The sequence below is a fragment of the Perca flavescens genome, chromosome 12, assembly GCF_004354835.1.
Source record: "Perca flavescens isolate YP-PL-M2 chromosome 12, PFLA_1.0, whole genome shotgun sequence".
Taxonomy (NCBI): Eukaryota; Metazoa; Chordata; class Actinopteri; order Perciformes; family Percidae; genus Perca; species Perca flavescens.
In genome coordinates this window covers 20,619,460-20,867,472 of record NC_041342.1, presented here as the reverse complement: position 1 = coordinate 20,867,472, position 248,013 = coordinate 20,619,460, and the positions used below count along the sequence as shown (strand labels likewise).

General features: G+C 40.3%; 7 protein-coding genes across 14 annotated transcripts in view; 3 read left to right on the top strand and 4 right to left on the bottom strand.

The window, feature by feature from the left end:
* Nucleotides 1-12,629: 12,629 nt before the first annotated feature.
* On the bottom strand, nucleotides 12,630-17,148 carry tmem200cb (transmembrane protein 200C, genome duplicate b). Its single transcript, XM_028594312.1, has 2 exons — nucleotides 17,007-17,148; nucleotides 12,630-14,261 (listed from the first exon to the last, which is right to left on the bottom strand). Exon 2 carries the CDS (start codon nucleotides 14,226-14,228, stop codon nucleotides 12,630-12,632), a length of 1,599 nt encoding a protein of 532 aa, XP_028450113.1. The 5' UTR covers nucleotides 14,229-14,261; nucleotides 17,007-17,148.
* A 22,569-nt stretch (nucleotides 17,149-39,717) lies between these two features.
* LOC114564867 (receptor-type tyrosine-protein phosphatase mu) lies at nucleotides 39,718-204,925 on the bottom strand. 8 transcript variants are annotated; one of them, XR_003693855.1, is made up of 35 exons: nucleotides 204,524-204,925; nucleotides 166,776-166,898; nucleotides 154,210-154,484; nucleotides 150,770-150,848; nucleotides 148,846-148,961; nucleotides 147,034-147,208; nucleotides 138,613-138,906; nucleotides 124,800-125,108; nucleotides 123,754-123,863; nucleotides 116,947-117,148; nucleotides 114,882-114,984; nucleotides 105,424-105,697; nucleotides 100,941-100,977; nucleotides 100,102-100,176; nucleotides 98,419-98,554; nucleotides 96,833-96,862; nucleotides 84,024-84,271; nucleotides 82,065-82,145; nucleotides 81,370-81,396; nucleotides 78,275-78,468; nucleotides 74,033-74,120; nucleotides 72,952-73,028; nucleotides 68,292-68,328; nucleotides 60,121-60,218; nucleotides 57,181-57,297; nucleotides 55,837-55,991; nucleotides 55,397-55,532; nucleotides 53,384-53,533; nucleotides 52,813-52,986; nucleotides 51,399-51,530; nucleotides 44,197-44,322; nucleotides 41,710-41,873; nucleotides 41,373-41,508; nucleotides 40,409-40,658; nucleotides 39,718-40,297 (listed from the first exon to the last, which is right to left on the bottom strand). XR_003693855.1 is itself a non-coding variant. In XM_028592482.1 (34 exons), exons 1-34 carry the CDS (start codon nucleotides 204,594-204,596, stop codon nucleotides 40,605-40,607), a joined length of 4,605 nt encoding a protein of 1,534 aa, XP_028448283.1. In that variant the 5' UTR covers nucleotides 204,597-204,925; the 3' UTR covers nucleotides 39,718-40,604. The 8 variants fall into 8 exon arrangements, 7 of the variants coding, with proteins under 7 accessions (XP_028448283.1, XP_028448287.1, XP_028448286.1 ...); XM_028592482.1 differs by having other exon boundaries at nucleotides 39,718-40,658; XM_028592486.1 differs by having other exon boundaries at nucleotides 39,718-40,658; nucleotides 44,197-44,310.
* Nucleotides 204,926-209,987: 5,062 nt separating this feature from the next.
* lrrc30a (leucine rich repeat containing 30a) lies at nucleotides 209,988-211,480 on the bottom strand. The gene has a single exon (XM_028594197.1). It carries the CDS (start codon nucleotides 211,177-211,179, stop codon nucleotides 210,280-210,282), a length of 900 nt encoding a protein of 299 aa, XP_028449998.1. The 5' UTR covers nucleotides 211,180-211,480; the 3' UTR covers nucleotides 209,988-210,279.
* A 9,544-nt stretch (nucleotides 211,481-221,024) lies between these two features.
* On the top strand, nucleotides 221,025-226,868 carry rheb (Ras homolog, mTORC1 binding). The gene is made up of 8 exons (XM_028594198.1): nucleotides 221,025-221,327; nucleotides 222,130-222,201; nucleotides 224,231-224,298; nucleotides 224,456-224,538; nucleotides 224,635-224,691; nucleotides 224,799-224,846; nucleotides 225,172-225,253; nucleotides 226,052-226,868. The coding sequence occupies exons 1-8, from the start codon at nucleotides 221,276-221,278 to the stop codon at nucleotides 226,142-226,144; spliced, it is 555 nt and encodes a 184-aa protein (XP_028449999.1). The 5' UTR covers nucleotides 221,025-221,275; the 3' UTR covers nucleotides 226,145-226,868.
* A 775-nt stretch (nucleotides 226,869-227,643) lies between these two features.
* Nucleotides 227,644-229,668, bottom strand: ly97.3 (lymphocyte antigen 97, tandem duplicate 3). The gene is made up of 4 exons (XM_028594311.1): nucleotides 229,561-229,668; nucleotides 229,138-229,207; nucleotides 228,611-228,733; nucleotides 227,644-227,916 (listed from the first exon to the last, which is right to left on the bottom strand). The coding sequence occupies exons 1-4, from the start codon at nucleotides 229,666-229,668 to the stop codon at nucleotides 227,810-227,812; spliced, it is 408 nt and encodes a 135-aa protein (XP_028450112.1). The 3' UTR covers nucleotides 227,644-227,809.
* Nucleotides 229,669-231,362: 1,694 nt separating this feature from the next.
* LOC114565906 (gamma-crystallin N-A) lies at nucleotides 231,363-233,132 on the top strand. The gene is made up of 4 exons (XM_028594237.1): nucleotides 231,363-231,405; nucleotides 231,640-231,888; nucleotides 232,320-232,465; nucleotides 232,997-233,132. The coding sequence occupies exons 1-4, from the start codon at nucleotides 231,385-231,387 to the stop codon at nucleotides 233,130-233,132; spliced, it is 552 nt and encodes a 183-aa protein (XP_028450038.1). The 5' UTR covers nucleotides 231,363-231,384.
* A 5,547-nt stretch (nucleotides 233,133-238,679) lies between these two features.
* Nucleotides 238,680-248,013, top strand: part of LOC114565748 (activin receptor type-2B) — a 14,153-nt gene continuing 4,819 nt past the window's right edge. The window contains exons 1-6 of the mRNA XM_028593974.1: nucleotides 238,680-239,170; nucleotides 241,106-241,313; nucleotides 243,969-244,084; nucleotides 244,587-244,738; nucleotides 244,968-245,111; nucleotides 245,821-245,964. Coding sequence (XP_028449775.1) covers nucleotides 239,119-239,170; nucleotides 241,106-241,313; nucleotides 243,969-244,084; nucleotides 244,587-244,738; nucleotides 244,968-245,111; nucleotides 245,821-245,964 — 816 coding nt within the window. The 5' untranslated portion in view covers nucleotides 238,680-239,118. The remainder of the gene's footprint in view (nucleotides 239,171-241,105; nucleotides 241,314-243,968; nucleotides 244,085-244,586; nucleotides 244,739-244,967; nucleotides 245,112-245,820; nucleotides 245,965-248,013) is intronic.

The following is a 248,013-nucleotide window of genomic DNA, read 5'->3' as shown; positions in this document are numbered from 1 at the left end:
TTGTACTTAATTGAGTAATCCCACTTTATGCTACTGCATATTGATGAATTAGCCTTTTTCATTAATATACGCCATGTTTACAATGCACCACTTACAGTACAGCGGAAACAATGAGTCAATTGATATATTGATTTAAGGACTAAATAGTTGCCCACTGTTTAATAATTGATTCATTGTTAATGTCAATTTTCAAGCTAAAAATACAAAACTTCTCTGGTTCCAGCTTCTCGATTGTGAGGCTTTTGTGTCTCATGTAACAGTAAACTGAAGATCTTTGGATTTTGGACTGTTGGTTGGACATAATATGCAATTTGATGACATCCCCCTCGGAATTTCTTGGTATTGTCCTAGATTCTATAGACCAAACGATTAATCGAGAAAGTTAATCAGCAGATTAATCGATAATGAAAATAATTATTATCTGCAGCCCTAGATGGCACAAATTCATGTAAGCCGCAACAAGAATTATATGAATATACTGTATTTTCAAACAATGCAACAAAAAAAAGTCCAAAAACAAAGTTACTTTCACAATCACAATGTATAAAACTGCAGAAATTAGAAGAATACTAATTGAATGGTCCATCATCACACATAAAATTAAACATATAGCATATGCATATAGTTGCTAAAGATTAACTACACAGTAGTATGTTAAAGTAGTTAAAATGAGCTAATCCTGGACCAGCCACAACATACAAATGCTTACTGACTGTATGCACCCAGCCTGGAGCACTTTATAATATTCTCCAAATTGAAAAACATAATCCAAGACATAACAAAACAAGCCAATATAGTGAACACACGCACACGCACACACCTCCTCAAAGTACATACATGTGGTTGTGCATGCACAAATACAGACATAAAAGCAAGTTTTTAATTAGTGTCTGGGTTGTTCCCTCTGGGGGATTTGAGGGTTTTGCCTCCTGCCTCCCAGTTGGAACTTGACCCAACTCAGTCACCCATTTAACTTTTATTTCATCTAATTGCACTCATGCTCAAGAAGTATACCACATGCCAACACTTACAGTACAGTACACTATGCAAATGTAAACACACAGTCAAGCACATTACGACTTAAAAGAATTTTTTGCTGCAGTCGTACATGAATTCCCTAAATAGTGACTGACACATAGCAAGCCTATTTTGCAGATAGAGGGTACATGTAATGACACACACAGTGCAACTCTTTTGTACAGCAGCTAGACATCTGGTTCCTTGGCTCCACCAATGAATGTTTTAGGTTGAAGAAATAATTCACATCACAATCCGAGGTGTTTGAGCTACTTTGCATGCAAGTTTTAATTCCTAAAACACCAACTTTACAAGCCACCATCAGTAAGGAGAGTGAGGTTTAGAGCTGCAGTAGCTTAACAATAGATGTGACAAAATATTCCTGCAACCCTCAATACTCGGAAGAGAAATAATAGCTGAGGATGACAGTGAGGATGATGATGTTTTTTCAATGTGACACTGTAATAAGTCATGGCAGTGTCTTTGCTGAGTCTAATGTGATAGCTCCTGTGACCATAAAAGGTGGCTGAGTGTGCTTTTACTTAAGTGACGATATAAGGAGAGACAGCCTTACAGGTTCAACGACCATTATGATAAAAGTAGTTGTGACTATTTAATACCAATACCACATACTGTAACTCTATAATTTAGTTAGTTTACTCTATAAAGGTTCTTTCACTTCCCCCTTAATTTCTTGTTTTTAAAGCACTGTCACATGATTGCAATTACAAACCTTGCTTAGAGCATTACCACAATATGTCTCTCTGAGAATACACACTGTACATTAAGCAGTAACAACTATCTAGAATGTCTGCTCTCTGCACAGCCAAACAATAGTTATCTACATTTAAAACATGTGGAGTCTGGCACACTATTGTCATCAGACATTGCTCATCATGGTCCGTCTGGCCAGTGGGTGGTGACTGTGCGCCTCTAATGCAGTAAACAATCTTACATTGGAAATGAAGGATTAGCTTGTCTCCAAAAGAAATATCAGTGCTCAGACTGGCAAACGGCTAATTGTAATGGAGCTTTAATTTATGAATCTTTCTGTTGGTTGGATGTATTTTTCTGACTTCTGCAGATATCAAGTCAGGACAAAAACACAAGACAAAAGGCAGCACAGGCTTATCTAACCAAGCTGACACAACCAATGTAACACAGCACTCAAAGCAGAAAATATTTAAGCAGATTTCATTTCTATTTACAAATCTTTTGATCAATGTGTAATATAAAACAAGAAGCATGCTCAGGCCTTCCTCAGTGTGTAACTGTTGACCAGTTGTAATGCTTTCCTGTCTGATGAAGTAAAAAGGCATTGACCTTTGCTATCACGTTTGGAGTTGCAGTCTTCATCTTTCTTTTTAGTTAATGTGTTCACTGTGCTGGAATTGACAAATGATCTATGGGAAGTTTAGATTAAATGGAAACACTCTTACAGATAACTGACCCTTTAAGAAAATGTTTGCCGCACAAAGATTCATAATAATTCAAATCAGGCCCACACCTCCATAGAGATAACTGACATTCTGAGTATTTTACGGTCTACAAGTTCTCATTCTCTGTATGTATAGTGACTTGCAGATAAGTGTGAGGACAAATCTATGACTCCTCAGAGCCTCCAGAACAGCCTTTGGTCAGCAGAATGATTAATACCACACAAGACAGACAACATGTGATCTCTGGACTCTACTTAGCTCATGTGGCTGCTTAACTCTTCACTTTTTTTCTGCTGCGTACAGACACTTAGTTCCTCTGCTCCGAAGCCTGACCTTGAACTTGGGTAGCCTTGAATTCCAATGTGTTTTCTCTCAAGTATTAGCATAACTGGGGAACATAAGGTTACAGTAAGTTTTCCTTCTCACATAAAACTAACTAGCAATACTGACACTGTCTCTTTTAATTTACATGATTCCAATCTTACAGGAAGGAAGTTGCATTATATTGGTCTCCTGCTTACGCAGCAAGTTGGCACTTGATGATTAAGTGCTAAAGGTTAAAGTCAACTGAAGCATATGAAATTAATTAATCTCAAATCAGTTATTTTTTTTTAAATGTAAATCTTTGAGACCAAGTTTTGGGGGGAACAACATAAATTTTGAATCAGCAAATCGTACTGTGTATGGCGATGTGTATATACTCCGTCTCTAAAATTAGTAATCTAATGAACCGCATTACAGCAATCCAATTTTCAGAGCTGCGGTCAGATTGAGCAACCTGGCACTTCATCAATACATAATTATACTGAAGCATGTTCCTTACAATACATGGCAAATCAGCTGTGTGATCTTATCAAAAAAAAAAAAAATAGAAAAAGAAATAGTCAAGGCCAGCATTTTCTACCATCCCCGGGGTCTGGAGGAAAATAATTGCTGATCTTAAAGGGTCTATGCCCAAACACAGAATTACATCTCCATTTTGTCTTTGGGCTTGTGGACACAGAGACACCACAACAGTGACTTTACTGGGCCCTTTCTACACTTTATGATGTATATTCAATGTATGCCAACCTATGTTGTCTTGAAATAAAGTAATTTCTAGTTAGAGCATTCTCAGGCTGATGTTTCAATCTTAAAAAACCCTCCATTGTCTAATATATGAATGTACTAATGATCATGGAGAATGTATGGTTATCATGTTATTTGCCGTTTTTAATTAGACTTTGAACTCAATGTGAATTGGCTCCAGCTCTGATTTCTTTTTCACCCCTAACTAACCAAAGCTACTATCCCCTGCTTTCCAGCTCTATTCAGCTGTAAACACCTTCACTCCCAAAGGGATGCAGGTCAGCAAGCAAACATGCCAAATTAGAGTCAGAGTTTGACACCCCCAAATAGACCCCCTATCTTGAGAACACTCTCATATGACGCTACACCCGCCTATTATAAAAGTCTTTCATCTTGGCTCCCTTTCATGTAAAGCCAAAGTTACATACTGCAGATTAATGTAAAAAAGGGATTATTACTACAATGGGGAAGACACTCCCTTCTTGTTTTTCACATGTAGGAAGCACATCTTATCTTGAGAAATCGTGAATGTGCTCTGCATTTGTAACCTTTGGAAAGCAGCAGGCTAATGATTGTGCCTGTCAAGTGATTGCAGACCAGGCATTTTTTAGAGAAAGGGAGGGGCAGCACATGTGTGGTTTGAAAAAATAAAACTGCAGCAAAATTTAGAATCATTCTTTCCTTTTATAGCTTTTTATGGATATCAGCATTTCAGCTTGGAAGAACTAAATAGCTAAATAGCTATTTTGCTAAATAGCTAACTCTAAATAGCCTGACGTCCAAGCAGAAGTGTAGTGGTTGAGGTAGTAACTTCACTTAATTGATTTCATTTTGACAACTTTTCTGTGTAAAATCAAACAATATGTTCAATCAGGTTGTTTTTTTTATGAATCTTGTTATGTGCAGTTTTCATCTAGACTTTTACTTTTATCTTATAAACCTTAATAAATTACAATAATCACTTCAGTATATACAGAAAGTAAAACAACACAAGAGTCTACAGCCATGCAAGCGGCTATGAGGCTTTACTGCAAAGCGCCGGTTTGAGCTAAATGCTAACATGCCGATGTCAAGCTGTCCATCTTAGTTTAACGTTAGCATGATAAAATTTGCTAAATTGGCGGATATTAGCTTATTGCAGGTATATTGTATTGGTGTATACATTGGGCGATAAGTTGCAAAACAGAAAATGCCAAACTAGATTTGAGGTAAACCTTTACAAAGTTTATATCTTGGTCACAGTTTAAACATTTTTTGTGGATTGTTTGCAGTGTTATGTAAAAAAATAACATACCGCGCAATATGGACCACACTCCAAAATACCGTAAACAATTCTATGTTTTCTGTGTTTAGTTTGATAATAAATAAAAAAAGAAACAAAATGTGGGACAGATGGTAGTTCGGATAACGTTAAGCAAGGACAAATGGAAATTCAGTGCGTGAATGTTCACAGCAAAATAGCAAACCACTGCAACAGAGTTTGAGAGGAAACAAAAGTTTCTTTACAATAGCACATTTGAGGAGGACTTTAAAGAGAGCCCAGTCCAACCCTTACTCTCCACTATAAATACTCTGTCATCCCAGGAGCTGTAGCTTTATAAGGCAAAGTCAGCCCCATGCTGCTCTCAAGTGATCAGGCAACACCGGGAGATAACGAAACACCCAACAAGCTTATCTCTCCACTCAACAAGATTGAGGCCTACATGTTATCTCTGCCAGCCTTCGGAAGGCCTTGGTGAACGTAAGCAGCACTGCACTCACGTGTCGAGTTCAGCTCACTTCAACGGACTGTGAATGACTGCACACCTGAGGGCAAGACATCTGTGTTGATGGTTTCATTTACATTTTGCATGCTGCTTCTCTTCATTTTATAGTAAAAATAACAATTGAGCAGGTAGAACGTCAGTGTCTTGCTCAGGGATATTTGTTAATGGACTCTTTGGCTGTTGAAGTGATCCTAGTCTCGCATTGCCAGACCTTCCTCCACAGCGCTGTGGAGGAAGGTCTGGCTAGGCCGCACAGCATTCCGGTATGGGAGAAAAACGTGCTCTGGTTCATTAGCATTTATTTAAACCAATCAAAATAGTCATGGGTGGTGCTAAGCCACAGTGCCGCTGCAAAATAGCCTCGGGAAGGAACTTGTTTTGGTGGAATATGTACGTTCAAAAGTTGTTTTAGTCGTGCAATAGAAAACTCAGATTGGACAGATAGTCTAGCTAGCTGTCTTGATTTACCCTGCAGAGATCTGAGGAGCAGTTAACCATAGTCCTCATAAATGGACCGCAGTTTAAAATTCCAACACAAAGAAAGCAGAAGGTAACGGACATCAGGGCGAAAAAAGCGTGATCCGGTGGAATTTCTGGTAGCACCGGAGCAATCCCGCATGTGGAACGTTGTGGATATAATGTGATCCAAATGTAAACTTTCAAATATGTGATGGTCTGAGCTGTGACGACCTTGTACCATGAAAGTAACAATAAAACAGTTGTTTTCTATCACAATTCAGTTCAATTTTCAATTCTGTGTGACTATTCAGTGCTTTCAAGTTCAAAAAGTCTCTCTCGGGCTGCAACTATGGGTTATGGGCAGCAGTAGCTTAGTCTGTAGGGACTTGGGTTGGGGACCAGGCACCTCCTGGGCTGAACTGCTCGGAGCGCTCGACTATGGCAGTCCCCTCACTCAGACATCGCTCCATAACAATAAGGCATGTCTATAAGTCCTGTGTGTGCAGGTGTTTCCCAAGAGGGATTAATAAAGTATACCTTTCTTTTCTTTCCTGTCTTCATCATCGTAACGCTGCTGATTATTTTTTCAATTAATGGCTTAGTCTAGAAAATGTTGAAAAACTGTGAAAAAGTGCACATCATAAACTTCTTCCTCCAAATTGCTTGTTTTGTTCAACCAACAAACCTAAATATATTCAATCTACAATGAAATATGGCAAAGAAAAGCAGACAGTTCTTACATTTGAGAAGCTGGATCCTGCAAATGTTTGGCCTCTTTGTTTGAAAAGAAAAGAAAAACTGAAACAATTAACAATTTTTGCTGAATGCTCTAATTCTGTCCTTTCAATTTAAACAAATTAGTTCCAGCCATTTAGATGCAAACATGGTGTCTTGGGAAAATAAATCTGGATTTTATGGCTCATGTCACTTTTTTTTCTTTTTAAAGATTTTTTTTTTTTTTTTTTTTTTAATTGCCTGTATTTATAGGACAGATTAAGACAGGAAAGTGGGAGCGAGAGGGGGAATGACATGCAGCAAAGGGCCGCAGGTCGGAACCAAACCCATGCCGCTGTGATCTGTACATGGGGCGCACGCTCAACCAGGTGAGCTAACCAGGTGAGCTAACCAGGCTCCCCGGCTCATGTCACTTTTAAAGTGTCATAGGAGGTAATTTTCATTCCACTGGGAGTTTAATAATTGACCCATCCAGAAGGTTGTATAATGTAATAATTCAATTGTTGGCTCGGCCTTTTTATTCATACAGAAATTACTTTACTCCAACCTTTGCATGTCTTATCACTAAATTGTGCTAATGCCAGAGATTTGCAGACTGTTTCTTTTAACCTTCAACTCCAATTTCTGACTCACACACATGGGCCCTTCCATAACCTTAATTTCATCAAACACAGCTCAATAAGTCATAGCATCAAAGAGCATCAGGTAAAAGAATGTCTTCTCTTCCAGTACAATGCAAGGGCCATTGATCATGAACTGATCTGCCAATAGAATTGATTTAAATTCCCAAGATGAATAGGTGGAGATGTCTTTATCACTGGCAACATTACATCAAAACAGCAGTAGGAAATCTCTCCTGTGGAGAGATATCTGCAGCAGAACGAGCAATAATTATGAACATGAACGAATGAATGACCTTGAGCCACAGAAAGAAGATGTAATCTCGTTATGTCATCCTCACACTAGACAAGGAATGAAATAGCATTACAAAAGGGAATTTCTAAGGGGAATACATTCCTGATTCTGAGCAAAGGTAATTGGGGTCACAAGATGTTCTCTACTGTAGGTCCCCAAAACTGCCCTTTCAATCGTAGCACCTAAACAACATCTTCAGATGTAATACCTGATGAAACAGACAGTTTTTGTACATTATGCTGCATTTCAGTCGGTTTGGAATTTCCCTGCTGCTTGCCCATAATTACAACCTTCCTGCATTTAAGTGTCCCAGCTTGGAAAAACCAGGCAAGAAACATGGTCACCCACAACATTTTAATACACTGTCCTCAAGTTACAGCTGGTATCGCGTAATTTACAGTATATATGACAGTGTTTACTCGCTGTAATCTGTGAGTGCAACTTTCCATTTCTTTTTCTCACTGGCTCAGTTGCACCAATCAGGATATACAGTAGCAATCACAATCTGATGACAGTTGATGGGGTGTTTGGCCACTGTCAATCAAATCTAATCAAACTGCAGTTTCACAGTCCTGAAGAACATTAACTGAGTTTTGAGGTCAAAGTTTTAACAAATAATACCTAAGGATGCCATGAATATCTAAAGCGGCTATAATCAATATTATTATACTGCAACTTTACTGTTCATTACTGTTCTACTCTCACTGCTCTAATAGTGATGTTTTTGGCAGCATCAGCCAGTTGCTCACAGTTAAGAGATTAGCTGGTGAACTTAGCGGAGCATTTTGCAGCTAAAGACACAGATATCTCCCTCGGGAGTTGGTTGAGACCAAAACGACTCTAAATGAATTATAACGCTGCACACTGCTGGATAGGTAAATAAGCAACCGTTTGCTAACAAGTTTGAAAGGTCTACTTGTTTCTGCTGCTCCCAATAGGCCAAACAAATGAGATTTGAAGTCACAATTTTTAGGGGTGTTTAGGGGCTGTTCACTTGTACATTTCTGACTTTGATATATCTCTATAAAGCAGCATATGAGCTTTGGTTTCTGACTTTCGTTGTGAGAGAGTTTTAAATAAATTCAGGTACAATTTGAAGGAGAAACACTCTTCTTTTAGGGAATCCATTATCATTTATTATTAGTCTTTAGTTTAAACCTTATGCCCCAGCTCTAAATACAGACAATTTCAAATGATACAAGATTAATCTGAAAGGGGATTACACTACCTCCCTTGCTTATATGGCGTGACATATAGCAAGTACATTTTGCCTACTAAGGTCTCTTAAAGACAAGTAAGTCAGTCATGGTGACATCAAAAGTACCAGCTCAGCAAATGCTTCACAGTGGAAATTGCAGGACAGTACATGCAACCACCAGCCAATGAACATGACACAGACAAGTCCCATGGACTTTGCCCAGCCTTATCTTCCTGGTTCTGTACATTCACCTTTATCATTCAGCTTCATAAACATATGGACCTCGGCGACATTACAAAATGACCATGCGGTAAGGTTTAAGTAACTCCTTTAGTCTACATGTACAGTTAAGAGAGTATCAAAACAAAGAGCGTTTCCTTCATTGATTCATGCACATTTCTATTTTGGGGAGATTATAAGTGGAACCACATGTTGTGATGACTTCCTATTTCCGAACTCTCTGTCTGTGCCCAGCAGATTTTTTAGTCAGGTGTGTGTGTGTGTGTGTGTGTGTGTGTGTGTGTGTGTGTGTGTGTGTGTGTGTGTGTGTGTGTGTGTGTGTGTGTGTGTGTGTGTGTGTGTGTGCTTGCTTGCTCAGCAAAAAAGGAAGGCATTAGTTAAGAAACTGCCTAAGAAAAACTTTGATAAAGAACTCAATTAGCATGTTGGAAAGGGTCTCAGAGCAAATGTTGCAGAGAAATTTGAATAGTTAAGGGTTTTTATTTAACTCAAGTAATGTTAACACCAGAAATGCCAAGGTAGTAGTAGTTTTAAAATATGTTCACATGTAAAAAGCTGCTTCACCAACCCTTTTGTAGAACCCAGTAGTTTAAAAAAATGAGGTAATGCAACATTCATAATGCCTCTAGTAACCCTTAACCCTCAAAATGACACGTCGGCCTTCTGTTTGACCCTATAGCCTTAGAGCCGCTAAAACTGATTTCTCTTTTAATATGCAGACATGTCTTTGTCTATTATGTCTGACCTGTCTCGGTGTTTATGTGTCACACTTCCCGTTTTTTTGTGAATGAAAGCTTGTACTCACCATTTCACATTCCAAGAAAAGCAGCAGGTCACAGTGTGTTGGAACCCCCGGTGTTTGAAGCAGAGAAACAAATGAAAAATGAAACAAAACATTAACTGAGTGGATATACACGTGTCAGGTTCTGGAAAATACCCTTAAAACAATATCAACGCTGCCCAAATCATGCAAAACTTAGTTAATGTGCTACTGCCCAGTAACCGTATTGATAGGTAGTGAAGTTCAGCAGCGCACAAACAACTGAAATAAACACTTTACCTGATTCTTATGAGAAGGAACAAACTCCGTAAACACCAACTGACACTTGTGTACGTGTTACCGGAGACCAAGGAATTCCGACGCTGGGCTCGTCCGGGTGGAAAGGACCAGACACCTGTAAGCGCTTGCTCTGGCAAACCGTCACAGAGACTGGACCGAGCTAACCCCGCCCCTCCTGCCTTGAAAAACGGCCCCCATAGTACTCCTAAACGGGCACGCCCACGATGACGACGCAGGCAGCATAGTCCCAGTGCCACCTGGTGGAAGCCTGCAGGAAGAGCGGCGTGTTAGATAATCATCTGTGTCACGTACATGAACACTAGATGGCCTCGTTAGGCTGAGCAACATACTTCTTGATAAAGTCTGCGAAGACAATGTCCCTGAAATTTGACTGAACTTCGGTAGGTAATATTGATAACATATAGGCCTGTTGTATTTTTTGTTGTTGCATATGAAGTGAAATATTCAGATGCTTACACACAAGTTAAAGTAACAATACTTGAATATAAATGTGCACCATTACAAGAAAGAGCCCTGCAGTCATGCACGTCACTTAAGTAAAAGTATGAAAGTATGAAAGTATTATAAGTAAAATAAACTTAAAGTAGGCCTATCAAAAGTACTTCTTATGCAGAAGAATGGGTCCTCCTGTCGGTGTAATATTTTTTTATATAGTATATTATTTTATTATTTTTTACTGATGTATAGACCTTTATTCACGGAAGACATGTTGACACGTCATAGTAGGAAAAGCACAGGTGTATTCAAAACCATTAATGATGGCTGCATTCCACTTAGGAGAGGCCCTGGTATTGTACATGCTGACTCACTGAAATAGCTTACTGGGACACTTGATGGAATTGAGCCATCGATAAGGTTATCAATTTCAGCTGTGCTTTTCCTACTATGACAAGTCAAAATGTCTGCTGTGAAAAAAGTCCATGAAGCAGCATTCGAATTTTGTAGCTGGTCCAGGTGGAGCTGATTTGGTTTTATGCACTGTTGGGTAGATTAAATCTTATCAAAGAGTATCATATACACAGTTGGCAGTTTATTAGGTACACCTAGTAATGCAGTCTAGCTAGCTGTCCTGCAATAAATGCTAACTTCTGAAGGTTATAATGTTCAGTTTTCGTTTAAACTGTTTTAGAGAGGTGTTAAACTTTAATGGTCATTTTGGAGGCTGGTTCATGACGGTGTGATTTATTGCAGGACTGCTCTAATAGACTGAATTAGTTTTAGCTAGGTGCACCTAATTGCCAACTGAGTGTATTTTGCATGTAAAACCTTACACACCTGCGAAGTAACTAGTGACTACACCTGTAAAATAAAATAAAATGTATTGAAATGTATTGGGTAGAGTGTAAAAAAAAGTACTCAAGAAAAGTACAAATGTCTTAAAGCTGTACCTAAGTATACTACTATAATAAATGCACTTAGTTACTTTCCACCACTGAAAGCTGTGTGCAAAGTATTTGCATAACAACATGTACAAATGTGGTATCATATGCAGAAGAAGTACATAAACACTGAATAAATAAGTGCAGAAACATAAATAATGCAGATGTTTCCATACAGGACACAAAGGATTCTCCACCACCATCAAAACACCAAATGAGGGAATTTTCTTTCAGGTATTAGAAGTTCCAGACACTTGTCAAATATTGCCAAGGCACACTGACGTACTAGAATCTAGAGGCTCATGTTGGCCAAGCACCTTATAAAGACACTTACGTACACTGGACTTTCCTTTAATTTGTCATCCATCTAAATAGATAAGATAACAGATAAGCCTCTGCTAATTTGCAATTTTGAAATAGTGAAGCCGATTATTAAAAAGACTGTTGTAAAGGTCACATTTTGGTTACTGGTGTCAGTTCAGTTAGCACAGACAATGTAATACTAATACCACTGCAGTCTTTCCCAGTAATAAGATGTGCTACTGAAGTGCAGGAAAAACAAAATCTATACCGTCTGCAGGTTTTGCCACACACTTAATCAGTCACACAGCTTTTCATCACTTTCATTTAATGTTTCTTAAAATATTTGGAGCAAACAAACCGTTTTGCATTGGCTGCATTTAATCTAATATCACACAAGGACACCTATTAGATCCGACAGGAGGTGTTACAGTCAAGTTTATTCAACCATGAATGTTTCATATAAACAAGTGTGCACATAGGGAAGACCTTGTCCTCAAGGTCTCGATCCTAAACCAAACGTCTACCTGAGATTCAATTCAGTTCACCTATTCACGTGGTATTCACATCACAATGTAGAGAAACAATACTAGACTATTTAGATTTCTGTGGCATATTTTAATGCTACAGTACAATGTGTCAGACAGTAGTTCTCAGTGACAGTTTTGGCAATTCTATAAGCTACAATGGTTTCCCTACTGTTATACAAAAAAAAAGTTAAAACTCATCGGATCAGATTTTCTTCTTTTGTTACAAATCTTTACTAAATCGTCTTACAAGTCTTTAGTATTGCTCTTGCTACATTGAAAAAATAGAAAAATTACATCTGAATATTGAGCTGTGGATGTGGTATTTATAAAGAGCCTTGCTCTTGAGTGTTCATGGCTATGTTTCAATAGTCCTTAGCTGCTTACTTTCTACGTTGTCTTTCCTCTGTAATAGCCAGCTTCACATCAGCAATCAGAGAAGAAGGACGAAGCAAAGAACAAGACATCAAACAGTTTTCAGAGGCTCATCAGCAAAAAATTGAGTCTAGGATTCTGCAGAGGTGCTGGCTGTCACCAGATTATCCTCTCCCTGAGCTTCTTCCTCCGCTGCTGCTGCTGCTGCTGCTGCTGCTGCTGCTGCTGCGTCCAATGCTACTTCCTGTTCGGTGGCCACTAAAGAAGTGTCTGTGTCGGGGGCTTCGAAGGACTCGCCCACCAGGTCCGCCAGTTTGATGTAGCCCTTACTGTTGGAGCGCTCCAGACGAGGGCAGCTGAAGCGCCTGGCTCTGTCGCCTTGACGACCCACAGACACAGACAGGCTGCAGCGGCGTGCAGACCTGGGCTGATCCGTGAGGGAGTTGAGCGACAGCCGTGACCCCATCTCCCTGGCAACCGGTGAAGGTGGAGGAAACAACTGGGTCCACTGTGGTTGAGGCTGAGCCTGCGGCACCCCCTGTTGGTCAGCTGTGTCTGTGGCTATGTCCTGGTGGCTGTGATGGGGCAGGGGGGGATCCGTTGTTGTTGCCGTTGAGGCGTCCCTCTCCTTGGCGTCCGTCTCGTCGGTCTGGCTGCTGCTGGCTTGTCCTTCCTCGCTAATGGTTTCAGCAGCAGCCTCAATAACGACCCCTTCCCCTGAGTGTCCCTCTGGCTGCGCTCTCTCAGACTCCTCCACCTCACAGTTGTTCAGTTTGATCACAGGGAGGGTGAAAGCGTTCACAGAAGAGGTGACGATGGAGGTGGTCTCCCATTGTCGCGGCTGCGGGGCCTGCTCGCTGCTATTGCTGTAGTCTTTGTAGATGCTGTAGACAGTGTCCGTGAATGTCTGGACATCTCGGGACCAGCTCCGAGGCCTGCTGGCCAACGACGGGCGTCTGAACACATCATCGCCGCCTAACTCGCTCTGGAAACTGAGTCCAGTGGAGGGCCAGGAGCTGCGGGTAAGCATCCCGCTTGCAGGGAATGAGCCCGACGGGCCCTCAGCACTCCTCGACTGCGTGTAGTTCACCAAACCATTTAGAGGCGAGTACTCCTTTGACCGTATGCTGTGTAGATCTATTACGGTGGAGTAGATATCCCTCAGGTTGATGATTTTGGTTTTCTTGTCTCGGTTTTCATGGAGGACTGCATTGGCGCAGATAAAGAGGAAAATGCCGATTCCCATCACCAGTGGTCCGAAGACTTTTAGATTGTCTGAGTACAGGTAATTATTCAGGAAGTCACACAGGAAACCACAGTGGCGGGAGGAATCGGGCGCGCTGCTGTTAGAATGGCTCTGGTTGAATAAACTTGTCTGTCCGGAGGGAGGCTTATTATGGGTCAAGTTAGAGGAAACAGGTGGACTTTTGGAGTAGCTCATCTTGTTGGCGTGGTATCCTCCAGTTCTGCGGCGCTCCTGGTACTGCTGCTGGTTCTGGCTGGGCCAGTAGCCCAGGACTGCCATGGAAATCCCCACCATGAGAACTATAACTCCCACAGCAGCCACAAAACCGGCCGGGGAGCACAGATTGAGTTTCCCCTTTACCACCACCACATCGTTCTTCTTCTTTTTCTTGGATTTCCGCTTCCTTTTGTTTTCCGCTCGGTTTTTAGAGCGGAGGGAATCCTGGCGCCTGTTCATGCGCAGCAGGCCACCTGTGGCTATCATGTTGGTGATTGGACAGCAGGCTTGTCACTCAACCTGGCAGGACACAAAGTAGAAACAAGAGAGTATTAGGTTAATGATTTACATGATAAGGAGGTTTAGATATTTAGAGCCACAGATTGAATATATATATTCCAATAAGAGATTACACATGTAATCTAGATTTATTATACATGCAAGGATTATCGACCAGGCAAAGCGGGTAACTAACCCTCAGGGACCATGGTCCCAGGTTCACTCTATGACAATTACTTTGTACTTACACGTTTGTTTGGTGATATGCACCACTAAAACACCATATAAACCGAAATGTTTAGGGCCTCAAGTTGTACAAATCTACTTCTGATACCTTTTAAAGGCCCTGAAAATTTATTTTCTCAGTCAGCTTTTTACTATGAGCACTTGTATCCATGAACACACATATTTCTGCCACAATTAGAACAGTTTTGGTTATTCCACGTGATCTTCTTACTGGTTTGAAATGGGCTGGACTCAGTTGGAAAAACACAATGTCACATACTTCGGAGCATCAATCAAATATGCTGCAGCAACACCCACACAAACCTGATGAAGCAGTTTTTGAAGAGGTCAAACTCTTAAAACATATAGATGGGTTAAAGTTTGTTTTTAGTCATGAATATTTAGTGTTTTAGAGAAATACTTAAGATTCAAAGCCAAGTTTTCAGGGGCTTTAATATTCCAGCGTGGGAATACTGGTTGGTTACTGGGGCAAAATGGGTTGTCAGAAAAGGGGAGGGGGTCCAGGATCCACAAGCGAGTTAATCCGGCCCTGTATCCTAGTTTGTCCTCCAGGGAGAGTATGCACTGCTTCTTTGCACCAATGGCAGAAGCAATATTAGTCATCAGATGGTCAGTAAACCAACAGATAACATCCATCTACTGCTGGATCTATAAATACAATGATGTAAGCGAAACAGACAAATACCCAAGTTGACAGCGGAGAACATGGAGTGCTATTTATCTATGTTCAGCTGTGCCGGTGCGATATCAGCCTATGAAAATGTAATGTGTCCAGACAGGAGGCCAGCAGGCATCTTCTCTCCACCTCAATCTCGCTTCCTTACACTCCTTCTCTTTCCGCCTCTCCTCTGTGGCACCAACCTCTCCCACCAACACTATCGCTCCTGCTTTGCACCCAGATCCACTTCACCATCAACCAAACGCAGCTGTGCTTCAAGATGACAGCGTCCTTCACATACGGCACATTACAAAAGGCAAATATGAGCTATTAGCCATTTGTTTACACACCGACGCTGCCTCTGCCACATAAGATATTTGCATTTGTTTTCTGATTATTCAGCACAGTAGCTGTTGTCCAAAGGGCAATGAAGCCACCAACACTTATCATGATTACAGACATCTGCTGATGACATTCCGACCTTGATTGTGCTGGTAGCTAGGTATTTGATTTGACTAATCACGCCTAATTGTGTATGACTTAGGGCTTAGGTTCATGAATAACTTATTCCACAAATTCCTTTCAGAGCAGCAATTAATAAAACGTTTTCAAAGGTTGCTCTGGGTGTTGCTCTATCAACCCTCATCCCTTTATGATCCAAGTTCCCACAGAAAGTAGAAGAACACAGAGCTCTGAGCTTCAGCAAACAACACACCGGTACTCAGCTGCTGTTTATAGCGACTTTCTCAGTATATCGCATCCAATAACCACTCAAAAGCCTCCCGGGCGAGAGCACGTCAACCTGCACTAAAACTGATAAGCGTAGGCGGACCTCTCTCTATGTTTGGAAGGAGAAGGGCAGCAGTAACGTGGATCAGAAGTGGGTGTGGACAAGTCGGACTGTGTCTCTGTCTGCGGTGCTGAACAGGAAGCTGCCAACTACTCGGTTTGGCTCCCTAAAAGCCGCTCGTCTGGCAGGATGGAGAGGAGGCCGGTTAACGCTGCAGTCCGTCTAAGCTGCGGGGGCGCAGATTTTCGATGTTGCATGAGTAATCGACTGTTGACATTACAGCGCATCTGTTTCCCTTCTGTTGGAAAAGCCCGTAAAGCAAATATACGAGGTGCCGTGTGTGGAGGTTGGAGGTGTCCTGAAAATGTCCAGAGCCACAGCGACGCATCTCGCTCCAGCACAAAGCCAAACACTGTATTTTTGGGCTTACAAGGTGCAGACCGATGACAAACATCCACACCTCTTCCACGGCCTGACGAAGCCAATGGTTTCATAACTATAACGCTACAACTAGAACTGTGTGGTAATAATTATACCTTTATTTAAACGCAGGAGTCCCTCGTTTGTCTTACTAACTTATTAAAAAACGATAGGGTGTTTAATTGCAACACCAGAGCCGTGAAAAAAAGTTTAACTGGGGAAATAGATTCACATCTATAATGTTGCTATTTTCTCATTCCACCACCATTTTTTTTACTTTGTCTCTTGAATATTTGACAGATGATGTATTAAATATATAAGACAGACCGAAATATCTCCGCAAAACTGCAACAAAATCGTCGTTTTAATCTCAAGGATAAAAGTAAACGGACTGGAGTGCGCATTGTCCAACGTCTTCCTGACATAAAAAACTCTTGCCCGTCGATTTATTCGAGATCAAAAACAGGCTACTCCCCAAATAAACCTATCTGTTACACAATCGGAAGTCTTCCTTAATACCTGTTTTCGGTACAACATTAGGAATCAATGTGGAATCTGATTAAACACGAAAGAAACACGGATATCCAGCTGGAGGTAAAGACGCAGGAGGTGAGGAAAACAAATAATAATAATAAAACAGCCGGTCTCTTACCAGAAATTGATGGGTGACAATCAAACATCTTCAAAGGCGCACACTCGTTCAGCTGTGCATGTCGTGTTGCGCCACTTTGGTGCCTTGTCTGGAAGAGTGGTTTCCAGTTGAACGCGGACTCACAATAGACCGGCAGGGGCGGGCCAACTGCATTTCTGTTGGCGGCGATTATTGGGCAACGTGAAAAACGAGGGCTGCTGAGGACATTTATCATACTGTATGTTAAACTCCACACGCTTCCAGATATGTTTTTTTTAATAGATTTTCTTACATGTTTGGAGACAAGAATCAGTAACCGTCTGAATTTAAACTTAATCTGTCTGTTATAGAGATGCCAGAGTCATTTTTGTCACAGTCTATATAGCCTAATTGTTACACAATTGTCTGGGAATTTGTAGCAATGACAAAATGCATACATGCATATCTTTGAGAAATACAATGCTTGAATAAATTACCGTGTTATGGGTTTCAAATAGTGTAGGTGAAGTCAGAGGAAGGCTCATTTAAATAGCCTTCACCAAATTCATCATCTCTTACATGATGTGCCTTCCTCTCTCTACCTTTCTCCCTTGGGTTACATGGCTATAATTGCTTATATGCAGCGTCCCCATGTTCAACAAAATGAAATATGACTGAGTCCAGATGTGTTTCAGTGATGTGAGGCTGGAAACAGAGGAAGCAGCTATACACTGGGCAGGAGGGGGAGCATGCACTACAAAGCTGATGCTCCAGAGAGCTGACTTCAAATTTATGACCCAGAAATGTGTTTTGTTTACAGCATAAATTAGAGGAAAGGAACAGAGAAAACTCCAGTATGAATGCCACAGTATACACAGACATGGGGAATAATCCGGGTTTTTTAATGAGCTGTCTTTAATCCGTGCTGTTAACCGTCCGGTGCTGTGTAGGTCTGGAGCAGCTTTCAGTATAGCTCTAAGCTTGTGCAATATATAGTAGGAAGATACTGACACACAACAGATGTTTCTGAGCTTCTAACAGGGGCTTAAAACGTCTTAAAACTCTGTTACTGCGAACAAATATTCCAAAATGTGTTGTTCTGAGATATCCAAGAGAGAAAAGCAGAAGCTATGTTACAGAATCATTGACTGAGATTGGTAATTCTAACAGTCTGTAGAAACAATATGAAATCGATGATATATACTCGACTGAATACAGGGCAAGTGGTTGCACAGGTGGAAGCCTCACCAGCGTGTCCAAGTGTCCTCTTTCTAAATATACATTTGGAAATAAACTCTTAATTTTCACTGCAGAATCCAACTACATCAACACCAGTCAACACCCTTACTAACATCATTTGCACATCAATTCCCCATCTCATATTCAAGAGATTACTTTCCCTCAACAACTCTTGATTGCAATCACCAATCAGTTTGAGAGCATGCTGCCAGATTTACAACACATTACAATTACTTCCTCTGTATTTCAAACAAAGTCTGATTTCACTTAAATGAGCTCCCTTAAATGGATATTTATTGACAGTGGCTAATGTTCTCTGTGCCAAAGACTTGCCGGCAACTATTCTGCTTAATTAATCAAATATATTAAAGAGGAGGAAACATCTTAAATTCATTAGTCTTTACACAATGTAGGGCAATTGAGAAATAATCAGGTTATTGCAAAAGATGCAGCTATTGTTAAATGTTCACATTGTTGCCATCTCATTGTTATGGGAAGTATAGTTTCCGTGACCTACAGGTGAAAGATTGCAGACTCTTGCAGAAGCTGCAAAAGATTTACATTAATTTCTGCAGACTTTCCAACTTGCACTAATGACTTTACCTTCACATACTTAATCATTTCTTATCAACACATCCCCAGGTAATTAAACTCACCTAGAGCATGGTGATGAAGTGGTTATTCTCAGTCATAGAAAGAGAAAGAAAGGGAATATGAAAAAGAGAGAAAACGGGTATGAAAGGCAGAGGAAGAGCGAGTGTAGAGATTTCTGAGCTTTTCGTTATGTCACACTGCTAACACTGAGTCTTTCATATTTGGGAGGGGCATTCCCATCCACACTGCAGCAGTAATTCAATAATTACATTTAACCGTGATCATATCATATCTGTCACGGTTATTTAAGACACGACTTTCCTGTCCTGTCTGTCCTTGAATGATGGGTCTCCTACACACAGTTCAGCCCCTATACAGTTTTTTTGTGATGCTTATCAATAAAAGATCATCCCTCACACATCCAGGCTCCCAGGTGACTGTTCACCATGGTAGGGCTCTCATTTACTGTAGTGTCAAAAATAGTGCCAGTTGATCTCCTCCTGAAAATCTACCCGTCTCTGTTACTGTTCTGTATCTGCCAGAACACAGAAGAAGGCATTCACTTAGTCCTCTAGCTTTCTTTTCTTGTCAGACACTCTTTCTATATGCAATATGCTGGCTAACAGCTAAAATATATAGGCTACTTGAAGCAGCATCAGGAGCTGCAGGGGGTTCATTTCATTTCTTAAGCTTGGCTCTATACTGGCTAATTGGGGATGTGGGATACGGGCTTACTGAGAGATCAACTCCCTCCAGGAAACGTTGTCATCATTACTGCCTTATTGCTGCAGGAGTCAGAGGGCTTTGCAGTTGGAGAGAGGAAAGCGGTGCTACTTTCTTAGGCCTTAGAAATAAAGACACAGTTGCTGATAGCTTTTACAGATTTGAGGATGATGATAGGCCATCGTTTTGACTGCAAACAGAACTCTGGTATGAGTTAATGACGAGTGAGATGTGCAATCAGTGCAATCAGAATAAGACTGGCATTATTCTATAATTTTCTCATGGCCAACAGATCCCAAAAAAAGATCACAACCCAAGAATGCATTGGTCCGTCTCTCAAAATTTAACGACATCTACCCTGTTTCTGGCACTCGGCCTTAACCCCATTGGTCCCTAATGAACCTGTAAATGTTAAAAAAAAAAAAAAAAATATATATATATATATATATATATATATATATATATAAAGAAGGCTGAATATTTTTCTTAAATAGCTGGGCATTGTAGATGTAGAAAATGCTACTCAAAAAGGAATACATTGTATATTTGTAACTTATATTTATAATTTTCAGCTGCGGATTGATACACAGTATGCTGCAAAATGCCCATGTTCATCGTAATGAAGGAGCATGTTACCCAGTGCAACAATGGCTCATTGTTTTAAATGGAAGCTCCACCATGCTCAATATTATGCACAATGCCAACTCAAACTGGAGGACTTTCTCATAAATCACACCAGAGTTTCCCACCTTAACCATCGTCTGCACCATTATCTGCTCAGGTACTGTAGGAAGAAGAGCGCCTTTTGATGAATGACCATTAGGGTCCATCTGCAGCTTCTGGTTGTGGCTAATAAGATGCGTGATAGTGTAGCGACTGATACAGGTCAAGGAGACATATGGGCAATTCTGGTTCATCTGTTTCTATGTTCGGCAGCCATGCATCTTTGACATCACGTGGAGCACTGGAAATGAAACAAGACACCCAGTTGTAGCAGGCACAGGGACCAGTAGTTGGTTCTGCTAGGGTCCTAAGGAGAAAGGATCAGGAAAGTGTGTACAAGTGAGGAGGGTGGGAGTGGAGAGCAGCAGGTGAACACTTGCTCCCAGCAGGTAGCCGTTTCCCACTGGTGACCTTGTTTTCATTTCCACAGTATCAAAGGCTGATGAATAGGCAACCAAGGACCTGGACAGGAATTGAGGCCAGTATTAGCTCACATATCATCAGCTGGAAACAGTAATGGGAATTCATGGGTAAAATATGAAGGTAATGGGTTCCTGTAGTGGAAGATTGCCCTACATAGGGAACTCGGACACCTGTTTTAAGACTGCTGAGTTGTGCCAAGAAAATGTAAAAACTTACTTTTTTCCACAACTTTCTCTGAATATGCTTATGAAGAGGATAATAAACAGAGTGTGCATTGTCTCAACAAAAGATAGTAATTACCATCCTCAACATCAAAAGCTCTGATCCTCCTAAACTGCAGGATCATGAATCCTGTAGGCTGAGCAGCTACAAAGAAGCTGTTTTTCCACAGTTTAGCTTCATGGCCACATTTTGCAGTGCAGCAAGGCAGTTGAGCAATCAGAGCTGATTCTTTGAGCTTGTAAGATGCAAGCTTCATATGATCTCAGTAAGAAAACCTTCTTTGATCTCCCATCCTAGATAATATAGGTCATCTCTTCAGGGAGAAACAACAAAGACCAAATGAGGCAGAAAATACCATTCAACCCACCTCGTTGGAGCAAGAAGCAGATAGTCCTACCTATGCAGCTTCATGGACCACAACAAATAGATAGACCTCTTTTTAGGGTCTTTTTAACACAATGGTCCATCAACTGTGTGTGGATGAGAGAAAAAGCAATTTAAGAAAAAAAGTGAAATACAGCATTTGTCATTTCCTATTCTGCTGCCTGTATGTGGAGCCTGTTCAGACTGGGTAACCATGGCAACCGTTTTTTAATGGCCTTGCGAAACACCTTAGAAGAGGTTCCTTTTTATCTGGGCTGGAAGGCTGGGACAGAGGCAGTGGAGAATCAAATGAGAGGGCAGAAGAGACAGCTGACGGGTTTGTACATAGAATATTTTTTTCAGCTGACATCTTTGTGAAAAGAATATGGGAAATAAAGAAAAGAGCTCACCCTAAGAGACCAGAGGAAATATGATGACATAAGATATTGTCAGTTTTTAGAGCTGAGCCAAATGTCCAGGAAATCCTCTTTTGAGATTCTACTTAGAAATATACAATCATTGCATGTGATTCAGTGAGACATTCTGGCACTGACGTTCATTGTACAGGAGCATGGTCTCCGTGTCCTGGAGGACCAGTCCAGTCATGTGGAATACAGCAGGCGTGAGCATGATGGGAGGGAGGCATAACCAGCTGGGTCTTCTGCAGGGGTGAGCCAGAGCCCATGCCAGGAGCTGACAGGACCAATCAGGGAAGAGCTCAGGCCTCAGCCATGCATGCTAATCGGCCCAATAGAGGAGCCCGGGTCAAGGGCATCTGCAGGGGTTCATTGCCATGGATACAGCAGCAGTCACATGATATTACCTGAGCAGGTAAACCAAGTGGAAGGAATGTGGTGTCTTGGCATTGACTGCCTGACCTTCAGTTACGTCACCCCTCCTCAGAACAGGCAGAGGCTGCAGGGTGACAAAGCAAACATCTTGACATTTTTGATATTTTTATTTCGATGCTTAGTAGCTAAAGCATTGCTTAATGAGGAATACAAAAAATAAATGATTTTTTACATTGTTCTCTCAAAACAAGTTGTGGAGAAAACAAGAAAACTGGGTCTGAAAAAAGAAGAAGAACACAAAGTCTTAAAAACATGTAGGCTATGGCAAAATAAGTCATTCATCATTTCAGTACAATCCTATAAGGGGATTTTTGGCTAATGTGGACAGTTTGTCTTCTTCACAGCTCCACTCCTATTTCTATTTTCAGTTTTGTGACACATATGGTGTTACCTCAACTTTATGGTTTCAAAGGTGGTTTGATGGGAGACCAACAAGAAAACTCCCCAGAGTTTTAAATAGACAGACAGATAGATAGATAGATAGATAGATAGATAGATAGATAGATAGATAGATAGATAGATAGATAGATAGACAGACAGTTAGATAGATAGACAGATAGATCAATAATCTTTATTGTCCCCTGGGGAAATTTGCTTTCACAATCAGTTTTTCTTCTTTTGGATTAAGCTCTTTAATCTAATCAAGAGGCTCCACTGAGTCACCGGAGCGAGTGACACGGAAACATAACTAAATGTTAAATAGATGTGAGATCTGGGATAAAGGACGTCATTGTTTTATTTTGACTTTGGAGAGTCAAATTTGCTGTAAATTTGACGACATGGATTCTCTCCAAAATTGATTTGCTTATTCATCCAACAATAGTCTTTTTTTCAGTGCATATTTTTAGCACATTAATCACTTATCTCCATCACAACATTCCCAGTTAATTAGTTTCCAGAAAATATATTTCCAATCAAAAGGGTTTAATCTCGGTTGTCGACCTAACACAACCACTTTTGACTGCTTTTATCCGGAGCATCTTTGAGGTCATTCATCTTTTTATATGCTAATATTTGAATCAGCATTTCCCAATGAATAAAGGCTTGGCAGGGCTCAGACTCATTTGTATTATCGGGCAAATTAACCTTTACTGCTGGAAGGACAGCTGAAAATACTAACGGTCCGAGCGTAATCAGAAGAGAGCAATTTTTCCTCTGCACACTGAATGATGTGAATTGAGTAACGACATGTCAGTGGTGTAGTTAAACCATAGGTGATGTTGTTCCATATATTGGATTATTAACCTACATTCAGACCTTTCATAACCATAAACAAGCAATACAATAAAACAAATTAGCTATAAACATGATTGTGACCTCACTTTAACACACTGGCAGCATTGTGGACATCAAATAAATACTGATTATGTGTTATTTTCATATCTCCTCAGGGAGAGGGATAGGTCATAGAGCTCATTGATACCTGATACACAACCTGTTTTGTGAATGATCTGCATTAAAAGGTGACATAAAAAAGAAAAGAATGGTTAGGAAGAGACACAAAGCAAAGCAGAGTAAAGTTTGATCAAAGAGCAAGACGGAAAAACTTATACAGGGTATTGTGCTATGCAGGGAAGCAAAGTACAGCAAAGGAAATAAACATGTTCAGCCTGCTTTTAAACAATGGTAAACCCACATTTACTGATTTTTTGGGGACGTGGGGTGGCACAACGTGCTGTAAACACAACTCTGACATATTATCATCTAGAAAGTTGATATGGCGAACACTGAAGCAAACTGTTTTTCTATTTTAACATCCAGCAGATACAGAGTATTAGTATTAGCATCTATTTGGTGCTGTGTTTCTGGCCAACTGATGAACATAAATCCAATTTCACTCTCCCTCCAGCTCTGTTATTGGTCCGCAGGGAAATATCTGTCTAAATGCTTAACCATGTTCACCAGCTAGTCACTAACTGTTTTTGTCTGCTGTTTGGTGCTCATCCGTTAGCATACAGGTTTTTTGTTGTTGTCAGAGCTCTCGCTGAAAACAGCTGCCTGCTGCATCTGGAAATGATGCTGATGAGAGCGTGAGATTGAAGCAAAACCGTTTTGGCGACGTAAAACCAAAACAATGAGCTGAAAGATGTTGAAACTGAGGTGAAATGCAGCGTAGGCAATTACATTCTCTGTGGATTTATTACTAAGAGCTACCCCTTTCACATACACTTAGTTATTTGATCCATTTTTAATATGAAATATTGATTAGAGCAGCTTTAATATAGTACCACATCTAATGCAATCTGTTAAAATGTTTCAGCAGCTAGGATTATAAAAACCAAAAGCATCCTCTGAGGAGGGCATTGCAGTAACTCCAACTGACATGGAAAATTCAAAATTCTCTGCAGTTACCTATGACAAGAAGCCTTTTACATAAAAAATCCTGTATTTTTAGCCATGCTTGCAGCGTGGCTCTAGGGATGGCAATGTCAGTCTGTTGGTCGGTCCGCCACTTTTTGACTGTAATAAAACTACAACCATTGGATGGATTATTTTTGTTATGTTGGTAACATAGTTGTGGCATGTAAGGTTATATATAATCAACAACAACACCCAGATAACCTTTGTGGTAAACCTCATTATATTTCCTGGAAACACTAAATATATATATTATACATTATAGTAAACAATCCCCACTGCCAAAAAGCCTCCAAACATGATGAGTGCGGGCAGCAGAACATGGGTAAAACCACTCAGACATGCTGTACGCTCTACCATTATCCCCTTCTGTTGCCTGGGAGAGCGTGAGTTAGAGACAAAAAACTGGAGAGTCAGAAGTGAGGGAAATACAACAAAGCAGGCTGTATACTGGCATCACTTTCCTCTGAAACACACTTAGAGCTGTGAAGTGTGGCAGGACAACGACTGATCGGCTCTTTTGTTTTAACGTTATTGACACAGACAGTTGCTTATGTGCTCTGACTTTGCTTTATGTTAATGGTGATTGCATTCTTGTTGTGCATCATTAACTATTCACCGTAATAGATGGATGTTCTGTAAAAATCAATGAAAAGGAAGTTCATAGCTGTCCGTGCCCCCAATTTAACTGTTTTGGTTAACTCTCACTTCTCTCATAGCATTGTTTTCAGCCGAAGCAGAAAATGCTCTAAAAACCCAAACTACCCTACCTGATCAGCATCAAACAGCAGACGGACACAGTTAGCAACTAGCTTGTGAACATAGTGGAGCATTTAGCTGCTAAAAATGTGTAAAGACCATAAACAGAGTTAAAAGATAGCCTAGGTCATTTAGCACGTACACTCACCAGGTAGACAGGAACTCAGCTCTCAATCAATGCTATGCTAGTCTTGCTCTGTAACTGTTGGATGTGTAAATATGCAACTGTTTGCTAAGAAGTTCACCATATCAATTGAAAAGGTGGTGATAAGTCAATATTCAGTTAATGCAGGTTTGATACTGTACTCTGGTCAGCTTTTACAGAAAGAACATTGGTTGGTCTTTGCTGAGGTTTGTGGTGGTTATTAGATGTGTATACTATTTTATGTTGTTTTATATTAGTTTGTAATGTTTTTGTTGTGTATCTTTTCTTAACTTTCTTAACTTTCTTAACTAACCAGCAGTATGTTACAGGTAACAGAACATACATGTAACCCCCCCCCACAAATAAATAAATACATAAATTAAATAAGATAAAAAATTACATTAATGAATTAAAATGAAATAAGAACTGTACACTCAAAACAATATCAACCCACCCTCCCCAGGACCCGTGGACTGGCAGCTGTAATCGCAGTCAGCCTTTTAATGTCTCTGCCATTAAAAGCCACCTATCCACATTCACCTGTCTAGCACCATTGATGCGAGCTGTTGAAAGTTCCATATAAACTATGTCTAGAAAGGTCAGAAGCCATTGCTTAATGGTCAAAGTGTGTGGGGGCTTCCAGCGCACCGCCACCATTTTCTTTGCAGCCGTGAGCCCGGCAAGGACTATCCTTTTCTGACATTTAGAAATTTGGAGTGAAGAAGTGAGCAAAAGCAGCAAGCAAAACTGGTAAACTTCATTATCTTTAAGTTTGTGCAGTTTCTTAGAACTCTGAAACTTTAAAATGGGTTTAAATTTGTCACTGAAATAGGATTGTTCCTGCAGCACTGTCACAATAGAAGTAATCCCAAACACCTTGAAATGTTTAAAGCACGGTGACTGCAATGTTTTACAGGGATCTTTGTTCAGCCTGACTTGATAGCACTCACATCCTGCAGTTTTCAGCAGCAAATTTATGCAGCGATTTCATTCCCTTTAACAACCAATCTCAGCGAAGCTCTATTGAAATAAGTTGTGACTGAAGTTAAGTCACTGTCCTGTTTGTGGGTCCATTAATGAAGGAGCTCACTTAGTCAACAAACAAGTGTATAAAAGTTCTCCACATTCATATAATGCACCGTTGTTACAGAGGGACCTGTGTTCCAAGAAAAGCCTCTAAGCATCATTATATTACAGCTACCAGCCTGCACTTTGATCATTCAGTGCATACTGTGAACAGCAAAATCTGACCCTGACATCAGCAACTTGTGTCTTGAATTGCAGTACATCAAACAAGCAAACATTTTCCACTCATTTGGCAGTGCTGCCAGTGTAGCTTCATCTACTTGTTCTTAGTGGAAGGACATCAGATTTGTCTCAAGGGCTTAAGCAGCTCATTTCAGAAGGAGGAGCTCCTGAAGGCAATTTCCCACTGAGGGGCAGACAAATGTATTACCAGATGTTTCCTCTACACATCTGGAAAAAAAATGTTTCAAGACAGAGTGGCCAAGGACCTCCCTCCACAGCCTGACATAATAAGAAAAGATTGCTGACACATACATTTAATAGTCGGATGTGCAGGATTTGGCCCTGCAGGTCCTAATGATGGAAGGATGTGCATGGGGATTGAGATCAGAAAGGCAGAGAAAGCATAGAGCAGCTTTTTTTTTTTAACTAAAGAACCACTCCAGGCTTCTAAAGACATGTGTAGGCTGAAACTAGGATCTTAGGCCATTTTCTTCATTTGAGGGCCTGGAAGATGCTGAGGTGTCAGATGTTGACTGTGGCTAAACACGGTGTATGGTGGGGCAACCCTGGCCGTTAATTTGTTAATCAATCAAATTGGCACTTTCTTTTAGCAGATTTTCTGGCAATTTGGGCAAAATGTGTACTACATTTGAATGAAAATGTGACAAGGCAGGTCCTACTGTAAAAAAAGATTGACACCCGTCAGCCATTGGCAACCACATTTGACTAAATTGCCCTATTTTCTTAACCTAGGTCTGCTGGGGAACAGGTCTCTTTAGTTAAGTCTGCAGAACCAGAGATAGGAGCCTTAACACAGGTTCTTTCCATGAGACCTACACACTCCAGAGTGTGTTGAATTACGGGATGATGATGGCTCTTTTACCAGATCTCTGACAAGTGGCTCCCATTGGAAAACCTGGAAGGAATAATCTTCTCAAAGAACCTCCCTTTGAGATTAAGATTCCTCCTTCCAGACCCCCTTTAAAAATACAGAGATAAGGCTCCTATGGTACGAGACAAGTCCACGCTGCACAGTTCTACTGAGCTACATGTAGTTTTCTTTCTCTTCTGAGAGGGCAAGCAACAGCAGAAGCAGGATCAGTCTGGGAAAGGATCAGAGGAGCTAAACATGAGTCACCATGCTCAACCTCTTTGTCCAGATGGTGGGAGCGAAAGATATGGTATAGTCCCAGCACTTCCATCATCTCACTACAGACAAGCCCAGCACGCTTTGATCGTTTGACCTGTGTTTGACATCCATGAAAAGGAACAGTGACATTAGGCTTTTCTTTGGAAAACCACAAAAGAGGGTGAGCTGAGAAAGTGAAAATTAGTAGCTGGTTTCATAGCTGTATTTCTATAGAAGTTTCTTATATTAACCAAATGCTGCTCTTTAAGGCATGCTCACTTTGTTGCAATCTGGCAAACGAAAAGGAGAAAGGAAAAATATATAGATGGCAGCAGAGGAGGCTCAGATGTAAATAATATTAATTGCTTGGGAATGAAGAAGTCTGGAATATTGAGATGATTTTTAATTAAGGCTCTGGAATCTTTAAGTTGTATTGATCTATAAGCAGAAAGCAATAGGTTAATTTTTAACTGTGGGTGCTTGTGAATGACTTTTTTGGTTCTGTATTTTTTTAATAGCTGTATAGCTAGATGTATAGTAATAGACATAATATATAATGTTTTGTCCATCACAAATTAAAACATAAAAGTATTTTTTCTTCTACCATGAGACAAGCTGTGGGGGTAATAGACTATTTTCATTTTGCGGCTCATCTTTAATAGTTTTAGTTTTATTTGTCAAGGTTTTCGAGATATTTGTGCCTCCAAACCAATCAAATGAAAGGGAGTGGGATTTCTTTTGTTACCAGCTACATTTCCTTTCTTTTTTGGGTGAACTGACCCTTTAAACACATTTTCTTCTACTCTATTTTGAAGTGGAGCTGGCCTGGCTCTCTGATATCCTTGTTGCTTTCACACATCATCACTGCAAATGCACTCGATGACTGCACACAACCACTCATTCTAATACAAAGTGAGTCAGCTGGAGAGTCCAGGTTACCTCGTCAGGCATGTCTCTCCAACATACACCATCTCTATGTACTACTAATTAGCACCCGATGAGCACGCGGCCCATCTAAGCCCAACACCGCTCTATATCTCAACACAGATGCACTATCTTGACATGTACCTTCTCCCCCTTCGGCCCCCTTTGTCTGCTCACCATGTTGCGAGTACCGAACACAGGCAAGCTCAGCTCAATATTATGCGTTGGAAGATAAAGGGACTGACTCCCTGCCATGCCAAATCTATCCAGAACGCTATTACGGTGCCATGGCAACAGATGAAGACATGCAGGCCTCTCCTGATGGGGGCACCGCTGGTTCACTCGTCTACTCTGCTAGACTGACTGGCAGGAAAGCTCCACCGGGGCTGCTATGGCAACAGATTCAGAGAGGGGCTGTTGGCTGCCACGGCAACATGGAGGCCAAGTCGTCAGTTTCCCCCTAAATTGCAGGAAATCAGATTGACTTTGATGGGAACTTGACCTCGGGCAGATTCCCAATATAGCTTTGCATCTGGAGGAGTTTGGACATGATTGCAATTGACATTCTGACACCTGAGTATGTGTGTGTGTGTGTGTGTTTGTGTGTGTGCATACATTTTTTGCTTGTTGGACATACAAAAAAGGGAGAAAGTGATGCAATATGCCAGCCATACACCAAACTAGGCTATCCACTTGTAAGTTGACACTGAGCTTGCAACTTCTAAAATATGTAGTCTCAAACTACTGAAATATGTATGCCACATCTGTGCCAGGGAACACTGTTTCTCCCGCCTTTTCACTTTCAGCCTTTAACCAAGAGCAGCCTACAACAGCACCAGGCAGCAAACTGAGGGCTGACAATGCAATCACATCAAACTGTCAGGAGGATAGGAACAATATCAGGAGAGCAGAAACGTCTTACTTTCCCCCCACCATCTGCATGAAAATGGAGGAAGTATGAGATATGGATTTGCCTCAGATGGGAGAGCTCGACAGGGGCGCTTTTTGTATGTTGAGCTGGTCCATTGATTGATCGCTCGCTCCCCCTTGGCAAACGCTCGATGGCAGGGCTGGAACTGAAAGCAAATGCTTAGAATTATTGGAAGTCAGCTCAAAACAGCTGCTGCATCATTCTCCAATAGAATAACGAGGATGTAGGAATGATAAGAAGCTTTTAAACGTTAAAAATGGCAACTTGAGATATTTTGAGATTTAGCCATATTCAGATCACGTGAGTGATAATTTAAAAGGTGATACATCTGATCATAGCCACTGCTATTGTTGTAGTCAATTCAAATATGCAGAATGGAAAGCCACATGAGGGCAAGTGAAGATGATGTCCACTTCTGCTCTCTGACAGATTGGCAGTCCAGTCTGTGCAATTGTTTGTGGTAGAAAAGCAAGAGGGGGGTGGTGGTGGTAAAGAGATGAAGGCAGGCAGAGAGAGAGAGAGAGAGAGAAAGAGAGAGAGAGAGAGAGAGAGAGAGAGAGAGAGAAAGCGAGAGAGAGGAAGAGAGAAAAAAAGAATAATCCAGTCCCTGGAGATGGAAACAAGCTGTTGTGCTTCAGTTGCTTCAGCTAACCTTTGACCTGTGTGTGGATCTGCAGTGGTCTTGTGTTGCATGTGTGCACACGTGTGAGAATCTGCACACATGTGCAATGTATGCACAATGTATGTGAGAGTGCTGGAGGGTTGTTTTGAAGGAGGCTGGTGGCTGTAATTCAGCGAGCATCTTGATTATGAGAGAATACACCACTTAATCTTTCATCTGCAATTGTGGAGTGATTAATTATTCATTGGTTTGTTCATCACATTGTTACATCAGCACAGAGGAGACTGAGTGTGAGAAAGTATGATCATGAATTCCATATGCATAGTCGAGATGGAGAAGGATAAAAATTGTATCCTATATATGATACATATTTAGAAGTGTTGAGCAATACATACCTTAACTGTATGAATACAAATCTGAAATATCTGCTCTCATCATTATCATCAGGTCATTTCATTCCTTTCTGAACTCTGTCTTTCCAAGATTCATGATATATTGTGTTTGGGGAATAACATGTTAATCACTTGAATTGAATATGTGCATGCAAGCAAAAGATTTAATGCAAATTGAGTCTATTACAGAGTGAAGAGTGCCCTCTACTAGCTGCTGTTGACTTTAGCTGACATTGTGCGGCTGAGAGCTTTGCCTGCCATCTCCTGGACATGCGATGACACAGAAGCAAAGCCTTTGCAGCATTTGCAGCAGCAACCTTGCTCTTCTCAATTGCAGCTCATAAAAAATTCATTCCCAAATGTAATGCCTACCATTTTGAAAAAAAATTAAATCTTGAGTTGAGCAAAATAATGTCTGGGATGAAAGTTAAACTCACTGTCAAATTACAATTGAGGTTGTGGCATAAACCTATGCGTATCAGTTAGTTTGTCTTCATATTTGTAGATGTTTTGTCTTTTTGTGGTCATTTTGCATCCCTTTGAGATCATTTTGAGTCCCTATGTGGTCTTTTTTGTGTCTCTGGTCATTTGGGGTATCTTTGTGGTTTGAACTTGTTAACTTGGGGCATCTCATCGTGGATGTTTCCAGTTTTGTTGCGGTTTATTTAAGACTGAAGTCGTTTTAAATCTCATTTTGGTCATCTTGTAACTCTTTGTGGTCCTTTTGAGTCTCTTTGAGGTTGATTTGCATCTCTGTGTAATCATTTTTGCTTCTCTTTCGGGTTGTTTTGCTGACACTCCTCTGCATGGATATACAAAATACTAAAGCACATTAAACAAAATATGTCCCTCCAGAGGCCCCTGACCTCTCTGTGCATGTTCAGTAATCCGTCCATGCTAAATAATTAATTTATACAGTTATTGAAAATGTCATTAAGGAAATTCATTCTGGTTTTATGCCTTAAAGGTGCTCTAAGTGATGTTGGGTGAGGTTACTTCTTGTTGACGTTAAAAGTATTTTCAAACAAAACGAAGAGTAGCTCACTCCTCCCTCCTCCTCATCCCGTCCCCTCCCTTCTGTGCTTCAGCGCACTAACCCCCATGTTTGCATGGTCCAGGTTGAACTACTTTGTTTTTGTTGCCGTGTGTGGACCCTAAGCTGTCTACAGAGACCGCGTTTATTTACAGTGTGTTCTGGACGGAGCCGCTCTCATATCAAAAAATCTGACTGAGTCTATTTTTGGTCATAAACCATGACAATCCAAGTTTGATATTAGTAATCAGAGGTGCAGTGCTACGCGCTCCTCTGTGCTTCTGTTAGAGCAGTCGTCCACTCATAGTCTAATGACCACGGTGTCTGTCCCCCGACTCAAATCGGTTAAATCAAAGGTAAACAAAAGAGGGGCTATATTTAAGGAAAAAGGTTGGGAACCACTGTTCTAAAGCAGTATTAGTAAACGTTTTGATATCAGATAATCAAATTGATCTATTCTGTCTTACCGAAACCTGGCTGGGCCATGAAGAATATGTTAGTTTAAATGAAGCCACTCCTCCCAGTCATATTAATACTCAAATTCCTAGAGGCTCAAGCCGAGAAGGGGGAGGAGCAGCCATCTTTGATTCAAGCCTGTTAATTAATCCTAAACCTAAACTAAATTATAACTCGTTTGAAAGCCTTGTTCTTAATCTTCAACATCCAACGTGGAAAACAGTACAGCCAATTATATTTGTTGTTGTGTACCGAGCTCCAGGTCCATATTCTGAATACTTATCTGAATTCACTGAGTTTTTATCATGTGTAGTCCTAAAATCAGACAAAGTACTTATTGTAGGTGATTTTAATATTCATGTGGACATTGACAACAATAGCCTTAGTATTTCTTTCAAATCACTACTAGATTCAATTGGTTTCAGTCAGAGTGTGCATAAGGCCACTCACTGTTTAAACCACACCCTCAACCTTGTGCTGGCATCGAAATTGAAGATGTAATAGTATTTCTGCAGAATCCTTTATTATCAGACCATTTCTTAATGACTTTAGAATTTTTACTAACTGACTATACAAAATTAGATAAAAGCTTCTACACTAGATGCCTATCCGACAGTGATATAGCTAAATTTAAAGAAGATATTCCAACAGCATTTAACTCAATGCCGTGCCTTAATATAACAGAGGACCTTTATGTTAACTTTAGTCCCTCTTAAATTGATAATTTTGTGTATGGTGCTACATCTTGCCTACGAATGACTTTAGACTCTGTTGCTCCCCTCAAAAAGAAGATGACGAAGCAAAGGAAACTAGCATCTTGGTATAACTCCCAAACTCGCAAATTAAAACAAATCTCGCGAAAACTTCAAAGTAAATGGCGTTCCACCAAACTGGAAGAATGTCGTTTAGATTGGCAAGACAGTTTGAAAACCTATAGGAAGGCCCTCAGAAATGCCAGATCAGACTATTACTCATTATTAATAGAACAACCCAAGGTTTCTTTTCAGCACTGTAGCCAGGCTGACAGATAGTCACAGCTCTATTGAGCCATCTATTCCTCTAGCTATTAGTAGTGACGACTTCATGAGCTTCTTTAATGATAAAATTATAACAATTAGAGATAAGATTAGATAAAATTCATCACCTTTCACCCTCAACTTCTAATGGTTCACCTGCAAACGCAGGACTGCTAGAAAGTACGGCAAGACCTGACATATACTTAGACTGCTTTTTCCCTATAAACCTTCAACAACTACTGTTAAAGATCTCTTCAGCTAAGCCATCTACCTGTCTCTTAGACCCCATCCCAACGAGGCTACTTAAAGAAGCGCTACCCGTGGTTAACACTTCATTACTAGATATGATCAATATGTCTGGTTATGTACCGCAGTCATTTAAAGTAGCTGTGATAAAACCTCTTCTGAAAAAAACCACCCTCGATCCTGAGGTGTTAGCCAACTATAGACCTATATCTAATCTCCCCTTCCTCTCCAAAATCCTTGAGAAGGTACTCGCCAATCAGTTATGTGATTTTCTACATAGCAATAGCTTATTTGAGGACTTTCAGTCAGGATTTAGAATGCATCATAGCACAGAGACAACACTGGTGAAAATTACTAACAACCTTTTAACTGCTTCAGACAAAGGACTTGTCTCCGTACTTGTCTTACTAGATCTTAGTGCTGCATTCGACACTATTGATATCATCCTGCTACAGAGACTGGAACACTTAGTTGGCATAAAAGGAATCGCAGTAAGCTGGTTTAAGTCCTATTTATTTGATCGATATCAATTTGTTAATGTTAACGATAAATCCTCCAGGTACGCTAAAGTTAGCCATAGCGTTCCACAAGGCTCAGAGCTTGGACCAATTCTATTCACCTTGTATATGCTTCCCCTAGGCAATATTATTAGGAAACATTCAATTAACTTTCATTGTTATGTGGATGACACCCAATTATACCTATCAATTAAGCCAGAGGAAACTGTCAGTTAACTAAACTCCAAGCATGCATCAAACATATAAAAGCAAGGATGACCTACAATTTCCTGATGTTAAACATAGACAAAACTGAAGTGATTGTGCTGGGCCCTAAACATCTCCGAAAACTCATTATCCAAAGATATAGTTACTCTGGATGGTATTGCCCTGGCCTCAAGCACTACTGTCAGAAATCTAGGAGTTATTTTTGATCAGGATATATCCTTTAATGCCCACTTAAAACAAACCTCAAGAACAACCTTTTTTCACCTTCGTAACATTGCCACAATTAGGAACATCCTATCTCAAAACAATGCTGAAAAACTAGTCCATGCATTTGTTATTTCCAGGCTGGACTATTGTAATTCCTTACTATCAGGATGCTCAAATAAAACCCCTAAGACTCTCCAGCTGATCCAGAATGCTGCAGCGCGTGTTCTGACAAGAACTAAGAAAAGAGATCATATTTCTCCTGTATTAGCTTCTCTACAATGGCTTCCTGTAAAATCGAGGATTGAATTTAAAATCCTTCTCCTGAACTACAAAGCTCTAAATGGTCAAACACCATCATATCTAGAAGAGCTCTTAGTACCTTATTGCCCCACTAGAGCACTGCGCTCCCAGAATGCAGAGTTACTTGTGGTTCCTAGAGTCTCTAAAAGTAGAATGGGAGCCAGAGCCTTCAGCTACCAGGCTCCTCTCCTGTGGAACCAGCTTCTACGCCCTGCAGTGCTCTGCTACGTCCTGTGACACCCTGCAGTGCCCTGCTATGCCATGAACTACTACAACTACTATTTCTAGTCACTGATCCATTATCTTTATTGTGACTATTATTGCCACTGTTCATCACACTGCCAACTGGGACCGTCAGACACCACCTACCAAGAGCCTGGGTCTGTCCGAGGTTTCTTCCTGAGAAGGAGTTTTTCCTCGCCACTGTCACACTGAATGCTTGCTCTCGGGGAATTACTGGAATTGTTAGGTCTTTGTAAATTATAGTGTGGGGTCTAGACCTACTCTATCTGTAAAGCGTCTTGAGATAACTCTTGTTATGAATTGATACTATAAATAAAATTGAATTGAATTGAATTAGGGGACTGGCAACTCGTGGATAGTGAGGAGATGTTTGCTATATGTGACAAAAAATGTTGTAGCCTAAAAAACGCGTGACATCGCCTAGAGTACCTTTAAGCCCAGATAAATATATTTGGAAATCATACTATAAATACAGATGTTAAAATAGTAATTGATAACGAAAAATTTAAAGAGTCTATGAAAGTAAATTTCTGGGTGTTGTACTTGACCATAAACTGTGCTGGAAGCCCCACATTAAATATCTGTGCATGAAGATGGCCAGGAGTATTGGTATATTGAGCAAAACTAGATACATATTGAACCAAACTACACTACATACTCTGTACTGCACGCTTATTTTACCATATATGTTATATTGTGTGGAAGTTTGGGGAAATACCTACAAAAGCAACTTACAAAATATTTGCACATTGCAAAAAAGAGCAATCAGGATAATAAATCACACCGGGCATTATGAGAACACTAACCATCTGTTTTTAATTCACATTTGCTGAAATTTATGGATGTTGTTACATCCAAAACTGCACAATTTATGTTTAAAGTTAAAGAAAATAATTTACCATGTAACATACGCGCAATGTTTAATGAAAGAGACGGAGGATATCATCTAAGAGGACAATGTATGTTCAAACAACCTCTTGTGCTAACTACAAAAGCACGTGTGTTTCAGTTTGTGGTCCTTGACCTTATGGAATGGACTGAACAATGACATCAAACAGAGCCATAATATCATTCAGTTCAAAAATAGATTAAAGAAATCATTACTTGACCAATACAGAAAAGAATAGACCAAAACACAGGAATGGAATTGTAAGGTAAAAGTTTTGTTGTATGTTGTTGTACTGTTGTAAGTTATTGTAAGACCAGAAAGATTGTATGCTGTATTTGCATATCTATGTTTTGTAATAATAGGATATTGTGAAGTAGGGGCAGGACCTAATAAGCAATTAGCTTCCGCCTGCTCCTTCTGGGACGAATCCTTTATTATGATTATTATTATTATTTAATTATTTTTGTTAAATTCTGATTGTATGGGTTTTATTTTTGTGGTTTTACATTTTTTGTTTTGTTTTCTTTTGCAACATTGTTGATTGTTCGTGATGAATAATGAAATGAAAAGGAAATTAAATGAATAACAGGAGGACTCAGAGACCAATCTATTGAATTCACTTTTGAAATTTCTTGGCTTTCCATTCATTTTTTGGACTGTAAGTGGTACAAATCTCAGTCGCTGACTGCATCAGACATCAATTACTGTGCAGCTCGGTAAGCGTGTGTTTGTGTGTCCAGATGTTCCTGTGCTTCTGGACATCTGGTGTGGACTCTCCTAGCAGCTCAACTCACATCAAGCCTCAGCAGCAGCAGCAGCAGCAACAAAAGCAGCTAGCAGTATCCTCCATCTCCGTCCCTTTTTCACTCCAACTCATCGGCTCCCCCGGTCTCCTGAACAGAGAAATAATTCACCAGCAGTCGTGCAATGAAATATGAAACCATCCCTGGTGCCACAGTGCCTGTAGCTCTGACCAACTGGAACAGTCTGTAAAAGGAAAAGATGAGACCTTCAGCTTCCATGAAGATGTGCCAAAGATTTCTCTTTCTGTCTAACAGAGAGTCCTTAAGGTGCTGCTGCAGCCTGTAGAGACAAACCAGTGCTTTAAGAGCCAATAAAAGCCAAATATCACATCTTTTAAGACTTGGGATAATGTTAACGGTGTCTCTTTTTGCACCTACAGTATGTAATGGAGGGAAATTGTGCATGAGTGTTTAACACAGTAACTTGTTAATCAGCCAAGGACTAATAACAGTAGAATTGCAGAGATGCAGGATGTTTGCATAATAAATGCTCAACTGAAAACCTTATTTCATCATTTCTCAAGAGTAGCATACCAAACTGAAAGCATCTTTACACTGACCTCTTGTGGTTAAAAGCTTCAAGTCTTTTGCAGCATGTGATCAGAAGTGTGCTCTGTTGCAGCTTTAGCCACACTTTCTTTTTCTTCACAAAGAGTGTCAAATTAGAGTCAAAATAACTCCTACAACTGTATTCACTTAACAATCAATGCAGGTTACTCCTGATTAATAACAGCTAGAAACAAAAGGAGTTGTCATTACATAACAATTCTATTTAAGCAATGTAGTTCCAGTTCTTCCCACAGGGATGTTAGAGACAGACCGCTTTGTTTGAGAGCATTGTTTATATATGATAAATGTTGGCATACAAGATCAATTCCCAACTAATTACCAATAGTATTATACGAAGGTTACTATAAATGTAATAAAAGTAACATACAGAAGTGAACACTTTTCAGAGTTGCAATTTAGCGTTTTATTTTTTTTGCTAAGCTAAATGCAATTTAGCATGACTTCTTTTGCATATACGTGGGGAGTAACCGGTGTTGATTGGTTAGTGTATAGACAAAAACAGTGGGAGCTGTTTTGCTCACTCTTTGCAAAGAAATATGATATATGATTTGTAAGATATGTTGTTACAATATAAGATATTGTAAGAATAAGATATTGGATTTTTTTTCCTCCTTTATTATGGCAGCAAATACTGGAACTTTTCATGCAGACATGATTATATCTGCTGGCCAGCAGTCAATAATTACATCTGCCCCTTGCTGGATTCCCATATAATTAAGTTTAATCTTGATGTAGACTTGCCAAGCTTTCTAACTGTGCAGTGAAAGACACGTGCTATTAAAATATTGCAAGCACCTTACTTACTTAGTTGTAAAAACTCTGCTAATTCTGGACAAAGTACCACTAAAAAATGTTTTGGACACAGTCACATGTATCTGACATGAATAATGTTATATGTCAAAACAAATTATTTCCCTTCAGTTTACACAATGCATTGGTTAGTCTAGGTGCAGAAGATTCAGGAAAGGTACTCAGGGACACCACCAGGGGGAGACAAACTCAAAATCAAAAGGCACTGATCTGTACAGGGGATCCAGAAACAGTAGATTTGACTGATAGTAGCGGTGTCACTAATAAATTAGATTCTAAAAAAGTAGGCCCTATTTATATACTTTTTCTCTCATTTGTTTTTACAGTTGGTAGGCCTATATACAAATTGGATGTACTTAACCATCTTTACAGGGAATGATCTATAACTTGCACCAATGGGCATTCATAAAAATACAGCTACATGTGGTTCCAAAGATATATTTATCTTTTGTTTTTTACTGAGGTGTCCCTAGAGCTGTCTAACCATTAATCATTTATTCCTAAATGTCAGTACATGTTACATTACATAAGTGTCGAGTGTGAAAAGTTTATCAAAAGCACACTCAAACATAAAGTAGATTTAATACCCAAGCAGATATTTGAGTACTTATTGTCACTTTTCCAGTGTGAGGGTGCTACTCCCTCGTTACAAAAATTAATCAACAAATTAGTTCAATTAATGTATCATTTTGCTTATCCACTATTTGTGTATGATTTAGGTTTTTGTTATGGCGCTGCAAGTCCTTGACAAGCTTTTTAGGAGGTCACCCTTTGATTTAACTCTGAAAAAAAGCTCAGGTCTATTCTGGCAGATCAGCCATACTATAAAGACTAAAAGCTAACTGTCACCCTGGTTTGTTCAATAGATTTTGAAAAGAATCTAACAATTGCAGGTGTTGGTTTTAATTCTAACTTCTCAAAGTCATTAGACATCGACACAGGTAAAACTTGTTTTTGTAAGGAACCTTTTGAGTTTGCAGATGGGCCAAATGAAAATAACTATATATTTCTTCAAGGTCTTAATGCTTGTGGAACTTATTTAAAAAATAAATAAATGGAAGAACTTTACAATATAATGCATCCCAATACACCACCACTTACAGCCTCATAACATTACCACTGCATTAAATATATTTTGAAAATGTAATATATAGAATATATATAAAATTGCAGTGTTCATCATACTGGTGATGCATTTAGCTGTGAATGGTCCATTTGGCAAACAAAAAATAACCTGAACTCAATAAAATAACTGTAAACTGAAGGTAAACTGAGTTGAAGTGTGATCATCAACTGCACCCCTGTATTTACTCTAACAGTACATGAGCTCAGATGTTAATAAAGCATTATCAGAATATATATATATATATATATATATATATAAATTGTTTTGTTTAAAGGTGTTAACTATAAAAATACATATTTTGGCCTTATACCTGTTAACATTATCACAATGCATCATTCGTGCTGTAACTCTCACTAAACCTTTGAACTGCAAAGTCCCAAGTCAGAAGGTTTACCTGTTTGAAGTTGTATTGTTGTCCAATCACGGCCCCGTTCAGCCTTTGAGAACTTAGATTTCAAAATCATCCAACAAATGCTTCTAAACAAACTATATTAATTTGTCAAAATGCAGGAAAGCCATCAGACACAGAATGACTGCAGACAAAGTCATGAAAACGGATCACTACTGTTGCTTCTTTTTCAAGTCGTGAACATGTAGGGGATTGTGTAATTCCTCATGTCTCCAACAGATGTCCCTCTTATGACATATTTTCCAGCTCCACTCAGAAAAGAGGCAGACATACATAATCGAATGTCTATATTGTAGACACATTTATATATCTTTCGTCTTTACATTTGAATTGATCTGTCACACAATATGACCAACAAAAGCACACAATACAGTCAATAAATCAACGTGTAGAACATATGATTGTCACTTACTGCGAGTCACAAAAAAAGTACATATTGTGAATAAATAATCTACAGAAATATGTACAATATGCACAACAAGAATTCAAATGGAAGTGCAAATAAAGCTTTGGATCCCAGTACAGGAAATAAGGTAAGCAGATGTCGACTGAGCCAGCTGTCCCCAACATACAGTATGAAGCAATAGTCATTTAGAAGTCATACATTTACAGGACATTTACTAACATTTAGGCTTTGAGCTCCTGTATTTAATGACTTTTAATAATGAGCTGAGCGGAAAAAAAAGAAAAAAATAATGAACTCATTAACATTATGTACAGGGTATTGCATTCCATGGAAAACGGGAGAGTATGCTCATTGTCCAATGAGGAATCAAGGCAACAACCACAGGACTACAGGCGGCTGAAAGAGATAGAGGCAGAAAGAAAGAGGGATCCAGAGAGGAGGCCATTCACTGCAGAGAGAGAGAGAGAAAAAAAAAACACCTCATTGTGCTCCCACTGGCTTCCTTAGCCGGTACCGACAGAAACAGGCTGCGATATTTAACACTGTACAACTCTGTTACCTTTCTCGATCTAGACCAACTTGAAGAAGAAGAGGAGAGCTGGTCAAACGAGCTGCATGTATGGTCGTGTGTGTACCTTGCTCCTGTCGGGTCGGTAACACACACACACACACACACTTAGCACAATGCACACATGAGCTGAAGTCTTCTGTGATGTCCCAAACTTTAAGTCTCTGGGGGGTTCAGTAGCTGTGAGTTACCCAGAGTTCAAGTACTCCAGTGCCACTTCATAGCAAAACTTGTACTGGTCCTAGGACATAAGGAGAAACAAATGGTCAGTTGCCTGTTTGATAATCCAGGTTTAGAGATGTACAGACTAATGAAAAAAAAATTAAAACACAAACACAAAAAGTATAAAACACAATTTTAACAAGACCTATCAAATAGTATTTGTAAATATTTCTATGAATGGATTTATCGGCTGTAAATACCAAATGGTTAAGATGCACAATATCTCGATGCAGGCACATGTAAAGTTTGGTAACTTGTAGACCACAAGAAAGTCTAATTTAGTGACTTCTAAAGGGGCAATACACAGATTTACACATGAAGGTCAATAAAATCGCACCAGGGAGTACTACTCAACAGCTGCCATCAGGATTATCTTGGCTCTGGCTTGGAATTGATACATTTATGACAGAAAGCCTGCTGAGGCCAGGAGATATAATCATGTCTGCATGAAAAGTTCCAGTATTTTCTGCCATAATAAAGGAGAAACGAAAATCTAATATCTTCATATCTCAATTTCATTGCAAAGAGTGAGCAAATTAGCGTCCACTGTTTTTGTCTATACACTAACCAATCAACACAGGTTACTCCCCATGTATATGCAAAAGAAGTAAACTGGGAGCAAGATAGTAGATAGTAGACACCTCCTTTTGAAGGAGGTGTCTACTATCTGATCCTTTGGGAGGTTATAATAGACTAACAAGTCTGACAAAAGTGCTGCTGCAGTGCTCCTCACCAGCAGGTCCACCATGTTGGGTTTATTGTTCCTTAGTGTTTTGACAGCGTGGAAAACATCCACAGAGCGCTGGTGTTGAAGCATCTCACACACAATGCTGATGGCACAGAATGTCCCACTTCGGCCGCCTCCATTCCTAGAGTTGTCACAAAGGAGTCGAGCATTAGAAAATGAAATGTCATTTAGTACAAGTTTAGTTTAACACAGAAAGGTTAAGGTTGACAATACAGCTGACAGAGGGGTGAGGAGTTGCATAGATTTTTTGATGCAGTAAAGCTCTTCAGTCAGTAGGTGGAGATGTTTCATTTTTAATTGCAGCATTGACTTGATAACTTACAGACAGTGGACCACAGTACGTCCCTCGCCCCCGTCATACTCGTCCTGCCACTTGTCCACCTGTCGGATTAGCTTGAGGAAGGAGCGTTTGGACATGGGTGTGTCTCTGTACATGGGCCAGCCCAGGAACTGGAACTGCTGCACCATCCGGTAGCCGTCCTGAGGCTGGAGGGGAAGGACACACCGGTTATCCCAGGTTAACACACAGTATGGGGGGGGGGTTGGGTCAGGTTAATCGCTGCTTTGCAAAGATGCAATCAGACTGTAAAGATGCAGCTAAGCTAAGCCTTGACGGCGACCAACAGGACAAGAGATGGATAAGGGCACGAGGAGTCACTGAAGAGATGAATGCACAGATAGACGGATGGTAGATGAGCACAGTCACAGCTGGAGACAGATAGTTAAGATCTGAGCTGCAGACACACTCAAACATATCGATCAATAACAGTTGTCAGTGGTCATGTGTGATTAGATTGTACGCCACTTAATACGGTGGTGATGCCTCTGCCGGCCAGACGCTGTTATAACACGTTCATGTGAGGAGTGATTGTTAACAACTGCAGGCAGACTGTAGGACTAAGAAGCTTACGCAAGTGACTGCAGGTGACGCTGGCATGGGCCAGGACCCTTTCTGTGCATTGATGTCTGGTAGCTCAAAATGAAAGGGTCAGAAACCATAGTCGGACTTGTAGTGGTATCTAGCCATGAAGATCGTGTTGGTTTTAATTGCCAAAGTTCTGAGCTATATGTCTCTGAGATTTAATCCTCCACTCCAATAATAAAAAAAGTGAAATTGGTTTGTGGTGCTCACATTTGAACTGAAATATGAAATTTTAAAGCTTGTTAAACAACTTGTCTTTCCATAATCAGTATGCATGTTGCTTTTGGATGGTCAACACGCTGTCAACAGCTTTCATAGGGACTATTTCTTCATTAGAAAGTATTTCCAATAAAAACGGTTTCGAGCAAGGTCTGTGAATTATCTAGAACAGTGGCTCTCAATCTTGGGGCCATCTGTTTCCCCCCCAAAGGGAAACAAGATCAATCTGAACACTCGCAGGATGATTAAAGGGATAAGACAGAAAGCATACATTTCTTTTACACCAATGTAGCAGACTTTCTTCTGACTTTTCTTACATTTTTGTAGTTTACTTGTGAAATATAGTACCTGATACAAAACATTCAAATAAATGAAGGAAAAACATACCATTTAATCATTATCATATAAATGTTTGATTGAACTGCTCACCAATCATGTCCACACTTACAATGTTACATTTGAATACTTTTTGAGGGAAACATGATAATATGTGTGTTTAATTTTCTCCTACCCCATTAGTCATCTTGTGACCCCTCAGATTTATCTTGTGAACCAGGGGTGGAGCCAGACGTTGTAAACATTCAGGGCTCGGCATGCTCCCCTGGAGATATTTTTTTTCTCCATTTACAGCAGCTATATGCACTATTTTTTCAAGCCATTTGATGATAGAATGACTAAAATCTGTACATCATTTGGGAAAAACATGAGTTGCCAAGGAAAGAAATATCCTGTAGAGCCTACATGCCTGTTTTGTATCTAATTATTCTCCAACTGTCTTAATCATTCTAAAACCAGAACACAACAAATGTTGAGGATGTCTCGTTTTCACTTCTGAACCTAAAAACAGGCGGAAATGGTCTGGTGTTACTATTTTTAAGTTACATGACATAGAGCGGGTAGGGATTTGGAGTAACCAGCATTACTAATCTCAAAACCCATTTTTGTTAAACTACGCTGGAGTAAAGTTCACAGAATAAATGTTCAGCTGACAAATGCCAAGTAAACGTGCTCTTCATAACTGAATTGAATATTAGGCCAACAGAAGAACATTTACTCAATTGTATCTGGGAATAGCGTAGAAGTAGTCACAAACTTGAAGGTATTTTAAAAAGCTAAAATATTCAGGGCATTGTATTGTGGTGGAAAAGGAAATCTCAGAAACAATATCTCAAAACGGGGAGTAATAAACTAAAACCCAAACTATTGACATGGCTGTCTAGTGTAGTAAATGTGTTTTTTTGTCGTAATTCGGGTGACCCTTTGAGGTAGAATCACCCTCTACCCAAAAGGTGTTGATTGAAGTAACAGTCAGTTCAACTTCTACCTTCTAACTACGTGTGAAAAGTTCTCAAGCTGTCTAGTAGACACGTGACTTGAGGCGATCACACCTCGGTCAAATCACTGGTGCAGAGGCATGGTTAAAGAACAGAATGACTCTGCCTCTACACAGCTTGAATGGACAGGCCGGTGTATGAGTGGGATGTGTGAGGTGTGCATTCACAGAATAAATTGGCTGTTGTGATCACCCCAGAGAAGACAAGTTATGAAAGTTACAAAAAATGGGCAGCAGATCAGAAAAACTTCATGATCACATAAATGTAGTGTTAGTTGTTTTCTCCTGAACATATGATATTCTGTTTAAAGCGTGACCTGCGAGTGTCACCGTACCCGTGCTGCATTGTAGATCCGAAATATTCTGCTGATGATGTCCTCCTCCAAGTCAGCAGAGACGAACTCTACCTGGATGGGACCATGGCGGTGGACTCCGTTTTCTGGCCAGTACTGTAGGCACAACTAAACAAAATAGGCACACACACACACACACACACACACACACACACACACACACACACACACACACACACACAAAAAAACAAAGACAACAGAAGATGATTCATTAGCTAAGGAATCCAAACTATACTAACTGAGGTCAGTGGCATTGATTTCAACTCCTCACACGTAGATGTAAAAATAGGTTTATGTGGGATTACAGTTTGAGGACAGGTGACGCATTTTCTTTTTAGAATATGATGAAATGCTTCTTCACAGGAGAACATTCAAACAAAAGCTGGAATATATTTTTGATAGACACCGGTGCGCTCCAAGTAAGAGTTTTCTTTTTCAAATGACCCTTTGTTCAACAGAATCAAAACAAATCTAACAGAAATTCCTGAAAAACCTTGACTAATTGTTCCTATCTTGACAGAAAAAAAAAAGCTTTCTTAAAAGCTGATTTTTACCTATTTTTCTGGCTTAGAGAAAATTTGAGAATGTAAAGAAAAAAATGTAATCAAAAGACATATTTATAAGGAAGAAAAGCCGGGCAGACTTTTTGCATGGTGGATTAAACAGGAAACCGAAAGGGTAATAAATTTCATTGAGGATGCAAATGGAAATACTATTGTTGACCTGCTGGAAATGAATACAGCTTTTAAAAGGTTTCATGAAAATCTCTAAAAATCACAGTACATTACTAATGTGGATGTCCAGACTGAATTTTAAAACAAACTCAATATCCCCCAAATCTCTGAGGAAAGTAAAAAAAAAAAAAAAGAATTCGGATTAGAAGTTATAGGTGAAATGAAGGCTGGGAAAGCAGCAGGGCCAGATGGCCTCCCAATTGATTTATATACTGTAAATACTTTAAAGATAAATTGGCAACTCTGCTTTATGAGATGTTTCTAGAATCCTACAACAATGGCTACCTCTTTGCCTCAATGAGAGAGGCCTTAATCATCCTGCTTCCAAAACCAGGAAAACATAACACTAAGGGCGTTTTCACACATGAAAGTCCGGACCAAGGTTCATGTTTTTGTTACATTGTATACATTTGATCCGGTAAGTTGTGGTTTCACACTGCAGTTTTGCAAGCGCACTAAAGATCTATACGTGACAAACCTACGTCCTGCCGTCATCACATACGTGAGCTATCGCTACGTCTCCAGATACTTCTAACTGATTTGTTTGTTGAAGGGCTTCCTCGTCCTCTAATATCCTCTCTCTGTGTCGGAGTTTTTCCAACTGACTGCTGCTCTCCCCCTACTGCCGCGGCCCTTTTTGTTTTGTTGTGATGTTGAGAAGCAAGACACGGGAACTTTCTTTGTGGAGCATTTATTCAGAGACAAACTGAAACCTACGCTGTACATTTACCACTTAACAAATAAACTGCTGATGTATTCTCTGCTCTGATAGCCGACAGCTGTCTTCTCTGAACGCATTCACCGTCACTCTCTCTCACTAAGCACCTTAAAGGAGCTTCCCCGGTCTTGTAACACAAGGAGAGCCTAGCAGAGCTTCTTGTATTTGGTCCAAAAATCCGAACCATCCAAAAAATGCTTTCACACTATAAACGAATCGGACCATGGTTCAGTTTGGTCCGGACCGAGATCACCTCTTTTTATCGGACCAAAATTTGGTCTTTTGATCCGGACCGCGGTCCGGGGGAGGTTTTACACCTGTAATTTTGGATCAAACTAAAAAGTCCGAAAGTCCGGACCAAACGAGGTATGTGTGAAAACGCCCTAAATGTGAGAATATGCGACCTATACCTTTGATAAACACTGATACAAAAATCCTCAGAAAATTTTGGCGAAAAGGCTAGAGGATGTGATTCCAAGTATTGTGGGGGATGACCAAAATGGATATGTAAAGGGAAGGCAAGGATTTCATAATGTAAGGCGCATTCTCAATGTACTGTACAGCCAAAAAGAAGATAAAGACATGGCTCTTCTCTCGCTTGGCGCGGAGAAGGCCTTCGATAGGGTTGAGTGGACTTGTATCTTTGACACTCGATAGCTCTTTATAGCTCGATTTGGTTTTGAAAATACTTTTCTTAACTGGATCAAACTATTACATCTCAACCCTATAGCTGAGGTACTGACAAATGAAGTGGTGTCTGAGCCCTTCAATATTACAAGAGGTTGTCCCCAAGGTTCAAATCTTACAATTAGCAGCAGAGATCATAGAATAGCTGTTTTGCTGATGACATAATTTTGTTCTTTAAACAATTAAACACATCCATACAGGCACTGTTAGATCTAATCGGCCTGTTTGGTAGCATCTCTGGATTTAAAGTAAATGCTTCAAAATCATCAATAATGCTGCTTAATGGAAATGTATGACAATATATAAACCAATATGCATTTACTTTCAAGATCTCATATATTTGACATATTTGGGCATCAAATAACACCTCATTTAGAAACTATAGCACCAACAAACTGAAGTAATAATGAACTCAGTACATACATCTATAGAAAGGTGGATGCCCTTACCTACAGTACAGGCCAAAAGTTTGGACACACCTTCTCATTCAATGTGTTTCTTTTTTTTCCATGACTATTTACATTGTAGATTCTCACTGAAGGCATCACAACTATGAATGAACACATATGGAATTATGTACTTAACAAAAAAGTGTGAAATAACTGAAAACATGTCTTATATTTTAGATTCCTCAAAGTAGCCACCCTTTGCTTTTTTTGATAGCACTGCAAACCCTTGGTGTTCTCTCAATGAGCTTCATGAGGTAGTCACCTGAAATGGTTTTCACTTCACAGGTGTGCTTTGTCAGGGATAATTAGTGGAATTGTTTCCCTTATTAATAAAAAAGCAAAGGGTGGCTACTTTGAAGAATCTAAAATATAAGACATGTTTTCAGTTATTTCACACTTTTTTGTTAAGTACATAATTCCATATGTGTTCATTCATAGTTTTGATGCCTTCAGTGAGAATCTACAAAGTAAATAGTCATGAAAATAAAAGGAAACACATTTGAATGAGAAGGTGTGTCCAAACTTTTGGCCTGTACTGTATATCCATGATAGGGAGAATAAATATATTAAAAATGAACATATTGCCTAAATTCATGTATTTATTTAAAAATATCACTCTCGCACCACCTGCAGGAATGGTTAAAAAACTCACAGCACACTGCTGGGGGGCTGAAATGTCCAAATCTTTATTGGTACTATTTAGCAACACAATTGAGAACTATAATGTTCTATTTTTCTTCTGGAGATGCTCCTTCTTGGTTGGACATAGAGTCAGGCTCCTTTAAGGTACCACTACATTTGTATCTGTATTCAGCCAAGCTAAAGTACTTGAGCCTGGTTAGTGGTGTAGAAATAGCGATTTACCTTCTGCCCCGACTACTAGCGTTACAAGCTCATCACCGGTTTGCGGTAGCTTGTTTCAAGCTAGAGACACATTCGATTAGCATGAAAACATATCCCAGAGAACGGTCGACTCGGCACACACATGTTATTGACCCCTAGGTTCATTTGGCGCCGGAATTGTCCTTTAAGAACTGTGTGGGGCAATGTTTGATTTAAACCAGGCAAGCTGAATGCAGGATTCCAGATATGGGCAAAGAAAGGAATAAGTTAAGAAGGTGACCTCTTTAAATAAAGTATTCTAATGACCTTTGAAGAAATCTCTCTAATGTGTGACATTCCAAGGAAATTGTTTTTTAAATATCTCCAAGTGAGGAACTTAATTTATTCTATTCAAAACCAATCAGTCAGGATTCCTCCACTCTCATCCTTAAAAGAAATTATGACAAACAATTGCAGTGAGAGGGGTTTGATTTCATCAATTTATAACTGGCTCGCATTTGGCTCTAAAGAAACATCAATAGTTAGACTTGAGACACAGAGGGCAGACTTAAAAAAGGATATTTCAGAAAATGATTGGAAGAAAACTTGTAAAGCATCCCAGAAAAAAACACAACAAACTCTTATTTAAAGCTATATCAATGTAATTGGCTGATGCAGACATACACAACCCCTGTTAAATTGAATAAATCAACAGTAATATACCTGACCTTTGTTTTAAATGCAATGAGGGTAAAGCAACACGTATGCACTGTGTCTGGGAGTGTGACAAAATTCTGGAGGGAGGTGATCAATAAAACTATGTTCATCTCGTCTGTGAACATTCCACTTTGACCCCAAGATGATTTCGCAACACCTGTATCCAACAAATCTGAATCTAAAACCCCAAGAATATAAATGTATTGATTTAGCTGCTACTGTGATACTGTCATATAATTTGCTTTTTGATTGTTGTGTTGAAAATTGTATTTGCGATGAAAATGAATAAAAACATTGTTTAAAAAACTATACTGTACATTTATTGAAAGATGGTTGATTGATAAATAATGAAGAATTTAGATTAAACTGCTTATCTGTGTATTTTACCCATTGACTAATTACTTTTAGTTTAATCACCATTTGTCCAATAGCTATCTATTTCAACTGTTTATCCATTACTATAACTAGTTATTTCAATTGAACTACTGTATTTCAACTGCTTATGCGTTAGCTATCTATTTTAACCCCTAATACATTACTGTTTAGACTTGTATGTTTGCAAACAATTTTTCACACACTCAGTTGTAACGCATGGTGTTCAGATGTTACAGCTGGCAATATGGTAGTTAACTTATATAAAAAGAAGTCATATTTGCTCAAACTGTCATTAAATCCCAACAGTAATACATGAGACAGATAATCTGAAAAAAATAAAATAAATCACATTTCTCTGCCTCTTCCTTGTGCTCCTAATGGCATTTGCCAGATTCCACCACGCCCAAAAGAAAACCACCAATCACAGCCGAGGACTCTCTAACGCAATGTCAATAGTCATGTTTCCATCTAATTGTGAAGCAAATTTTAAGCGAACTTTTAAAATGTTTAAAAAAATAAAAAATAAACTACACTATGCAAAGCATAGTTTCGTCACAAGTTGATGTTACACATGGTTGTAGATTGCAAACCGGCTTGCTAAATCAAAGAGTTTAGAAGCTAAGTTCTTTGGCTGAATGGAGAGAGGTAGCAGATGTGCAGAATACAGGGTTGTGGCAGAGACATTTGGTGTTAGCGAGACAACCGTTAACCGCTGTGTATACGTGGTGTGCAGGACCATACGATTCAAGCTGTTGAAACAATTTGTCAATTTTCCCGAAGTGGCTGAGGCACAGGCTATAGCGCACCGCAACTCCACTACGCACTTTGTACCACAAGTGTATGTTGCACTGGATGGGACCCATATCCCAATCCTTGCCCCCTCTGACGGATACCGGGACTAATAGTCATGCAAGTTACATATTCGCTACGTCACAACTTATTCGGCAATTCCGTATCCCATACGGTTTCCATATCCCATATTGTGCATTAACTCTTTTTTGAAAACTGCAAAAACCACCAAAAACTTTTTTTCCCGAATTTTGCCATTTCCATCAACATTTTCTAATGCGATACTTCAAAATGCGCATAAAAATACATTGATGGAAACATGAATAATGACTGCAATCAACCAGAGACAAAACCAGCACCGCCCCCCGGCCGGCACAAACTCATTTTACAGCTAAACCGTACACTAAAATGTTTCTGAAAACATCTGAGGTGAGACATAGACAATACAATAACAGAATCTTGATTCATATTTGACCAGGACTCTTTGGCTCTGATTGGTTGCTTTTGTTTGGGCATAGTAGAACCTTGCAAATGCCATTAGAAGCACGAGGAGGAGAATGTGATTTTTTTCACAGATTATCTGTCACATGTAGTACTCAGATCTCAGTCAGGATATAGTGACGGTTTGAGGAAGTATGACAAAAAGTTATATTTTTTTTTAATAAAAGTTAACCACTGAATTGGCTGCTTTTCACGGTTTGACATCACTGTATATTGAATAATTTTGGCTTTTGAAGTGTTGGATGGACAAAACAAGTTATTTGTAGATGTCATCTTGGGCTTTGGGTAACTTTGGTGTGAATTTTTGCTATCTTTTAACAGATATATAAAAGTATACAATTGGTAAATTATTTGAAAAAGTAATCAATAGATTAAAGTAAAACAAAACATAATCCATAGCTGTAGCATTAGTTAAAAGCATTAAGAAGCAGTCATTGATAGCATTACTGACTGCTTTGACAGCAGTGTTAAAAAGTGCAGCGAGATAAATAAACCCCTGGGACAGCATTATAAGTGCTGAAAAAACTCCCCTATTTCCACTCCTCATGAGAGAAAGCCCAGTTAAGAACATGCACATGCAGAGCCCAGCGCCGGCCTCACGGCACTAAATCAGACTATTGGAAGTGTACACGCACAGATGGATAGATGCTGCACAGACAGACATGCCTACGTGCAGAGTCATGAACAAACAAGAGAAAACGCTCACTTTCTTTAACACACAAAAGAGCACAAACACATTAACAGTCTGAGTGGAAGCAAGCACTTTCTAGCTTCCTTTGAAAGCCTGTCAAAATTTGACAAATTCAACAGATGCAAAAACAAAGACGCTGATGAAGAAGATGGTAAACCTCCCTCATCTCCATCTATGCCTTCACCCCCTTCCTCCCTTCCCACCTGTGGTGTTTCCTTGGCTGGCTACAGTGAGAATATTGAATGCAAGGCCTTTTCTATCCAGCCAGTCAGTCAGTCACCGAGGGAAAGGGGATTTGGATGGGGAGAGCAAGTCGGGCTTCAGGCTTTGATCCGCCGGTGTTATGACAGAGCCTCAGGCTGAGAAATCTGGATAGTCTCTTCCACAGGCCTGTCTCTCCATCTACCCGCGCTTTAATGGCAAGTCCTCTTCCACCTCATTTCAAAAATATACTGTGTGTATATACACACCCCCCCCAAGGTTCATACTGAAAGAAAGCAAACAAAAACAGCAATCTCTCTCTGAATCCAGTTCCCACGCTGTCCTTTTGTGTGACTTTATTAGACTCAGACTTCTGATAAAAGAAACTACTTCATCTGTTTGTCAGTGTGTTTCTTGCAATATCCCCCCCTGACTGTGTGTGTGTGTGTGTGTGTGTGTGTACGTAATGTTTTTATGCACACGTATCAGGTCGGGTTTACCTGGGCTGGGTCGACGTCGTTGAGCATTACTATGGATGTGCAGTGGTAATCCAGCACCAATCTCCAAAAGTCCTTCACTGTGTTTGGTAACGGGTGCTGGGTCACTATGAATGCAGACGGCTGCTTGTAACTCTGGAGGAAAACAGGGGGAGAAAAAGAAGCAAGAGACAGATTAGAAACACTGCCGCTAAATACACCTCAAGGTTTTCTAATGGAGATTCCATGTCTAGGGAGATTATATTAGAACGCTGCACTTTTAATGTGGTTTCTGGCTAGCCCAGTGGTGACTCAGAGGATCCTGTACCTGAAAGCTTGCCTGCTCAATCCAGACAAGAGCCAAAAAGTCCATCACTGGACATGAGCTTTGTCAAGGTGTTCTTTGTTAGGTCCCCCCCTGAATACATTTAACACTTGAAAATTGCTATACATTGCATTTAGGGTTTATTTTGAGTTGTCCCTTGGTGCATTTTAGTTAGTCCAGTCAGGTCAAGTCTTTAGTATCTAGTATGTCCATGAGAGTAGTCTAAATTACAACATGGCATTTGCGCATTTGAACTTTTGATTATGTAGCTTGATCTTCGTCTTGCCATGAGTTTACATTGTTCAATTCTAATTTAATTTCTAATTGTCCAATAGTCTAATTTGACACGTGTTGTTTCCAAATTCCACTTTGTAGCTCAACTGTTAAACATCTGACTTGAGTCATTGGTTTTGTGATACAACTCTGACTCCTTTTTAACTCCTGTTATTTACTTATACATATTCTCTCCATATATTTGTTTTTAACTTAAACAAGACGACTTGTCAGCACAATACATTTCAATTAACATAGTCCTTTTGTTTGTTACTGCCTTCTCTTTTGTGGGTGGGTCAGCAGTATGCACATTTAGTTGTTTTGTCTAGTGATCCTTGTCACTTTATCTCACTCCACATCCTGTGGTTTGGTGGTGTCCATGTGAGACCTAAAAGTCCTTTAAACCTTGAACTAAAGTTTAAGTCTCAAGGTTCTGCTTCAAGATATTCAGCCACAATGGATTTCAAGAACAGGAATGTATTTTCTTTCCAATTATTTTCGGGCATTTAAACATTAGCAATGTTTAATATTTACCCAACAGAAGTCCATTGTATAAGAGGTGGATATACCATTGTGACTTACAGTAGCCTTAATAGACCATGATGTTTTCCGTTAACTGTCAAAGGCAAAATACCTGCTTCGGCAACACTGATTAGCGTTGAAGAAAAGCAACATGTGGGAAAGTTTCAGCTCCCAAAGCTGCAATTTCCTGCCTTGTGTTTCAATTTACCACTTTAAAATCACAGGAATTCAATTAGCAAGAATTCCAATAATGCTGGAATGCTCCTTTAAGTGACTCTGTAAAGTGAGTATTCCCTAAAATGTGTGTTCGACTCTTACATCCATGAGCGCAGCGTTGATGTAATTGGAGCTCTCCCCATCGATGGTGATCAGGAAGGGGAGGCAGCGGTCTGGAGGAAGGACATCCATGCAGCGGTTCTTCTCGTGGTTCCTGGGCAGCAGGGCGATGCTGCAGTCCTCCACCCGCAACGTGGGAGTCACCATATTCAGAGTCTGTCAGGGTTGAAGCAGAATTGCACACTGTCATACCGACGCAGGAAGGTAGGCACTCAGGTCTTGAGTGTGCTAATTATCTCCCAATATGTTAATTAACAATGCAATTCTTTAATCAGTTACATTAGCGATAGCTCTTACTCCCCTGATGCGACCGTGATTAAACTTAGGGGGGCGATGCATCTCATATAACAGTGATTGGTCCAAGGAGGGGTGCTACTATTACAGATTAAAGCAAGGTGATGTATTTGCCACTGATTGGCCCAGAGGGCGACTGCGCCATTCATCAAGAGACAACATGTTTACTGTTGTTTTGAACTTATCCTGCACTTGAGATAATGCTTTATTAGGGATTTGCATACAGTGCCTTATTTGACTTATGTTTAAATCTCCTCACCCTAAACTCCTCTTTAATGGGGCTGGAGTTGGTCTGCGGGTCCAGGCGGTTCATGTCGTAGTACACGGAGCGGAGCTGACTGGCAGGAATGGTGGTGTCGCCACAGAGACATGCCTCCAAGATGGCATCATGGATGAAGACATACTGCTCCTGCAAAAAACAGCATCCTCATTGCGGATCTATCAGACTTCAAAGTCTCATGACAACAAATTATTTTATTTTCTACCAGCAGCAGAAATGCATGAGCCAGTGTTCCTCTGCATTTTTGCTAGAAGAATTCAATGACCTTTCCACAACCTAACCATGATTATTCTTTAGCCCTGAGGCAGTTTCTATGACTAATATTTGTCATTGTCTGTGTTCAAAGGTTACATTACATATGTTTGCATATTTTGTTGCATAGCTGATTTAATTTGGTTATAAAACTCAAAATTTGATGACATTTTAAAAACCTTAAAATATTTAGAGGGCTTGAAGAAATGTATTTTGTCAAATACAATGACCTATGGAGAGTTTTGTCATGACCATGTCAGACCTTGGTGAGCTTAGCCAGGCCAGCCAGCTCCATCGTCATTATCAAGGCATGAACAAGGTTGACGTCTTAACAAAAACAACCCCAGCTGTCCTTAACTTTATGTAGAGCAAAAATGCGGAAATCGCGCCACATTTTCTCCTCCTCCCATCAGTCAGTCAAGCAGTCCACATGGTGACACAGCTGGAGGCTTGATGCAAATCTATTCTGAAGTGACATTTTCAGCTGACACTCCCTTGTCACTTCGGACCAAAATCCGCAAACATGCATAGGGGTCACTGATTTACAGATTGACAGAGAAACACGTGTTGCCATTTGTTAAGTCGAGTGCAGAACGTAAACTGCTGACCTGAAAGTTTGACTAGCTCGGGCTGGGTCAGAGGGTCAGCAGCAACACGACGCTCAAACCAGAATCCACAGATTGATAGATCTTATCTGAGCTCATAAACTATAAAACAACAACAAGGCTTTTCCATTTCCGCGGACAGATTAAACCACGTTGGAGAGTTAGTGTCTGGCCACAGGCTGAGGAGCCATGCCAACGAGCCTGAACACCTGCGAGGGAAAACACACACATACGCACTCTTTGAAGGTCACTGAACTTGAGGAGAGTGACTCAGGGTGAACAACATTTGGTCTCCAGTTACTCAAATCCCAATTCGGACGTCAACGATGAAACATTTGCCCATTAAGTCCAATGACGCCTGTGATTTAAAGGGAATTACGGTGAAATGATGCATCCAATGAGACTATGGACACCTCCAGATGGCCGGTGTTCAGGAAAGTGCAAAGTCCTTTTGGTAGCCCACACCGGCATAAAGCTGGAGGAGGAGCCAGGGATGTTTTCAGCCATCAATATGAGCTAACTGCTCTCAGTTACAAGCCTCTAAACCCTTTTATTATAGGATGTATTGCCAAGGACTTGTGCTTAGCATCCTGGGAAGGGGTTAGCGTTTGCACTTCAATAAATGTCTTTTGTGAAAATGATCAAACAAATGTAAAGTTGTAGCCATAAATTCAACCGCTGTACAAATAAACAATATTTCAAGCAGGTCAAAACAAGCACTGAAGAGCACTGGCCCTACAACCGTCACATAGAGGTCAATTATAATTTGTATAGTTTAGTTACATATTGAAATATATTCCTACAGTTTGAAAAATGCAACAATTGAAGTGGAACTTGAAACATGTCTGCATGGCTTATCCTGCAGAAATATTGACTAATAAATGTCAGGTATGAGGATCTTTCCTGGACATAATTCATTTGTTTTCATAAAAGAGCTCCTTTCTTTGGTATTAATTTGGAGCATTTGTTCGGGAGCAGCAGGGAAGTGGGGCTTATGCTAAGAATGACTCGCAGATACTAGTTAATCCACATTTGATGGCAACAGCCTGCCAAGCTGCATCCTCACTCTTCCGTTTACTAATGAGTCTCTGTGGCCAGCTCTGCTGAGGCCACTGTGGGGCCAGATTCACCATACCTCAGTCTGGACCATGTTGACCCTCCGTGAGCGCAGCTCCCTCACACAGTTGTAAATGTCCACCACACCCTCTCTCTCCGCCATGTCCAGCATGATGTCTATGACGATGAAGCAGCCTGTCCGTCCTGCCCCGGCACTGAAGGGAAACATATAGATTGCAAACATCAGGGGTATAATAGAAAACACTGTTTTTATCCAGAGCAGTAGGACACTGCTCAGTAGGACACACTCACAAAGTGTGACATTTAAAGTATAGTATAATCTTCTTCTGCTTTTTTGCCTTAAGTAGCCGTAATATACAGTTGTGCACAGGTCTCTTTTCACTTCCAACTTCCTAGTAGGACAGAGAAGAGGTACACGCAAGTACATGTATAGATAAACTGGTTAGGCAGAGTAGAAACTAAATTATGAAACACTGATCAGTTCTAGTGAACACCAACCTGCAGTGAACCACCATGGGCCCAGCATTGGTCAGAGTCTTGGACTTGACTCTCCTAATAAAACCCAGCAGGCCCGTGGCGTGATAGGGCACCCCGTGGTCCGGCCAGCCCGTGAAGTGAAACTGACGGATTTCCCGAATCTCATGAGCCCCTCTCTGAGGAACAGAGTCATCATGTTAAACACACAAGGCACAGCAGAAGACGCCGGGGATGTGGTTAGAAGACAGAGGATACAGTGTGCAGAGGTCTTTCTATAGCAAATACAGAGTTGGATTGAATACAAACACACACTTCACGGGCAAAGTACAGGAGGGGTTAAGCAAATCTTTCCTTATCTAACAGCAATGTTCAAGGCAACAGTAGCATTATTTTTTTTTTTACCTATTGTACTGTAGTGCTTTCAGTCATATCTCCCTCCATGGACACAGGATTACATGTTCATAATCTGGACTTTGGAATTTAAATGTACCGTACTTTATAGGTGGACGACTCCTTGTCTGCTGCTTTGGCTTATTAGGAGTCACACTTATATTAACAGTTATAATGTGACTATTACCTAAATTACTAACAGTTTGCACTTCAACATTAATCAATAAACATGAATCAATATTTAAAGTTAAACAGCTGGAACCTAATGGTTAGACAGGGTCTCAATGAGTCCCACTGGGAAAAGCCTAGTTAGATAAAGTGAACAGTGCATGTTATCCTTCCTTAGCAACAGTGTTGGGCTTTACTGTGAACTGCATTATTTGTCATGGCCTTTCTCCTCTTAGAGTTACTTTATATATTTAATATAATTGATTATATCAGCTTTCATATTATTCTGGGGAAATGCATTTTTTTGTATGTTAAAGATTTAAACAATCCCAGTAAAAACTGGTACAATCCAAAACTATTCATCTCCGTGTTTTCTGTGGCATGGGGGTTGTGAGCTGCATGCATTGCTGCCTACCAACCATTACAAATACCAATACTAATAAAATCCTTCAAATAATGGCTTTACAATCTAGAAATGTTTGGGGAGAAAAAGTAAATCACCAGAATCATGCTGGTTGTTGCTAGTTGAAAACAATTGTAAGGAGAGGATTTTGAATTATTTAAAAAAAAACTATTGACAACACATATGAGAGCACAAGCCACAGTGCTATGACCTTGTTGTAATAAAAGGTACATTTGAAACAGAACTAACTCCTTTTTTCAATCAAGTCACAGTAGGAAAGAAACTTTTGAAAAAGGTATTATGAGCTATGCACATAACCCATTAAGGTTAAGGTCTAGTACTTGGCATTGTATACATTGTGTCTTTCAAATCTCTTAGTGGACAATAGAGGTTAAAAGTTGTACCTTCTCTACTGCAAAGGTCCTGATGACGTACTCTGACAGCAGCTCAGTCTCTATCAGTGTAACCTTGATGTCTCTGTAGATCTCAGTGTCATCAGGCCAGTACTTACAGCACTTCACCTGAGAGTGACAAAAGAAAGTGTTATATAACCACATGCACACTATACAATATGCTAACTGCAATGCATTTACATTCGCGTGCACACACAGCTTTATTTCATTTCCTCGCAAATTATTTGAATGTCTGCAAGTTGACAGGCCATCATTTCTTTTTCTCCAATAAAGATAAAGTTTGGTTTATCAGAGCTTTTTGCCATAGCCTACGTAAGTGGCCTGAAGTTTATACTTGTTTGTTGGTGTGTGCGTCAATCTCTTTAAGAGAATAGCAGGGCCGGCATGCGTGTGTGTGGGGTGTGTGGTAGAGCTTCGGAGCGAGTACCAACTCTAGAGGCATAGTGAGAGAAACAAAAGGTCTCTCCTGTGCTTTCTGACCACAGTTGATAAAATCTAGCAGGAAAAGTTAACCTTCACCTTGATTTCATGTTGTTTATGGAGAAGGAGAATCCGGAACAGAGTAGGAGGAAATGCAACACTACCAAGCCACAGCAGAGCGACGTGCGTCGCCGTGACGTGTAGTAAAATTTTTTGAGAGGTGCACGGCAGGCTCGGGTGTAGGTTCCGGCGTAGGGTCCGTATCTCCACATACCTACCCACGGTGTCGATTTAATGCACAAGTATAAATTGGCCTTAATTATCACATAACATCAACTCGCATTTGCCACTTGATATTTCAGTTTCTGAAGCATTTCTTTGAAGTCAAAATGAGATTTGCTCATTATTAGTTTCAATCCCTTGTCAAAGATCTGCTGTTAATGGGAATCTTATGGTTATTGATGGAGAGCTCATGCTCACATTATTGCTTTTTCATTCTCACATTGATAATGTGAAAATAAGTCGAAAGGTAGACTGTACAGAATCTGGAACAGAGCAGAATAGACACTGAGGAGGTGGACTATTTGTCCACCTTAAGTTTCTGACTACCAGTGCGGAGAAATAGGATAAAACATAAAAAACACAGTGTACTACAATTGGATAAAGAAGATCTGACAATCAAATAATGATATGAAATAATAAACCCTCAGCTGTTTAAAACAGATTTCCCAACAGAAATCTAACAACCCCCCCCCCCCCACACACACACACACACACACACACACACACACACACACACACACACACACACGGAATATTACTTGTATTAGGTATCATAATAGTGCAAAATTACCCCCCCCCCCCCCCCCTTTCCCACCCATTCAATTAAACTGTTGATACTTAGGGAGTAAGGCTAGTAACAGAGATTGAGATCATGGAGGTATATCAGAGAATGATAATTTTTGATGAGGGATAAATGCGACAACAGCCAAAACTAGATTCAATTTTCATTTCTGGAGTCTATGCCCTGATTAGGAATGAAATGAGATTTTGGTTTGTGGAGTGACACAGACAGACGGGGACTTTCAGTTCCCTCTCTCTGACACCCCTGATGACTAATCCCCGATGACAATCACAAATCCACCGTCCGCTTCCAGCCAGATTGAATTAGGCAAAAGCCATTACCTTATTAGATCACTCTGAATGAGGCGCCTGGTTTGGGGGGAATTAGCCTTTGGGCTAAATTATGCCAGCGAACACACAGATGTTCTTCTTTGTGTGGCCACACTTACGAGTGTGTGACTGTGTGTGTGCACGGCACTTGAACTCATTCTCTCATACGGATAAGGTGTATGGAAAAGAAGCCCGCGTAGCATCACCTCATCACACACATCAGCACACTACCTTCCAAACCAAATCTCTCATACATCAAAGTACGCTGAGCGCCGCCCCTGTGTGTGAAACCAGCGGGACACAGAGGCTGTGTGTGCCAGGATTTCCCAGAGTTCATCAGCAACTGTGCCGAGCAGATGGCCCACTGTGATATGGCGGAGTGATTTTTATGGGGCCCTCTGAGGAGCCACCGTCGCTGTGACCAACTGTGCCTACCGCCCGCCATTGGACAAGGATCATATAACAGACGGTTTGGGGGCCGGGGCCCGCCGAGGACTGCACCGCAGCTAAGCAGGTGTGGAGAAGGTGTGGGGCGGGGCGGGCTGGGCTCAGCTACTGTAGAGAACGGCCTAATGAGGTACCTAGAGATGGGCCCATGAATCATTATCAGCTCTGCTACATTTAAGCCCCACCAAAAATGCACATCAGCGAAATCAAGGTGTGCCTGTGTTTAAGGGGCTTTCAGCGTGAATGTGTTTAAAATTCTTTGAGAAAATCCCCTGGCAGTCAAAGCATTACACTGTACTTTAAGACCTTCATTTTCTCTTGATTATAACCTAACCAGGAGGAACTACAGTGGGAGTTAAGTGGAACAAATTAGGACTGAAGTAGGGCTCTGGGTTTCGGTTTCTTCCAGACCACATGCTATACGGAACAAAAAAAGGCTAGGCTCTACAATTAGTTTCAACATTATGAACCATCCTCAACACTCCGTAACAGTCGCATTTTGACCAAAGAGGACAACATTAAGAGATGTTTCTGGTAGGAGCTGGCAGCTACAGTGGAGTATAATCTACTGTTACTGAGCCACTCGGATGAAACGATACTCCGTTGCCTGGATGCCTCTCTGGTAATGAAGGCCATCAATCAGCTTCTCCTCACTTTTCACTGATCAGATAGATGGAAAAAGAGCTGGCGGCATGCGAGACCCATGCCTCACTAAGCCAGCACACAAACACACACCAAAACATCTGGGCACTCATGTCCAAACACACAAAAGCAATCAAACAAAAAGATGGCTCCGTTTGCCTTGAGATACAATCCGGCTGCCAGTCGACTGGGGGCAAGGTAATCTAATTGAAGCTGCGTGGTTAGAGTGAACATCTAATTAATACCCACCCTGCCCACTTCCACCAGGTTGGTCACCATGACGATAGCTGCCGTGTTCTCCTGCCAGACCATCCTCCAGAAGTCGAAGACCGTCTCCTGCATGGGGCCTTAGAGGGCGAGAGAGCGTGAATGAGTATTTTTGAGTTAGTAAATTACATGTACAGTCACCATATCACATTATCTATTGATCCTGTACCCATTTTATAGTGATCATTGCAACAGGGCTATTTTCCTATTACCAGACAAAATCCAGGTATTCTGTCCTCTTGACCTTCAAAGAAATCTGAGTTGTCAATTATATACTCTTCGTTGTACATTGTACTTGAATCATTTTTAACTACAGGCTGTTTTTCTAATCTATCAATACATACACTATATGGCCAAAAGTGTGTGGACACCCAAACCAAGTGTCACGTAAGCATGTCTATTCAGAGCGGACAATTCCCTAAAATCTGGAAACAGGCTAAAGTTATGCCATTATTTAAGTCAGGAACACCCGACCAGGCATGCAATTATCGCCCTGTAAGCATCTTACCGGTATTTTCAAAGGTGTTAGAGAAAATAGTGTATGGGCAACTTATGACTTTTATACAATCAAATAACATTTTACACCCATTACAATTTGGCATCCGTCCTCAATACTCCACCGAAACGGCAAATTGTTTCTTTGTGGAACAACTCAAATTTGCAATAGATAAGGGAGAAATTGTTGGCGCCGTCTTTTTGGATCTCAAAAAGGCATTTGACACTTTAAATCATGATATCCTTATCCACAAACTGTCCAATTTTAACTTTATACCATTAGCTTTACAATGGTTCAAATCATATCTCGAACAGAGAGATCAGTGTGTGGTGGTTAATAATGAAATGTCTACATTCTTAAAAATGAATACAGGAGTACCGCAAGGGTCCATTCTTGGGCCATTGCTTTTTACTTTGTATATTAATGATCTGCCAAACTCATGTCCTACAGCAAGATTTCAGATGTATGCTGACGATGCAGTGGTTTATGTGCGAGGGAAAAGTGTGCATGCAGTTTCGGTTGAACTGGCAAAATACCTGCAAAATGTGGCGGTGTGGTTTCAAAATGCAGGGCTGACATTGAATGTTAAAAAGACTATGTCTATTTGCTTTGCCTCAAGATTCAAGTCCATGTCAGAAGAACTAAATTTACAGATAAATGGGCATAAGATCCAGCAGGTCTCAGAGGTCAAATACTTGGGCCTAATACTTGACTCTCAACTTAAATTTGACAGTCATATTAAAAAAATATGTCGAGTAGCCAAAGCTAATCTTTATACATTCAGATTGATCAGGGACTACCTACCGTTTTATGCTGCTCACACTTTCATGCATGCCATGATCTTCTCGCATATAAGTTACTGCATCTGCACATGGTCACAGGCTACTGTTACTACAGTTAAGCCAATTCAAATGATTTATAACAGAGCGGTTAAAATCCTAGATAGGAAATCCATTAGGTCACATCACTGTGTTAGTCTGAGGAATTTAAATATTTTATCTTTTGTAAATTTCATAAAATTTTCTTTGTTGAAGCTGATGCATAAATGTTTAAATCAGCAAGCGCCACAGGTCTTGAGTGAGTGTATAGTTGCTCTCAGGGCTGTGGGTTCACGGACTAGAGGAGCTCAGAGCGGGAACTGCCAGATCCCGAAATGTTGTACTTCATTTGGACAATCGGCTTTCTCTGTACAAGGCACAAAAGCTTGGAACTGTTTACCCACTGAACTGAAAGGAGAGTCAAACTGGGTCCTTTTCAAACACAAACTCAAAGACTTTTTAATCATAGGTCAAGCATGTGACCACTGACTATCGGCTTCGTTGTTATTGTGTAATAGTGTTTTAATATGTTGATTTTAACTATGTATTGTTGAATTTAATGTAAAGGCCCACTAGGACGGACATTGGGAATTAGCTTCGGCTAAAATGTTGTAGTAGGTTACATGAGCTTAAGTAACATACTTGTCCCTATTCAAATAAACTTAAAAGTATTCAAATAAACTTAAAAGTAAAGTAAATTACAACCGTATGTGATTGTTGAACCTCTAACACAACGTGGCTGCAGGGATTTGCTCCCATTCAGCCACAAAAGCATTACTGTGGTCGGCTGCTGATGTTTGCCGATTTAGCCTGGCTCACAGTGGGTGTTCCAGTTCATCCCCAAAGTGTTGTATGCAGTTGAGCTCCATGCAGACCAGTCAAGTTTCTCCACATCAATCTGAGAAAACCATTTCTTTATGGACCTTGCTTTGCCCACGGGGGCATTGTCAAATAGGAAAGGGCCTTCCCCAAAGTGATGTCCCGAAGTTATGTACATAGTGCCAGGAAGAACAGCGAGTGGTAGAATATTAATTTTAAAAACTGTTATACACATAATTTTCCATCATTGTTCTTCTTAATCTGTGCATCTTTCCCTATATTAATCTCATGATTATGAACAGTAACTGTTTGTTTATTTGAATGCCCTATTCCGCACTACTTTTTAAATACATCAATTGCATGTATTTTTAACTTCTCTCCGTTTATGTGTACGCTGTGGCAACATGATTTCTGAACTTCATGCCAATAACGCTTCGGTCTTCAGAGGCAGACAGAAAAGCAGATCTTGCACACAATATACACACAGGGGGATTTGGAGGAATTATAGTGCTACAGCAACAATGCAGTTTATAAAGAATGTCCCCTCCATTTTCACTCCTAGGATCAAGCATTGAAAAACATGTCAAACTAGATTTATTCATAGTTCTTCCTACAACTGATACATAGCAAAGTGCTTACTCTACAGCTGAGGGCTTAAATACAGATGAAAACAAGAGAGTGCAAATAAACCTTTTTAAAGATGAAGCTAAAGCCTGTCTGTGTGTGTATGTGTGTGCGTGTGAAAGCTCAAAGTAATTACCCCTACACCTCATCTGTTCAAAACCCACCTTTCCACCGAACCAGACCCTAACGTGGTGAACATCAAAATAAATGAGCAGCGAGCCATTGAATGCCTCCAATATTTAAAACTTCACTGAGCAATAATTGTGGATTGATAGGATTTTAATTATTATTCTGGTTAATTAAAATTATTAATATTAGTTTTAATCATGTGAAAAAAAAATGCTTTTGACAAATTAATTAGTGAATGCAAATCACTGCAGTTGTGCATACTCTTGCGTTGGCCCAAATTACCTGGAGACATGACAAATTATGCGCACACACACACACACACACACACACACACACACACACACACACACACACACACACACACACACACACACACACACACACACACACACACACACACACACACACACACACACACACACACACACACACACACACGCAGGCTAAGACATTGCACAGACACAAACTATGAGAGTTTTTCTTCCTTGTCATTTATGGGGTAAATAAATTAAATAGCCTTTAGGCGCCTGAAACCTGTTGAAAAACAGCTCACGTACAACAATTTAGTTACCTTTTATTGTTTTTTGGCTTACAACGTTTGGTCAGTCTCCACACTTTGATGTGAGATTCAACACTGACATCATGTAGAAGATTTCTCACTGACAAAAGATTTACAGTCATTTTTTTCTAAGTAGGTTCTGGGCCATTACTGCGTCTATGTGGATGAAATTGCAATCGTTGCAATCAGAGTATTTGGTATACGCATCTTAAACACTCAGCCACGAAGACGCCTCCAGGGTAAATACAACGTACTGTGAAATGTCACTGAATTGCAAATTGGCTGCTCTATTTGAGCAGGACAAAGCATGCCACAATGTCTTCTCCTATTCAAACACTGACTGAACTAGTACACTACTTGCTTGGTGGAAGAAACACATTTGTTACTCTTCTTAAAATTAAGGTTTTAGGGGCATCTGGTGGCCCAGTGGTTAAGACACATACTACATAACCACAACATCCCAGCTGGGAACATTGCTTGATTGTCATCCCCCCACCCGCCCCCCCTCCCTTAATTTCCTGTCTGTATCGCTATCAAATTAAACTATCAAATTAAACTGTCAAATGAAGGCAAACATGTCCCCAAAATAAATAAATAAAGGTTTTACACTATGTAATGGTTTGATAATTTATAGGACAAGCTATCAGACACCAGGTGCTCCAGCATCTTTTTCTATTATTGTAGTATTTGTGTTCCTTATTTGCCAAGTCTTCTGCAACAACCTCATTTCCCTCAGGGCATCAACAAAAGTGCCATCACCATTTTAATGACTCGATTGATCAAGCTATGTTTGATTTGCTTTCTGTGGTGCCTAAGTGGTTCTTGACTGTCCATCCTCCACCTGCACTGAGGTACAGCCTCATGCGACAGTTTAAATCGCTTCAATATTTCACAAACTGTGCAATGAAATTCAGGAGACATTTTTGCTGGAAAAAGACAAATGATGCAAAATAAACCATCTCCACAAACATGTCTGTGCTGCCAGCCTGTTCATGTGTCTCTTTTTTGAAAACAAGAACATTTCGCAGTATAATAAAAAAAATTATTGAGAATTGAACTTCTGCTGTCTTATTTCCATCCCAATTGGATATCTAGAAATTTGGAACAAAGCTCATTAACATCTTCCATTTGTATTCCCACATTTCCTCTGCTATGCATGAGATGGTTCATCTTGATCGTATCGTAGGACCTCAATTTCCAATTCCAGTCACTTTCAGTCTCTCCAATAACTACCCAACCTGATTGAACCACCCACTCTGCTACCTCCTACACTTGTCCAGAGGGAGGATACACATTGCTAAAAAGTTTGGGAGAGCGATACTGAGAAGCAGGACAGCTGGTGTGTAGGACTTCAATAACACAATAACACTTGGCATTATATGGTAAATCATCCAATGGGGGGCTCCTGCCAAGCCTCAGCCAGCCAATTTGTGTTTCCATATACATAAAGAGATGGAGAATAGGTGACGAGGAGATGCTGGGCAGCACTAAACGTGATGCCAGTCATAAGGAAGTATGGCTCTTGATAAACAGGTGTATAAGAACAAACATCTCAAACAAACAATTTGACAGCTTTCCCATGGAAATGGTGGAGAGACGCAAGAGTATTAATATTTCTAAGGGTAATTTTCTTTTGTTTCTACCAATCTTCACAAAAAAAAGCTTGATTTGAAATCAGTTTGGAATCCAAAAGTTGTCGTGTCTCCTGCTGCTAGCTGACAGTGACCGTTGTCTTAACAAGTTGTAAATTAATGAATAAATGAATATTTACATCTCCGAAAATGTTTTAAGACAAACACAAAGTGACCTACGTTTTCCTCATAGACAACCTCTTGTGATTATGTGAATAATGACTGTCGTTTGTCAGGAACAAAGGCAGAAGTAACAATGTTGCGATAGCGCCACAGATCCTCTTTTCTGGTGGACATAAGGGCGGATGATTGGCTAAACAAAGTGTGTGACTTTGACATGGGAGACGTGCAGATGTATGGATCTTAAAGAAGCCTCAAACAAAACAACTCCTCTTGATAAAGAGCCTCACTGAGGAAATGTTTACAGTCGTAAAAGATTTTAGCTACAGGTTAGGAGGCTAACTGGTTCGAGAGTTTACTTGAGGAACTACAGGGTGAGAGCAGTGTTTCTACTACGGTGTGCGTGGAGCCTCGTTGGAGAAGTTTGGAGGAGGCACTTCACAGAGGAAGAACACCAGCAGAAGCTTCACTTCCAGCTGTCAGAGAGCTAATGCTGCTGCAGCCGTCGTCGTTGTGTTTTGGGACCAGGCCTGTTCATCCTCAGAAGCGAGGAGTGTGACAGCTGCAGAAATCCCCCCAGCCTGGTACGCCGCAAAACTCCCGATCAACATGCGCGCATACACACTCACAGACAAACACGCTGGTGCTATGTTCCCCTCTTGCCCATTAATATTACATGCAGCAGACTTTGGCATAATGTACACTAACTTATCATTGATTTGTTCGCTCTCTATTTCTATCCCCAACCCCGTACCCCCCGTTGGGCTTTGAGATGTTAACCTGTAAATAATAAAACTTTTGCGCTGCTGGTGACATTTGGTGCTTGTGAAGGAGGGGAGGGAAGAGCAGAAAAGACCAGAGGGTGAAAGCTTGATGAAATTGAACCCTTTCCCACATCATGAATATTTTCCACATCACCAGGAGGATGCAGGAGCTTATCAGAGCTGTTTGCTACCCGGCTTCAGTGTAATTCACAGTCTACACCAGGAAGAAGCTCATGTCTGATCGGTATTTAAGCGATACACAGGACATAAAAATGGACAGAGGCAAGGCGGCGAACTGGGAGGGCTGAGCCCATGGCTTCAGCCGCATGCACGCTCTCAATCTGCTAAGTAGGTGAGCTGCAGTTGGCTTTAATGAAAGTCAGTTGTATTGCTGCAGCAAAAAAAAAAAAATAAATAAAAACCAGGATGAGAGAATGACCTACATAATGAGGAGTGGAGCTTGGGTGATGAGGCTTTTATGGAGTGACAGCTGTTCTACCTGCCGTTGTCACCTTGACAGAGCAAAGGGACTCATCAATAAACCCCAAACTAATGAGTGTCATTGTAGTTTATAGCATAAGAGAACGGGGACAACGTTATCCCACACGTCTGCCATATTAAGCACATCCTCAACTACCCCCACAACCAATTTATGACAAAGATTTTTTTTAGCTTATCCAGCACTATTGCGGGTATCATCATTTTCTGAGCTACCGCTGGTCCCAGTGGACTTGAGTGGAAGTGTCACTCACTGAAAAACTTGGAAAAACTACTGGGGGAGAAGAGACTACTTCCTGATTTTCAGCAACTATGCCAATGCCCAGGTGCTCTTTTCAGGTGTTATAGTATGCAGTTTGTCTGACTGAGAGAGACACGTCTGTGTCTAGCTTCCCTATCATCTCAGGTTGCTCTTTGCCTCACTGTCAGCAGACTGAGCCTTCCTTCCTGTCAGTCTGCCAGAGCTGATGATGAATTATAAAAGGGCCTGCTCTCCCAGAGAATACAGATGTTCACACACACACACCCTCCCTCTTTCGCACTGGATGGCTATACACAGTGCTGTTGTTGGAAAATGAGGACTTATTATGCAAGCTCAATGAGAAAACATTTGCCAATTAATTTGAATGGAAACACGTTTGGCTTCTCAAGCTTTTCATCTTAGAGAGGGCTTCTTTGACTGCTGAGCTCCATATGCATATTTTTCAATGAAATATGGAATGCTCTTAATGACTATAGGGCAATTATAGAAGTCACAATAATCCAGTTGAAATCCTTTCAGAGGTGACTGCGCCTTATAAAGTGGCTTGTTTTTGTGAACTGAAGCCCTGCGAGAGCGAGACGGCACTTGGCAGACGGTTAGGTTTGACTCAGTGGTCAGTGTACAACAGGTGCTGTGCATACATGCAGACAGACCGACAAACTGAGCGGCCGCTGCCTGATTGGTATGCCATCTCTTTCTGAAGTAAGAGCAAGCAGAGGGTTGTTTTAATTGAGACACTGAGGAAGAGAGGCAATGCACTAATAAACAGGTAATTATGCAACTCCCAGCTCCGCCAAAGCAGATTGTGAATCCATTAAGGCGTCTTCGCAAAAACGCCTCTTACTTTTTCTTTTCCCCCTCCACTGATTTTTTTTTCTCTCTAAAGTGGTACGCAAAATCCCCATGCACACCGTTGTGTGGGAGTGAGGCTCTTGACGCAAAATTCATAACAATTAACCATCAATCAGACTTAACCTCTTGGGTCATGGTAAGTGCTCCTCGCCCTGCGAATCTGCCGGCCAGATTAACACAGTGACAAAATGTGCCTGTACATGTCAGCTAATCCATTTATTTATTCAGCTTTCTCCCAGACTGCCTGATTAATCGCTCCCACACCACCGATGGAAAGAAAGAGGGAAGAGGCAGGAGAGAGAAAGAATGCTGTTCTGCTTGCTCAGAGGTACGTGAGTGTGTGTCAGCGTGTGTGAATGTGTGTGTGCACCGAGCAGTACCAGATTCCCCAAACACACACTTGACTGAGCATCAAAGAGGAGTTTGCAAGAGCGTATGTAAACAACGATGGGGATGTTCCGAGAGATATTCGCTAACACCTGCACGCACCCTTCCACCCAAACAAACAAGACAGCCTTTAATTCTCACCGCCCCATTCATTCAAACCCAGAGTGCCTTGCAATTTCAAGTTGTATTCTTACCTTGTGTGGCGATGTAGTGATTTGGCCTGTGGTAGCCCTGAAAACAGGAAAGAAAGGGGGAGAAGAGTCACTTTCTTCCTACTCGTAAAAGACCAGCTGTGGTGAGGCCATGTCTCTCAGAAAACACACAGTCTTTGATACTTAGTCTATTTTCTGACAATGCAGGTTGACCTTTCCATGCAAACTCAAGTTTCCAAAATCACAAACTTACAGTACGGTACACTTTACATACATCACTGAACAGAACAGACTTAAACTGTATGAAATCCCAGTTATTAGCTGTTGCTATTTGAGATGTTGCGTTTCTGCAGCAAAAAAAAAATTTTGTCACCGTTGTTCCACCTTAAGAGGAATAGTTTGAAAATTGTGTGCGCTGCTCTCAAGAAGCACTGTGCATAGTCAGGCTGCCAGCTGTTTGCTACTCTACGCCCATTGACTTCTTTGTTTCAACATCTGACTGAGGGAGGAAAGCACATGACTGAAAGCTAGTGGATGCTGATGGATACAAAATGCATAAAACGCTCTCCGTCACACACACTACATGCAGCACACCTCTGGAGTAAGCAGCCAAAGTGTTGATAATCCCCAAGATACAACTAACAGCACTGATCTTCACAATAGGCCCCTAGTCTCATGGATTACTCTAATCCCTTCAAGTTTTATTTGTCCAATTCCTTGTCTTCTCTCCGGAGATACGAGGCAGGAAACAAAACATTAGGACTTAAAGGCTCTTCCGCGGCCCTGCCTTCCTCTTGATTGTCTTCTCCCCCCCAACCCCTACCCACCCCTGCTGCTCTGCTTATCTCACTCATATTCAATTTAACTTGGACTGTGATTAACGCTCTTCCAATGAAGGGAGAAAGACACAAAGGATATTTTCCACACTCTCTCTCTCATCCACAGGGCTCTTTCAGCTCATTCAACTGTCCTCCATTTTTAATGACTTCTTTATCTCTGGACCGAGGAGGAGATTTGTTTGTGCTTTCATGTAAGTTCTGTCAAGTAAAGTGGAGGCCCAGAACGCCGTCGGATTAGAGGGGGAGAGACAGGAAGAAAGGAGGGCCCTGACAGACACTGTCAGGTGAGTAGAGCTTACTATAAATGGACTTGCGGCTTTTTAGACGCATGTTACATGAGGCTCATAAGAGTGTTTCTTCATGATCAACACAAAGGAGATAAATGCAGAAATGTCCATATTGAAATTATTAATTGAACATGCTTTGTTCCCAGGGATGTGTAAATTACTAAAGGGAAATTAAATATGTTATGCTCTTTGTGTTTTGCTATATTGCTTATTACAATGATCATTTACTTTAATTGTGTTCACTGACAGTGGGATGTAGAATGTCTAAAATATGCAGCATTAAATAGTTTTGCCTGTGGGCATGGATTTGTATTTTCAGTCTGAATATGATTAGATAGCCCAGTTTACAAATCTGGGGTACCAACCCTATAACCTACAGTACAAAATACATTGATGTACTACTTATTTGCTTTGCCAAATACAATTTGGAGAAAATAAATGCTGCCTCTATTATGTTCACTGGCAAAGTGTAACATTCTTATGCACAGAAGTCATAGGGAAGAGCAAGGCTGGATTACTAAAAGGGCAAAGTGAGAAACTGCCCTCAGGCCCCAGACCCAAAGGGGCCCCGAATTTATCGTGCGTCAGTTATTTTGTGGTAATTTGTTGCAATTCTTTGTGGTTATGCACAACGAATGAACAAATTAAACAATCTGAGTAGAAAAGAAAACGGCTCATGTCAACACTTGACTGTGATCTGTGCCAGGGGTTGCACATAGAGGTGTGAGGGAGTCACAAACCAAAATAGTTTGGAAGAACTGTTGTAGAAGGCTCTGTGTCAAAATTTACATCGTGCAAATTTCTCACTGAAATTGGGTTTGGTGAATTATCACAAACAGCAGGTCAATCAGGGTGCTTTAGTTGTCAGTAGTAGCTACAGCAGTGGCAAATAAAATGTGTTGACATTTTGCAGATACATTCAGTGCTGATTTAAAAAAATTAGTTTTGGGAATACAAATTAGTTGTACTGTATATGAATGTAATCTTTAGGAGACCGTGTTAGAGGTACCTGAGCGACTTCATTTCTGTGCACATGGTCACTGTGCTGCATATTACTCCGTTATTTTAGTGCACGACTCCAGCAAATCTCTTTGTGTTGTACATGCAAACACAACTCTGCAGACAACAGGCTATTACACTACATTTCCTTGCCTCCTAAATGCTTATGAAAATACTCAATCGGCTGCAGAGAAAAGAAACATACCCCACTGGCTCGGCTTACTCGTACATGACTCGAAATAATCGGTGGTATAATAGAGTACAATAACAAACACTGTGGGAAATGTTCTACACATAAGAGTTTATTGGGCAGGACAGGCTTCTAGATGGGTTAAAAAGCTTTCTGAAGAGCAAAAACATCATTACCCATCTGCCTGCATTTCTACTAAGTAGTTTTTCAATGAAGCTGGCAGAGCAGTGGAAATCCTTTTCAATCAGAGCTCTCTTTAATATGCGTGTATTCTTATCTTATAATGGGGCCCTCTCTATTGTGAGAGTCTTCTCTGCAGCGCCCCTTTTCGCAACATAATGGGCCATAAACTGAATAGTGGGAAAGGTAAATAATTTAAGCCCCCTGCATTTGCCGTGGCACACCTTGCATTATGAATTTATGTTTCAAGGCGTAACAAGAGATTACAAATTACCACATTAGAGGGGCGGGGGAAGAGAAGATGGGAGACTGAGTGAGAGTTCTCTCCTGAGCAGAAAAGCACTTAGAGAGTCAGGTACATCACCAAGCCATTTACACATGGAGCAGAAGCATCTGCTCAAAGAGGCCAATGAGCTGCTGTGATTGGTCACATCCTGCTACTAACACTGCTATCAACAGCATAGCAGGTCAGATCAGGAGGTTCTATATTGTGTGAGCTGAAGTGGGTTAGATCTGTTTTCAACTGTAGGCATGTCTCACGCCACTTTTTAATGAATTTTACTTACTGTAAAGGTATGCTAAGTCACTTGAGTGCATGTAAGTGCTTTGCTGCAAGTACTCTCTGGTGGTTAGACGTATAACAAAACCTCTGCAGATAACTGCTGCGTCTACCTTGATTCACTAGTCTGTTCGCGAGATTTAACAGTCGAGGAGAAGGCAGCCGCCTCATGTGGATGTGAAGCAGAGTGAGGCTGAAAAAACAGCTCCGCAATTTCTCAAGACCAACCTCCGCAGAAAATGACAACATTGGTTGCTTGTTCAATTGCCTAAAATGAACGGACGTGACAATTAAAAGATTGTGCAGATACAACACTGTCTCATGGCAGTTTGTGAAATTGTCACGTTATTTTTAATCTATTTATTTGTGTACAAGAACACGTTTTTACAGGGAGGAGATTGATGTGGATGATTACTCCATTTCCACAGCATGCGTAACGACTGCGGACCGGCTCCGCTGCGTGCTCTGCCGTCCGTCAATACTATATTGTTGCGAAACAGCTGCGGCCACGACTAACAGCTGTAGTCACGAGGACCCACAAGTTCTCACGAATTCACGTAGAATAGAACCACAAAACCAACAACAGTTAGTTTCCATCCAGAGGAGTAGAGGGGAAACAGCTCTGTTTTCAAGGTGTAGTGCAGGGAAATATGATCCGCCGTGAGCACGATGTATTTTATTTAGAAAATTAACCGGATATTTATTTTGTTTCTGTGCTCGACTTCCTGTCCCGCACTATCTGCCGTGTGCTGAATTGCTGCGGAGCTCTCCGGCGTCCGTCAAAAATAGAAGCTCTGCGTATCTGCTCCGGAGGGCTGCGGACTGACGGAACTGGGACGGAACTGGGATGGAGTAGGGACGCAGACGTTCCGCAGTCTGTGGAAATACACACATTGACTTTAATGGAAACCTAATGACTCCGAGACGTTCCGCAGAGGTTCTGCATCCAGCGTGCAAAGACTTTGACACTGGAGCCCAACTAGTCAACGTTGATTTCTTTTAACCATGATCACTATTCACTAAACCAAACCTTGACTAAAGAGCCATTCAGAAAATGTTCACATGAATCACTTTTGTGACAGCAATATTTTCTTGTAGGAAAAGAAAAGAGAACTTTTGTTACGAGGAATTATTGAATCTTCTATTTGTGATGTTCAAGGCACCGCATTGTGCTCTCTGTGTACCTTGTTTTCTTTTTTCAGTTTTATCAATCGTTTTCTGCTCATTAATCATCCATGAAATTTCTCCCATTTTTCTTCTCATTTTTGGTTTTCACAACGCGTTCATGCTGTTGTTCAAAGCAAAATCCAAAACTATAACCTCAGTATCCCCTGTGTGCTGGTTTTCTCTTTTCTCTCCCAGCCCTGTCAGCCTCTGATCTTCAGTCCTCTTAATTTATCCAATGAAAAGAGTAGCAGCCCTCTAAAGTTGAATATAAAGGCACTGTGTGTGTGTGTGTGTGTGTGTGTGTGTGTGTGGGTGTGTGTGAGAGACTGGTTCTGTCTTTGTGTGTGCATGTGATGGGCAGGCAGTAGGGGCTGCTCTGTCCCTCAGGCCCCCTGGGACGGCGGCACCAGCGCCCTCTCTCTCCCCGAGAGAGAGCGCAGTGACCTTTGCGTTGGTGGCACTGGCTGGTGTGTGTACTTACATCAACGTAATTTGCATTAATGTAATCGGAGCTCTGTTCCCCCTCCAGGGCCTGCAGCCTGACACGGGAGTGATCATCTGGAAGAGAGGCAGAGAGGAAGAAACCAGTGTTGAATTAATCATATTAACGAGGGCATCATGAGAAGGAAAGCGGGAGAGGGACGGAGAGTAAAACAGAGGAACAGAAAGTGATGATGGAGTAGTGACCTGACTGGCATCATGCCGGGGCACAAATGAAAACAGAGTTGTATAAATGCAGCATGGCTGATAAATGGCTGCTGTCATGTGACTGAGCCTGTATGACAAACATGATGGTGCTGCTGTCAGTTTAATACCTTGATTATAATTAGGAGCAAGAACTTATAACTAAAATCATATTTTTGGAACTCATTGACCTTAGGTGTATGAAAGTTGCTCGATGAAAGACTTTATAAACCTTTAAATAATGGTTAATAAGGTCAGTGGAGAGAATGTGGTGAGAACAGACTGTGGACACTGTAAAATAGGCTAGTCCACAGTACAATTATTTTGAATAAGGACATGCATTATGTTAAGATACATTTGTGAAATGAAAACCATGCAGCATTGATTCTAGATTATGTTCATATTCAAATAAATTGAATTTGTTGTAATTTTTGGTATTTAAGATCATTTGCATTGTTACGTTAAGCAATATTATGTTAAAGTAACTTTCTCAAAGGTTCTTCTGTGTCAGCGGTGATTAAAGAGGCTTAAAATTAACTGTCCAATCAGCATTAATTGGCAAATTTGCATCGCCGCTCAAGTTTAGATGGTCGACATTAATTGTGAAATCAAATTCAACATTTTTATAAACATTGCAGAGTCTACATGTTATGTTCCATATGCCGCACGGCTTATTTCTCATAACTGAAAAGACACTGCGAAAAGATGAATATAAAAGTAGATTGGAAAGGTCAAAGCTGCTCTCGTTGGCTGATAATAAAACTCTGTTTGAGCAGCTTATAGTTATCCAGAGTCACAAGCCTGGCCAATAAATCAGCCAGAAGAATGGGAACGGCACACAAAAATTCATGAGTGCTCAGGAGGTGCTTTGTACACACATGCAATAATATTCCCATATCGGTTCTTCATGCGGTTCTCATCCTTCTTGGCAGAGTCCCATGGCGCAGACTGTCCTTCAAAAAAGCTCTGAAAAGACAGAAAACAGAGAGGGAGGGAGATGAAATATGGTGTCATGTGCGAGCACTCTAAATGATAACCAGGCTAAAGAACACAGTCTTCCTCTTTCAGCGCTACAAAAAAAAGAAAGGGAACATTGGCAATAGAAAGGAAGACACGGGGGGAGATATATTCACATCATTATTAGATATGAAACACAGAGAGGGTGGTGGATCCTGGGGAGCTGTGTCAAACAGCAAGTGCCATTAGGGCAGAAGCAGTGGGTGTCACGCTCAAAACTCTCCCCCTACGCCGCTCTGCCGGGTGGGGCCACCGCAGCGGCTGTCTGTCTGCCTCATCTGAAGGACTCAATCAGCCCGTTGCGGGGAAAAATAAAGCCAGCTCATCGTCTGCAGATCAAAACTGCTCCGCTCAGATTACCCTCATGAAATATTTATCATCTCTCGCTGGGGAGATTTCCATTCTGATGGCACACCAGGCACAATTAAGCCAAATTATGAAAATACATCTCCACTGCCAGTCCACCGCTGTTCAGCAGGGGAGGGCGGGGTTGGCTCCAAGGAGACTAGCCTGGGCAAAAACATTTTATTGTTCTGGCTTTTTGATAGTCAGTGAATGCACATTTACAATGTCAGCTATTACATTAAAATGCAGACCATCTGCAAGTAAAGATTCGGAGGTTGAACAGATTTTCTAGAGAGCTCCTTTTAGTCTGAGAGAGCAGGAGGCATTGTCTTCAATCATCACTGCTCTAGGACTTGATGGTTTCATTCATCTCAGTGCTACAGGCAGGAAGCAGCCCGTTTGTCTGGCAAATAAAGGCCTTTTGACACCAAACAAGGACGTTTTAAATCCTAAGGATTAGTGATTTCACTGAGAAACAGCTTTAATATGCTAAAATTATGTCACATACTTCCAGTGAAGATGGAAGCATGTCCCAGAGATGGATTAAATTGGCCTCTTCTCCGGTGGCAGTATGTCTTGAGTAAGTGCACGGGCCAATGTCATTCTGTCTGTCACTTTGAAGGATACAGGTCTAATATCAAGCATCTGAAGACAAATCATGTTCAAGCTGAAAGGCATTACATGGCAACTTTATAATAGTTCTCTCTTAAACGGAGTGACCCTGCCTGTCTCAGATGCTGTGGTCTCATTCCTCAGGCTGTTTAAAGCCTGAATATAGAAAAATAAATTATGGTGATAAAGTAGTTAGTGTCCCAAGAGGTAGAGTATATATGAAGGCTTTCAATTTAAAGGCTATATACCCACACTGGGAATAATTGGCTGCCTAAAATTCATCAGACAGTGGTTGAAAAACAACGGCTGGCTCCACCTGTAAAAACTATTTTGCAGTAAAGGTCAGTGTTGTCCTTTACTATAATTCATCTGCAGGTAGTTTTTCCACCATTCTCAAATTATTCCCATTGGTCCAGATCCAACATGGTGTGTTTTTAATTACAGGCTACCTGCTGTACTCCAGCCCCAGCACGGTAGTAACTGTAACTAACGGAAGTAAGTCAAAAGCACAGTACTTTCTCTGCTTACAATCACTATGGGAAAACCTACGTATAGTAAAGCGACAACAGAGAACTTGGCATAAAATACACACCATGGCAAAAGATAAAAGACAAAAGGATGGTAACACAATGAAGCACAATCGTCTAGTGGTTTGCTTCTAAATTAATCATTTACTGAAAAAAAAAAAAGACTCATTCAAACCGAACAGTGTTCATTTGTGGTTGGAGCCTATATAATTTCAGGATTCTCACAGTAAGCTAGATGCAACACATTGCCCTTCACATTTAACAAGCTGAAAACAAGCGAAATACAATGACAGCATAACATTCGGCTTACAGTTCACTAACAAAATCTGCGCCAACGTGGACAAGCAAATAAGCTGTTATAGTTTCTATCAAACATGGCATTATAAAGCTTTTCACAGTATACAACGTGAGAGTGCAAAGTGTTTTGTCCCTTTATCCTGGTATTTTCCAATTACAAATGCTGGTCCAAATTGTAAATTGGTTAGACCCCCACCTTAATTTGTAATTAACTAGTACAGTGTCAGAAATTGCTGGTGTGAGTCATTGATATCCAAATTATTCAAATAAGAAAAAATGTTTGGAGTTCTTCTGGCTCTTTCTTTTCATTGTACTGGTGTGGTATGCTTTTGAAAAAGCTTTATAAAGAAACATTAGAATTAAGTTGTGGAGCACTTATGGATCTCACAGTTTCTGATTATGGAAAAAAAAAAACATTTCACAGTGACACTTGATGTAACAAAAGTAAAATAAAACAAAATAAAAAAAAATCACTATATCACACATTTCATCATCTGCGGACTGTCAAATACTTTGGTAACTTTGCATAGCTTCTGTTGGTAAATGCCCTTTTCAGACTAAATCATATATGTCAGATGATGTAATCCCACAGGGCCTTAAAAAATAGCCAACAAGCACCAATCTGTCAGGTTTGTGATATCATCTACAAGTTTAATAAAAAACTCACAAATAACCAAAAGTATTGGCTTACCTCGTTTATCTGATCCAAAGTTAACGTAAAGAATAACAAGAAGCATGGGTCAGAGAGAGATATAGTACAGTGTAAGTCAACAGGTTTAGAGGTGCACTGGGCTCCAATCTCATCATCAATAATAAACGATTAAAAAGGGCATTAACCTTAAAACAGATTGATATAGAGAAGACAGCAGCAGAACACAAGATACAATGGAATCGCTCTAGCCAAGTGAGAATGAGCTCCGCTACACACTTTAAGCATCCGCCAGGCCTTTTTTTTTTCTTTCCCCAACAGGCTGTGGACAGCTAGGTGACAACAGGGTAAGGGGGACGGGTTCCAATCATTCGCTGTGGCGTTGCTTCCTTTTGATTGACTCTTATGCGCCCATGCAATGCCGGCCGCGTGAACCCAAAACACCTTTATCCATAATGGATTAGGCCCGGAGGGCAGCTCAAAGAACTTCAGACCCTCAATGATCTGATGCTGCAGGTAGCAATGGGAGGCTGCATTATTTAATCCTGCTGTCGTGAGGGGGAAGTTGGGAGTTAATTACTGATAAATCCAGCCCACACATAGTAGAACTAAGCAGGTAGGGAGAGGAAGAGAGAGAGAGAGAGAGAGGAAAGCAAGGAAAGAATGCGGGAAGTGGAGATAAGTAACAGAAAAAGAGATGAAGCAAGAGAGGACATAAGGAGGTACAGGGGATACGTTCAGAGGGTGAACAAAAATATGTGATGCAAGTTAAAAAAGAGAAGGTGAGGATGGGGGAAGGTGATAAAGAAAGACAGACGATGTAAAAATAAAAAAGTAAAAATACTACCAGTGAAAAGGGCCAGTGTGGAGTGATACGGACGAGCTGTTTCAAGGCTTTAAAAAGTAAAGCTTAAAGACAGTCTGTTACAACGTGGCATCGGGGTGAGATGAGGCTGGCTGGTGTGGTGCTGAGGGACAGTGAGGATGCTGGAGTGCCGCCAAGCCCTGCCAGCCTCCCGCACTAATGAGAGGAAATGAGAGTGATGCTCTTCTGGGGCAAAATCTTTTGTTTTGGTGTCAGCGAGAGGCATGGTGTCAGATTCCGAATGCTGTTGTGTGACAACAGTCTTTAGAGAGCAGCAGGCTGCCGGAGCCTAATCGGACCCGATTCAAATAAAGGAGGGGACATGGCTAACACACAGTTAGCTGTTTCTTACACTGTGTGTGTGTGTGTGTGTGTGGGGTGGGGGGGGGGGTCTACAGCTAGGTCTTCAAGGGGTACTGGGACAGCAGCATTTGACACATGCACACAACACATGCACGCAGTGCACAATCGCTGCAAACAACAAGGAACAGATGAACAACAAAAAGAATCACACCGTAAACACACTGAGACGGGGTACATTAACAATTTATCATAAAAGTGCATCTGGGGAGAGACAAAACAGTTGCGCTGTGCGGTGCAAAACAGAGAGAGAGACAGACAGAAATGGAGAGATGGATACAGAGAAAAAGACATGGGATTGTACACCATGACACAGATGAAGTCTTGTATTAGACTGATAAACATTTCCACTTAAGAATCTCCATGGAAATGTTACAAGTCTATCAACCAGGCTTTATTTGTGTTTGCAACCTTTATAGTGGGGGATGACAGCTGGGTTGCGTCCTACCTCGTACTCCTCCTTGAAGCCGTAACCCTCGGCGCACTTCATCTGGGTGATGTGCTGAAGGAGGTCCGCCACGCGGATCGCCGGGTGCAGCTGGCCCGTCTGGTACGGCACATCGACCGGCTCCCGCTTCCTCAGGGAGTGAGTATGCGACTGCACCAGACTGCTGGTGTCGCTGCCCATGTTCTGGCTCTCATCTGTGGGACACAAAAACAGGGACAGGCCAGAGCAGGTCAGGAGGGAGAAGTAGGAGCTAGCGTTGCATGATCTATCAGTATATTGTTATCAGATACATATGGGTGACATAACGTTGGAAGCAGCAAATGGCAGTGGTTAATTAACATAAAAGGGGAAGTTTGGTTGCCTAGGCGTTGTCCCTCTTCTGCCAGTTCATATCTCAGGTACAACTGTTCCTATTAACAGATGGCACATTATCTCATTTACTGTTTAGCATTATGTCACCACCCTCCAGATTGACAAACAACTCTCAACTAGTAATCTGTTTGTTATGGATGGTCACAACAACACAACATCATTAAGTAATAGGATGAGTCATGTGGTGGGAAGGTTCAGGTCCATCTGTCTCAGTGTGTGGCTGGAAAATATTTAATATTACAGGCCTACTGTACTATTTGGCAGCCTATAGCCATTAAAATACGAGGCCCTTTAATACGAGGCACTTCAACTATTAGCAATTAATATGGCTACTGTCAGAATAAAAGGAGTCAGCGGCCCTCAACTGCAAGAAACCGTATAGAGCGGTCGTAAAAATCCACATGAAGATGCTGTAAAACAACAAGTTGACTTTTTTTTTTTTTTAATGGCAGTACAGTTTGCTGGTTTGAGATGCAGCTCATATTGAGAGTCAGAGTCCATTCCAGCTTTTTCATACTGTAATCCAGTCAGTGGCAGACATGAGGCACAGATGCTGTGGGGAGCCAGTGGACAATGGAGGGTGTCCAGAAACATGGGAGGAGGAGGAGGAAGAGGAGGATGTGAGGGGGGTGTGGTGGGCCACAGTGAGCATGTCGGAGCAGGCACCGTCAGAAGCATCACACAAACACAGCGTGGATTCAACCCCTGCCACCCGTTCTTCCCCAAAAAAAAATAAATAAATCAAAGCTAGGAGTGAAGCGGATATGGTAGGAAAATGCATGGGGTGATGCTGCCATGGGGCACTGTATGTACTTTGACCATGCTAGGCTAATGGTGGCTTGGTGGCACGGTACAGAGGGTGGTGAGATGCTAACATGTCAACTGGTCATGCAATAAATGCCCATGTCAGAAGCAGCCTCTCACTTTCGGCTTGCTTTCTGAGTAAACACCACCTCCTTCCCCCAACCCAGGGCCCACTTGGAAAACTTACCATTAATGGGCACTTTTTAGATAGCAGATACATAAGAGGTTATGTATGTAAAGAGAAAGAGAGGAGAAGAGAGAGGAGAGAGGGGATAAGCAACAATACAGCATGAGTACCTGTTACAGTAGAGTGTTCTAGAGCTACGCTATAGGGCAAGATCACATGCCATCTCAGTCCAGACTGCCTAGGTAGAAAGCCTAGTCAAGGGGGGATGTTGAGTGGATGGATGGGGCAAGTTCAACAGTGCAAGACAAAAGTAAAAGAACAAAACAAGGAAGTCATGGATTTCAAGGGAGAAAATAATAGTGAAATACTGGTCGTCTTTGGAACAAGCGGTTTCAAATCTGTGACTTGCATATTTGAATGATGCCAATACTGTGAGTATTCTGACATTTTGAATTTCTTTCTCCAATTGTTAGAACTAGATTTGCATGTGCTAGTTGTGACACCTGTATTTATGCCTCTTTCTTTTTTAAATAGGAAGTTGTGATAAAATAAAAGACATTACCAATCCTCTATGATCTAATCTGTTTTAATCATTAACCTCAACAGATGAAACAATGCTGTGACTGAGTGTGTCACAACTGAAAGCATGTAACCTTTTCTGGCTGTGGTAATTTCATGTTAATTGTTTCATGCTTCATTAAATGTGGAACTAACATAAGCAGCCATCACAACAGTGATGATGAAAGACACTGCTTTAAGTTGCTCTTGTGTGAGAGAAAAAGTTATGTACTTGTAAATGCAGTTATGGTGCTTGTGGTGAAGCTGGAGTAGAGTTGCTTATTGCATGTTTCTTCTTGGCCTTGAGTATTAATTTATTACATTTCTAGTGCCCCACTTAGTAGCTACATTATGTGCTCCGCTGGTATAAAAAGCATCTGCTCGTTTAAGATGCTGCACTTTGGGCTGCTGTGCATATTCAACAAAGCCAGTAATAATTAACAGAAGAACAAAATGCTTTTTTATAATTCTATTTTATCATTGAACAGAATGAATAAACACTGGCAAAACAAAAACAAAAACAAGTAGGTCACTAGCAGTTAGCCAAAGGCAGGGGGAGCGACATTAAAAAGAATAATAGAAAAGGTTGTTGTTTTGGAGGGAGGGAGGAAGGGAAGTTAGATGTGTAGTGAGGAGAGAGGGGAGGAAGGGGAGGGCAGCACAGCTAACCGAACGTTTTTGAAATTCTTAGTGAGAGGGGCCAAGAAAGAGCATTTTTCCGTCTCCCTCTCACACTGTTTAATATTTGTTTGTGTCTCAGTGCAGCTGCTATGGCTTCAGCACACTGTAGCCTTGAGGCGAACTGCCCCCCCCATTGCCCCCCCTTAGACACTCCCCCCACATCCAGTCCACATGTCTGTCCATGCATATGAGAGGTCAAACACGTATGTGACATCACACGCACGACACGCAATGCGGATGGGATGGAGTGAAGACAGCCTCAGCCCAGGAGAGCCCCTTGTTTGACGGGGAGGGAGGGGAGGATAGAGTGGGGAAGGTAGGGGGAGAGGAGGAAGAGGGCGGGAGAAGCAGCAGGCAGGTATGAAGGTGAGGAAGCCAACCTTAGTAAAAGAGCCAACCAAACCAAAAATGGAAAAAGCAAAATCTGTGCTTTTGTGTCGTCACGGTTTTGTCTTTAAACAGTCATCTTATGAATGTAATGCACTGTAATTTTCTTCAACGTAGAAATAAAAATAAATAATCAACAGCAATGGGAAAAGAAAATGTGTCTCACCTAAGATAGCAGTTGGCACAAAGGGATCTGCTCATACCCCCATAACAAGTGCAGAAGTTGGAGGAGGAAAGATAGTTGCAGTTAATAAAAGAAGCAAAGATAAATCCACCAAAAAAACAATAACAAAACAATAATGGACAGTTTGTTGGTTTCTTGCCAAGCAGCATAACAAGAAACTTATATTTTCCAGAAAAGCTAATTGATTATAAACCTAGCTGCCCTTTACTCCATCTAATCAATGAGCTGTGATCTGATTACAGAAGACATACAATTATGCAAATTATTTGGAGAAATTGAAGTCATAATTGAACAGATAAATTCCATCTTGGCAAAGTGATTTAAAACACTGTTATAACCAGAGATGTAGCAGGGTGTAAACCCATCTAAAGTCAATTTATCGACCTTCTCATTTGTGAAATTGTTTTCTAATTTTTAAAGCACTTAAATTCATTCATACCACACATTACTTTAATCGTATGTATATTACATAAAAAAAAAGGCATTACCAAGAACATAAAACTAATTAATACTTCTTTGGAAATATTGTCTCTTATTAATCTATCCTGACACTTTTGCAGGTTTCATGATGACTGAATTTCACACCTTCCTGTTTCACTCGGCATCACTGCTTCTATACATAAACACTTCTCGGTTGACATACAGGATTCGGGTGAGGAAATACAGTGTATGTTTACCTGGGTAGTAGGAGTTGGTGGGGATTGAAGTACTGAGAGTGTTGGCTTTAGGCAGCGTGAAGGAAGAGGGTGATGATCCAGCTAGATATGAAGAAAAGAACATAACACAAGGCAATCAATAGTCCAGCATTGCTTAGTACTGGAGGTAGCACTCAGAACCTTCCCTTACAGGAAAAAATAGCAATTGAAAAATAACACCATTACATTATCATTACATCATGTTGTCTCACTTACCCTATGGTAAATGTTATCTGTTAGCACACAAACAAAATTCCACTGACTTTCACTTTATAGTGGTGGCAGCAGAAATATCAGAGTACAAAGTACAGTTGAAGTATATTAAAACTAAATACTTAGTAAATGCGCTAAGCCACTTCCCATTACTACTGTTAAAGTACCAGAGTAGAGCAATACCAATATGGGCAATATAGTAAATGTTTGTCATCTTCTCTCCTAACAGAAAAGGGACTCTTCATGCAACAGCAACACAGCCAATTGCCATGCTAATGGGGTTTGGGTTGCAGTATGTTCAGGACTATAATCTGTCAACGGTGATGTTTTGAGCCCAAATGACACGATTGACAGCCATGTAAGGTCATGGAGAGCGTGAGAGGGCTTAGGTACAGTATTGAAGGCATTACACTGATAAGGCGGAGTAAAAAAAGTAATGCATTTAAATCATTTGCGCTGGCAGACAGAGGGCCAGATTTGAACCTCCACACTAACAGACAGTTAATCAAGGTCAGGGCATCTTTGGGGCTCATCCCCTGCAGGGGTGTGGAGACAGAAGCTGCTGTGGAGTTTTAATCTGATGGTTTTGACTGGGATTATACCAGGTCAAACCCTGGGCGGAGATTTAGCTGAGCTGTCCATCAACAAAGTATTACGTTTAACCTGGGACTGAGAACATTAATAGGTTATTGCGCCAGAGCACATCTAGTATTTGTTGTGTGTTTCCTCCTTGAATTGGAAACAGAAGGGATCTGAGGGTAGCAACCTGTCAAAAGACTTCACAGATGGTTCATGTTTACTGGTGAGCTTTGAGGTCAGGTTGGGGATTTCAAGCAGCCTTGATTATTGATCACAATACAAGACTCCCTACAGGCTATTAACAAGTATTCACGCAACTATTACAACTATAGTATGGTGTTGGTATCAGCAACATCCTGACAGTAAATTAGTAATATTGCTGACTTTATTTTACTTTTAGTTGATTTAACAAAAAATAATTATAGAACCAAAAGAAAATTAAAAAGGGAATATGTAAAAAAACAAAAAAAAAAAAACAACGTGAGTGCTTGTGAAGAGGGATCAATCTCCCGTTGAAGAACAAACTAAACAAGATCAAAATATTTCTCAAAACCATATCAAAGTCTTTGCTGTCAAATGAAAGTAAATTCTGTTAAACTGAGCTCTGGTAACAACGGGTAGTTTTTCAAAAGCTACAAAATTACTGTCAAATCATTTGCACTGGCTGAATAAAGTCTCAGTTAGATCAAGGAAAAACTTAAGAAACAAAGAGACCGAGACAGTTCATTAAAAATCCATTTTCAACACTAATTTATGAAACTGGATGTGGTAAATGACAAAAAAAAGGGAGAAAAAAAAACATCTTTATCATGGTAATAAGAAAAAGTCATACGGTCACTGCGCCATTGTTCAGCAAATTTAGAGATTTTTTGAAAGGGGAGTCAAAACAAATATGATTCCAGACCTAACTTAAAAGCAATGACAGATATTTGACACTGCAAATGGAGGATTTTATACAAAGATTGAAGTTTTCCTAAATCCACAGTTCACTTGGTGAATCACATTGTTAGGTTGTCCCAGTGAGAATATTTCCTGTGCAGCCAAGTCTGATATCTTTCTCACCTGACTGAACCAAATAAATTGCTTCCATGATGCTCGGTGTGTGTGTGACTGTAAAAAGGCAGGTAAGCAGATGCAGGGCCATCTCACCTCGCCCGTTGAGGGTGAGGGCACACTCGCTGCGGCCGTTGAGAGTGAGGGCACACTCGCTGCGGCCGTTGAGTGTGAGCGCACACTCGCTGCGGGTGTTCAGCGTGTGGTTGTGTGTGTCCATGAAGGACAGCGCCTCGTCACAGTTGGTACCCTGCTCCGTGTAGCTCTTGTCCATGGAGTTGACCATCACTGTCATCTCCTGGCGGGTGCTATTCAGTGTCTCCTTACGCTTCTTGGCCAATTTCCTATTATAGATGGGAAGAAATAAAAACAATCAATCAGACAAAGGCAACAATGACTGCACTTGAATTGATCCGATATATGATATGATGCTGGTAGCGATGACTCATAGATGTAATGAGATGGCTGAGCTAATGTGCCCTGGGTTGTGGTCACGTTTGGTTTTATTAGGCTCCAGATGCTTTTTCGAGCAGTGCAATATAAATCCTTGAGAATGGGAAAGGTGTGACACCCTAACCCAAATACATCAGGGGCCCTGAGGATTTAAAATTAGCTATAGTATTTGGGGGCAGAAGAATGAGAGTTGTGAACTGAAACAGTCCACCTGCTTTTATTGACCTACTTTGAGTTGATGTGCTGGAGCCTATAAGCAATCTGTTCCTGATCAAACACCATTGAAGGATTGTGTACGGAGTGAACGTATAGCGAGAACACACACACACACACACACACACACACACACACACACACACACACACACACACACACACACACACACACACACACACACACACACACACACACACACACACACACACACACACCTTATGTAAAAGCAGCTGACAGATTTTACCTATTACCATTAAAGCTGTCCACCATCAGGCCATTGTATAAATTCATGTACTATTAACCCTGTGTGTGTGTGTGTGTGTATACATACACACTGTATATACACATCAGGAGAGACTTTAAGCTTTTGCAACCAGGGCTTGCGGTTTGTCCCTGTTCAAACACACATCCAAGGGTCATGAGCTTCTGTTGTGGCCCCAGGCTCTGGAGCAGCTACTGCTCCTACAGACAGTAGGCTGATAACCGCTGTTTTAGTCAGTGTGTGTGTAAAAAGCATTTTACAACACAATGTCAAACCTAATCAGCTTATTCTAAAAAGAAAAACATGCACAACACAAGATGTTCATGTACACAGGATCTTGATGTGGGGTATGTGTGTGTGTGTGTGTGTGTGTGTGTGTGTGTGTGTGTGTGTGTGTGTGTGTGTGTGTGTGTGTGTGTGTGTGTGTGTGTGTGCATTTTGTCTGTAGTGTGTTTTCTTTAACCAATATTTAGTCTACTCTCATTGATATAAATGGGGTGGACTAAATGTATAATGCAATAATACAACTCAACAGCACCATAAACTGCTACGTGAAGCCAACATGACCATAAAGTTGAATCAACATCTTTTTTTAAACATTTTCATAAAAATCGGAACATTATAGCCTGAAAGTAGGACTGTAAGTGCAACATTTCCATGACAGCCTTTAACTTGTTTTCATTGTTCTTAAAAGAAGTTGGAGCGTGAAAACCACTGAGGAAAGCACTGGCTGCAACAAAAGTTTGTTAAACTTCTGCATTCTCACTGAATAAACATGCAACAAAAAAGAAACCTCAAAGATTTGAAAAGTTAATTTTGAGTTCAAAACAGTTTCCCTGTATTATTCCAAACCCCTGACCCTGAAGTGTCCTAAGTAAGACTCTGAATCTCTAAAGGGGTGCCGTTCTAAACTTCACCTCTGACCTCCCAGAGGTAGGAGCCACTTGCATAAGAAAATGTCCCCATAGTGATAAATAATGCATTACATTATCACTCTGAGGAGTTAAACCTCGTATATTTCCACAGAAGTTTCACAATAGTAAAATGTCAAACAGCTTGAGCGGGAACATACTGTACTGTAAGATACAGCCATATCTGATGCTGCTCTGTAGCTGGAGGGGAACGAGCGGTGTAAGAATTAACTATGGCAGCCCTCACACTGATCCTCGCACTTTGTTACTCTCTGTGTGACCCCTCTGCCTATTTGAATTGCAGTCTCTCTCATGGACAACTGCGCTCTAATGATGCACTCCTGCTGCTTTGTTTTCGCAAATCTCCTCTGTTTATTCAATTTTGACGCTGTCTGGTGCCATATGGCAACAGGCCCCCGCTGCCTTCAAACAGTCATTTGCTCTGAAGGCCGCGACGTGAGTCTAATAGTGGATCCGTTTCTCAGAAAGCAAAGTGACAAAGTAGTGACATTTTCATCTGCCGGACTCACTTTTTGTCTTTAATCTGCAATTAGAGTCGGGAACAAAATGGCAATCTTTTTTTACGTTATAGCTTCATATTGTAATAGGAAGGAGTGAGGAGGGGAGAGGGAGCTGGATGCACCCCAGGCAATATTAAGACTGATTTGGCACTGTGTGTGCACTCATGGAGAAGCCCATTAAGAACCACTATAATCCAGGTTTTAATACTGTATCACTGTTCTTATTTCTGCGTCTGTTAGGACTTGGATTTCTGCTTTCCTGGACTGGAGAACGAGCGTTGGAGATAAACAAGGCTGCACAGACATCAGTCCCAAAATGAAAAAAGCACCAGTAATACTGGGATATTTGGAAGGCACCATGGGTGTTGGATGAAGATTAATTGGCATACTATTTTCGCCTCATTTGTAAGAGGGGAAAATATAATGATAGATGACTATATTACAGTGTCTGATGTGCTGACAGAAATAGTACGAGGAAGTGTACAGTAGAGGGTTTGTGCATCTTGAAGGATGTGACCATTTATCCTATCCTCCGATAGCATAAAGCTGCACGTGGAAAGATCCCAACATTTCTTTATAGGACCGATTGCTTACAGGCATGCCCGACAATTAAATGACATTTCTTTGAAAAGCAGTGAATGTGTGTATGAAGGGGGACAAAACTGACAGATGGCAGAGGTGTTTGTAGAAGTAAAGACAGAGCAAACACTCCAGGTGACTATATTAAGCAACTCTCATTAGAGGGATTGTCTCCAGTTCTGTACATGACAGGCGTGGTGTATCTGGGATCTAAGGGAGCAGAGCTCCTAACTCCATGAGTTCAGCTACAACCAAAAGGAAGCTGCATGACTTGTATGTCTGTGTGTCTTTGCCAGATCTCTGTTCTGTGGGAGGAGAAGCCGCTGTGACTTCTAAAACAAGAGCTTCAAAACCTCGAGCTCAGCATGGTGGGCCTTATTTTGGTGCTGGAGCAGCCTAAACCTTGTGACATTGGGACAAAGAAAGCTTCATTAGACGATCCACACACATTTGCAGTGCATGAGCGTGTGTGTCCGTGTGCGTGTTAGATGACTGACGTGCAGCTGGGAGGGGCAACAGAAGCGTCTTTGATTCACACAGTGGGGGCATTTTAGTAGTTGTTTGCACTGTGTCTCAATTCAAACTTCTCTCTAACTTTAATAAATTTTTTCCAGGAGGTTGCCTGTCCACCCATCATATTTCAATCTATCCATTCCTTTAGCTATCAATTTACCTTATCAGGAGAAACCGCAGAAACTATGATTTCTGAATGCAGACTTAATGACGCACAATACTATTTTTCTGCTAACTTGATTGCTTGATTGATTTTTTAAAACAAACGATAAAATGAAGATTGCCCTTCATAAATCTTCATTTTTTGTTTGGCTCCTCATCTATCCAAAGACGGGAATAAATTGTACTAAAAAAACTGCACTGAAGGAGTACATTAGAAGAATGTAACATTACATTTACTGCATTTAATAGATGTACACGTTTCAAACTATGAAGTATGAAATATATGAGGAGGCACAGTGTAGGTGGGTTCAATTATTTGGGATTTTAAAGTAGCAGTGATTACATTCTCAAAAATGTTCATATGTTGTTAAAGAAAAAGCCTCAACTTGTAATGTTGTAAATAACATATAGTGTTACCTTTATGATGATAACATTTTGCTACAATTTGCTGTTAAAGTACTATTTTGTGGGTGTTATGCCTCTAAATTTCCTATACAGTGTTGAACATGAATCTTTGATTTGTTTTTTGTCTCTAGTCACCTTGTTCCTACATTATGCTAGCTTAAGTATATTCATTGTATTTACTGAAACCTAAATGTAAAAAAAAAAAGCTTTTAAAACTACAAAATGTCCTTTTTCATCATTTCAACAACAAACCTGACAAACCTGGCCTTGACTACGCCTACAGGCACTCTTAAACACACACACACACACACACACACACACACACACACACACACACACACACACACACACACACACACACACACACACACACACACACACACACACACACTTAACCATTTATTTATGTCCCCATAAAGAAAAATAGTACAGGGACACAAATATTACAGATACATTACAATACAAGACAATGTGAAATGAATGTCCACATCTTAGTGTCACAAGAATACACATTTATGCTCTATACCAGAAGTCCCCAAAAAAAAAAAAAATTATTAACTATTTCAATGGCGCAGTTAAGTTAGTAACTGATGAAAGCAACTGTGTATAGTGCCAAACCGTGACAGATGGATGCTTTGTAAATGACACGTTAAAATTTATGCACTGAAACTTCATCATTCCATGCATGACATCCCTTCACCCTGCTTAAACTGCTCTTCCTCTTGCCCCTTCCTCATCAACATTCAGAGCTCGTAGGTGCAAAAATCTGCAAGGCTTGTACCAATTAATGTGATTCTTGCTGCATGTTCGGCTTGTAAGGTTTAATGAAGGTGTTTGCCCTGAGCACATTGTGTTATACATGGTACGTTTAGTAGGCGCCCCATGAATGATGATTTATATGTCTGTGTGTTTTCAGTAAAAAAAAAAAAAAAAAAAAAAAGGAGGCATTTTAAGCATTTTTTTGATACATCACTGCAAGAGTTTAGTAAATTACGGCACAGTAAGTGGCATACAGGTGGTTTGTTTACCATCAGGGTCACTCAATAAAATGTATGCACTCATCACACCATCAGGGATTTATGTTATAAGTGACCACCTGCCAAATGGAAATGGAACTGGTTTCTCCTGGATGAAATTGTATTTTATGATCTGATATCATAAAACAGCAGAGGGTAACATCAAGCAAAACACCGATATTTATAGACTAGATTCATGAGTAGATATTTTGTGCAAACATGTCTTCAAAATGTTATAATTTCAAACACCCATAAGGGTAGCAAAAAAACAAGTCAAATTGTATTCAGGCCATCAAGGGACATTAAAATACAGGACTTACAATACATATCTGTATAATGGGTAACTTTTAAATACACTAAAGCCTTATACTTAATAAAAATCACTATTTTCTGTCTTGCAGTTTAATCCACATGAAACTTTTATAGGTTTTCCACTCAGAGATTAGTTTAATGTTATTCTACAAGACGAAGAACATATATTGGTTAATTAGACATCTACAGAGTCAGATCACATACCTGAGGTTTGAGGAGCACTGGACAAGCCTGACAAATCAGTCACTCAGTGCTACAGTACGTGTGCTTGTTTTTAACATGCCTGCTGCTTGATGGATGAATTTAACTCTCACGGGAATAAAGACCCAATCGCAACCCTTGCCCTATGCCATTGATCTGTCTCTTTTACCCAGCAGCGGTAGACACTGCGGCCGGTACGGCCACCTGATTAAAGAACGATCATATATTTGATCACACATGTAACTGCATCCCTAATGAGCCCTCTGACTGATGTTGTGTTGCGTGGTAGCCCCCGCAGCCACCTCTGGCAATGTACCCAAAGTGCATATTTTGGCGACTGCAGGATGTTCTCATGCTTTTAAAAGACTTTGATGAATGCTTGAGAGCATTAATGGGTTTCATCAATCATAGAGGTGTTGTAATCTCATAGCTGGCAACAAGGATGTCAGCAGAACTGCAGATGATAACTTCAGAGGAGAGCATCTTAAGAAAGCAGTCTATTATTGATTTGTTAATATAAACTTTGGTTTATGCAACATTTTAAGGCCCAGACACACAGACCAGACGGCCGACCCTCTGCAGAAAAGGCAGTTGGACTGATCAGTCTACTCGAGTTGGTCAAAAATGTGCCTCAGAACACACCAAAGCGACGAGACGTAATACGTCTCCATAACAGCAGGCGGCGCTAATCTGTATTGTCGCCCCCAAAAATGAAAACCGGCAGCTGATTGGACGAACGCGTCACGTGCAAGGCCGGATTTACCACCGGGCCGATTGGGCCGGTGCCCGGGGCCCGGGGCCTCCGACTTCTAGGAGGCCTCCAAGACCCCACTAGCTAACTGTGTGGCCTCATCCATTTTAAATTAAATTAAAATTAAATTAAAGGTCCAATATGTAATATTTGTACTGTAATAAATCCAAAAATGACACCAATGCCTCATCAGATATTAAGGAAACATGTTAAACTGAAATACTATCTTTTCTGACAACAATGCTAATGTCAGTATTTTTTCTTTTTGAAATTTACATTCCGTGACGGAATTTATGTTTATGTTTTGATCTGTGTGTTGTTATCAACGGCCCAGTTTGACAGCCAGGCGGGTTGCCAGATATACCTGTAAAACGTAAACCCAGCGGCGCTACAGCTGTAACGGTAGTACAGCCATGAAAGCAACAAACAAACGTACAGGATCAACGGAGATAGATTCTACATGACAAAAAAAAAAAACAGCATGTTTCTAACAGTTGCGTGACCAGAGACGTAACAACCCCTGGTAAATATTGGAGATGTATTTGAAAGATGGAGACAGCTTAGATCCCAAAAGGACGCAGAGTTGGCTTATTTTCTCCTGAACAGGTAAGCATTAGCTTCAGGCTAATTTATCACAGCTACTAGGGATGGGCATTTTTTGTCATTTCAACATTTGTGTACTTACATTGAATTATATAGCTAGAGTAACCGAGTTGGTTACTCGCCAAAACAATTGAGACATAGCCAGTAAAGTCCCGACTGGTCCTGGCTAACGCCGCCATGCTAACGTTACCCGGAGGACCAGGCAAGCAACCCATGGCTGTTTACAACGTGTAGTTTAGCGGCTGGAGCCGACAACAGTGAGTTATTTTAAGCCACGAGAGGGGGGCTGTAAATTGGAAAGAGAGGACTGTGAGTTTGCAGTGTGTTTAGCGATTGTTGCCATAATTCTAAGCCAATGAAGTGTGTTCCGTCGGCAAGGTAGTGGTATTTTTAGCATTTCGTATTGTAATTCTAAGCCGAGGAAGTGTGCCTGACTGGCGTGTGGAGAGGACCGTGAGGTTGTTGTGTTTTTAGCGGTTCATACTGTAATTTTAAGCCGAAAAAGTGTGTCTGTCAGTTGATTACAGAGCTCCGCGTGAGCACGGGCTTTATGACTATCAATATAGCCAGCATCTACCGTTAGCTACATTGTTGTGAATGCTGCGGTCTCAGCCTGGCAACCCCCGTGAACTTTGAGTCTGGGCAGAAGGGGTGGGGGAGACGACTCTCCAGTATTTTGAATTGGTAGTGCAGTAACTATTTTAACCGCTAGCTGCCAATATTACATACAATATTACATATTGCACCTTTAATTAATTAGTGTGTGTCTGTTTGTATGTGTGCACAATAATAATAATTAATAATTATTAATTATTAATAATTAAATAAACAATAATTTAGTTGCACACAAAAAAGTATCATGATCAGTTTTTTGGCTGTGTCTGACGACTACGAGTCAGGTTACCGCGGAAACTGTGGATAGTGGCAAGACAGGCGGTGGAGGATAGAGTGAAAGAGTTTGAGGACATCAACAAAACAAACATGGAAAAAAAAACGGTGGCGCAGTGGAGCCACAAAACGGAAAGCTAAAAGGGAGAAGCATAGCAGAGAGGATTTAATTAATATTCCAACCATCTCCACTTTTTCAATAGTCGTCTCAATGCTAATAAAGAGCCTGGCGACGCCTGCAATGAGGAATTTAGCACAACATCCAGCCTTGCTATTTCAGATTAACAATTAGAACAACATCAGCACCCTGAGCATCAGCAGCAGGACAGGACAGAGAACAACGACCCCTCCCCCCACAGTTTCCGACTCCGCAAGCGCTTCGGAAGGCGCTGAAGGCGGCAGAGACCCGGCGGTACGTAGCTACGTTACCAGTTTGACAGCCTCAAAATATAGGTCTATCTACTACTTTTTCCACTTATTCAAAGATTTTGTGCCCAGGGGCCTCTGCATTCTAAATCCGTGCCTGGTCACGTGGGCCTGGTTTCTCCAGAAATTCAAAGCCAGACTGTCATGGCGGCTTGTTCAGAATACGATCTCTTATTGTACCAAAATAGTTCACCAAAACCTATTTCTGAGAAATAGGCCATGCAGTTGCTGAATCTGTCTTCATTTCAGATCAACAAAGGTCAGTTTAAAAGATTTTCGTCAGATTTTTAGAGACTCTAGTCAGGCTCATTCCGCTCCCCATTTCCGGGTAAGCACTCTACCAATCAGATGGGTAATTTGAGTCTGACTGCTGGCCGTGCCCGCCCCGCCGATTATACATGTCAAATCGGCCAAAATGAAAGCCGATGGCCCCTCGGACGGACGACGGCACGGAACATACCGAACAGACTCGAGTCACTGACCTCGCCAGACTGTCCGACGGATGATTATCGGCTAAGTGTGTAGTCACCTTTAGTTATATGTGTTTGTGAGCTGAGACACCCTGAGTGTGTTTAACAGTAGGGGTGAAATGATTAAACACCTGTTCTACAGAGCAACTCTATGGTCATTTTCAGCCTCTTGCCTTAACACCTCAAGACGCAAATTGTCTTTCCAATGAGCTAAAACACTTCTGCTTTCCCCTCACTTGCATTGCTGCCTTGTGCCTACCACGAATGACACAAGAGACGGATATAAAGAGAAGGTGGGAGAGGTTGAAGTATTGAATGAGACATTGCTCACTCTAGCATATCTTTGAACATCAATTACAAATGATGCACAGCTGTATCACCTGTTAAGGGCCTCACAGAGAATTATTTTGGTTTGGTTTTGTGATGCAGGCCTAGTGTTAAACATCCTTATAGCTGAAAAGAGGGCCATACCACTTGTTACAGAGATCCAGACATCTGAGGTGCTCTGGTTATTCATTTATTTCCATATTATCTAAATGTGTTTCTTATTTTCTATTAGTATTTGCTGCTGTCATGGCACATTTCTCAATAGGGATCATTACTCCTTCAGCTTATATAACTGTATATTATGTTGTTATCTTGTCAGCTTTAAAGAGGAGTCACAACATTTGCTCTTTCCCTTCTTTTTAAAACTTAACAGTAACAACCCCCCCCCCCCATCGTTTTGACACATGAGACTAGAAAAACGCAGACCTAGTGCTGCTCATGTCACACATACATTCATTTTTTGAAGGGACGCAATTTGGTTTAACTGCTCAAACGCATTGTGTTACAACGTGTTTAAGGCCAGAATATCCAATTTAGCTAACCTTTAAACTGTAAATCAAAGCAAACGCACCTCCAAATAAACCCTTCTTTACAGCGGCATGTCGGACAAATGGACTTAAAATCATCATGAAAACGGATGTCTAAAACATTAAAAGGTGCACTATGAGTGCACTATCACTGACAAGATGGTTGGGGTAGGGGGTTAGTGACAGTCAGTTATTCATGACAGTTATGGAAACATGGGGCGAGGGGCGAGCTTGCTCTGTTTTGTTTGGTACAGTGGGGGAAATAAGTATTTGACCCCTTGCTGATTTTGCAGGTTTGCCCACTTACAAAGAATGCAAAAATCTACAATTTTAATCATATGTACATTCTAACAGTGAAAGACAGAATCCCAAAGAAAATTCCAGAAAATCACATCATATGAATTTATTAAAATTGATAACCATCTGATGAGGAAAAACAAGTATTTGACCCCCTGGACAAACAGCATGTTAATATTTTGTAGAAAAGCCATTATTGGCCAGCACAGATGTCAAACGGTTTTTATAGTTGGTGACAAGGTTTGTGCACATTTCGGCAGGGATGTTGGCCCACTCCTCCCTGCAGACAGCCTCCAAATCATTCAGGTTCCGAGGTTGTCGCCTGGCAACTCGAATTTTAAGCTCCCTCCAAAGATTTTCAATCGGATTCAGGTCTGGAGACTGGCTAGGCCACTCCAGAACCTTGATGTGCTTCTTCTTCAGCCACTCTTTTGTTGCTTTGGCGGTGTGCTTAGGGTCGTTGTCGTGCTGAAACACCCATCCTCGACCCATCTTCAGCTCTCTCACTGAGGGAAGGAGATCTCGGTCCAGAATTCCACGATACATGGCCCCGTCCATCCTCCCCTCAATACGATGGAGTTGTCCCGTCCCCTTGGCTGAAAAGCACCCCCAAAGCATGATGTTGCCACCACCATGCTTGACGGTGGGGATGGTGTTCTTTGGGTTGTACTCAGTGTTCTTTGCCCTCCAAACACGACGAGTTGAGTTGAGGCCAAAAAGTTCTATTTTGGTCTCATCTGACCACATCACCTTCTTCCAGGCCTCTTCTGAGTCGTCCAGGTGGTGAATGGCGAACTTCATGCGGGCCTGTACATGTTTCTTCTTGAGCAGGGGACCTTGCGTGCGCTGCGGATTTCAATCCATGACGGCGTAGTGTGTTACCAACCGTTTTTCTTTTGTAACTGTGGTCCCAGCTGCCTTCAGTTGATTCATCAGTTCCCCCCTTGTGGTTTTGGGATGATTCCTCACCGTTCGCATGATCAGGGACACCCCACGAGGCAAGATCTTGTGTGGAGGCCCAGACCGAGGGAGGTTGGCGGTGGTGTGGTGCTTCTTCCATTTCCTGATAACTGCACCGACAGTTGATCTTTTCTCTTCAAGTTGCTTTCCGATTCTCTTGTAGCCATCCCAGCCTTGTGCAGATCAACAATCTTGTCCCTGATGTCCGTAGAAAGCTCTTTGGTCTTGCCCATGGTGGTGATGTTGGATGCTGGTTGTTTGGGTGTTGACAGGTGTCTTTTATACAGGTAACGAGGTGAGGCAGGTGTATTTGATGTAGATAATTGGTTCGGATTGGGGCTGTGTCTTAAAGAAAGACTAACTGGCTGGTAGGAGCCAGAATACTTGCAGTTTGTCCAGGGGGTCAAATACTTGTTTTTCCTCATCAGATGGTTATCAATTTTAATAATCAATCAATCAATCAAAACTTTTATTACAGACTCAAGGTCCAAATCAAATACTTATTTCCCCCACTGTATTTACTTGGAATGTCAACAGAAGTGACATCATGCAGGAACTCAAAGTGCACCTTTAACTATTGTAGCCATTGATTCACACTACACTATTCCCTAACTTCTTGTGAAAAGAACACTATCATCTCCTCTTTTTGCAAATGGACACTTTTCCAAGAAAACACAACTTAAAATAAAACTTCTGATTTGTACATTTTTTGTTTTACTGACAACCTCATGTCTCCCTGCTTAGCTCGGTCAATGTGTGTGCTCAGCTTTGATGACACTACCCCTCTGAGTCATTGGAGCTTTCCATCCAAGACAGCTGTGATCTAATATGAGTGACACGCAGAGTATTCAGAGTAGTATTATCGCCAGGTGTATTCTGAGGTGTTCTTTGATGTGAGGCAGCCTCCATTCTCTCCTCTGATCACAGCCATCTCAAGACAGATTAGTTGGCATCCATCACAAAGACCGTATAGCGGGAGCCTATGAGCTACAGCAGTGAAGGCAGAGCTGCAGAATAAGCTTCTTTACCATTCAGAGGTGTGATTTGGAATCATCTGTTCTATTAAGAGCGAAATAAAGCAGCGCTACGGCTATTGTTTTATGATGTTGGAAACATCGCAATAGAAAGGAGGTTATTCTGTGATCACATCAGCTCGTTCAGTAGTGATGCAAACGGTCCTCTCAGCTAAAGACACAACTCCACCATCACCATAGAATCAATGGAATGGATGTGCAGTAACCCCAAATAACAGGCTAAAAAAAAGGGAAGAAAAAGCATTGACAGTTGAGATGGTTTCATTACAGAATGAGATTGTGGAGTAGGGGTAGAGAAAAAGACTAGAAATGATCACATGCATATGGAGCCAAATTGCTAAGATCATATAGCTCATGCTTACAATTTCAGTGTAATACCTATAAATAGGGTCAATCCAACGGACTGCATTTTTGGCATTTGCACAGTGTACACACACACACACACACACACACACACACACACACACACACACACACACACACACACACACACACACACACACACACACACACACGTGTACAAAATGTGAAATATTTGTATTAGCTCATTGAGGTTCTGGGCACAACTAAAGCATAGATTCCCTGTGATAGGAACTTCAAAAAATCTAACTTTGACAAGTCAACAGAGATGAAATCATTGGAGTCGAATGAAAAATTCACACTCAGTAAAAATGCAGTAGTTCCTGCACTGATTTTTTTCTTCTTTCACAAGAGGAGTTTGGCAACCGTGCAATCGTTAAGGCAGTTTAGTTCATCATTTGATAAACAAACTTCTTTAAAGTCTCGCAGAAATGATGTCTGCAATAACATTTCTGTGGCTGGTTGATGTTGTGGGGGTGTAGCTGCGTCTGCATGCTTTCGTCAGAAGTGGTGCCAATGTGACATACGGTATGATGTGCTCATCATGTGGAGATGCATTGGAGTGGCGTCCTCTGTTCCTCCAGCAGAGATTACAGTTGGGCCTCTGTAATAGCTCTGAGCAGGAGGAGAATGACATGGCTCTTTGCATGCATGGGAAACAGTGTGTGGGTGAGAAGCATGGCACTAACATTACACAAAGTGGTTACTTACAGGTAGTAAGTGTAGGAGTGATAGGTTCTTCTGCCGAGTGGGGTGGTGGTAGGATTTAAGCAGTGGAAGAGGGGAGGGGATGGAATGAAAAGGAAAGAAAAAGTAAAAATATATTAATGTTTGAAAAAAAGAGTAGAAATGAACAAAAATCAGATATGGTGGCATACGTGGAGGTAAACTAGTGATCATGATTGCAAAGGTGATCGCTTGGAGTCATGTCATGCTTTGCAAGGCGGGAAGAGGGGGGCTCTGTACAGTACAGTTGAAACTAATTATTTTGATATTGATGTGGTTTACAACATGTGATGGCAAATTAGAGGAAACGTTTATGAACACATCATTTTATACATCTATAAAAATGACCATATCTGACCTCCAAGGTGCAAATTTAATGAGGGCTTTGAATGTCTAAACACAACTTAGATTCCCTGTTGGTAAGAGTAAATTACACAAAATTCAACCAATGAAGTCATCTCCATCTCTGGTTTGATTAAGGCTAATTGAAAACAATTCCATTACCGGCTGCTGATTTTCACACCCACCCACTGATCACTGTGCTACACAAACAGGGCCTGCTGTAGTAAATGAAGAATCGTATATTACTGTCAAAAATAAACATGGAACATAGTGATTATATTAGTACACAACTACGCCTCCATACTCCGCTTCATCTACTCCATACTGACATTTACGCTTTAAATCGACACAAGCTATGGTGCCTTGCAAAAGTAGTACAGTTTTGTAATAATGGATTTAATGGTGCCCTGTGAGACATTCAAAGTGTCAGAGTCTCACCACTTTACTATTTTGTGTAGGTCCATTACATAAAATTCAAATAAAAATCCATTTAAATTACAGGTTGTAATGCAACACAATAGGAAAATAGGTTTTTTGAAAGGCACTGTATCTATCTAAAGTAGAACGTACAGTAAAGTGCAGCTAATACATGATAAGTTTTACTGGCATATTGATATTTATTTATTTTATTTTTTTCACAATGGAGATATTAAAGGAAACTAACTTGTGTCCACCAAAGAAATCTCTGCAGGAACTGACGTTTTATTTCAGGGCTTGCTGTGGACAAAAGGGGGTTGATATTTGCTGAGCTTAAGCTTCCCTGATAGCTGGGATATGTACAGAGGACCTCTCTCCAGTACGAGGTCCAGGGCTAATGCAAACTTAGCCTTCAGTTATGTGGCCATCCTTTCCTTTTGAACATTTCATCATATTTTCCCTTTCTTATCTCCTCTCTTCATACCACTGGCTTTAAAAAAAAAAAGAAAAAAAAAACATTTTTCCTTTTCCCATTCTAATGTCATTGAAGCGCTGCGCATTTGTTAGAGGGTGCCGTGGAAACGGATTAATTTTTCATGGCACACTGTATCTCATGGCTGTAAACAGCCTTAATGGGGCGTATCAACATGATCAAATTAATTATTTAGTACGACACTGACAATACTACCGTTTGAGGGAGAAATTTACAAAATGATGAAACAGAAACTACTTATTTGTGAGCACCCGGCAAGTCAGTTCAACCTCTTCACAAATCCCAAGTAGTATTTCAACGAGTAAGAAAAAAAGCTTACCTTTTCTTCATGAGGAGTACCACTCCTAAGAAGATGATGACGAAGAGGAGGATGCCAGCGATGACCCCAGCAATCTTCACCGTGTGGTCCGTTTGTTTCTCTGGCTCCACCGCGTCAGGTTTGTGAGTGGCTGCTCCTGAAAAACATCACAATGCATAAAGATCAAAGATAAAAAGTGCAACTGATCTGGCAGACTGTGAAACACATTTAATGACCATTTGCTATTGTTCTACATGAGCCAAAGTGTGCATCCATGCTTTCAGTATGTCCTCTCATTGATTTGCCTATGTGGAGGACTGAGGTTGATTATTCAATACACTGATATTCTGCAGCATTCTGTGGAGCATAAATATCAATATAAATGTATTGGCTCAGAGCAATGTTTACTGTGAATGTAAGTGACTCCCTATTGTCCTGAAGACTCCACCTTTAGCTTCGTCCTTAGTGGACATCAGCGCTCTGTGGATGAAGCTGCACTGGGAGAGATAAGCTTGCACCATCTTTACCCTTGGTTAATCATGTTTGGGGCAAATGGTTGCTGGGCTGTAAAAAATGTAGGATGCAGGGCGGGAAAGATAATACCCAAGAAGATAAAAAAGCCTGAAATAACCAAAACATTAAGTATCAGCTCGGGAGGAGATAGCCAACAACGAGAGACACAAAGAGAGAGGGAGGGGGGGAAAAAACGTCTTGTTTTAACAGCATCTGCTCTCTGGGAAGTGATAAGAGGCCCTCTGAGGAAAGCAACGTTCCTGGAATGACAACTGTCCACCTGAACAACAACATTATTCCTTGTCACCACGGGTAAATTTAGAATGATAAATTGTTATGTCTGACCAATCTGTTAGAGCAGGCTTCCTACTCTCCTCAGCGTTGCCATTTTCTCTCGCTATCAAAAAAAGGTAAATATCTATCCCGTGCTGGTTGTGACATATTGTTCTTGCTCTGGTGTGTTATTATCAACAGCCAGGCCTTTATTTAGATATACGTTTTTAAGACAGAGATTTCAAGACGGTTGACATATTAACAATTAAGTCTGGACGGATGGAGCAGATTTGTCCCACTATACTGTTACAGGCTAATCTTACAGAAATGCTGTCAGTGACAAATCCCCATTTGAGCTGTGAGTGTTGGGTGTTCGCTGCTACAAGTCAATACTCTTCCATTCTAGCCTGAGAGAATTTGAGATTCACACACAAGTAGAAACTGAGCAGAATTTTAATAATTAGACGCCACTACACTCTTGACAACTCTCCAGAACTTTACGACAAGCACTACAGCATCTTTTTGTGCGTTTATAGTTGTCGTAGCTGCAGCAACCAACACCTACCAACACTTAATCTCCTAAAGATAATGAGAAATATTCATGAAAAGGGGATTAACTCCTGTGAAAAATCTCCAACACTGACACATCAAATGAGAATCGCACCTCAAACAGGTCTTTCATGTCCAGTAATACAGAGAAGATGAAGGTAAAAGACAATGTCTGAAAGTCTAATCACACTGATTCTATGCATATAGCAGGACAATAAACAAAACCACACACACGCAATATGCCACTTGTTTTCCTTTTGAGGGAATTGTCAGTATGGCCGCCACACTAAACATATAGTGGGTAAAACCAAGTTGTGGACAGAATAACTGAGATGGTGAGAGAATGTGCAGGAAGCTTACGGGGCTGACCTGTTAGTTGGTTGTCACCGGCCGCTGGGGCGATGCGGATGTAGGGGGTTGTGAGCTGAGTCACTAGTATGGCGGCTGAGTAGAGTCAGTAGATCCAGGATAGCATGCAGTAGAGAGAGACATTGAGAGAGACAGGCCACACTGAAGCCACACCAACACTTCCCATCATCATGCAACACTGGGGCAGAGAAAGACACCCATTACAGCATTCACAATTTGTTTTGCCAAGTTAGCAACCGCAATCATTTCACAGTTCATGTCTTTATGAGCCAAACATTTAGATGTATCCCTTCAGGTGAGAAATTGCTTATATATGATTTTTTCTACTTCTGATATGTGCCACTTTACTTCAGCCTATTGAGCCATGTGGATGGAGATATCTGGAACAGATATCTGTGAAACACACAAAATCCATAGTGGAGCTGCAAAATATACAAGATTGTCAGGGCATGTGACAGGACCTCCCATGGCCCAGAACGGAGTGTGGCTAGGGCTCCCTCTGGCCTTCTCAATTCTGCTCCCCGGATCAATGGTGCTTAGACTTCATCACTTTTAATGTGTGGAGCACAAGTATGGGCGCATAGCTAAGTACCTGCAGACCTCAATGGGCACGCAGGCTGCCTCGGAGGCATGGAAAAACATGTTCCTGGACAATGTTTTAAAGTGAAGACACTTCCAAAGGGTAACACATTACAGCTAACACACTTAATGAAGAGTGAGTGTCACGATGTGATTTCCAGTTCATATCAATTTCATGTTTATTTGGTTAGTTCTCAGACATCATATGCAAGTGCTGTTAAGAAATACATACAGCAAACATCAATCTGATGTATTCCTACCTTTGGTGGCTACTCGAACACAGTCAAGTTTGGTCTCCTGTGCAAAGAGAAACATTTAAGAGGGAAGGGGAAGAAAAAGAAGAGGATCAGAGTTTAATAGGATACACATGCACAGACATGAGACACACAACACCTATGTAAGAACTCATGGTTACAACAAAACAGCTCCGTCAGTTCCACGCTGTCCCCTATCATCGGTTGAGCTCAGTGACTGTGACACAAAACGCAGTTAGGCGAGCAGGCCTACAGCACAGATTAGTGGTGCTGAGCTGCTGATTTGTCAGCCAACAGCGATCTGTTGGCAGCCTGTGGCTCAAGGTGGTCAGCCACTGTGGAGAAACCCGAGCCCTGTGACAAGCGACACCATCCCAGCATGCAGGGCTCCGAAATGACACGTCAGGGAGCCTTTCTGAATATGTAATAGAGTTTGAGCTCTGACAACAGCCTTCAACAACATATTAAAAAAAAAAAAAAAAAGCACTGCTCTCGCTGCTGGCAGAGAAGTTTGTTGTCAACAATGGTCTGCTGAACAGGAAAAAAGGACACAGACAGGAACGGGGAGGCAATGAGTAATACAACACAAAAGACATGAGAGCTGTGTCCCTGTGTTTGACACAGCCAAGCTGTCCAATGAGCAATGAGCACACATACGAGACACATCATTTTGAGGCCACGAGAGGCATAATGAAGAGAAGGGAAAAAAAAACATCAATGTTCATGTGATCCTGGGTTCATGTGTATTCACATTACTCCTGCCAGATGGTTGTTGAAGGCAACATAACCAGAAGTTTTTTTTTAGATTTTCATTTGAATAGAAGGCTAAAAGAATTCTATGTGTTGATGGCACTCACCTTATCTAAGTGCTAATTAAGTTTAAGAGGCCCAAACAAATCACTCCAACATCATTAGACATTAATTAAAGCTTGCGGTACTATTCACTGACAGTGATGGCTTAATAAAAGAGAGTGCACTGGCCGCTGCAAATCAAAACATTGAATATAAAAATAATGTCCTACACACAGAGAGAGCTTTATGCTGTGTCAACAAGGGACTCTTTCCTTTTGTTTGTGCGAGGAAGAGCACTATCAGCCAATTCATATCACTCACTGATTCGACCTGGAAAGTTTCTGACCGCCAATGCTTTGCTCTCAAGAGCACACTTGCTAATTGGATTCAGCCCTGCCGCACGTGTTATTTCAATTGCCTACTTAAAGACGTGCTGGTGTTTCTCAAGGAGGCTGTTTATGGGGATTTTAATTCAGGACCACAGTCGGTGGGGCTCTTGAAGTCGCCATTGAGCGGTCTGCCGCGGCCCCGTGGAGGGAGGGGCCCCGCCAAGTGCCACTTGATGACAGAGGCTGCGACCTGTACGATCGGTATCCCCATTGTTGCTTCCTGCCTCCCATACTTAGCTGCCGCTGGGACGACTGCCTCTCTTAAATGCTGTTGATCAAAGGCTTGTCTAGCGTTTGGCATAAAGTTCAATAGGAAAAGGCAGGACAACAGGGCCAGAGTAATGGAGGGAGAGCGCATGGCACCACATAAAGCTTTGCATCCCACGCCGGACCCTGCTGTAGCCTATTAAGAGTTTAGACAGTGCTGTTGGTACACCCCACCACAGTACTATCACATCTATCAGAGGCCAAATGCAATTGTGCTGCTGCATGCACATGTCTGCCTACAGTATGTGAGCAGCAGTGGTGGAATGTAACTAAGTACATTTACTCAAGTACAGTACTTAAGTACAAATTTTAGTTACATGTAGTTTACTTGAGTCTTTTCTTTTCATGCCCCTTTCTACTTCTACTCCGCTACATGGCAGAGAGAAATATTGTACTTTTTACTTTAGTTACTAATTACTTTACAAATTAAGATTTTTGCACACATAATACATGTAGTTTATAAAATACTATATTTTATTATAAATACAACTACCTATAAGATATAGGCCTACAAGTTAATTAGAAGATTAAACACGAAGTTGATTGAAAGAACTGCTTTGATCGTTTCCGGTTTCTAAAACGTGAGGATTTTTCCGCATTGAGTACTTCTACTTTTAATACTTTAAGTACATTTTCCTGATCATACTTACATACTTTTACTTAAGTAAAATATTTTTTACAGTGTAGTATTAGTACTTTTACTTAAGCAAAGGATCTGAATACTTCTTCCACCACTGGTGGGCAGCTAGTGTGTAGAGTCAGGGACTTCTGTACTCAGCCACTTCAGTCCCTTTCATTCACCTAGTCAATCAATCCGTCAGTCAGCCTTTCATTCAAAATTAACCCACCATAATATTTAGCATTGTTTCATGTACACAATCATGTGGATATGCATATGATGTAAAAAGAGAGGAGAGGTTTGCCAAGCAGTATGTTACAGTAATTGTAAAGGTGCATGCATTGTTTTTAGTGCTTGAGGTTTATTAAATTAAGTGCACAAATTAATAATGTAATTGTCTAGTTGCTGAGGTACTATGGCTGGGCGATAAAACGATAACTATATGTATCGCGATAGACACATAATCAATATCAATAGAAAATGCGGTCGATAAAACGTTCGATAACTTGTTTTTCTTCATCAGAAGAAACCAGAGGTTGTGAATCAAGTTTGGTTGCATGAACAAAGGCCCTCACTCTCTGGCAACCTAGCAACGTGGGGAGTGACACTCTAACAGCCAATCATGTAACAGTATCATGTTTGGTTGCGCCACATCGCTGTCTCGTGTTCTTCAATAACAGAACCGGCGTGGAGTGGAAAGTGAGTGCCGCAGCGAGCGAGGAAATCGTTGATAAAACAGGAAAAGTCAGTATCGCAGTTTTGGGGATTTTATAAGTCTGACCGTAGTCAGACCAATGTCGTCAGACCAACACTGGTACTACCATAAACTTGTTTTACCACTTTAGCCGCGCTCACACTTTGGAGCACAGCCGTATTCGCCATCAACGTCCAACAACATCTGCAGCTGCAACACGGCACAAGCAGCAGACCACCATGGAGAGGTACTCTGCATCAGCGCCTTACTAAACGCTACAAAGAAATAACGAAGGCAGACATGCTGAGCACTGTCCAGAAGCCAGGTTACCAACCTAGCACTAAACCTGCAGAAAATAGTTCCTTCTCAGGTTTCTTATGTTTAGCTAACACTTTGCACTATTTTATGACACTTTATTAAGCATTTCTTACTTATTCTTTAATTTTGCACCTTAATGTTAAGAGATAATTGTTAAGTGTTCATTGTGATTTTAGACCTGTTTACATTTTAATTATTTGAGTGTTTTCCATGGTTGTGTTGACATTTCTGCTTTTATAACTGAGGGGGATTATAATCAGAGCAGGGTTAAGTTTAAAATAAAAATGTTTAAATTTAATATATTTTTCTCCTGGTCCTTATTTTAAATAGGTCATAAAAAATATCAATAATCATAGATATCGACCGATATGAAAAACTTTTATCATGATACAGTTTTCAACCATATCGCCCAGCCCTATGGAGGTACTATATGTACTTATTAGCACTAGAGATGTTCCGATACCGATACCAGTATCGGCTCCGATACTGCCTAAAACGCTGGTATCGGTAAGTACTGGAGTTTATGCACCGATCCGATACCACGTAATAAAGCCCTAAAGAAAATCTACGTTAAAGTAGTTTATTTATGTTCTTTTTCCGTTATAACAAACTGTCAAACTGGAGAATAAAAGAAAGTTGTACGACATTCATTGTTAGTGTTTGTTCATGTTTTACAAAGAGTTTAACTTGAGCCAGACAGACAACAAAGATAGAAATAATATCACATCCATACGGGGATAGTAGTATACAGCTGTTATATCATATCACATCCATACAGGGATAGTAGTATACAGTTGTTAAAACATAATAAAATATATGACCCACTGGTATCGGCTGATACGCAAGTTCAGGTATCGGAATCGGTATCGGAAAGCAAAAAATGGTATTGGACCATCTCTAATTAGCACAGCACTTTAAGACATGCTGTCAAACAATAAACTGTCAACCTGGCACCCAACACACAACATGTAATCTAGAAGAAGTGCTATTTTTTGCCTCTCTTTGTCATCTTTGTTATTTGGTTATAAGTGGTGGAAGAAGTATTCAGATCCTTTACTTCAGTAAAAGGACTAATCACCACAATACTCCATTACAAGAAATGCATTTAAAATATTACTTACGTAAAAGTACTATTATCTATTACTATTAGTATTATCAACAAAATGAAAAAAGTACAATATTTCCCGAGTAGAAAGTAACATAAAATGGGAATATAAACGTAAAGCACCTCAAAAATTGTTCTTAAGTGCAATATTTGAGTAAAGGTACTTTGTTGCTTTCCACCAGTGGGTATAAAGCAAAGAAAAACTGGCCAAATTTTAAAAAAATGTCTCATTTGGAAAAACCATGCAGCTCCAGTGTAACTTACTGAATTAGCATGAATAAAATAAACATTTTAGAAACACCCACCCTGTTGGCTGTGCTGACAGCCTGGTAGTAGATGCTGTAGCTTTTCATAGGCAGCAGAGGGGCGTTCCAGTAGCCGTTGTAGGTCTTGTTGTCCCCCACAGTGAAGGGCTGGGGTGAGTGGATGCCGCCGGCAGGGAACTGAGCAGTGAAGTAGTACTGAGAGTTTAGGAGCGTGGCGTTCTGGAAGTGAATGGGAACTGGGTAGCAGCGCAGGATTTCTGCTGTGCCTCGTGCTCTGCGTGGACGTTCCTCCTCCACCACCACCTGGTATGCACTGCAAACACAGGACACAAACGGAATTAAAAAGACTCCAATGGTACCAACGGGTGCTTGCAGAACACTGTTGGCAATGCAGGCAATTTTTTTTATTTTGCCTAAAAACGGCCCTTTTTATGAATGGCACAGAAAGGCATGTTTCAAAGCTCCAAATCGCAGAGTACACCGAGTCTGTAGAAATTATTCTTTATTTACACGTGAGATGGAAGAGATTATTGGATAGATAATTCATTTTTTATCCAGCCATTTCAGATTTTGCTTATTAAAAGTTTTAAATCAAAGCAATACAATATAGTACATGGTCATGTAAATGTGTTTAACTCAGGATACATTATAAATACATGATAAAGAATGTGCGTAAACACTTCCTTTCATCTCTGTGCATAAAGTCAATATAAACTGGGATAAACTTTTGCCATCTTTAAAAGCACAACTTTTTGAGACCTTTCGGTGATTTCTTTTGGTGTATACAACTTACAAAACAGGCTGCTAGCCTAAAGCTAGAATTGATAGGTTAAAGCAGTGCAGTGCAGTTACAGCAAGAGTGACTGTGTAAAACCTTTACCCATAATATCACAAGACCTTGTTGACAAATGAAAAAAAAATGCATTGTAGAGTGGAAGAAAATGGCAATGAAGTATTCTGACATGAATTTACGTTAAATAAACAACTTATCAAATTGGTAAACTAACATATTCACTTGTGTATCTAAGTGAAATGGATAGATTAAAAAATACAGTGCAAGATAAATGAGCAGTGACACAGGACAAGGCCTGACATTATTTGCATTTTCATTATTCAACAACTGAAAAGGTTAACGGCTCTTTCCATTTCCTCGCCATCCGAGCCTTGTGTTTAGCTAGTTGAAAACTGCAGCCCTCTGTGCCTCTGACAGAGATGACATTGTCTCTGAGCTGGCCACTTAGCTTGAGGGGGAGACTGACTGTATTATAGACTTTCACGTTAGTATGCATCTTGCATTCACCTGGTAAATCTATTGAGTCGCTGAGTGACAAAGTCTGTTTACAGCTGCCACAGAGAATAAGCAGCCATGATTGGGGACTAGTGTTCCATTTCCAAAAGAGTCATGCAAACAACAAGTTATTATTACAGAAGACAGAGCAAAGTTACAATGCTCACTGAATGAATGCATGACATTTGTTTTTTAATGAATGAATGAACACTATGATGTGATATGCTCTGGTTCTCTAGTTTTGGAAAGCTGATTTCTGATTTTAGCTAATTTCTTTTTTCATAATTGATTTGTTTACAAAAATGAATTAATAAATAATTTGCACATTGTTGAACTTTTTTTTTTTTCTTTAAAGTTACCCTGTCTAGTTTTTGACCATTAGTAGCGCTATGGAGCAATTTCTAAAGAGTGGGTGTCCATTTTGTTTGTATCATGCACATGCACCAGGACACCCATGCAAGCACGATCACGAGGGCGACAATACTATTCCACTGATAGAGACCACGAGAGCTGGTGGCAGCAAGGTTTTGCAAATGTCTGCAAATGAGCAAGGAAATGCATTTAACATATTTGTTAGCCCTCAAGGATACACAAGGGGCCATTTACACCTGGTATTACCATCTGTATGTGGATAATGACATCCGATCCATGCATTCACACCTGGTATTAATATAATTTCCTGTTATTTAGATTCTGCCCGCATTGTGATCAGATCTCAACATGCAAATTAGTTAGGTGGGGCTGACGGACTTGTCGGAAGTCTGTAAGAGAAGACTTGTATCTGCTACTACAAGTAGCTTTTGCTGGGTTTGCTTCAGCCAGCAGGACGAAGCGGAGTTAGGTGACCGTTCAACTTGCTAGGCCGCTCTTTTCTTAAGAATGCGGTCACACTGTGTGGCTTGCATTTATACCTGGCTGAGAGACAATCACAAGGCAAGGCAGACCTCCATCCTTCATGGTGTGGTATGGCTGATCCAATACCATTCCAATCCCAATGCATTCTGGATGCAGTTACACCTGGCATTAACATGTGTTTTTTCCTTCTTTGTTGGAGGTGGCCTGAGACCCATTTTCATTGGCAAACAACGATTTCAATTATTGTGAAGCATGCCATATAAAATAAAAATTACAATGGGTACGGCCTGGCAGGATGTAGAGCTTCAATGACCCGGATTATTTTTTTCTTTGGCCCACATTATTAGAACATCTAGTACAAACAAATCTGCACTGTAGTGTATGTACTCTTAAGCTGTACAGTTGCAGTACAAACAGCGCTGGAGATGATCAATTGTTCCCCGCGGTTGGTACTGGATGATTAAGTGTCCCCTTGTGTGTATAGCATGGGCTCTTTAACCCCATAGTTTATCAGTGTCATTAGAAAATCCCCCTTTGCTCTTGGTGGGTGTGTCCCAATTCCTCAGAGCTCTTCTATTTAGTGCTGGGTTGGGAAGTGATGAAATATTTAATCCTGCTGAGAGTCTGCAGGAAAAATCAGCCTTTAATTACTGTCCCCTATTGAGAGCAGAGGTCATAGGGCAGGTGCAGACGGTACATGATGGGAGCCCCTTAAGTAGCTGCAGAGCACCAGAGAAATGAGTGATGAGGCTGCGTGGAGGCCTCAGCCAAAACACTGTAGATCTGATGTAAGCTATGGGACTATAGAGACTATTCAGAATGATATCTGCTGTCAATCATAGTGCAGTACCCATCGGGTTTAATGCATTTTTAGCACATATCCTAAGAAAGGCTTTCTATGTCTATATTATTTTTTTTTTCAATTCAGCTATGCCTTGTACAAATGACAGCCACAATAACTATGTTTTTGTTTTGCTTCCACAATGAACACTTACTCATAGCTTGCCCATATTGGTATTTTAAATTCCAAATCAATCGGCAGATAGTGAAATAAAAACAAAAGCTGGCTCCCCCCAGGTGGCTCCTTATGATATGATGGTGTGGCTGTGCCATGACTTAATGATAGACAGTGTGAATGGTGCTGCCTTTCCTCAGGCAAAATACTAAGTGCCACAGGCGATGAGGCTCCAAGGGTAAGAACTCTTGTAATGTGGAAATCTAAAACACTGCTTCTCTTCCACAGAACATCCACTGCAGCAAGAAAACTAAAAACTAGCTCACAATAAATTTGCAATTTAATAAAACTGTTTTGTTCATCTTTGTAAGTGATAGCGACAAAAATACTCACTTTACTGGTTTCACTTAAAGCATATTGCAGGGGTAATATACTGTACTGTTTTCACCTCAACAGCTTATAAAATGTAAAAAGTGACTCGAGTTTAATGTTGGCGATATGAAAATGCAATGATTCCTCTTTTTTCTGTTAATTACTGCTGTCTTGTTAATGTGCCTTTGAGCAGCTGACACCTTGTCACCTCATGCTGAGTTCACAATTTACATTATGAGTCATTTTGACAGACCAGAGTCATTTAGTAATTTTCTTGATTTAGTATGACATGAATGAGCAATGAAAAAAAACAACAAATGAACAACTACGGCTGGATAGCAAAAACAAAACATCCTTTATAGCTTATGTTTCATTTGATCTGATGTCCTTAATATCGATAATTATCCAGTGATGGAAGACGTTTTTAAATCATTTACTCAAAGTAAAAGTAGCAATACCACAGTGTATAAATACTCAATTACAAGTTAAAGTCTTGATTTTGTATTTTTACTTAACATATTGAATGCATTAGCAACAAAATGTACTTAAATAATCAAAAGTACATGTAGTCACTATATAGAATGACCACAGTCAGTGTTGCAGAATTATATTATTGTTGCAAAATTATGTAAATCATACTTTAAGGTTGTAGTTTGTCAAGGTGGATCTAATTTTATCCACCTATCTCAAACAAACAATCATATTTTATAAACTGATCATATTTGCATATAAAATCTAAATATCAAGGAACACCAATTCCTATTAAAATGTAGTGGAGTATAAGCACTAAGTAGCATAAAATGTACTGTATGTACTCAAAGTGGCCAGGTCATGTTTGTAAATGAGAAGTTGTTCTCAAACAGTTTACTTGGATAAATAAAGGTTAAAAAAAAAAAAAAAAAAGTACAAGTACCTTAAAAATTGCAAGACAGTATTTGATTAAAATGTACTTAGCACTGAGTTTCTTTATGTTTCCATAAATTTACCCAGTAAAACTTGTTCTATTAGCAATGCTGTTAAACCAATCCACAATGTTGCTAGGCAAGTGATGAAAATGTTCAGCTAAATGTTAGGTACTAGTCCCGGTGACAGCCAACCAGACCTTCACAAACGTATCACAGATTGAAAGGGGAAACCCCACAGCTCACACCACATGCCTTTTTAAAAACTGCGTAATTATACTTGATTCCAAAACTGCTGAAATCCTTGCCTTCTTTCCCTGAGCAGAAGATGGAAAGACGAATGAAGGCAGAAGGTGTACGAGCAGAATGGTATAAGCTTTTGAAAGTGGTCTGCTAAAGGGGCCGGCAGGGCAGACCTGTATTCCTGCAGTAGCGCTGCAACCTGAGCTGACACCAATTAGGCCTCCTCCAGCCTTGCTGCCCGATAGATGTGACGCCAACCAATTATGGCGGATTGACTCGGAATCGACTGGATTGTGACCTGAAACTCAGATTTATTTTTCATGTGGGCTGATGGGGGAGAACTCCGGGCTGTTTGAGCAGATGAGGATAGGGGCATGGGGAGCATTTCAATCACTGTCTCTCTCTAATGCTAATCGGTTGGCTCTATATGCCTACATGTTTGATTTAAGAGCGGTTGTAAGTAACACACTTCTCCTGACCCAGCATCCTTCCTCCATGAGTCTGTCTTCTTACTCTTTATATTTCCCTGGTGTCCTTAAAGCTATAAAGCAAACACATTAGAAGGTGCCATAGATTACATTTGCCATTAAATCGTAAAAAGCATTGACTTGTGTCACGTTTAGGAACAGCTATTAGCGTTTGCTATGCCGTGATCAAAGAAAGTTGGTGCTTATTTTAGGACTGTAGAAAATCACTTAACTGATTTCAGGCCATGGCTGAGCACAGATAATCTGATGCTACAGGGTAGGAACTACACGGAAACTCAGATTTCCTCAATATGCTACTTACAACGCCAGAAACTGCTGTATTTTATAGCTTTTTCTGTATACCTACATGTGTCTGTGAGCTTGCTTAAGGCAAAGGTTATGGCAGGAAAAGAGAGAAGGGCTGATTTAGTGGTGTGAATGATAAGGAAAGCATCTCAAATCATTTATTTCTGCAGAAGCATGTGAACATTTATTTTGATGCTGCGTAGTGAGGAGGCGTATTGTAGCCCTGACGAGGGGCCATTGCAAACATTAGTTTAACACGACATGACTGATAGACAGTTCACTAATCCTCTTAAAGGAACAGTGTCCCCTCTGGTAAAAATTGTTCCCGGCTACGCGTTCTCGTCCCCAGAGATTAGAAGCCAAATCCAAGTTGGAAATGTTATACTGATTAGCAATTACTCAAATATGAAAAATTGACTGCCTCCCTCAGCAGTGACAAACGTCCGCCCAGATTCATCTAAAATATGATTTGACTTCGGCAAGACTGCAGGGTGCTGGAGTGAAACGGACGTTTGTTGTCTGTTATGTCTTGATTATTTTATGAACCAGAGCTATCGTGTCATCTTCAAGTGTGTTCCCCTTCCTGTATTACAGCAAAACATCTGCTGTTTGAAACTCAAATGTCTGGAGCTTTATTACCTCCCAAAACCAATCAGTGTGCAAGATTGCGTTATCAAATCAGGCTTCATGCTGCTCTGCAGTACTGCAGATCAGTGTTCTTCCTTGTCAAATCCCTATTTCATATGGGCTTTAAAACGGATTTCATAAAGTGTTCAATTTCAAAATGAGCCACCCACTCCTTTAGAAATGTGATGGCTACTCTTGCAAGTTGCAACATGAGCAGTAGCACACACTTAAATTTAACTTTGGTGTGAAATTTAAGTCCTTCATTGACAAAATGCTAACTCTTCAATAGACCAGCTATGTTTCCAAGTTTTTGCACTTCAGGGACTCTTTCCAGTACCCCAGGGTCATTGAACAATTTGGAAAACATCTCTTTATATGTACCTCAGCTGAAAATGGCACTTAGTCATGTATCTCAAACCTACGGAAGAGGATTGGGGCCACATGAGAAAAAATTTATTTAAGTTCTGAGTTTAAAGTCAGAATTATGAAAATAGTCAGAATTCTGACTTTTTCCTTAGAATTCTGACTTTATTTTCATAATTAGGACTCTAAACTCAGAACTCAAAACATTTTTTCACATGTGGCCCTAATCCTCTTCCGTACAAACCTCAAATCCAGAAGAGATGTTGTGTTTTGATCTTGGGAAATTCAGATGACAGAAACAAAACACTGGCACTCACAGATACATAATTTGTCTATTTATCTGCGAGTGCTTTGTTTCTTTGATGCTTGCCACTACCGTGCACCTGATACACTAGATATGGAGCTGTGTGCGCTGCTAATTTGCATTATAAATTCAGATGACTAAATTTATCAATATGATGCCAGAGAGCAGATCCCAACAGACCGCCTAACTCAACTCCTCTGAATGTAAGCTACTTTAGAGTCACCTTAAATTCTCAAAGGCATCGTGTGTCACTTGAGGTGGAGGTAGAAAACACCTTCAAAAGCCTGCAAGGTATCACGTCTTAGGCCTGCATCATAATCTCTCCTGTTTGCTGCCCTCCACCACCTCTTTTTCTTTTTTTTTTTTTGCAATTCATATTTTGCGTCAGGTGCACACATGAAGGCAGTATACTGGCCTTTATGTCCTGCGAGATTTAAGAGAAAGGAGGTGGTGGGGGAAAGAAATGTGTACCTGAAAATCCCCAAAGTCTGGAGATGCTGTGATCAAAGGATGCCTCAATTAGTTCTGAATTGTAGTTTGAGCCATGTTCTGAACTCTGACGAATGGTGGTACATTTTTTTAATGGATTATCTTGAGAGACTCATTAAACATATATAATCCTTCAAACTAAACGTATGTTTCAAAACACTATATTTTCTCTTTCTCTAATAATTAACAAGCACTGTCACTAGATGAGTTATATTCCCATCTAAAACGGACTGGATGTCAATCCTCACGTTTAGGGTTATGTTAAAGCACCAGTGCACAGTAACGTCTCAGCTCCATCAAACAGAACGAGGTGCATCTCAAACCTCAGGTTATATCTCCAAAGAAAACTTTCTTTCATCTGGTTGCGAGGTGAGCATGCCTACGGAAAACAAAAGAGGAGCCCGGCATGGTAATTAATGAAAGCTCCAATTCACCACACTCCTGTTAATTATAATTAGGAGATTGTAATTAGCCCACTGAAAGAAAGGCAGCCCGTATACGGCCTTCTGAATTGTACCTGCGAGAAGATTAAAAAGCGATCACTCTGGCTTTCTTGCTGGGGCCTCACCATTTGGCGCCGGGGCATTAATCTGGGCAGCTGCACATACGGGAAACGTGAGCTGACAAGCCTGACTAAAGATCTCCAGGCTGTAATCTTTGAAGGACTCAGATGAGTTGATAGTGTAAAATTGAGTTTTACAGTGAGCATAAGTGTTTATCACTTCCTCATATGAAGGAGTTAACCCATTTTTCTTTAATATTGGCATGGGCAATTCACTCCGCTTACTACCAGCAGGAAGGATGTAGAAAGCCTTGTTATCCTTCGATAAACTGTAAATCAAGTTGACGGTTCTATTACCTTTGTTACCGTTAACTAAGCAGCTACTCTAAAAAATTAAAACTTTTGCCAACCAACAGGGGCTGCTCTTATGGACATGATCCATTACTGGCTTTCTTCTGTCGGTTGTTTTTGATTTGGCACCCTGGCCAAGCCAGAAGCACCTTAGCTGGCGTTTGCTCGTTAAATGTTTTATACTCTGTATAACCCAACCAATGGCAGCAATTTAAAGAAATAGTTGCATATGCCTATTTGCTTTTTTGAAAGAAAAGAGATATGTAGAGCAATACCACACTGATATCTGTCAAATATCAATCCATTTACCAGCATCCCTAAAGCTCACTAATTAACTCTTCTCTGCGCTGGAAAAGTAGGTGGCTTTTTAACCTTTGGATGGAGCCAGGCTAGCTGACTCCTTCCAGGGCTAAGCTAAGCCAATTGTCTACTTAACATAGAAGTTTGTATATTTCAAAAGGATTCCTTTGTGTAGAGAGTTACTGTGTACTCCCAAGTTTGGAAGACATCATTAGGCAAAAACAAATCAGTAAAAAATATAGTTTATATTAAATTGTCAAGCAAATATTTATCCCACCTTATTCCTAATATAATAAAAGGTAAGGAAATTCCAAAAATGTTCCATTTATAAAAGCTTATCTTATTTTAACTTGCTTCAACTATTATAGCTATTAATGATGAATTGCGCGCGCACACACACACACACACACACACACACACACACACACACACACACACACACACACACACACACACACACACACACACACACACACACACACACACACACACACACACACACACACACACACACACACACACACACACACACACACACACACGACTGGGAAGACTCAAGGAAGCAACCTGAAGAAAAAGAAAGTGATTCAGTGAAGGCTGCCCACTTAAAAACTGTTAATGCTGCAATAACTGAAGAGTGGTGTACACTAAAGAACTAATACTGACTAACAAAAAGATGAACAAGCAAGCAGTATTCCTGCCAGAAGCCCAGTGGCCTTGAATAAACAAAAATTATGACTTTTGTCCAACAGTCTGGGATTTACGGTGCACAGTACAGCTGTACTGCTTCCCCCATAATGGCTAACAAACGCACCATCAAGCAGGCAGAATTCCTCTGTTCCCCAGAAGCCTGTGGTGGCTCGGGGTGCCCGGTACATGAAAGACATGTAAGGGAAAGAGATCCTAAAGCTAGCCTTGGCTGCATCGGGTTTTGTTCTTATCTTCAAAGGCTGTGCTTCTTTTTCCACAGGATCAAAATCCACAAACAAATAAAGCTCAGAAAATTAGATGTGTATAGTAAGCTACTGAATTCCCCGGCAACATTCTTTCATGGTGGGGTATTGATAAACAAGCTCTTTGATAATTTTTTTTTCTGTTGCTGATGGTGGTTCCTGGTGTTTTTACCCTGTGCTGTGCTGTGTGTGTGCGCGAGTCCTTATTGTGAAAGCCTACCTTACAGGTGCACCTCTGCTTTGGGCAGGTTTAAGCAGGACAGTGACTGTGCTGTCGGTTTGGTTCAGAGAGGTCTCCTGGTCATACGCCGGCATGGAAGGAGCTGAGGAGAAAACAAATCGGAGGGGTTTTACTACACTGCAAAGCAAAGTTCAAAACAGCCAATTTTCTCACTTTTACAATGAGCACTTAATGTTTTTTGCCTTTATAGCACCATCATTTAATCATTTAGTCTAGCAATAACAGAAGAGGGAAACATTTGCTGCTGTCACAAAAGTATTCTTCAAAATAGTGCACATGTATCTCAAAAAAAAAAAAAAACTGTCAAAAGTAAGAATTGCCAACTAGTCTCATGGTCATTATCTAAATCAATCCCAGTTTTCATTAAGTAAGACCAGCCAGGGTTCATGGAAACTAAAAGCACAATTTGTCTTTGAACAATCAGGCAATTGTGCTAAATCTAATGTAAGTGCAAGACTAAATAGCACTGAAATTAATTTAACAAAACACCTAGCTGTTTCAGTGATAAAAGGATAGGATTGTATTACATTATGTTACTTATTACACGGCTACTTAAAAAATAAATCAATAATTTGACACAAAATATTGATTTTGATATGATTTTATTGATTTAAAAATGGTCCTCCAGAGTATGATCAGGACTGCGCCCATAGAGGCAGCTTGTTATTCAGAAATAACAGACCATAGAAGGCCGTAATTGATGAATCAGAATTAGGTATTTGATATCTGGAAAATATCTGGAAATGAGATGGAGACTGAACAAATGCTGAGTACAATGAGTTCAGACTAATGCAGCTTTATTCACACTGAATGAAAAATACTTTCATGAAAGGGAGAACAGTTGACATGCACCAAATGTATATGCCAAGGTTTCTCGTGTAGTACACTACATACAAGATATAAAATACATCTGAAACATGTAGGCTGAAATATCCAACCTATCAGTATTCAACAAAGCCGTGTAACAAATATATAGTGGATGATATTAGTAAAATGGTTTTCGTTAATTTAGTACGTTGGACACCAGATAGATAAGATTTACCCCTTGAGACAAAAGAATGATACATAAGACGGAGCATTAGGGCCACATCAAGGGGAAAAAGTCAACATGACGAGAATAAAGTCGAAATACCATTTCGAAAATAAAGTTGAAATGTCGAGATTAAAGTTGAAATGACGAGAATAAAGTCAACTCCTTTATCACTTAATCATATAAGAGCGACTGTCTGCCATGCCAGCTGCCTTGTAGGCTACATCATAGATATGGGTTAGGTCCTTGGAGAGCCGCGCTCGCCTGAGCTCCACTCCTTCAGGATCAAACAATTTGATCAATTGTCTTATTGTGTCTTGTGATACAACATATGTGTAGGTGTAACCATCGATACCCTTGCATCTGTTCATTACAAGCTATTTCAGTTCGCAGGAATACGGCCACCTCTTCCAGGTTTGTGTGGTTTCTCCTTCTGAATGGACGCAATTTTCGGCACAATCTCTTCCAAGTCCTAATACTTATCACCATACTGTGTTTATGCGCTAAAAGAGAAATAAATTCCTTGTTATTAAAACCGATTCTGAAGTATAATTTCACGAGTTCATATAGGCCTTCACAATGCATTTTGTAGAAGACTAAAGATAAAGCTGGTAGTTTGGTTTATTCTCAGAAGTCCGACTTGATTCTTGAAATATCAAGTTTTTTCTCGACATGTCGACTTTATTCTCGAAATGGTATTTTCAACTTTATTCTCGTCATGTTGACTTTATTCTCGACATTCCGACTTAATTTTCGACATTTCGACTTTGTTCTCGAAATGCAAAATAAATAAAAAAATCTTCTTCCTTAATTTTTTTCCCCTTGATGTGGCCCTAACGCTCCGTCGTAGATATCATTTAAGTGAAATCATTGCTATCTAATCTTTGTTTGCGTTATAATCAAGTTCCATTTTCCATTCAAACATTTGGACGTAAAGAACTCCCACGGCGTTAAATGGTACACTACTTCAACATCATTCACACACTGAATGGCCATGCTTTTTACACTTCTGACCTGATATCTTGGTGGTGAACTGGGTGATGATAGGGGGGCCGTAGCCCTTGGCTGTGCTGGCGCGCAGGGTGAAGGAGTACGTAGAGCCTGGGTAGAGGGCTGTGAACATGTGGGTGGTCTCGTTGCCCAACTTCACTACCTTCCCACTCTGGTTGGAGAGGTCCAGCTCAGGGTCAAAGGAGCTCACAGCCTTGTAGGAGATCTAGGAAGGAAGGAAATTAATATTCCAACACTGGCTTCTGGTACTCGGCACTCAGCTCTCCTCAGCTGAGGAGGATATGCATTCATACATTGAAATGTTTTATGTTGGACTCATCCAATTGGCTCTGCAAGCTAAAGCATTCACTTTACTGTGCTTACTGTGTTGAGGTTTTCTATCCCACTCATGCTGCTAGGAGTTATCCTATTCTTTAATCTCTCTTTACCCTCTGCACTACTCAGTACTACCGAAAGCTACAGAGCAATATTTTTTTAAGTCTTATGTTGTATGTGTACGCTTAGAAATAACCAGCTGAATTACATATATTTGTACAACTAAATGCAAAACTGACCAAATACCTGTAAAACTAATGACATTACCATCATCAATAGCTGTTCTTCATGTTTAAAACTAGCAAATGTTAGCATGCTAAGATGGTGAAAATGGTAAACACCATACCCGCTAAACTTACTAACATTGGGATTGTGAGCATGTTAGCATGCTGACATTAGCATTAAACTCAAAGCACCACAATGCTAAGTAGGCTAAAACCTCACGAAGCTACTAGCATGGCAGTAGAGACTCAGTGTTGTTAATGGACAACATCATTTTGTACAACAATAACATTATATGATCATATTACAAGATAACATAGAGTTATTTGAAAATATATAGGAAACACTGTATAATATAGTCCAAAACAACACAAATGTTTTAAAATGGTTTCTCCATCTAGTCTGCACTTCTCAGTAAAGCCAAATGCCACAGAGCAAAGTCTTAAGTTGAGAAAAGAAGCTCTTTCTTTGTGTCTGAGCTTCTGATCTTATGTCAACAAGGCATTAAGCTGGCATTTCCAATATTTGCGAGGTACAAAAGGTCTATGGAGAGGAGGTGTTAGATGTACCGTAAAAGCAGAGCTACGTATTTTTCAACCAAAGCTGATGTAAGTTTGTGATTTCAAGGAGAGAGGAAATGCACTTAATGTATTCTTTTTTCCATTAATAAACAAAGAGAGCTCTGGAGGGAAGCATTAAGGTGAGTGTTTTTGCTAATATCCATTTTGAATTACTGTAAAGTCCCACTTTAAGAAATGCCTGTGCTTGTAAAGGAAAACCTCCATTATAATTCCAATTAAGGAACACAAAGGGAGTTAGGAGTGCTGCATAATTTGTGTCCATCAAGTTTTGAAATGCTTCAAAGCCTTCTCATTTATTCTTTGTCTGTGGAATGAGTCTGTGATGCCAAATCCTATATCATAACATTTCAGGGAGAGGAATTTGAAATGACTTGTCAACACTGGGCACATGGACAGGTTTTTACAATTATAATGGAACGGACGGGAAAATAATGAATACTATTTGAGCAAACTAATTTGGACTTGCTTGTAACTATTACTCAATCTGATATATTAGGCTTTTCAAATCACATTGGTTCACGTGTTTCTATCTGAGGGAGGAAAATGTTGAATTTATCAAGCATTCATAAAATATAAATGCCTGAATAATCGCCAGCACCTTCGCTCACACAAGAATGAAGAAAACTGAATAACTGTTCATGAAAGATGCTGTGTACTCTCTTGTTACCCAAAAACTCTAATTAACATTTTATTTGCAGAAGAGTTTTAACCTTTTAGACAGGCCTACAGTAAATATTAACAATCTAAATGTAAGTGATTTGAAAAGGCTGCATGTTTTAAGTATAGTGGCTTTTAAGGGAAAAAGCATGAATTAACAGTACTTCTGGTTTTCTGAAAATACAATTTATCTTTTCATAATAGTTGCTATTTCCCTAAAAAGGTAATGTGATGCACAGCTTTCACTTATCACAATATAAATTATAAACTGAACTAAAATGCTACTTTACATTTAATTCGTATTGCTAAATATGGCTGACAAACAAGAAATAATTGAAAAATCTGATGTATACCTCTTAAAGAGAAGCTGGCTCATGTCGGTCTGAAAGGCTGCCAATAAAATGGAATTCGCAGAGCTTGGTCAAAAAGGAATGGAGCTGAAATCTCTTTGATATCAGGCCTTGCCAGACGTACATATTTCACTTTCAGTCCTTTGATAATGTCAAATCAAAGCAAGGTCTTGCCTTATAAGAAACAACTTCTGGGGAATACCGGCAGCATTCATTGTGGTTTACTTTCTTAGAGACAAACAGAGTCAGACTGTAGCGGTGTGAGGGACACACCTGGAGCAAGCTTCTGGGTTGCTAGATTTTCCTCATCGGTCACCCTGTTTAAGACGGGGTGAAATGAATATTAATACTCTGTCTTACTCTTAAATTAAATCCTGTAATTCCAGGTTATGTTGGGAAATCTATAATGAAACTTTACTGTATATTAATAGCAGGAAATACCAGGATTGTCAGTGACTTATTGTTTCCTTAACTAGACATTACTATACGGTTGAGGCCTAGAGAGAAGTAATTGCTGCAGCATATGAATAGCCTGGAGTGAGTATTTTATGAAGAGAAACACATTTTCCTCAAAGTAAATGTGAGTAAACCTGACAAAGCGGCAATGCAAAACACGCCATTTGCTCTGAATGCTTTTTCTTGTACCATGAAATTTTAAAAAGATAAACAACTGAAACATGTTGCTCTAAAAGTGATTAGGTGTGCGGTAAACCTACCATTTGTATAGACATCGTTTTCCTGCTGACTGCCAGCACCTCTAAGTGCCATACAGCTGTGCACAGGACACAACGCTGCACTACACACACACACACAAAATTCTGAGGACTTTAGGACTTTGCTGCTTGGATTAAAATGTCTCTGTGCCACTCCGAGAGTATCTATGTCATATTTCATTCACCTAATAGCATGGCAGTGGATAGAGAGACCTACACAACCACCCGATTGCATTGCTTTCACTATTCAATCTGCGCTCCTCGTATGAGAAACCGCCCTTTCAATGATTGCTAACCTAGTCAAAATATCAAGCGTGAACAAACGGCGACGAGAGGGAGAATCAACAGAGGAGAATCAATCTGTGGGGAAAGCTGGAGGATTACTTCCCCCTTAAGCTGGTTAAGATCAATGTGTACATATATCGTCTGTGTGTGTGTGTGTGAGGAGACTGTTTCTATTATTCAAGACTCAATGCAGCTCTTGGACAAGCCTGACAGGGGCTGTGGACCCTTATGTCAACATTTACTTTGTGCTGAATCGTGATATGTGTTTGAGGCGTGTTTCAGGGAGTGTATTTTCTTTAGAGGTCGCTCAGGTGTTGAGGTACAAAAGATGTCGGCAGATTGCAGTTGATTCTCTATAAAAAAAAATGATGAACAACGATGAAACACACTTGGGCGGTGCTTCATAAAAGGAGGCACTTTTTTTTTGAGAAAACCCTGACTTGAGAGAGCCAAACAAACTGATTCAGGTTTAAGCCGTTCAACATACATCTAATCAGTCAAATTAAACCCTGGTTTAAATAGTTAAGACGACTGCACTTTAATGACTTTAAAATGTAGGCCTACGACTTCATGTACAGAATACAGAGACGGTAATGAAAGAGCCAATTGTGATAATTAAGACTACAGAGCTGCAAATATTCAGCATTCATTAATATACAGTAACAAGGCTGAGAGCCTAAAGCCATGCTAGCGGCTCTGTAAAGCTGTACAAAGAGCTAAATGCTAATGTCAGCATACTGACATGCTCACAATGACAATGCTAATATGTTGATTCGGGATATGCATTCAATTCAATTTTCTAAGTCGATCGTCGGGAAAATTAACGATCGACTATCAATCATTCATATTTTTATATTAAAGGTCCCATGGCATGAAAATTTCACTTTATGAGGTTTTTAAACATTAATATGAGTTCCCCCAGCCTGTCTATGGTCCCCCAGTGGCTAGAAATGGCGATAGGTGTAAACCGAGCCCTGGGTATCCTGCTCTAACCTGACTCCGCCAGATGGATTGCTTCGCATTTGCTCGGCATATCCATCTGGGAACTTTCCGTTGGAGAACTTTTGGGAAGGGGCGGAAATACTGGTTAGCTGATTGGATGAACCATCTGTCTATCACCTATGTTGGTGATAGACGGGCCAAATCAACCAATCAGATCCACGAAGCGTAGGAAAATACAACCACAAGCCCGCCCCTGCTGCTGCAGGCAAAGCATAGCTCGTTAGCTCAGCATGCAAACATGTCGGTAAAGGATATTTGCCGTTTGTGTAACGAGAATTTAGGAATAAAAGGCACAATTTCAGGTTCACGGACCATATTCCAAAAGAAGGATCCAAGAGAAAAAAAGCATTAGCGAGCGGCTACCGCTGTCTGAAAATACTGGTTAGCTGATTGGATAAACCATCTGTCTATCACCACCTAACCCACCTCAAAACCAACGCTGATTGGCCCGGTCGTTTGGCTAACGGCTCCAAATTTTCTCTGCCTCAAGATGCCAGACTGATCTGCGAGTGGAAAACTGGAGCTCGCGAGATCAGGACGGTCTCACGAGGCTAATCCTGCTCTGCCTTTGAGAAAATGAAAGCTCAGATGGGCCGTTTTGGAATCTGCTTGTTATGAGGTTATGAGGTTATGAGGTCATAACAAGCAAGGTTACCTCCCCTTTCTCTGCTTTGCCCGCCCAGAGAATTTGGCCAACCCATGAGAGAGAGACATCATGGCTTTCAAACGAGAAAAGTGGCAGTTGGTCAAGGCCACACCCCCACCCTCCACCTTGCCCCTCCCACTCTCCTCCTCAATAGCTTCAGACACAGAAATGGCACATACTAAGGAAAGCTCATTGTGGGACTGGCTCTAGTGGCTGTAGTTCTGCACCAAGGCTGAATTTCGGGAAAGAGACTTCAGATACAGTATTAGGGGACCACTAGGGTCTATGTAAAAGCATCCAAAGAGCACCACGTCATAGGACCTTTAAAATTCATTATTTATTTAACTTTTTATAAATTAAAAATGCAATGAATACAAAAATACAGTGTGTTTTTCCTCGATGAGATCTTAATTACAAGAACAACAACTTGTGGCAGTTAAACTGGAGGATATAGATTATAGATATAGGCGCTGCGGTGCTCTGATGCAGCAGAACCTGCAGCAGAACCTGCAGCTGCGAGCCGGCGTTCTTAAACAGTTCCAAAATAATAAATAAAAAGAATCATGTTAAATAATGACTTAACCAAAAACATAATAATAGTTAGATCTGACAGGTTTTGTCAAAATGTAACTCAAAACTATCCAAGGCACGGACAAAGCCTAATAAAAAAATAACCAGTAGGCTAACTCACATACAACTTTGTTGAGAAAGATAAGCATGTTGACATGACTGGTGTGAGACGCGACCGCTACCTGGTGACCGTCAGTCCAGCCGCCGAAAACAGCCGCGTTGCCGGGATGCACAGGTCGCCTACCTCCGCGCTAACTTGGCCAGCCCGGGGAAATTTATTCCGTTCTTCGTAGTGAGTTTCTACCGGTCTGGTGATGGTACGTCGTGACGAAATGTAATATGCTGGTTCCAGTATCCATCTCAATGAACTTGCAGGTCTCTTGGGTAATTTTCTCTGCTCGTTGTGCCTCGCAGCTCCTCCGTGCTAACGCCGAGTTTATGCTAGGTTGAGACTGAGAGCAGGGTGACTGGGTGCACCGCGGCCGCAAACGACATTAACCAGGGTCGGGTGCACTTTGTTTAGTGGTCGGCTAGCTACATCATTTGAGTCGTGGCCGTGTTGTACTATACACGGCATCTCAGTGTGTTTTTTTTTTTTTTTTATCAAAATAGACCCACGCCACACTTCGTCGTGTCCTCTTCATGATTACTTTTGAAATCGAAACGGAAACTCGCAGCCAGGAAACTGAGTATGGAGTCAAATATTGCCCCCAGGTGGTAAAGTGTTTAATTGCCGCCACACTGTGAAATTCATTTCATTGCTTCAAGACTCACACATTACGCAACGCAACCAGCATTAGTTAAATCAATAACAAATTAACGTGATCGACGAAATTCTAAATAATCAATTATCGTTTGTCGACTAATCATGCCCATCTCTAATGTTGATGTTTGGCAGGTATTTTGTTTATCACGTTTACCATCTTAGTTTAGCATGTTAGCATGGTAGCATTTGTACAGCTTAGTCTAATGGGAATGGCATTAGTATTTGGTCAAATACCAAAGTACTGGACAGTTACTGGACCTGATGATGGTGATGAAGGAAAAGCAACGGGATCAACCAACGTATTTCTTTTTTTTTTACTTTTTTTTTCTTAAACATTCTGAGGTGATCATGAACGTTGGTACCAAATTTCATTGCAATCCATTCAATCTCATTACACGAAATACTGTAACCCTTTGTTGTGTGGACTGTCAACAAAATAGCAGATGCACCTAGGTCTCAGGTCCTAGCTCAAGAAAACAAAGTGGTTCATAAAATAAAAAATAAAATCGATTTGAACATTTCTCTGGCAGCTCTGTACACTACTGCACATCACTGTTGTGGAAAAATGCAGCCTCAGAAACTCAAAGATATGCACACCATCCACAGAGAGGTGGGGGAGAAAAAAAAGCTTAATATTGTAAGTTGGTTTTCTACTCTAGGGTGCTCAACACCTCTAACATTTTGCAAACCCTGGTGTATGTACCTCGAACTGAGTGATGATCCCGTAGGTATGCGCTGGTTCTCTCCACTTCAGGATGATCTTCTCCTCATAGGCACTGCCCAGAATGGACTCCAGAGGAACAGCTCCTGGCACTGTGGGGAATTATCACAGACACATTTTTCAAAACCGGTGGCAGAGTGGGATTTTTCAAGGTAGAAATAAGTGTACAAAAAGCATTCCCAGTTCCATGGATACGTATTTATGGATCCTCCCCTCCTATTTTCTGTGCATTTTTGTCAAGTTAAAATGATATCTATAAAAGTTGGATGAAAGCATTTTTCTACTTTGTAGCTTTAGTCTTTTCTGTTACGTTTTACCGAGCCCAGCACCTCGTGCATATACAATCAAAAAAGCTCTTCAAGGACTTGCAGTTCACAAATGGCCATGAGCCAAAGTCAAACACATCTTAATAGAAATTCGTGAGATTATTTGAAGTCATTGTCAAAAAAACACTCCCCTGACAAACAAAACTAAACTCGTTTCCAACAAGTTTTGCAAACATGAACTAGTAAAACCCTAAAACACGTTTCCAACAGATGAAAATGTTTCCAACAACAGATATCTTGACAAGCAAACAAAGATGAACTAGTACTAGTACAGAAGAGCTTTCATCTTTGAAGGAGGTGAAACAACCATGCGACACAGAAGCTTGCTGTTTGACTCGTGTTCTGCTTAAAAATATTTAGAGAAGCCTAAACTTGTTCTTGGTGCAAGCGGTTTATGATCAGGTGAGAATTATCCACCCATTCTAAAGATCAAAATGTCACTTTTATAATAAAGATGATTTTTTTTCAGCTATTGGAGAACAGACATGCAGGCAGGTAAAAATAAATATATTTATTATGTATAAATACAATATTAAATAGTCAGTTAATAGTTAAATATTGCAGTTTCAATTTAGTGTTTGAATGTTGGGTTGGATGGTTGCATTTCACTTTTTTACTCTCTCCATCCTTTAAAAAGGTATCTTATCTAGGATCAGTTTAGCTAAATGTTGCGTCATTCTTCTCAGACCTGATCACACTTACCATCCTCATCAGTCTGAACCTCCAGCTCTGTGCTCTCCTTGACCCCCTCTGGATTGCGTAGGACCAGCTTGACGCTGAGGTTGGTGAAGGGTGTCAAGTTGTGGATGGTGTGCTGAGGATCGCGGCTCTGGGTGTCATAACACACCTCCTCGCGGGTCTCCTCTTTGCTGGCCACCCTGGACCGGTATTGGACGGTCAGGTTGTAGCTGTAGCAGCGGGTCACATTGTAGCCCAGAGGCTCCCAGCGCACTGTCACCTGTTTGGATTGGATGTCCACCACTTCTAGCCTTTGTGGGCCGTGCATGGGCTCTGGCGGGGTGGACAGAAAGAGAGAGGAGTGTGAGCATACATCAAGATAATCAATTAGGCCATATGAAATGGCGGGTAGTGCAAGACAGTTTCAATAAAATCAAGGAAATTACTGAGGTCTATGCAAGGGCACAGAGAAGGCCCTGTTCCTTTATGTCAAAGAAAATCTACTACCAGATTTTTTATAACACTTGAGTCCCCGTCAATACTTTTTTTTTCATATTGAAATACTATTTCTTCTGTTTGGAATTCATATTCCCAGAAAATATTTTTTAATTTATTTTTTTAAAAACCTATCTGCCTGAGCCACTGAGCATTGCCACACCGTTGCTAACTCGGTCTCACAGCAGCTGAACACACCAAGACACTGCAGGTCTGTTGGTGGGTAACCCTCAGCAGGAGGTGTATCATCCCTTCAGAGCGTGCCGTTGCTCTGCTTCTTCTGCCTTTTCCTCACTCTTTTTCCATCTCTCCCAGTGGCAGTCAGCTATTAGCACCACACTGATACAGAGTCAGCCAGCCTGCCAATGCAGGCAGGACACAACCCCCACTGCCATCCTATCACCTTTAATCATATATACTCTGTGTCTCCTTGCCTTTTCTCTTCTTTCTCAATTTTCTCATCTCTCTTTCTGTCCTATCTCCTCTCCCTCCTCTTTTCTCTCCATTCCTCTTCTCTATTTCCTCTCTTTTTTGGTGGCTCCCTCATTTCTATTTCCCGCTCTCCCTTTCTCCCCATCTCTTCTCTCTCCCTTTCTCCCCATCTCTCTCTCGCTCTCCCTCGCTCTCCCTCGCTCTCTCTCTCCTACGGGAGGAAAGCAGCCCAAGCACAAGGTAATGGGATCAATTTCCATTCCAGGTTAAATTCGCAGTCCATTTCTCTGGAACTTAACACTTTACCACCTATTAGGAAGAGCCAGGGCTCAATTTCCCCGTTCCCCAGGAGACACAGTCAAGCAATTCAGAGGCAGCCACAGCAGCCATGTTTAACATTCTGGAGGTGCATGGGGGGAGACTGGACTCCAGCATGCTGTTCATTTCTACAGGCTGAACAAAAGGACATGCCAAACAAGCAAGAACCTACGAACAACACAGTTGGTATCCTTTGAATGTTATTCCCACTTATTTTATTTTTACTCTACGCCCAGTGAATACCTATAGAAAGATAATCTAGTCTGACCAAACAAGTTTAATGAAGAATCCTTTTAAAATGTATAATGAATGATTAACAATGACATTAAGTTTTGTGTGGCGCTACAGAAAAGCTACAAGACAAATGAATGCTTATCAGGAAATGAAGTCATGACATGTGACATGACAAAAGCTGTGAGTGGATATTGCAAGCACACAAAACAGTGAGTTAAAATAAAGGCGCCTGCTTGAAAGATGTAACCCTTTCAAAATTTCACAAGGAGAAACAAATGGATGTGAGCTCTCCTGCACTTTAATAGAGCAGATGAAATAGCATTAGAAGGGCCAGAAAGAAGGAGAGGTGTTGACAGATGGGGAAAGGGATATCAATGCGCAGCATACAGTGGAAGAAGAATAGACAAAGGGCTACAAATGAAAAAGTACGTCAGGAAAATGGAAAAAATGTCTTTCCAAAAGGAAAACAAAAGGCAATAAGCTTCTCTTTAAGAAGGATTTGTCATTATAGGGCTACACAAAGTGCAACAAACCACTACATTCTTTGACATAACATGTGTATAGCTTTTATAACATTTTAAACAAGAGCTGAAGGCATTTTTACTGGCTGAGAGGTGTTGTGCATTCTAGCTTCCATACAGTAGGAGTGCTTAATATTCTCTGAGAAACCATACTGCAATGCTGTGGTGGACTTCTTTTAATGTGTATTATCTTTAATAAAGGGTATCCTAGCAGTACTGACCTCCAATAAAATCTAAAAGAGATGTTAATCTTTGGAGGAGACTGGTATGTAAGACATCTACCTTCAAAGGGATCAGCAGTAGAGTCAAATATTAAGTAGCAAACTACAGTAGGGGGATTAATATAACAATTCACGATTGAAGTGAATCTGGCGCTTTAAACAAATGTAGTCACACAAAAAAAAGAGATTCTAACACAGAACTGGGATGAATTGGCAAAGGAAAACAGGCCTGTTCAAATAGGTTGCCATGTTGGGAAAGCCATCCAGAAAATAGAAGTTTAAGCCCCTTTATTTGCGGAACTATCTTTTGGCCGCACTCCGTAGGCAACTGTTACACTAAAAGCACAGAGAATTGCAGGGTGGCCAGGCACAAAAAACAAATTAAACCAGATGCTCTCAAAGTGACAAATGCACCAAACTGTGAATCTCAAGCAGATGTGCACGAGCGGGTGGGAGGAAGTCTCATTTCTGAACCTTTCAAGGAGAATGTCACACTTTCATCTTCGTGGAACATCATAATGTCCACTGCAGCCTAATTCTGGCCAATGGAGGGATACCAACAAGAATGGAAATTACATAAAATATAATTGTGGAGAGAAATAGCCCATGCCACATAAAGAAGAGGAAAATAATGTTATTAATATATCCATTTAAATTTGGCTTTTTGACACATGGTGAGAACAATAGACATATATTCTAGCATGTACACCAACAGTAAGAGTGAAGGTACATAAAGGAATATTGGCCATTTAGTAAACAGCTCTTATGACTATGCTATAGCCTCTCCCTGGAGTTTTGTTGAGAAAAGGCTAATTGTTTGTTACCCCATTGGCTCCCCGTAGTGCAAATGCCAGCTGTCTGACGGAGGCAGTAAAATGCGAGGATCTGTGGCAGACGCCCAATCACAACTTGTGCCCCATGACTCAGAATGACATCATCTGTTTTCATGAACAACAAGGTGACTTGTCCATTTCAGAGCCTGGTCATGGTTGACTTTGAAAAAAAGAGGGAAGAGAAAAAGAAATGAGCGGGTCGCGCTGAATGGCGGATATCTTTTATAAATCCTTTCGTGCATAGATGGAGGCTAGACAGCCATTTTCAATAGACCCATAAATGACAGCTGATGAAATGAGCCTATTACCCCAGTCTACTGTGACAGCTAGTTTAGTTTTGTTGACCGAGCAGTAAGAGGCTCAGTATCAAAACAAGCACAAATCACAACAAGGAATAACAGGGCTATCTCTTGATATCCTTGCCATTTTTTTTTTTTTTTTACAATTCTCACAAGCTATCACACACAGAGGGGGTGAAAATACTGAAAATATGACTCTAATATCTCTCCAGTATGGCAGATATTTCTAGTGGAATAGAGTTATAATAATGGCTATAAAAGCATCCCTTGAAGCAGGAAATTACTGAGGTCTATCTTATGCCAGGGCACACAGAATGAGTTCCAGTGAGAGCCAGATTGGTATTCCAAGCGGTGGACAAATTATCACCTGCCCCACACTCGCAATGTAATTGAATAATTTGAATTTGACATTTACATAGAACTATTAGTGATTTTTTGTCATTACAGTGTGACATTTAAATAATGTTTTAGAAATTATCAGCACATTATTGCCTCTTGTTAATTTGAACGGGCCCTGCATACAAGCTACTGTAGCTGAAGTGATAACATGATTTCCCCAAACATGAAAGAAAAACAACAACCACATGTTGCAGCCGTCTGTCCTAGAGGGGGCTTCAAATGGTGCACTTAGCCCCAGGGTAGAGCGAGACATTAGTCCTGGATGAAAGAAAACAAATTGGGCGTGTCCGGACCACAGCCACTTTACTGTAAGACAAGTGTGTGGTGTGCGTGTGTGCGTGCGTGCGTGCGTATGTGTGTGTGTGTGTGTGTGTGTGTGTGTGTGTGTGTGTGTGTGTGAGAGACAATGTGTGTTGTCTAGCATGTTCAGGGTCTTATGCGAGTAATGTGAGTGTCCATACGCGTGCACAGCAGCGCAGATCCAGTTCCTTAGAATCTAACTGGCTATATGTACAAAAGAATGATTTACTTATCAGATCTCCCTCAGGCCTCGCAGCGTACGAGTCATTCAGAAAGCCAGGATCTTTATCAGATCCACATTGATTAAGAGCAGAAAAGCCTGGTGCTGGCATACACTTCCATCTCCCTGCTCAGCACACTGAACTGGGAGGGGGGGAAAGAAAAAACTACTTGGGCAATGATTAGAAACCACAGTCAAGCCAATGCGACTCCTGAGCCTGGGTGCTATTTTATCAGGATGAAACGGCGCTCCGGTTGAGGAGGAAGAGGAGGGAGCTTTGCTGTTGGGAGATAAAAAAAAAAAAAAAAGCCTCGACTTTCACAGGATGACATGTCGACTGTCGGATTCCTTGCTGGAGAATAGCAGCCGGGGCTCGTCACACGCAGGTTTCTTCGTTGTAGACAGTACCAAAACAACATGACAACTGTGAAGATTAAATTCTGGTCGGAGGGCTGTTTTCATGTAAACTGTTCCATTCTAGGCAATGAGGCCTGGTATTGCCGTCACTTATCTCTCCATTGCTGTGTGTTATTCACTCTGTTCTGTTGGAGCTGGGTGGGCTGGAAAGCAAGCACATTTGTTTGCCTCTTTCCATTACATCTCAGCGATAGCACTGAGGCCATTGAGGTAATGACATGGGTTTTACACTTAGGAAATCATTTTCATATCCTCGCAGAAGCGAGCCGTAATGATAGCTTTTGATAACCGACAATCAAAGCTCCATCACCCTCCTAGAGTGCTCCTCTATGCAATCCTCTGGAGGAAGAGGAAAAGAGGAGGGAGGGGGTTAAGAGGGAGAGATGGAAGGAGTCAATGTGTGGGTAGATGGGTGGGTGGGTGGATTAGAGAAAGAAAGCCAAGACACAGGGGGGGTGGGGGAGAGAAGTGCCAAGGTTATTGTTCATCAAATGCAACAAAAGTCAAACCAGGCCTTGGGGTTGACGAGTGTACACGTTATAATTGATAGCACTTTAAAAGGCACTGTACATGGACCTCTTGTGTTCTAACATCACCCTCTACACCCATTACAAAGTCAGAGACAAATGCCGATATGCTCAGGACACACACACACAGACACTTTACCCATACACCTTGGAGGCGTGGATAATCACAAGGATTTATTGAATGGTGGTGGTCGCTCCTCACTCTATCAAGTCCTTCTTTATAGGCCTCATGATGAATGAGACTGCCATGATGGGTGAGGATGAGGGGCGGAGGAGCCTACAACGTGCCATATCGAATTGAAACCACAGAATGAGCCCCGGCGCTGGGCCGGGCTGGGCTGCCACCTTGTCTGATGAACCCCCCGAAGCTGTAGGGGTAGAGATGAATGGGTGAACGCCTTCCTTCTCACACTCGCACTGACTAGAAAGGGAGAGCAAAAGCAAGAGAGGGAAAGTAAAAAAGACCTTACCAGCACAGGAGGATGATGCATGACAAGTCAAACCAAGTCAGTGCTCGTCTTCGTTCATGATCGACTATCCGACTGTATGCTGCCACAAAACTGCCAACGAGCTCAACTGTATAATTACAGTAAATATGCTTCGATCCCAATGGTAATTATTGCTTTTTTTTTTTTAAATTGGATGATTGGGAGACAAGATCTTAAGGTGTGTGTGTGTGTATATATATATATATATTCATGCACAATATAACATTAAATCATCTTAAGTTTAATTACTTTAAAACTACATCTGTATATGTATACATGTTTTCTTCGGTCAACATAAAAAAAAGTAATAAAAAAAAGGGTCTTAACGGGTTCCTGTAGGTTTATACCGCAGATTGCAGCAGTATATGTACGTTGCAGTATACGTACGATGCCTGTGTTATACTGATTTATGACACTAGGAAGAAGGTGCATTTTTTATGTAGAATGCGCCAATCTGGTGCTAGGGGTTTAAACCCACAAAAAGTAGTAGATACTATGCCACCAACATCATGAGTCCATCCACTAGAGTGCCTGGTAATCTATATATGTATATATACACTGTATATTTGCATGGAATCAGTAATTTCATGAATTAATAATGGTTACTTACTCCCATCATGTTTTGCAACATACTGGGCAGCGCAGTAGTTTAAAGCCCACTAAAGCTAAAAGGGGTTCTACTGTTTATCCATAGTGACGGCAGCATTTAGTGGGATGGAGATGAAGTAAGTGCTGTGCTGCAGAGCACAACAGTGAAGCACTTGAGGTGATAATACTATTGCTAAAGACTTTTCTACAAGAAACAAATAACCTCTTTTCGCTTTGCTTCAAATACCAAGTCATAAAAAGTTGCACTTGTTGATTGCAGTCTCGAGAAATTGGATTTAAAAAAAACGGAAATGGAATAAATAACGGTATAAAATGTCAGTGGGTAGTCTTTTCGATCACTGACCATTTAGAAGGATTAAAAGAACAAACCTAGAAGGTCTGGCTCAGGGTCAAAAGGTGAGTCCACCAACCGGATGAAAACAAATGGACAGCCAGTTGATGGGAAGAGCAGAGGCAGCATAGGTGGAACTGGTTAAATCAATCTTTCCTTTCGTTTCCACCAATATGCTGTGCGGTGATTGGGGTCAGAGTGACAGGCAGGAATGACCCCCTCCTTCCATATGCCCACACACCCATCTCTACTGTCAGACCAGGCATTGTCTTTTGCGTTTAGGTTCCTGGGGAAAATGCCTGTGGTTAGGGCTTACACACAGGAACAACACAAGCCCTCATTTACAGACAGGGACGCAATCTCTACAGGAGCAGTGGGAGGTTACCAAGGTGATTCTTCAACTTCAACACTCCCCAGATGGCCCGTGTGGCATTGCCATTTGTTGCCAAAAACCTGCATGTGTCGCACTCAACTCAGGGTGTTACCCACAGTGTAAATCAAAGTGAAGCGCTTGACTTTGTGAAATGATTGCTGCATTTTCTCAGCCACCTACTTAGAAGATATATTGGATCTAAGATCTAGCTATCTAGGTGGGGGAATACAGGATATAAATCGCAGCCTTCCTGACATTCCTGTCCTTTAGTTGAGGAGGAGACGCACAAATGTTCTTGAGTTAGAGTTATACAACCAGACTGAATGAGTGCTTCCTACATCTATAATTCAGCAAAAGGATGGAGAAAATCTGTGACAAAAATTACAGCAGATAGATCATGAATAATTAAACACCAGGAATAGAAACATTTAAAGACCTTGAGAAGCATTTCAGTTCAAATTTAAAAAAAGCAGAAAAGAAGGATTTTGCCAAGCCTGACTAAACTACAGCTATTTATCATACCCTTGAGGCTTAAGAGTTGAGGATGCAAACAACCTCGATGATAATTGTTTGCGAGAAGCTGAAGACACAGCTCTAGAGTAAGAAGAGAATAAGTTTACCTGGATGTCACCAGAGTATCGTTTGTGCACATCTGTTCTCAGAGTCTCAATTCATTCGTGTTTTGGGAATAGATCGAGTGATGGATATGAGGGAAATAATAATGAAAAAACTATAAATGCAGCGTAGCTCTCACTCTTTGTCTCTCTCCTTTCCAACAGCAGTTGTTTGAAGCTGTGTCCTTGAGAAGAATGCAATTTGCCTTTTGCAGAGCCAATATCATAGAACACAATTCACCATTCTACTTCCAACTGTCTATAATAAAAATAATTTTATTGTTGTCCTCCTATAACCTTCCTGCACATCCCTACAAACTCAATCTACCCTGTTTTCTTTGACCGACAAAAGAACACAAATTCAATGGGCCTCAAACCAAGGCTTTTCATTCGCCTTGCAACAGACAATATATAAACCCTATAAGTCACATGACTGCCAGCTATTGTTGGTGACAAACCCCATCAATGTTATCTGAGATCGTGAGGTGAAGTGGCTTTCTATTCATGCCTTAAGGCAACAATAGCATTAATTAGACACATCAAACCTAGCAAACAATTTCCTTTAAAATTCACAAAGGGAAAGAAATAAAGGAACCATCATAAAAGGATAGACCTTACTGAGGCAAGCTTGAATGAAGCTATAGAGGGTGGAAAAACAGCAGGTTATCTCTGTCCTTTAGACTTGTAGTGACATCTATGCGCCATCCTTCATGCTCTTCTTTTATTCTTTAAAGGAGTCCTATAATGGTTTTCTGTATTTTCTGTCATATCTATCATCTAAATGTTCGATGTTCATATTAAACGTGGCCAAAGCTTCAAATAAGGAGGTAAATGTATGTAAAAGAAATACATATGAGCCAAAACCTCAAATTCCACACTGTTCTGAACACTGTTTTCAACATTCTTTTCTACTCTCTAGGCAAATGTTAATTTCTCCCCAATTTTGGATCACATCCCTGCTGGAACACGTCTGGCTGTGTAGTTTTCGGGTTTAGAAGACTATTTGTTATTTTTGTACAGTAGAAAGTGCTGCTATACTCTGTTACAGTCCACTGCTTACTACATTTAGCTAAATGCTATTGACCGAGAAAGCTGTAATCTTGGCTGCTGATGATAATTTCTCCCCAATTTCGAATCCTGCTGGAACATTTATGGTTTTGTAGTTTATGGTTTTGAAGCCTTTATTACCTATTATTGCTGTCAGTCTCCGGCTGCAACGGACTGTAACGTTAGAGAGATAGTGATAGCCAGCGTTGCCAACTGTTCCAATAAAAGTAGCTAGCAAAAGCCACCTGATGACATCATGTAGTAATTTAAATTTTTGTGACATCAACGTGAAAACAGTATATAATAGGTCTCCTTTAATGTCATGGTTTCAGTACACACACACACACACACACACACACACACACACACACACACACACACACACACACACACACACACACACACACACACACACACACACACACACACACACACACACACACACACACACACACACACACACACACACACTTCTTCCTGAAGGAAAGGTCTGTCACACCCTTGCTTTCACAATGTCTGGACATTGGGGAGCTCCATGTGAACACTGAATTTGCCAGAGCTTACACCAAAACTGGACACATTCTTGGAAGTGAATAAGAATACTCCCAGAGACTTTATGCAAGTGGTACAGAGCCCTAACTGTCCTTACAGTACGTGAGGTCATTAAACCTTCTTGTCTATCAAAGTTAATGGTTTCCTGACAAATTAATAATACGTTGGGAAAAATACCTTTTAAAAGGCCTACTGTAGATTGCACTTTGCAAAGCCCTTTTTGTGACAGCTGAACAATGGCTGAAAAAATAAAGAACATTAACTTAACATTATTCATTACTTTGTAAGGTTTAAAAGGAGAAGATGGTTAGGAAAAGGCCTTACCATTCCAACCATGCTTATATAACAGGGTAAGATTCTTTCCAGAGTTTGTGTGTGCTTCACAAACTTTTCAAGCGATGGTTTTCTTCAGACAGGATTTCTATGGATAAAAGATAAGTTCGGCACAGAACTGCTTTCATAATTTAGTTACTGTTGAATAACTTCCTCGTGGTACACTGCACCAAGACTGTACTGCTCATACAGTTGAATCCATACAGGTATGCATTATACTAAGTGACACAATGTACATGGGAATGGTTAAAAGGGGCATTGTGTAGCTATCTTTTTCTAAAGCTACCTGCTCTCTAACCTTTGTCTACATAATAAAACAAGCTTTTTGCTGACAATTGATGCATCTGATTTGCATGTCTACAGGAAGAACAGAATTTCCTTATGAAGCACCTTATTTTAATTAATTTCATGGAAACTAGTTAGTTACACAATGCTCTTTCTCAACCTTAATACAGGACAGGATATAACCTAGTAGGATGTTAGCGATGGTGACAAGCTGTGGAGAGTTTTGGGAAAGCTAATCATGTTAGCATTTGTAGAGAAATATTTTACTATTTAACTAGACTCTCTCTGCTCTAATATTTTAATTAAAGCTTCTGATGCACATACCGAGCAATAAACAAGTTTTGTTGCAGCCACTTATGTTGTACGACGTGTGCGTGGGAAGCTTTAAATAAATATTTGTTATAAATTTAATTTTTTTGCAGGCAAGGAGCACCCATTTGTATTTTTTATTTTTCTTCCTAGGCCCGTTTAGAAGCTCCTTTTCCCCACAGTGTGTTAATATTACGACACTGCATCATTAAGCATGGCTGCTATAATGTTTTGTCCACGTATACATAGGCTCCACAGACACACCAACTCTTGTATGTAATGAAATCTTTCTGAATGCACGAATTTATTTAAAAAACATACTTGACTAAAACTTTGTTAAAACACACATCCTCATGCATTCCCTCAATACACTTAGTGTACAGTCTAAAAATCCATATTAATGTGGTGAAATTAACATGATTTTTTTAATACATGTAAAACTTCAGGAATGTAATACTGGGAAGGGGCATGCTCGAAAATTGGCTTAACATTCACTGTCTGCAGCAACATTCACACTTCAAGTTGTTATGTCCCGGCACCAATGTCACGGAGACAAATTATTGTACTTGGCAAATAAAGTGATTCTACCACTACTACCATTTTTATGTTGCCAGACAATGGCGCCATTCTTATTTGCATCAAAACAGACCTGGTCTTTCACAAGTTAACCAGAATGCTAAATGCAAATAACCAACCTTGGTGTGGGTGAACATAATTGCGCAGCTCCTCCCTACTCTCCACTGTTATAAACGAATGCTTAAGCGAGTGCTGATCCCTGATTAACGCTCATTCCCCTGTGTTTAATAGCACTCAGTGCAACAGAATGGCAAAGTAAAAACAAACAGATGAGACTACTCCCACGTGGTGACGGAGCGCAGATGGAGACAACTTATAGACAGAGATGTGGACTTGGCAAACGCTGGAGTCTGAGCAGGTGTTTGGACCCAGCATGGACATCATGTACTGCCATTTTTAAAGCGCCCAAGAGCCAGCGGGAAAGCAAAGGCCATAGTGTGGAGATGAAGCACATAGGACAGACTGTTCTGCTACAATGAAAACTAGTATGCAATCATCTGTGCTGCATTAAAAATATGTGCACCCCTTACTCTGGCTCAATCAACTTCAAATGGTTTAAAATAATTGAGATTATTTAGACAGTGACTGTCTTCAGCAAATGTCAGTTGAATACATACATTTGAGAAAGTTTTATTGGAGTAACAAAATTGTCCAAATATTTGCTTCTAAAAGGTGGGTTGAATTCATGTTCATAATGTGTCTGACCGTCTTGACCGAAAATACTGGAAAACACTTTTCTACACGTCTAAAGTTCAACTCAGACTTCAAACAAGAAGTTGTTTAAGGCATGCTTATCTGCCTTCCTAGTGTGGGCTGGAAATGGTCTCTCAGTGCGAGAATGTTTTTCAATAGTGTTGCTGAAATGCAGGGCACCCTGCTGTGATCCCAGGACACCACCTGATAAAACAGTGTCTTCCTTCAAGTAGCACTTACCAAGTGCAGAGAACTCTGAAGTGGTAAACAACTTCACACAGACACAAATTGTACATGGAAGAGAAGTGCAATTACCAAATGCTTTTCACTTTTAGCTCAAAAAATGTTTAGAGAGTAATTTTGGCCAGTTGGAAATGGTGAAATTCAACATCGACTGACAAAAGACACAATGTGGTTTGAATTATTTTGCAAACCCTTGAAACACACAAATAACCCCCTCGAGCAATCACAGAGCCTTGGATAGGACATTCTTTTCATGTTCATAAGGAAAGTAATGGAAGTGCTTCATTGGAAAGAAAACCTTTCAAAAGCTACCCCTTTCCTTCCTCCTGCTTCTGAACTGAATTGGTGGCGTCATGCATTATACATTCCCTATTTTACAGAAGATTGAATTAAAACATCCTTTGTCATCAGAAACATTGCTCATTTTTCGAAGTGACCATGGCATGGCTATGAATAATTATATGAGAGACCGTGCTCTAAAGTGGCCACAGATTTTCATTAGCGCCTCCAGAGAGCAGTGCAGGGAGGGAGGGGGGGGGGAAATCGAGACTCTGGGCCTGCCTGTATCAACAGTGATGTATCACACAGCCCTGTGAGTCTTAACCGTTCAATTAGGAGCACTGCTGAGGCCCGGCCTGTCAGTGGGAAAGACCAGCAGAGTGCCGGACAAGATCAAGAGCTGCTTCCTCAAACACACTTCGGGAGCCGGGGCCATCAATCTCCCCGACTGTGACCGGCAGGGTGGCCAAGGGGCAAGACCCCCGCAGAAGCTGGGCCTGGCTCAGAAGGCTGCACAGGTGTGGCCATTCATCCCTATCAGCCAGACTAAAAATGAATAAGCTCATGACCTTCACAGTGGGGAGAGGGGGTTACACCCTGGGCAGGGAGGGGAGAAAAATCTCATTTTCATCAGCATTTCTCTGGACACCAAACCACATTAGCTTGGGAAAATGCTGAGGCTAGGTTTATTTTGTTCCCTGAGTTGGCATCCTAGTACAGCATGGGAATTTAGCTGGTTAATGTTGTGAGAAGGGCAATTTGTAAAACATCATCAGGCATTTTCAAAGTGTTTATGTACATGTTTGAGTTTGAATGCCCACAGTCTAGCAGCAGTATTGATCTAAATTTAAGGTGCCATTCTGATTCACACATGATATCAATCTGTGTTGCTGATTAATTAAGAAGCTTGCAGGGATCTGGGAATGAGAATTACATTGAATAAACAAGCAGTTATAAAGTTAACCATGTGTCAGGGCAGTTTCCAGCTCTATGTCTGGAGCCAGACATTAATCATATCAATTATTGGGACTCACAGCTGTGCATTAATTAGACAGCAAGGGACGTTATGAGTTGACTCAAAATTATTATTCTACTAGTTCATAGATGTTACCAGTTCTTCTGTAACATGTACTGCTTAAAAAGTATGCAATTGCTAATTATGTCAGGTGCTCAGGTAGAATATATTACTTAGAAAAGAGACAATTTATGTCCATATGTCAAAAATCTTAATGAAGATCTATAGGTGGAAACAATGAAAACATAGAAGGCTTTGTCTACTGTAGAGAAATAATTAGTAAAATGGCAATGATATATGTTGGGCAATTGTGAGCTGCAGTTATTTGCTTAAAATGAAATGAGGCTTTAGAGGAAACACAATGGAGCTTTACAAACAATGGAGACCTGATGGCTATTTATTGTATGCAGGAGGTGATTTGTAAAAATAGCAATTGTTCTAAAATGTTTTGTTTGTAAAAGTAAATTAGGGATGGTACAACCTCAAGTACAACAACCCTGAGGAAATAATGAAAAAATATTAAAGTGCAGAATGAATGAACTCTCTCTCCCTCTCTCTCTCTGATATCAAAATTTCTGAATACTGCTCTTCCTGGGCATCACCTTTGATGTGTAATTGACAGGTCATTCATTTTTTAAATCGAGTTGAGAGCAGGCTACTTGCCAACTCTTGTGTTGTGTTGCAAGGTCGGTTACAGAAGTAATCTGACTGGACTGTCTACAATACAACTTCAGAGAAACTGTATATGATTTACTGTATTATGCCAAAGCATTGCCCATTTCATCCAAGAATACAAAACCAGCTTGTATTTTGGTTATCAGAGGCAGTTCCTCCAATGCCAGTGCTCTGTAAGTAATGGTATTTTTGGCCTCACCAGCACATCTAGTCCTGGCCCTCAGAGGGGGTCCGGGGGCTCCGGTGCCTCCCTCCAGAGGTCTGGTCAGCAGAACACTAATCTCATACTCTGTGTCTGGATCCAGGTGGCCAATCTTGTGTGTGGTCTTGTCTACGGGCTGCAGGTCGTACATAGTGCCGGACACAGTGCGGTATTCCACCTCCCTGTCGATGATTGGGCCGTCCCCATTGATGGAGTTGGCGTTCAGCTGGATCCAAAGGTAAGTGGCACCAACAGCAGTCAGCTGGGGTGGTGCAATTGGCACCGGAGGTTCTATAGAAACAAAAAGGTTTTGATTGATGTTAGATAAACCTATTGTAACGTTGAAATGGTAGAAAGTCTTGACAATACAGAAAACAATTGTGTTTTTAATTTGTGTAAAAGCACTGACATTCCCACACACAAAAAATGAAATTCTTGTACCAAGCAAACATGATGCTCAAAATCAATTTCTTCTTTCAAACAATCAACCACATCAAAATCACTGCGAAGCACATGAAGAACAATCAATAGCTCCAGCTTGTTGGAGAATCTCATCAGTAGTACACTGACTAGAGTCACCCAAACCTTGGCAAATACTGCTCCATTGAACTACTTATTGATTTCAATCAGAGGACTTCTATGGAAAAGCCTTGGTTAATTGACAAATACTGTAGTTGTCATCTCTCTTTTCTGATTCAAAAGCTGATTTAATCTCAACTCATGACTGTTGTGGAATTTTATTGGAAGCTAAAAGTCGATGGGAAAGCCTTAAACACAATTCTACAGCGTGTCAACTATTTTGACTTACTTTTACAAGTTGTAGCTAGTTGTGGTAGCTCATAACATAACCACCTATCTTATATACTGTTGGGTAGTAGATCTATAAACATATCATATTTTATAAAACAATCATATAACATTGGTTTGTAAAGTAACTAGTAACTATAGCTGTCAAATGTAGTAGTGTGTAGTGTATGAGCCAGTTCGCAGCCTTAGACCCTTAGTTGGGGCCCTTCTGGCTGTCCAAAGTCGACGCTTAAATCTAAAGGTGACCATGCTTTTGCCATCAGGGCCCCTCGACTTTGAAACAACCTGCTTGAGGAGAGAAGGCTCACAGAATCAGTGAAGTCTTTTAAATCACTTCTTAAAACCCATTTTACAGACTTGATCTCATGTGATGTCGTCACACGTTGCTCTTGCTCTTGATTTTTCTATTTATTTTATTGCTTATATTTATATGCTTGTTATTTTTTTTCTTCTCACTACTATGCTTTGCGTCTTTTGTCTTGTTTTTATTTACCCAAATTTTGTTTTGCTATTGTTTGGCACCAACTTTTTAGATATTTAGATATATTTTGGATATCCTGCTTTTGCTTTGTCTGTCAAAGCACTTTGTAAATTATGTTTTTAAAAAGCTATATAAATAAAGTTTTTATTATTGCTATTATAAAGTGGAATAAAAAAGAATGTTTTAGACTGAATCGTAGTGGAGTTAATGTATTTACATTTCGGTATTGCTGTTCAAAAGCAGGGCAAGAGTAGACAAAGTGAAATTCTGAGATGTCATCAGTGTCCCAGACAGACAAATAATTGCACTTCAATTCAAACAGTTTCAGAGGGTTATGTAATCTGGGCTTCAGCCTTTGTGTCAACTAAGGACTAAGACTCACTGTACAAATGACTGGGTCTTTCAAAAAACAAATTACTGTATGGCATTTTTAAATAGGAAACTGCAGTTTAGGTTAATGAATAACAAAAACAAGTATGTATAAATATTTCAAGGTAAGGATGTTTTTCACCAAAATTAATTTTCAAATGATGCAAAAAATACTGAAATGGGTAGCCTATAATGAGATTTGCAGAATATCATCAAGGATTGGTAGGGGAAGGGGAGTGTTTCGAAAATCTGAGAAGAAAATACAAATTGGAAACACATGAATTCTATAGCCTACAACTAAGGGACTATTACAAAAAGGGAAATGAAAAGATTATTCTGGGGAGCTGAATGGTGTCATCCAAACCATAATTAAAGCATATTAGGAATGTAACATAGGAATAATTTCGGCACTATATCAAGGATTGAACACAAATGACAAACATTCTACTAAATATATTAACGTGAAATGGGAGAAGGAACTCAATAGATTGGCATGATATGTGGAGAACACATCACTCATCTACCAGTTCACAGATCTGGAGGGAAGAATCAGATTAGTTTCTTTAAATGAAAAGTAAGCAGTTGTCAGAAAATGTAAGCAGTTGTCAGAAATGTTGGCGACGGTGCAGGTCTGTTGATGTAGACCCTTGTCATGTTTTTTGGGAATGTCCGAAAGTTATTGTATATTGGTAAGTAAATAAATGGTAAGTAAAGAGTCACAACGAATAATAGGGTATAACGTCCCTAAAAAGTTGTTGGGTGCTTTATCTATGCAAATTCTTTGAAGAAAATATTATTGCTAGTGATAAGATATTTGATCAAAATACTGCTAGTAGTTAGCAAGAAAGCTACCACTAGGAACTGTGGTAATGAAACACCACCAATGAAGAGCAAATGGCTAACAATTGTGGAAGAAATCTTTTTAATGGAAAGACTGACACACAAACTGAGACTCCAAGAACCACAACTGGACAGAAAATGGGAAAAACTGACTCAAAATGACGACGCTGGACTAGAACAGTTAACAGAAATCTAATTCTAAAAAGGTTGTAAAATGTGAATCCTCAAGCAGATTTCTTTTTGTTTCGTTTGCTAGCGTTTGAGTTTGTTTTAATTGTCAATAAAGATTTTAGTGGGAAACAAATGAATATTATAAATCAACACATTTTTGGGCCCTTGTGGTGTTCAATGACAACCTTGCAGATGACTAGGGTTGGGTACCGAAACGCGGTGCCAATAGGGCACCAATTCCAACGTAAATGGTAGTAACGAGACTGAATAAGAATGAACATTTTGGTGCCTGACTTTTTTCCAGAAGCATCGCTGCACGGGATGCTACGTTACCATTAGCTAGTAGCTGGATTAAACACAATTGTTAAAATGCTGAATAGCTTACGTTAAGCGGTGTAAAGTGTGACTGTATTTCCCTGTAGTGGATTCCAACACCGGGATGTAACAGTCTGATTGTAGCTGGTTGTCGGAAAAACAACACAAAATACCCTTTTCTCATCTGGTGCTTGTTTTTGTCGTTTACCAGCAATTTACTGGTGAAATAAGTCATTGTTATATGTTATTGTTTACAATTACATTATTAATCAATCATTTAATGTTGACCATATGGCCTTTGCAATAAACAAACCATTCTTTTATTTATTTATTTATTTAATTTATATATTGCAATAAATGCATAATTTTTTTGATACCGGTGCTAAAACGATACTTTTAAAATGGTGCCGGTGCCTAAACAATGCCTGAACTGGGGCCTAAACCGAAATAAATATCTAAACCGATATATATATATATATATATATATATATATATATATATATATATATATATATATATATATATATATATATATATATATATATATATATATATATATATATATAGCAGCGCCCATACAAAACATGCTTGTTGCGGCTTTCTCAAGAACCGCTCATACAAACAACTTTATAATTGACACTTTCTTGGGTCCTGTCTAATACACCTGCCACGACATTGTTGCGTCACACACCCAAGTCACGGCTACTCACGGTCAGAAACACCAGCGAGAAAACACACCAAAGTTACGGTTGGTCTCGAGATGTGAGACAGACAGACAACTTGCTTTATAGTTAGATTAGATAGAACAAACAAACTTCTACAAGAACAGTTCTACACTTTTCAAAGTCACTTTTCAAAGTCACTTTTGACAATAATGCTTGTTCCAGTTATTTTAAAAATAGGTAGACATTCACCATCTCACCGGCATGTCTTTCATCTCTCCTGGTGCAACCAAAAACAAGCCATTGTCAACAAAGAGCTATAACCCACAGCCAAGCCATTGCTTAGGAATCTACCCTTGTCACGTACTACAATAGTTACACCTCCCAAAGGCCACAGTGAGTAGCACTAATGAGCACACACATGTAACAGAATAATGCCATTAGTGGTCTGGCTGCTTCTCATGGAGTTGTCATGGAGAGGGAGAAGTCTCCAGGCACATTAGGGCCGAGGTGTCCTACAGAGAATTGGAGGCTCACCCTCAGCAGATGGTTACCCTACGGTGACCTCAGTCACAGGTCCCTGAACTCCCACTAATCTAAGCTCCCAGTGTTGCTGTCAAACATCACCTAAAGCGAAGCAGCTAATCCAGCAGGTCATCTCCTGGACTTGCACGCAGTGCAACAGTCTGTGTGTTGGAGCCAGACAAAAGAATGAGGTGATCCAAAATCTGGCTTCAACCATTGGCTTGTTTTGATGGTCTTTTGTAGTCTGTTGTTATGCCTTAAAAAAAATTTCATTTTCATTTCATTTTCATTTTTTATTTATTAAACAGGAAAAGATTAAAGACAATCGGGCCTGACTCAGTGTAAAACTGATTTTCAGCAGGTTCCTGCTCTGCAGAACATAAACACCACATACACAACAAAAACTAGACAGAACAGTAACAAACACACAGACCAGGAGAATGAGCAACAGGGCAAAGCCATAAAGGTAAAAAGGCAAAAAGGGGTTTAAACTAGTTAAGTGGCAACATGCTAGGATTTAATTTAAGCAACAGAAAGCAGCACAAGCTCATTGTGTAATGCCATCCCTCCTAGTACAATATGGTATTACAAATACTGCTGTTGTAATGGTGTTTGGCATGTCATATTTTAAAACGTCAAATTAGATTAAAATGTATAAATTGGGTTTCCCAATGTTGGTTTCAGAGAACAGAGCGGTCCAGTTTTCTTGTATTTGTTTGACTTTTATTTCTAAAGCAGATGAAATGTACAATTAAAAGACCAGATGTAATTTATTTTATTGCATGATAAGTATCTTTATCTATTAAACAAACCAAATTATAAGTAAGAACTAAAAGAAGTTACTAAAAGTATAGTCTATATCCTTGACGTTTCACTCATGGGACTGCTCCATTGCCGCCGGAAAATCCCCCGGATTTCACTCATTTGGGCCGGATTTCCGTTGCCTTGGGCTTCCTTTGTGTTGGCATTTTAAACTTCGGTCGATTTATGAGGACTGTGGTTAACCTTTTCTCAGATCTCTGCAGGGTAAATCCAAACAGCTAGCTAGACTATCTGTCCAATCTGAGTTTTCTGTTGCACAACTAAAACAACTTTTAAACATACATATGTTCCACCAAAACACGTTTGTTCCCGAGGCTATTTTGCAGCGCCACCGCAGCTTTTCTCCGGTGCTTAGCACCGCCCAAGACGACTGCGATTGGTTTAAAGAAATGCCAATAAACCAGAGCACGTTTTCCTCCCATCCCCAAATGTGAAGTAGCCAGACTCTCCTCGAGCACACTTTGGAGGAGGGTCTGGCAAAGCAAGACTACTAAAGTACAACTGAGAAATATCACTGTCCTTTTTAATAACAAAGTCCTACCTCAAACGAGGCGAGTGTCTTGTAGGTTTTTACCAATTTGTTAACGTTTCTAGCTGATTCTGATAGATTCACAGGGTGAGAAACTTTGCAACTTAACACGATATTCAACCACATATCATCCACTAAAGTTATGATTCTGCATGTTATGATTATCGGTTTTTATCTGGTATGATCTTAGGATAGGATTACTTGTGGCACCATTAGACTGCGGGATACAAATGCCCAAGGTATCAAGTGAGAGTCCTTCAATCATTTAATCAAGCTTCCTTTTCTATGGATAAATGCTTTTAATGCATTCATAGATGACACTGCTGCCATTCAATCCTATTTTTGCCGTTATCACTTGAGACGATTTATGTAAAAATACGACTAAGCAGCATGATGCATTATAGCAATAAGCATTTCATTTAACTTTGAAAAGTTACTGCTTCACAAAAGCAACAGCAGCTTACGGTGATGAAATAATTTCTGTAGGTGCAGTAATCTTCTGTTCAACAGCCATAGCAGACGCACTGAAAATAACGGATTACTGGTGTGAAATACACTCAAGTGCTGAAACACTTTAGGATATTAACAACACAATTCCCACTGTTTAAGCTTCATGAGGCAGCTTCGCAGCAGCAGGGCCCTGGAAAGGGCTCCAAACTGAGCGCCGTGCTGGTTGGAGATGGGTGACAGTGCGCAGATGACAGTGGCGGCTATACACGAGGGTCAGTGAGCAGCTGTTGTCATGATGTTGACCAGACAGGCAAACGGCCTGGTGACAGCTGTGCCCCCCCCCCGCCAATGCAACACCTGACTGCCTGCCAGAATGCATTCACAAAATAAAGCAAACTCATGCATGCACATGCAACGAAAACAGTCATACTGGCATGCACATGGAAGCAATGCAAAGACATACTAACAACCATGAAAGGGCTGCAACTATATGCTTTCTTTATTTCTCTCTATAATCTTTTAGTCTGTTAAATGTCAGAAAATTGTGAAAAATGCTCATCATTATTTACCAGAACCCAAGGTGGTGACTTGACTTTGCTTGTTTTGTTAAACCAACAGTCTAAAACCCAATATATATTCAATTTACAATAATATGACAGAGGAAAACAGCAAATCCTCACATTTTGCTTAAAGAATCACTTAAATGATTATTTATTGAAATAGTCATTTCATTTTCTTTCCATTGAGCAATCAATCGGCTAACTTTTCAGCACTACAAGACGTTCATAAATGGCTGGCACGCACACACACACACACACACACACGCGCCCACACACACACACACACACACACACACACACACACACACACACACACACACACAGTTAGATTAGTTAGGCCTGCCTCCAGGAAAATGACGAGCAGCCTTGAGTTGGTAGTGTGGCCCAGAAAACTATGGTGGAGCTCAGCAAACGCTCTGCGGGCTCCAGGTATTTCTAACCAGGCCAAGAAAGGAGCCAGCACTTGGAAAGGGAGTAATTATCCCCCTTTCAGAACCGCTGGTTGCACTACAGGAGAGCCCATCACGGAGGGGGCACAGGAAAGTGGCTGAACTTGCCCAATCCGTATGGGGCTCTGGAAATACATGCACTGCGCTTCCACATAGGCGCATACATCTGACTGAATACTGGCATGAAAGGCAGAAGTGATTACCTGGGCTAATCAAGCATTCACTATGCTCATGTTGAAGAATAAAGGCACTGTATGGTAATGAGGGGAGGGGGGAGAGCGAGCCCATGTGTGACTGTAGCCTGCTCATAATCCACAGACTGGCTCCGTGGTCACTCCTCCAAAAACGAGTCACGGAAGCGGTGAATACATATTTAAGGAGGATTTACGACTCAGACACATTGCTCGGAGGGTTAAGCACTTGTTTTATGTCTGGTACGATAAGAGGAGATATCAGCCTTTTTTATGTGTGACACTTATAACCGCGAAAACACCTCTTTTCTTTCTGCGACAAGTTGGCTTATGTCGGAGACATAGGTGTGATATGCAGAATTTTAAGCAGGATGCGTTACACGATTCGATAAATGCCTAAATCTAGAAAGTTATTTTAAATATTTATGACAAAGGCACTTTACACTTAACCGGTTTGTCCTGTGTAAAAATATATCTAGTAACAGACTGAAAGCGATCAGCAAAAATATTGCCGTCTAGCGAGCATGTGTAAGTGCGAGGATGAGCGAGTGATTGTGTTGCTGAATTTATGCACCAGTGTGGTTTTGAGTGCTTCCAGTGGGTCAGTAAATTTTCTTTGAGTACACCACTGAAACCCACTGATACACCTCGGGCAGAGAGACTTTATCTCCCTCTTCACTGTGTCTGGGCCTGGCCATTCTTGCATGATTGACAGACCTCGATCTGGACAGCCAGGATTAAACCTATCAATCACATAATGCTTGGAGACGACAAAAAAAAAAAAAACAGGGCAGTAAATTCAATTGAGAGCACGGGGAGAAAATTGAGGCGAAGAAATATAGAAGGCCATTACCGGGCTATAGGGCTGTAGGAAAGTGAGGCCTTGCAGGATTTAGCTTCAGACGACTCCATAAATTCATATCAAATGACTACAGGAGTGAAATATCAGTGAGGTTACTGTAAACCCTTTGTGATCTTTTAGGTGGAATTGTGCTCAGTCAAGGACAGCCTTTACATGGGAAGTATTAAAGTCCTGTGGATAACAAATCAACATAAAAAGCTAGTATTTTTAGTATCGCCTTAGAGGACATTTTCATCTACGAACTTGCCGCATTTCCTGTTTATCCCCGGTTGACTTTGTTGTATGCATAGAGGTTACGTGGATGGAAAACATTGTTGCCGTTTGTGCTGTGTTAGTTCAGATAGGCGGTGTTTGGGTTTCTCTCTGCTCTGGGACCAATACTCACGTTTTATGGTTAGTTCCCCATAATTGGACACTCCGACCCCTTTATCTGAGTGGACGATGCAGCGGTAGCGGCCCGAGTCGCCCTTGGTTGTGTTCTCTACATCGAAAGTGCCTATGAAGCGCCGGTTGTTCCAAGGTTTAGTGGCTTTCATCGGGGCCTCCCGTCCACCGATGCCCTGTTTGGAACCGAGACAAACACACAAGTGAGCCTACAAAATGGAAAGGTTTAATAAGCAAAGTGGGCTGACCTTGTGTGTTTCAGAGACTGTGGTTGAGTGTTCTTGTTGTCTGGTCCCGTGCGCGTTTGTTTGTGTCCTATCATTCCCATCGGTGGCTGATAGTAAGAATACATTTATCACGCAGGAATAAACAAACACACACACACACACACACACACACACACACACACACACACACACACACACACACAGTGGGCTCTCCCCAGCTGGCACCCTCACAGCAGGCAGATGGGGGACATTTGTTCATTAGAAATATTTCTTCATTACTGTCATCAGGGGACTTCACTTAATGTTTGTTTTCCAGCTCCTGTGCTAATGAGGACGTGTTTGTTAAAATGATGGAGTACCTGGCAGAGGACCTTTACCCAGCGTCATGCTCCCACTGATCACATGTGTGACAGTGTGCTTAGCAGCAGAGCCGGCAGGGTTATGTCTGCCAGATGCACTACCTTTGCTGCTCAGAACAAGGTCAATTCAAGACTGCTGTGCAGCTCAGTTGTGCCGGATATAGTACGCAGTATCCACAGAGCCAACATCTATATAGGTTAAGACCATACTGCGGTGATCTGAAACAACTGTAATCCCCTGCCTCCCAGACACAGGGGCCTCTGGAAGTCTTGTGAGCAGGTGAGTTTTCAAACACAAGTGCACAATAAAGCAGCGGGTGAATGGCTTAGCTTGAATTTGTCAAATGATTTATAAAGTAAACTACAATAGCTACTTGTATTTCCTGAAACCAACTTTTAAAAGTAAATGTAAGGTGTTTCAAAATTAAGTTGTCATACTTTGTACAAGCATGGTACATGAGGTGCCATGATACATATTAACATGATTGGCCATTGATCATTTAGAGTTGTGGTTAAACTGCTAACCAGAAGTATGTTTGAAGTTTACTGTCAATTTTGCTCAGCAATGAGCAAAATGACTGTGGTGGAAGGGTTTACATTTGGCCCTATGTAATTAGGGTTAAACATGTTTAAAATAACCAAGTACTCTTGCCTCAAATTCTTTTTTGCTTCCCTCTCCCTTTTACAGAACAATTTGGATCCAAATAGTGTGAGTTATTGAACATGCACAATTGTCTCAGTGTCTACAGTATTATAGGTTATTGTGTGATGGTGATTGATTATCAATTTATATTTTGTTTTCCATGTATTTTACTTTTTTTTGGTTGCCAACAGTGGTATCCAGATCGCACAAAATGGTTGAAAGTTGTAACCATCCAACTTGATTTTACTTAAATAAAAATGTTGATTTGGTAGCCATTCCAGTTCTGACAAATATTGTTATCCCCTTACACTAGACATTGATATTATGTATTATCATGACTTCTTAAACCTGCTACATTAAATGGCTTATGCTACATTTCTAATTTCCACATTTAAAGAAGACATAAGCCTGCTGCCTTCTTAGACACTAGTAGCACTGCTGATTAGAGGATTACATAATCAGACAGCAGGGTCTGTTCAGTAAGACACATTTATTTCCAGAGGGCCCACTTCTAATACCGACTCCACCTTCTGATCTAGTCTTTTGATCTAGAGGGTAAGTAAAAAGATAAACATGGATCTCACCTGAAGCCAGAGGCGGAAATTGTCCCTTTTGCGTCCATTGACGGTGCAGTGAAAAGATGCAGTCTGTCCAGCGTTTACCTCCACTCCCTTTATAGTCAGGAAGTGAGGTGTGCTCACTATAAAAAAATGCAAATATCTATTAGACAGCTGCAGAAAAGTTATACAACAGTAAATGCTGAGATGCACTGTCAACGTCCCTAAAATGCGTTTCTACTAATAATATTCTATTAATCACCAGAACTGGGTGCTAGAGTAGCAGCTTAATGGCTGCATCCCGATCTATGCTCCTGTGTCCACAGATTTCACTGCTACCCACTTTGTAACTCCTATTGGAGAACTAAGAGAAGTAGGCTTGAATGGATAGTGCTCTTACACCATCTGATACTCCTCAGCGCCAGTGGCCAGCATCACTTTGTGAGGAACATTCCACCTAAATCCTTAAAATGAGACACCAGAGGCCAATCTTGCACCTACCAAAAACAATTTCTGCTATCTCTTGACTGCATCTTTTCATTTATTGAGGGGATTTTTCCAAAAGCATTATTCTCTTCTCCAACTGTGCTCATTATCAGTATGCACACTGACTGGGATAGTCCACAAAAGTAACTTATGTAGAACATGTTTGATTAGTACCGCTATTCTGCATAGAAAAATAGGGCAATTCAGTGGAGCGACCTTGATTCTAAACCAAATCTCCAAAGACTTGGCAAAAGCTAATTCTATCACTTTCATCATCAAGACTTTCACATCTACTTAATATTTTACAGCCACATCTTTGAACTACACCTCCTTTATGACTTTGTCCTGTCAATCCATCCAGTGCCAAGAAAGACAAATCTATTTTTCTCATCACTAATGTCTTCTTTAATGATGCAAAAAGAGGCAGACCACCCAGTGGCATAATCACACCTTTGTGCTGGATATCCCACATGGTTGTATAAATAGAAAAGGAATTGGCTGTGCTCCACTGAGGAGTTGCTCTGATCACTTTGCTTATCACTCAAGAAACCCAATTGCCACTGAACGGGTTATTGATCCACTCGCACTTTTGCGCATTTAAACATTGATCACGTTGCATGGCCTCATTGATTTTCTTAAATACATTTATATGCAACACCTATCGCTATATAAAATCAATCTTATTGACATAACATTCGTAGGAATTCAGCCGCTTTAGAATGGGTACCAGCTCATTAGCGCCTTACAATCAGAGCTTGATACTTCAGCTATGAGGGGTAGTATAAATCAATTGATGAAAACCTGTGTGGTATTGATTAAGACTTAGACTGTAGAGTGTGGAACCTCTTTTTATAAACTTAAGCAGTGCCATATGCACTCACATGACTCCCAGTACTCAAAAGCATAGATATGATGAATCCTGAAGAGCCCTCATCCTTGTTCTCCCACCGCAGCAGCCTATCCCAAAAGCTGCAGCAAAGAATTTCAAATATGCTAGTGATTGCATGTTCATTAGCTCCGCAGCACACTGTGAAGTGCTTATATTCAGTAAGGACAGCAGAACATCTGAGAGATGAGATGCTTTACTGAAGATCCTTGAGGGAGGAGAAAAGTGGAATCCAAACACAAGCACTAGCAAACTGTATGGTGGTATTTGTTTTCCGTTCCCCCTGTGTTTTTGTTGCACTATTTCTCCCATTCCTCAAAGGATAGATTTAACACAGCCATTCCAAGATTATATCCTGAGCACACTTCAGCATGTCAACTGTATGCTCATAAATCTTTAGGGAACTAGGAGGAGGGAGGTATACACTTTGGATTGACTGTAGCATACTCTTTGAAGGCCTTTTGTTTGACTGGGAGGCCTTGAATAGAACAACGATACAGGTATTTGGGAGGGTGTCATGGAAAGGACAATGAATGTTTGATGATATTCTTTTATGGTGAAGGGGAAAAAAGGACTTACTGCACTGGTGGCCCTGGACCACAACGTCTTTGATGGCCAGCAAGCCACGCTGTCCTGAGGTTACGGCTTCAAACACAATCTGAGGAGGAGAGAAGAGACCCATAACACCAATGATAAATGGGCACATGTCTTTAAATGGCACTTGAGTGAGGTTGCCCGTGTGCACAGAGAAGTCCAGCTCCTGCTAATGCGATCTGCTCTTAGCTGGGCCGCAGCTGGTCACACAGCTGCAGGCCCCTGACATTATTTCCACAATATGTCAATGGTTGATAGGTGTTATGACATGCAAGTGTTAAATTAAGTTTGAGCCTTGAGACGATTAGCACACAGTCTGTGACAAACACACAGTGTGCAGGGGGGTGAGACGCTGCTGAGATCCCGCTATCTAAATCATTTCATTTTTGTTTCGTCCAGGTGCTGAGATTTTTGCCCTCATCCCCAAAACAATGTAGGTGAATGGGATTTTGTTTGTGCATTGAATAATGACATTAGGAAAAATTCCTATGTGTATACCCATCTCTAAGTTTTCGTGTAAAGTCCTTCCAACGTTTTTATGAACTACGAGCTAGTTTTTTGGAATTTGTTTATTTTGCACAATAAAATAAAGACAACAGTAACACAAGAAAATTAAATTAAAAATAAAGAATGTGCAGGTGAGATTAAGAAAAGCCCTAGGGGGCTTATAGAAGGAATCTCACCTAAGGAAGAGAGGATAAAATATATAGAAATATAGATTTACTAAATCACACTGCATTATTAAAACTTAGCTAAAATGTCAGCTGGGACAGAATCTGTAAAGCTGTTGCTAGGAAACATCTGCAGTGCAAATGCAAAATCCAAAGCAATCAAATATGTAAACAGGAAGTCTATGCAGCATCACAAGCTGTGACATACAGTAACAATAAAGCTGTCCTATATGCTACAAGTGTTGCTGAGGTTTTGACCTATTTAGACAAATATAATTGTTTTAGGAGACCAAATGCTAAACTTAACCGACAATTCAATAATGCACAGACCTTAATGTGAACTTTTTTTTATTGTTGACAGTATGGTTGGCACTACTTTCTATTAAAGAAATGGTCTATATAAAAAATGTTGACTGGGGTAGAAAAATAAACCAAAGTTATGTGCATGGATAGATGCCACTAGAGGAGAGTGTGAACATATGTGAACATATGCAGTTGCTCTGTCTAGTGTTACTTGTTTGACATGTTTGTTGCTATTACTATTATTAAATCAACTCCAACTGTGCTGTGTAGGACTAACATGACCCTATTTTAAGGGCCAAGTTCTCCTGCAAAACAAATTGTCCCAAGCCCTGACAGAGGGCGTGTCCCAGCAGAATGTCAGAGTTATGTACTCACTGGTCTGCACGGTGATAAAAAGGGAAACAGAAAGCCAGTCCCTTCCCAAACCCAGGGTGTGGTACAGAGACCTATTACACCACACACACTCAGACTACACATGTTTTGCATGCCAGTATTCCCTAAATATAAGCCTAGATCATCCAGGGAATGGTATATATTAATGGATATGTTCCATGTGTCCTGCTAGTCGTAGCTAGGCTGCACATTCATACATCTCTGAGATTCCTTTTGTAGCCTGGGAATGTGGAGGCGGAGATAGTTACCATTGTCATCTGGGAGGCAGGATGCCTTCAGATAAGGCTGTCTAATTATAAATTTCTTTTTTTGTCTCATGAAATATAAAAGTGAATGTCTTGGGTGCCAATTATGGCCTCATTACAGGCAAATTTAAAGGAAATTAAAAGGCCAACCACTCCATATATCGCCACCAGACAAATTAACCAGCCCCCACTCTAATTGAAATCCTTTGTTTGTGCAACAGACAGCAGTCAGCCTGCCTAATAGCTGTGATATAATTGATTCCAACATCAATGATAGTGCAGTGCATAATTGGGCCTGACCCACAGACTGAAAACATTCACATGGGATGAAAGCTGTTGATGTCACAGGAAAGTTCACCATTCTCATTTTTCAGAGAGACGCACAGTGAACCCAACATTCAATGTCTACATCACCGCACTGGCTATCCCTAAGGGACTTTGCTAAGTACTACATTACAGCAGGATTGATTAGCTCTGCCATAGGCTCTACTGTATTGAAATCAAGATAGATGAGGACACATGGGTTTTTCCTCTTTCATTGGTGCCCTGCTGCATTTCAGGATACATAATGGGTGTTCATCCTAGTATTTTTGAGTAGTATGTGTAGAACATATTTAGACACATTACATTTACTGAAAACTATAGTTCTGCAGTTTTGGAAATGCATGAAAATCTCAATTAAAACTTTTAGGGATGACCTGACAGAGGAGTAATTATCAAAGGCTGAAAGGCTCATGATGACTAAAAGCCTTACTGGTAATTAAAAAATAATTTCCAAGTATCAGGTGGCTTCCCTTTGACGATTGCGTAGGTTACTATGCAATTAAAGATACCTATAATTAGAGCCATGTTGTTAATTAGTGACAATTTTAAGCATTGGTCTATATTTTCTTGACTGAGAGTGGTGCCAAGATCATTAGCATCTCTCATTTACCCATGTTGTCAGTTTAGGTCTGGAACAATTACAAATGGAAACAGACCTTCCGCTGAGGTTTGAAAGGCAACAGATGCTGGGAATTTCTCTGAACACACTGGAAAACTTAACACGTCATTTTGGGCCTAAATGCTCACCCCACGTGCAGAGATTTGCTGAAACAAATGCAAATTGCATGTCAAAATGTTAAAGCCAAACTAAAAACATATGACCAGACTGGCTTTGTGTCATTATGTCACACAAGGATCGTCATCCTGTTACCTTCCCCCTCGTCTCGCTTTTTCTTTGTCCATGTGAGTCTCATTAAGGCTCCTATCTTGCACTCAGCAGTGAAGCTCAGAGGTGTCCCTTGTTAACCAAGTTATCAGGGTGATGAGCAAGCAGAAGGACTCCCCTCAGCTCCACTGTGGACCACAGCTCTGCCAGGCCATAATGAAATAATTCACCGCAGGACCGTCTCCCATTGGGAGGTTAAGGGGTCTCTCTGCATCAATTAACATTTGGTGGACTCATGGAACAAGCCCAGTGAAGACTAATAGCCAGGCAAGTGTGAAATCACCTTGCCCCGTCCAGCAATGTGCATTGGTAAGGGAAAATGAGTTTTCAGAATTGGAAAAAGAGAACTGGCTCAGATGGAAGGGAGAGAGAACAGATTACCATGGATACCAAGGTAGCACCAGAAATCAATAATCTTAGGTGTTTTGAATGTGCTATTGTGCCATTGTTGGACCTTCTCAAATAATAAATGTGTCTTGCTCCACCCAGTGAACAGGATTTAATGACTTTGGCTCAACTATAAAAGCTGCTTAAAATGAGCAACCTAGTTTTGTGATGCGACATTATGCAAAAGAGAGCTGGATTGAGACTACATTTCTTTACCTGGTAGAAGTTGGGCCAGTAGGTACTGATGGCCAGTTCTACCTGTCCCCAAGAGCGTGTAGCTGGACTTGACACATTCCAAACAGGCATCCCCATTGGACTGTTGTTTTCTTTGATATAGACATTTAGATGACCTGGGTGGCTGTTGTCTCTGCCTCCTATATAGTAGTGGAAGGTAACACAGTGGGTGTCATTCTCCCTCAGCTGTGGTGTCAGCAGTAAGGCCTTCTGCCCTACGAAGCGCCCGGACGTGTTCATCATCATGAAGGCTGAACCTGCAACATAGACAAGAAGATTCATGAGTTGAGCAGGTTTTATGCAATACCCAGAACCACAGTGTCCTATGTACAACTGCAAACTTAAAAAAAAAAAATCATAATAAAAAACATTACCAGAAGGAAGTATTTAGCCACGTAGCTCTATATAAAGACAAGTCAACCGGTCCTCCACTTTCAGACTAACTAAAATATCTTAACTACTGAATGGATTGCCATGGAGTTTTGTCCAGACATTCATGGTTCCCAGATGACGTACCGTAATGACTTTAGTGATCCCGTAACTTTTCTACTAGGGCCATCGCCAGGTTCAATTTTTATTTGTTCAATACTTGGGTTTATGACCAAATACCTGCGAAACTAATGACATTCCCACCAACTTGTGCCTCAAAGAGTGTAGACTCCGTCTTGTTATTTTACATACACACTAAAGGCAACACATGGCGGTGTGTATGATAAGCATCAAAATACTTGCACAATGTTTTCTAAGTCAATGTGTAAGGACACACCACTGTACTATTTCTCTGTGCATGCATTGGGTGTGAAATGCTACATCACTGTTTGACACCCACATTGCATTTAATAAGCAGTGATTTTCCAAACAAGAACCAAATTATTTTCTCTAATTTTTTTCTAAATGTTTTGAAAATTGACCATGAACTGTATTGAGTTTTAAATAGTCAACAGTGTGGTAGAAGCAAATAAATTAATGTAATGTACCTTTAAAGTAAGATGCTAAAGACTAATGTGATATCCTAGCAACATAACTTGGATCTGATGGTGTTAGAGGAAGATGGTTGTTAACAAAGAACTCCGAGAGAAAAGTCTGATTATTATTAGCAATCATGTCTTGAGGTTTAACAGTAACTAAATAAAAAGGTCTTATCTTATTAGAGTATGCAGAAAGCAGGTAAATGACTGTGCTGAGACCTTCTCTATTAGCGCTGAGAATTTAAGCATGTGACCCTTAATGAGAAAATGCTCTTATCTTGGGATTGACAGAAACTCTATAATCATTATCGTTAATCAAAATACAAAGACAAAAAAAAACGAGTAATCGTAAAAATGTTGGATGTTTGAGGGGAGTGTTTTTTTCCCCCTCAATGACAGAGAGAGGGGAAATGATGAGAAATCAATAAGTTAAAATCTATTTGCCAACCAAGCCCCATTTAGATTTTATCACTTTGGTTCAATATTAAAGGTTAATCTAATTCTCTCCCCTCTTGCCAATAAAACACAAGTGAGAATTATTATATTGGCACACTTTCAAGGAGATGCAGAACACATTCTATTTGTCATCATCATATTTAGCTTGGCTTGGTAATGAGATGGCACAAATCGTAAAAGCAGTTGAGACACAGCCAAAAAGACTCGGTTTATGTCGAAACACATTTTCTTTTGGAAGTGTGGTAATGATTGCAAGGCACATTTTGCTTAGAGGTGAGACAACCTGTTAGCGAAAAGCTCTGCTCTCCTGCATGTGAGGCAGAGCTGAACCACAGTGGATGTGAATCGTTGTCATTAAATTTAACATCTGGTACATCGCTCAGATTTGGTGTTAAAAACGGTTAATAACGTCGACTAAATCAGCAGGCTTGGTCCCCAAGTGTGTCAGCCAAACAGCCTGTCACAAAACCCTATTTGTTCCATCAATGACTCGAGCTTGCCCACTTGTCTTGTTGTGCTGCACTTGTAATGCTCACCAATTCCATCTGTCTCCAGCTTCAGATAACAAGTGGGGGGGTTCTGTCATGTTTACACAATGAGACAGGAGGAGATGGAGCAGAGGAGGAAGAGGAGGAGGAGGAGGAGGAGCAGTGAGTTGTGATGACACCGAGTCAGCCTCCTCGGCTTTTGTTTGTCAGGTGGTAGCAAGTTGTTTTTTCAAATAATCTGAACATGTTTTGGATCACATGAGCATCACATCCATTTAATTTCTATGATATGCTGGGTACTCCAGCTGATAATGCATAATACACTACAGCAGCAGACATTGAAACCTAAGATTACAGGTATGACTGCAGTAATATCCTACATATTCATGAATTGTAGTACATTTAATGAACCTAAAAATATAAGGTTATTGTGTACCAGCAGTCCGCAGGGACTATCACCTTGCACAGAGCTTTAGAGAGCCTGGGATGAGAGCAGACTGGCGGGTGTCAGATATGTCCAGAGCACCAGCACAAAACACTGACTTATTACGGACAATAGAATAACATCCAAAACGGTTTGTGTGATATGAGAAATACTTTCAAAAAACTAATGCTTAAAAATGCAAAAATGGCCGAAATGCACCGACTGTACTATGGTTCACTCATACACAAGGTAAGCATTTTATTTTCTGTTTTACAAAAGGCGAAAAGGAAAATCAAGTCCTTTATAAATGTAATCTCTCGTCAATGTCATCTGCCGTGCCATGTTGTAAATTCAGATGGAATTTGATTGTGTTGTGGCCATCCGCTTGAGTTAGAATGATGTTTAAAACTATATATTTATAGTTATGTTAGTTCTAGTTCTTGGTGTGGACGGCCCTTAATTGTTTCAATAGTTTGCGTGAGAATATTTTTTCAATCGTGTGTGAATGACACTGGCCCTTTTGTGTGGTTTCACAGTAAGTTGCGGTTAGCGATTATGCATATACTGTAGATTGTACATCAAGACTACTCTGTTGTGATTCACTATTGTGAACCGCACACTGTTTTTAATGTATTATTCACTTTCAGTTTGTCTCTAATCCAAGTGTTGAGGCCAATTATTTTGAGGCTCTGCAGGAAGTTGTGTAAGGTACATGTAGAAGGGCAGGAGATGAGTCGACTTTGAGACACTTGTTTGTCCAACCTCAATCAGGTGCCTCTGTATATGGGCTGCGAGGTCTCTTTAATAACATTCAGCCATCTGCTCAGGTGCCCAGAACAGTTTTGTTTTTTTCCCTTTGAGGCATCAGCAACCCTTGGTGTGATATGAACCAGCACTAATAATCAGTTGATGAATTGTTCAGGTGTAGCTTATGTTACAAAGACAAAGATGCTGGAACCACTATGATTAAAACAGGCTGGTTACTTTTCATTTCAAAACAGCCAGGCTGTGACAGTGTTGCACAGGAGATTGATGCACAGCAGTTCTCTTTGAGATGAAAATATAAGAACCCTCAAGCATTTACATTTTTTACTATTACGTTAATCAAATATTAATAATACAATAGGTACCCTTTGTAAGTAGTCACTTCTTGTCTAATAAAGCTTAACGCAGTGGCTGTTAGTATTATAGTGCAATTACTTCATAGAAATAAACAAATAGAATAACATTTCTTCCTCACTACCAGACAAGCGACAGAACTGTATATCAATGACACTGTTAAAACCCCTGTAACCAACTTCCAGGTCCACAAATTGTCTTGATTTGGGTCAGCGAACCCGAAAACAAAATGGGGAAAAGTATTTCCTTTCCGCATTATTGACCGCCATAAAACACAAGAATACAGCATTTCAAATGGCAGTGCAGAGCCTTATCGTGCTGCCATTGTCACCGTCTAACCGAAGTGAAGAAGATGACAGGAGAACACCGATTGTCATTCAGTTTCTATGCTCTAAGAGCATAATGACCACATACTCTGCAGGACCTGCTGCACCGTGTCAAGCTAATTAGCCAGCAAGACTATGAGCAAATTATAATGACACTGTGTTAGTGCTGTGCTAATGTGCTAGTGATGCACACAGGTGTTTCTATTCCTCTCCTCTCTTCTTTGTCTATCTCTTGTGCCTTAACAATGGAGTGTTCAAGACCAATTAAAAATAGAGAGCTCTCTGCACACTCAAGGCCTGTCACTGCAACTCTGTAAAGGCCAGGGCTTGGCTATTGTCTGAGGTATTCAGAGGAACAGATTTATTATTATTCCAAAGTAGGCCAACTTCACCTTCCATTACAATTATGGCTGAACATGGAGAACATGGAGAGTGGAATAAAAAATTAATTAGTAAAAGATGAATGTTCCTGCTGCAGATGCTACATACATTCATGTTGCTGTTCAGGTTCTTCAGAAATGAAGGGCAAACCGCAGAAAAAGCCATTGTGTGACTTTCATTAGCCTATACTAGAATATTTCAGACATAATTAATTAATGGCTGTTGCGCGTGAAACAATAGGCCATACATGAAAATGTGTCACAAAAATGGATCCCATTTGGTGGTGGCCCCAACAATCTCTTAGACCGATTTCAGTGAAAATTTGTCATTTTTTGAACTCTGCAATAGAAATGGTCCGCCAGTGCCTACATTGGTATTTTTGCTTATTGTGATGTCAATTCCTGGAGTATCTTCAATTGTCAATTGTCCCTAAAATCAGTACAACCTAAGCTAAAAGGTTTTGCAAGTCAATAAACGATAATAATTAACAAAAGTAATGAAATTGTGTCACAAAATACAAAAATGTCTATCAAATTTTACTTTTTTAAGATTTCTAATTGTAGAAACATTTACATCTAATTGTAGAACAAAATATTTCTTCACCCTCACAGTATGTATTCCTGCTTTATGAAACAATCAAACTCAATTTAGAAATGACAGCTTTTCAACATTATGACAAAACCACATCCTACTTTCCTCATTTGCTGCAATACAGTCTAATGTGAGAGAGGCGTTCAAGTGAATTTTTCCCGTCGAGAACTCAATTTTGATACCACATGAATGCAGCACAAATGCCCTCTTCTAATGTTAACCTAAACAAAAAAGAATTTGTGTATCGGCCGTGTGATTCGGTTCCGCTCCAAAATTTAAGGCACAATCAAACGTGGGTGAAATTAACATCAACGATTATCCGCCTCCCGTTCACTTCCATGCTATGCTAGCGAAGGGGCGAATAAAACATTAGCATCCAGCGAAGTTCGCAGCCTCAACTAATAGCAAAGCAGTGTGTGTGGTAGACCGGCTATCCCAGCTGAGTAAACCAAGACAGAGAGAGCCGTTGATTGTGGCTGCGTCTAACCAGCTGGTATCGCCTTGGCAGGCGATGGTCACTCGCCTGCACTCACATATGTGTGACCGTGCCCTTAATGGGTTCTTCCTTTGCCCATGCTACACCCTGTCACACAGTTTCATGAAAATCAAGACAGTAGTTTTCTGTAATCCTGCAGACAGACAGAGCTGAAAACATGACTTCCTTGGCAGAGGTAAATATGACTTTCACTAAAGACACTTGATTGTACGAATAAAACCAAAGAACCAAATAAATACATTGCACAGTAGAGGGCTGGTTACAGGATCAGAATAATTCACGATGGAGCAAAATACCCCGAGCTGGTTAAGTGGCTACATTTTGTACTTTCTTTTTTTTTTTTTTTTTTTTTTTATCTTTTCTTAAATAGGTAGGAAAGTCTTCTTAAATGGGAATACAATCTGATATAATTTAGTCTACACAAATAGGGTACGGTCTAATCCTTATCATCAAAGTCTATAGGCTGAAGGTTTTAGATTAATTATCAGTTGAGTGATGGTCTGAGCAGAAGATATAATTTGCAATAATGACTGGTGCTCATTATTTCTCCTTCAGGTCCTGAACTCTGTGAAAATCATTATGTGGGGGAAATCAGAATGAAGGGGAGCTCTTTAAACCCAAACCCTCCAGGTCTCATTTGCTAATAAAATTCACAGAGGTCACAACTGCAGAAAAGCACGGCTGCCGCTTGGAAATGTCAATGAAGACAGGGCTATTCTCACTGTCTGCCACCAATCAAAAATGCTCTCGCTGTGAGGGTTAGGCTGTTAATGTGAACAGCCGTGGCCTCCACTCAATTTCCCAGAACTTTCCCTGTGTCCTTTGAAACATGAAAGGGGCCTGATAAAGTATCACTGAATAAGTTTGGGCTCTCCATATAAAAAGGACCTGCCAGGTTTCTTTGACGGTGTCAAGCAGATTCACCCAAAACCATCCATCACGCGGAACACATTTCAGCCCTGTCATTTTAGTCAGGTGGAACAACTGACCCTTATTATTTTCCATGACAGCATCATTTCTTGCTGTGTGTCAATCAACAGCAATTCTTAATGGCTTAATAGGTTATCTTAATATGCAGTACGCACTATTGGCGCTCCAATTCAATAATTGGGTCATATAATGGCCCATTTGCCTAATACAAACCCATTACACCACAGAAGGTGTTCATGTGAGTCACCTAGCTGCATCATTAGCCTTAAATTGTACATACCATGCAAACTAAAGATACAGTATGCAAATATGTCCTCCATCATGGCAGTACAGTGTGCTGTCATAATCCTGTTTATAGTAACGGGTGCAATCCTGTTTGCTCAGACCAAGGTACGCTTCTTAACCCCACAAACATGTTAAATTGAAAATCGCAGTCTGTCATCCCCAGGAATTAATTCATGAATTGCTAAAACGTCGTAATTTGCTGTTCCGTTTCGTCCCCTAATCGTATAATGGCCTTTCTCCTTAACCTCACAACCTTGCCAACACCGTGCAAGGTGTGATTTTCACACAAAGTTGTGAATGTCTCCAAAGCAATTAGCTTATTTTCAGAAGACAGGGGCCCTCCCTCCTCCAAAGCAAATCCCATCTTTTGCTGATGTGATTTAAATTCTGATTAAATTTCTGATGTCCTTCAGTCAGTGGGTGTTCTCTCCTCTCATATTTTAAGTGGCTATCCTTCTCCCCTTATCCTTCTCCTCTTTCATTTGAACAACACAAACAATGCTGGTTGTCCAGGTAAGGTGGAGGGGCTTTGTCTATTCATTACCTCCTGATTGAAATGGTCAAAAAGGTGAACAGTTTGACTGTTAAAATGATCCGTCTTATCCACGTGCAGCAGCCACACTGTAAGAAAGGCAGCTTGTCGGGTTCAAGAGTGAGCTGAATTTGCATGAAAGAAGGACCAGGACCCTATGATGACTGTTACCCTATGAAGAACCTCATTCTGCCAATCCTTCACTATTGTCTAGGTGTCATTATCGACCAAGGATGTGCTATCAAAACAAAGACCCTGTGCAACAGTGAAACAAAAACATTCAATTTCTCTCCCGCAACATATTTAGAGCAGGCATTAAGAATACAACAATAAGTCATTTAGCTGGAGCTGCTTTTGCTATTGTGCCGAGCATAATACAAAAACCCTAATTAATCTCAGTTAGAGGACTTTCTCCTCCTCCTCTTGCCATTATTCCCCAGAACGAGTCCCAGGGGAGAGTCAGGGAGCAGAAGCCTAGTGCTGGCAACATCCATGACACCATCAGAGAGGAGGCAGCCTCTGCACCAGCTGGGGCTCACTAAAAACAGCTTCCTTTTTAATGGCATCTGGACACCCTGCGCCGCACTGCAAACTTCCTCTCCAAGTCAGCATCATCCATTCTTCTGAGACCAGTGCACCACGTTGGGGAACATATAACAGAGAGTTAGGATGGAAACTCTGAAATCTGTAGTTTTGATACATACGTCTTTGATTCAAGTGTGGTAATTTTCTCTTCAAATAATATGCAATCCAAGCCAACATCGGACTCTGACAGAAGTGCATCCAGCTCCATTCTCCAAGGCTGAATGAGTGTTGTCTTGGCTCATATGGTTTTATCATCATTGTCCAGGACAGATAAGGCTTGTTGGTAACAACAGGTCTGACAGTGACAGTTCTGCCGGGGGTTTCTCCAGTTGGCTCAGGAGAGGGAACTCACTGGGGAGTGCCCAAGCAGACATGCAGAGCCTCAGAACTGGGCTGAGCCACCCTAAAGGAGCCGAAGCATGCAATCAGGGCTGTGTGGAGGGATAAACAAGACTACTCTCCGTCCAGACGTAGCAATTAGGCAGGGAGCGGATTGTCGTAAACAACCAAGAGTTTCAGGCACTGCTGGTCTCTTCTTTGTGTGACCAGAGGGCTTGTTTTCCTTGTTGCGTTTCATTTCACTTTTCCATTTGGGTACTCTTAAATTTACATGTTGGGATGGAATCCAGTTTGGTCTTTGGTTGCCGTATTAGCTTTGCATGAAGGAAAGTCCTCAGTGGGCTACATCAAATTCTGCCCAAGGCATCTCATGTGTGTGTTCTCTAGTACCACAATGACACAGGCCCTTAATTCAGCAGGTTCCTATTGATTTCAGAAGCCTTTGATACATGTTTTTGCAAGCAGAAAATAGAGTACACCTTACAAGTCTGAATGTTTTAACTTTTAATAAAAAAAAAAAAAATACTTTATATTAATGCATAATAAATGTCTATTTTTATTTTATTGAAAACTTCTCTTGGAACTTGAGTGACAGTTACCGATCTAATTACAAATACTTGAGTTTAAACCCGACTGACATCATTGCTGGATAATTCTGCGAAACTCCTGATTACATTTAAGGACATTTTGTTTTACATCCAGTGCCAATTCTGGCTTTCTACAATCTCTGTGCATGGCACCTATGATATGGTTATGGTTGAGTAAGATTGTATCCATGGCAATAAACTATGGTTGAGGTATGATTTTAGACAACTAGAACACTTGGTTAAGGTTAGGGAAAGATTGTGCTAACTGTTAATAATTACAGGTTTGTGACAGAACACAGATGCCGAAAAAGTCTTACTTTCCACCTCACTACATTAAGGGGGAACTACTTCATGTATTGCACTGAACATTGGCACTGGATGAAAATCATAAGGTGCAGAACTGTCCTAAATGCCAAGGGATACTGGTATTACATGAGTTTACATGAAAGCTAGATGTTTAAACTAGGGGTGATGTTTAAATTAGGATCGGATATCGGCCCGATATTGACAAAATAGCTGGATTGGCCCGTAGATCTTTTCATTTCTCCCTGATCCCCGATCCAGCTATTTTGTCAATATCGGGCCGAGTTTTTTTTTTTTTCCTCCGTCGCAGCAACGGGAGTCCTGTATACTGTGTACCCTTCTCACTCATGGTAGTAACTTTATAACACAACAATTAATAACCCACAACTAACTTTCTTTAAAAGGATAAAACACCATAGCACATAAGTTGTGACTTAAACAGTTTCTAACACTAATAATTTTACATTTACAAATGTACACCACCAAACGGCATGCTGGTATAGCTAGCCAGGTAGCATAACAGTCTATTAAGCTCGGTTAAGCTGGGAGAGGCTCCGGTTGCTACTGCACATTCACGAACAGAGAAGAAAGTTAGCTAGAGGATGAAGAAAGACCAGAGATACACCAGAAGAACGTGTGATCAAGAGAGGACTGTTGTTCCAAAGTTTTTTGTTTCTAAAAAAATCGGACATAATTTAGCCACTGTTGTTGCCCGTCACTCTAACGTTACACGCCCGTGCTAACGTTACCGTGCTGACGTTAAAGACATGTCACTTTAAGCATGCAGCAGAGCATGACTTACAAAAGATACATAACAGCTACAAGTGAATGCACTATACAGGATTTACCCTATAATACTTTATCAACAGGAACAGATAGGTCAAACAGCCAGCCACAAATAGTCTACAAACAAAGCATCAGGCTGTCTTTGAGATTTCACATGAACAACGGTTAAAGTTACTCAGGCTACCGAAGAATACCATAATTCCTCTGTTCAATTAGACTTTAGAGACGCACCCCAAGCTTCCATCCTTAACAAACAGTCATGTATATCGGCTCATTCAGTCTCTCCACTGCTGGCTGTTCCAGTTTAACGGGAGAGAGGAGCAAGAGGGGTTAGGATGGTGACTGGCCTCTGACGAGCTGTTACCACCTCCATCTTCAGCCAGAAAGGACATTATTTCTTCAGCTTCTTCTTGCGTAGTCACCCCGGCGGGAGGTGAATCAGTCGTGCTATTAACGTCATCGCTACACAATTTCTTAGTAAAACCAAAATTAATTAAACTGCCTTGTTTTCTTTTTGCCATGGCTATATGATGCTTACTGCAGAATCGATTTCAAGGACTTTGCGCACCGATTAATGGCCTCCAATGTTTCTATTTTTTCTGCGAGTCTTTGAGTTTACAGTTTTATATATGTCAATGTTAACATGTACTAAACAGGAGTTGAATTTGCACCGCAGCGCCGCCACGCCTTGATGGTCATAACAAGAATAGCATGTATAGTTATCTTTATTGAAGTGAATTAGGTTTAAATCGCCGTCATGCATGAATTAATGATATTTTTGCAATTTTACACATAATCCACGATGATCACATTACACAAAACTGAAATTGCACGTCAAAATGACACATTGTCAATATTTTTAGCGACCCCCAAAAATTTCACAAATCACGTTTTCTGGGGAGCCCATGTCTTATTAAGGGGAGCCGAGCTCCCCATAGCTCCCCCGTAGTTCGCACCCTGAGCTTACAACTATTTTGTTTTGAAAGGGAAACAATGTTAAAGTTGTTTGTATGTGTAGGCTATTCATTCAATTGGAGTTTATTTTACTAGTTTGCACAATAAAAATAGTTTAGCTTCTGTAACTGTTTCATGGATTCTCCTTCATATAAAAGTTATCGTATAATGTTGTGGAGCCAAACCCTTTAGTAATCAAAGCTTTTAGTAAACATGACATTGTGTTTTTTTGATATTCTATGTACTCCTCACAGTAGAATAAGCCATTATAAACCTATATAAAAGGTGGCCCATTATTGAAGGCCCATTATTATTATTTATTTAAATTTATTTTAAGAAGTTTGATTACATTATATTTTCGATTTGAATGCACAATTGTTTTTTAAATAACAAATAAACAAGAATTCAACACATTACATTTATGTTATTTTGTCTTAGTTAGGAAAGTCTGGTGCCTTTACTCTCTTCCACATGGTGGAAGGAAGGTATAAGGTGGAAGGTATAGAGTTTATTATTAATTCAGCAATGGTATCGGATCGGTATCGGGTATCGACCGATACAAAGCCCTGGCATCAGTATCGGTACTGAAAATGTTGGATCGGTGCATCCCTAGTTTAAACCTCTGAAGGTATTTGATTTGCTCTGAAAACTCAGCCAAATTTGAAACATCATTTAAATAATACATTTACAATGACATTTAGAACACTCCTATTTGGACAGATACTGTCTACAACCAATTTCAAAAGTGTTTAGAGGTAGTGATGCCTTCTGTTCGGAACAATCTGTTATGTGAGTATGATAATGTCCTTAAGTACAGGTTGAAAGTGAGACAGCAATCAGAGGTGAGATAGCTTTTCCACCAGTGTGGCTTTCACCTAAATGCATTTCTACCCATCAACCCCCTCTCCAGCAGCCCTAAAACAATTTCAGCCGTCAAGTACACTACATTTCACATCCATTTCAATGCGGTCAAAGAGGAGAGATTACAATTTCACACGGCAGGTTGAGTGCTCACACTGAGAAATGGAGAAAGAGCTGCAACCTGTTAATTACTCACAATTCAAGACGCGCAGGTAGAAAACAAGCCTGTCTGAAGAGTACTCAGACTACGAAGCACAATCAGGGACACCACTTAACCAGACATGGGATTTTAATCAGATATGTTAAATTTAGACTGTGCGCGAGGTGTTAATTTGTAGGTCAAGGCTTTTCCAGATTTCGCAGTAACCTTTGCCCAGCCTCCATGTGTCCAGACATTAATCAATTGCGATAGAAAAAGCAGACACTTCCCCCTCCATGGAAAGTAATTTCTCTGGGGCGGTTCAACACACTTCATTCTGATGTACACACAAACCGGTCTGAGGACTGGCTGCTTAAAATTAGTGAGGGCCTGCTAATTAATTCCCTCTCTGTCACTGGGGGGGCCCAGTGCAATCTATCTGGGATGCAGCCTTTGTGAGATTAGGCGTCAGATAGGGGGGGAAAACAATATCCATTAGTTTGCAACACTACCTTTGTTGTAACACCAAAAAACGCATTCCATTAGTATGATTCTTTAGGTGCCGTCTGCTCGGTGGCGGGTGATATCAAATGAAAAGCGATCAATGGAACATTAAAGAGACAAATTGTGTGCGACAGACAGAAAATGCTGGGAAAGCATTTTAACGAATTAGAAATTGTGGCTGATGAAAAGACTTCTTTAATTAAAATGGATCTGGGTATTTTGATATCAAATGTTGCTTTTGTCTTAGTTAATGTGACCCTGCCAAAAAAACCTGTGTAGTGCTGTAGTTATTCAGGTGGGAAGAAGTTGCATGATCTCATATTGATAATACTAAAGAAGAAACTAGTACTGGAAGATTTGCTCTGCACAGAATACTGCTTCTTACACAAAACAGACAGTGTCAAATGTGCAGACTACTGCAATGATAGGGTGTTCACTGTACGGGGATGGAATCATCATTTCTCCACTTCACGAGCCAGTGTCATCGTCCTTACCTGGGGGCATCCATGGATCTGATGAAGGCTTCTCTCTGGTATTGGCCTGCTCCCAGTCAAGGTCATCGTCTCTGCCTTGGCTGTACCCACATGTTGCCAGTGGCTTCTCAAAGTTACAATCGCCTGTGACAAAAGGAAGAAATTGATATGGTTATACAGTTTTTCCATTAAGTTGCTGTTCAAATGAACAAATATATAAAGTAAATTATCTTTTTTTCCCCACAGCAGTATTCATAATGCAATATTCCAGACAATGAGATGCATTTAAGTGAGACAGAGTGAAGGATTACTGTAGTAGGCGAGGCACAACATACATTACCATCATTAGCAACACGGCAGTCCAATTTCACAATGACAAGTATGAAGTGTCCAAACTCCATCATCGTTAGGCATTATGTTCCAAAACTGCAGCACCATCAGGGATACATTGATTTATTTTCCTTGCCGGCCACAGAACTTTGCTGTTAGAGCCACTCTAATCCTTTTTACAAGCTGCTTGCAAAATGACAGCAAGCAACCATTAGGGCCAGGCTTCAACCAGGCTTGGCGTGTGATCGATTAATACAAATATTCCTTTATTCCTCGCACCTTAAAGGCCACACAGAGAATGTAAGAGTTGAGCTCCCCCCAAAGTGCTTTTCAATCCACTCATAAATCTACAAAAAAGGCATGTCAGAACAATATGTGGCTGGAAAGGAGTAAAGAAATGTGAAACATGAAACATAAAAGGTTTTTTTTTTTTTTTTTTGATTACATTGGTTATTTGTTGATAACAGATGTATTGTTTATTATCCTGCTTCTTACCAGAATCCAAATGTTGAATCTGAAAATGTTTCCTTGCACATTGCTAATAAGTTTTTAAATACAGATGACATACAAATTGTATTTGCCTCTGGGAATGTCCTTTGAGCCAGAATCCATGCCAGGCCAAAACCAATATCTCATCTCTTACAAGCTGCCTCTGACATTCTGCTGCATAAAGGCTACGAGCTGGGGTTTTTGTTTTCCCATTTATCTCTCTAGTGACATTTACAGTACACGTGCAAATGAGTGGCCAAACGAGGAGAACACAGGATAATTAATATCTAGCTCCATAGGCCAGCTGCTAATGATATATTTGCTGCTTTGTCTGTTTGTTTTTTTTGAGGGGGTGGACATGGAAAAAGGGAGTGGGTGCCAAAGTACCACAGGTAAAAGGTTGAGGGATTGATGAGAGCTTGGCCAGAAATTTCCTCCTACAGCCAACACATCACCAAAGCAACTTGTTAGGATGAGAAGCTAGTCAACTGTGCCTGTTTGTTAGCTAGGTTTCCTGCTGTGTGAAACATCAGAGAGAAACTAACAAGTGACAGTGAACAAAAACAAAAAACAAAAGAGAGACCGATATTCTCAAGAGATGGCACATTTAACCAGAATCAAAGACTTACTTGCGAAGAGTTTGATTTGGAGTATGTCTTCTCTGGTCAAAAACTGCTTAATTTAGCTTAAACTGAATTGTCAAACCTCAACAGTGAACTTTCTATTGAACTACCTTAACCAGTGTGTGTGTACGCGTGTGCGTGTTTTACTCTCAGATAGCTAGCTATAATAATAAATAAAAAAAACATTGCTACACACTACACATGCTAATTAGCAAACAGGTCTTTGTAACAGTAGAAACAACTAAGTAATTAAACTAACGATGGCTACTTTGACAAGTCAAAATGTCTGCAGAGACATGTTGACATGTCATAGTAGGAAAAGCACAGGTGTATTCAAAACCATTAATGATGGCTGCATTCCACTTAGGAGAGGTCCTGGTATTGTACATGCTGACTCACTGAAATAGCTTACTGGGACACTTGATGGAATTGAGCCATCGATAAGGTTATCAGTTTCAGCTGTGCTTTTCCTACTATGACAAGTCAAAATGTCTGCTGTGAAAAAGGTCTGTTATGAGTACTATTACTTTTGATACTTGAGTGTATTTTGATGCTAACAGTTATCCTTTAAATTTTCAATCAATATTTCTACACTATGGTATTAGTACTTTCTTATGTTTCCCTCCATATACATTAGTTATTTTTCCTCTGGGCTATTATGCTTTGCTCATTAGCATTTCTCAACAGCTGTTCGGTGAAATTGTATAATTGAGTACGAGTTAGTTCATTATTCTGTGGAGGCAGTTAGGCAAAAGATCCACCTATAGCAGCGTAGCACAACGCCTGTATAACCTGTAATGTTAATTAAATGTGAAGCAGCAGTAACAGGTGGCCGAAAACGTATTCCCAATATTATCTTGAGAATCTGGGTGAGGAAATCTGAATAAGAAACCCTCATGAATCTCCATCAACATGCCCTTAAGCCAGGCCCTCAACGATTCATTTGGAGCTGTTCTGTGACCAACACTGGGGAACTTGTGGTTGTCTTCCACCTACATCCAGTGACAGTGTGAGACTGAAGGCAGTGCTGAAAAAACACATGGTTCTTCATACTTTCTTCATAAATAAAAATGTTTGTGTTGCCAAGGAGAACATTAACATGAGTCTTTGGCTGCAGCGTCACAGGGACTGGCTCCGTTCCATCAATATTTTGACTTAATAGTTCCAAGATCCTTTGCCCCGTGCCGCCCACCTTCCTTCTCACATGACAGAGCTCAAACAAACCCAAAGAGGTGGCTTTTATTGCCGTTTGATATTCAAATTGATGGCATTGGCGAGGAGCGAAATGTATTCTGAGTCAATAGGTGATGGGAGTGAAGGGGGAATTTCTAACACTGAGGGCAAAAAAAAAAAAAAAAAAAAAATAGCCTTCAAAAAGAATATGCACTAAGCAGAGCCCAGTCCTTATTTAATTATTTTTTAAATGTCAACTCAGTCTTTAATAATAAATCAGGGAAATGAGTGGGTTGAGGTTTCAGTTCGAAACTTCATCCCCTTCAAAAGACATCATTAACAGATCTGTTCTATTAATGATTCTCTTGTTGCTCAGTTATGCATACAGTAGGTTAGCAAAATATACTGCTTATATCACCAATGTTATTCCACTGCTTACCTTCAGTTCAACCTGCAGCTGTAATCTAACTTTTTTAGCAGTATATCATGCCAAAAGTTGTTACAATGACAAATAAAATACTTTAAACAGAGTAATTACAAATCCAATCCTAAAAGAGAATGCACTGTAGTGATTATAAACCAAATTATACTGTATAGTCTCTTGGTAACAATGTTTTCTTATTGATTCTCGATGGATCTGGTATTGGAAAACAGTGGGTGGAACAAACCCTTACCACTTTTTCATTGACGACACTGAAGTACAATCCACATTCATTTAGCTGAACTATTTTGACCATTAAGACAGGGTAACACGATTAATCAATTAGCATTGCTTCGATTGTGACATATGCAGTAGCTGGTATCAGACTTCAGTATTGGGAAGTTCTCCAATAACGCCTGCAACTTGTTACTGATCGGTTATGTTCTGAGGTACACATTAAAGCATCTTGTTCTACAGAAATCACATGGCACCATAAGCTTTCCTAAATGTGTGATTTCACCATTGTGAGTGCCATAAATCAAAAAGAAAATCTATCTCCGATCACATGTTGCATGCCATCAATGCAAACTGCTGCGTCTGAGTCAAGAGATTGTACACATGCATGCAGATCAATCAATAGCATCATAATAGTCCTTCTCTCTGTGGGAGGTTTATATCGCTGCCAGTGTGTGGCACAACCCCCATATAATCAGCCTCGACAGCTGCTGAAATAGATATCCCAACGAGAGGCTGCCAACTCTCTGAAGGAGATTTAACTTTCAATAAAAGCCTCTATGAGGTGTGGGTAGTCTGGGACTACGGATGAATGTGCTCCACCCTGTCAACATTCCCCTTTCAAGAGAAGCAGGCAGCTTGGAGCTAAAAAGGTGGCCCTAGATATGTCATGAAACAATTTATTCCTGAGCGAGAACACACAATAGTCTTTATATTCTCACGCAGAGTGCATTTCAAAGAAATCTATCCATCTTTTCCTGAACTGAGCCAGAGGCCAGAATCAATACCTCAACCCCTCAATACTGGAGCCAATTTCTCCTAAAGATTTTCAAGTCAGACTTAAAAGGCCTTTTGTTATTGCACCTGTAACAAAAGTAAACTTTAAGCATTAAAAGCTGCGTGTGTGTCAAAGTTTGGTACTGTAGTGGAGTGCTATTCACACACAGTCCTCTCTCTCTGAATGCCAATGAATGAGTTTGGGAAGAGGTGGAAAATGTATTGAATGGAAAATAATTTTTTTTGATTCAGAGCAAGGTTATAATAGTTTTGAATTTTCAATTTGTTTTGATTACCATCACCTTTTTTCAGATCGATATTATAGCTAAACAACTAAAAATGAAATTAATTTACATTTATTAGTTTTTTTAACCAGGCAATATCATTTGTTTAGTTTTCTTTTAATATATATATATATATATATATATATATATATATATATATATATTTTTTTTTTTTTTTTTTTTTTTTTTTTTGGTTTACTATAATAACCCTGGTTCAGAGTAGAGCTCCTTGGTGAGGTTGTAACTGACATTGCTCTGTTCTGTTTACAGCATTTTGTTTGCAAGATCACATTTGTGTATTGCTTTTAATTTTGTAGATTCTTGCTGTCCTAATTGGAAATTACTAATTTGTTTGTTCGGTGTCTTTATTACTCCGGTTTAAGGCAAAATATAAAATTCAGGGATGCTGATCAGATGCCAACGGTTGTTTCTGGTCCTTGACTTTGTGTAATTTTGTTCAACATTTTTAAAAAGGAATAGTTTGAGACACTTTGGGAAATGTTTCACTGCCACGACTTAAATGAGAAAATAGATACCTCTCATATCAAGCTAGTTTACTTAGCTTAGAGTTACAACTAAAAATGGTGAGCAAACAACTAGCCTGGCTCCGTCCGGACGCAACAAAATCAACCTACCAGCAGCTCTTAAGTTTACTAATTAATATTTTATATCTTGTTTGTTTAATTCGTAAAAAATGTAAGTGCAAATATATATATAAATTGTGGTTTTACAGGGTGTTATGTGCCGGACTATTTCTTGGCCGGACGCAGTTACTTCCCGGAGTCTTGTTATGACCATGAGGTTGCCAGGCAACCCACAGAGACTACGGGTAGGCACTCATATACCTCTCAGCATGACAAGCTAATAAGGTTTTTTTTTTTGTGGATTTTACTATTATTTGACAGGACATAATGCAAAGAAAGAAGACTGGAAAGTTTCTAGGCAGAAAGTGAACTTAGGACAGAACATGGTTGGCACCTGAAGCCACAAGTGCACCTGTAGGCTACAATAATTACTAGCTACTACATAATTATTGGTTATTTTCTACCCAGTAATTTTAAGACCGTTGCATAAGCTGTATTACAAAGCAAGCAAATGAACAACAGTACAATTAGTGTGGTGTGTGCTGTAGCTTGTATGGTATCAGATAGAATATCCTCCTAGCGAGGAAACTGAGCCCTTTTCCAGCCACTGCTTCAGTCCCAGTGGCAGATATCATTGCTGCAAGACCTCCTTAGCCCCTCTGCCAATTCTGCAATTACCAGCCTTCCAACCTGCTCTGCCTGGCTAGGAAATCGCAGGTCTGCTCTTTGCCCCAATCTGCCTCAATGCCTGCACTTGTTTTAACAAACATCTTGTCTGCTGGCGTCCCTGAAGACTGAAACCACAAGGCAATCTTGGGTAATTTAAAACCAATGTCGACTATCTCCCTCCAACACCGCCAGTTTAGAGCTTCAGAATCCTGCAGCTAAGCCCCTTATGGACTGATAGGTCTTTTCACTCTGGCCCTATTTCACTTATCTATTGGCAGCTCCTGCCAAGTCCTATCTCTGAACTGAATTGCATGTATATATACACACTATCTGTTTGGGGACTTTGAACTGAGGGAAGGGATTTAGACAATCAATCTCAATATCATTATCAATCACGTCTTGCTGTTCACCACATTGATTTGAGGGAAAATAAAGAAGTTGGAGGGGAGATTTTCACTGATAATCTGCCTGGCTGAGCCCTGCACTTGTCAGCAATGTTTTGCAAAACAAAACCGACAAATCACATCTAGTGTGACGGAACAAAATCAGGGCAAAAAGGCAACATCGCATTTCTAAGTTAAAATAGTGGAATATTTCTGATGTATGAAGCTATGAAGATTTTGATTTGAAAAATATTGTGTACAAATTTGTTTCTTTTTGCTGAAAACCCTCCGGCACTATGCGCAGCTCAAAACCATCTCGTTATAGAACCCTCTTTGCCTTTCCAGGGCTTTTTGTGTCTTGTCGACCAAATATCAACTTGACGAATGCGCTTTACATCAGGAGTACGACATATTTCCTGATCAAATCCACCCTTGTGCATGGTTAGATGTGCATCGAAGATGACAGGCAGACTTCTCCTTAGATATGCTAAATTTTGACAGATGAATTTCAAGCTGTGTGTGCCAGCGCAGGGCTTGACGTTCTCTTACACTGCGCCTGTCAAGAACTTCCAGTAAATGACTACAAATCCATCCCCTTTCTGTATCACCTGCCAGGCACCAATTAAGATAAATATCGAATCTAACTCAGAGACATGGAAGAACCGTATTGTCATTTTTCTCTAAGCAATAAAAATGAGGACTTTGGGTCTGACTGCATAGAAGCATCCTGTGGTGATAACACCAAACATTATGCTAATATTTCTCTTAGCAGAGGTCGATTTTGAATCCCAGATTGCCAGAACTGTTCAGGATTGGTACAGTAAGGTCAAATAATGCAGCCAGAGGCTCATTTACACTAAAAAGCAGAGATCCAAATGTTGAAAAATCTGATTAAACCACCTACTGTGCTCAGTGTTTAGTTTGAAGAGAGGTGGCTCAGGCGCATTCTGACTGACTTGACAGCAACAAGGCTGGTTAACAATGGCTTCTCCTCCTATTGTTCCCAGCATCCTCATTCTGGTCTCTATCCACAAAGAGAGCTACAGCCTGTCTGTCTGCCTCTACCCTCCAGAGAGAGAGAGAAAATACGGCCGTTTCCTATTCAGCCTAATGCCTGTTGATACACTGAATGTCGGAGCGAAATAGGCTTGTTTAACATGCCCCCAGAAATGATTTGGTCTGAGCATGAAATGCGCTCTATTAAAATCACTGTTTATTTGTTGCACAAGGTAAAAAAAAAAAAAAAAAAAAAAAAAAAAATGCACCAAGGGTGAAGATGCATTTTGATCAGCGAGGTGAGGAAAAGCGGAGAAAAATGCATAGTTTGCTTGTCTAAATCAAAATACTAAACATCCTGCTGTGTCTGAATGTCTTGCTTTTGTTGATGCGCATCCTGTGCTGCAGAATCAACTCGTGAAGATGGTTTAAAGTGGAATTAACCCTCTGCATTGATTCAAAACACAGTACTAGCTCAATACTAAAAGACTGGAAATTAAAACGTCCTCCAGCGTGGTTTCACATTTGATCCAGGTGTGATGGGCCTCTGGCCTGAGCTTCAATCAATGAAAGACAATATGAGAGAGAAGAAAACTCCCTCGTTTCCGATGGAAAAATAGATCCACACCTGGATAGGGAGCCTTCAGCAAGAGAAAAAGGAATGAGAGCCCAGCCTGTGTTCAATGCTAAAACCCCACTGGCTCACTCCAATAGAAATACAACATCCCCATTCCACAGTGGATGACCCTTCCGACTGAACCCCTTCAATCCTACCAAAAACCTGCTAAGTCAGCAAACCTTTGAATTCTGCCTGAGTGTAACAAAGAAGGGATGAAATGCTAATGTCAGTATCAGTAGCTTTACCACCCCCACCCCCTTCTCCCAGAGTTTCCCAGAGTCCAATTTGTCAAACATGCAAGTAACAATGCCAGAAATGAGCCCGAAGGGAGGTTTCCCCCCAGAGGAGAGAAAGATTATGTTTGATCATGGAATAAACAAGAACATTACCATGCTTTGTTGGTTTTCCAGAACTGAAACAAATGCTTGTTTTTATGTGTGGAGGAGGGAATAATTCAAGGTTGAATGTCAAAGAATTAGGAAATAACTAAAGCTAATTAGAAAATGTGAAAGAACAGAAGAAAGGTTGAATCAATCCCTCTTGAGAGGGAGAGAAAATCTAGGCCACGAGGCAAAGCTTGCGCGTTCAGGAAGAATTATCAGCTTGATGAAATATCATTACTTTGCTTTTGTGTCATGACATATCGTCAATCACATATGCAGCGTGTTTAGTCCCCTGCCACACACAGCCTCGTCGAGCTTGGAAAGTCTGACCAACACTTGTGCAGATGGTGCACAGGTGGAAGGTGGATTCCAGCCCAGGTGAAAGGTTACCGTGTGGATCTGAACGTTGCCTTGACAGGTGTGGCTGAAGAGATTTCAATCCTAGTGGATTGAAGTGCCGTCTTAGGGTCTTCACCTGCACACTTCAAACACATTCAGACCCTTTGTTTCTCTGCTGAAGACCAATAAATCAGCTAGCTGAAAGAAAAACCCCGTGGCAAGGCTTAATCCTCCTGGGTCTGGGGGAGCCAACATGGAAGGCATGAGGCATACAAGCCCCTCTTTTCAGATGTACTGCGTGGGCCGAGCTCTTGTTGTGCTTGGCAGCAGGAGCGTCAGCAGACTGGTCAGTGTGAATCTCAAAACAAGTGGGAGGAATCTCGGAGTCTTAATGTGATTAACTACAGCCCCAGTCCTTACAGCCATGACCTTTTAAGACAATGTAGATAATTATACTAATAAAAGATCACCAACAGTATTGTCCATGACATTTCTCCTGTAAAAAGCAACTAACAATATCACCCACATGATTTGGTCTCTGTGGCCTAACGCCACTTATGCAACATTATAGTCCATTTCCACGGTGTCAAAATTCAGCCCAGAATCACAGTTGATTGGCCATCAATCTGTTTCTAATTAGGGATGCACCGATCCAATTGGTACTACAGTAGTCAAGCCAAAAGCTATAATTAAATTAGGTGCCATCTTGTAGAATGATATTAATGCTTTTATGCTGCACTTTATTCCTGCCACGTGCCATTGTTTTGTCACCATTTTATATTTTGGTTTGTCCATACAAGAATGTAATTTCCACTGGGGACTTTTCAAAATCTTATTTTTGTCCCCGTCACCTTTGTTTCAGGATGGATTTTTTTATTGAAGTCTCGCTAAACATTGTTTTCTTACAGTCCTGCCACCAAAGGCCATATGAGAGAAGGTCTGAGTTGCTAAAAATGTTGATGAGAATACCACTCTCATATCTGTTCATTCCATAGAGCCGGTTAGCTTAGCTTAGCATAAAGACAGGAAACGGCTAGCGTGACTCTGTCCAAAGCTCACCAACGCACTTCTCGCACAAAAAAAGTGTATAAACAATATGTGTGTTTGTACAGGGTGGGTTATGTGCTGGACTATTTCTTGGCAAGGTGCAGTCATTTTTTTTGTACCCTTTTTTATATGACTGAGATGCAGAAATAAGTTGGTGGTCAACAGTAGTTTTGTCAAGGCCTTATCTGCATTGTTGCTAGTTCACACTGATTTTGCAACCTACTAATGTCTATTTTAAAAAAGGTAAATATTGAGAATATATAAATTATTCACAATTGAATTGCACCACACAGTTTCAAGGAATACATATTACCTTTCAAGTAGCTTAAATCGGATTAAAAAAAATATATATATATATATATTTGGTCCTTACAACTTTGTGCAGTTAACCCATTTTTCATATGATAATGCATGTACGGGTCACCTCTGTGCAGTGAGTGACAGAATAACGTGGGACAAATTAGACTTTTCTGCCTGGTTTGTTATAAATTCAGACAGTGAAGTGGTATGAATAAGTCAAGGAAACAAAGGAATTCCGTGAGTCTCATTAATATTATTAATTTTTAAATCCAATTATTGTATGGCTGCTCGTGACCTATTTTCGGATTTAAGTGTCCTATCAAAACCTAATACATCACAGAGAGTAGATAACCCTTTGAGGTTTTAGATGGTTGTCAAGCTCTTGCAGGGTGCTCTTTTGGGAGACTTTGGTCCTCCAATCTCGGCCGCCTTCCGCTGTGTCCCCTGCAGAAGAATATTACCATCTAGCTACTGTACCATCCAGGTGAATGATCGCAGGTTTTAGTCCAGAGCACACAAACGTCTGAGGCACAGCACCTCTCTGATCCCTCATTGCACTGCAGGTTTTTTCATTAACAGTGTGACAAACGTCCGTATAAAGTCATAGTGCAAGCACATTCTAGCTGGACCGAAGAAGGAATTTACAATGGAAGAGGGCCAACGTAAACAGAAGTAAGGTCCAGTGAGTTGAGCAAATGTGCAGATTGAGGCAAAATAATCTCATTAATTCAGTGTAATAATAAAGAACCTGAAAAAATGGCAGCAATTAAGTAAAATATCTCATCTCCAATATTTTGAGTATTAGAGCTGAAGTTTAGCCAATGAATTAACTAATTAATCTATCAACAGAAAAGTTTTACAATTTCTAAATTATTACTATGATTTACTTTTCATTAATTAAGTTAATTTTCAAGAAAATATTCTCTGGTTCCAGCCTCTCAAATGTGAGGATTTCCTGCTTTCTCTAATTTATATCATGTCTTTGATCGGACAAAACAAGACATTTAAAGAAGTCACCACGGGCTTAGGAAATTTGATTTGACTTTTCTGATGTTTTATAGAGAAAAAAACTAATTATTTTATGATTGCATAATGATTGATTGAGAAAATATTTGGCAGATTGTTTGATGATGAAAATAATTGTTAGTAGCAGGCTTATTTAGTATAGCACCAAACACCTATAAAACCTTTAACTCAAAGACACTTACCTTCATCATCAACTTAGAACACAGGACTTAAATGTATGTCTACTTATGACTACAGACATAACAAATAACAAAATTAGTAAAATGAAATTGAATAAAATGTAAAAGGTAGCCTACTTAAAAAGGTCAGATTAGTCTGATTTACTATAGGAACACTGGTCTAACAAGGGATGTTTTAAGATTTCGTTTTAAAAAAGTGTCAAGTGTGATGCCTTGACTACTATAAATCACAAAAGCCCTGGTCCATAGAAACACTTAAAATGTCAGCATTGAAGAATTGAAAAGTCTAAAAAGGAACATACTGTATATAGCCTAAAATAGCCAAATGACATGTGTTCAAGTGCTAATTCACTGAGCAATTTGAAAACCAGTAACAGAAGCTTAAACCCTTTACTAAAAGTAACACTCAAGCAACAAAGGGACTTAGAAATACATAATTAGATATAATGTGTGCTTTTTTCTTCTGGGCTTGGTCAGTGCACAAGCTGCTGCATTCTCAGTCATCTGCCATTCATCTAAAGCTTTCACCGGTAGAGCAGAAATAAGAACTTTAGCAAGTCTGTAAGTGATAAAAGCAGCATCTGCCTTGCAAGCGTAACTCAATAGATGCATTTCTGTGACATTTACATTCTTTCAATTTAATGTGGCGTTACAAACACTCTTTGGCCCTGTGAATACATACACGGTGAGACTCCGGATCCATAATTACATACTGTTGTACATGCTGCATATAGTTGAGTAGCCGGCATTAATACATCTCTGCAGTCAAAGCAACTACTGCCCTGAATTAAAGTAGCTACATAAAAGAGGTTAGTCATCATCAGACACTTTATATTGACTGAGCTTGAAATGTCACTTCACTAATTTAGTGAATGTACTGTTATTTTCCCATATAGTAGGTGAATCTCTCAAACCGCATTGTGAAATATGCTGAAAATAGTTTGAATAAAAAGTTGTTGTGATCAACTTTTATTTGCAGCACCTGAAGGCCAGTCATTCATAAAAACAGTGACATCTGTCAATCTGTCTCTTATCCCTCAGGTCTTTTGAATGACCACAAAGGTCAGGATACTCACAATCCTCTTATATTACAGGAAAACGTCTCATCCGGTCAAACATCACTTTGAGCCGTCCGCTCGACCACCCCACAGGCCTTTCGGCCTATATTGGTTTGGCCAGAAGAGTTAAATCCATCATAAAACAAGAAGAGCTGCCAAAGCCTTCTTTCACACCCCAACACTGCAGCACTCGCTGCCATGTTTAGGCTTTTTTGACATGGTCTCAGAATTGTCACAGACATCAAAAGGGACAGCATGCAAATGCTGCAGGGCCTGTTGCTGTCATGAATATAACCATGAGAAGATCAAAAAAACAGCAGAAGATGCTAAAATATAGGAGATAATAAAATATTTAATGACACTTGGACAAAAAAAAAAAAAAAACCCATTAAAATGTTTTAATGACTCATTTATGGCAAAACAACCAGCCAGCCAGCAAAGTTTCACTTTGTGTGAAATTCTTTTATCTGAAGGGTTCCAATGCCAGGTTCAGTCAAGTTTACATCAAATGCTGCTAATCCAGAATAGTGAAAGAAATTATCCCTTTGATGGAATTTCACCGCGGCACAGATCAACAAATTGAACTGAACAACAAAACACAAGAGTACCTCCAGGCAATGTGAGATTAGCGAGAGAGAGAGAGAGAGAGAGAGAGAGAGAGAGAGAGAGAGAGAGAGAGAGAGAGAGATGAGGGTGTGCTCGATCTCACCAAAAGCTGCCAGCTTCAGGGATGCTGAAGAATCGACCGCAAATCACAGGGCATCGTCCTCAATGTTAATACCAAGTAGAACAAAACAGACCCTAACTGAAGCATATACATTTGTCTCGCTTATATACGGCCGTGAATATACTAGATAGATACTAGACAGACCAAGACAGGTAACAAATTAAAAAAGGGAACAACCTTAATAAATGAATGGAAAACCAAAATGAAAACAACTGCTTCCGTACACAATACCGAATGGTTTATGCGTTTAAAATTGTTGTGAATCATATGGCCTTCACAGTCACCACATCCCGACCCAACTAAACACCTATTGGAAATTTTGGACCAACATGCTGGACAGCGGTTTCCACCACCATTATTAGAACGCCACATGTATAAAGCTATGCATCCGATTTTTTCCAAACAATTATTACCCGGCAATGCCACGGTGAGGGAGAACAAAAGATATTCGCCGATGATGCGCAATATCTGTAGAGGGCTTACTTGAATCTCTGGCCTCTCCATTAGGGCTGCACAATTAATGAAATTTTAATCACGATTTTGGCTTCCCACGATCAAATTCACGTGATCGAGCGATATTTAAAATCGGTCATTCAGTTCATAGACTGCTCCGTATTAAAGTTTTTTCCCCCCAAAGCTCCGTAAAGCACTGTCTGATCACGTGCCTCTATGAGCCAATCAGAGTTGTTCCCTGCACCGCACAGCTCAGTTTAGATCTAGACAGGAGGACAGAGAGTAACGTGAGGACAACAGATAGCAGTCGGTCATAAATCGGTCACGAGGTTTACCGTTTAGCGGTCAGCATTTTAGCCACCTTTAATACAGTTCCTACTGTAGCTAACGGTAGACTAACGATAGATATGATCTGTATAAAACAAGTTTCTAAGATTAACCATATCAAAACTTCACTTTCTTTAACCAGCAGGTAAGCAAGCAAGACACGGGACACTGAATGATACTGATGTGATTGCCGATGTATTGTGCAAACCTATTGACAGAATATTACCATGCAATCACCAAAATCGAGACGGGCAGCTACAGGCGTGGTTTAACAGGTAAAACAGTGGTAAACAGTTCATTTCTCGCCTAACACGTTGTCAGAAGTGAATTTAGTGATGAATAAGATGTCAAAAACTGTTAAAATTGTCCCATTGTTGGTCTGTCTGTACCAGAAACCCAACCCTTGTTGACCTAGGTCCCTATGCTGAAAAGGGAACAGCGAAAAGACCCTGCCCTGAAGTAGGAGCTGTAGATGCTGCAATAGCAACACTAACATTAGAACTGGAGAGTATTTCTCAAAAACAGCACCAAAGACTTTTCTTGATGGTTTTTTCTTGTGACTGGCTTTGGCAATAGGTAGACTGTGGTGGTTCATCCAATCACCTGCCAGGTATTTTTTGAAAGTGCCTACCCTTTTCCAAATGGTTTCCAATGACTGCTTCTCAGATGGTTCTGTGTAACAAACCTTTGATGCGTCCGGTTAGACAGAATATGGAGTCTTTACGGATTCTGGAAATACCTTCAGAACAGCTGTAGTTGTTATTAAACCACGGTGTAATACTTTTTCAGGAAATCAGATGCCTAATTAAGTGACTAGAATGTAATAATACATGAGGCAAAAATGGGGATAGGCCCAACAACTTATTTAGACACGTATGTAGTTTTTTCCTTTAATATGTCACCCATCTTTTTATTCGATATGATGCAGTTTGGAAGTCGTCCACTTCAGTTTGCATTTCTCAGGTGCTGCAAGTCACACACAAAAGCAGTAAAATGGTACACAAGGTATAGATGGTGCTGCCGTGTACCTCTCATAGGTATATAACAGTAGCGGTAATCAACAGATGGCCTGATTAAAGAGAGAATGATAAGAAAGATTCACATTCATATACTGTATTTCAGTATACTTAGCTGTGAGGAAATGCTATTTTAGCTGTTATATGGACTCTTCAGATGGAGACTGGAAAAAAACCATGAAGTTATTTCCCACTCGTGACAACAGAAACACAGCTTGTTAAGGTAACCTTGTGTAGCCCTCTTCCATATGGTAAGATTCATCAGAGAGCAAATGGTGGGATAATAAAATATGGTCAGCTAGAGTCAGATTCGAAAAAACTCCAACATCCAGATGTTGTAGTGAAAAACCCTGTGACCATCTGTAGTGCTGACCTGACACTACAGTGAAAAAAACGCTGCTGGCTTTGAAACCGTCTCCAGCAATTAAAACTGCACTTATTCCAAATATAAACTGTTCATATTCCATGCATGGATTCTGTGAAGCACACACATCGGAAACTTTTAAATAACATTCTGTACACTTGGGATAAACCATAAGCATACACAAACAAACAATGCACACAACACAATCTTATCCAACAGATTGAGAGCTGGCGAACTTCCCACATCTGAAATTTGAATATGATGACTGGCGCCCGGGAAGCATTTGCTCCTCAAAAAGGGAAAAAGGGAACATTCAGCTGTATTTACAAAAAGATACACACATAAATGTATTATCTAACTTGTGCATAAAATTAACAAGCTGTGCCTCATTTTGACATTGACAAGCTTTCATTTTCTAACAATTAAGGTGAGAAGTTGCGAAGTATGCGTTAAATTTAGTACTGGATCATTTCTGTGGCTTGTACCTCCAGCTTCTAGCCTGGATGCCAGCCGAACTTAGCCCTGCCCACAACATTTAAGGTCGGGAACTTCGGTCTGGACTTGATCCGTTGTGGAGCCACTTTGCTCGAACCAGAACTGTTCGGACCAATCAAATTGTCAAGGCGGGCTTTATACGATGATGGACAGTTATCTACAGTAACGTAATCAACCACGTCACCAAAGAGCGCTTGGGTTGAATTTGTTTACAACAAAGATGGCTGTCGCTGGAGAACTGAGGTGTATAGATTCCGCCATCGCGTCGGTTATAGAAGATAGACAGCACGTTAATTTTAAAAGAGAAACAGAGAACCGCGATCATGTATGTATACGCATTGCCACACCCATCCGCACAACACAGAAATTGCTGCCCCTGCCTTTGCTCTGTCGAAGCCTGCCTTTGACTTGTAGCTTCTGTGACGTCTGTCTCCATTGCTCGGATTGGTTGTAGGTCTAGCCAATTGAGTGCAGAGGCATTTTCTTTCCTGGTTTGGTTGAAACACGCCCCATAGAGCAGTATCAGACTCATATTCTGACAAGAATCTGAGTATGACAACGTCAGGCTATCCAGCTTCAGCTCTTAATGAATTAGATATGTGAAACTTTTCAAGGGGCATCTTCTATTTCACACACACATTTCATTAACCTGTAGTTCATTCATTATTGCTGTGGGTGTGGAGGAAAGTAGCAGCCCCAGATATAATTGTGTTATTGGGGTTGTAGGGCTATGCCTAATTACTGGCTGAGAATACAACATCGGCACTTAGACATAAGTCTGATGGAACAAACCACAATTGCTTGTGACAAGAGCTGTCCTCCCTTGAGTTTCAGGAGAAGACACGATAGCACAGTAATTCATGACTCATAACAGAATCACATCATCTCCATAATATGGAAGATGACACAGGGACACTAAAATAAGTAGACAAGTTTACTACAGCTCAACTGAAAGGCTAGATCTGACAGCAACCAGCTAAAACAGGAGGAATGTTTCCCAAGAAGTCAACATTTAGAACTATTTAAATCACCACGTTCAAGAAATCCACAGCAATTTGTCGTGGTGACGCTGCTGCTGCTACATGGTGGTTATGCTAACATGCATGGAGTAACCTGGCTGTGGGCCATAGAGCCGTTAAGGTCTTATTTGAGTTAAGCGGTTTACACAAGCCTTTGAACTGGGTCTCCTTGTTGCCAGAATATTCACATAAAACTGTAGCGTCTTGTCCACTGATAGAAAGGTTTACCAGCAGAAAGGTAGAGTCAAGTCAATTTTATTTATATAACTTAACATCACAAGTTGGTCTCATATACTTTACAATTTGTATATCCTTATACCTTCGATTCAAATCAAGAAAAACTTCATAACAACCTTAAACTGGGAAACTGTGTAAAAGTGTAAAATATTCTACATAAATAGTGAGTGCTAGAAGTTAGAGTGAAGGCTGGATCAAAGAGAAGATGCCTAGGTGAGGCCAAGAGCTAGTACGCATATAGAATAGCATAAACCCACAGCCACTTTGACCTAAATGGTAATGTCAGATTGCTAACAATGACAATCGCTGTGTCCCAAAAGCCATACTACATTAAGCATGTTGAACATGCACACTTATATTCCACTATTATTAAAGGTCCAATATGTAATATTTGTACTGTAATAAATCCAAAAATGACACCAATGCCTCCTCAGATATTAAGGAAACATGTTAAACTGAAATACTATCTTTTCTGACAACAATGCTAATGTCAGTATTTTTTCTTTTTGAAATTTACATTCCGTGACGGAATTTATGTTTTGATCGGTGTGTTGTTATCAACGGACAGGCCGGGTTGCCAGATATACCTGTAAAAACGTAAACCCAGCGCGCTACAGCTGTAACGGTAGTACAGCCATGAAAGCAGCAAACAAACGAACAGGATCAACGGAGATAGATTCTACATGACATAAAAAAAAGAAATAGCGATTTGTGCGCATATCCAAAAACCTGTTGATATCCAAGTCTTTGATAAGGTTTAAAAAGTAGCTGTGTTTCTCCTTCTTATTGGGTCTGCAGCCTTGCAAACTGTTGGCTGGTTGGTTTACGTACAGGAACCATAGCAACACCATGACCATAAGCCTGCGGTAAAAACCCAGATTGAGACGCATATTCCGAATGTGCTGCATACATTTCCAAAGAATGCCTCTAAAACCCGAATAATACTGGAATATCCCGCATGTCTTAATCAGAAAATGCTATATTCGGAATAAGGACTTATTCACAGTAAACGTACTGTGTGTGTTGCTATGGTTGTTGAACACAAACTAGCAGTTTGCAGGGCTGGGGTAGAGATGCATGCCCAAAAGAAAAGCCCACATCTGGTCAGAAGGGTAAACACGCCTACTATTAAACGTTATTGAAATACTTGGATATCGACAGGTTGTTGGATATGAGCAAACATTGCAATGGCAAACTTTTTAAGAAGGTGGTTAAATGAACGAGAAAGGCTGTTTGCACGGGCCAACAAGTCCGCAACCGGTGAAAAACTACAAAAAATCCTAATTTGAAGGACTGCATGTAAGCGGCAATATTAGTGGAATATTCAGTAGGAATATTGTCTTTTTAGAAATGAGGGCAAAAACCAGAATATTTTCTGCATATAAACATAGTCATTGATTCTAAGCAGCTTTTTAGCATGGAGTGTTTTCACACTAGATAAGGGACAAAATAAAGGATACTCAAATGACCAGAAAGCATGCAGACTAAATACGGTCCATTTTTAGGTGAGTTGTTGATGGTCACTTTTCTTCCACAATGCTATGCACAAATTAAATGGAGGAGCAGCTCACAGTTTAAGAAACTAAAATACATGGTGGTTGGTGATGAAACAGCTCCAAAGAAAATCTTAAAAAAAAAGAAAAAAAGAAAAGAGTGTGTTGATATTTTTGTTAACTGCTAAAACAGTATGCTTTGGTGATTAGTATATATATATATATATATATATATATATATATATATATATATATATATATATATATATATATATATATATATATATAAAATATATATATAAAACATGCAGAATTAGTATTTGGAATGGATTTGGGACACTGCTAACATGCTGATGTTTAGCAGATGGAATATAACCATGGTCACCATCTTAGTTTAGCGTTGCATGCTAACATTTTCTATTAAGCACTATACACAAAGTACAACAGTATTGCAATGCATCTTCTAGTGAAAATGAATGTCTGTACCAAATTTTGTCCATACAATACGGTAGTTGTTGAGATATTTCACTTACAACCACAAATGTCACCTTGTGATGCTGGTAAAAAGTCAGGATCACCACAGTCAGTAGGATTCATCCTCTGGGGACCATGAAGGTATGTACACAATTTTATGGTAATCCACCCAACAGTTGCTGTGATATTTCCGCCCAGACCAAAGTGGTGGAACGACCAACTGACACACCAACATTGACATTCATAGAGCCACGCCGCCTGCTTGGAGAATATAAGTATAAAAACATTTGGCTGCCAACTACCATATCCATTAAACTGTACCCACTTTCCTCTTAGTTTTTAGAACTGCATCTTTACCAGGTTATTATAACCAAGTTTTGAAGCTAAATAATGTTGAGCTAAAACGCAAAATGAAAAGGGTAAAGGTGCCTTTATTGTCAATTCTAAGGATACACAGATACTAAATTTGTCCTCTGCATTTAACCCATACTATTACTATTACTGACAGCTTACACAGTATTCTGGTGCATACTGACACACCTGTTATATAGACAACACAACCCCAAATGCAGCGCAACGGGGCAATGCACTCAAAGACCAGCAGCCTCAATATTTCCATCCACATTTATAATCCATATTCAACAACTTCAAGTTCAGTGGAGCTACCGATGAAAAAACAATTGGTTCATGCTATAAATTTCATTCTGCTGCATGTTGTCTGTGCTTAGGGGTCTTTAAATTAGTCTCAGTTATTTTCAGCCTATTTGTGTAAACACCAAAGTAAATGGCCTGACATGAACAGCGCTTATCCCCCAAGTCAGAGGAAGCGGAGACATTGTCTGTCACCTGGCTTCCCTTATCTCCTGGCCACCACAATGTCTGATTCATTGCAGCTCTGAAAACTTCACATTTGGAGCTCATAAAATGCGCTTTGGACGAGACATCCACAGCAGCATATTTCCTCACAATCAAAGCTTTACAAAAGGAAGAAAAGGGGAGCGCAGACGCTTGAGAGTTATCCTCATGAATATCTGGCAGGTTTTTTTTTTTTTTTTTTTTTGCTTTATCCTCCTGTCGACAGCTTGTCTGATTCTCATAAAACCCATCCTTCACTCATGTGTGTGTTTTTTATTGAATTGGCTTGAGATATATTCTCCAATCATTGACCTTGAGAAACAAACTAAGAGTTTTCAACTGTCTGCAAGTTTCAAGAGTGAAGCACTCAACTTTTTTGTTTTAAAAGTAAGGACAAATAAATGGAAATTTGGGAATAAAAAAAAACAGATGTACGATCCGTCTATCTTCCTCTGAAAACTCCTCTGTAAAGCTCACCACTCCAAAGATTCTCGTGTTGAGAATCCAGGCTAGTTTATTTTCTTCCTGCCATTTTTATCTTTCTGTTCACATGCTGTTCAGTGTCCATTTATCCGTGGCAAGGGCTTCTCCTTGGCTGGAACGATCACTTTCAACAACAGTCCCTGCGAATCAGAGCGACGGGTCACATCGTTCCAGTGACAACTAACGACTACCAATGTATCTGGGCAGGCTGCCAGTGCACTGGGGTAGGAACAGCCGAGGAGGTGGAGGAAATGGTAGAGGTGGGGGCTGCACGCTCCAAGGAGACAGAGGTTTAGCTCACATGTTGCAGCATTAAAAGCTCACATCACTTGCCTTCAGTCAACAAAGTTCCTTACATATCATGTGCTGAGAGATTAAATCAATCTGCTTTGAGAGGCTGACTCTGATACTGTATGTCTGGAGGCTGGATGAGACAGGACTCAGAGTCCAATAACCCGACTGAGGGAGGGGGGGCAGCGGAGACATGGGGGTCATCTGATTCATCCGACAGTCAAGCCCTCTTTTCCTCTCCTCCTTTCTGCTCATTTGTATTCCCAAGGTCAGAGGGGTTGCCAAAACTTATATATTTTTTGCCAAAAATATATATTTTGGTACCAAGATTGAAAGTAAAAACACACTATGCCCATAAATAAACACTAATTGGTGGTTAATTTTCTTAGTTCTTGCCTGGTTGATTCATCGCCTCTGGGCTAGTATGAATTATTCATCCAAGTGGCAAAACAGCTTTATGTAGAAACCTACAAGGCACCGCATTCATTATGCTATCATGCCGAGTAATTCCAGGCACTGACGGCAAGTTTTAGAATAATATGCATATTGGGTATTCTTTTTTTTTCCCGGGGCATTGGCAAGCAGTAATAGCGCTTCCGTTGGCAGGGACTGAGAAGGATGCAACACCCCTTTATGGCTGACAAAAAACCCTTGTTTTGACAGAGGATTGAGAGAGGAGGGGAATGAGTGTTTCGGCTCTGCCCTCGTGGAGAGGGGATTAAGCTGTGTGGTCGTGCTGCCGGGTGGCGCTGGGAGTCAGTAGGCTATGTTATCATGTCAATCCTCCCTCCCGTGGTACCACAGATCTGTGCTGCCCCTGTGACTCCAAAAGAAGCACCTGGTCTGGCCACGGGGATCTCATCAAGCTTACTGTTCTCCCTTGGGGACAAGGCTGCAATATCCAAAGTCTGGGTGACTGCAAAAGAAGGACAACTCAAAGGCATACTGTATACTGTGAGGCTACAGGTTCTGTTTGTGCTTGGGAATAAGCTTTCATTCCCTGCAATCACATCTAGATCCCCATGTTTTTTCTGTACACAAGTTTACGCCGACAGCAGCAGAGCAGGGGCGATGAGTCGGGCGAGACATGGTAAAACAGAAATGTCAGTTCAGAGCAGGGCGAGACTGTTAAATGGCAGCAGGCGCCTGGCTGAGGTATCCGTCTTCCCAAGTGTTCCCTGTCTCCGCAGATCTGTCTCTGTGCCGGAGATCCCTTGCCTCCGGAGGTCCACGCCATGTCCTCAGGATACGGCAACATATAGCGTGAGGAGAACATGCAGGGAACACGGCTGGAATACAGCTAGATTTCTCTGCCATGTTGATATCACAGGAATTTACTCTGTGTTTTACAGGTTCAAATAGGTCCAAAAGTGTAGCTTAAAACTGGCTGATTTAGGTTGAAAAGTTAAAGTTAAACGCTTATTTTTCCACTTGTGGTTTTGACATGTTTCACATTGAAATATAGACATTTGAACTGCGTTTAAAACAATATTGAGCCTTGACTTCTAAAAAGCTTAAATTTTAACCGGATTTTGGCCTAAATGTCTTGCAACCTGAGTTTTCCCTTGTCTAAATCACATGTCTAAGAAAAGAGGTCGTCATATGTTGTAAATACAGTTGAATGAATTTAATAAATCAATGCTACTGGAACATAATTCACCTAAATCCGCGTACAAGCACTGTTTGTACTTCCGCACTTTCCGCCCAATGGTTAAAGTGACCACAAACCCAATGCTACAATCTTATCAATCAAAGTCGTTTTTAACGGTTAAAAGGAACCCTTAGTTACAGTATAGCAGTCTGCAAAAATGTTATTGAACTGAACAGTGTTACTGAACAGTTCCCTCCCTCAGTGAACGTACTAGTGTGGGTACTAAAAATATAGGATTACTGCAGCCTGTTTGCCATGCCTGGTATCATTTAAGAGATCTCCAGTCAATTTGTGATTGTTTTGTTGGCACCAAAAATTACTTGTTCGTTCCAGACCTCACAACAACAAAATGTGATCCGTCTAATAGCGCATGCACGTTTGGAGGAATTATCTGTATTTCAAGTGTTTTCCTCATTATACCGAGTATAAGAGTGTGTGCAGCCAGATATTAGAGGGCATTAACATCATGCATGCCCACTGAGGTGGAGTTCAGCCTGTCTCTGGACCCAAAGTGGGAGCTGTTTTACATGACATTTATTTCAAAAATTAAACAACCCAGGGCTTGGTCAGGTGATTGGCTCTGGCTTTCAACAAATGTGCTGTTAGACTCTTATCAATCTAAAGAAAGTTGACACTACATCCTGTTATTCAGAGACCACTTTTATCCAAAGAAGTATTAAGTATTTTGGATTCCTGAACACAAACAAGGAAGGACAAGAATTTACAGCTAAGAACCTTTTCCATGGATAACCATGCCAGCAAGACAGCTGCTGTTGACTATCTCCTACGAGAGCAATAGAGTAGATATATTAAATATATTAAGCAAATATCTACATATTCCCAAGTATATTGAAAAGATGTTTAAAAATGTATTAACAGGCAAACGATAATATCCCTCCTGGAATTAGGGATTGACAGAATTGGAGCAACTTGGGCGAAACATTAATTAAGCGCAGGGTTTGAATCTTCCACCACTGCAGCCAGCAGATTGTCTGGCATCCAGTCTGACATCATCGCAAGAGGCCTTGATGCAGGCCTAACGCACACATCTAAAATGTCAATGCATATCTTCCCGACGATTATATATTGCGCACATTTTAAGAAACCTCAGCGATGCAAGACCAAACTATTCAGACAACTCAATCTTTACTCTCGGAGGGCAAATCTTACAAGCCATGACAGAAAAGTCACACACTAACCGAGTACAACAGTAATGAAAAATTGTGATGGAATCGAGATAAGAGTGACATCATAAATCCAGAGGCAGAAACCAAAGGTGAATTTTCAGAGTAAATGTCAGCTCCTCCCACAGGAGGATAAGCCTCTATGCCTCGCCACCGTCACTGCTCCATAGTGTGTGTGCTAGTGTATTAGTAGGAGATAAGGTGTGCACAACTGAGGGTGTCCTATTTAATTTCTGAAAATAGTACCCTTTTACAAGTGTGCGAGATGAACTTCCACCTCCGCAAGCTACTTATAGCGATTAGAATGAAATTTCAAAAATTGTCTTCCACAATTGTAGATAATAGTCCAATGAGCACACAAAACAATGTGACCCCCTCTGCTGACCCTCTTTGTGGCAGGGAAATTGCCTCTAATGACATGCTGTAGCACAGACACATTAAAACCATTTCTCTTACAGCTTTGCCAATTGACACATCTTCAGAAACATTCTCCACATGCAAAAAAAAAAAATATGGCTCCCACTGTACCAGAGTATAGCAAAAATCTTTTTTTGCCCACAGCAATAATCTTGCATCACTCACTCTAAATCATAGTGTAGTACCTTAATGTAATACGACAACTACACATGCTTTTGAATAGAATGTGGAGGATGAAATAACCTCATTTTTATAGGATGGATTTGAGTGTGTTTAAGACATATGCACTGCTAGGGTTGCAGCAGTACACTTGGGCATATGAAATTAAGAGCCATCAAAGTAAAAAACACGTAATTATCTTGGAGAAATTGAATGTGCATGAATGCATTAACAAAAATTAATAGGACTAATCCTAATCTATCTTTCTTGAGTCAGGTGCTCCTGGAAAAACTGGACAATCTTTGGGGATTTCTTCAATTAAAATTGTGACACTAAAGCGCAGACCTGGTTATTATGAATATCACCACACCTTCGTTTCATCTTCCAGCCAAAAATCACAGATTTTTCTGTTGTCACTGCCGAGGAGGCCCTAATTATAACTCATACATAATCTTTTATGTAAATGTTTTCGCCTTCTTTGATCTCCTCATGTAGTCGAGGACAGCCAGATCACAGACTTGGGCTAGATCTGTCAGAGAAGTGAAGTAGAAGGAAATCTGATTTGTTGTGGTGTTTTTCAGCCCATGAGCACAGAGGATGTTTGATCAGGTCATTACACGTACGATTCTAAAACAACATGGTCAAAGCACCCAGTGCTTTCATCATGATCTTATGGGACAAGCAAGCTTAGCCTCAGATGTGAACCAGTGAAGATAGAGGAGACACAGGGATTTGAACACCTTTTAGTCTCTGGATTAATCTTTTTTAAGCTGCGAAGCAATCGCTTCTTTACACAATTCTTTAACTTAATGAAATGCTGGCTGTATGTTACAGTGTGTCATTTTTCATAATGGACTTTTAAATGGCTTGTATAATTCTAAATTTCAATGACAGATAATGATTGGTGCTAGAAATAAATGGGGCATGTAGGGGCCATCAGTATCGGTATAAGACCAGCTGAGCATACTGCACCTCATTTGCTATTGCTCAAACAGAACATTGGGAGTAGGCCCCTGTGGTCCTTTCTGAGGCATAAACACAGCTGGGGGCGTGACAGATAGACGCCGGCTGTATGTTACCACTCCTACCAACAGAGAAAGGTCAGCTCTGACACCCCGGAAGGAGCCCTCAAGCTCTGGTGGACATAAGGAAGCCAGGAGGCAGGAGGGTCAGACCACCAACCCAGGGCAAGGCAGGAAGAACTACCGACAACCTCGGGCACTGCCATCCAGTGCAAGCCTAAAGGGTTGGTTAACCCAAACTATAGTACAAAAGACTCATTAACTCACTCACACTTCTGTAGAATTTCTTTGGCAGTAATTCCTAGCTGCGACCAGGAGCTCTATAGCTTGCTCTGTTGGTCGGTCGGTCAGTCAGTGGGTTAGTGGGTGTCGACAGTATTCACCCTTGCAGGCAAAAATGTGGCATGGAGATAAAGTGTTAGTGAGTGTAAATGCATAAACGTGTGGATACATGCGCGTACGTGGTCACAGCTATTGCGAATTCCAGCTTGTTTAAGTAGCATTAGCCACCATACACTATTGGCAATACAAGTCTAAATAAGGCTGTAGCTGGAAAAACCCCTGTGTATTAAATTAAGTGAGAGTGTAAGTATGAATTTAACTTTTTATTCTTTTTAATTATTTCTTCTAAAAGTCTCACTTTAAGGCCTATACAACTCACTTGGTTATGTTATTTAAATACATGTTGATTCATGATAAAACCAAGCCCCAAAAGGAAAAGGGGCCAAAGTTCATCCTGGAAGCCCTGAATGCGGTATTCTTGCAAAATATAGAGATAACGGAAGGATTTATACCCGCACTGTACATCTGGTTTGCCAGGCTTAGCCAAACCTCGTTCTTAGAAAGTGAGAGCAAAAAAGAAAGATTTGCCAAGGTAATATGAAAAGGAGAAGATTGGAAAGGAAAACTCAGCTGAGTAGAAAATGCGGTTACAGGGACTATCTTTGGTCGACCAGCAGGGACTTTTGCATTTACAGGATTTTGATAAGAACAGTGTAGGTGTTCCCTCCTTCTGTGTGTTCTACAAATGAGCGCAATTCTCAGGCTTAATTTAATGGTGTGAGAGCCGGCCCCGCTGTCCTCTCCTCCTGCCAGTCTGGTTACTGCCTCTCTCATTCCCTTACGCTACAGTGTCACAAATTAGCCAGGGCCCAGGTTTCATTAAGGCCTCGCTGCTGCTGCCTGCCGCCTTCTGTCACATCCCTGATAATAAGCCTGAGATGGGTCCGCTACCTGACACACAGGGACGAGGAGGAAACTACAGCACACACATGGCACACAGACAAAAGATACCAACGCTGGCTACATGCGACAACACACATGGATTTATGTGCATGAACGCCTACACACACGCATGCTTGGACGCAGCAGATCTGTCAACGCTTGAGCGTCTTTTGTTCAGACAATTATAGAAATGAAGGCTGAATGATGAAATGTAGAATGATAGGAAGAGGAGGAGAAAACTGCAAGAAAATTCAGCTTGTTGATCTCAAACTAAAGTCTTGGCAGCTATGCCATTGTTATATATGTCATGCATATACCATGATATAAAAATATGACTACAAAACCCAATAGAAAAACGATATTTGAAAACTCTGGAGTTGATCAGAAGCAGTGTAGCCAATAACACCAATGTTGGTACAATACCAAAATGAAAAACAGTTGTACCTGAACTTTGCCTTAATGTTATAATAAGTTAACACGGACAAGAAGTCCTTAAAAGGGCTTTTTTTTTAAACTTTTGAACTTTGAACATCTCAATGACAGCTAGGCAAAATCTGCTGACAAAGAACATATGATGTAGTCAAATGCTACCAAACGGCTACTAAATGGACAGTGTGGTGCGATGGTTTTCTCATCTGGCAAAATGTTGATTTAAATCAGGGAATATACAGTATGATCAAAGAATTAGTAACAAAGCTTGAAAAGAAACTCAATGGCAGCTCGGTACCTAATTGTTTACAACGCTCAGTGACCTAAAAAAAAAAAAAAAAAAAAAAAAAAAAAAAAAAGTATTGAGTTTGATGCCCAGCCCTAACTGTGTTCATAATAATGCTTTTCCCAGTATGTCTGAGTCCAGTCACACAGCAGCCTACTGTACACTGAACTATTTTTCCTCTATACATGTCATCCCAGCCACAGCACTGCTATTCTGACAGTTTAAAGAAAGCGCAGCTGGGGTGATGCCGGGGTGAGGTTTTCCCCAGGGAAAGTAACCTGGTGGGTTGAAGGGGAGAGATTTTCAGACATACAGGTACTGTTGAATATTAGACTCACGACGAGAAGACCGGGCTCATGTGAGTGAATTATTCATCCTCTGAACCCAGCCTGTGTGCCTCTGCTTCACCAGGCCACTGAAATCCTAATCTGCACTGGTTGATGCTGCTGCAACTTCTAAACTAACTAAATAAGGCTGTGGAGCAATACTGGCCTGTCCAAGGGATGCATGGGTGTCATATCAAATTCACAGATATTAACACTCAATTCTGCTCACGTTCATATGTGCAATAAAGTTTTCCCTACGGTTTGCTCAAAAGATACTATATGCAGCGGCATTCATGTCCACTATTTTCAGTCTCAAGTTGAGTAAAGTACAACAAGAAAAATAACTTAGATATTGTGCCATTATTGACTGTAAACATGGTTTAATTAATAAATTATTCAATTGAAGTAGGATGAATATAAGATCTGGCACTGAAATTATAAAATTTTGCTTCAACAAATGTGAACAGAGTGTACTATGAAAACAGTGCCTGCTGTCAAGAGGAACACAAACCATCTGTTAAATTACATGTACTATATACCTAACTGACAAAATAACTGAGAAATGTGAGACTTATTTTTTTTAAATTGCTGTTAAAAGGTCAACTTGTTTGCAGAGACTGAGAAAATGTGACAAAATGTCCAAGACCTCACACTAAAAAAAAAATTAAAAAAAAGAAAAGAAAAAAAATCTAGCCAGCTAGAATAAAATGTGTCATCTGGCGGTGATCATATGCCAGAAATACAGCTAACTCAGGACAAACAAGCCTGCCTTAAAATGGCTTTACATCTTGAAATCAGATATTCAAAGCTATAGTACTTGACAACCATATAATGGGTATGTTTTGTGCGGCTGGAAAGGGACCATGAATCACAGCTCTGCGAATTAAAAGTAGCCATCATATCACTACAAATGTCATGTTAAATTGGAGGCCATCTGAATATTACACTAAGTTAGGTTACAGTTACAGAGTTATGGTAAGTATCCAGGATACCAATTCTAACCATTTACACAAATAGGAGAAAAAAATGGCTAATTAAAATCAGAATAAGAAAAGTAGACAAAGTAGTGTTTAAGTTTAGTTATTAAAGGCTCTTTTGTATGTTTTGCTTAGCTAGCAACAACTGGCAGCTAGCAGGTTTCCTTTCCTGGATGCATAACAATTCTAACCATTCAGATAAATTAGTAAATTAAAATTAAGAGTATAGTCAGCAGCCAATGCCATGATTAGCAATAGAAGTACACAAAGAAATGTCTAGGTTTAGTAGTCTAGTTAAAGGCCCCCTTCCATTTGTTTATATTAGCTAGCATCATGCTAACCGTCAGTAAGTGAAGGCTACCAATTCAAACTAACAATTTGTAGGAAGAAAATGGCAAATTAGGAGTACAGCAGCAAAAACCATGATAAGCAAAACAAAAGAAAATGGACAGAGACATTTAGATTTGGTTAAGCAAAACTGAAAATATTTTAGAGATCTGGAAATAGGGAAATTCTCAGTTAGGCTTGGGACTTGTTTAAAAAGTAGTAGTCTTTTCCCTAGTACGACAGTGAAAAGATATGTTCGCATTTTAGTCAAACCATCGCTTCAGCAGTGGGTAATGCTATTCACACTACAGAAAAATATTCATATTGTGTTCAGAGCATTTTAGTTGTAGTTCTTGAGGCTATAGAGTGAAGAAAGACAACTGGACAAACCGCTTTAAAAGTAAAATTCCAACAAAGAAAGATTTCACTTTAGTGTCTCTAAGAAATATTTAAAAAAAAAAGTTAATTCTGTTCTAACTCATTTAAGTAGAGTGCAATTTATCATGATACACTGAGGCAGCCAGACTGATGATAACGTTGCTGAAAAACCAACTGATGCTAGAGGCTTTCCACATTAATTACTCCTTTTGCCCTGATACCATAAGTCTCTGAGACATCACAACCAACTGAATTCATCCTCCAGGCCAGCAGCGAACTATCATTACAATCAACTTGTCAGATTTTCAACGGTTTGTTTATTCGAATGTGCATTATTCCAAAAACATGTGTTTTCAACTTTGTTTCCGTTTGCAATGCAGAGATGCACCCACACTTCTAATGACTCCTGTGCCCTGTAATTTCTTTAGCGTGACAAACTAATTACAGGGTGGGAGTCAAGCTTCAAGCCAAGCATCATCTTTTCCAGTTATTGTTTGGTGTGTGCTTTGTCTTAAACATGGGCCCTGCAGCTGTGTCTCAACAGTCATTTCAATGAAGTGTTTAACACCAAAGTGATTTAGTACAACAGATCGCTGCAGTACAGCCCATGGCTACTGATTTTCAATGCATTGTTTGCTCAGGCACACTGGCAAATTAGACAAGGAACATGTTCAAAACTAAGCTGACATCGATGGAGCCAGCTGATCTGACTGATTGACTTTGATAGTGCACGTCCAGTCCAGCAGTTAGCCAAGTTGTCCCCAGACGAGCTATGCACTTGTCAGATTTCTGTGAGTTAACAGACTGTCACAGGGAGAAGTACAAGTGAGAATATAATTTATGTTGCGATAAGAGGTTTGCCACATGGTTAAAAACAAAAATGGTGATCGACATAAAAAAAAAGGAAAACACCACGATTTCGCCAGATTATTCAGTTTCCACAAGATACTTCCAGTTTAGGGGCATACGTTGGTCATTCACATTATCACCCTCATTCTCCAAATGTTCAGCAAGAGACAACAGTACATCTTTTCTGCAACATCGTTCCAACCATCTCATTCTCCCTCGCTCCCTCTGCTTCTGAAGGCATGGACACCCCCCCCTCAGGCTTTGACAGCTCCAGAGTGACCACACTGCGCTGTGCAGCGTACAGTAATGCCATTAAACCTCCCCCCGGGGAATCAGTCACGCGGAGGTTTGAGCTTAGGGCCAATACAAAAGAGACCCATTTGAAAAGGAGCCAAGCCCAGCCTGAGGAGGTCAGAGGGCTGTTTACAGAACAACAGTCTCTTATCGGCTGTATGCTTCCCCGAGGAGTCTCCACCGCAAACAGATAACAGCCTCCAAATAGGCACCAGAGTGTGACCGATAGGAGTATAATCAGGTACATTCTGCTTTGGGAGGAAGAAGTGGAGGACAAGGGTGGATAATCGTGTTCTCGACTGTTGGTGGTGAGATCATATGCCGGGGGGGGGGATACAGCTGCATTAAAAGCATACAGTACGTAAATAATATTTTGCTACATGTCCCTCTCAAAAGGTCATGAAAACGTATATGATACATCCTAATAACCATAATTGAACAGGACCACTGAGGCCTAATTCTTCCTCAGGGATCGCTTCATTATTGAACAGTTAAATGGTCAATAGGTTCAGCCAAGGCAGCTTTTAGCACAAGGGCAAATAGAGTAGTGTAAAAGCCAATGCAAATAACTGGCACTCAAACAAGGCCTAATGCATTAATGACTGCATGACGTGCGCTAATGTGACGGCAACAGATTCAGGCTGACAGTAATGGAGAATTTTGCCCCTGGTTATACTCATAAGGTCTGGGTGGGTAAAGGAGGAGGAGGGATGTACACCTGCCTACTGCCTGAGCCTTGACAGAAGCCTAATAAATAACAGGAGACAAGGTGAAACAGCAGTAACAGCCGCCACCACCTCCTCCTGCAACCACCTACACTAGCACCAGTTGTGCAAGGAGCAGCAGCTTACGCGAACAGCTTTTTGGCAAGAAACCGAGTCTCCTCCAAGTTAGCAAGTGTACTTGTCCCGTGAAGGAGGCAACTTGAGTTATTCATGAATTTGCTTACGAAACTTTGCACCTTTTCAGCTATGTGACTCTGGCGTCAAAGCGGTTGCGGGAGTTTTATTTGACAGACTTGAAATTAAAGCTTCACGCTTCAGGTCAAGGCTATATGCTCACCTGAACCAAATATCAACGTGTGCTCTATCAGAATTTCAGTCCACGTAATAACCCCCCAGGTTATAGGCGACAATGTTAAATAGAAACCAGCTGATTGAACTGAAGGTTTTGAAGATAAGTGAGGAATGTGCCAGGGTAGGGGTCAATTCAATCTGTAAAACTATCGGTGCAACTGCCACATCATTGGTCACGGATATAGATTTGATTCCAAAGATCACCAGGAGTGAACAATTTTCAAATAAAAACACCTACATTTTGAATAAACTTGAGCTGACATGCACCCATGGTACGAATCTATGAGGCTTAACCATTAATTGAGCAGACACACTGTAATGTCCTGATTTAAACTGCTTCTCCTACTCGTCCCCCATTCCCCTCCTCCTTCTCGTCACCATTAATAACAATTGAGACCCTTGGAGCATTAATTAGTGAAATTTCACTGCGTGCCTGGACTCTCTGAGCCACCTACAACAAATGAAAACTTCGGTAAACATGATCCGCTGCATAGTAAGTTGTTTTTCTACCAAGTTTTTTTTTTTTCTCCATTTTTTAGACATGGTGATGAGATCACAGAATTGTTCGAGCATGCCTAACACACAAACACTTCCTCTCTCTTGCAAACACTCCCCTCTCTGTCTCTCACTCGCTCTTCATTAGGCAGCCCCTGCGCTGGCCGGTGTGTGATTCATTAGCTTTTATCCTCTTCATTTGAAGAAGGAGCTGTGTATAATTAGAGCATCTCTGTTTGTCCAGCATCCTTCACACAGTCACATCTCAAGGCCAATTATCATTCCGCTGCAGAGCTCCCAGATAACATAGCCACATCAGCCGCCTCGAGAATGAACTTCAAACTATAACTGCCTCTCAAGAATGTAAATAAAATCACTTGCAAATCAACAGCTAATGATTGAATGTGGAGTGGCACTCCAGGGATAGGAAGATGATGAACCATATTGGTAGACTTTGCGTCCAAAGATTTGACTCAATTTCTTTTGCAGAAAAGGGCCCGCGATAGGCCAGCACTTAACCAATTACCATACTTTAGTATATGGACTGTCACATGTTTGTTGTTGTTTTGGCTCTACACTCCCACACTTTAACCTCAGAGTCATTGTTTTATTGACGTGCTTTCAGCTTTCATTTAAGCTTTAAGCCTTAATTAAGCTTTAATTTCACATTCATTTTTGGTGAACAATGTGGGAATCATAGCCCTTTTATTCAACGCCCCCCCAATCTTAGGACAGGGCAGCAGGACAATGATCTTAAACATACAGTTAAAGCTCACCACGAGCTATTTGTGGTCAACAGTGGAATGTTCATGACCGCCCAGGTCAGTCATCTGACTCGGTCCAAATTATCATGTGTTTCACTCACTGAAGACCCGAGTGTCAGCTGATAGAAATTCAACAACAAAATATAAAATATGACAGAAAAACAGAGATTCTTCAAGCACTCTTAGAGCAAGTAAAAGAGTTATATTAAAGTCCAACTAAAATCCGCTTTAGACATCTATTTATGCAAGTGTTTTTTGCAAGTGTTTTTTACATGTATTGTTAATAGTTTTGTACGTTTCATTTACAGGATTGTTCCGGTGCCGCAAGAGGTTCTGCCAGACGTCCCTCATTTTCAGCCAGATGTCCCTCACCTTCTGCTTTCTTTGTGTTGGAATTAACTTAAGTCTGGTCAATTTTTTTATTATTATTATTTTTTTTTAAATTGTCATCATACGCGCGTTCCACCAAAACAAGTTCCTTCCCAAGGCTATTTTGCAGAGGCACCATAAGTGCATCCGGCGCTTAGCACCGCCTAAGACGATTGGGATTGGTTTTATTAAATGCCAATAAACCAGAGCGTGTTTTTCTCCTATCCTGTCTTGTTGTGTGACTAGTTATACTTTCCTCTGCAGCGCTGTGGAGATAGGTCTGGCAATGCAAGACTAATAGTTTTGTATCATTAAAAATAAAGTAAAAATGGAAAATATCAGAAATGCTCCTTTTTGTGAGATCCAGCTGGAGGGGTGTGGTGGTTTCTGGGATTGATGGACAGCAAGGTAAACAACCGTGCACTGTAGCCTACCTGTCATGGGCAGACAGTGTGTTGCTAGTGGTCTTAAAAATTAAGGACCACCAAAGTATGTATTTGCAGGTGAGTTTACCTGCTGTTCTCCAGCGGAGCAAAATAATAAAAAATCTTGAACCTGCACTTTGTCCCTTTGTAGCTTTGCTTATTTAAATCTAATGTACTTGCACTTACTACTTGTTGTCTGGAGTTTGAACCTTCACAGTTGAAAGCACTTAATTGTAAGTTGCTTTGGATAAAAGCATCAGCTAAATGACATGTAATGTAATTAGCTAACTAGCCAATTGCTTTCTGCGCCCCAAAATTGGGCATATTACAAAAGGAAGGCAGTTTGTGCACCGTTTATCTGATGAAGATTTGAACACCTCCAAATTAAAGCTGAGAGTCAAGACAACTTCATAGACATGTTTATTCCCATGTGCTTGAGTACAGAGATAACAAAAAATGTCATTGTGCAAACACAATGCACTTTCCGTTGCCTTCTTAAGCAAACCTTTTATACCACTTTTATAAATTTTTAGTATAAAAGTTCAATACTCAATCATTTATAAAGTGAAAAACAGTCACACTGTGAAGATGATGAGAATAAGACATTACCTGAAAAACAAACCATGAACTAATAATGTGTCCTATGTGAATAGAGTTGTGTAACCCAGACACCTATCAAACTGCCTAATGTCCAATTTCAAAAGTAAAACTGTGTCAATCATAAAACTTTCTACAGGACAGATTCCTGTTCGATTCAATCTCCACACTTGTTTTGTTACCTGCTGTCTAAACTAATGGACAATTCCAGCTCTGGTTACTCTTGCACTGCTATGCATCATGTTATTTTTCTGGATTTATTTTGTGATGGAATGTTTATTATTTCTGGTGTGTCTGCTTTTCCTCAACCTCCCTTATCTGCTGCTACTTCAGTTATTGATTTCCTACATTTCCAAGAATGCCTCATGGCAACTTCCAGAGAACAGATGCTGACCTTTCCCATTCAAACAAAGCTGAATAATGTGTCAAGCTGTGTGCCTTTCACTCCTAATGCAACATGTTTTGTTATTATGATATAATAAGTCTAACGAGGATAGCAAATTATTAGATATCTTCATGATGGATTTCTCTAAAAAAAAAAAAAATAAAATCCCTGATCTTTGATTTTGAAGGACATCAGTTTCTGAAGTGTGCTGCTGATGCTTCAGATTGTAGATTTTTCTGCAATGTGAATGGTCTGGAAATATCTTGATGTGATATCATGTTGCATTAAAAAATGTTTTAGCATCAAAAAACACCAATGCAACATGCATTACTGACAGCTGTTTTGCTTTAGTGTTTTGGGGTGTTATTTTTCCTTGAGGCATGGCAATGTTGTTTGTTATTGGGTGTAAAATTAAAATACACAGATATTGACATGCCACATATTATGTAAAATAGGGTACTGAAGTCTGAAACTCTGCAGACCCTTTTATAGGAACTCACATGTACCTGCCGTGTTTGAACAACTTCAGTAAATCCATGTGTTTCCACTGCCTTCATTATCATCATAATAAAAAGTGTCTGAAAAGCAAAGTTACAGAAGAATGTGGACACCTCACTTTCCTCACCATGGAGCTTTTTTTCCTCCATTGGTTGAAGCCATCAAGAAAAAAAAAAAAAAAAAAAAAAAAAAAAAGAAAAAAGAAAATCACATGCATATTTAATTTCATTCTCCACTGGCTCACACAAAGGAAACTGCCACCCTTCAGGACACCTTTCGGAAAGTCTCTATTAAATCTGAGTCAGCTGGGAGAAAAAAAAAAAAAAAAAAAAAAAAGAAAACATTTCATGAGTGAAAAACTATCTAAATTATTGCCTGACTTCAAATGAAGTGCTGTTTATCTTCCCAAGCAGCCAATGTGTTGTTTCACTTCTTAGTCACAGCTTGGATGGTAATCAGGATCGGTCAACCAGGACGCTATCAGCAGCAGTCACTCTACAATGACAAACTACAGCTCTACACTCACCAAGCAAGGGCATTATTCTCAACACACAGCTCACCCCTATCAGAAAACAAGGCAGGTTTTATGGCTGCTGGAAAAGGTGGTAAACATAACAAAGCACACAGCTTGCTGGAATTTAATGTGCTCTGTCAAAAGACAGAGTATAGATATCAAAGGCCAGACCTTCTAGAAAAAAAAAAGTCCTCATAATGTAGAAAACAGAAGCACTGGACAGACACAAGTGATTTATAGTCTTGTTTTTTTTGCTTTCTCTCTGAACCTAGAGCATCGAGTGGGCACTGTGAATGCAACAGGGAGAGGAGAGAAAAAGAGCAGTTCATCTCTACCATGCCACTGAGAGCAGATATGCAGGTGCACAAACAAGTTCACAAAGGAAGGAGATGAAACTGATACAGTGTGATCCTGATGATTTTTTTTTTATGGGTAAATTAAAAGACCTCCAAAGGACTGTTTCTCTGTGATCGAATTGTGGCTGCACCGTCACAAGGCGCTGATGTGCACTGAAGTAGACTGGTACTCTGGTTACCTCAGTGATCTAATTATCACATGCAGCTGTTATCAAACTCTCCATAACAAATGTCTCGGGCCACATGCACACACACACACTCACATTTAGCCTCTACCACTCCATCCGTGTGTGGCTAATCCGTCACCTAGCCAGAGAGAGCAACACATATCCAATTGATTTCCTCCCGGTTTACATATTTACACACACTCATGCAATTAGGAGCACATTTATCGATGGTTTCGGGACCACTGGGAGCTCTACAGTGCAGACCCACTCCAATAAATCTCCCAATCCTAAAGGCTGCCAGCGGGCAAGACTGATGAACCTCACACAAAAACAGACTGAATACTTTGAGCTACAGGGTAAGAGAGTTCTCAGGCACTAGATTGACCCATGGCGTTCATACTGCCTGATTGATGAAAACTGTTTATCATAAAACCTTTCAATACTTATTCTGTAGGTCCCTGAATATGCTAGTTCTCCTCTGTAAAAAAAAATTAAAAAAAATAAAAAGATCCCCGATATGAATAGGAGCAGTTTGAAGAAAGTGGGGACACAAATGAAACACAAATGTAATTAGTTTAGCAGCTAAAGTCGTTTTTTGTTAAATCAGAGTGGTAATCAAATTGGAAATTTTGAGACAAATAGTTTCCAAAGTGCTTCTGAATTCTGAATGTCTGACTCGTGGTCCTCCACTCAGAGCACCTTGACTTCATCATCTGGGTATCTTATTATATGTGTACCATGCTGCCCCCAACAGGCTCTCCGAAAAATGCATCAGTTGTCTGTTGAATCCCACGGCATCCTGCTAATACTGAAGCTACACATCACACAATAACTTCACCTCACACACACACACACACACACACACACCGCTCCCTCAGAGTCTAAGCAGGATATAAAATCAGACACATTCAGATATGGGGCCACTTTTTTTTATAAGGTTTGAAATGCAACTTTAAAAATTGTATTGGCAGTATGGATCACACTCAAATGGACATTTGTTGTCTCTATATTGATTGGCATAAATATAGGCTAATGTGGCTTTTTGCCACATAGATAATGATATTGTGGAGACAGAAATGACTCCTTTAGGGGCTAAAACAGACTATCAATGTTAAGTCCCCTTGGGCAATCTACGGCCATTACACTGATGGTAAAAGTCTGCTCTATTATTTCAGTAATTTAAATAAATCAATAAATGACTACTAATCCCTAAACTTCTTCCTTTTTTCACAAAGCTTTGAATAGACTTACTGCAAAAGAAAGGTTACACTTGTATGAATAGCATTAATTTGAGTAGGAGTGCCGGTTTATATCTATATGGGGAAGTCAACAATCAGCCAAACAGTGATCACATCAAAATCCATCACATTTGCAGAAAAAAATCCTAAAGCAATATGACAAACACTTTTCAGAGACATCCAAAAGCATATATTCTCAGAGTGCATGCAAGGGAAACAGGTATATTTGAAGGAACAAAAAATAAAAAAACAGTTAATATAATTAAAAAAGCTTTTTGAATGTGGTCTGCACACATACAGCTCTACAAAAATAAATTTTATATGAACTATCAATTTTTTTTTAGTGTTTGGCAGTAATAGTGAAAAATATGAAAACAAAAATGAAAAACTATACTACAGCAGAGCTGGCATGTGGGATTTGATATTAGCCTATGCATAGAAGTTGAATTGTTTTTGCACTTAAGATGAAAACAATGGGATGAAACGAACTCACCAATAGAATTCACATTTTAAGCGGTTACCAAACGTTCAAGTGACAGTAACCGATGGGGGACATCATAGCCTAAATTAAGTTCACGGGGAGTTCACGGTGGACAGGTCTCGTTTGGCTTATCGCCTCGCCGTTTACGACCAAGAGCGCGCATGCAGAGACACTTCGGCGCGTGAATCCCTTGAGGTTAATCACATTAGACAGCAACTTATCAAGATAAAGTTAGACGCAAACATTAAACTCCTTAAACTTGTGCTCATGTAAATCTTGGTATTGAAAGCAGCGGAGTTGTGCCCCGTAGCGCACCTGCTCGTTGCGCACAGCGGCACAGAAGGTGAGAACAAACTACTGATGAATGCCAGTGTTGTAGCGGCAAACTGTGACAAATGGGAGCAAAATAATCGTTTTCAGCTTTTTTTGTCTACAGAATGCCAACCTCATAACTTACGTTTCTCTCACGCTGCCACAAGTATGCTCGAATTTACACCACAAGCATTAGTTAAAGCGAATTTACACCACAAGCATTAGTAAAGCGAATTTACACCACAAGCCCACAAGCATTAGTTAAAGCTAATTTACACCACAAGCATTAGCTAGAGCCTTACAATTGCGAGTAAACTATCAGACAGTATAGTGTGCCAACGGAGTTTCCCCTGCTGTGGCATAAAAACAGGACTGCGCATATGTTCTGTACGTGCAAACATTTCCAGGTAATCCTCCTTACCTTTAAAAACTTCCCCTCGTGCGGACAACAGCAGGGCTATTGCAGCAAACAAGCAATTGATAACTTTATCCATGTCGACAGCGCCGTCGTAGCGTTAACCCCCAGCCGCGGGGTTAACTGGCAACTCTGCTTTCTTTAACGCAACTTGAACCCTACCTATACTTTTAGGAGTGTTCAATCTAAAGTGTCTTCTCCCTGTCCTCCGTCCCTTGGCGTGCTGTCGGGGTGTGAGAAAACACTGTCGCAGACACGGCTGCTCCTGGCTTGCTCCACACTTGGAGGAGGAATGTGTGAGTGAGTCCTGATTCCGGAATTACGCGCGGATTGAGTGGTCCGGCGGCTCCAGGAGAGCAGCAGCTGTGTGCGCGCTATCTGCCCGGTAGAGGGCGCCTGTGAGCCCAGCCTGAGTAGAGAAGACAGGCGGAGGTATCCCCTCCTCGTGACTATATTGGCGATTATTTGGAGCAGCTGTGGAGAATAAGGTCGAGGTAAAGTAGTGCAGTTTAGCCAGGCCATGTAAGAACCTGCGTCTGTCAACCATATATTCATTAAAAAAAGAATAGTCAGTGATATTGTGATGGATCTCATGACAGCCTTTGATTATCCTACCATAAAGTAATATCTAACATTAACACAATTATGTTTAAATGTTTTGCTCTTTAACCTTATGTTTTGTTGTTGTTTGCTTTACTTCCTCTTTGTTTAATACCCCACTGTTGTATGTTTGAAACTAATGATTGCAAAATCAACATGTTTCCTTCTGAAAAAAAAAAAAAAAAAAAAAAAAAAATATAGGGTTAAAACCCAGCTGCCTTCATATTTGTGATACAGGACCGTACAGCACACCTCTTAGCTGCCTTATTTATCTATCAGGTAGTTTGATAACAGATTGATTACAAATATATATAAATATATATGACTTTGTCATTAGCTGTTATATATATATATATATATATATACTGAAATATATATGTATACTGATAACCAGTGAGTAACATTACGTTACTCACTGGTTATCATTCAAGTATAAATATGAATGGATTATTTTCAGAAAGCCATACATTTGAAAACAAAACATGTCAATAAATAAATGAATCTCAAACTACTGATGAGGATTATGTGATATGAAAGCTCCATAATACCTACTAAATGGACCGTGTGGCCGTTACCAAGATAATAACATCAACTTGAAACTTCAGCTTTTAAGCCCACATGGATGAGAAGTTCTTAAAGTACTCAGAAAAAAAAATGAAATGAACAACTACAAGTTTGCTCTCATTTGAGCAAACTGTATCTGCTGAGGTCCATGTGGTATGATGAACAGCCATACATTGGCCTTGCACAACATGAACTCAGCTTGTGACCTGAACCAGACTGTGTTCAATGTTTTTAAGGATTTTATTAATTAAAACATTAATGCTATATAAGCCTTTTGTATGCTTAACTTGACACCTTAATTTAATATTTTTTAAATCCTTGCCAGCTAGATTCTTAATCACAGTTCACCTTGTGTGTCCTCACGCATTGATCTTATTAAAGGGAAACCCACGCTGACCTTCAAGAGGACCTCATTGCTTGACCTGGCAAAACAGGGCCGCATCATCACACACACATTTTTTTCAGCTTTGATGAATCAATAATGATGCCTTAATTTAATATATGCAAATATTTAAAATGAGTCTTATCTGAGACGGCAAGTGCAAACAACCCCAGGATATTCTCACAGCAATATCAGACAAAAGGATGAAGAAACAGCTAATGACAAAGTCAGCCAATGTCATTCCCTTATTGTTTTTGCATGCATAAACACACATGGCGATTTCACTTGTACCAGCAGTTTTCATGGCTAATTAAAATGCAGACAGATTGACATGACATGGGTCTATATTTAGTCTTAAAATGACCTTGTGTTGTTAAGGATATATGGCTCCAGTTCTTTTTTTTCTTTCTTCAGAAGTTCACTAAACAAAGGCTGAAGCATTTCATAGAAGCGCCACATATCTTTTTGTGGTCTTTAGGTATTGTCTTGGCTGCAACAGTTATGTTGCCAGGAATGCATGAATACCAGTGTGAGCAGAGCCATCATGGGAATTGATGAGAATGTAAACTCCTCTGATTGGATAGAGGAAGGAATGGAAAGCATCATTGTTTGCACTCACGAATGCAGAGAGTGAGAATGAGAATGTTTGTGTGTGTGTGATTGAGGGCTGTGTTTCAGTGGTTCTTCATAAACACAGTCCTAAGTCATATTCAACAAATATATCTAATAATATCCTACTCCAGTGTTTTCAAACTTACTCCCACAACCCTCACCATCAACACCACCCGTCCTGTTCCACATTTGATCATTTGTACTGATGTTAAGTTGGACTTTACATAGAGTACAAGCACATATTGTTACAGCTATTTCTTCACTCCGGTCAAGTGTGCATTCGTACTACTGCCACTTGGAGGAACAGAAGCTGGTCATTTGCCATTTATCCACTACTTTTATCTATTTAAAACATGTAACCACTACTTTTAGCTAACTTATTCCATTAGTGTTCAGATGTTACAGCTAACTCAATATGTGGATATCTTTTTAATCAAATCATAATTCGTACCCCTGTTTGGGAATCAATGTACAACTCCGTCTGTGGTGATAGCAAAAACAAACCCTTTCTTTTAGACAGTAACCTTTCACAAGCTTACTTTCATCACACTCTCAAAGCGAGACAGAAATGCTTTGACATTACACTGATTGGACGGGAGGTAGCAAAATTGATGCCAGACCAGGATCAAAAGAATCCATATTTAGGCCTCAAAGGTTATGCCAGTGGCCTATCATTTCAGTGACTCACTCTTGCAGTTTTCTGAGCAACATCATGAGCTATTGAATAGGTGATATTGACATTTCACTGTGGTGAGCCTCCGCCAACCAAGGAATAACCTGTTGACCTGTCAGCAAATCTATTTCCCCTCATATTTCTCCCTGCAGGAACAGTTTTAATTAGTTAAACACAAGAATGACAAGCTAAATAACACTTTGTAGTAATTGACAAAAGTGTCAGTATAATGCTGTTTGTCGATAAATGCCGATCACCTCACCTTAAGTGAGGAGTCTCAGTGTGACTGAGGAAATCACAGAACATAAACTGCACTCCAAAGAAAGTCTTATTAAGCCTCTCCTCATGTGGTTGCCAAACAACAGTGATTTTATCATCTGACTCTGTTGTGATTATACCCTGCCTTGATTGTCAAAAGCTCAATACGTGATTGATTAGCTGTCCTTCATTATAGGAAGTCACTGGCTGCTGGTGATGCTAAACTGTTTTCTAAGCTTTGGCTTATGAATGCAAAATACCTTTAAATGAAGAACAGGGGTGCCAATCTATGCTCACCCAGTTGTTATATCTTGCACAGTGTTTCATTATAAAGCAAAGTTATCTAAGCACGCAGCAATTAAATAAGGACCAGCAAATCCGACAAAGCCTGCTAACTGCAATCTTGGTACCTAGTGTACAGCTGACCACTAGTGAGTGAGTACCATTCAATGCAATGAGGTGGATTGCCAGACTGTAAAGACTGATTTTAATTAATTGTCATAGTGGTTAAAGTTGGTTTTACTTGACTGTACACAGGTCACTATTTGCATGTCGAAAGCGGCTGCCTGACATTACTTTGGTCATCAAATTCAAATCTGTTAGTTATTTATTCTGTTAGTTATTATTATTGTATAGTATTGTATATTGTATTATCACTAAAATAGTAACATCACAACAGAACACTGACACCTGAATTCAGGTCATCTGACTCACATTGATGCACAATCTTTATAGGAGCTTTACTTGACAACATGTCCCATGATCACTATCTAGGACAAAGACTTATTCAGGAGGGGCTCATCTATCATGAATAAGTGCTGTGTGTGTGTGTGTGTGTGTGTGTGTGTGTGAGCATTGCACTGAGAGAGACACAGAGAGGGTGAGTGGATAGCGCAGTATTTACTTTGACCAAAGTAGTAACAGGTACATACCAACAGAGGTCACTTTTCTGTCTTTTATACAGCACCTTCAATCTTCACTGTGAGTGGTGAAAAATGTTCATGACCTTCTTAAATGTAGTGCCATCTCATTAATATTTGAGCAGCCAAGTTGGAACTAACTCAAGTAGTACAGGTACAACCTGGTGTACCTGTAAATTACAACAACATTTACCTAGTCAGACTCAGCCTGTTGTAAAGCTGCTCTACTGCTGCAGTTTAAGATAAAGTCACTTGACCATAAGTTAGTTGAAGGAGTAGTTGGAAAAGTAAAGTGTAAGTGCTTTACAGTATTATATTGATATACGGTACATTACAAAATTGAAAGTGTATTAAAAAATAAATGTAATTACACGAATGTGCAATCCAATGAACATTCCGATGTACCACCTTACATCATAACACCTGTAGGACAAAACTTTTGTTTTGAAATACAATTTGGGCAACATAGTTTAGTGAAATCAAACAATACAATTGTATTATTTCAATATGATTCCACTAAAAGCCACATAACTGTAATCTTGAGTTATAAAGTTCTTGGACTGGTTGAATATGCACTAGAAGATATCAGTGCATGATCTGCCACATGTGTAAACACATTTAATATGCAAGAGTATTGAACATCCATAAAAATGAACATTTTCTTTTTTACTTTGATTTACCCAGAGATCCTTGCTGCACATGCATGTACTTTTTCAACCAAGATTAAAACTTTATAAGACCATTCTACATTAATACACTTTGCATAGCCTCAGTTAAATGTTCCACATGATGACTATATTGAAGAAATATTTAGCCTATTTTTGCTTCATGTATGATGGTTGACGTGCTACAGTAATTGCAGATCCATAGGCAATAACTGCATAGAACACGTAACAGAATTATCCAAACTTAAATGTCCTCTTAAAAGCTTTCTATGCTTTAATTAATGTTAACTTAATTAACATTAAGTTTGCTATAAATAATTTGAATTGAATAAGTTTTTCCACAGTAGTCTGAATGTTTGAAGAAGCAATTTTCAATCATATCAAGCAATTGTTTGTGTGACAACACCTGATAACCTCAGAGGAGCAGCCACCCAAAAGCCCTGCTCTGATCTGATGGAGTGGAACAACATTTAATCAAAGTTTAAGTCCCTGCTGTGTTTTGTTTTATTATTTTGCAGATCTTAAGCCCCCCTCCCTCTTTCCCCCCCGTTCTTTCCACTGACTTTTCACACTGGATCCTCATGACCTGAATCCAACATAGAGGGTGGTGATATGTAGCTGAACTTACCCCGATGTCCCCCTTACTGCCACAGGCAAAACAAGATCAACGGGCCAGTAATCAGTCCCCAAATGTAGACCTGTGAATGTTTGCGTGAGCTGAGCATCTTGTCCTGACCCCTTAGCTGAGGATTAACAAATGTTTAGACATGACACAGCAGTTACTTGTTGTTTATTTTTAGCCCAGCTTTTACATTACATAAAAAACAGGAAATAATAATATTAATGCTGAGTAACGGTCATTTGTCTTGGCTGATAGTATCTCAATACAGTCAGGCATTTGTGGCAGCAGCTAGAGCTCACAGCACAGCACACAGCATGCCTACCACGTGCCAGGGGTCGGATTTGTGCCAACATCCCATTATGACTTGCACTCCCACCTACACACACACACACACACACACACACACACACACACACACACACACACACACACACACACACACACACACACACACACTGGTAGTCCCTCACGTGGGCTTGAGGTAGTTATAGAGGGCACTGAGTCCTCCTTGCAGCACCTCCTGGATAGGCTTGAGGAGGGGGTTGTGGATAATATGAAGTCCTTTATCCAGCGGGTGGCAGGCCAACCTTCCAAGCCTGCTCAGTAGGTACAATTCCATCGGCACATTTTGCAGGTCATTAAAATCAACATTGAGGAGTTCTAAAGACTCCAGGAAGCATAGCGTCTTAGGCAATGTGTGGATACTGTTTCCCTCCACAATGAGGATCTTCAGGTTAACCAAGTCCTGGATCTGGTCCGCAATGGTCTCCAGACGGTTGCAAGCCAAGTGGAGAAAGACCAGGCCCTTCATGCTGTAGACGCAGGTGGGGATGTGTGCGATGCGGTTGTGGCTCAGGTTAAGTTTGGTGAGATTGTGCATGGCTGCCAAGCTGCCGGGGAGGCCTGTGATCTGGTTGTTTGCCAGGCTCAGCACCTCTAGGCAGGTGCAGGAACCCAGCTCCTCTGGGACCTCACTCAGGCGATTACGACAGGCGAAGAGCACACGTAGCTTCTTCAGGAGGCTGATCTCGGGCGGCAGGCTGGACAGGTTGTTACCCCACAAGTTTAGGATCACCAGATTGTTCAGAGCGCCCAGGGCAGGGGGCAGAGAGCACAGGCAGTTCATGGACAAGTTTAGCTTCTGCAGTTCTCGGAGCTCCCACAGCTCAGAGGGAGTCTCATCAAGCGCCTGCATAGCCAGGTTGAGGATGCTGTAGCCAAAGTGCACCGTGGTGTGTCTGCGGATCCTTTCAGCAGCTGATGACAGGCTGGGCTGCTCGTCTCTCCCAGCACTCTTCCTCCTTTGACTAACACTCACCTCATTCAGCTCCTTGTTGGAGAAACCGCGAGATTGCTTCCCACCCATGGTCCTCGCAGTGCTGTTGATTCTATGGCCTATAACAAGATTTTAACATGCGATTAGCTGAATCACCAACAATGAGAGGATTGCTAAGGATAATGACTATCGATTGATCTCCAGGGTTCTTGAGCGAGCCACACAGAACATGATCAGTTCTACGGTTGTTGTAGAACTCCTGATATTAGGCAGTAGTAACACTGAATCCTGGCTGAGGTTTTTGTAACCGAGTTGAGTTGCTGGTTGCTGTAACTGAGAACTGTGGGGGCTCGTGGTCTGTGTCTCCCAGACCAACTGCCTGTCTTACTGGATTTCATACCCCAGCTGGTCCTGTCACTTTTCACGTCCACAGATAGCACCATGCTCCCCACCCACTACCGGAGGGCAGAGCTGGGATAGGATGTGTGTGAGCTCAATCAGATGAGGTCACTGCCATGATCTCATAGTAAACACACACACAGAAATACATTGGTGCCCACAAACGCTGTCGCAAATGGTACACATTATTGTGTTGGCTACACCTGCTATCTTTTGTAAGTGTATTACATTTTGCACTTAAAATAATTCAGATATTTAACATGCAGACCATAATCTGTTCTTACTTTTTTTTTTCTGGTGCCTTTGTGCATAATCTCCTGTCTCAACCTAAATATGGCACCAAGCAGACAGCCGTGAAAACACTGAATCATCTCTCAAAAAAGTAACAGTTCTTAAAGGTATTAGTGGAACGCTGGTTTAATCTCAAGTGCAAAAGGACATGGAACATTCCAGTGTGTTCCTAGAAAACTCTACTGCTATTCAAAATCTCATTCATGTGGCCCCGAGGGGAGAATCCCTCTTCATGTAAAAGCATACACTGTAGTGCATTTACATTTTTGAATTTGTCTTTCCCCCCAGCAACTTACACACTGAGGAAAAAAGTTATTCATGCTTTTTCTCTAAAGAGTTCTTTAAGGATCTTCGAAGCATTAAACGGAAAGCTATTTGTTCCACTTCCTTTCAAAATGTCACGTAAAAAAAAATGACTCAAATATGATTTTGTCGTGTGAATATTTTCTACTTTCTACCATACATCTGTTGAGGACAGGGTACTCATTGTGTCACAGTTCAATACAGGCAAACATTCACACCTACAGTACAGGCAATTTTGAAATTCCATTCAAGGTACTTTTACTTTAAATGAGTATTTCCATTTCATGCTACTTTATGCTTTTACTCCACTACAATTCAGAGAAAGAAATTGTAGGCTAGATTTTATTGTACTACATGTATTTGACAGCTGTAGTTACTCCACAGATTAATATTTTATAGGCAAAACATATGAGTTTATAAAATATAATGCACTGGTATAGATTACATTACCAGTGTATAACAGTGTATAAAACGGTGAAATGTTGATTACACATTAATGCATGAGAAATAATAATCAAATAATAAATCATATAACAATATGAAACTCACATGGGCCATGTTTTGCAAATAATACTTCCGTTTTACTTAAGTGATATTTTAATAGAGTATTTTCATATTGTTGTGCAGTGTTCCTACTTTTGGTTAAGTAAAAACAAGTATCATTACTTCCTCCACCACTGTCCATTTTATATACCTGCTTGTCCTGGGACTGTAGGAGGAAACCACACAGACAGAGGAGAATGTGCAAACTCCTCATTATAAGACCCTATACTGGTTTTAACTCAGGTCCTTCCTGCTGTGAGGCAACAGTGCTAAACACTTAGTGAAGTCAAGTCTTTTAGTTCCATAGGGTTTTACAATCTCTACAGCATGCGACAACCTCTACCTTTACAGGATCAATTCAGAGAAACAGGGGTAGAAAACCATGTAAAACTTCAGAGCACCAGAGGAGAGATCCCTCACACAGCGTGTACAGAATGTACACTGAGCTGCTGTGCCAACCATACTGCAAATGTTTAGGTCTAAATATTGTTCACATTAGTTCATCCCTATGCTTCAACCCTGTTAACATTATAGTCCTTTTTTGTTAATGTTAATCTATCTATCTATCTATCTATCTATCTATCTATCTATCTATCTATCTATCTATCTATCTATCTATCTATCTATCTATCTCCTTTCCCAGTTAACATTTATAAGCAGTATTAGCGCTGGGTAGTAAATCAATTTACATTTTTTTATCAAATTTAAGGTTTAAGACGATGTTTAAAAATAAAAAATTGATTTTCCCTTTAACTTGGGCAGTTACGGTACAACAAAGTATAAGTAAAATTTTGTAAAATGAGGACAGAAATTGACTTTTGTTTCTCAAAGTAAACACAATTTTTATTCATATTTGTTTTATGGCATGTTTTATGTTTCATTTTCTAAGAGATATCACTCAAATAATGAACACGCTTTCCGCAACAGGAGAGGTCTACATATACGAGCCGTGACCACGTTATATAAACATTAGGGTTGTAAATGGGACCTTGGACTTGATCCACTTTCCTCGACAGCCTCACAGAGTCTGAACAGGACTTAGAGTGGCCTTAGTCATCATTATTCTCCCAGTCCAGTAATCAAAGTACATGGATGACAGTTAGTAGTGATATCCAACTCTGGGGACTTGGTGGCTCAGCTCTGAGCACGTATCAGCACTTATGAATGACAGGTTGAATCATGTGTTCGTGAATTGAACACTGGGCTGCTGGGGTGCATTGCCCATTCAGGAAGCTGCTTGTGCAGAAACACCATATCACAGTAACTTTGTGTAGAAAATGCTTTCTAGCTGACACTGTATAACAAAGTCTTTATACAACCCTCAGTTATTAGGAGCAGCTCTATGCTGCTGTTCTTGTGTATATGTGTGCCACAGCTAATTTCACAAACAGCAGGATTGCTAAATCCTGCCATCCTCTATTTACATGAAAAATGACACCTGCTCTGTAACCATCAGAGCACCCCCCCCTCCCCCCCCCCCATCCATCCCTCCATGTGCAAACACATTCCCGCAAACACATGCTGTCAAATATGCAGGAAACCCATGGTTTCATATGCATATCCCTCATTATGGGTTAACTGTAGCATTGCAATACCTGGAAAAAGCTGAGATGGTTGGACAGATTGATGGAGGAAGGGGGGATGGAAGCTAGATAGGTAGATGGATGAATGGACAGAGCGAATAATGTTCATTTCTGTGACGGAGAGATGTCATTATGACATACTTCCCCATAACACTCTGTCGCCTAGCACTTCGTCATAATCTTGTGAGGCATGAATCTTCATTAAATGCTCCTTTATTGTCCTGTGCATGCTTTTTTTCTCTCTAAATGAATCTTTCTTTCTACCAGAGGAACAGATGTGTGGAAACAGCTTGAGATTTAAATTACAAGAAAATGGGATTTACCATTCCTCTCGCATTCGCACAACACCTTAATACTGAGTCCCATTAGCACCAAATGAGTATGAGTTATTCACTCTGAGAACAGTTACACCCTTCAGTCCTCAGGGTGACAAAAATGATCTCATTTCAGAAAGCTCATCTGGTTATGTGGCACAATAATGACTCTGGATGAGCTACCTTTAGAGACTCAAGTTCACGATATATACCATTATTACTTGTTCATTACTGTGGAGGCTTCTGGCGATGACAAATGATATATGGCCTTGCTGCCACAGAATCTGCCGTAGGTGTCTCTCTCCTGTTGAAATGTAAGGAGTACCTGCCAAGACCTGAGGCTCTTTAGAGTCTATATTGCAGACACATTACTCCCTGAATTGAAGAATATGTTCCCTCTTTAGACAGAAAACAAGAAAAGATCAGGTCTAAGAGACAAGAAGTGTGCATTTTGCAAGCCTAGCGAGTATTCCAGACAAAATTAGCACCATGAAATGGGAGAGAGCATGTATGGGGTAGATGACGAGCCACCTGAGAAGATAATCGTCTATTATTCAGCAGGTGCAGATGTGAATATTCACACAACTGGACACTTTCCATTTGTGCACACTAACACATCCCCCCCAGCTAATGGAGTCTGTGGAAGCAGAAATGCATTTCACTCAAAAATTGAGTATATGTCACACATTTGAATTGCCGTCTGGAAATTGGCTGCAACAGTGCTCTGCCCAAACCTCCAGGTGACACAAAGGATCTACTCAGCAATGCAAATTAGTAGGGAGGAAATGTGAGGGAGTGTCCAACAAGTTCGGAGGCTGAATACGAGCCAAGAACATTTCATTTCAATGTTTCAAATTTATTTACTAGATTGGACACACTGAGGTTGCCCCTGGCTGGTTGTTAAAATTGTCACCATGGAAATGACTATAAATCAAGACAGTTTTAATATATTCAAGCCTACTTTAAAGACAAATTGGTGTTGAAAGAGCACAAATTCATAACCATTCTGCATCTTCTTAGAATATTTTTCACCTCCTTATCGACTCTAACAGAAGCACCTCCTCTGAGTATCTTGTAATATCCTAATCTCTCTCCCCAGGCCACACGCCAGGTATCTGTAGTTAGATCACTAGTGAAGCAGCCAGTTTCATCTTGAGATAAACTGGGACAACATGATGAATAGATAATAAAGGCACCCAGGGGAGAGCACTATCCGGGTTAACTCCGGCACGTAAAGATACCGTTTGTAATGATGGCTGGAATCAACAGGGAAGTGCAGCAAGCAAAGCTAACTGGGCTCCAAAGTGACCAAATCAGTCCCGACTTTGCTGATGCAGCAGATAGGGAGTACAAACCAATTGTGGCTGTGACAACAACAAGCAGGGTGATGAAGTACCATCGAGCAGCCTATCTGGGTCTCACCTGCTCACTGCCACTCCTACAGGCCACTGAGTGCTCAACAAAAAAACAGCCGTACAGCGCGCACAGTTGTAGAGTAATCATGATGAGACAAACTGTCCATAATTGCGACGGCAATGAGATTGACTGATTTGTTTGGTGAGGCTTTGACCTTGTCACTCTCTGAAAGCTCAGCAGAGACCCAAGAGTGACAGTAATGAACTTCTTATCCAAAGCTGCATCAGATAGAGAGCCTGATACTAGCTAATATCTGAGGCATCTACTGTGTGTGGGTCGGGCACCAGCCACCATGTGGCTAATTCCCTCGGACCACTAAGGGAATGTACTATCTAGTGAAACTTCAGGCAGTATAGCCTCAACAAAGCCCCTCCAACCATTACAAGAAATATACTGTAAAATACAGGGAGTTGAGTTGGATCAATCAAAACAATAAACAGTCAAATGCACAGAGACAATCACAGCAAAAACAAAGTGTCTCCAGGAGAAAGTCAGCACTAAAGTTAGTTTTTGACCTTGGAAATAGTAGTTTGACAATAAAATTAAAAATCTCAACTCAAGGCCCACTTAATAGTTTTTTTTTTTTTTTTTTTTGGAGTTTCAATCAGAATCAGAATCATTGGCCAAGTACACATTTAAGGAACACACACATTTTTTTTTTTCTGGCTCTCAATGTACATACACAAACCTACAGCTAAACAAAGGACAACAAAGCGGAACAAGGTAACATTTAACTACTACTGTATATACCATTGTACCTGTAACCATTAGAGGGTTAGCAAATTAGCAAGTGACAGCAGAGCAAAAGAGGGGAAGAGGCAATCTCAAAGTCTGCAAAGAATGTGTTGTATATACGTAAGTGAGTGGATAATGTCATATGAGTGTAACAAGTGACATACTTGAACTATAGGTTGTGTTTCACGTGTGTTGGAGAAACTAATATTTCAAAGGTTTTATTTTGACCACAAGTGACAGCGCAGTTTCACCACCAATGATTTTTCTGCTCATGTCACCAGAACTTGAAACAATAGGCTCTGACAAGCTCTGATCTAGAAATTAGGAAGCTTGCCAGGCAATCACTGCCAGCAAACCATAAATGTTTCATGTGGCGCTGATATGGTAATCACTGGATCCCTACAATGACACCTTGTGATAGTTGGATAACGATGGCTGTCTTTCAGGCCTGTGTGACTCTGGACTCAGTCCAACAGCTGAGGCACAGCCTGAAGTGTGAATCAGACAGTTAAATAAGCCATGTTGCACCCAATGGGTAAATACAAGTCTCAAAGCTGAGTGAAGTAAAGGTGCAAAGGGTGTCCTCCAGTCTTCTACAGACATACAGCCTCTCTGGTGTAAGATGCCACACAAATGCATTCCTCCGAGTTAAATATGCATTGCGTTTCATGAAGTTTGTGAGTGGGTGCAGGTGCCCGTCGGTGGCACAGACCCAGCTGGAGGATGTGGCTGACTCGCTCCACTGGCGCTCAGGCTGGCATACTAACAGAGCCAGGGGTGCTTTCACAGTGAGTTGAAAGAGGCTGGCGCTGGTGCCACACACCCAGCGTTCAGAAACACGAGCTCCAGCTGCATGTCCACTAGCTTGCATTGCTAAAGAAATTAGAGACTGGAAATCCAAAGTGAATTTTCAACCTGTGACATGGGTCGTGTCAAGAATATTGATCTCTTGACATTCACAATCATGCACAACACCGCCACCTTAATCACATCTTCCTCTCGATGCATGCAAGATTCAGTGAGAGTAATTGTTGGGGTGAAAAAAAGAAATTTTCCAATCACAAGGGATGAAGCAATAAAAGGCCAACATGTCTAAAAGAGCTTAATGTATTATTTCTCTGAGGCTTATGTAAGCCTTTTATTAAAGTGAAACAATCTTGTCAGACACCTGTTGTTCTTTCAGGAGGTATTTATTGTTGGCCTATGTCAGCACACTGTAATCCCTAGCTAGAACATGGCTGTATTACCAGTGTGACCTATTCTTGGTCATCATCATAATTCCTGAGAGAGAGAGAGAGAGAGTGTGTGTGAGTGTGTGTGTGTGTGTGTGTGTGTGTGTGTGTGTGAGAGAGAGAGAGAGAGAGAGAGAAAGAGTGAGAGAGATTGAAAGGAGAGGCAAAGAAAGTGACAGTGTTCTTCTATGTGTGTGTGTGTGTGTGTGTGTGTGTGTGTGTGTGTGTGTGAGTGTGTGTGTGTGTCCAGTAATTGCAGGCACCCTTCAGCCATTTCAGTGGAGCATTTTTTTTTTTTTGACACCCAATGTCATGCAGAACAAATCGCCTATTGCTGACACCAGTGATTTCTTGTTTCCAGTGCTGAAAAGTGTGTGTGGAGGCAAAACAGTTGGGTCTTACTGACAGGGAGTTGGGCATTTCTGTGATTAAGTGGTAATAGCCCAGGACGTGACAGGGAAACAGGGGACTTTATTGGTCACAGGGCAAGTAAAACTGCACACCCTTGGGTCTATGGGCTATTTTTTTGAGAGAGCATATAATTACTTCAAGAGTTTTGCTCCAAAACTCTCTAAACTGGCAGTTAGGCAGTATTAAAAATATCTAATTTCTATCTTAAGTCTAGTAAATCTTTTATCAGTTGTACAGACTGTGTCATTGGTGTTTGTGAAGTACTAAGACATGACTGACACATGAACATTACAGTCTAAAAGCAAACAAGACTCTCATCATCCCACCACCTTCGCCACGCCTGCCTTGGATTCCAGTGTCTGCCTATGGGCTTAACCCACTAATTGTGGCCTGAGTTTCTATGATATTATTGCATACCTGTGGTTTGGTTTAAGGCCACAGTTATATTAAGACCTGGGCATTTCAACATATATAACGAAATACACTATTAGCTCAGATAATGTGTGTAGTCTGATTCATGTGTAAGGTTGTTGAGGTACAGTGTTTCACTGTTTGGAGAGAGTAAGCTTGAGAAACAGTGCTTAGTGAGTTTAAACCTAAAACAAGAGATGGGTGATAAACAATAATTAGAAAGCAATGTTTCTGTGGGGATATATAATAGTTATCTGAGGACTTACAGACAGGCATCTGGTACTGTAAGGTGGCTCCTGTGTGATATATGAATGGTGTTATGGGGACATCTACTGGCTATTGTGAAAGTAGGCAAAGAAGAGTTTTTCTACAGTAGATCAGCCGATTTATTCAAATCATCTGGTAGAATTCCAATACTATTGGTTTTGTGTACTGTATTTGTGCTATGAGATGATATTGTCATTATTGTACCTTTAATTCTCTTACTACTAGTACTCAATAACAAGATTTCAGGGATCTTACTGTACAGGGTGATGGAAAAGTTTTTAGAAATATTAAGTCATAAATCTAAATTGCCCCATTACAACCCTACTCCCTAAGAAATATATCTATTTTCAGAAGTTTTTGGTTTTATATAATTATAAGTTATGGATCTCTGTACATAATGGTTTAAATGCTGGTTCAAAGCCTTCCTACTTTTTTATTTAATACTGGAATTGTTGGGTCTTTGTACATTATAGAGTGTGGTCTAGACCTACTCTATATGTAAAGTGTCCGAGATAACGCTTGTTATGATTTGATACTATAAATAAAATTTAACTGAATTCCTCAGGATTTAGTTCTATAAGCAATATTGTAAATCCTTTTACTATATTTCCATTTACATTGTGTTGTTGTAAAAACAGAACAAAGTCAAAGATATTTAGTCTAAACAATATCAAAATCAGCTAAACCTACCATGTGCAATTTGCATTTAATTATGGAATGTAAACTGCGCCTCAGATCGTTAAAACCAAATTTCCAGAAACAATACAAAGGACCTGACCTCCGTGTCCTTAGTGGTAGCTACAGCCCTGTTCCTGTAATTCCCGTAGTATTCAAGTTAATGCACTTAGTTACCCTACCACACTGTTAGTAGGTTATATACTGTATACTGTAATAATAATTGTTGTTTTTAAAAATCACTTTTTGCTATCACCTGTAATTGTCCTATGATGGCTATTCATATGAAGACTTTGGCTGAAATACATAAGTTTATTATACAATATTATTAAATTCAGTGGTGGAAGATGTATTCCGATTATTTACGTAAGTAAAAGTAGCAATACCATAATGCAGAAGTACTCTGTTACAAGTAAATGTCCTCTATCCAAAATTTTAATGGAGTACCAAAGTATTATCATCAAAATACACTTAAAGTACCAAATGTACAAGTACTCATTATGCAGAATTGCCAATTTCAGAATAATGTATATTATGTTACTGGATTATAATTATTGATTAATGAATGTGTACATCACTTTAATGTTGCATTTGGTAAAGATGGGGCTAATTTGAAATACTTTACATACCCTATGTGCTGGGTAGTTTGTGAATTCACTAATGGGGATCAATAAAGTCTTATCTTATATTAACCTAAAATAATACACCATAGTTTATTTGTTGATTACATTGTGTATTATGAATCTAAATCAGCAAAGTAACAAAAATTATCAAATAAATGTAGTGGGGTAAAAAGTACAATATGTGCCTGAAATATAAAGTATGACTAGTAGTAACTGAAAGTAAAGTAAGTAGGCCTACCTCAAAACTATACTGAAGTACAGTAGGACTTATAGGCTAACTGATGATAATATTTCTGTGGGCAATAATGATGTGTCGTTGGTACTGAGTTATAGCGATCTTATTTTTGGCTCTTTCATGGTAGCCTATTTTATATGGGACTACTATAAAACCACTATGATCACTGTATGATAAATTACATTTTTTTAGTGAATTATTTTGGTCTTTCTAGAGGTTTAAATTCCAGGGTGTCCGTGTAGAAAATAAAATAAATGAAACTAATGATGTCGTCATTGGAGCAGCCCTGCTCCCTGACCCTAAATATATGAATGACATTGCACCAGACCACACAGCACGTCACAATGCGTGTAGCAGCCAATCATATTCCAGAAAGCGGGCAGTGTTGCTTGACGAACATCTGTCTCACCCAATCAGAGTTTTATAATAGGCATCAATACCCGCCTTCACTCCGCGTGTAGCCAATTAGGAGGGAGCAGTAATTACTAATTCATTACATTGCAAAGGGGAGTGACGCAGTTATTGTAGATCTATTAGATGCTCCATGATTTTTTTATATGACCTGAAATAACATTCTTTTCCGAGCCGTGGACGTAAAAATCTTCATTAAAAAACCTTAAAGAAGAGCGATTCCTGCTGTCATCTGGGGGCTGTATGTCGAATCTCTGCACCACTTGAATTTTGAATGCCATTCCGGTTAGAGGTTGCGGTACACCCCGAGGACTAGATGCGATAACCAGGAGGAGATATGCCGCAGCCGAAATCACGAAAAATCGCCATCCTCGGGTACAGATCCGTAGGTGAGTTCTGACCAGACGACTAGCGAGGGAGGGAAATGACATCTCAAGGGCCTGGGATGCGACGCTGAGGCTAGATAGCAGCGGCCTTTTGGGTCCATGTAATGTGCTTTATGCGGGCGGTTTACACCTCCTATAGTATTCTTAAATTATAGGCAGTAGGGTATGTCACGCATCATCTCACAGCGGTCAAATGAGATGAGACCTGGCCTTGCGGGTTTGATCACATGAGATCTCCCGTACTGTGTTCAACATTTATGTTTTTTCACGATAACTGTCCCTATTGATAGGTTTCCATCAGTGGCCATAGCCCTGGTTAATAGAACCAGGCTTTGTGAAGGCCTGAAGGACCACCAGGATTTGACGCATTACTGTGCGGTATATTTGATCGTATCTGAAACCAAAGAAGCGCAATGTGTATTGCGGTGAAAGGATGTTCAGGATGGCAAGATGGCACACGCAGATAGAACGACTCTAGGCCCAGCCAGCACTAACGCAACAACCTTGTAATATTCCCAGAAAGACTTGTATTGTGTTAGGTTTGCCTACTCTACAATGAGTTGATTTAGTAAACATCTCCCATGGTATTAATATAGGGTTTTGTGTTTTGGGCTTTAGTAGCCTACGTAGCTTTAAGTTTTTCTGGTATTCTAATAGTGTAGGATTTCTACATTTGTGTGGACAATCAGTCACTAATCCCTTTGTCATCTTCATGCTGAATAAGCGTTTGATGCTTTTGACAATCCCTTCCAATGATATTTAATCATTAAGACTCTATGTTACAATATTCCTTTGTGTTTTGCAGGAAAGTCCTCCTTGACAATTCAGTTTGTGGAAGGCCAGTTTGTGGACTCCTATGACCCAACAATAGAAAACAGTAAGTGGGGAGTTTGTGGACTGTTACAGTTTCATACACAAACAGGAAACTGTTTAGTCGAAGTAGTAAGCCACTTAGATCCTGATACAGCTCCTCTTGTGATCAGTTTAGTGCAAAGATGTCAGCCTAACCAATATAATAATATAACCAAAATATAATAGCTTTTGCTGTATTTCATAGTCCCTCTGCTCTTTTTTCCCCTCACATTGTATTTAATAAAATGGTGTAATTTATTTAGCAGAGATGGTCTTCAGGCTCTGCTATGAAACACTGCAGGAAACCCTGACGTATATTTTAACTTGAATGTGCATAGCATCTCTTTTTCGCAAATATGTGAGCTATAGGCTATAGTATCCTATGACACTTTACATGCTGTGATTGATCAGTTATTCAAGTGGGCTATGAGTCTGTTCGTCAAATCTCTTGATTATACAAAGTCAAGTTTAGTCCGTTTTATTTCTAAAGCCCCAAATCACAATTTTGTCTCAGAGGGCTTTACAATCTGAAGAACATATGACAACCTCTATCCTTAGACCATCAACTCTGATGAAAAAAAAATAAAACTAAACGATTGGTCAGCATGGTCGAATCAATATTATAATTGTTGTTTGGGAAAAGAAACAAAATTGCATCACAGGGTCCACTTACTTTGTGTTTCCAAAGCTTTTAGCTACATCTTGTGGCCTTCCTCAGTGGATGGAGTTGCTCAGTTGCCATGGAAATGGTTGAGTTGTTATCACGTGACCTAAGTATGGAGTTGCGCTCACATGATAACAGGTGGTTGTTTTTTTTAATGCAACATGTACTATAGCGCTGCAACTAATGGTTGTTTTCATTATCGATCAATCGATTCATTGTTTGGTTTATAAAATGTCAGAAAATAGTGAGAAAAAAATGAAGCATTGATCCAAAACTCAGCAATATTTAATTTACAATGACATAAAAGAGAGAAAAGCGGCAAATCAAAAATCTGAGAAACTGGAACTAGAGAATGTTTGGCAATTTAGCTTAAAAATGAAACAAATAGTTGCTGCTTTTTGGTCAGGTGACAAATCGATAATCTTTGCAGCTGTCATGATATAGATTACATTTCACACTTTACTCCTTCAAACCTCTGTTTATCACGTTGAACTTGATGATGGATGGATGTCAGTCAAAACTCTGACATCTCCAAATAATCTTCCTCTAAATGTTTGATTATACCTTTATTCTTTTCTTTTGTTTTCACATAAATGTTGCTTGTTACCATCATTGTAGACATCTCAAGTGTGCATCCTGATAGCTCTATAACATGATATCACTGAAAGAAGAACAGGGTGTGATGTTCCCTATTAACAAGTGTCCACCAGCTGATTACACCAAAAAGAAGAAAATAAAAAAAACATTGAAGAAATCAGCTGGTGTAGTATTTGGTCAAAGTAAACCGTATAGACTTTAATGGAATAAGCTTGGAAATCACAGGCTTGGAGAGAGCGAACTTGCTGGAAGGTACTTAAACGGTACATTTTGCCGAATGTGAGAACATACAGTAATTCATCAACCTCCTAAACACACATTCCCAGACACTCCAGAGATTTGAGTCTAAACTTTACCTGCAGGCTGTTTTTCTTTTTCCCTGACATGTTCTCTCACATATCGCCCTGCGTTTCTCGAGTGTGTGGTCTGTATCTATAAATATTCTCTGGATGGTTTACATAAAGTGAATTGTCAGCGTTATCAGCGAGATGCTGCAGGCAGTGCAATCCCTCAGTCCTGCAGATAATGTGACCCATCTCCAGGCAGATATTGACATTCCTGTGCTGGATGAACTCAGTGGCACTGAAATGGATCCATAAGGCGATCTGCACACTGAAAACGTAGAGTAATGAAGATAGAGTATGGTACTGTATAGTAGACATGGTGTTGTAGGCGATTTGCTGTATTTGTCAGTGTTATTGTAAAAGGAAATCGCTTGCTCTCCATCCATTAAAATGTTTAATTTATCATTTGTATTGGTTCATTTCTAACTTGTCTTTTCTTTTAACTTCAGCATTTACCAAAATGATCACGATAAATGGACAAGAGTACCATCTTCAGCTGGTAGACACAGCAGGACAGGTATGATGATTGATTTGAATGTGAATATGTGATGTTATGATAATGCTACTTCATAGTTTGGTGTTGATTTGGCGTCATTACTTAATTACTTTTAATTCCTTCTAATCCAAACCTGTAACTTTGCACACTAATTTCCTCACAATTTCTGTCTCTATAGGATGAGTACTCTATCTTCCCACAGACCTACTCCATAGATATCAACGGTTACATTCTGGTCTATTCAGTTACATCCAATAAAAGGTGCAATTTTACTTTTTTAAAGCAAACAAATCTCTACAAAGTTCTGTATAATGAGTTGAAATGCTAAAGAAGAATCTTTCCTCTTGGTTGTTCCAGCTTTGAAGTTGTACAAGTTATCCATGAAAAACTATTGGACATGGTGGGAAAAGTTCAGTAAGTATACAGCTGCTTCTTCTTCTTGTTTTGCTGCCCAAGGCATTCCAAAACTTATGTAATATATCATGCATAAATGACAATGTGCTGTTTTCCCTCTAATACAGAGTACCAATTATGCTGGTCGGAAACAAGAACGACCTACATATGGAGCGGTATGTCATAACACACACTTAAATTGTACATTAGGTCCACTAAATACAGTAGGTATACACATGCGGCATAGCACTTGCCAGTTTAAGTAATAATTTTTTGTGGAATTTCTTATCATTTTGTTGGCAGAAATGCAAAACTAAACGTTCCTCACATTTGATACAGATGTTAATATTTAGATGACCCGATAGAAGGGGGAAGCCATTTGTACCAAGCAGGCATAGTTATACTTCTCTATGTTTGTTTATGTAGCCCTTTATAAATACTTTACTTAGTAGAAGCAGAATTGTACTCTGTAGCCTTACTCTAGGTTTTTTCTTTCTTTAGAGTAATCAGTTGTGAAGAAGGAAAAGCCTTAGCCGATTCCTGGAACGCTGCCTTCATGGAGTCCTCAGCTAAAGAGAACCAGGTAAGAGCTGAAGCTGCAGATATTCAGCAGTAAGTACTTTGTTTATGTTTGACTTGGTTGTTATCAGAGCCTTTTTATCTGTTAAAAGGTACCCAATTAGAATGTCATTTTAATGCATGCTATATTACTAGTTGGCATTCATTTGATGGTTCAATTGTAACAAGGGTTTGGTGGGACCGGTCTGACAAAGGGCTCAGTATCATTTAAAGATGATTGATTTCACAGATCAAGATCAGTTTACACATCATGGGGAGCAAACTGTGACAGTTGTATAATGGCTTCTGTGGCATTGAAGGGACGTTATACTCTGATGATCATCAGGGTTATCCAAATGAATGCTTATGTTGCTCTGTGTCTTTTGGATGTGTAAATAACCGTTTGCTAACACGTTTCTATATCATTTTAAGGATAATCTATCAGTGTTGTGTTCACAGCTTGGTGCACTGCCCCCAAGTGGCCAAACATATCAATTATTGCAGATGTAACAATGGTTCAAAAGTTTATCCACCACAGCCTCCAAGACATAGCATCCATTATTCCTTATTTCCCTAATTTATATTAAGGGAGATGCTAAAGTTTGGCCAACATGAGCAAAAACAACGGCATATTTGTTGTGCCTAAATGTAACGTATGCTGCTGGAAAATTCAAAGTGGTGTGACCAAGACATGTGACAGCGTCCTCTCTCTGTGTGTGTGTGTGTGTGTGTGTGTGTGTGTGTGTGTGTGTGTGTGTGTGTGTGTGTGTGTGTGTGTGCGTGCTTGCGTGCGTGTGTATGTGTCTTGCTGTCTCTCTCTCAGACGGCCGTGGAGGTTTTCCGGAGGATGATCCTGGAGGCAGAGAAGATGGACGGCGGCGTGCAGCCAGGAAAAACGCCCTGTTCCATGATGTAGAGCCGCCCAATCAACACACAGGACACTGCACTGGGATATCCCGTTACTTGAAGGCTAGCTGCCAGTTCTCCTTCACCTCAGCTGACTCCACCCCTCCAGGGTCCTAAATATCCAATACTGTCTATTTATGGCTCTGACTCCACTGTTATTTATTAGTATTTCCTATTTTCTTTGTGTTTGATAAAAAAAAAAAAAAAAAAAAAAAAAAAGGATGAGTGGCAGTTCCCTTGTCTTATATTTCCCACAATCCACCCCACCCTCGTCTCTGTGCTCGGCACTGATGCAAAACACAGAACTTCATTTGGGTGTATCAGAAAAAATGTTTTCTTGTGCTCGGTAATAACGACTACCGTAACTAAGGCCAGAGATAGTAGTGGCTTGATGCATCTTAGCTTCTCATTATGCAGCTCCCATATATAGGCAAGGAGTCCTTCTCTGTTTTAATAACAAGAGATCAGAGAAATGTCGTGTCTACAATACATACGCTCTGAAAATGGATGAGTGAACATGGACGTTTCTTCTGATACATCACCAGCTGTTTGGTCCTTCCAATATATACAGCTCTTTTTCTACTTCATCTCCACGCAGTACCCACTTCTCTGTCCCTCAGTTTGTTTTCATAGCGGTCACTGTCAGCCAAAAAACTGCATCCATTTTCTAATGTTGAAAATGTTGTACAAATGTTTTTGATTGTAATCATTAAAGCAAAAAGTGGTTATGTAAAGCAGGGTTGAGTGTGGATTATTACTTTGGCTGAAGAGTGAGATTTTTGTCACCTGGCAGGCAGGGCAAATTTATTTACTTCAAAGATTAAAATACATTGAGGAGGGTGCACGGTGGATAATCTAAGTTTTTGAGATTCAGTACAAAGCTGCATGGTGAACCTTGAAATCTGTGATAACTAAATGCTGCTTTTCCATGTTTAGACAGAAACTTTTTAGGTTCTTTCTTCAATATGTTTTTTACTGTTGTGTGTAATGATGGTATTTTACATCAGAGATTTCAGATTTTTTTTTTTTTATCTCTGCTCTTCTTCTTCTGTACTGGTTTGAAGTGGGCGGGGCTCAGTTAGAAAAAGGTGATGTCAAGTACTTGTACTAGTGCACCAGTCAGGATTCAGCAATAATAAAATCTGGCGACAGCTGGTGGGTTGTTTGCTCACTGTCGATCCAATCTGATCAAGCCAAACCCTTGCAGTCCGGATGAAGCAGATTAGCAGAGTTTTTCTCTTAATAAATGATAACTTAGTACGTTATTGTAAACTTTGAGGACAGTTTTGGTCATGAATATTAAATGGAATAAAGGTAATGGGGTCAGAAGTCAGTGCAAAGCACGAGATATGCTTTTCTTCAACTTCATCCAACCCAATCTGCTGAAAATTAAACTCTTGCCTGAACATGAAAAAAACTTTGTTGTTGACTTGGCGTGGCTGTCAGAAAGTAATAAGAACACTCCAAAGACTTCCAGACATAATAATAAGAACATAGCACTTGCTCTTTGTCAAACTTTTTTATTTGTCAAGGGAAAGGATTGACAAAACAAATTTAGTTTTTCTAGCCACTTTGAGTTCATACATGCTTTCACACCTGGGAGCCGCTTGCAGCAGTCGGCAGGGGTCCCTGGGTTTAAGTGCCTTGGTCAAAGAGACTCCAATACATTGTCATTTTATAAGGTGTTGCACAAGTCTTCGGTACAGCACTTGATGTTGATGTAGGAGTTTGTCTTCAGCATTTCGCAGTCTGACAGAGCCATGCATTTCTGGTATTGGCCATCTAAGAAAGTAAAAAAAAAGGAAACGGTTTAAAGAAAAGCATGTCCTTTTATTATGTAAGAAGCGCCTCGCTGTGGTATAGCGCAATTGTAATTTTCTTACACATTATTCACAAACATCTGACAAACAGTTCAATCCACAGAGAAATGCACACAGACCGTATTCAGAAACATGCAGATGTTTATCTTTAGTGAACGTCTCTTTTAAAGTGATGGTTCGGAGTAATTTCAGCCTAGGGTCCTTTGCACCATGACCTCTAGCCAAAAACCCCGCAGAAGCCAGCAGGCAAGTGTTCATAAACTTCTGGTGTACTTACAAACTTTCCAATCCATCGTTTTATGAGTAGATAACCTATATGTACTACTGTAGACGTTTGGTATTATTTCGGGCATTATTAGTGGGGTCATTTACCAGATACAAATGTGTGTCCATTAGCCCCTGCGCTAAGCTATTCAGCTGATAACGCTACGCTACGCTAACTCTCCCAATGTTAGACCCAGGTGAAAAAAGCTTCTCGGGGGGTGTTTGGCTCGAGGTCATGGTGCAAAGGTCCCTAAGGTGAAATTACTCCGAACCATCACTTTAACTTGACTATGATCCACAGCAATGATAATATTGTATTTTATTGTGTTTTATGTACTGAGGTCATGCATTTGTTAATTATAGAATAGTTTTGAGTATGCTGACAAACTCACATGGTTCTCTGAGGAAGCTGGCAGCAGCGCAGGCATCCTTCTCTGGTTTGCAGCTCTCTACAGTGAGGTCACAGAGTCCCCCAGCCCTTTTGGAGACACACCGGTGGCAGTCCAAGGCTTCACCTGAAAACAAAAAACAGCAAAGCAATATTTCATTCTTTAATTCTTCTTCTTTTTCTGTGGCCTTAGTGTATCTCAATAAATTCTGCCATAATTTGGACAATGTGTTTTCTGGAACAATGAGTATATGCAACTTGTTAGTAAGGATTTAGTCTACTTAAATGTTAAGGGTGTGCATGAAGCAACATTGGATGATATTGTGCTCTCACAGATAAATCAATTACTTTCATTTCTTAGCTATGACTCCCACAATCTGTTGCGAAATGAAAAGAATGCCTTTGAGTGTCTGACAAGTCTGCTGAAATTGTGTTCCTGTAGAGCAAAGACTAAAAAGACAAAAGCAGATGTCTCTGTTGCACAGCAGCAGAGGTTGTGTTTATTCAGTGGAGAATCAGTGACAGACTCACCAGCTGTAAACAGCATGGTGACGGTTAAAGCCAAGACCAACAACTTCATTGTTCTGTTCATTACTGCAACCTTTGAGGAATAAAACACAGATTTCATGATACAGCAGACAGTAGCCTACAATACCTGCAGTAACCCAGATTTCATGGCATTCTCATTAAACAGTGTTTTACTGTTTAGGCTTTTTTAGATACTTATCTCCCAATTTTCCTTAAATGATTTGAATTATATAAATATATGACATAGTTTAAATTATTGAAATTCTGAGCAAAAACAAGTGTTGACATTTGATAGTAAATATATGGCAAAAAATATCAAATATAGATTTTTTATTTATTGTTATTAAACGCATGTCAAAAAAAGAATTGAAGGTAAAATACACCAAATAAGATAACTTATATAAGTATTACTTTATATGTACGTACCTTGATGATTCGTCCGTCTCGATTTCTGCCAAAGACTGAGATGTATTCATCCACTTTCCCCCTTTTTTGTACCTGTTCGTACTTTGTCCTGTCATGGTAACGTCCCATTGAGAGGTGTATCACTGTTAAGTCTATATACTTAGCATTGACTACTCCTCACCCTGGGTACACTGTGTTCAGGGGCTACAGTTTCTCAATGCTCAGATTCATGCATTATGCAAGAGCTTTCCACCCTTTGTCCACTACTGTATATAATGTATGAGGCTTTTGTATGTATTTGTCACAGACTCAGATAAAGATTTATATCAGCTGGATTTAAACCTTAGGAGGACAAGAGGATATGAGTGAAAGGTACAGTATGTTTGCTTTAGGGCGATTTTGTCTGATCTATATGAGTGTAATACCTTTAGCTCAGTGCTCTGTAACTAACCTTAGCTCCAGACAAATTAAGTCTATACAAAGAATTGACTTGAACTAGCACTTATATAATTCTAATATATATATATATATATATATATATATATATATAATTTCTAATGAAAGAGAATGAAAGAATGGCACTCTCACCAGCTGTCATACAATTCAGAGCACATACAGAAAACCAATCCATGGTGGATGGCTGGCTGAAATAGCAGTTATCAATGGCAAAAAAAAAAGTCCAAGTCCATGCGATTTTTAAATCTACACGCCCAAGACAATTGTTTTACACTATTACTTACTTTACTTATGAAGCTTAGCGTAATTTCTTTCAGGAAGACTAATGTTACTCACTCATTCTCATTATGAGGTCACGATGGTAATTAGATGACGTCACAATGGTCTAATCGCCAAACACTTTTCTCATTTGTTATTTTTATTGGGCACGTCAGTAAATAATTGTTCAATCAAAAATGAAGTCTCTCCTGATTGAAATGGCTTTGATTGACTGCTTTAGTGTGAACGCCAAACCTTGTTGAACTTTCTAATCGCTAAAAACCCACTCAAGTGCAATAAATCATTTCAAACTGTGTTTTTATCTCCGCACTGCAGATAAAGAGAAAGAGAGCAAGAGAGAGAGAGAGAGAGAGAGAGAGAGAGAGAGGGCTGGGGCGGGGGGGGGGGGGGGGTGGAAGTCATACATTACATTAAAACAGGTTGTATCTGTTTTGTATCCTGCTCCACTTGCCTAACCTTAAAACTGGTAGTCTTTGATGTTGCAACTGAGATAAATTCAGTTTCAACACATCCAGGGTTGGTACTGGATCAGCATCAGAGAAAAGAAAAAAAACAGAATCATCTGTAAAGAAAAGCTGGAGTGAAATCTGCTTTGGAGTATGGCATCTGGATGCTCTGTTCAACCTGCCACCATTGAAACTCACAGACATGGACTGGGACAACACCTCATTGTGTCTACATTTTCCCAGTTCCTCGCCCAACTTGTCAGAAGACAGAAGTCTTGTTTGTACTGGGTCATACATGTCCTTTCACCTCTGCTTTAACGTTCCCTCTCTGTTTGCTTTCCCTCCTCGCCTCCCCTTGTTTGGACACCACCCAAATATTATTCCACAACCCTGACTCAGTGCAACATCACTCCCAAAGCCCAATCATAGCAAAATCTCTCTCACTCTATTGTTTCGACCCCCCTAGAGCCAAACTCCAATATCAGCACTGGCACATGTAAGGGAAACTGTCCATGTGGCAAAATGTCTAAACCCCCCATTGTTGTGCTTTTGTTGCCTCTGCCTCGCGATACAACCACACTCTCTGTTGGCCATATATATCTGAGCGTCCACATTTTTCCACTCTTAGACAGTGTGACCAGTGTGGAACAGCTAACGGTGGAAAATGTCTCAGTACTCAGGAAAGGTGAGTACCACAACAAGGGATGCAGTCACAGTTAAAGTTAATCATATCCTGTGTATCACAAACAAATGTCAATCACAAAGGCAGTAATATCTGGCTGATCCAACTTCAGATTGTAATTTTAACAGTGTTGAGTGGCACATTTACAAGATATATTTTAGACTATTTGCAGCACTTTCCATACAAGTATCTGTTAGGAGAAAACTATTGAAATCTTCACTGCAAAAAAAACAACAGATCGTGTTCTATGAGGGAAAATGTTTCACTGGGAGGAAACTGGAGATCTGCAGTGACTGCGACAACTTCCAGGACCGTGGCTTCATGAACAGGGTCAACTCTGTCCGTGTGGAGAGCGGGGCCTACATCTGCTATGACCACCCAGACTTTAAGGGCCAACAGTACATTCTGGAGCATGGAGAGTACCCCGAATTCCAGCGCTGGAATGCTCATAACGATCACATGGGCTCCTGCAGGCCGATCAGGATGGTAAGAGTGTGCGTGTGTGTGTGTGAGAGAGTGTGTGTGCGTGCGCGTGTGTGTGTGCATGTGTGTGTGTGTGTGTGCATGTGTGTGTGTATGGCATATGTGAAAAAATGTTTTCTGATAAATTAAAGTCAGACTGATTTCAATAACTTGGATTCATAATAATGCAGTAGTTAGTCTTGCAGTACAGATGCATATTAACATGCATATAGTAACGCCATCAGCTGAAAGAAAACACTTGAGACATACTGTGGCTGTGGGCTATACATATTATCCTTTATGAACATTTACACTTTAGATTTCTAAAAGTAAAGTGTTTGCACAAACAATACAGCCACTGTCACATAAAGGTGGAGGCTTTGATCCTTTGCAAAAGGCCAAAGCGAAACGTTCTGCTATGACTTAGCGAGACGGCATGTCATTATCCTCCGCAGCATGGAGAGCACTACAGGATGGAGCTGTTCGAGGGAGACAACTTCTCAGGCCAGTGTGTAGAGCTGTGTGACGACTGTCCTTTCCTGCAAGCCCGAGGCCTGACCAAGAACTGCATCAACTCCCTGAAGGTTTATGGAGATGGAGCGTATGTATCTCTGCAGCAGGGGGGACACTTAGTTAGATTGAACCTGTTAGAACACATGAGCACCAGAATATGTGCTAGAATATTCTAGTGTACTGTGTCTTCATTGATGGACTTGTGAAATGTATATCTATGAGATCCTGTCAAATTCTTTAAAGGGTCAGCTGTATTTATTTGGAACTTTATTGTCAGAAGGAAAAATGGGGAAAGAGAGAGAGATGTGGGGGGGGGGGGAGAGAAGAGAGATGACTAGGCATAGATATCCATTTATAGCCATCATAACAATACAATGGAGATGAATAATGTAATGATAATGTTGTTAGAAACCACAAGAGGTAAGTAAGAAAATGTGTTTTGGTATTTTAAACCTTCACTTTAGACAATATATATAAACCAAGTCAGATAGAATATTCTCAGAAATATGTCATAAACGTTACTTTCTATCCCTTCACTTAGATAAATATTGCATATTTAACATTGTAAATGGCAATTTTTTAATTTATTTTAATGTTATTTATCAATTTTCCCAAACAGCTGGGTGCTGTATGAGGAGCCTAACTACCGCGGCCGCATGTACATCGTGGAGAGAGGAAACTACTGCAACCACATGGAGTGGCAAGCAGAAAACCCCAACATCAAGTCTGTTCGCAGGGTGGCAAACTACTTCTAAACCATCTCATTGTCACTGGCAATGTGACTGCGGGGATGAGATCATCCACTGAGGAAAAACACACCCCACTGTCAAGTAATCTCACTCTGACTCTGTGGGGCTGTAAAATAATAAAAGATGAAGAAAATGTATGACATTGTTTGTTGTTTTTATTTTTGTACTGAATTATTTAAAGGCTGAAATAAAGTAGTGATCCGACAATATCTTTATTCTTATTTCCAGGTTTTCTCCTTTTATTCTCACTCAGTGTGAACAGTAACTTAACCACCACATTTCATTGTAGAAATGGCTGCAGGCTATGATTCAGGTAATTGCTCCCTCTCATATACCATAACTTAATACTTTTTCCTCATACTAATGGATCCATTACCAAGTTAAATAAGATACTCTGGACACCACTGAACACGGATAATAGATAGGTAGATTGGCATTTAATACATCCAGGAGGGAAATGAAATGGTTTTAAGAGTAAAAAACGGTTTTAAAAAAACACACAACAAATGCTCGAATTAAATCTTACAAAGACAGAAAGCAGTCAGCCAGCCGTTTAATAAACTCATTCCCTCATACAAGTGAATGTTTGGCAGTCGCAGTCAACAACAGAAACTGCGTGTCCTCCCTACACATACAGTGTATAAAGTCTCTGCACCTGCCCTGGGGGAGCTCCAGGATCTCTGCTACCACCTAGTGTCATTTATCTATTTAACTGTGAAGTCGTGACGCCCACCCTAGGGTTGTCAAAGTAGTCACAATCAGGATTTTTAACAGCAGTGACGCTTAATTCTTCCTTGAATACAAAAGCGAAAAAAAGAACAGAAACACTAATTCTGAATAATGTATTAATTAATGTTGTACATTCTTGGTTTATCCATGTGAATTTAGTTTGTTCATCCAGTTTTTCATTATATTAAGCACACAACATGTATTTATGATATGTACAACACAGTATAAGTAGTTACCTGTCTGGCATAAGTTGTATTGAACAGCCTTTTACAACATTATTAGCTCATAGTTAACACAGATGATCAGTGATCCCACTAAAATAACAAATCACTCTAAAACTCTAATAGACCTGGTGTTCTCTAACAAAGTAGATAGAATGATAAAAACATAAAATTTCTTGACTGGCTTGTCTGACCACAATGCCATATTCTTTTATAGAAAGCTGACTAAAAAACAATTGAGAAGTGTTAGTACAAGCACTAATATAAAACAAACATTTATTCCAAAGAGCCAAGAACAATGTTTAACTGAGGTTCTAAATAGTCTTGATTGGTCTAGCATACTATCTTGTGATGACACTAATAAATGTTGTGATCTACTATACTCCTCTATTAAAGGGGTTCTGTCTCAGTTTCAGAAAGTGGGTCATTTAAAGAAACGAGTTTATTCCTTGCCTTGGATCAATAGTGAGTGTAAACAGCTTATGACACTCAGAGACAAATTACTTAAAAAATCATTACAATCTGGATTAATTACTGATCGATTAAATTTTGTATCCACAAGGAATAAAGTCACACAAACTTTGAGAATGGCAAAAGCTAATTTTTTCATGACTGTAATTAATGGTGCCAAAGGAAATTGTAAGCTAATTGGGGAAAATATAAACAAACTTCTTGGTAAAAGTAAGCACAATGCTGATAAAGACCTTGAACTCAAATTTGCTAATGAATTGGTATCAGAGCCTCTCAGCCTAGCAACTAAATTGAATGAGTATTTTCAAAGTACCATTGATTGTTTTCTAATTCGTGTGATTCCCAACAAAACAGTGGCAACATAGACCCCCATATAGATGCCTTAACTCAAAATTCAAAGTTTAACATTGAAATAATTACAGAAAATGATGTAGAAAACATAATCTCAAAATTGAAAAGTTCTAAAGCAAGGGATGTATTTGGATTTGATACCAATCTTCTGAAGCATTATAAATCTTGTATCTTGGTGCCTGTGACCCATCTTATTAATTTATCAATCACGCAGGCAGTCGTTCCTTTGAGCTGGAAGGTGGCAAATGTCATACCAATATATAAATCGGGTGAAAAATTAGATCCTGCTAATTATTGACCTATTAGCATACTCCCTATCTTCTCAAAGATAGTAGAAAAGTGGGTCGCTAACTCTATTATTCCTCATCTTAATGATTCCATTCCGGGTTTGCACCCAATGCAATTTGGATTTCGTTGTCTTCACTCAACTGAAATGGCTGTCTGTGTTTTTGTTGAGAAGGTGAAGTCTTATTTAGACAAAAACAGTTATGTTGCGGCTGTTTTTGTTGACTTTAAGCGTGCGTTTGATACTGTGAATCACCTTAAGCTCTTGTCTAGACTGTTAACATTTAACTTTAGTAATCAAACTGTTAAATGGATACAGTCTTATCTATCAGATAGAAAACAATGCGTGCAAATAAAGAATAGTAGGTCACCCTATCTTCACTATACGCAAGGTGTCCCTCAGGGATCAATTTTAGGCCCATTGCTGTTCTCACTCTATGTAAATAACTTGCCCAATGTGTGCAAAAATGTGGACATGATTATGTATGCAGATGATACAGTAATTTTTACACAGGCAAAAAGTGCTGGTGATGCAGCCCATCAACTTTCATTAGCCTTAAATGACTTACAAACATGGCTGAATGATTCATGCCTGTGCCTTAATGTTAAAAAGACCGTATCAATGTTTTTTAGTAAACCTAAAACAACCGTGGCCGCAGTAAAAGTTCGCTTGGGTGGACATGAATTAGTTAATGTTGAGGAATTTAGATATTTGGGAGTGTTAATAGACTCAAAACTATCCTTTAAAAAACATGTTAAAAAAGTAGTAAAAACGGTAAATGTTAATATACGGAATTTTAGACATATTCGTACATCATTAACGGATATAGCAGTGATTACATTCCTGCATTCTATGATACTAGCTCATATTGAGTACTGTATCACAAGTCTTATATGAGTCATGCAGCTATTGGGCCAATTGAAGTATGCTACAAAAGAGCATTGAAAATATTAGACAAGAAACCTTTGTCATATCACCATTGTTAAATTTTAGATAAATATAAGTTTTTAAATTTTGTTAATTTCAAATTATTTAAATCAGCCTGCCTTATCTATAAGGTTATACATGGTCTGGCGCCTCCACCATTGAGCGATTTTATAAAACAAAAGTCTAGCAGTGTTGCTCGAGTGACTAGAGCCACTATGACAGGTGATTGTGAATTGGCATTTAGGCAGACCGCCTTTTCACAGAACGTTCTGTCATATCAGGGAGTGCGTTTCTGGAATAGCATTCCACTGTCAGTGAGGGAAAGCACAAGTCTTTCTATCTTTAGGAGTCATTTAAAAGTGTGGTTGAGGGACATACAGACTTGCGATCATGTTTAGTTAATAATTATATATCAGACTTAAAACAGAGTTGGTGTTATAAAAAGGGACACAATTATTAGTGTAATATGGGTTGTGCAATAAATGTCAGTATAACATGGGTTGTGCTATAGGGGTCAGTGTAATGTGGGTCAGTGCAACATAGAATGGTGTAATATGGATCAGTGTAATATCAAGACAGTTTGTGGTTTGTTCACTATAGTCGATGCTTTCTTGTTTTCTATATGTCCCTTGTTGTCCACTCTTGTTGTTGTTTGTTTTAACATGATGTGATCACTGTTCTTGTCCTTGTCCCTTTGTATATAGTCTGCATATAGTGTCTTTGTATGTATTCATTAATTTGTGTGTAACACCAACCTGCTAGGGGGTCTGCAGATGGAAATTAGCCTAAGGCTATAATCTGGCATATTTACATTTGTGAAAATGTTCATTAATATGTATTGTCCCCCTTTTCTTTCAAATAAATAAATAAATATATAAATAAATAGTTTGATGTTTTTTATGCACCACTGCATCATTTCTCCCCATGTTCTCATTCTTTTAGGAATGCCACACCACGGTTGTGGCCGGTGGACCTTTAATGAACACTCATGTGATTTCTCTTCCAACTGTCATGACAACAGAACACCTATCTTTACAAGGTTACGCTCATGGCCTCTCTATCAAGTTACAGGGTCAATATAGGAGAGCTTAATGAGGAAATGCTTTGTCTTGAGTTACACTGAGTGGCACTAGTTTAAGAGCGATTACCTATACGGCTAACCTTATTCCGGGGCCATTTGCTGCATGAATTGTCTGGGTGTCACCAACATGCCATTAGTCTGGATGTCAAAGATGAGAAAGAGAGAGGGAAACTGTGAGCAAGGCCTAATGACATTTTAACAATGTCATTGCTGATTTTCTATGATGATGGGATCTATTATTTTACATGAAGGATTTCCATTTTGAAAGAGTGTATTAAATGCTGTAGCCTACAAAGTGAACATGTGCCATGATATTTTGTTATTGTTATCTATTTTATTTTATTAATAAGCCTTGTTTAATTGCTCTAATGGAGGTATGCGTTTCCTGGGGAGATTACAAAAGAGAAGCATACCCAATTAGTCAAAGGAAATGACTTGAACTTGACCTTTTTAAGGGAAATACTTCTAAAAGTAAGTTAGAAGCAGCCAACAAGCCAACAAGTCTGTTGGCTTGGAGACTGGGTCGGTGGGCAGGCTCACCAACCCTTTGTCATGTCACATCTTGTTTAGCAATTATCAAGAGAAATACTATTAAAAGAATATCATGTTTGGAAATTAGGGAAGAGTACTGTCACACACTTCCTGTTTTGTGATAACAAAAATGCTTAGCGATTCATTATGAGCAATGGTTTGGCTCTATTTTGGTTTTGCTGTGTGAGGTATATTTTATATTTAACACTGCCTAGTGGTAATATGAGTAATTAGAACGAATACATTTTAAATAGCATTTTTTTTTATCCTGTTACTCCAAATTCGGTCGGTTATTTTTAGCACTGTTATGCATAAAAGATCATTCAGATAGAAAAAAAACCTCAGAATTTATTATACTTTTTGTGAGATATTAATCACATTAACATCGATAAATATATATAGGCCTACTAAATAATGTAAATATTGTACGAGCTAATACGTTCATATTTAAAAGTACTGGCTATTTAAAAATATAGACTGTGTATATCAGCCTATAGATTTGACTTTATATGGTGAGCTGTTCTTTCACAGTTAAAATATTGCAATACATTATTTCAACACACGTAGGCTGTTTTTGTTTTCTAAAAACGGAAATTATATTGCAGAATCCTTTATGCGTAACCAGTAAAAATCATTAGGCATTAGCCTACCTCATAATGTAATTTAAACCCCGGGCAAAATAATAAGAACCGAAAAGTAGACTATAAAATACCAACTCTGACCACAAAAAGTGCAAGTGTTTATCAGCTGGAACCGGGACAAATACCAACGTGGAAAGCACACATATATCCCCAACGCCTCATATTCCTACTGTTAGGCTTCTTTTATTATTTAAATTGTTATATATAGGCTCTATTATGTTAGATACAAGGCTAAAATGAAGTCATTTCAGGCGTGTTTCGGAGTCGTGTTAAGGTCACTCGCTGGCTGCCTGAATTCCCCTCTTTGTGTTTACACATCCGGGTTTCCCTGTTTGCAGCCCATTCCCCATTTAGAAGCCATTTTGGACACAGATCAGTAACATGCATGTAAACCCCGACCGACCTCCCGATGCAGCGGTGCTACTATTCAAGTGAATAACCTCAAAAAGAGCGCTGAGCTTTCGTCTTGGGTGGTTTAACGGCTTCCCATTCGGCTTTTGGATCCACTTCCAATGCGAAATACTGCACATGTTAATGGACTAACAGTCTGGCAGTCAGTTAATCGCTCCTATCTTTTCTTGCAACATTGTTGCAGCGTCGCGGCTATTGACACGCGTTGTGGTGGTGGTTAGGCTGCTGGAGGGACCGGAGGCCTGTGGTCGTTTTGATCCTGGACTGATGTTTTGGACAACCTGAGTTTTAATGTTCGCGTCGGGAAGCTGGGGAAATCTCTGTCCTGTATTTAAAACGGAACATGTCTTTTTCATGGCTGACTTGTTCACTTCTTCTGGGAACTTTATGCGCAGGTAAGCCGCTATTGTTGGTTCCGAATTTGCAACAGTTCTTTTTCCGAGTCGGAGGCAGACACATTTTTGTCTGAATGTGTGCGTGTACTAGTCTCCGTTTGAAATGTCGACCCGCGAGCGAGTTTACGTGTGTTAGTTGTTTAAACTTTGTCGGCAGTGGTAGATACTATCGGTCAGTTGTGGGGATTTTTATTCTCTTACCCATCCATCGCATTTTCTCCGTTTGCCCCCACATATGTACACATCTAGTTCACACACGGGGAATAATTAAGCAGTAGCTGGGACTTTTTTGTTATGTAACAAGAAAATATATCCAATTACATTGAATTTAGCATTTAATGCTGACAATGTTGCAATAAAAGATATCCAAATTTAAAACTGTTGCGTCCCCTTCGCCTTTCTTAACAGTGGCAGGAATAGAAGGCAGCAGCTGCATCAACATCCTGAAACCTTATAGGCTACATCTCAGGTCTGCACTCTTGTTTGTGGTTACAGGCTGAACAAGAGCCTTTGTAAAACACACTTTCTTTGAATAGAATTTTCATAAATCAATGTGCGTTTGATTTGATGAGACAGCAGCTGTTGTCTTACGTTAGGTCTTTACCCTGAATTGAAACACCGTTCTGTTTCCAAAGCCTGTGACCACATGAAAGTGAGCAAGGATTGTTTTTCTTTTGTTTTGCCTTTTTTTTTTTTTTTTTGCCAGTGTTTGCAACTCATATGGGAGGTTTTATTGTGCGTTCAAAACATGTTTACCTTTGTCCCCTACCTAGTTGTTTTGGAAACGATAATATCCACTTTCCCCCTCACTTTTTAGTTTTTCTACTACATGTAATATATATTTTTATTGTCCTGTCTCATGTGTGCCAAATAGCACTGTAGTTAATGCCTTAATGTTTTATAGATTAGTGCTCGGAGTGTATAGTAAGCTGCTACTCCAGAATTCATGTTGTTGTGTGTGAGCCTCAATAAGTGACAGAGGGAGGGGGGTTGGGGAATGATCTTGTAGTAAAAGTCCTCCCGGATCATGTGACCACAGATATCAGAAATCCCATCTCTGCTCAATGGAGCATCACTGCTGTGTGTGTGTCCTTACTACCTTCCTACGATCCTTAATAAGGAGCATGTTTGGTTGTTCATTGCATGCATCCTTATATGCTATAATGAAATCCATTGTATGCTGCTGGACAACTGTGTGTGTGTGTGTGTGTGTGTGTGTGTGTGTGTGTGTGTGTGTGTGTGTGAGAGAGAGAGGTTGGTGGGGGTAACATTGGGGGATGGGCAGCCTAATATAGGCAGGGATTTAAAGAGACATGCACTATTTTTTTCTGTGAACAAAGATTAGGCATTTGGGAATGACATGTACAGCATCTTATCTGCTTCATTATTCATCAAAAAGGCATCTTAAATGTGTTGCTTGAGTGTGTCCAACATTCAGTCCACAAAGAGGATTGAATGTTAGGAGACTGACAGCTATTGTCAAATCTCGGTTTGGTTAGGGAAATTATTTCCTGCTAAATGACAGAAAAAGCCCTTAAAGAAGAAGGTCTTATCTGTCTTTCCAGATGTGTCAAACTCCAGCAGGATACCAATATGTGCTGTGTTTCTATATCACACTAGGGCATACCATTGTTTTTCTATAGCTAATTAAATTGTCTTTTACCCTCCTTTTTAGTTGTAACTCTCTGAAAAGATCTTTTAGTGAATTTTGATTAAGCTGAACTACTATTCTGCAACAATTTCTTAGCCCAGAGGAACTCCCTTTTTACTATAGAGAGCTCCTAAACTTGGCCGTGCGCCAGAGTGATGATAGAGGCTCTGCTCAGAGATGTTTCTTCGTGGCATCAAGCAGATCCTGCGCCATATGTTGTGCTTTCGCTGCTGAGTTTCAATTCATTATGATGTGAGCTGACTGAGGCCTTCTGTCCATTTCAGGGTACAGTCTGGGCGAAGCAGAGACCCGGGAGTGCGTGTACTACAATGATAACTGGCGTACGGAGAGGACCAACCAGAGCGGCTTTGAGCGCTGCGAGGGGGAGAAGGACAAGCGACTGCACTGTTATGCCTCCTGGCTCAACTCCTCAGGGACCATCAAGCTGGTGAAGAAAGGCTGCTGGCTGGACGACTTCAACTGCTACGACAGGTCGGGTCACTGAGCGAGGTCATCGCCACCATACATTTACATTTATATTTTAGGTGTCTGGCTCGTACCCAGAGTGACTGGCAGTGAGTACAACACAAATATCTGCTTCAGTACCCACATGTAATTCGATATATCTAGATTTCTTTGACCTGGGGCATTTTCAGCGACAGAAATAAAACCACTTATGCAGGAACTATTTTTCAATCAGCTGATCAACTGGAGAAATTGCAAACATTTAGTGGTTCTGGCTGAGTGAGAATGACCTGTAAGGTTTTTTGGCCTTTGGCCCTTTTTGGCCTTTGTTTAGGAAAAACTCAGGAGCAGCACAACTCATTAATTTAATTTATAATATTTAATTTCATATTAAATTAAATTTATACTTTTTTATTGATCCCCAGTGGGGAAATTACAATTTACATTCCGTTTGTTAGAAATCACTACACACGGGCCTGAAATACACACTCACACGTACATGCTCAGGACTTATTCATGCACAAATGGAGAGTGGGCTGCCAGTACTGGACCAGCACCCTGAGCGGTTGGGGGAGTACGGTGCCTTGCTCAAGAGCACCTTGGCAGTGCCCAGGAGGTGAATTGGCATCTCTCCAGCTACCAATCCACGGTCCGTACGGGGACTTAACATAGCGACCCTCCGGTTCGGGAGACCCTCCGGATCGGGAGACTTATGACTTACACGGAAGCATTTAATGAACACTCAATTGAGGAGACAAATAAGCAGGCAGTACAGTATAACCACGATGTGTTATTGTGCAGTGCCGTCCCAACTCTCTGGGGTTCCTGTCTTCCTGAAGGTGTATTTAAACTTGTGCTGGAGGCGTTACGTTTAGCTGAACCTTTAAGGTAAACAAAGATATTGCAGGCGCCGTAAACACAGATACTAAAGCCTTGTTCAGCCTATCTCTCTCTCTCTCTCTCTCTCTCTGGAAAGTATGCTTAAGTGTGGCTGGCCCTCTGGCCTCCAAAAAGGAGACAGTCCTGAGACAAAACATTCCCTTATCATACAGCTGCCTAGATTCCCTGAATCTGTGGAGACAAATGTAATTATACATGAACAGTTTTGGTTATTAGAGACTGGCCGAATATTCTAGTCCCCTGACCTGTGACCTATGAATGACCTGATGTTGTCTTGGCTTTCCCTTTAGTCTCATCTTACCACAACATGGTGTTTCTGGAAATTCCACCACAGCCTTGGTCAGACAAAACAAGCAATTTAAAGATGACATCTCACGCTTTGGGAACATTTTGAAGGGCATTTTCTTTTTCTAATTACATGTTACAGAGTAAACGATGGATCAACAGATTTATCAGTATGGGAAATCGGCAATCGCAGCCCTAAAAAAACATCCAAACTTTACATCAAACTTGACGTAAAATTTAGAGATACAGGACTGTCTTACTTTTTTGCATTGCCTTATCACCAATATATAAATCTCAAGGGTTTCCAGATAGTCTGCATCTGTATCAACGGTGCAGAGTAGTAGTAGCTCCGTGCCCACAGCCTGATGGTGGCAGATTGATATGGTTGCACTGGGCAACTCAGGAATTTGTAAGTAAGGAGGAGAGTTTTAAACTAGCTTTATCAGCAGCCTGTGCATAGCTTTGTGGCGTGATCAAACTTTTTAGTCTTTAATATTCAAGCCAATTTAGAAAAAGCTGGAAACCTCTGGTGGCTCATAAAGGCTATATGGAGAAAACAGAACTATAATAACCTACCCCAGATGACACATCAGTTTGTGTGGGTGGGTGTATAAAGAATTAACCATTAGCCAGCAATAAAATAGGTAGGTTTATTTGTAATGTGTTTTATCTGTTCTATTTGTTTCTGATTATTAAAGGTAGTGATTGACCTGCAGCTTTTGAGAAAGTCAAGATAAAAAGGAGGGCTATTATGGGTCTCACAGTGGCATATTAGAGTTAAACACAGCATGCACTACATTATTCCTAAAGCATATTTTGCTGAAATTGGATGTACGCAAGTTGTAGGTTTCGCAGATACACATTTGTTGACAGATTTCAGGGGAAACCACTTCAGTCTGAAGTGCTATTGGCTAAAATTATTATAACTATGAAGGGACAATAAAATAGTGGCAGGAAATCAAGAGCGCTGGACAGGTTGGCAATTGTGAGCAAGTTGAGTCGATGTTACAGAGACTAATTGTAGAATTTTAAGAGCAGTTCTGCAATTTTGTGCATGAAGTGTTAGAAAACCTGTGATTTCTCTGAATCGTGGCTGACCATTCCTTGAGTGACTTGTATGGTGATAATTAACAAGGTTAACAAATCAATATATTCTTAATAAAAGATAATTTGCTCATTTAAGTACCAGATAGATTGTAGTTTCTGTTGGCTCATACACTGGCAGTATTACCAGTAACCAATATCAATGAGTGCATGGGTTAAAGACAGAGTCCTGACAATTATCAGCGGGCTTATGTACAGCAGAAGCAGATGATGTAAAAAGAGAAAAAGGAAGGGGAAAAAAGCCGACACTCGCCTACTTGGTTCTAAGAGTCCAGGTTTTACTATCATGATATTTTGGCCCCATTGTTTATTATTAAAACTGCTTGGCGTGTATCTTGTTTTGACATTTGGTTATCGAAGCAAATATTTAGGAGTGTCGTTTTACCTTTTTAGGCAAGAGTGTGTCTCCATGGAGGAAAACCCTCAGGTCTTCTTCTGCTGCTGCGAGGGCAACTACTGCAATGAACGATTCACCCACCTTCCTGACATGATTGGCAGTGGCAACCGAGGTGAGCGGCAAATGCATCCCCGCTTTTAGTACAAGCAAAAAATAGGTCTTTGCTTTTCCCCTCCGATTAGTGGGAGTAAAGCTTAGTCTTGCATCTGGTAGTAAAAAAAAAACGTTGTGTATATCACACTGATGCATGTTACACAGACGTGGTGATTTGTTTCCTTTTAAATGTTGCTAAATAATGCCGTGTAAGAAATCTGGTAATTTGCCTTCTTGACATTGTAGTTTTCTTTTAAAATGCCATTTCAACATATACGTCTACACTATAATAATCTTCTGTTTGCATAGTCCAGTACTGACTAGACAGGTTACCGAAAGTACATGTTTAGCACACTGCAAAGACTCTGTAGTGACTCGGTCTGTAAGGATTAAGGCTGGACAATCTAGATAAATTGTTACCGGTCTCTTTTTAAAATCAGGTTTTGCATGGAGGGACGCTGGTTATAACCTACATGTCAAAATAGCTGTCATGCTGTAATTCTTCTGTTACTCCTTGACAGTAAAAATCCGGCCTCCACCCCGAGTGCCGTCCCTGCTCAACGTGCTTGTGTACTCCCTGCTGCCTCTCTGTGTGCTGTCCCTGGCCCTCGTTCTGGCCTTGTGGATGTACCGCCACCGCAAACCTCCCTACGGCCATGTAGACCTGAGCGAGGTGAGAGAGAGGCCATACCCCAGTCTGACTCTCTGGTGGTAATCTGTGACATCTGTTGTGCTTAAAGATTAGTCTTTCACTGCATGTCTCTTTAACGTATGTCAGCCATTGTGGCTGCTTACCCTAATTACCCAGTTCTTCTCTTATATTCCTGTAAGATTTTGTACATCTTTTAGATCGATTTAGCAGAAGAACAGGACTTAACTGGTTTTTCTTGTCTGTTATTCAGGATCCTGGACCGGCTCCTCCATCCCCCTTGGTGGGTCTGAAACCACTGCAGCTGCTGGAAATCAAAGCTAGGGGGCGCTTTGGTTGTGTTTGGAAAGCCCAGTTGATGAGCGAATATGTTGCTGTAAAGGTCTTCCCTGTTCAGGTATGTCCATTAATTCAAGGCATTTGTGTAAGTTTTTATCATGTCAATGTTGCGTCGTAGCTTCCAGTTAGTTCCTCTCGGTTATTAATTACTTTTGAGTCAGTGCCAAGCAAGCGATTAAAAAAAAAAAAAAAATAGACCATTTTATCTTTGAAATCCTCAAAGACACCATACCATTTGGATGAATAAATATTGGTTGCAGAATTAAAAAAAATAAAATTAAATTAAAAAAAACATTTGTCAAGTTGGGACTGTATTGCCAAATCCAGGTAGCCACAAAAGACATATGTCCAAGCAAAATATTTACATTTTTATTTTTTATAAAAATTTAAAGTAACTTTTTTTTGGTTGGTTCACATTGTACAAATTGAAAATGCTTCTTTCCTTTTTTTTCATTCATTTTTGGCTACCATCTTTGTTTTTTTTTTTTTTTTTTGTCATGCAGTGGATGGAATATTTACCAGCTGCGAGAGCACTGCTGGTATTGTTTTCACATTTTAAATCGGTCTGTGTCATCATGGCAAAATGTGTTCCTGGAAACACCTTCTGTAGCGGGAACTACCACAGAACAAGATTTGACTGGAATGTAATGTTAATACATGAGAGGCACAAACTGGGGCTAACTGCTTTGTGTAACGTACAAGGAATTATGATTATTGTTTTTAAATTGCTTGCCTAAACACTTTCTGGTCTATGTGTGTTTGCGTAGGACAAGCAGTCATGGCAAAACGAGCGGGACATATTCCTGACTCCAGGGATGCGGCATGAAAACCTCTTACGTTACATCGCTGCAGAGAAGCACGGCACCAACCTGGAGACGGAGCTGTGGCTTATCACAGAGTTTCATGAGAGGGTGAGTGCACATCTTACTCATATATATATATATATATATATATATATATATATATATATATATATATATATATATATATATATATATATATATATACCCCCACATATAGGTATAGGGCTCATGTTTACTAGAACTGCTGGACGTTTTCCAATATTGGCAGATGCCTTTTATTTACCTCAACAAAAGAGCATGGTAGCTTTTATTAAAGTGGATTTTATGACTCATGGCAAGTCTGCAGTACAGCATATACATACCTTTTAGTGTTAGAGTTTAGTATTCTTAGATTTATACAGCGGTTTTCGCATGTAGGGTAAAAAATAATACAATTTTGTTCAAAAATGGCAGATATAACGTGTGTGCCTGAAATAATACTATATGATAAAACACCTTGAGGCTACCTGAATATCCTGTTCATTGGACTTCTCAACAAAGGTATTAACACATCAAAACATGATTAAACAATAATTAGCATAAACACGAATGTAGCATTACATGTGTGCAGTGACTGTCACGGTTTGTCCTTGTAGCGCCTTTTATCTATGGCAGTGGCTCAAACGTAGTTCCAGTAATTGTCTCAGTGCCATCTGTGCATGTGTCATCTGTTTGGTTTAATGTTTCAATGTTGTCAGTGTTTTTAATATTTTAAAGGTGCAATAATACTGAGTGTTTAAAATAGTTACTGCAGTACAAATTCAAAATACTGGAGAGAGTTGTCTCTCCAAGGCCCTCCTCCCCAGACTCGAAGTTCACGGAGGTTGCCACCGCAGCACCCATAGTCTCACTTTGCCAGACCGTCCTCCATACCGCGCTGAAGGAGCATCCACAACAATGTTGCTAGACTCTTGTCCTACATAGCCAGACATTACTTTGCAGAACAGCAGAGTAGCTAACGTTAGATGCTGGCTATATTGACAGTCATAGAAGCCTGTGGTCATGTGGAGCTCTGTGTCGGATGGGTAAAAAACAGGACTTTCACCCAGGAGTGCTGGGATTGCGTCCCGCCTTTTAAGCCTTCCCCAATGTTTCTTTCCTAAACCCAACAGTTTTCCTAAGTGTGTGATGTTGGTCATTGTCATGTTTTTATCGTGTTTTTTTGTGTTACTAAAGCCTTTCCCAAAGTTCTTTTCCGAAACCCAACCTTTTTCTTTTTTTCTTTTTACACGCGTGCGACGTTGTTCTCGCGATAGGCTACGGCATGTTCTCGTGATAAGACGCCACGTGGTGTGTATGTTTACATCTGCTGTATACAGCGTAGACATACACGTGGATAGCTCAAAATGCGTACAGATAAGGCGCCATTTGGCTTTAGGAAAGTGCCGTGTATGTTCACGCAAAGTCATGATGCCATGTTGCAGATGGACAGACACACTTCCTAGACTTAGAGTTACAGTAGGAACCGCTAAAAATAACACTACCTTGCCGTCCTCTACCCCCAACTGAACACGCTTTATTGGCTTAGAATTATGGCGAAAATTGCTAAACACATTGCAAACTCAAGGTCTCTTCCCAATTTACAACCCGCCTCCCTTGGCTTAAAATAACTCACCGTTGTCGGCTATGGCCGCTGAACAAGCTACACATCTTAAACAGCCGTAGCCTGCTTGGTCCTCCAGTAACGTCATAGATATATACACTAGATGTCGCCTTGACTACGTCAGTTCATTGGAACCATAGACAGTATATAATGGACCAATAGTCCCCGTTGCTCTGGACGGAGACCAGTGAAGGCTATTAGAAGCACTTTTCCGGTGAGGCGCAGCCTCCAACTGAGAGAATGTGACGTGAGCAACGTGTCTGAAAGTTGTAAGTCTTCTGGTAGCTATGCCAAGAGAAATCTCAATCATTCCCAATCTTACAGATACGGAGACTGTAGGTGTATGTAAGGAGATAACATGGGCACAGGCTAATTATTGATCACTAACATGCTAGTTAACATTAGTAATTAAACCTAAACATCTCATGTAAGTCGAAACTGCCTGCAAGCTTCTCCTGTACTATACGGTAATTCCTCTACTATGCGACATTAAGTCACTTGGTTATGACACAATC

Bases quoted from the DNA above. Each gene is read 5' to 3' on its own strand.
- LOC114564867 (XM_028592482.1), bottom strand. From the start codon at position 204,596: ATGGATAAAGTTATCAATTGCTTGTTTGCTGCAATAGCCCTGCTGTTG. The intron at 60,219-68,291 runs GTAAGAATACAA...TCGCCCTCTAAG, and splicing joins TCACTACATCGCCACACAAG to GCCCCATGCAGGAGACGGTC. The intron at 40,659-41,372 runs GTGAGGAGCACT...CTTATGTCCTAG, and splicing joins CCAACATGGTGGACCTGCTG to GACCAGTACAAGTTTTGCTA.
- tmem200cb (XM_028594312.1), bottom strand. From the start codon at position 14,228: ATGATAGCCACAGGTGGCCTGCTGCGCATGAACAGGCGCCAGGATTCC.
- lrrc30a (XM_028594197.1), bottom strand. From the start codon at position 211,179: ATGGGTGGGAAGCAATCTCGCGGTTTCTCCAACAAGGAGCTGAATGAG.
- rheb (XM_028594198.1), top strand. From the start codon at position 221,276: ATGCCGCAGCCGAAATCACGAAAAATCGCCATCCTCGGGTACAGATCC. The intron at 224,692-224,798 runs GTAAGTATACAG...CCTCTAATACAG, and splicing joins GACATGGTGGGAAAAGTTCA to AGTACCAATTATGCTGGTCG. The intron at 225,254-226,051 runs GTAAGAGCTGAA...TCTCTCTCTCAG, and splicing joins CCTCAGCTAAAGAGAACCAG to ACGGCCGTGGAGGTTTTCCG.
- ly97.3 (XM_028594311.1), bottom strand. From the start codon at position 229,668: ATGGGACGTTACCATGACAGGACAAAGTACGAACAGGTACAAAAAAGG. The intron at 229,208-229,560 runs GTACGTACATAT...TATTCCTCAAAG, and splicing joins GAGACGGACGAATCATCAAG to GTTGCAGTAATGAACAGAAC. The intron at 228,734-229,137 runs GTGAGTCTGTCA...TTTTGTTTTCAG, and splicing joins CACCATGCTGTTTACAGCTG to GTGAAGCCTTGGACTGCCAC.
- LOC114565906 (XM_028594237.1), top strand. From the start codon at position 231,385: ATGTCTCAGTACTCAGGAAAG. The intron at 231,889-232,319 runs GTAAGAGTGTGC...TATCCTCCGCAG, and splicing joins CCTGCAGGCCGATCAGGATG to CATGGAGAGCACTACAGGAT. The intron at 232,466-232,996 runs GTATGTATCTCT...TTTCCCAAACAG, and splicing joins AAGGTTTATGGAGATGGAGC to CTGGGTGCTGTATGAGGAGC.